The sequence below is a fragment of the Rhinopithecus roxellana genome, chromosome 5 (assembly GCF_007565055.1).
Source record: "Rhinopithecus roxellana isolate Shanxi Qingling chromosome 5, ASM756505v1, whole genome shotgun sequence".
Taxonomy (NCBI): Eukaryota; Metazoa; Chordata; class Mammalia; order Primates; family Cercopithecidae; genus Rhinopithecus; species Rhinopithecus roxellana.
In genome coordinates this window covers 105,995,780-106,284,137 of record NC_044553.1, presented here as the reverse complement: position 1 = coordinate 106,284,137, position 288,358 = coordinate 105,995,780, and the positions used below count along the sequence as shown (strand labels likewise).

At 41.6% G+C, this 288,358-nt stretch overlaps 1 protein-coding gene and 2 pseudogenes across 5 annotated transcripts; 1 reads left to right on the top strand and 2 right to left on the bottom strand.

Moving 5' to 3' along the window:
- Window positions 1–17,129: 17,129 nt before the first annotated feature.
- On the bottom strand, window positions 17,130–57,426 carry LOC115897579 (annotated as a pseudogene).
- Window positions 57,427–61,146: 3,720 nt separating this feature from the next.
- LOC104667462 lies at window positions 61,147–86,662 on the top strand (annotated as a pseudogene).
- Window positions 86,663–114,615: 27,953 nt separating this feature from the next.
- PDE8A (phosphodiesterase 8A) lies at window positions 114,616–274,419 on the bottom strand. Of its 5 annotated transcripts, none has more exons than XM_030931143.1 (24): window positions 273,521–273,633; window positions 259,836–259,956; window positions 256,996–257,132; window positions 189,344–189,400; window positions 186,833–187,023; window positions 177,481–177,537; window positions 176,579–176,633; window positions 171,175–171,263; window positions 165,342–165,420; window positions 163,603–163,740; window positions 156,717–156,805; window positions 154,681–154,732; window positions 154,550–154,592; window positions 145,288–145,365; window positions 140,909–140,979; window positions 140,323–140,487; window positions 138,872–138,920; window positions 138,185–138,320; window positions 136,350–136,548; window positions 133,201–133,418; window positions 131,299–131,431; window positions 128,189–128,356; window positions 117,062–117,191; window positions 114,616–115,960 (listed from the first exon to the last, which is right to left on the bottom strand). In XM_030931143.1, exons 3-24 carry the CDS (start codon window positions 257,014–257,016, stop codon window positions 115,854–115,856), a joined length of 2,325 nt encoding a protein of 774 aa, XP_030787003.1. In that variant the 5' UTR covers window positions 257,017–257,132; window positions 259,836–259,956; window positions 273,521–273,633; the 3' UTR covers window positions 114,616–115,853. The 5 variants fall into 5 exon arrangements, with proteins under 5 accessions (XP_030787003.1, XP_030787004.1, XP_010368162.1 ...); XM_030931144.1 differs by having other exon boundaries at window positions 259,836–259,960; window positions 273,521–273,618; XM_010369860.2 differs by lacking the exons at window positions 256,996–257,132; window positions 259,836–259,956 and having other exon boundaries at window positions 273,521–274,419.
- Window positions 274,420–288,358: the final 13,939 nt, after the last annotated feature.

Genomic DNA, 288,358 nt, shown 5'->3' with positions numbered 1-288,358 from the left:
GGTGGCTCATGCCTATAATCCCATACTTTGGGTGGATCACTTGAAGTCAGGAGTTTGAGACCAGCCTGGAAAACATGATGACACCCTGTCTCTACTAATAATACAAAAACTAGCCAGGCGTGGTGCTGGATGCCTGTAATCCCAGCTATTTGGGAGGCTGAGGCAGGAGAATCACTTGAACCCAGGAAAGGGAGGTGACAGTGAGCCAAGATCACACCACTGCACTCCAGCCTGGGAGACAGAGCAAGACTCCATCTCAAAAGAAATAAAATAAAATACAAAATAAGTACACAAAGCTTTCAATTTAATAAGCACTTAAAGCTCTTTACTGGTTTAAAACAAATACAAGACCCATTTTTCTAGAATCACCTGGCCTCGCTATGCCTTGCAAATGAAACTGAATTTCTCACTTGATACTTGGCTATGACTGGCAATCATGGAAACCAAGAATTGTGTTATGTCACTGTGTATTGTGTATTGCTTGTTACCTGAATTCCACACTAGGCTGGGATCAAGAGTTGAATCTTTCATGATTTTCTCCATAACCTGTGTGCTTCTTATCCCAGACCAAACTAAGGTTTTTTCTAGAGTTCTACAATTTACAGTTAATAGACAAGAGTGGTTCTCAAAATGTAGTCTATGGACTAGCAACACCGGCAGCACCTGAGACCTTTTTATAAGTGCAAATTCTCAGACCCCACCCTGGACCTGGTGAATCGAACTCTGGAGTAGAGCTCAGCAATCTATGCTGTGGTAATGCCTCCAGGTGTTCAAGAACCTCTGGCATACAGCAGGTAGTAACATGTGTTTCCTTCTGTAGGTCCAAAGCCAGGGATACCATATGTTCTGTCTTGATATGAAACAATGACATGCAATTAAAAGACATAAATTTCCTTCCTCCTCCCACCCTCCATCCAATGTGTCTTATTTTTATGAGTTCAGTAAGAAAAAACAAGTAGCAATCAGAGATTTAGTCTAAAACGTATATTTACAAGTGGCAGTTCTCATCCAGTCTGATCTCATACAAAACCATTTACACCCTCTTACCTCTCAAGTTTTAAAAAAATATCTTCACAATGTAAGTCGCAGGCACACTAGCAGTTCCATAATAAAACACCAAGTAGATTGAAATGTCCAAGCTTACTAGAGAAGAAAAGTGGAATCATTGGCTATGTTTTCAAATTGTATTCAACAGGAAATATAAGTTTTGAATTTTTTTCACCTTCATACTTCCAAGTTAATAGAATTAAACCAGAATACGCCATTCTTTCAAAGCCTCTAGCCAGGCAGAGTTTTGCTGTATTATTTCTTGCTTTCAATGGATATAAAGCAGACTCCAGGTAGGCACATTTTGTGTACCTGCAAAGATGCAGAACGAAACAGTTCCATCTGTTCAATATTAAAACAAAAGTCCTGTAAACCTTGGATGGTGAGTGCAATACTTCAGCACTAGCACCAAAGCCTCAATTATGAAAAGATACCAAGAACACCACTAGCAATCGAAACTAAACTCTCAGCCAGGAGCAGTAGTTCATGCCTGTAATCCCAGCACTTTGACAAGCCGAGGTGGGAGGATTACTTGAAGTCAGGAGTTCAAGAGAAGGCTGGGCAGTATAGCGAATTCACATCTCCACAAAAATTTTTAAAAATTAGCTGGGCATGGTGGCACACAGCTGTAGTCCTAGCTACTTGGGAGGCTGAGGTGGGAAAATTGCTTGAGCCCAGGAGTTCGAGGCTGCAGTAGCTATGATTATGGCACTGCACTCCAGCCTGGGTGACAGAGCGAAACTTGGACAATTACATTTTTCCTGCTCTAAATCACTAAAATCACTAAGGTAAAAGGCTTTCAAATTTGGCAGGATAAAAATTTAGTGAAATGTGACTTTGGAGCTTGGCTAGCAAAAGAAATAAAGAAAAGAAAGAAAGGAAAAGAAAGAAAGAAGGAAAGAAGGAAGGAAGGAGGGAGGGAGGGAACAAAGAAAGAGAAGAAAAGAAGAAAGAGAGAGGGAAAGAAAGAAAGAGAGAAAGAAAGAAAGAAAGAAAGAAAGAAAGAAAGAAAGAAAGGAAGAAAGAAAGAAAGAAAGAAAGAAAGAAAGGGAAAGGAAAGGGAAGGAAAGGAAAAAGAAAAGAAGGAAGAAAAAAGGAAATGACAAATTACCTACTGGGAGAAAGTTTTTGTAAATCTCAATGACAGATAAAAGGTTTGTATCCTCAGTCTATAAAGAAATCTTTAAAATTACTAAGAAAAAAACCAAACAAAACAAATGATTTTCAACCAAAAATGGGCAATGGAGAAATTGGCACTTCTTACAAGAATAAAAATGGCCAATGACATATAAAAAGATTCAAAAGCACAATAAATCAAAGAAATGTCATGAAAACAATGAGATTTGCTGTATAAAGGCAGAAAATATGACAAATGGAAGGGGAAACCTGGAGCTCTGTCCTTGTTGGTGCAAGTATAACCTGAGTCATTTTTCCTGGAGGATAATTTGAAAATTTCTATTAAAAACCCTAAAAATTATTTTCCTCCAGAAATTCTACTTCTATGAATTCAGTCCAAAAATGCTTGCACGAGTCCATTAAAATGTATATATAAGAAAATTCACCTCTGGGGTGGCAATTGTTAACTTAATATACACCCAGCTATTAAAAATGATGATGTCAGGATATATTTACTGCCACAGAAATATGCCCAAAATATACTAAGTGACAAAAGACTATATATTATTATTCTACTTTTTAAAAGGTTTATATGCATAAAAACATATAAAAAGCAACAAACCAGAATGTTTTGAGTGGCAAATTAAAGATTTTTCCTAATATTTGTTATCCAAATTATTACAAATAGAATGATTTCCTTTATAATCAGGAAGAATTGTTATTTGCATGTATTTGTATTTAAATCTCTTTTCTTTTTCTTATTTTTTCTCCTGTATGTATCCCATGTAGGTAGGAATCCCTGCCTCTTGAGGTAAATCAGTCTGTTGTTGGGAAGTGCATTACATAAAGCTGCCCCATCCTCCTTTACTTTAAGAGATCTAGAGACATTTTTGTTTCAAATTGTTTTAGTGTTCTCAGGTTTTTTTTTTTTTTTTTATGTATGAAATTGAGGAAAAGACAAAGGAAAGGCTGACTTCCTACCCTTCTGGGGCTCTCCTCTGATTTTTGCTGCTATTGTTATGTATTAATATTCACTGGGTACCAAAAAGATGGACAGCCCCTTAGATCCTTTGTTCTTATCTCTTTCTCATAATCCCACTTCATTCCTCATTCCTTCATTCACTTATTTTTAATAGGGTCATGTGTACAAATACATAGTTCAGAAATTTTTAAATATAACTATCTATAAAAGTATGTGGCAAAATCCCATTCACAGTCTTATTCTCCTTCCACAGCCAAACACTTTTAATTGGTTTCTTATATATCATTTCAGAATTTATCTTTGCAAATACATACATGTTCTTATTCTACTCTTCTCCAGCAACCAAACAGTAGTGTACAATACATACCATACCATTCCTTGTTCCTTTTTAAAAACACACACAATATATCTGAGTTCTTCCACATGAGTACATAGGTCTTTCTCATTCTTCTTTACAACTGCACAGTATTCATCGTTTGGATGTACCACAGTCTACTTAACCAGTTCCCTGTTGGTGGACACTGAAGTCATCCCTATCATACTATTACAAACAACAATGCCAAGCATAACCACCCACACACACCAAGTTCATTTATGAATCTGCCTTTGATGAAGCCTCTGTTTGAATCACCACAAGGTCACAAGGCTGAAAAGTTAGCCCCTTTTTTAGTTTTCACTACATACAGCAGTATGTAGCAAAAGACTCCCTTGGGCAAAGCAAATGTACTCTTTGGGGATTTACTTCATAACAATAAATGGATAAACAGCACACCAAGGAGAAACATTTCTATTTAACCATGCACATGCATGTATATAATACATGCGTATGCATAGAAAGTATATAATAGATCCATCAAAGCATTAAGCATTGTCTCAGTATGGTGGATCTATGGAGTGCTTCATAGACAGCCTTCCTTGCCTATCAATTCTTTCTAGTTTCAAAACAGTGACTACGTACTATATGCTTCATAGACAGCCCTCCTTGCCTATCAGTTCTTTCTAGTTTCAAAACAGTGAATATGTACTATTTTTGCAATATAAAATTTCAAAAAATGTTAACTCAAATTAAGCCGGATATATTTCTTCAGTCTGTCCAATATTTGTATGGTGCTCCAGAGTGCTCAAATATCACTTCATTAAAAAATTTATTTATTTATTTTTCAAATAGAGAGACAGGCAGGGTCTTGCTCTGTTGACTGGGCTGGGCTTGAACTCCAAGATCCTCCTGGATCCTCCCACTTCCACCTCCCAAAGTGCTGGTATTACAAGTGGAAGTCATCATGCCCAGCCGGCTTCATTTGAGAAATCTTTCCCCAGCACTCCATATATTACGAATAATTCCTTTCTTCTTGTTTAGATAGCATCTTAGTCATATCTCTGTTACCTCACTTATCACACGATAATCAGTTGCTCACCCATCCGTCTCCCCTGATTGCTCATGAGCTCCTCGAGAAGTGTCTGATTTTCAGCACCTTGAAAAGTGTGCAATACGTACATGCTTCATACGTAGAGAAGGAAATATCACTACAGTGTAATTATTCCCAGAATTCAATGCCAGTGTTTGTAAATTGTTCAAGATACTCTGTTAACAACTTGAGAATGCTGTTTTTTCACTAAAACTTTCATCCATTACTGAGTGTCTACTGTCATAGTTAACTCAATTGTGATGTGACCTCTGACCAAGCCCATTCATAATTTTTATTTTAGGTGATTTTAAATTTTAATTTTTGATTTTGATAGTTTCCTTTTTGTTTTTTTAATCTAGCAGTGTTGGGAAAACTTCAACATCTCTGTATTCCTGTTTCTTTGCACCTACTGGTCTCTACTTGGAATAATATCTCAAGGTTTTATTCACCTGGAAAAAATTTCTACTCACCCTTAAAGGATCACCTTAAATAGTCTGGAAGTGGTGGCTCATGCCTGTAATCCCAGCATTTTGGGAGGCCAAGGTGGGGTCAGTAGTTTGAGACTAGCCTGGCCAACATGGTGAAACTTCATCTTTACTAAAAATATAAAAAATAGCTGGGCATGGTGGCAGATGCCTGTAATCCCAGCTACTCTGGAGACAAAGGCCAAAGAATGGCTTGAACCTGGGTGACAGAGGTTGCAGTGAACTGAAATCACACCATTGTACTCCATCTTGGGTGACAGAGTGAGACTTCATCTTAAAAACAAACAAACAAACAAACAAACAAAAATCAGCTTAAATAATACTTTCTCTGAGAAGCATTTGTAACTTCCTATTCTTTCAATAAGAGTTGAAAATTCCTCAACTCCTGAAACATTTGTGCCTCTATTACTATGTATCAGGCACTGAACTGAGCACCTAGGATAGAAAGATGAAACTGAAGATCATGCCCTCATGGAGCTCATGGTCTAGTATGGAAAACAGCCATATGAACAAATCACCACATGATAGGTCTTCAGAGCTCAAACGCTATTCTAAATACTGCTAAATTAATGTTCTGTAAGGTTTTGAAAGTACTAGGGCCAGAGACAATATGGCTGTTTGGATGACTTTCGATCCAAGTTAACATTCAGCCCTCCTCTGGGCAAGGTGGCTCATGCCTGTAATTCCAGCACTTGGGGAGGCTGAGACGGGCATTTGACGAGGTCAGGAGATCCAGACCATCCTGGCTAACATGGTGAAACTCCGTCTCTACTAAAAATACAAAAAAAAATTAGCCAGGTGAGGTGGCGGGCATCTGTAGTGCTAGCTACTCAGGAGGCTGAGGCAGGAGAATGGCGTGAACCTGGGAGGCGGAGCTTGCAGTGAGCCGAGATTGCGCCACTGCACTCCAGCCTGGGTGACAGAGCGAGACTCTGTCTCAAAAACAAAACAAAACAAAACAAAAAATATTCGGCCCTTATCATCAAAGGTGATATGTGTGTGCCTCTTCCTTGCAACCCACCAGGGCCTAACACACCATATCACCACTTTTGAAATAGGAAACAGGCTCAGAAGTCCAAGAACTTCACCAAAGTAACTCAGCTGGTAGGTAGCAAAACCAGGTAGGTATGATTCTTCTTCAATATCCTGTCAGTTACATGGGCAAGTGGCCTCAAAATCAACAAAAGACAAGTAGAGGTTGACATGCATCAATTGAGAGAGGTTCAAAAAGAAGAGTTTATACACAAGAATAGAACAGAAATGTTCTGAAAGTATGTCTGGGGATGTGAAGTAGGAGGGGACACACCAGGTTTCAACTTGGTCAAGTGAATTTATAATTCCAACCTGGGCCTCGCCCCGAAGCTCCAGACTTAGCTATCTGTCTTTCTTATTCTAATATAAAATACACAGGGCAGGACTTAATCTCTAGCTTGTTCACCACAAATTAAAGCAGAGTCTGGTTTATAGCAAGCACTTAATAAATAAATAAACTATCCAAGAAGCTAAAGAAACATTCCACATTCTTGGGAGAAGGGATTACCATGAAACAGACCCTAGCAGTTGCTTACAAATACAGTTGACCCTCACTATTTGTGGATCCCGCATTTGCAAATTTGCTTACTTGCTAAAATGTCTTTGTAATCCCCAAATTAATACCTGTGGAGCATTCAAGGTGATTCATGGATATACATGTAGTAGTGAAAACTCTGTCACTCCTTGCACATGTCCCAAGCTAAGGTCAAATAAGGTGACCCTCGGTCTTCTTGTTTCAGCTCTCATACAAAGATGACCCAAGGACAGAGACAGTAGAGGGCAGTGCAGTGTGGTGAAAGAAGCTGTGGCTCTGGGGCCAATTGGACGGGGTCTGAATCTTCACTCTGGCACCTGTTAGTGGAGCAGCCTCAGGCAAATCACTTAACACTTCTGTACTTCCTTTATGGTCTTGGAAAGAAAAAATTCAATCTACCAGGATGAGTTGTTTTTAGGAATTAAGATTATAACCTATGTGAGATATTTATGTATGTACATATTTACCCTGGAAACAAGGGCTCAATATTTGATTAATTCAGTGTTCCAGGCAACTTTATAGAATATCACTACTGCAATAATAAGAATTGACTGCAATTATTTATAAGGAAAGAACAGAGATGTAGACAAAACAATTATTTGGATGAGCTAGAGGCAGGCTTTAAGAAGCTTTCGAAGAAACAGAACTTCACCAGACACATAGGTGTGGAAAAAGCTTGCAAGGAGAGAGATTGGTGCCTACAGAGAGAGGTCCAGATGGTGGAAAAAAAACAGGTAGGTTCAGGAAATGGCACTTAGGAAGCCTACAGCAGTAGAAGATGAGGCCAGAACATGGTGCCCCAGTGCTTCTCTGCACCCTGTATACACTCTGTACTGCAGAACCTCATTCTCTGCATTGAATTCTTGGTTTCTAGTTCTCTCTTCCATTAAACTGTAAGCCCCTCAAGGTCAAGGTCTCAAAGAAGAAGTCATAGCCACAGTCCTCCAAATTTGCAAACAAGTTATTATTAAACACAGATACACCCAAAAAGACTGTACAAAAATAATGTTGGATTTCAATTGCAGTCATAGCAATTCACAACTGGTATAGACTTGCAATTTGTCAGGATTTTTGACTGCTGTAACTCTGTCATAAACCCTTTTCATTGTTTTAGACACCCAGACATCTGTTAGAATGTCTGGGAAAAACATTCTAAAAGAGCAAGAAAGATCTTTGTCTTTTTACCGTAAATGACTGATGGGTTGATTGACTGAGATGGGGTCTCATTTTGTAGCCCAGGCTGGTCTGAAACTCCTAGGTTCAAGCAATCCTCCTGCCTCAGCCTCCCAAGTGGCTGCAATTACAGGCGCACACCACTATGCTGGGCTCTAGTGTGATGTATTAACGTTAGGCTTAAACACACGGTCCATTAGACAAGGCTGCAACCTCACAGTAAAGATTTCTTTTAATTCACTCTAATAGACTTATTTCTCTACATGCAAGATAGAATTTTACCATCACAAGGAAGCATATTGATATACATATATATTACAAACAGGATAAGGAAAGCAATATAATTTTCTTCACAAAAGTTTGCAAAACCCTGGCCAAAACACAGTAAGAAGGATGCTAAACTCACAGCTTACGTTTCTCCACTGAGACCTAGGAAAAACAATTCCAGTTTTTGTACAGTCACAAAACTAAGCACTGTGAGAATTTGCAAGATTTGGTAAACTTGTATATTCTCCCCACCCCCATACACAAGTAGCCAAAGGAGACTATCAGTCTTACCCCAACACTTCAATCTCCTCCAACCTCCAGACTAAAACCCTTATTGTCCAATATCTGAATTTATATTTTCAAACATCTAAAATCTTAATCAAAACTAAGAGCAATGCATTAGCTTTCCCCCCCATAAAATTATTGGTGTAATTTTACTTAGGCACAACAAATTTTGACTATTATCTAAAAACATATGGATAGAGCCAACATTACTAGAAACCAAACAAATATACTAGGAACGTGAAAAGGGAATAGGGAGTGTTGTTTTTAAACAGATTCAGTGCTGTTATTCTCCATTCATAGATTGGGTGTGATAAAATCACATCGTGCTGTACAGCTAAGTATGTCCTATAGTTTGTGATGAAGTAGGGTAACAAATTATTTACTGAGGACCTGTTGGGTACACAGAGGCATGCTAGAAGCTATAAAAGTCTTGATTCTTGCCCTCAAAAAACTTTCAAGGTTGTAGACAGCCTGATAGAAGGTAGTCAAAAGCAAATACTTCAAGCACTATCCATCACAACTACCTTAGGTATTTACTTTACCCTTCTACAAGTCTCTGAATATTTCCAGGCCCCCTTTACTATCTCCGATGGACTCTATGGCTCTACATTATTTATAGCCACAGGCTTTCATGGATTTCACATTATTATTGAATCAATGTTTCTCTCTATCTGCCTCCTTTGCCCATTAAAATTCCACTTTACATCCAACCACCACCTTGGCTTTGAAGCTGCCGCCTGATATTGGCACTTTGTAAAGGTAAAATGACTATACTTCTATGTGCCTCTATCTACTGATGAGGATCCTACTCTTTTAGTGTAAATAGTGCCATTGACTTCCAATCAATTATTTTTGATAATGTCCAAAATATCGGATAATATCCGATAGTACTCTCAAAACAAATAATGAATGATGTTCTCTCAAATATATGTATAATCAAATGTGAAATGGAGGAGAAGATGGGGAGAACCTTAGACTCAGAGACTGTATTCAGCCCTTTGTAGGGGCATTTATTTGATATAATTATGCATTTAAAAAAATAAGTTAAATTGTCATCAGATCAGTCTGAAATTGATAGAGGCTTTTGTTGATGAGAAACACATTTTATATATAATCATTTACCCATGGGAATGTTTTTGATTAATGTTATCTGTTAAAGACTTCAGTTCACAATATTTCCCCTGTTAATAGTATATATCTTTGTAGAGCTGATCTGGAGAAGTTGAGGACCACGTGCTAATTGCTATTTGATGTTATTCTGGTAGGACAATTGATTGGCTTTGGGTTGTGGGAAGTTGGAATTTGAAGGCAGGTCTGACTCTAGAGATATTGCCTCTGAATTTTGGCAAGTCTGTTGATTGTGCCTTTGGAAGTGCCTTTAAATGCCTTATGGAAGGCCGGGCATGATGGCTCATGCCTGTAATCCCAGCACTTTGGGGGGCCCGAGGTGGCTGGATCACTTGAGGTCAAGAGTTTGAGACCAGCCTACATGGTAAAACTTTGTCTCTACTAAAAATACAAAAAATTAGCCAGGTGTGGAGGCACATACCTATAGTCCCAGCTACTCAGAAGGGTGAGGCAGGAGAATCACCTGAACCTGGGAGGTGGAGGTTGCAACGATCCAAGATTGTGCCACTGCATTCCAGCCTGGGTGGCAGAACAAGACTCCATCTCAAAAAAATAAAGAAAGAAAATTAAGTAAATGAATAAATAAATAAATGGAGTACATGTTATGTCTCTTCTGCACATTTCCAACAGAATAATAGTAACATCAGAGAACATCCTTGGAGCATTGTTTCTATAAGTTTGGAGTTGTTAATAGTTACTAGGTTAAAAATGCAATAAATATATGTAACAGAGGTAACAAATTAAATAAATTTGGGAAATGCTTGGTAAATTCAACAGGACTTCTCAAAACAATGAATTTATATGGCCATGATAGTGTTTGTTTGTTTGTTTGTTTGTTTTTGTTTTTCAAGGAACATTCACAAGACTTTGTAGTACACCAGTTTGGGAATTGTTGGTATAGGAATCAGGGTAATTATGATTTGGACTATTCCAGGTAGAGGTTGTCACCATGTTCAAGGAATTGTTCTTAGTCTTTAGTCTTTGTACATATCAGAATTACCTATAGCAAATAAACAAGCAAAAATTTAAGAACTGGACCTTGGCTCAGGCCTAACAAATCAAAATATCTGAAAAGGATGGGTGTGGATAAGCTTCTAGGTGATTCCATGTACTCCAGTGACTGAAAACCACTTGATTACAATAGGCCTTCCACCCCTTGCTAAACGAATTGTTAATCCTAGTTGAGTATGCTTCTGTTGTGTTTTCTTGGGCCTGTTCCAGAGACTAGACTGGATCTGCTCGCCCAGCCACTGGAACGCAATAAATCCTGGTTCTGTTCTGATGATGAGGAGTCCAAGTACAAACTGCAGTCCAAGTCCCCAAGGCACGGCCCGCCAGGACACCTGCCACCCCACCCCACAGAAAGGTGAGTTCAGCTCCTTGAGGGATGGGCAGGGAGCTGGGTGGGGGTGAAAGCAGGGGGCACTGGCTGCCGAGGGAGCCCAGCAGCATTGGCCTGCCCGGAGGATGGGGCTGGAGCCAGATAGAGTACTAGGCCTGTTGCCAGTGGTCACACCCTCCCTGGGATTCAGAACAGGCCATGTGCTTGGTAGGAATGGACCTGGGCAGTGGGCAGGGGTGGGCCAAGATTCTAACCAAGAACTCAGGTGAAACTTGACCAGCCTTGGGCATGCCACAGCACTTCGTCTCCTGGTCATCACTGCCAGAGATGTGGCCTGGGGGTCTGGCTTCAGGATCAGCACCAGACTGCTCTGGGCCCAGCTCCTCTCCAGCTCATGTGAACCCTGTCTGCCTGATCATCTCCAATCTCTCCTCCACAGGCTGGGCTCCCAGCCACCTCAACCCCAACTCTCTCCATGCCCACACACCCCGCCCCTCCCAGAAGATGAGAGCTGGGCTTCTCAGGTTGCTGTTCCCTGATCAGCATTTAATAATTCCTTAGCAGCAAGTCTAAGCTCTGGTGTGCATATATAATTAAGTTCAATTTTATCATTCTTCCCACAGTATCTGCATCCTGATTTTCAGATTCCATTTCATCAGTGGGACAAATTTATAGGTCAGTATAGGACAAGTTTTAAACATTAATGGAAAAGAGATTGTATTATACTGATATTGTCCTTCTTTTTTTTTTTTTTTTTTTTTGAGACGGAGTCTCGCTCTGTCGCCCGGGCTGGAGTGCAATGGCCGGATCTCAGCTCACTGCAAGCTCCGCCTCCCGGGTTTACGCCATTCTCCTGCCTCAGCCTCCCAAGTAGCTGGGACTACAGGCGCCCACCACCTCGCCCGGCTAGTTTTTTTTGTATTTTTTTAGTAGAGACGGGGTTTCACCATGTTAGCCAGGATGGTCTCGATCTCCTGACCTCGTGATCCGCCCGTCTCGGCCTCCCAAAGTGCTGGGATTACAGGCTTGAGCCACCGCACCCGGCCGAAAATGCCTCTATTTCTAATTTTATCTTGGTTTTGCTATATTTTACTATCGGGGATCACATACATAATGTTCTACTTTTTCTTGACTTCCTTGTCAACTAATACGTTTTTTAAAGCTTCTGGTTAACTTCTAATTATAGGTAAGTGTTGATTTCCGTTTGCTTAACAAGCTCATTGAGGTTTTTTTTTTTTTTTGAGATAGAGTCTCGCTCTGTTGCCCAGGCTGGAGTGGGATGGCGTGATCTTGGCTCACTGTGACCTCCGTCCCTGGTTCAAGTAGTTCTCATGCCTCAGTCTCCCTGGAAGCTGCGATTACAGGTGCCTGCTACCACACCCAGCTAATTTTTTGTATTTTTAGTAGAGATGGGGCTTTATCATGTTGCCTAGGTTGCTCTCAAACTCCTGACCTCAGGAGATCCACCCAACTTGGTCTCCCAAAGTGCTGGGATTACAGGTGTGAGCCACCACACTGGCCACTTCTCCCACTTTTTACAGGATAGTCTTTTTCAACTTCTAAGAACTCTTTAAAATAGTAAACCTCTGCCATAATGCTGTTAAAAAGCTAAGATACAAAATCTGTAGTAACATGCTTTATTAACATTAATGAAAAAGTATTTTTTAATCAGTCTGTATTTTCACAAAAAGAACAAAAATAAAAGATTTAGAAACAAACTGTATATAGAAAGTACATATACCCTGAAGCTCCCAAGTGATTGTGAAGGAGTCACTTCCAAACCCTACTGCCCACCACCCAAAACATGAGGAGAAAATAAGAATGTTGGCCTTTTCTGTTCTAATTATCAGTAGCAAAGTACTCAAAGCCCAGTTTAAAGGAATATTTCTGCAGAGGCTTAATTGTACTGGGGATTTAACCATTTCTATTCTTCTAACTCACTGATTTCTACTTGTATATCTTTAATAATTTCCCCATTCTGCTTTCCATCAGGTTTTTTGATTGTCCTTTCTAAGAATGAGTTAGAGGCTTAATTCATTTTCATTCTTTTCTTAATGACATAAGGATTTTAAGGCAATGAACATTCCTCTGAGCTGTCGTCTAGTCTCTAATCAGTAATGATTGCATTATTGCTGTTCTCTGAATATTTGGCAGTTTTAATATCAAATCTCTCTTTGACCTAAGGGCTGTTTGCATGAATTTTTAAATTCCACAAATCAACATTTGTTTTCTGGTTTTGTTACTAACTTATAGATTTAACTAAAATCAGAGAATGTCATCTGTCCTTTTTCTGCTTTTCAGCATTTGGGTGTTCTTCATTGAAAAAGATTAGCCTCTTGAATGTTCCAGATAGGAAGAGGGAGGGAGAGGGAGAGAGAGAGGAATAGATAGAAGTTTCCTATTTTAACTATGGTTCAATTCTAAGCATTCTAAAATTGTATTGAGTTTTTTAAACCATGAATTACAAGGGTGTTTAATTTCCAAATTCATGTAGCTTTTTGTTAATCTCTTCATTACTGCCTTCTAACCTTAATTGCTTCATATTTAAATTATATGGTATGGATGGTACCAATGGTTTTTAAATCTTCTGACTTGTTTTATGAATTAATATATAATTTATGTTTCTCCCACAGTCCACATGTGCTTCAGAAGAATGTAGAATATCTAATTATTGGATACAAAGGTCTGTATTTGTCCATTACACCATGTCTGTTCACTGGTTATTCAAATCCACATATGGGCATTCCATGGTAAGCAACATATGCTGAAATCTCCAAATACGATGGCAGACTTGTCAATTTCTCCCTGTGGTTTTATCAGTTTTTCTTCTGTATTTTGAGGCTACTTTTACAGGTACCTAAAATATGAAAATTGCTACATCCTCCTAATTAACAGTCATTTAGCATCAAGTCCTTACTAACGTTTTCTGTTCTAAAAGTCTTTTTTGTTCGATACTGAAGCTCTATCACTTGTTTTTGGTTAATGTATACTGGCATATCTTTATCACTCTCTCTCCTTTATAAAAACTTTCTATCTTCTCATATCCTCATATTTTAAATATGATGGATTAAAACAGCTGGATAGTGTTTTATTAGTTCCATCTGTCTAACTGGTAACTTTAGTCCATTTACATTTGTTGTGACTGATTTATGCGGACTTCCTTCTATCACCTATCGGGAGAACCTGCTTCCGATGTTTAACATGGTTCTTTTCTATTTCCTAAGTGTCTCGGCTGGGTTGAGAAATAAAGGGAAAGAGCATGAGAGAGAAATTTAAAGCCAGTTGTCCAGGGGCGACATCACATGTTGGCAGGATCCATGATGCTCCCCGAGCCATAAAACCAGCAAGTTTTTATTAGCGATTTTCAAAAGGGGAGGGAGTGCACGAATAGGGTGTGGGTCACAGAGATCACATGCTTCACAAGATAATAAAATATCACAAAGCAAGTGGAGGCAGGGCGAGATCACAGGACCACCAGATGGGGTGAAATTAAAATTGCTAATGAAGTTTCGGGCACGCATTGTCATTGATAACATCTTATCAGGAAACAGTGTTTGAGAGCAGGTAACCTGTCTGACCACAATTTATTAGGTGGGAATTTTAAGCCTGGGAGCACTATAGGAGACCCCGGGGCTTATTTCATCCCATCGGCTTCGACCATAAAAGACGGGACGCCTTAAAAAGGGGTTGTCTATAGGCCTACCTTCAGGGCGCATTCTCTTTCTTAGGCATGTTCCTTGCTGAGAAAAAGAATTCAGCGATATTTCTCCTACTTGGCTGTGAAAGAGGAGGAATGTAGCTCACCAGCGGCCAGTTCAAAGTTACCTCTCTTGTTCCCTGAACATCGCTGTTATCCTGTTCTTTTTAAAAGATGCCCAGATTTCAGATTCAAACATACATGCTCTACAAACAATTTGTGCAGTTGACGCAATCACAGGATCCTGAGGTGACATTCATCCTCCTCAGTTTACAAAGAAGATGACAGGATTAAGAGATTAAAGTAAAGACAGGCATAGGGAATCACAAGGATATTCATTGGGGAAGTGATAAGTGTCCATGAAATCTTCACAATTTATGTTCAGAGATTATAGTAAAGACAGGTGTAAGAAATTATAAAAGTATGAATTTGGGGAACTAATAATTGTCCATGAAATCTTCACAATTTACGTTCTTCCGCCGCGGCTTCAGCCGGTCCCTCCGTTTGGGGTCCCTGACTTCCTGCAACAATCACCTTTAGAACTTCTATTTCTCTCACTTTCTAACATAATTTTAATATCTCCTCCTGGGATTCCACTAAGCCATATTCTAGACCTCATTCTGATCTCCCTCCCCTCTCAACCCACCAACTTCTGCCCTATCATCTATCCTCATGTCTCACAGTGTAACATACTGACTTACTTTTGGGAGATAACTATCTAACCAATTAACTCTTTCTTCTGATGTCTAATCCATCCACTGAGTTTCTTACATCAACAATTACATTTTTTATTTCTTTATTTCATTTCATTCTGAGACAGAGTCTCACTCTGTCACCCAGGCTGGATGCAGTGGCACGCACCTGCAGCCTTGTCCTCCTGGGCTCAAGCAATCCTCCCACCTCAGCCTCCTAACTAGCTAGGACTATAGGCATGTGCCCCACACCCAGCTATTTTTTTATTTTTATTTTTTGGTGGTGGTGGGGTATTTTTTATATAGAAATGAGTTCTCACCATGTTGCCCAGGCTTGTCTCCAACTCCTGGGCTCATACTATTCTCCCACCTCAGCCTCCAAAAGAGTTCTGGGATTACAGGTGTGAGCCACCATACCCAGTTATATATTTTGTTTCTGTAAGTTCTATTTCATCCATTTTCTTTTCAGGTCCTCCTCATCATTCCTGGTGGTCTTACTGGTTGCTCAATTTTATGAGTCCATTTTTTTAATATTAGGTTTCACATGTAACTATTTTCTCACAATTCTAATATTTGAAGTCTGTGTTCTGTATCTGATAATTCCAAAACCTACAGTCTTTGGGAAACATATTATTCATTGTTTCTGACAATTCTCAAATACATTGGGTTGACTACTTGAATGCTATGATTTGACTGAATTCATATTTGCCTGCTTTTAATCTTCGGGAATCCTACAGGCTTAAGTTAGAGATGCTTTCCTACAAAAAGTATCTGTGTCTGCTTCTGATGAGAGCTGTGGGTACAACTAACATAAGACCACTTTACCACCATGCATAATCCTGACATTCTCTTGGATTATCTTGGAGCATCTCAGCATTACACAAGGTTCTCAAATTTGGCTCCCCAACCTTGCTCATTTATACACAGAAGACTAGACTGCTTAGTACAGGTGGTGACTCCCTTCCTCCTACCCTGGAAAAAACAAAGCAGATCCCTCATCTGAATGTGATCACAGACTAGGAAATTCTGAAGGTGAATAGCTGGAGGCTGTGGGCAGCAGGGAAAGATGGGTGTCTTTCCTGACCATAGAAATAGGTCAGAAGCTGCCCTAAAGGCTGTGTGCTACAGCATTTCACTATTTAGCTCAACTACCATTCCCTCCATAAGAGTGTGAGTGGAAGCTTCTTAGAGCACCATGTTGCCTTTAAACAAAGTCAAATTTTTGCTAAAAGCCATGGTCATGGTAAAAGAAAAAAGAAAAACCCTCTGGGTTTGGAAGGCTTTCTCAGTAATGTCCTAGAATTAAGATTAACTAAACAGAAAACCAGCCTGACCAATGTTCTTCTGCCCCATGGCTTGCTCTCAGCTCCTCTTGGTAGGGCCTAGGGCAGTCAGGCTGTCTGGTTCCAATCCTTGCTCTGCCATCTGTGACCTTGGACAAGTTTCCTGCCTTCAGTTGCCTCATCCATAAAATGCAGATATTAATAATACCCTCTTTTTAAGTTATTAAGAGGATTGAAAGAGCTAATCAAAAGTAAAAAATAAAAAGACTTGGTAAGCATAGGCAGAAAGGGGAAAAAAAGTAGAAATAAACAAATAAAAAGACTAGTGCTTAGCACATAAAAGTTCATCAGGAATTAATTCTATAACATGAACTTTGCAAAACTTCAAAGTACATATAACTTTTACTAGGGTATACATACTAATAATAAATTTACAACTGTAGACATGTTTGTCTACAGCAAATATAACAAAGACTAAGCAATCAGATACTAAATCATTAAGTGATTAGCAGTCAGTATCTTTAATTTTCTTGTATATTTTCCATAGATCATCTTTGTAACAAAAAGAAAACAAATCAAATGAAAATGAAATGAATTTTCTCAAAAAAAATTAAGACAGGAAGTAGGCTCACAAAGTAATATAAAATATATCTTATGATTTATATAAAATTCTTAATAGAAGTATCTTCTTTGCTCCAAGCTGCACACTGGCTTTGCCTTTGACTCAGGTGGCATTTATTTGCATGATGACTGATTCTATCGAGTAGGCACTGCTTCAGCCCTACAGGAAGAACAGAACATCTCTAGAACACAGCAGCATTCCTGATTCCCACTTGAGAAGCCCTAACAAAATGGCATATAACTTAACAGCAGCAGACCAGTGTTACAAAGTCTGGAGTCAAGGGGAAAAAGTAAAATTGGAACATTTCCAGAATCTCACAAAAACAATAAACTGATGTTCTAAGTGTCCAACATGAGCAAATTAGAACCTTAAATAAAGGTCACTCTTAATGCCTATCCTAGCATAGATTCAGCACCAAGTACAACGTCATTTTACTGGTTTACCTTTTTTATTTTATTTATTTATTTATTTATTTTGAGACGGAGTCTCACTCAGTTGCCCAGGCTGGAGTGCAGTGGTGCCATCTCGGCTCACTGCAAGCTCTGTCTCCTGGGTTCATGCCATTCTCCTGCCTCAGCCTCCCGAGTACAGGGGGGCTGCCTAAAAGTGGTTGACTCTACTACTGGGACTACAGGAGTCTGCCATCACGCCTGGCTAATTTTTTTTCTATTTTTTTTAGTAGAGACAGGGTTTCACCGTGTTAGCCAGGATGGTCTTGATCTCCTGACCTCGTGATCCACCCACTTTGGCCTCCCAAAGTGCTGGGATACCTTTTTCATTCTTGAACGTAGGAGCTATGAAGAAAAAAACAACAGCAACAACAAAAAACCCACTAAAATGTCTTTAAGAGAACCTTCTACTTACCATCTAACTTACATAATCAGAACACTCTATTGCGTGTGAAAATTGAGTATTATAAGAAAATAATCACCTGTTTTGTGAGAGGTTCCATACACAATGCTCCTCCACCCAATATATACCTTAAAAAGAAAAAAGGAAACACAGAAAATTATCTTGAGAATTATTCCTGCTTAAACAATTTCTGTGTGCCATTATTAAGAAAGCATGCACACAGTAAAGATAAGAAGAGAACATGCAAGCATGAACATACTTGTTAAGGATATAGGACTATGGATAATTTAAAAATTCTAGTGGTATTACTCTCATGTAATTGCTCTGAAATTCTAGTTAATTGTTTGAAATGGCTCTTAGAACAGAATACTTTGAAATTTTGATGATGTCAAAAGCTAAGAACTTGGCGCTAAATATTCCAAAGAATAAGGGCAGAAGAACCCGTTTCCTTAAATGGCATTTGAGTATTCTTTACGACGGAAACTTTCTCTCCCATCCTGTGATGGCCAAGGGTTTTTCCTCTGACAATGGCACTGACTTTACCCTATCCAAAATATGAACATCTGCATGGTTTCACGGTTCAAATTATTTTTATGCATTCTGTTGTGAGAATCAAATGGTTCACACCATGCGGCTTCTCTCAGGGACTCCTCAAGTCCTTTCTAGGCCTGAAGACTGTTCTCTGAACCAAAGACAACTTCTGGGGATGTACCAAATCTCCCATTAGAAAATTATTTAGATCAAGATGTTTTAATCTTTTAACTCTTTCTCAAACAAAATAATTTCATTTCTCCTTTAATGTTATTTTAAATTTCAAAATACACAGATAGCATGCATAAAATAAAATCAAAGGAATGATAGTTTTAGAACAAAAACTGTGGTAATTTTGAAAACACAAAAGCTAAGACCACTGATTGGATCTACGTGGACTCCAAGTCCACCACAAACTGTTCTCTCCTCTGAGGCTTGGCCACACCTTTCCCTTGCCTAAGATTCCTTTTGCTTCCTACCCTTCCAAATGCTGTATTTCCACCCAGAAGACTTGCCAAGACCACTCTAGCCTGCACATCTTCCATTTCAGCTAACTAAAGACATCTTTGCATTGACTAAACCAAATTGTTTTGCAGAGAAGGCATCTAAAAACTTCTACTGTAGACCATTCAGCTTAATAATTGTTATCATGACATTATTCAATAATAAAATGAGGGAAAGAAGTCCTTTTTAACTCCTTTGCCCTGGAGAATCCAAGGAAGTGGCTTTCCCACTTGCTTTGCCCAAACCCTGGGACCTTTCAAAGTGAAAGTTTAATAGAAGGAAAAGAAAATCTAAAAGAAAAACTCTGCAAAAAACTAAACTCAGGTAAAGAATCATGGGATTAAAAATTTTTATTCTTTGTGTATTTGATTTCTGAAACATAGAAATCGATCTCTCACTCCTTAAATCTGCCACTGGGCTAAGAGGGTATTGCACATAAAGTGCACTCATTGATTTAACAGAATTAGAGCATCCAGGCACTCACTGAGATATTGATTCCACAACTGCTCAAAGTCTATTCATTAGTTAATGAGTTAACACAACACTTAATCTTCAAATTTTGGAAATGCTGATGGTAGACAGGAACTTGTTTTGGCAAAAGGAAGCATATGGTAGACATTGTTACTCATTATCCAACCATCACCACCTTTCCTTTAAAGAACCCACTCTTCCTTTAAGGTTGCAGAGTCTCAGATAGTGGGAAGAAAAGAAGTTTTTGCATTTTCAGGTCAAAAGAAAGTACATTTGTACAACCACATAATAGCTATGCAAATGTGTGTTGAAATCTAAACAGAAGACAGAAGTAATTCTAGTACCTTCAGAAAAAGTAAGAAAGATAAGTAAACTTTTCCTTAATACATACTTTCAGCAGCATCGATACCTAAAAGTGGTTGACTTTACTACTGTATTAAATTACATTCATTTTGTCAATATGTGTTCCAAATTCTTACTGGTCTTTGTCTCCAAAGGGATCCTACTGAATATTGAGACAGTTCAAGAATACCAGGGAAAAAAATTCAAATAATTGAAGCAAGGGTCATCTAAGGATAATATGTCACATATACAGGCACAGTAATATTTTCAACTTAAAAAAAAAATCAGTTGTTAAAGTTGCACAGCAAACACTCTCCTAAGCTTAGCCTCTTCAGCCATTTGCTTTATAATCACTTTAAAGAAAAGTCAGTCACAAAATGCCACATTTTGTATGATTCTATTTATATGAAATGTCCAGGATAGGCAAATCTACAGAGACAAAAATTAGATCAGACATTGCCAGGATCAATGGTGGGGGAAATGTGTATAGGGAGTGACTGCTAATGGGTACAGGGTTTCTTTCTGGAGAGAAGAAAAGTTCTGAAATTAGGTAGTGGTAATGGCTGCATAACTCTGAATATGCTAAAAACTACTGAAATGTACACTTCAAAGGGTGAGACTTATATAAAAACTGTATCACAATAGTTTCAAAAATGTTTGGGTATGTCAAGAAATAAAGAAATAGGATCATAGCTCAAAGATATGGGATATAAAATAAATGGAACAAAACTGCTCAATAATCTATCTGGAATCACACAATGCTTAAGCTTTACCCTGACTAAAATGGCAAGTTTTGTGTTTTATTGGCATTTCACATTTTTTACTTCTTCCTAAGTCAGCCAATAACTCCTCCTCCTCACTTAATAGTTGACTATGAAGACCAAGCCATTTTGATTCTGCCTCCAATGAGCTTTCACATGTCATTCCTCCTTCCACTCCCAGGACTACCAAACCAATGTAGGTTCTCCTCATTTCACTCTAAGATGACAGCGTGGCCCTCAACCACTGTCACACTCTTCTAGGCTCTGTGAGCACAGTGTGTCTCATATTCTCTTCTGCTGTCACCAGATTTATTCTAAAACAGTTTCTTTTTTCTTTTTTTTTTTTTTTTTGAGACGGAGTCTCGCTCTGTCACCCAGGCTGGAGTGCAGTGGCCGGATCTCAGCTCACTGCAAGCTCCGCCTCCCTGGGTTCACGCCATTCTCCTGTCTCAGCCTCCCGGGTAGCTGGGACTACAGGTGCCGCCACGTCGCCCGGCTAGTTTTTTGTATTTTTTAGTAGAGACGGGGTTTCACCGTGTTAGCCAGGATGGTCTCGATCTCCTGACCTCGTGATCCACCCGTCTCGGCCTCCCAAAGTGCTGGGATTACAGGCTTGAGCCACCGTGCCCGGCCTAAAACAGTTTCTTTACTGTTACTCCCCTGTTTCTCAACCAGTTACATAGCAAGATGAATATCCAGGGGTAATAGTTTACTTACTAGAAAAAAAAAAAAAATCTGTCACCAATTCACAGAAATGTTTCTGTGAGAATATTTCCTACAACTCTTCTACGTGAATCCTACCCTCCTTGTGTTATAGCTCAAACTGGTCTCGTGTACTCTGAATCCCTCATTCTCTTTCCTAGATACCTGATTGTGTTTACTTTTCACCTATGTAAATAATCTTCCTGCAACCTCCACCAACTGACCAAACCCCACTCACATTTCACTGCCCAACTGAGATCCCACCTACTTCATGAAGAGCAACTCTTTGCAGCTTTAAACCTCAGAGAAATTAAGTCCATGCTTAGCTTTTCTTTTTCTTTTTAGTTCAGATGGAGTTTATCTTTGCCACCAAGGCTGGAGTGCAGTGGTGCGATCTCAGCTTACTGCAACCTCTGCCTCCCGAGTTCAAATGATTCTCCTGTCTCAGCCTCCTGAGTAGCTGGGACTACCAGTATGCACCACCACATCTGGCAACTTTTTTGTATTTTTGGTAGAGATGAGGTTTCACCATCTTGGCAAGCCTGGTCTGGAACTCCTGACCTCAAGTGATCCATCCCCCTCGGCCTCCCAAAGTGCTGGGATTACAGGTGTGTGCCACTGTGCCTGACCTATGGGTAGCATATGATAATCAATAGGGTACTTAGAGTTCTTAGTACTTTTAATCTCCTCTTATATAGCTGGCATTTGGTATAATGAAAAACACTTTACTAGGAATCAGAAGATTTATTTGGGTAGGTCACAAGCTGACTTATTATTCAAATTATTCATCCAAATAATGAGGACTATAACACACTGTGGCAAAAAAGAATCAATGAAGAAACTATGTGAGAGATTTTAAAACTGAAAATGGCACGACTCATAACTTCATGTATTTGTCTCGATTCTAGGTGGTATACTAAGATAATAAACTTACATTCTTGGGATTCTTACAACAAAATGTTGAAAAGCTATACTGGTCCATTTTATAATCACATTTTCAAATGTTTTCATACATTTATCTTGAATTTACAGAGTTTTACCCAAATCTTCTCCTTGATCATTTTTTTTTTCTCAAATAAGATTCTGAACAAAAATGACCCACTTTCCTTTCCTGTGCTTATGGGAATATTGAGTCAACATACACAATTTTATAAACCAGCACATAAAACTAAAGCACAATGCTAATGTCTTTTCTCCCCAATCAGTAAGGGCTTCATTAAAAAGCCCTTATATTTTAACATTTAACTATGAAAAACAAAAGAACTATGGTCTGGTGGCTAGCAAAAGGCTGGTGTAGTGAATAAGAGACACAAAGGTTAAACATTTACTATTTTTCAGTCTTGTGTTTATTTTGTATACGTAAGTATTTGGCTGGGTTACCTAACACTGGACTTCCAAAACTGACCATGAGGTTTTATGACAAGAGAAGTACTTTTTATAGCAATTTTACTGTTGAAACCAAAATAGCCCAGAGAAGCGTTAAAGGTAGCAAAATAAAACAGTACACAATTCTAAACACCTCTGCTTCACACTCAACTTGGACTTACACTCACCTAATAGTATATTTGTGATTACCTTTGTAACAAGCTGTCAAAAGGAGACCTCTAATATCGGCTCATGAAGGAATCACTTCAGCATGTCCTGCTCTGCAGCAGAAAACACATGGGAATCACTCAGAACTCTGGATTTCCAACAGAGCAGCATTTCCCAGAGAGTAAGCCCGAGGGCACCGTCCTCTGAGATGCTGTCAGGAGCACTAATAACAAATTTGGGAAAAACAGAAAATGGCATTAAGGCTTCCAGGTGTCTTAATTTAATTTAATGTAACCTAATTTAGGAGAGCTAAGTAATTAAACATGAGGCCAAAGTACATAAGAAAGTGGCAGCCCTTTATTGCAAATATGCACACACTCTTGGGCGAGGTTCTCTGGTCCTCAGGTATGGGGCCAGGGAAGTCACGCCGGCGCTCTCGGTGGGGTTCTCTGGTCCACGAATGCGGGGGCCAAAGAAGTCACGCCGGCTCCTGCCGGCAGCAGACTTTTATGCATTGGTACTGGAAGGGGGAGGGCAGTGGGCGGGATAAGGGCATGATAGGGGCATCTCCATAAGCGTGGCCGGGTAAGTTTCGATCTCTTCGGATTGACGTCACCTAGCGCATGCTCGGTTGATCTGCATTTTCCCGCGCGTGGGAAAGTTGGTGAGGAAGAACCTGGAAGCCACATGGATTGTGCCTTGTTGTTCACCTTTCTCCATCTTGTCCTTTCTCCCTCACTCAAACACCAGGAAGTCCTTTGGTAAAGACATTTTGAACCTGGCTTCCTCAAAACCTTGCAATCCCCACAGAACAAATATCTATGAACATACCACTATATTAGCACTGACAGAACACTTGGGGAGATATGGCAAAGATTAGGCTGCAGGCCTTAGGTAAGTAAACTCTTAAAACACAATATTGAAAAAAATAGAAATTTAAAAATTAAAACAGAAAAACAAAAGCAAAAGATAAGTAAATAAATAAAAAATTTTAACAAACAATATTGGGCTGGGCAAAGTGGCTCAGACCCATAATCCTAATACTTTGTGAGTCTGAGCGGGGTGGATCACTTTAGCCTGGGAGTTTGAGACCAACATGAGCAACATGGTGAAACCCTGTCCCTATCAAAAATACAAAAATTAGCTTGGCCTGGTGGCATATGCCTGTGGTTCCAGCTACTCAGGAGGCTGAGGTGGGAGGATGGTTTGAGCCCTGGAGGCAGAGGTTGCAGTGAGCTGTGATTGCACCACTCACTGCAGCCTGGGGCAACAGAGCAAGACCCTGTCTCAATAAAATTAATTAATTAACTAATAAAACCAATATTCATTTACTGTGTGGGGAAACTCAAAATGAACTTGGCACATCCATATGTAATACTAAGGTTTTTTTTTTTTTTTTAACCCCACAGTTTTTTTTTCTCTGAGCTTTTACCGATGGATATCACGTCCAGATAAGTATTCTGTAGTACCAACACCACAGTTAATATGTATTTTGATTATACAGAATAATGATTCTTAACAGGATTTTAGCCCCCAAAACACATACATAAGCATGTACATCAAATACAAGTAAAAATAACTGTAGGAACAAAGCTCTTCTGGAGAAAGTTCTGAAGTCAGAAGAAGTCACTCATATTTTTACCCTAAATACAACTATTACTATCTCAACCATAGAAATGATCAAAGTAAGGGCTGGAGATATTTAGATTTTAATCACCATAATGTGGATTATGTCACATAATGGAATTAGTCAGCTGAGTGTTTGAAAATCCTCATTACTTTAAATTGCTCATACTTTCAGGGTCTACAGAACATTTCACAACTAACCTAGCAAACTGTGATCTTTTCCCCACTTCTGTAAGACTTCCAATCACAAAAAAGAAGCAATACAAATTTCAGTAAAACTGTATGACAATTACCATTTGATTTTACTACATTGCAACTATCACCTCTAGAAGTAATTAGCCAGCTCCACAGGTCCATGAGATTTCCCATGATTATTCCTAGAAGTACTAATTAGGATCACAGGCACGTGGGGACCACTCTGTAATCGTAACATTCTCTAAACCTTCAGTCACAATTTACATTTGAAAAACCTTTGGTTTTTATGATTAAAATGTGTATATATGTGTGTGTGTGTATGTGTAAATATGTATGTGTGTGTGTATATATATATACATATGTCACTAAAATCTCTACCTATCAACAACATAATGATTTATAACCAACAGTTTCAGATGTGGGCCCGAGAAAACCAGTACCAGCTTCACCTGGGAACTTCTTAAAAATGTAAATGCTCAGGCAACACCACAGACCTACTGAATCAGAAACCCTGGGACTAGCTCTCCAAATGACTCTGGTGCACACTGTATTTAAAAAAAAAATGTAGGGGTGGAGCAAGATGGCCGAATAGGAATAGCTCCAGTCTCCAACTCCCAGCACGAGTGACAGAGAAGACCAGTGATTTCTGCATTTTCAACTGAGGTACTGGGGTCATCTCACTAGGGAGTGCCGGACAATTGGTGCTGGTCAGTTGCTGCAGCCTGACCAGCGAGAGCTGAAGCAGGGCAAGGCATCGCCTCACCTGGGAAGCGCAAGGGGGAAGGGAATCCCTTTTCCTAGCCAGGGAAACTGAGACACACAACACCTGGAAAATCGGGTAACTCCCACCCCAATACTGCACTTTAAGCAAATGGGCACACCAGGAGATTATACCCATACCTGGCTAGGAGGGTCCCACGGCCACGGAGCCTCCCTCATTGCTAGCACAGCAGTCTGCGATCTAACCGCAAGGCAGCAGCGACACTGGGGGAGGGGCGCCCGCCATTGCTGAGGCTTAAGTAGGTAAACAAAGCCGCTGGGAAGCTCGAACTGGGTGGAGCTCACAGCAGCTCAAGGAAACCTGCCTGTCTCTGTAGAATTCACCTCTGGGGACAGGGCACAGCTAAACAACAACAACAAAAAAAGCAGCAGAAACCTGTGCAGATGCAAACGACTCTGTCTGACAGCTTTGAAGAGAGCAGTGGATCTCCCAACACGGAGGTTGAGATCTGAGAATGGACAGACTGCCTGCTCAAGTGGGTCCCTGACCCCTGAGTAGCCTAACTGGGAGACATCCCCCACTAGGGGCAGTCTGACATCTCACACCTTACAGGGTGGAGTACACCCCTGAGAGGAAGCTTCCAAAGGAAGAATCAGACAGGTACACTCGCTGTTCAGCAATATTCTATCTTCTGCAACCTCTGCTGCTGATACCCAGGCAAACAGGGTCTGGAGTGGACCTCAAGCAATCTCCAACAGACCTACAGCTGAGGGTCCTGACTATTAGAAGGAAAACTATCAAACAGGAAGAACACCTATACCAAAACCCCATCAGTACGTCACCATCATCAAAGACCAGAGGCAGATAAAACCACAAAGATGGGGAAAAAGCAGGGCAGAAAACTGGAAATTCAAAAAATAAGAGTGCATCTCCCCCTGCAAAGGAGCGCAGCACATCGCCAGCAATGGATCAAAGCTGGTCAGAGAATGACTTTGACGAGATGAGAGAAGAAGGCTTCAGTCCATCAAACTTCTCAGAGCTAAAGGAGGAATTACGTACCCAGTGCAAAGAAACTAAAAATCTTGAAAAAAGAGTGGAAGAATTGACAGCTAGACTAATTAATGCAGAGAAGGTCATAAACGAAATGACAGAGATGAAAACCATGACACTAGAAATACGTGACAAATCCACAAGCTTCAGTAACCGACTCCATCAACCGGAAGAAAGAGTATCAGTGATTGAGGATCAAATACATGAAATTAAGCCAGAAGAGAAACCAAAAGAAAAAAGAAGAAAAAGAAATGAACAAAGCCTGCAAGAAGTATGGGATTATGTAAAAAGACCAAATCTACGTCTGATTGGGGTGTCTGAAAGTGAGGGGGAAAATGGAACCAAGTTGGAAAACAGTCTTCAGGATATCATCCAGGAGAACTTCCCCAACCTAGTAGGGCAGGCCAACATTCAAATTCAGGAAATACAGAGAACACCACAAAGATACTCCTCGCGAAGAGCAACTCCAAGCACATAATTGCCAGATTCACCAAAGTTGAAATGAAGGAAAAAATCTTAAGGGCAGCCAGAGAGAAAGGTCAGGTTACACACAAAGGGAAGCCCATCAGACTAACAGCAGACCTCTCAGGCAGAAACTCTACAAGCCAGAAGAAAGTGGGGGCCAATATTCAACATTCTTAAAGAAAAGAATTTTAAACCCAGAATTTCATATCCAGCCAAACTAAGTTTCATAAGTGAAGGAGAAATAAAATCCTTTACAGATAAGCAAATGCTTAGAGATTTTGTCACCACCAGGCCTGCCTTACAAGAGACCCTGAAGGAAGCCCTAAACATGGAAAGGAACAACCGGTACCAGCCATTGCAAAAACATGCCAAAATGTAAAGACCATCGAGGCTAGGAAGAAACTGCATCAACTAACAAGCAAAATAACCAGTTAATATCATAATGGCAGGATCAAGTTCACACATAACAATATTAACCTTAAATGTAAATGGACTAAATGCTCCAATTAAAAGACACAGACTGGCAAACTGGATAAAGAGTCAAGACCCATCAGTCTGCTGCATTCAGGAGACCCATCTCACATGCAGAGACATACATAGGCTCAAAATAAAGGGATGGAGGAAGATCTACCAAGCAAATGGAGAACAAAAAAAAGCAGGGGTTGCAATCCTAGTCTCTGATAAAATAGACTTTAAACCATCAAAGATCAAAAGAGACAAAGAAGGCCATTACATAATGGTAAAGGGATCAATTCAACAGGAAGAGCTAACTCTCCTAAATATATATGCACCCAATACAGGAGCACCCAAATTCATAAAGCAAGTCCTTAGAGACTTACAAAGAGACTTAGACTCCCATACAATAATAATGGGAGACTTCAACACTCCACTGTCAACATTAGACAGATCAACGAGACAGAAAGTTAACAAGGATATCCAGGAATTGAACTCATCTCTGCACCAAGTGGACCTAATAGATATCTATAGAACTCTCCACCCCAAATCAACAGAATATACATTCTTCTCAGCACCACATCGCACTTATTCCAAAATTGACCACATAATTGGAAGTAAAGCACTCCTTAGCAAATGTAAAAGAACAGAAATTATAACAAACTGTCTCTCAGACCACAGTGCAATCAAACTAGAACTCAGGACTAAGAAACTCAATCAAAACCGCTCAACTACATGGAAACTGAACAACCTGCTCCTGAATGACTATAACGAAATGAAGGCAGAAATAAAGATGTTCTTTGAAACCAATGAGAACAAAGATACAACATACCAGAATCTCTGGGACACATTTAAAGCAGTGTGTAGAGGGAAATTTATAGCACTAAATGCCCACAAGAGAAAGCTGGAAAGATCTAAAATTGACACTCTAACATCACAATTAAAAGAACTGGAGAAGCAAGCGCAAACACATTCAAAAGCTAGCAGAAGGCAAGAAATAACTAAGATCAGAGCAGAACTGAAGGAGATAGAGACACAAAAAACCCTCCAAAAAATCAATGAATCCAGGAGTTGGTTTTTTGAAAAGATCAACAAAATTGACAGACCGCTAGCAAGACCAATAAAGAAGAAAAGAGAGAAGAATCAAATAGACGCAAAAAAAAAAAAAAAAAAAAAAAAAGATAAAGGGGATATCACCACCGACTCCACAGAAATACAAACTACCATCAGAGAATACTGTAAACACCTCTACACAAATAAACTAGAAAATCTAGAAGAAATGGATAATTTCCTGGACACTTACACTCTTCCAAGAGTAAACCAGGAAGAAGTTGAATCCCTGAATAGACCAATAGCAGGCTCTGAAATTGAGGCAATAATTAATAGCCTACCCACCAAAAAAAGTCCAGGACCAGATGGATTCACAGCTGAAGTCTACCAGAGGTACAAGGAGGAGATGGTACCATTCCTTCTGAAACTATTCCAATCAATAGAAAAAGAGGGAATCCTCCCTAACTCATTTTATGAGGCCAACATCATCCTGATACCAAAGCCTGGCAGAGACACAACAAAAAAAGAAAATTTTAGACCAATATCCCTGATGAACATCGATGCAAAAGTCCTCAATAAAATACTGGCAAACCGGATTCAGCAGCACATCAAAAAGCTTATCCACCATGATCAAGTGGGCTTCATCCCTGGGATGCAAGGCTGGTTCAACCTTTGCAAATCAATAAACGTAATCCAGCATATAAACAGAACCAAAGACAAGAACCACATGATTATCTCAATAGATGCAGAAAAGGCTTTTGACAAAATTCAACAGCCCTTCATGCCAAAAACACTGAATACATTCGGTATTGATGGAACGTACCTCAAAATAATAAGAGCTATTTATGACAAACCCACAGCCAATATCATACTGAATGGGCAAAAACTGGAAAAATTCCCTTTGAAAACTGGCACAAGACAGGGATGCCCTCTCTCACCACTCCTATTCAACATAGTGTTGGAAGTTCTGGCTAGGGCAATCAGGCAAGAGAAAGAAATAAAGAGTATCCAGTTAGGAAAAGAAGAGGTCAAATTGTCCCCGTTTGCAGATGACATGATTGTATATTTAGAAAACCCCATTGTCTCAGCCCAAAATCTCCTTAAGCTGATAAGCAACTTCAGCAAAGTCTCAGAATACAAAATTAATGTGCAAAAATCACAAGCATTCTTATACACCAGTAACAGACAAACAGAGAGCCAAATCAGGAATGAACTTCCATTCACAATTGCTTCAAAGAGGATAAAATACCTAGGAATCCAACTTACAAGGGATGTAAAGGACCTCTTCAAGGAGAACTACAAACCACTGCTCAGTGAAATAAAAGAGGACACAAACAAATGGAAGAACGTACCATGCTCATGGATAGGAAGAATCAATATCGTGAAAATGGCCATACTGCCCAAGGTTATTTATAGATTCAATGCCATCCCCATCAAGCTATCAATGAGTTTCTTCACAGAATTGGAAAAAACTGCTTTAAAGTTCATATGGAACCAAAAAATAGCCCGCATTGCCAAGACAATCCTAAGTCAAAAGGACAAAGCTGGAGGCATCACGCTACCTGACTTCAAACTACACTACAAGGCTACAGTAACCAAAACAGCGTGGTACTGGTACCAAAACAGAGATATAGACCAATGGAACAGAACAGAGTCCTCAGAAATAATACCACACATCTACAGCCATCTGATCTTTGACAAACCTGAGAGAAACAAGAAATGGGGAAAGGATTCCCTATTTAATAAATGGTGCTGGGAAAATTGGCTAGCCGTAAGTAGAAAGCTTAAACTGGATCCTTTCCTTACTCCTTATACGAAAATTAATACAAGATGGATTAGAGACTTAAATGTTAGACCTAATACCATAAAAACCCTAGAAGAAAACCTAGGTAGTACCATTCAGGACATAGGCATGGGCAAGGACTTCATGTCTAAAACACCAAAAGCAACGGCAGCAGAAGCCAAAATTGACAAATGGGATCTAATTAAACTAAAGAGCTTCTGCACAGCAAAAGAAACTACCATCAGAGTGAACAGGCAACCTACAGAATGGGAGAACATTTTTGCAATCTATTCATGTGACAAAGGGCTAATATCCAGAACCTACAAAGAACTCAAACAAATTTACAAGAAAAAAACAAACAACCCCATCAAAAAGTGGGCAAAGGATATGAACAGACATTTCTCAAAAGAAGACATTCATACAGCCAACAGACACATGATAAAATGCTCATCATCACTGGCCATCAGAGAAATGCAAATCAAAACCACAATGAGATACCATCTCACATCAGTTAGAATGGCAATCATTAAAAAGTCAGGAAACAACAGGTGCTGGAGAGGTTGTGGAGAAATAGGAACACTTTACACTGTTGGTGGGATTGTAAACTAGTTCAACCATTATGGAAAACAGTATGGCAATTCCTCAAGGATCTAGAACTAGATGTACCATATGACCCAGCCATCCCACTACTGGGTATATACCCAAAGGATTATAAATCATGCTGCTATAAAGTCACATGCACACATATGTTTATTGCGGCACTATTCACAATAGCAAAGACTTGGAATCAACCCAAATGTCCATCTGTGACAGACTGGATTAAGAAAATGTGGCACATATACACCATGGAATATTATGCAGCCATAAAAAAGGATGAGTTTGCATCCTTTGTAGGGACATGGATGCAGCTGGAAACCATCATTCTTAGCAAACTATCACAAGAACAGAAAACCAGACACCACATGTTCTCACTTGTAGGTGGGAACTGAACAATGAGATCACTTGGACTCGGGAAGGGGAACATCACACATCGGGGCCTATCATGGGGGGGGGGATTGCATTGGGAGTTATACCTGATATAAATGACGAAGTGATGGGTGCTGACGAGTTGATGGGTGTAGCACACCAACATGGCACAAGTATACGTATGTAACAAACCTGCAGGTTACGCACATGTACCCTAGAACTTAAAGTATAAAAAAAAAAAAAAAAAAAAAAAAGTAGGCCAGGCACAGCTGCTCATGCCTGTCATCCCAGCACTTTGAGAGGGCAAGGTGGGAGGATCACTTGAACTCAGGAGTTCAAGAACAGCCAGAGCAACATAGTGAGACTTCATCCTATAAAAAACTTTTTTAAACTAAAAAAAAAAAAAAAAAAAAAATTTAAAGTAATCACTTAAACTTATGCTCCTGAGAGAACAGTTAACACCACTCAAACAAATGGAGGATCAAATGGAAAGTTATCCTAAAAAGCAAACAAGCAAGTTTAATTAATTTGAAGAACATCCTTAATGCTATATACTATTTAGAAGATTTTCAAAGAATCTATAAAAGAATATGTACATTTATTATCAGATAATGGGTGAAAGTCATAAAGGTAAAATTAGTAGGAACAAAAATGAAAACCAAAGCAAGTAAAAATGAAGTGAAAATCAGGCCCAAACAGAACAGTGTTATGGTAAACTTATGGAACATATGAAGGGGTTCCACTTCAATAGAACTATATAAAGGAACCATTCCAACGATGATAGACTGGGTAACTTAGATCAATCTTCCGACTGAGAACTAGAAAAGTGGACAAAATGTAATGATTACAGGGCTGAGTAAAGCGAATACCAGAGAACAGGGTCTTCTTTTTTCCCCCTTGGGTTTTCTTCCAATGACAGCAGATAAGAAGAGGTTAATAAGCTGAGCTAGAACTCACAGCCTCACAGAGCTCACAGGGAGATAAACATTGGAGCTCAGCGTTCACCGAGGAGAGGCCCTGCTAACTCTCCCACTCCTTAGGTTGGGAACCTGAAGAACAAACTGCAAATTGCCCTGACAGGGAATGATGGCCAGCTTTAATCATCTCAATCCCTGATTGGATGAGACAATCCTGGGTTGCTAATTTCCAAGCCCCTGGCAGGGGCAAATGTAAATCCTCTCTGGAGAAGAATATCATCCAAGGCTTCAAATTGGCTCCACATTATATATTTCATATATTTCATATATAATGTCTATCACTAAAAATAAAAAGCCACATGAGACTTAAGAATGACATAACAGAAAACAAGAGAAGCAAACAAGACACAAAACCACAAGGGATCGAGATAACAGAGTTACCAGACACACTTCAAAATAACTCTGCTGAACATGAGTAAGGAAAGACAGGACAAGACTGAAAACCTGGCAGAGAAATGCAAATTATGAAAATCAACCATATGAAATTCTGCAATTTAGAACTACCAAAACTGAAAGTAATAACTTAATGGATAAGTTTAACCACAGCAGTAACCTAGCAGAAGACAGATTCAGTAAACTGGAAAAAGCTCAGAAAGATAAAAAGGTAGAAAATTGAGAAAAAAAAGACAATATGTTGAAAAGTTTATCACATACGTAGAGTCCTGGAAGAAAAAAAGAATGGGACAGAAGTAAGAGCTGAAGATATGGTTGCGGAGAGTTTTCAAAAACTGATCAAAGACTTCACAAGATTGAAGCACCATAAACGATTCAAGAGAAACAATGGAAGCTAGCATAAGAGAATGATATCTTCAAGGTGCTGAAAGAAGGAAACTGCCAATCTAGAAACTTACACTCAGTGAAGATATTCTTCAATAATGAAATAAAAAGTAAGGATTTTCTCCACCTGCAGACTCACACTAAAGGAAATACTAAAGGGTATTTTCAGACAGGAGAAAGAGGATCCTCTACATCAAAACCTGGGGACTCTATTCCATAAACTCTGTACCTGGAACTCAGGAATTAAGATTTTACAGAAATAAAAAGCGTTCTTCAGGGAGGGGAAAATAAAGGTTGAGGGTGACTGGTAAAATGAAGTTTGAGTTACCTTACCTTAACTCTGAACCAGACTCTCAGGCTCTACAAGGATCTCATGAAGTTATCTGATTTCCCATTTAACATCTCAGCCTTCTAAGTTATTCTTAAGGATGAAGAACATTCTATTTTTCAAAGACTACATCACCAGGTCTAAATAGTTACAAGTCACTTCCTTACATTGAGTTGAAAATCACCCCTTTGTAATTCGACTTATTAGTTCTAGTTTTATGCCCTGTCTTCACCAAAAACAAATAAAAATAAAAACTAATGCTTCCATATACATACTTTTTCAAATAGTTGAAGACAAGCTATCATGAACCTGAACCCCCAGGCTTTCCTCTCCAAATCCACAATTTCATCAGCTATCCTAAGACATGGAAAAGAATCTCTTCCCAATCCTGGCTATTATTCTCTAAACGAACCTATCCTTGTCTAAGTAGACCCTTCTTAAAGTGCTACCTAGGAATTCAAGTCAGTAACTCTGATGTTGCCTGTAACATCAGAAAATGACTTCCTTAAAAGTACAGCAAGTTGGATTTGCCAAGTTGCTGACCAGGTTGCATTCCCTCCTGCCCTCACTCCCATCTTTGTGTTATGCTTTATCTCAAGTTTCATTTTGCTTATTATTCATGACTCTCAATGTGTCACAGTGGACATCAGAGGCCATACATATATATTGTTCTGGCTCTTTCCTGCAAATCTTTCTGAGTCATACCTGCTATTCTCCAAAGTCTGTGAATCCCAATACTAATAACTTGGCAATTCAGTTTAAGGTCCTCTTCAGAAGGTCAGTTAGCTCAAGGCAATCACATTCTTCCCAGGCCTCTTAAGAAATACTCCAACCCCAGAAAAGGCCCTTCTTTCTGGTATCAGGAGCCATGGGCCACAAACACAAATCCAGTAGAATTTCAGCCATTTACCTCCCAGATCATCCCCTCCCTGAAGTTCTAACCAGAGCAGGAAAAAATAATGAAAACACCACCTGCAGTCACAAATCCTCCAGTTTCTTGGCCAATATTTCATATTCCCTTCAAGATACCTCCCAAAGAGGACATGACAAGGGAGGGGCACACAGAGTGCTACAGGTACTGAGAAGGTTCTATTTCTTTTTTCTTTTTTCTCTTTTTGAGATGGAGTTTCGCTCTTGTCACCCAGGTTGGAGTACAATGGTGCGATCTCAGCTCACTGCAACCTCTGCCTCCTGGGTTCAAGTGATTCTCCCACCTCAGCCTCCCAAGTAGCTGGGATTAGAGACACTGGCCATCACGCCCGGCTTATTTTTGTATTTTTAATAGAGGTGGGGTTTCACCATGTTGACCAGGCTGGTCTCAAACTCCTGTCCTCAAGTGATCCACCTGCCTCGGCCTCCCAAAGTGCTAGAATTACAGGAGCGAGCCACCACGCCCAGCCAAAGGTTCTATTTCTTAAGTTTGGTGTTGGGCACATGTTCATATGATTTAATGTTTTTTTAAAAAATGATATCTTCCTTTTTGTGTGTGTGTTTGTTTTTTGTTGTAGGCCTGCGTACTTCATTCGTTCACCCATATGAATCTGTAGAGAAGTAACCATTAGCAACTTCAGTCAATATATACTAGACTCATACTTTAGGAAGACAACCCAGTTGACAACCACAACAGTTTCTATGCTAACAAAAGTCAGAGAAAATACTGACATTAGGGTCATTTCTAGAAAGTTCAATCATAAGATATATCCCCAAGCAAAAATATACACACAGAAAATTAAGAAGCTTTCAGAAAACTACTACCATCCTTAGAGTAAGTACAACAAAGTATTCTTTTATGTCTTTGTTTTTTTCATCAAAATACCTCATACAGCCATAGATTTTAAACCATTACATCTTATCTAGATTCCATATTAGATCATTAACATTTTTTCTAGATTCCATTGTTATTCTTTTGTAACCTTTATTTTAGGTATCTTAAAAATACTTTATTAAATATAACACATTCAGAAAAGTGCAGAAAATATACCTTAAGGTAGACCTTAACAAGTTACTCTAAATTATTTGCCCATGTAACCACCAGCCTGCTCCCGAAAGATATTAGAGCCAGGATCCAAGAAGCCCATAGATGTATCTTTCAGTTCACACCTCCCACCTCAATGGACTCCTCAACCTACCCTGTGTGTAATCACCTCTTTTTTCTTGACAGTTTTACTGCCCAAGTATGAATCCATAAATAAGTATTTCTCAGTTCTCTTTTCATTTATGTTCTATTGCCCTTTGGAGGGCAGCAGACCATTATAGTAGGTAAGATTTTCTTTCACTCTAAGGGCCAATTTTCACTCCACTGCCGGTGATATTGCCTCCACTAAGAATGTATGCCCTAACCAACATGAGTTTTGCCTATTTTTGAACTCTATATAGAGGAAATTGTACAAATTAGGTTTTGGGGGTCTGGTCTCTATTGCTTAACATAGTGTTAAAGTTTGTAATTCGACTTATTAGTTCTAGTTTTATGCCCTGTCTTCACCAAAAACAAATAAAAATAAAAACTAATGCTTCCATATACATACTTTTTCAAATAGTTGAAGACAAGCTATCATGAACCTGAACCCCCAGGCTTTCCTCTCCAAATCCACAATTTCATCAGCTATCCTAAGACATGGAAAAGAATCTCTTCCCAATCCTGGGAAGCCCATCTCGTCCCACATAGCTGTAAGCCATTTTATGAACACCACAATTCTCCATTTTACTGGAATGAACATTTGGGTTATTTTCTATTTGGGGCTATTATAAACAATGCTGCTCTGAACATTCCTGTGTCTCCCGGCACCTACGTACTCGTTCTTGTGGAGTATATATCCATGAGATTCCTGAACCATAGGGTATGAGTATCTTCCACTTTACCAAACTGTTTTCCAAACACTTGTACAAATACACACCCATTAGAAGGATATAGAGCCTTGTAACAATTTTCTTACCTTAAAAGATAAACAAAATGTCTCCTATCCCTTGTTTGTCTTTTAAGATCTGAAGATCACTGTGCAAGGGACTATCAGAGTCAACCTTGAGAATTACAAAACAAAAAAACAATTCAAACAGAAAGATTATTATTATTATTATTTTTACTAAGTCAAAAATGAACCAATCTGAAAGCTAAAATAGAGCACCCAGGGTAAGTTCCAGAAAGAGGAGATCTTCAGCTGCTCTATATCCCCAGGAAGAATAGAGGCCACTATGGCTTCCAGCTCCTTTAGGATAAGTGTCCCAAAGAGATCATAGTAGCCTAAATCTTATCTAATAAGAGGGTTCAGAGTTTGTAGTCATTCTAAAGGAAAACAGTCACATGTATATAATTTTCTCAAGAATTCAAAAAAAGTTTGCTATGCTTTCCTAAACTTGTATTATTAGCCAGTGTGTTTTAGGAGAAAAATTTGCCATGGACAGAACTGTCAAAAGTTTTTTTTTTTGTTTTTGTTTTTGTTTTTTTTTTTTTTTTTGAGACGGAGTCTTGCTCTGTCGCCTCCAGTGGTGCGATCTCGGCTCACTGCAAGCTCCGCTTCCCAGATTCACGTCATTCTCCCGCCTCAGCCTCCGGAGTAGCTGGGACTACAGGCGACCGCCACCACGCCCGGCTAATTTTTTTTTTTGTATTTTTAGTAGAGACGGGGTTTCACCGTGTTAGCCAGGATGGTCTCAATCTCCTGACTTCGTGATCCGCCCACCTCAGCCTCCCAAAGCGCTGGGATTATAGGCTTGAACCACCGTGCCCGGCCAAGAACTGTCAAAAGTTAAATCACTAAAGAATCGGTATTTTTCTACAACTGTCCTATATATACATATCCAATATGTATCCCAACTCCCACTCCCCACTTTTTTTTGTTTTATGAGACAGGGTGTCTCACTCTGTCATCCAGGCTGGAATATGATGGTGCAATCACAGTTCATTGCAGCCTTGACTTCTCCTAGCTCAAAAGAGCTTCCTGCCTCAGCCTCCCACCACCCCTAGTAGCTGGGACTACAGGTGTATTCTATCTATATATTTCAAAAGTAATAACATAACTGCCTCCACAATAAGAGTTGATTATGTTGCTTTCAAACTTGGGGGAAAAAATCACAAAAATCAACTTGGCAATCATTCCCTGTATAATGAAATGTATTACTTTTATTTACTTATCAAGCCATATTGCTCGAGCTTTTTGCCAGAAGATAAAAATCATGTAAATGTTCACTCTATCAGGAAGATGACAAAAACAATTCCAATGGGCTTATAAAAACAATTTCTTTAAATCCAAAAACAAGTAAACTCATCCTATCTTACCCCCTACATCTTTTGGAACTTGATTGCATTTGAGATTCACAAAATAAAGCTAATAAACATTTCCATATCTGTCCAGTTTTAAGAAATGATATTTATAATCTGACAAAAGAAAAGAACAAAAGAACAATCAGAAGAGCAGGGATTTAGAGATCCTTACCTGTCTTATAACTCTGTGATCTGTGTATGTCCCTGAGCTCTTCCATAAGTCTATCTGAAGCTTGCACTGGCCCAGACACTGCAGCCTGAAACACAAAAGCCACTGTTTACCAGGGTCGACTGAGCCAACTAATTTGAAGATTTAAGGTATTTCAACCTGCTCCAAAAGATTACAGTAGCCGGGCAGGGGGCTCACACCTATAATCCCAGCACTTTGGGAGGCCGAGGCGGGTGGATCACGTGAGGCCAAGAGTTTGAAACCAGCTTGGCTGTCAGGATGAAACCCCATCTCTACCAAAAAAATACAAAAGTTGGCCAGGTGCGGCTGCACGTGCCTGTAGTCCCAGCTACTAGGGAAGCTGAGGCAAGAGAATCACTTGAACCCGGAAGGTGGAGGTAGTACTGAGCTGAGATGGTGCCACTGCACTCTGGCCTGGGCCACAGAGCAGGACTCCATCTCAAAAGAAAAAAGAAAAAGATTACAATAAAATTGGATCACCACTTAACAATTTCAGAAGTAAAAAAAGGCCAGGCACAGTGGCTCATGCCTGTAATCCCAGCACTTTGGGAGGCTGAGGTGTGCAGATCACATCAGGAGTCTGAGACCAGCCTGGCCAACATAGTGAAACCCAGTCTCTACTAAAAATACAAAAATTAGCTGAGTGTGGTGGTGCACGCCTATAGTCCCAGCTACTTAGGAGGCTGAGGCAGGAGAATTGCTTTTACCCAGGAGGCAGAGGTTGCAGTGAGCCAAGACCATGCCATTGCACTCCAGCCTGGGTGACAGAGTGAAACTCCATCTAAAAGAAAAGAAAAAGTCCCATTAAATGAAGCATTATGAAGTTTGAAGAGAATATAAAACTAGACACAAGTCTGGTCCATTTCCTTTTTCTTATCACCTGAAAAACTCTAGCCAACATGTTCAGACCACCATGGACTCTACAGAAGCATAAAATTCAGTATGAGTCTATTCCAAAACCCAGCAATTTTTGAAAATACTGGAAGACACTCAAGGTGACACATTATTAACTCAAATAGGCTTCCATTCATAAGACGACAAGCAAGAATATTACACAGATGGTCTAGTTCACACATTAAGACACTGGGAACCATGTGTGCCCACGTGCAACTGGTTTCAGTTTTTCAGTGCAGGGACTTCTCTAAAGATGAAAAATATCGATATCATATCCTAAGACTATATAGAAATGGAACTACTTTTTGGTCATGTGAAACCAAAGGTTTTAAAGACTGTACTAGACTTTGAAGGAGAAAAAAAATCAAGTTTATAAAAATATTACTTCCTAGCCATGTAACCACGAACTCATTTCATATCTATAAAATATGAGAAGCTTTCCTATCTCTAAAATATGAAGAGCACCTATTTCACACAGTTGCTATGATGACTAAATGAAAAGATCTATAAAGTATAAAGTATTTAGCATAGTATCAGTCATGCAAAAGTGTTCAATAATTTATCCTTGTTTTGAAGATAACTCAAACTGGAATTGATCACAAGACACAGAAAGTACAGTAATATTAATTCAAATGCTACAATCTCAGTTTTTTAAATAATCAAGATGTGGGGGATTGGCTAAATTTCTTTGCTGTATGAAAAATTACCAATTAAATTAACATATAAATAAGATTGAAGGAGGGAGAGTTATCTATCTGATTTCAACATCTGACATCTACTTGCCTAACAATTCATTCCCTGTTTTGGAGAACCTGTGCCCAAGGCAAAGTAACTGGTCCTCGGATATTGTGGAGTTGGTAAATAGCTCTAGTACAAGGCAGGAAGCAGTAAGTGTTCAGACAATCATTTGATATTTCCCTACTCTGTCTAGCATTTTTTGTATATACATCCATCATTTTAATTTATTTTTCATAGCAACCATCCAAAAGATATGTACTGTCTAACCGTATTTTAGAGTTGAGCAAAGTGAAACCATAAAAGGTGTGTCTGTCTCCAAACTCAGTGTTCCTTTCCCATCCTGCTGCTTCACATAAAAGAGATTTCAAGTCAAAAGAGAAACACTACTTCTGGTTTGGTCAGAGCAGGATGGACCAAAGTCAGCTTCATGAAGGAGAAATAATTTGAGTTGTGTTTTGTAGGAGAGAATGAATTTGAATATACAGATGCCACAGAAGAAAGGTCAGCAGAGAAAACAGCATAGACAGGAGGAAAGGGGCATATACAGGGATCAGCTGGTGGTTCAGGATGTGAAGAGCAGATGAACAGGATAAAAAGTGGCTATTCATAGATGAGAAAGATAACCCTGGGCAGCAAAGCATATGAGCGTGGCTAGGCAGAGTGGCTCATGTCTGTAATCCCAGCACTTGGGCAGGCCGAGGTAAGAGGACTGCTTGAACTTAAGTGTTCAAGACCAGCATGGTCAACATAGTGAGACCTCATCTCTACTAAAAATCAAAAAGTGGTGTGGTGGCATATGCCTATAGTCTGAGACACTTGGGAGGCTGAAGCAGGAGGACCACTGGAGACAAGAGGACCACTGGAGCCTGGGAGATAAAGGCTACAGTGAACTATGATTGTGCCCCCGCACCCTAGCCCAGGTGACAGAGCAAGACCCTGTCTCAAAATCAATAAACAAATGACTGAATCTACCACTAAAGCAGGAATGGAGGAGGAGAGCAGCTGAGATCGTCATGTTCATGAATTGCCTGGTGTTAACTATAATTACTTGACCAAAAAGTCCAGGCTCCAGATATTTATACACAATTACACATTTAAATGGTCTTACCTTTCAGTCTTCCTAATTTTCTTTAATATTGCTCAATTTTCTTTTTCAATTCCTTCATCCTCCAACTTTTTCCCACTAATAGGCTCTTCTTTCATCTCATAGTGATCTAGGTTTTCTATATCCTGCAAAAAGAAGAAAAATATTAGCTTATTCAACCTGCTTTCTTCAGTAGTTTCTTATGCCAAAAGTTAAATTATTCTTGACTCAATGGGGGACAAGAAACAGAATATATCTGTCCTATGGGGAGAGAGATAAAGCCCTTACATTCCATTCAAGAGGCTCCCACCTTTTATATCCTGTATTTTATTTAAAAGTTAGACTCTGAGTAAAGCAGATTTAAAAGCTTTACAAAGTCACAACTATTATGAAATAAGACATCATTTATTTATTTACTTTTTATTTAATTTATTTTTTTTAAAATATAGAGTCTCACTCTGTCACGTAGGGCACCGGCCTATAGTCCCAGCTACTCAGGAGGATTGCTTGAACCCAGGAGTTCAAGGTTATATGACCACGCTACTGCACTCCATCCTGAGTGACATAAGACTCTGTCTCAAAAAACAAACAAAAACAAGCCTACAACACTACTTCTTTAGTTCTGAAGCCCTCTAAAGTATATTTTAGGTTAATAAATTCCAAACCAAGAAAATGAAAGCCTAAATTAATTATAAGACCCCAAACAGAAAAAAATCTTTTAAAACAATCAAGACCATGGAATTCACATACATTCTATTGGGTCAATGCAGAGATATAGATCTTTGTTCCGAAGTTTAAATTTAAATGCAAAGCTTCAGAGCCTGAAAACGTCTAAAATTATACCCATGACTGACAACTGGCCTAAGCTCAATGTCTTTGGAATTTGCCCTACTAACTTTGCTACTGTTGGAATGTATTCCCTCCAAAATTCATCTGTTGATGTTGTCAACGTGATGATATTAACAGGTAGGACTTTTAAAAGGTCATTAGGCCAAGAGGGCTCTTTCCTCATTTATGGGATTAAGGCCCTTTTGAATGAGGCTTCACACGTTGGACGAGCTTGCTCTCCTGCCCTTCTGCCTGCTACCATGTGAGGATGCAATGAAAAGGCCCTGAGACACCAAATGTTGATATTTTCATCTTGGATTTCGCAGACTCCAGAACAGTCAGAAAATAAATGACTGTTCTTTATAAATTACTCACTCTCTGTTATTCTGTTACAACACTATTAAACAGACTAAGACAAATGTCTTTGAATGATTTTTCAACGAGACAGTTTCACTACCTCCAGCAAGTAGTCCCTAAAATATTCTCAAATTCTCTTTTATGCAAACATAAAATTTTAAAAATTCAGTAGTTTCTCTTCCAAAAAGTAACCACATACAGGTTAAATACTGATTAGTATTAAATATAATTTTAGTGCTAAAAGTTAAGAGCTTTTGTTTTCTGGAAAACCAAATCCAACAATTCACATAAAACAATTTGCTCAAAGGCATATCATGAGTTAGAGGTAAAGCCAGAATTTATAAATTACATTCCATTCCAAATACAATGTCTTTCAATTATTCCATATTAGTAGTTACTTATAAAGGAGATTAGAGAATTACTCAAATGTTCAAAACTGAAGATATTTATGATTTTTTTTTTTTTTGAGACAGAGTTTCACCTTTGTCATCCAGACTGGAGCACACTCTTGGCTCACTGCAACCTCCACCTCCCAGGTTCAAGTGAGAAGAAGGAAAAAGACAAAGACTCATCCTTCAAATTGGACTTTTATTTAAACCAAGGTTTGTCAGCCTCAGCAATATTGATATATTGGGCCAGACAATTCTTTGTGGAGGCTTCTCCTGGTGTGTTGTGGGACATTTAATAACATCCCCTCTACCCACGGGATGCCAATAAGACCTCCCAACCATGGCCAGTTGTGACCACAAAAATGTCTCCAGATATTTCCAAATGTCCCATGGGAGGCAAAATATTCCTGCAGGCAAAAATTACTGTGTAAACTAGATCTACATCCTAGGTCTTAGAAAAACGATGTAAAGCTTCCCAAGTTAGCCCTGTACACCCTTGATACTGAAATGAAATAAGAGCCTTAAAGGAAACAAGCAAAACCTTAATCTTCTTTAATACAGAAGTAAAAATGCAAAAATAAAATATTACTATAGCCGTTCTAACATTGTTTTTTATAGGAATGCAAGGATGATTCAAAATTAGGAAAATTTCATCAGGTAATTCACAAATTATATTTCTCCATAGAATTGTAGGAACAATCATGAAAAACAAGGTAGCTCTATATGCATTAAGTTCATGTGATATTCAGTGAAAAACACAAGTTGCATATGTCTTACAGAAAAAACTGAACACTGAACACATATTTCCACCATCTGCTCTTTGTCCTAAGACTCCACTAGAAATACAGTGAAGAAGAAACATATAAACACACAATCACAAAAAAAGAAATAGGATTACCAACAGAAGAGAATTCGCCTTCATTAGACAATGACAGTAAATGGAAAATGGTTAATTAATGGAGCAAAGCAAACAAAAGTGGAGGTTCCAGCCATCATTTATGATTGCACCGGGAGATAAGATAGAGGGTTAGAGGATAACAATTAGGAATCAGCATACATTCCCCCCTAAAAGCTATCAGTTGCCAAGTCTTGGCCATGAAGAACTCCCAATCAATTTTTTGTTTTTATTTTTTATTTGTATTTATTTTATTTATTTGTTTATTTATTGAGACAGGGTCTTGCTCTTTCACCCAGGCTGGAATGCAGGAATGCAGTGGGATGATCACAGCTCACTTCAGCCTCAACATCCTGGGCTCAAGCGATCCTCCTGCCTCAGCCTCCCAAGTAGCTGGGCCTACAGGTGGGTGTCACCACACCTGGCTATTTTTTAATTTATTTTCATAAAGATGGGGTCTCACGATGTTGCCTAAATTAGTCTTGAGTTCCTGGGCTCAAGTAATCCTCCCACATCAGTCTCCCAAAGCACTGAGATTGTAGGTGTGAGCCACCACAGTCTTTTAGTACTTCTCTCATATATGAATGAACAAAAAGGGGAATTAAAAAAAAAAGAGAATACAGGCCAGCACAGTGGTTCATGACTTTAATCCCAGCAATTTGGGAGGCTGACTTGGGCATAGCCCCTGAGGTCAGGAATTCGAAACCAGCTTGACCAACATGGAGAAACAAATACAAAAATTAGCCGGGCTTGGTGGCACATGCCTATAATCCCAGCTACTTATGAGGCTGAGGCAGGAGAATCGCTTGAACCCAGGAGCTAAACGTTGTGGCGAGCCAAGATCATGCCATTGCACTCCAGGCTGGGAAACAAGAGTGAAACTCCATCTCAAAAAAAAAAAAAAAAAAAAAGACTAAAAATGATAAACATAGAATAGATATTTAAGTAAAGGCTTTACAAAGTAAAATAAGACCAAAGTAAACTAAGAAAAAATTTTTTTAAAGAACAAAGAGATGCTAGGGAGCAGACAAAAGAGTATCAAAATCACTTCATAAAGACACTTGTGAATGTATGACATGAGTAAAACAACATAGAATATGAATAAGGAATAATCAGAGAAGAAAAAGTTCTCAGAACTCAGGGTTCATCTTGGGAGTTGGTCCCCAATGAGCCACACCTCCTGTCACCATGTCCTTGGACAGGCCCATCCCACAGTGAATCTGAGTTGGCTCCAAGACTCAATTTCACCTAAAGAATTTGGTAGAAATGACACTGGACCTGTTCCAGGTCTAAGTCTTAAGAACACCTGGCAGCTCCGCTTCTGTGCTTCTGGAAGCCAAAAATAACAATTGCCTATCCTCTTGGAGAAAGACAAGCCACAAGAAGAGGCGTGAGAGGATGAGATAGTATGCAGAGAGGAAGGCCACAAGAAGAGGCATGAGAGGATGAGAGAGTATGCAGAGAGGAAGGCCACAAGAAGAGGCGTGAGAGGATGAGAGAGTATGCAGAGAGGAAGGCCACATAAAGAGGCGAGAGAGGATGAGATAGTATGCAGAGAGGAAGGCCACATGAAGAGGCCCGAGAGGATGAGATAGTATGCAGAGAGGAAGGCCACATGAAGAGGCGTGAGAGGATGAGATAGTATGCAGAGAGGAAGGCCACATGAAGAGGCGTGAGAGGATGAGATAGTATGCAGAGAGGAAGGCCACATGAAGAGGCGTGAGAGGATGAGATAGTATGCAGAGAGGAAGCCACATGAAGAGGTGTGAGAGGATGAGAGAGTAGGCAGAGAGGAAGCCACATGAAGAGGCGTGAGAGGATGAGATAGTATGCAGAGAGGAAGGCCACATGAAGAGGCGTGAGAGGATGAGAGAGTAGGCAGAGAGGAAGGCCACATGAAGAGGCGTGAGAGGATGAGAGAGTAGGCAGAGAGGAAGGCCACATGAAGAGGCGTGAGAGGATGAGAGAGTAGGCAGAGAGGAAGCCACATGAAGAGGCGTGAGAGGATGAGAGAGTAGGCAGAGAGGAAGCCACATGAAGAGGCGTGAGAGGATGAGAGAGTAGGCAGAGAGGAAGCCACATGAAGAGGCCTTAGAGCATGAGATGCTAGGCAGAGAGGAAGGCCACATGAAGAGGCATGAGAGGATGAGAGAGTATGCAGAGAGGAAGGCCACATGAAGAGGCGTGAGAGGATGAGAGAGTAGGCAGAGAGGAAGGCCACATGAAGAGGCGTGAGAGGATGAGAGAGTAGGCAGAGAGGAAGGCCACATGAAGAGGCGTGAGAGGATGAGATAGTAGGCAGAGAGGAAGGCCACATGAAGAGGCGTGAGAGGATGAGAGAGTATGCAGAGAGGAAGGCCACATGAAGAGGCGTGAGAGGATGAGAGAGTATGCAGGGAGGAAGGCCACATGAAGAGGCGTGAGAGGATGAGAGAGTAGGCAGGGAGGAAGGCCACATGAAGAGGCGTGAGAGGATGAGAGAGTAGGCAGAGAGGAAGCCACATGAAGAGGCGTGAGAGGATGAGAGAGTAGGCAGAGAGGAAGGCCACATGAAGAGGTGTGAGAGGATGAGAGAGTAGGCAGAGAGGAAGCCACATGAAGAGGCGTGAGAGGATGAGAGAGTAGGCAGAGAGGAAGGCCACATGAAGAGGCGTGAGAGGATGAGAGAGTAGGCAGAGAGGAAGGCCACATGAAGAGGTGTGAGAGGATGAGAGAGTAGGCAGAGAGGAAGGCCACATGAAGAGGCGTGAGAGGATGAGAGAGTAGGCAGAGAGGAAGCCACATGAAGAGGCGTGAGAGGATGAGAGAGTAGGCAGAGAGGAAGGCCACATGAAGAGGCGTGAGAGGATGAGAGAGTAGGCAGAGAGGAAGGCCACATGAAGAGGTGTGAGAGGATGAGAGAGTAGGCAGAGAGGAAGCCACATGAAGAGACACCAAGGCGGCAGGCCTGTGGGTGAAGAAACCGTCTCAGACACTCCACTGCAGCTGAGCATCCAGACGACCAGTCCCTGACACCGTCTAACCGCACAGTGAGAGATGCCAAATGAGACCAGCAGAAAAATTGTCCAGTTAGTCCCAGTTAACCCACACAGTAGTGACAGATAGACAAATGTGTGGTTTTATGCCATTAAGTGTTGGAAAAATTGGTTAAGCAACAATAAATAACCAAAACAAAACTTAAGTTTATGACTGTCCAAATAAAATTTCCTAAAAGTCAAAAGATAAGAAAAATATTCCAGAACTTAAAATTTAAAAAAGAATTAGAAATAACGTGAGATACAAGGCTCAAGACAAGAGGACTAAAATCCAATTAACAGACATTTCAAAACAAACAAATAAAATGAAAAAGAGAAAGTTAACAAAAATATGACAAGATTCAAGATTCCAACTTTGAAAGAGCCTATTCATAGGCCTGTCCATTCGGTGTATCCAGCACAATGAATGAAAAAAAGACCTACACTAAGTACAATGTTGTGCTATTTCAGCTCACCAAGGAAAAGACAAACTCCTAAAAGCTTCCAGAAAGTCATGCATAAATGAGTGAAACTCAGGATGACCTGAGGCTCCACCACCACAACTGGTTAGAAGACAACAGCACAGACTTCGAAATTCTAAGATAAAATTATCCTCAACCTAGAAATACATAATCAACCAAACTATCCATCAAGTATGAGGGTAGATTATGACAAAAGAGAATAGTGATGGGGATGTGCTATGCACCAGGCACTGTTCTAAATGGTTTACATATACCAACTCATTTAATCCTCATAGCTCCCTAGAAACATAGGTACTAATACTATTACTGGCTCCCCCATTTTGCAAATGGAAAATTGATGCATAGAGCACTTAGGGAATCAGCCCAAGGGCATACAGGTAATAAGTCGTAGAACCAAGATTCAAACCTATCTCAGACTGTCTCCATAACCCAAACACTGGATTGTATTTTTTCAGAAGCTAGAGATCAGAAAATATACCACTCCATGCTTTCTTAGGGTTTTACTTGAGGACATAGTCAGTAAAATGACAAAGGGAAAGCCAAGAAAGAAGACATGGGATCCAGGAAACTATGGATCTACTCTAGGAGATGACATCTGCACAGCCAACCCAAAGAACAATCTGCCAAAATGGGCACAGAGGAACCAAAGGCTTTGGAAGAGAAGGAGATCTCACAGGAAGGGCTACAACAGAATTTTTTAAATTAAAAAGTACTATTAGGAGGAAGACACTGCAAAATGAAAAACACTATCAAGAAAACAAAATATCCTATCCTAAATATTCTAGAAAACTTGGCTTTACAAAGTCCTAATGACAATTAGTGATTACTTATATGACTAAAGATAATATTTGAGGAAGGGAAAGGGTGGTATAAGAGCTAAATTCTCATGTATTATACTAAAAAGTCAATGACAGAGGCCTAAATAGGTAAATCCAGGAAGAAGTTAGGGGTAGTGGTGACCTAGTGGTGATTTCTGTTGCTTGCAGGAGATAACACGTGGGCGAGTCCTTAAGAAGCAGAGACAGACTTAAAGAGATGGCATTTCTAGGTGAAGGTAATTCAGTGAGCAAAGACAAACAATGAAAGAAGCAAGAACATTTGTGGACACCAGGAATATTAACAACAAAAAGCTGGTGTTAGGGAAAAGGGCAATTTTTTACCTGTCATACTAAATGCTAGCAGCTCCAAAGAATGAAAAGGTTATTTTTAGTATCTAAAACAGAACAAACAAAACAATTCAATAGGAACAGAAAAACTAACTTCTTTTTTTTTTTTTTTTTTTTTTTTTTTTTTTTGTGAGACGGAGTCTTGCTCTGCCGCCCAGGCTGGAGTGCAGTGGCCAGATCTCAGCTCACTGCAAGCTCCGCCTCCCGGGTTTACGCCATTCTCCTGCCTCAGCCTCCTGAGTAGCTGGGACTACAGGTGCCCGCCACCTCGCCCGGCTAGTTTTTTGTATTCTTTTAGTAGAGACGAGGTTTCACCGTGTTAGCCAGGATGGTCTCGATCTCCTGACCTCGTGATCTGCCCGTCTCGGCCTCCCAAAGTGCTGGGATTACAGGCTTGAGCCACCGCGCCCGGCCCAGAAAAACTAACTTCTAAATGACTTGAATAATAAAAAAGAAATCATCCTAGTTTGACTTTTGTTTGAGACAATTTATTTTAGCTCTTGAACACTAGAGAATTTTTACCTGACCCATGGGTAGTGGTTGATCTGGCATCTCAACATCCAGGTGCTTGGGAAGGTTATCTAATCTGCAGAGTCCACATATCCAGCACTTCAGTTGCTGATGAAGCTACAAAACACATTTCAGTAAATAAGCATTATGTTAAAGAGCCCTTAGAGGACATCAATAATGTTCTGACTACTGTAATCAATCCAGTAGGAAATAAAAAAGTTTGTTACTGCTCAACTGTAGCTTACAGATAAAAAAAAAACTCTTTAAAATATTTTCAGGAGTCTCTATTTTAAGAATGTTACTATGGCTTGGGGTATAATCACTACAACTGTTAACTAGCGGAATGACAACAATAAAGGCAGAGGAAGGAAGTTCCAGACATTGTCCAATTTCTCATTGCTACCTTGTTTTCTTAGAAACTTACAACTTCAAACAAGAGAACATTAATGCATTAATGAGGCTACCAAAAAAGAAAAAAAGAAGAAAAAAACACACAGGCAGTGTTGTTACACATGGCTTGTAAAATTATATATTCCAATCACAGTCAGTTAAAACTACAAAAGCAAATGTGATCCAGCAGACAGAGCCTGGAAATCTAGATGACCTTGGATATCATATCTATTTCCCTGATTTGAGTCTACTCATTTGTAAAAGAAAGAAATGAAAACTTTCCCAGAATGGTAAAGATTAAATAAACCTGCAAAACACTTGATACTTAGTAGGCTCTTAAGTGTCTGTCTAAAAAATAATAATTCACTAGGAAACTGCAAAGAATAACTGTAAATTTCCATGTTTAAGTCCAAATTGTGTTGTAAGCACATTTACTTTAAGGAAGTAAGCAAGGTAAATTATGTGCACAGGTGTGGTTTTCATTGTTTAAAATGTTTTCCAATGCATAAGGTGACTCAAATGGGATCTAATAAGGCAACTTGCTTCACTTGGTCAGGAACAATTTTCTGGGTGTCTCTGACCAAGAAAAGAGATGAAGAGAAAGAAGCAGGTTTACAAAGGACAAAGAAAGAAGACACAGGATTAGAATGGGTTAACGAAGCAAAGAATAAGCCTTCTGAAGGTGATCAATGAAGAAGGTGGAAACAGGAAGGTTGAACCATAAATTAGGATCCACCAAAAATCCTCATGCTTAAAAGGAAGCCAAGCCCCAGTGTGGATTTTTTATGTACCCAATGTGCTCTGCTTTGTGCTAAGTACATAATGAAGGTGAGGCAGGGCAATCTGGACACAGACCTGGACAGGACACTCTGACCTCTAGCACAGAAGGGGCTACCGGAGGGCTGGGGTGAAACAGGAATTAAAAGAAATTAAAGAATGTGAAACTACCATCAGAGTGAACAGGCAACCTACAGAATGGGAGAAAATTTTTGCAATCTATTCATCTGACAAAGAGCTAATATCCAGAATCTACAAAGAACTTAAATTTACAAGAAAAAATCAAACAACCCCATCAAAAAGGGGCAAAGGATATGAACAGACACTTCTCAAAAGAAGACATTTATGCAATCAATAGACACATGAAAAAATGCTCATCAACAGTGGTCATCAGAGAAATGCAAATCAAAACCACAATGAGATACCATCTCACACCAGTTAGAAGGGTGATCATAAAAAAGTCAGGAAACAACAGGTGCTGGAGAGGTTGTGGAGAAATAGGAACACTTTTACACTGTTGATGGGACTGTAAACTAGTTCAACCATTGTGGAAGACAGTGTGGTCATTCCTCAAGGATCTAGAACTAGAAATACCATTTGACCCAGCCATCCCATTACTGGGTATATACCCAAAGGATTATAAATCATGCTGCTATAAAGACACATGCACACGTATGTTTATTGTGGCACTATTCACAATAGCAAAGACTTGGAACCAACCCAAATGTCCATCAATGATAGACTAGATTAGGAAAATGTGGCACATATACACCATGGAATACTATGCAGCCATAAAAAGGATGAGTTCTTGTCCTTTGTAGGGACATGGATGCAGCTGGAAACCATCGTTCTCAGCAAATTATCACAAGGACAGAAAACCAAACACCGCATGTTCTCACTCATAGGTGGGAATTGAACAATCAGAACACTTGGACACAGGATGGGGAACATCACACACCGGGGCCTGTTGTAGGGTGGAGGGGAGTGGGGAGGGATAGCATTAGGAGATACACGTAATGTAAATGACAAGTTAATGGGTGCAGCACACCAACATGGTACATGTATACATATGTGACAAAACTGCACATTATGCACATATACCCTAGAACTTAAAGTGTAATTAAAAAAAAAAAAGAATGTGTAAGCAAAAACTCAGCTGTATGTAAAAAAAAACAAAACCAATTCCCCCTAGAAAAGAAAAAGAGGTGGAGTCCTTTAAAAATTAACTGCCTGTTTTTCTGAGGCTAGTGAGCCTTATCTCTCCTCCTTTCCCAGGCATTGTGAAGACCCTGTTTCTCTAGCTGTGCAGCTGCAAGGTCACTAGACAGATAAACTCAAGTCGTAAAACATGTTTTTCTTTGAAAAGTAAGAAACCCCTAGAACTTAAAGTATAATTAAAAAAAAAAAAAAAAAAGAAAGAAAAGTAAGAAACAATGTAATGCATGTCTCAACTGAATAACTGTCTTTGTTTCTTGCTTCTGTAATATGCTTCTCCCTGCACAGATCTCCCCTCTACCCCACAAAATGCTTAAAAGGTAACCTGACTCTTTGTTCAGGGCTCAGTCCTTTAGATGTTAATCTGACTGGGCCAGTGCACCTAAATAATAATACATATCTTCATCAACCCCTCAGTCTCTCTGATTCCTAAATTATCCCGCTGCAGGGGGAGAGAGGCAGCAGGGTAGTGGAGTCATACCAAGCAACAAGAAAGGCAGGGTAGTGGCCGGGCACGGTGGCTCACACCTGTAATCCCAGCAATTTCAGAGGCTAAGGCGGGAGGATCACCTGAGGTCAGGAGTTTGAGACCAGCCTGGCCAACATGATGAAACCTCATCTCTATTAAAAAATACAAAAATTAGCTGGGCATGGTGGCAGGTGCCTGTAATCCCAGCTACTCAGGAGGCTAAGGCAGGGAATCACTTGAACCCAGGAGGTGGAGGTTGCAGTGAGCCAAGATTGCACCATTGCACTCCAGCCTGGGTGACAAGAGTGAGACTTCATCTCAAAAAAAAAAAAAAGGAAAGAAAGAAAGAATGAAACAAAGAAAGACAGGGTAATACATGTTCCACGAATTTCAATTTTACTCTCTTCCCCCACTGCACACACACAAAAAGCATTTGAGGGATAGGAGGAAGAAACAGATCACAAGGAAAATAGTAAGAGACATTCAGAAGGACAGGTCTTAGAAATTTACTAGTTTGTGGGGGGAGGGGGGCGGTCAGAGAACAGTAGTATATAAAAGAACACTAGGACAGTTCCCAGGTTTGGCCATGGGTGACTAGTTTGATTATTTCATTTTGTCCCACCCACAATGACAAGGAGAATTATTGATGGAACACATGATGGGGCTGATACAGTGCTAAGAGGTAGATACATGAAGATTTAAATATCATCATTTTGAACACCCATGTCACTCCAAGTGAGATTCCTAACATATATGATATACAGACAGATATATGGGTTTGAAACTCTGGAGATGAATACGGATTTAGGAATCCCTGGAACACAGGTCATTACTTAAGTAATGGGAGTCAAAGATTACTCGGAGAAAGCACAGAATGAGAAGAGAAGAAAGAAGTAGGCCAAGGAAGAAGAGATTGGAGGAGACCAAGGCAGGGTGATAAGATCAAAACAGGAGAAAAGAATCTGATAGAAGTCCCATTTGATTATCATGTCCCTTCCCAGAGACATGGACATGCCTTTTTTGTCTTTTATACTCAGTTGTTACAGGTCCTGGCACAGAAGCCACACAGTTTTTTTAAATTGTGTTCTACTATACACAGTTTCCCATATCCACCAGGGGAGAAAAAAGTAAGTATAAACAAACACAGACATAGATTTTTTTACACTGTATACTAAAGGTGTCAGATTATACACAATATTTTATGCCTCACTTTTTTACTTAATATATCTTAGAAGTCTGCACATGCTCTTATGGAAAGACTGGCTGCATTTTTTGGTCTACAACAGAATATTCTATTATAAAACTACACTATAATTTTTATTTAACCAACTCTTTATTGGTGGACATTAAGAATGGAGGAATGTTTCAACAAAGGAACAATCAACAGTATCAAAATACTGCAGAGGGGTCAATTTGGGGACTAAGAGGGGAGCCACTGGATTTGGCAACTAGGAGGTAAATTTTAGCGCAACGATGAAGGTTATAGTGATTACCTTCCAGATTATAGTGAGCTCAATAAAAAAAGGTGAAGACATGTAGCTTATTCTCTCAAGAAACTAGGTTATGATAAACTGGCAGAGGCTATAAGAGTGTGAGGCGAGTTGTTTTCTCCTTCATGTAAATATATTTATTTTTTAAACACTAGGCCCCATTTTATATCCTACTTCATTTAACTTTATGAACATGAACATGTTTATGTATGTATGTATGTATGTTATGTAATGTTTTAGACACTGAAAAATAACTAATTTCTGCTATTATAAAACTGTTATCTTTAGATGTTCAGAAGCAACTCCCTAAAAGGAGGTAGCAGTAATGGAGTTATGTCTATCATTCTTTCCCATCAACCCCCTTGCTGGAGATGTAAACATGTGTCCATCAAACCTTTAATTTTTACCTCTTATCTTCATGGCTCTCCACACAAAACTTAACTCTTTTTTGTACTTGTATATGTATATTTATATGTATATCTATATCTAGAGAGAGAGAGAGAGAGTCTTGTTATGTTGCCCAGGCTGATCTCGAACTCCTGTGCTCAAGCAATCCTCCCACCTTGGCCTCGAAAAGTGCTGGGATTACAGGCATGAAACACGGTGCCTAGCCTCAGCCTTAACTCTTAAAATATTGTCCAACTGAAGTTCTTCTCTTCTAATTTTTAAGAATAGATGTGTTTAAACTAACTATAACTTATTTTGACAAAAACTGAAGTTAAGACTCAAACTTCCACAAATGGCCAGTTCTCCTAAAACCATTTATGGAATAATCTATCCTTTCACTATTAAGGTAAAATACCACCTTTTCCTTATATTAAATTCTCATTTGCATGACTCTGGTTCTAAACTTCCATTGCCTTTATCTGTCTGGCCCAGGGCTAGTCTACAATATTTTATTTAACATCTGGTTGAAAGAGTCTATACTTGATTATTTTTTATTATTTACTCTTCTAAACAAATTTTAGAGTTGTTTTGTCAAGTGCCAAAAATAAATCTGCTGGAATTTGTACTGAAATTTGTATATGTATATACAAAATGTATATATATATAAAATATATACACACACTTTTTCTCTCTTTTTTTTTTTTTTTTTTTTTTTTTTTTTTTGAGACACGGTCTCACTCTGTCACCTAGGCTGGAGTTCAGAGACATGATCTCGGCTCACTGCAACCTCTGCCTCCCAAGCTCAAGTGATCCTCCCGCCTCAGCCTCAGGAGTAGTTGGAACTACAAGTGTGTGCCACAGACACCCAGCTAATTGTCATCTACTCACCTCAGCTTCCCAAACTTTTGGGATTACAGGTATGAGCCACTGTGCCCAGCAGAAATTACATTTATAAATTAATATGAAGACATGGTGATAACTAACATATTTATAGCATGAAATCTGCTCATCCAGGAACATAGAATGCAAATCTTTCATTCCACTCAGCAAAATTTTGTCATGTCCTTGATAAAAGTCCTGCACATCTAAGTTTATTCCTAGATATTTAATTTTTGCTGAAACACCTGAAAAACCTGAAAAAATATTGCATCACTATATCTTCTGTGTGATTATAGCTAGCATTGGGGAAGGATATTGATTTTTATATAAAGAGCTTTTAGCCACTAATCTTAAAAGTTGTTTTTTTCAGTTGGTTGCTTTGGATATTTTCAGGTAAACAATCATGTCAACTGAAAATAATGATTTTTTTTTCTATAAACACTATGACATCATGGTAAAATACAGTAAATACTTTTTAAAAGAATATAAAAGGGCAGGGCACAGTGGCTGACACCTGTAATCCCAGCACTTTGGGAGGCCAAGGTGGGCAGAACATGAGATCAGGAGATCGAGACCATCCTGGCTAACATGGTGAAGCCCCATCTCTACTAAAAAATACAAAAATTAGCCAGGCATGGTGGTGGGCACCTGTAGTCCCAGCTACTGGGGAGGCTGAGGCAGGAGAATGATGTGAACCTGGGAGGCAGAGCTTGCAGTGAGCACAGATCACGCCACTGCACTCCAGCCTGGGCGACAAAGCGAGACTTCATCTCAAAAAAAAAAAAATTATATATATATAATTATAGAGAATATGACCTCAACTATTTAAACATATCTATAAGGGATATGTATTTTACTACCAAAGAAAAAATATATACTGGTAGAAAATGGCCATCATGTCAACTGTCAATAGTGGCAATATTAGGTAGAGAAATTATGGAAGACTTTAATTTTTTTCTTTTTCTTTTCTGTACTTTACTAATTTTCTCAACAATGGTTGCTTATGAGTTTTATAATTAAAAAAGGGTTTTAAAAATTTTTCCAACATGGAAAGTTATATTTCTTTACATACTAAAAATAAAAACAAAACTTTTAATTTGAATACCATTGACTTTTACTGTAGACTTACAGTCCCTTGAAAGAAAAGGCAATTCCCACCAGGTGCGGTGGCTCACGCCTATAATTCCAGCACTTTGGGAGGCCGAGGCAGGTGGGTCAGGTGGTCAGGAGATTGAGACCATCCTGGCTAACATGATGAAACTCTGTCTCTACTAAAAACACACAAAAAATTAGCTGGGCATGGTGGCAGATGGCTGTACAGCTACTCGGGGGGCTGAGGCAGAAGAATGGCATGAACCCGGGAGGCAGAGCTTGCAGTGAGCTGAGATCACACCACTGCACTCCAGCCTGGGCAACAGAGTGAGACTGTATCTCAAAAAAAAAAAAAAAAAAAAAAGAGGCAATTCCCTCCTACTAGTTCTGGTGTCATTCTCCCCATCACTACCTTCACTTCCACCTTGGTCTTTTTTCTACTTCTCACCTTGGCTAGTGGTCTCTACCCAAAATGCTTGCTTGGCTCTTAATGGTTAGAATTCAGGGAAAAAGAGATCCTGAATTCCTAATCTAAACTAGGTTATACATGTGGTAAATAATAAAGAGAATCCAGGTAGTAAGAAAGATTCAGAGGACTTAAAATACCCAGACTTTAAATCCTCTAAGATTATAGTCATTAAGCATGCTTTTTAATCATATTATCTCTTAACATTCAATTTCTAAATATCATGTTCATGAGGAAAACAGAAAATTGCTTGGCTCCTTTCCTTACCAAATTGTTGTTCTTAGTATCTTCTAGACATTCCAGAACTTATGTCAGATTTGGCTCATCAGAGTCCACAAACCATATCGGTGAAGAAAATGAACAGTATTCCTGTTTAACACAGAGACACCTATGTTAGACATTTACATACAGACTAATCCAAATATAAAACTAAACCACACCACTAAATGGCAAGATGACCATGGATTTAAACAAAATGTGTGGGGGAAAAGGCAACACATTAAAACCCAAGTGAGGAGCTGACTTCTGAGGCAGCCATCCTTGCATAGCACTGTCTGCTGCTACAGCTCATAGAAGTCAACAATTTTCTTCAACACCGGTAGGCAGCCTCTAAATGGCCCTGATCACTGTCACCTCCTGCCATTCATGCCCTTGTAAAATTCCCACTCCTGGACCTAGTGACTCACTTCTAACAAAGAGAATACAGCAAAAGTAATAACATCCCTTTTGAGGTGACGCTACAAGGAGACTACGATGCCTGCCTTGGTCACCCTTCTCCAGCTCTTTCCATTGCTCCCTCTGATGGAGGTCAGTTGCCATGTGATGAGGTGCCCTATGGAGAGACCTACATGGCAAGGTGTTGTAAAAGGCCTCCGACCAATGGTCATCTAGAAACGGAGGCCCAGTCCAACAGCCTCTGAGATGAATCCTGCCAATGCAAGCTTGGAGATGGATTCTCTCCCTATCTTGCCTTGGGATGATCACAGCTGCCACCAATACCTTCACTGCCTGGTGAGAGGCCAAGCCAGTGAATCCAAGGTAAACTGCACAGACTCCTGACCCACAGAAACTGTGAGATAACATTTGTTGTTTTAAGCTGCTAAATGTGTTACAGAGCAATAGATAAGTAATTCAAACACCATAAAATTCTAACATTTTATTCTATCACACGAACCAAGTAATACCAATAAATGCCATTACTATACATATATTTTCAGAACACAATTACGTGTGATTTTTTAAAAAAGCGAATGAACTAAGCATTATGTGCTTTCACCCACTAATAGACATTTACTCTGTTATGTTGCAATGTTTTCTGTTACAAATTGGGGAAAAGCCATTATTACTATATATTAGCTTCAGAAGAACTAGGTTCAAGTCATGGAAAACCATTTTGCACAAACAACGTTAGGAAATATTGCTTTCAAAACTGTAATCTGAATTATAGCCAAAGCCACAGAAACCAAATACTTACCAAAGATTATTTTAAGAAAAACAAGTTGGCTGGGCTCGGTGGCTCACGCCTCTAATCCTGGCACTTTGGGAGGCTGAGGTGGGTAGATCACGAGGTCGGGAGATGGAGACATCCTGACCAATGTGGTGAAACCCTGTCTCCACTAAAATAAAAACAATTATCCAGGCGTGTTGGCATGTGCCTGCAGTCCCAACTACTCAGGAGGCTGAGGAAGGGAAGTCACTTGAACCCCGGAGGCAGAGGTTTCAGCGAGCTGAGATATGCCACTGCAGTCCAGCCTGGTGACAGAGAAAGACTCCATCTCAAAAACAAAACCAAAAACAAAAAAACAAGTTGTATTGAAGGAGGACATCATTAACAGTATATCTCTTCAATAATTATTTATTTTACTATTCTCATTCTTCTCATTCCTCTCTTACAGTGTCCCAAATCTCTTTACAGGCTAAAACTCTTCAGAATTAATCCTATGTTTTTTGAGATGGAGTCTTGTTCTGTCTCCCAGGCTGGATGCAGTGGCGCGATCCTGGCTCACTGCAAGCTCAGCCTCCCGGGTTCACGTCATTCTCCTGAATCAGCCTCCAGAGTAGCTGGGACTATAGGTGCCCGTCACCATTCCCAGCTAATTTTCTGTATTTTTAGTAGAGATGGGGTTTCTCTATCTCTTGATCTCGTGATCCGCCCACCTCGGCCTCCCAAAGTGCTGGGATTACAGGTGTAAGCAACTGCACCTGGCCCAATCCTATTCTTAAAGAACACCACTTACGGACTATTGCATTTTCTTCTTCAAATTCTGCAGCATACATTGGGAATACACCATATGGACCATTTGTAAATTTTTAGTTTTGGGTTTTTTTTTGTTTGTGTTTGCTTTTTTTTTTTTTTTTTTTTTTTGGCTAAAGAAACTGCAACTAGATTTAGGACCTCATTCTATTAGGTTAGTATTTGTCTAGTAAACTTCAGCATAAGCAAAATAAAATACGTGTTGTTGCTCTGGACTGAAACCCATCAAAACCATATTTTAAAAATTACAAAAACATTAACTGCAATCAAGTTTTTAAAAATCCTGTAGATGAAAAGATATGATATATAGTAGGTGTAAGTACCTATTTCAATGGTTCCCAAAGTGCGGCCCTCAGAACCCCAGGTCCAAACTATTTTGACAGGAATACTAACATGGTGACATTTGCTGTAATGGTGCAGATACAATGGTGGGTTAAAATGCTGGTACTTTAGCACAAATAAAGGCAGTAACACCAAACTACTAGTAGTCATGGTATGACTACTATGCATAGGAAATGTTTAAAGGTTTAAAAAGGAACGGTGAGCCGGGCAGTGACTCAGGCCTGTAATCCCAGCACTTTGGGAGGCCAAGATGGGCAGATCACCTGAGGTCAAGAGTTTGTGATTAGCCTGGCCAACATGACGAAACCCCATCTCTACTAAAAATACAAAAATTAGATGGACATTGTGGTTGCATGTTTCTAGTCCCAGCTACTTGGCAGGCTGAGCCAGGAGGATTGATTGAGCCCAGAAGGTTGAGGCTACAGTGAGCTGTGGTCATGCTACTGCATTCCAGCCTAGGTGACAGAACAAGGCCCTGTCTCAAAAATAAAAAGAATGTCTATGATGAAGGAGTGAAAATTTTACATCTTAATCCTTGAATATATCTTTTTAATATTTTAAGTGATGAAATGGGAAGTATACATAAGCATTCCTACAGACGGCCTGAGAAAAAACCCTTGTGTGACTAAGTCATGAAGTGAATTAACCACTTTAATGGAATATCATTTTTACTTCAAAGGATGACTGACAAAAAATGTTATTTCAGCTTGGGTTTTGGGAGACACTTTATCAAAAAAGGAGATTCTACTATTTCTTTTTTTCTTTTTCTTTAATGTTTTATCTTCTAGGGTACATGTGCACAGTGTGCAGGTTTGTTACATATGTATACACGTGCCATGTTGGTGTGCTACACTCATTAACTCGTCATTTACCTTAGATATATCTCCTAAAGCTATTCCTCCCCCCTCCTCGCAACCCACGACAGGCTCTAGTGTGTGATGTTCCCCACCCTGTGTCCACGTGTTCTCATTGTACAATTCCCACATATGAGTGAGAACATGCGGTGTTTGGTTTTCTTTCCTTTCGATAGTTTGGTGAGAATGATGGTTTCCAGCTGCATCCATGTCCCTACAAAGGACATGAACTCATCCTTTTTTATGGCTGCATAGTATTCCATAGTGTATTTCACTTGTCGTAACATTCTCTGCTCACTGCACGCTCCCCGCCTCCCGGGTTCACGCCATTCTCCTGCCTCAGCCTCCCGAGTAGCTGGACTACAGGCGGCCCGCCACCTCGCTGCCTTTTTTGTATTTTTAGTAGAGACTGGTTTCACCGTGTTAGCCAGGAGGTCTCGATCTCCGACTCGTCCGCCCGTCTCGGCCTCCCAAAGTGCTTGGGGATTACAGGTTTGATGCCACGCGCACGGCCGTGTCACATTTCTTAATCCAATCTGTCATTGATGACCTTTGGGCTGGTTCCAAGTCTTTGCTATTGTGAATAGTTGCCACAATAAACATACGTGTGCATGTGTCTTTATAGCAGCATGATTTATTAATCCTTTGGGTAATATTACCCAGTAATGATGGCTGGGTCAAATGGTATTTCTAGTTCTAGATCCTTGAGGAATGGCCACACTGTCTTCCACAATAGTTGAACTAGTTTACAGTCCCACCAACAGTGTAAAAGTGTTCCTATTTCTCCACATGCTCTCCAGCATCTGTTGTTTCCTGACTCTTTAATGATCATCACTCTAACTGGTGTAAGATGGTGTCTCATTGTGGTTTTGATTTGCATTTCTCTGATGGCTAGTGATGATGAATATTTTTTCATGTGTCTGTTGGCTGCATAAATGTCTTCTTTTGAGAAATGTCTGTTCATATCCTTTGCCCACTTTTTGATGGGGTTGTTTTTTTCTTGTAAATTTTGAGTTCTTTGTAGATTCTGGATATTAGCCCTTTGTCAGATGAGTAGATTGCAAAAATTTTCTCCCATTTCATAGGTTGCCTGTTCACTCTGATGGTAGTTTCTTTTGCTGTGTGGAAGCTCTTTAGTTTAATTAGATCCCATTTGTCAATTTTGGCTTTTGTTGCCATTGCTTTTGGTGTTTTAGACATGAAGTCCTTGCCCATGCCTATGTCCGGAATGGTATTACCTAGGTTTTCTTCTAGGGTTTTTATGGTTTTAGGTCTAACATTTAAGTCTCTAATTCATCTTGTATTAATTTTTGTGTAAGGTGTAAGGAAGGGATCCAATTTCAGCTTTCTACTTATGGCTAGCCAGCTTTCCCAGCACCATTTATTAAATAGGGAATCCTTTCCCCATTTCTTCTTTCTGTCAGGTTTGCCAAAGATCAGATGGTTGTAGATGTGTGGTATTATTTCTCAGGGCTCTGTTCTGTTCCATTGGTCTATATCTGTTTTGGTACCAGTACCATGCTGTTCTGGTTACTATGCCCTTGTAGCATAGCTTGAAGTCAGGTGGCATGATGCCTCCAGCTTTGTTCTTTTGGTTTAGGATTGTCTTGGCAATGCAGGCTCTTTTTTGGTTCCATATGAACTTTAAAGCAGTTTTTTCCAATTCTGTGAAGAAAGTCATGGTAACTTAATGGGGATGGCATTGAATCTATAAATTACCTTGGGCAGTATGGCCATTTTCACGATATTGATTCTTCCTATCCATGAGCATGGAATGTGAAGGACCTCTTCAAGGAGAACTACAAACCACTGCTCAATGAAATAAAAGAGGACACAAAAAAACAGAAAAAGGGAGATTCTGTTATTTCAAGGAAAACGACAGACAGGTCATAATAAAATTCAACAATAAAATTGCTAATAACAAAACTCAAGCTTTTGAATAAAAAATTAGAATTTTAGGAAACTTTTATCCACCATAGCTTTTCAAATGTATTCTGATGAGATTGATGGTGATATTGATGAATGTATTTTGATGCCATATAATCAAATGTATCAGCATATAGATCTCAGTGAACCATTATTTTTGAAGTGACCAAGGCGTGATATTATAATATCATGCAAGGGTAAAATATCCAAAGTTCAAGAAAAATCAAGTTTTGATGGAGTATCAAAAAAGAAGCTAAGGCAACATGGCAAAACCCTGCCTCTACAAAAAATACAAAAAATTAGCTAGGTGTGGTAGTACAGGTGTGAGAGGACATTTTACAACCTCTGCAAAGATGCCTCAATTCAAATTAAAATTCAAGTGGTTTTGCCAGCCCCTCCTCCAAGTGAGAAGTACATACCTCCTCTTAAAGCCATAGGAAAGGCATTGGAGAGAACTGACTGTCTTCTCATTTTGGACATGAGAAAGTGGGGCACAGATCAGACAGGGACTGGCCATAGGTCACACCTGGGCACTCAAAGCTTAAAGTCAGATGACCAGTGGCCATCACCTGGGTGCCTGGGAAAGGGACATACCAAACAGAGCAAAGAAACCTGCAACTGATGGCAGCCTCCCGGGGGAACACACTTCTGCTGGTGGTGAAAGGACAGCAAGGGGCCTTGCAATCGAAGGTGAGAGAGGACAGACCAGCACTGAAGCTGATGAGTCAGCTGTGTTATCATGGTGCTGTTGCATTGCAGGTATTCTCTCTTTTAATTATCTCAACAAATCTGGGTGATTAAACCCATTTCATGGATGAGAACACGGAGGCTCAGAGACAGTAAGTAAATTGTCTAAGGTAGTCTCATTAGAAGTTAGCTGTGCTGACTGGGTGTGGTGGCTCATGCCTATAATCCCAAAACTTTGGGAGACCAAGGCAGGAGGACCACCTGAGGTCAGGAATGTGAGACCAGCCTGACCAACATGTTGAAACCATGTCTGTACTAAAAATACAAACATTAGCCAGGCGTGGTGGTGGATACCTATAATCCCATCTACTCAGGAGGCTGAGGTAGGAGAATAGCTTGAACCCAGGAAGCAGACGTTGCAGTGAGCCAGGATCAGATCACGCCACTGCAGCCCAGCCTGGATGACAGAGCAAGATTCTGTCACACACACACAAAAAAAGATTCAAAAGCATTAGAAACCAAATAAATGTAATGAAAACAATGAGATTTTCTGCTTAAAAACCAGTAAGGAGTACAAATGAAAGGGGGAATGTGGAGCTCTGCCCCTGTTGGTGGGAGTATAAACTGAACCAATTTTTCTCCAGGATAATTTGAAAATTTCTATTAAAAACCCTAAAACTGTTTTATGTTATTTTCCTCCAGAAATTCTACTTATATGAATTCAATCCAAAAATGTTTCCTCTAATCCATTAAAATATATGTATAAGAAAATTTACTTCTGGGGTGGCAATGATTAAATTAATATATATCGAGCTATTAAAAATGATGATGCCAAGGACAGATTTACTGCCATAGAAATATGTCCAAAATATAGCGACAAAAGACTATATAATGACTCTACTTTTTAAAAATGTTTATATGCATAAAAAAGTATAAAAAGCAACAAACCAGAATGTTTTGATGGCAAAATTAAAGACTTTTCTTCACATTTTGTCTTCTAAATTATTACAAAAATAATGTGATTTTCTTTATAATCAGGGAGAAGTATTATTTTCATTTATTTATATTTAAGTTTCTTTTCTTTTCCTTATTTCTTCTCATGGATATATTACCTGTAGTCTAGAGAGCCTGAGTCGCTGCCTCTTGAGGTAATCAGCCCATTTCAGTCTCTATCAGTTTGCCTTTTTTGGACATTTCAAATCAATGGAATTATACAATATGTGGTCTCATATCTGGCTTTTTTACTTAGCTAATGTTTTTGAGGTTGTTCCATGACATATTGTAGCAAGATGAGCCACAGACAAAACTCCTCAGATACTGTGTTAAAGAAGGAAGGGGCTTTATTCAGCTGGGAGGTTTGGCAGACTTGCATCTCAAAGCCAAGCTCCCCAAGTAAGCAATGCCTGTCCCTTTTAAGGGCTTACAACTCTAAGGCTGTCTGCGTGAGAGGATCGTGATCGATTGAGCAAGCAGGGGGTTGTGACTGAGGGCTGCATGCACCAGTAATTGGAATGGAACAGAACAGGACAAGGATTTTCACAATGCTTTTCCATACAATGTCTGGAATCTATAGATAACACAAGCAGTTAGGTGAGGGGTTGATTTTTAACTACCAGGCCCAGGGTGCATGCTGGGCTATGTGCCTGTGGATTTCATTTCTGCCTTTTTGTTTTTACTTCTTCTTTCTTTGGAGGCAGAAATTGGGCATAAGACAATATGAGGGGTGTTCTCCTCCCTTAATTCCCCCTTTGAGAACTTCACTCAAAGTGAGAGTTCTCACTTTTATCCTCACAACCCATGTCTTCTTGTAGGACAGATTGATAGTTATTTATATAGTACACTTGTGCTAAAGAATTTTGGTGAACTAAAGTAGTGATGAAGCTTTTTATCATTTGAAGGAGTACAGGTAGCAAACAAGGGAGTAGTAAGCAGGTTCTTATTACTATTATAATTTCTGTTATAAAAGTTTTAAATCCTCCTAGTGCTGGGAACCATTTTCTAAACATGGCCCCAGGATTAAATACATGGTGCCCTTGCATGAGCACATGTACCAGTTTTGTCATATCTTTATGTCTTCAACTACTTGCTCTTGTTCATCTATGTATAGACAGCAATTGGTAAGGTTAAACTTCCCACAGACTCCTCCCTCAGCTGCTAGCAAGTAGTTGAGAACCAATCTAGTTTGACAGATAGCATTTCTCATCTTAATTTCTTGTTGGCCCAGAATAGTAAAGGCTCTGCCGGTTTCACTAGTGATTTTTTCTTTTTTTTTCTTTTTCTTTTTTCGAGATGGAGTCTTGCTCTGTCACCAAGGCTGGAGTGCAGTGGCACATCCCAGTTCACTGCAACCTCCACCTCCTGGGTTCACGCCATTCTTCTGCCTCAGCCTCCTCAGTAGCTGGGACCACAGGCACCTGCCACAACGCCCAGCTAATTTTTTGTATTTTTAATAGAGATGGGGTTTCATCATGTCAGCCACAATAGTCTTGGTCTCCTGACCTCGTGATCCACTCACCTTGGCCTCCCAAGGTGCTGGGATTACAGGCATGAGCCACCACACCTGGCCTCTAAGACAGCTTGTAACCGTATGATTTGGTTGAGCATATAAAGGGTGTCCGGTATCCCCATGAGCTGTCTTGTGACCAAGTAGCAGGCTCATAGTATTGTATGACTTTTTTAGGGGGCCATTTATCATCTTTCCAATTACCTATAGCTTTGTTTGTTTGTTTTTTTGTTTGTGTTTGTTTGCAGGAAGCATAGACAGGGAAGCCCAGGAGTTCACTTGTTTTTATGGGCAGTAGGAAGAAGGATGGTTTAATAGTGCCAATAACACAACTACCTGCCCACTGGTAGGGTAATTTGGCATAAGCTCTATGCCTGCATATCCAGTATAATCCAGTGGGGGCTGTCCAGTCCTGGTGGGACTCTGGGTGGGTCCACACAGTTTGCAACTTTGGGAATTTACTAAATGGATTCTTTTTAGTATGGCCTAGACCCCACCAGATGGCTGTTTTTAATTTTATTTTAAAAACTGTAACCATAGGGGGCTCAGATGGGTTATAACACACATCAGGCTGGTCACTTCCTGGGCTACATAACTTGTACTGGGTGACATTATACAAACAAGTCCCTATTAGAGTTCCTGCACATTTATAATATCTATAGAACAAAAAGACAGTTTTAACTTTTTGCCCTATCTTAGTGACCTGATGTATACACTGGGAACAGTCCTTATTTTGAGGAAGGTCAATTGAAGTCCCTACTGTATAAGTCCAAAATTTAAGGAAAGTAAGTCCCATAGTGAGTTTCCTCATGTTTCGACCATGCATGGACCAGTCAGCTTCCGGGTGTGACTGGAGCAGGGCTTGTCATCTTCTTCAGAGTCACTTTGCAGAGATTGTCCAGGCTTGGTCTCACCTCCCAGGTCTCAGGTGCTGTGGGTTTCACGTGGCTGTGGTAGATCCAGGCTGGGATTCCTTTTGCTTTTACAGCTGTGGGAGTGGTCAAGATGATGGTCTGGGGTCCTTTTCATGTGGCCACAAGGGGTGCTATGTTCTAATCCTTGATCTACACCCGATCACCTTTGCTGTCCTCTGTAACAAGTCAGTCACAAACACCAGCCCATTGTCCAACCCAATTCGTAAGAGCAGTCCAAACCTATGGATGAGATCTCCACATTTGGACATCTTGGTGAAGTCTACTTGGAGATCTTCAAAGGGGGCTGTTCTATAAGCCTGTATGCCAGGCAGTACAGTTGGACCTTGCCTAGCACTGTGCTGCTGGGAGGTGACACACTGCTGTGCCACTGTTTTGGCAAGGGTTGACAGACATGAGATGTAGAAGTACCAGCTTAACAACTTTCAAGTGACTCTTGGCCTAGGTGGGTGATCTCATACACAGCCAGTATGGCTGCAGCTCCTAGCAGTTGTGACACAGCTATTCTTCTGTCCGATAACCGGATCCATCCTTCTTCTAATACCCACCCTCCCTCTAGTTGATGAAATACCAGGGTGAAAGGGATAGCCAATTGGGCAATAGTACAAGTGCCATTCCAGTTATTCAGCAGAGTGTCCAGTAAAGGTCCACCACAATACCACCACACATCCGCTCAGGGATGAACAAGGGCTAACTTATTGCTAAGCTCTTGAAAATTCTTAAGCTCACTGCATCCCTTCAGGTCTCCAAGGAATGCTATGTTTTCTCCCTGTCTTGACAGACACGAAGTGAACTTAATGTTGGGAGATGGAAGCTGGATGGCCCTCAGGGGCTGACCCTCAGGGTGTTGAACTTTGGGACATAACAGAGAGAGAGCTTGGCACAACTTGTTATTCAAGGCTGTAGAATCCTGGAAAAGAGCTACCATGTAGTCCATGCCTGGCTGACTGGAGGACAACCTTAGTCGAAAGTGGTCAATGTGGGCTTTTTGTCTGCCATGTGCACAAGCATAACAATTGCTTTTGTTTAACATGTGGACAGAATATTTGATCTATTCCAACCAGGCATTTCCATCTTGGTATCCTGTGTTAATTGTCAAGGTTTGTTTTAAGTCTTTAACTTCTATGATCCTGCAGTAAAATGAATGTATGATTTTAGGATATTACAAAAACTGGTTGGGGCAGTCCATCCTTGCTCTTTAGTGGTCCACAGAACATTGGACCAACTATGGGATAGAAATTCTATATTGCAAGGAGGCAGGGGGCAAGACTCCTGGTTGACACTGGGGTCTTTATTGAAATCTCCTCAAATTAAATGGTCCTAACTTACTAATGCCTAGTCTGAGGAGAGTCAAGAGGGACAGAAGTACTTTTCTGAAATAGAGAGCTGTCTTTGACTTGGCAAGTCCCCACAGGTTATAACAAAGCAAGCATTAAATGCAACAGTTTGAGGTGAAATTGACTTGGTTACGTTAATAACTAGATGATCAGCAATACAGCGAGGAAAGAAGAAAGAGTAATAGAATAGATGAAAGAGTTAAATTTCTCTTAGCTTTAGTTTGGTAGGGTTTTCCCCTGGGACTATGGCCCACAACTCTGGAGGGGTTGGCACTTTCTTGACTCGGGTGTGACGAATCCATTCCTTTTTTGCTGTATGAACAGCAGTGTAGTGCTTGGTAGCACAAGATAGGGTCCTTCCCAGGCTGGCTTGAGTTGTCCTTCTTTCCATCCTTTGATGAGAATGTGATCTTCAGGCTGGTGCTGGTTTACTGGAAATTTTAGGTGTGGTACATGTGCTAAAAGACTTTTAGTTTTGAGGGAAAGGAAAGTGGAAGATAAACCAAGTATATAATTTTTGAGAAATTGACCGTTTGTTTTAAATGTGGGGGCATCAGCAGTGGACTTTATAGTCCTTGGTGCCTTCTTACTGAGAAATTTCCTTTAGCACTTATTTTTATTAGTTTTTAGACCAAAGAAAGCCAGGCACCATTTTATGTTTGAAAATGCTTTCTGTATGATTTTTATACCAGATAAGCTAAATTTCACCTTTATATTAGTGTGTTATTAATGAAAAACATAGTTTTAATAAAACTTTGTAGACATATTTATTCAATTTTTAATGTCTGACCATAAGGTAAGATTTTTATAGACTCTTTTTAACCTTTTATAATTTTTGTTAAAGAGTAGGTTAGTGCTTTAAGAAAAACCCATTGTGTTTTTACTTTAAGGTCCAGTTCACAGAAAAACTGGATGATACCCCTTTAACTTTAGCTAATATGTTTACACCCAGAATTTTCTTTACAACTAATGTTTTAAGACTTGCTTAAACCTTGAAAACAAACAATTTTTTTTAACCTTTTAATGTAGGTAAAAAATCCACATTCTTATGCCTCCATATAATCGTTTTACCAGAAGTATATTTTACTTTCCTTACACATCTTGCACATAAACTGTTTTTTCAATAGTTTTACATTCAGGAGGCCTAATTACTTTTAAATTATACAACATTTATTGCATACATTTTTTGCATGACTTTTGCAGACAATTCTTCGACATGTCTCAACTTTCTGACTTATTACAAACATTTCTTTCTTTAAACAACCAGTTAACTTATTTCAGGATAAGAATTTGCCATGCAGCATTCTTTTACATAAATTCTGCCTCCATTTTTTCCTTTCTTTTTTCAAAGATGATAATCTCTCTTTTCCAAAGCAAACTTCTTTCGTGTCTGTGGACTAGACTGTCTAAGGCCACAAGATTAGAAGTTACTATAATACATGTTACACTGTTAACTTTTAGCAAACTTTACTTTTGTTGAAAATCTTGTAAGTTTGGGATTTCAATTATCCTTTGCTATTAATAAGACCTTGTTTAGTCCAAATTAACTTAGAATTGGTATAAATGGCTTATTTTTTTTTCCCTTCAATTACCCAAAAGGAACCATCTACCCTCCTGTCCTGAAGGGAGTTTCTCCTAGGTCTGGTTGGACCTTTGTATGGTAATTATGATTTAGATCTCTGTTAGGAAACTTGTTGTTGAGACGGAGTTTCGCTCTGTCGCCCAGGCTGGAGTGCAGTGGCCGGATCTCAGCTCACTGCAAGCTCCGCCTCCCGGGGTTACACCATTCTCCTGCCTCAGCCTCCTGAGTAGCTGGGACTACAGGTGCCCGCCACCTTGCCCGGCTAGTTTTTTGTATTTTTTAGTAGAGACGGGGTTTCAAGGGTTAGCCAGGATGGTCTCCATCTCCTGACCTTGTGATCTGCCCACCTCAGCCTCCCAAAGTGCTGGGATTACAGGCTTGAGCCACCACGCCCGGCTGGGAATTTTCAGTGATTAAAGTTAAATTATCTTTTTTTTTTTTTTTGAATGGAATAGCCCTATACTTTAAGATTTTTAAGTTAGTAAGCTACCTTTGTGCCTTTTTTTTTTTTTTTTAACTTAGGATACTTCCGAACTGGTGAGGAGTGCTCACAATGAGGTTTCCTTTAAAACTTATTGTTCTACTTTCTTCTGTTAGCAAAGCAGTTGCTGCTACACATCGAATGCATTTGGGCCATCCGTGGGTTACTGGGTTAAGGATTTTTTGATAGGAAGGCTACGGGTTATCAGTGGCCTCAGTGCTTTCAGGGTATGCCCTCATTTACACTGACAACAAAGTGGTATTGGAGTGTTATAGGGTTACGGAGAATACCTTTAATTATCAATTATAGGTTTTAATTTTACCTTGTCTTTTAAAGGAATAGGGTATGCTTTTTTTTCTTAACTACTTGTATATCTCTTTCTTTCTCTCTCTTACTCCCTTTAACTTTCTGCCTCTCTGACTTTCCTTTTGCCTCTGTCTCTTCCTCTCACTCTCTGCCTCTCTCTCTTTCTCTCTCTCTCCCTCTCCTTGACTCTCTCTTTGTTTCTCTGTCTCTTCCTCTCTGTCTTTGCCTCTTTTCCTGTCTATCTCTTTCCTCTCTCTCTCTCTGCTGGTCTTTCCTTGCCTCTACCAGCCACTTATGCTGCTGATCTCTCAATCACTGTGGGGGCCCAAGTGTCTATGTATGGGAACTGGTCTGGCTCCCTGGCTTACAGGTTACCTTGTGCTATACCTTTGAAACAAGGGACCTGTCCAGGCTTCCTTCTGATGGCCAACCCATGTCTAATACTGGCCAGTCTATTTCTCACAAAGTTCTAAATTTTCCTGGTGTCATAGTAACACCGTAATCTCCCTTAAATCCTTTCTTGGAATTTTTCAACATAGCTCCTAGTGGGGTGGGCTTACTTCGTGCCTGACCCATGTTTCCTTGAAACAAAACACCACACTCACACCACCGGCACACCGCAAAACAAAGAATGGGTAAAAAGGGCATACACACACTTTTACAATTTATACCAAACCAGACTCAAAACCAAAATCAGAGTATCAACAAATCCAAGCTAGGTCAAAACCAAAACCAAAGTATCAAGCAATCCAAGTCAAGTCAAAAACAAAAACCAAAGTGCCGGTATAGGCATGCTGTGGGTGATCAGGCCATGCTTCCACTCAAAAGGAGTGGGCAAGTTCCAGAGACCAGTTTTACCAAGTTTCAGGTGTCTGGACTCCAAGTGCTGGTTCCTTCCCAGTGTTCAGCCACTGCATTGATCCTCCACAGGGGCTGGCCACAAGCTGCTCTGGTGAGGCATCCCTCTGAGGCAATTGCCTACCTGGCAGCACTCTTTGGATCCAAAGAGCTGGTCAGAGTCCCATGCAGGGATGCTCCACAGGGCAGGCCTAAGTGACCTAAGAGGCTGCCTCGACCATCTGCCAATCACCTCACTTCCCGGTCAGGGAACCAAGAAATGTAGCAGGATGAGCTGCAGACAACCCGTAGACACTGCATTAAAGAAGGAAAGAGCTTTATTCAGCTAGGAGCTCCAGCAGACTTGCATCTCAAAAGCCAAGTTCCTTGAGTGAGCAATTATTGTCCCTTTTAAGGGCTTACAACTCTAAGGGGGTCTGTGTGGGAGGGTTGGTCATCGATTGATCAAGCAGGGGGTACGTGACTGGGAGCTGCATGCATCGGCAATTGGAATGAAACAGAACAGGACAGGGATTTTCACAAGGCTTTTCCATACAATGTCTGGAATCTATAGATAACACAAGCAGTTAGGTGAGGGGTTGATTTTTAAGTACCAGGCCCAGGGTGTGCGCAGGCTATCTGCCTGTGGAGTTCATTTCTGCCTTTTAGCTTTTACTTCTTCTTTCTTTGGAAGCAGAAATTGGATGTAAGACAATATGAGAGGTGGTCTCCTCCCTTAATATAACATGTTTTGATAGTTTGTTCCTTTCATTACAGAGTAGAAATCCATTGATGGATATAGCAATTTTGTCAGCAGAGAGCCTTTCAAACTTGGATTCCAACTTCCTGCAGTCTAAATGAAACCCTCTGAACACAGGACTTATAGGCACAGCTGCTGTGCATGTCAAAATAACTACTTATCAGAATGAGCTGTTATGCCCAGACCTTTTATTCCCCGAAAAAGACCACCAGAGACCAGAGTCAAAGCCAAGCGGCAAGGATCTTTAATGCAAGTTCGAACTTGGTCCCTCCGTTTTACAATATACAAGAGGGCCCTGAACAATGCGTGCGCTTGCCTTTTATAGCCTAATGTAAACAGGACTTGTAAAGTTGCAGAGGAACGAGGAAATTCTCTAGGTTACAGCATTACAATTGGTTAACATTTTAAGTCTATACATTTAGCAGTTTTTTTATTGGTTCCCGCGCTCTCACAAACGACTGTGCTCTTATCGGGGACTTTCCAGGTGGTGTCTTTCTAAAGTTGAGATATATGGTAGTCTTTGAATTGAGAGATATATGGTGGGGAGACATGTAGTGGGATGAGTCCAGTAAGTTGAGAGATATATGGAGGGATATGTTTATACTGGGCTCAGGAAGTTTGAGAGATATATGGCAAGCACTAGTAATTTAGAACAGAAAAAGAACAAGACAGGGACTTTCACAATGCTTGTCTATACAACATCTGAAATCTATAGATAACATTATCGGTTGGGTCTGGGGTCAACTTGTTAACTAGGCTCAAGGCGCCGCCCGGGCTGTCTGCCTTTAGGGTCAACTTTTAGCTAGGCTCAAGGCGCCGCCCGGGCTATCTGCCTGTGGATTTCATTATTTCATTTGATCTCTTTCAGAGCTTTGTCATCAGGAGCCTGAACTGCTGCAGAAATTTTTATCATTTTGCAACATCTTTTTTACAAGCAACCTTTGTGCTACTACACGTTAGGACTTTTGAAGCATCTGATACATCCATCTAATAAGTAGGAGCGTGTGTCTGAGTGGACAAGTAAAACCATCTATGCTACACTGCATATTTTTTCCTCCCCCAGACTGGACCAGGGAATCTCTCAGTTTTCTAGAGTATCCTGTCTCCATTGACAAAGCAGAACAGTATTAAAGACCCTGCTGCCTTTGTTATGCAGATTCAGAGGGGAGGCCCAAGAGCAAGGGTGGAGAGGAAATAGAGAGGAGAGCTTGTGGAAGAGGAAGCCCCCCAGGGTCCGTGCATGGCTCCCACCTGTTGAGGATGTTGTGGATGGGGAAGTGCTGATGGTGTCCTGAGGCAGCCTAGCACCTCCATTGGGCCCAGAAGGTCTTGACTTTGGACCCTTACCCATGTTCCAGAAGTGTTTAAAAGATGGAGTTTTTTGTTCTTGTTGTTGTTGTTGTTATTTTCCTAAATAATAATTACTTGGTAGTTATTAATCTTTCTTTGGGAGAGGGATGGGGCTTTAAAACTGAAGAACATAATTTTCATGAAAATATCAAAAATGGAAAAAAGTTGCTTTGCAAACAATTTGCTATACAAAGCAAATGGCAGCTGTTGAGGATCTCAGTAAAATGTTAAATGCATTTGCTGCTTTTAGAAGAAAAGTGACAGACCTGAGTGAATCAGCACATCTTAAAAAAAAAATCTAATAAAACTAACTTTTAATAATCCTGAGGTTGGTTTTTGAAATAATAGATACAATTATTTACTCTAAGCATCTGATTATGATTTTAAATCAGTAATGCATACTGTCTCCACCTTTTTTTTAAAAAATGGAAACAGAGATTTCATCCAGAAAACCCTAAAACAGTGATTTTTATTTTTTTTAAGACAAGGTCTCACTCTGTCTCCCAGGCTGGAGTGGAGTGGTGGATCTCAGTTCACTGCAGCCTCAATTTCCCACCTCAGCCTCGCGAGTAGCTGGGACCACAGGCACCACTGTGCCCAGCTAATTTATTGTATTTTTTTTGTACAGATGGGGTTTTGCCATGTTGCCCTGGGTGATCTCAAACTTTTAGTCTCAAGCAGTTCACCCACTTTGGCCTCCCAAAATGCTGTGACTACAGGCATGAGCCACAGTGACTTTTTAAAACCCTTTAAAAACTTTTTTAAAGCATCTCTTCTTAATTCCTTGAACTGGAGGTATCTCTTCTCTCATTCTCCTCATCTTTGGTGTTCCCTCAGAGTTTACTGCTGACTGGATGTACAACATACATTTCAAAGTCAAGGCTGGGTGTGGTGGATCACGCCTATAATTCCAGCACTTTGGGAGTCCAGGGCAGGCAGATCACTCGAGTTCTGGCACAGGTTCGCAAGTGCATAATCTGGGGAAAAATACAAGAACACCTTTCGCCTGGAGTCGTGCATGTGCGCCACCTTTCTAACCTACTGAACGAAACTCTGATCCTTTCCTGTTTCTCCCAGTGTGGCACTGTTACAAGGTTCAGACTATCCAGAATAAAAAGGACTGGAAATAGCAAAGGCTATGCAAGTGTGGAGTGTGAGTCTGAGGATATTGCCAAGATACTTGCTAAAACGATGAACAACTACCTGTTTGGTGAAAGACTCTCGGAGTGTCATTTCATGCCATCTGAAAAAGTCAGAAAGAACTCTTTAAAGACTGGGATATTCCATTTAAGCAGCCATCATATCCATCAGTGAAACGTATAATCAGAATCAGCACTTACACAAAAGCTGCAGATGGAGGGGCGATTTAAAAAGAAAGAAAGATTACTTTGGAAGAAATTAGTTTAAAAAGGAATTGATTATGATTTTCCTTCTTTGATTTTACAGAAAATGGAAAGTATTTCAAAAATGAATAATCAGATATCTACAAAAGGCCAGGTTTTATGTAAGAAGAAAAAGAAAAGGTTTTAGGCACTCCTGACTCTCCTGAGAAGACTGTGGATACCCAGGGCCCCACAGCAGTTTGTACGTCAACATTTTTGGAGAGAGGAAAATCTGAAGTGTCTGAAACAAATGGTGATGATGAAGATAATGAAATAGTTTTCAAACAGTTCATATCCTGTGTAAAAGAAAAAATACAAGAGACTCAAACATCTACACATTCACAGAAAAAAAGAAGAAAATCAATCACTGATTTTCAGTGTATTATATATGATTTCTTCTGAAAAGTATAATATTTTTATGACAAAAATACAAAAAATTAGCTGGGTGTGGTGGCTCATGACTCTAGTCCCAGCTACTCAGGAGTCTAAAGTGGGAGGATCACCTGAGCCCAGGAAGTTTAGGCTGCAGTGAGCCGTGATCATGCCACTGCACTCCAGCCAAGTCAAGTCATTACATTTATCTTAGCCTATTCTGGCTGGCTTAAGAGGGATTTGTATTAAGAATACAATAGGCAATCTCACAGACATCAAAGTACAGAACTCAACATATGACCACACCATGGAAGGACTGGGCTGGGAGATTATTTTTCTCTCCTGCATGCCTTTCTCTGGACTTCTGCTCCATGCTTGTGCTTTGCTCTGCAGATGGACATTCAGCATGTACACCAGGCTCCTCCAGCCTCTGAGACTTTGGCTTACCCTGGCAGTACCCCTGGTCCCAGGGTTACTGGACCTTTCCATACAGATGCTCATCTGCAAAAAAATCTATCGAGCACTCTCTATCCAATGAGAGGATAGAGAATCTGATCTGCCTAGCAGTGAGGGTGGGAGTTCCATAGTTGTCCCTGGATGTGTAGTCCTGCCCTTTCCAGAGACTCAAGGAGAGGCTGGATATCCAAAAAGAGGGCATGGGTGGGGAATCAGTAATAGAGTCTATTTCAACAAGAAAGTATAAAGTAGAGGCGGTGGCTCACGCCTGTAATCCCAGCACTTTAGGAGGCCAAGGAAGGCGAATTACTTGAGCTCAGGAGTTTGAGACCAGACTGAGCAACATGGCAAAACCCAATCTCTACTAAAAATACAAAAACTTAGCTGGGTGTGGTGACACATGCCTGTAGTCCCAGCTACTTAGGAGTCTGAGGTGGGAGACTTGCTTGAGCCCAGGAAGTCAAGGCTACCGTGAGCCAAGATCATGATGCCACTGCACTCCAGCCTGAGTGATGAAGCGAGACTCTGTCTCAAAACAAAACAAAAAAAGTGTAAAGTGGAAGCATCTGTATGCATGATTGAAGTCATGCTTTCCATATTTTTTTCCACCTTGCCCTTTTTGTCTCTACAACACTGTATCTGAAGCTTTTCCCTATGTTATCAAGTACTCATAAGCATTATTTGAATGATTGCATCAGATCCATTATCTGGATTCATTGTCATTATCCATCTGCAGTTGCTGGAGTTACTGCCCTTTCTGCCACACTCAGTCACCCTTCTGACCTTGCTCTTGTCCTGTTATCTACTAATACATATACTGGTCATTTAGGACTTAAAGTTAAGAATAGTTATCATAGTTCCTAACACTTCAAAGAGAATGTAACTTCCTAAAAATAGAATGGCTTGGTGGTTATAATAATTTTAAAGTAAAATAGACAAATTGATATTGAAATTAATGTTTTACTTTCTTCTTATATCTATTTTTCACTTCTCTGTCATTTTGATGGACAAAGTTTCATTTGAAAGTATTTTTATTTCAAAATAGAAATAGCATATGACATGAGAATGGGAACTCTGAAAGGTTCAACTTTCTAGTCATTAGTTTCTTAGATTGTTGCAAAAACTACTGATAGTCAATCATGATTGGCCTATATTGAAAATGAGTTAACATTATGTACAACTTAAGCACTATACTTTCTATCAGATATAGAAAGATAGGTGGTGTGTTTGGAAAAGTATTGGGCTAGGAGTCAGGAAGCTTGACTGTTAGTCCCAACCCTGCTTCTTCAGCTGAGTGCCCCTAGGCAATAATTCAGCAGCTATTTCTTAAATACCTACCAAGTTTCAGGCTTTGTAGTTGGGCTGGGAATATAGACATAGATATTGCATTCATGATTCTCCAAGTGTCCCCTCCTCACCCAGCTCATAGTGAGCTTTCTTATGCATTGTGTAAATCTGTCTCCTAACAGGCCCCTATTCTGTCTCCAATCTGCTTCCCAGGGCAGTTATGAGGATCAAATGAGGGAGAATATGTGTGAAAGCAAATTGTAAATGATTTAAAAATGCAATAAATATATAACCCATGGAAAATTATTTAAAGATCCTTAGAATTTTAAATAAACTGTACATTAAGCTGAGTAATCTATGGTTTTTATTTTAAATAGATATGAAAGTTTTACAATGAATCACTGATATGGTACAAAATCTTGGCTTGATTATTCTCCAAGAAAATGATACAGTGGTTTGTGTGATGAATTTTCTAAAATTGCCAGCCAAAAAAACCCAAAACCTCTCTTGAGTTGAGTGACTGGATCAGTTAAAGGAACATTGACTGTGTAACGAAGAAATGTTTTCCGTGTTCACTAACAGCTTGCCTTTGTTTGATTCCAGCTGCAGCATATCATGAGTGATGAGATCTGTGTACAGGTGACTGAACTTTACCTGGCAGAAAATAATAATGGGGCCACTGGAGGCCAGCTGAACACACAGAACTCAAGAAGCCTTCTGGAGTCAACACATCAGCGGAAAGCTGAGCAGCTGATGTCAGACGAGAAACGCTTTAAGGTGAGAGTTCCTTGTGTAGTCAAAGACCTTGCTGGTGATAATGTAAGTTGTCAGGATTCTCTGAATCAGAAGTTAAAGCCAGGATACTTTGACCCTGTGATTCTACTCCTGGAACTTTTTAGAGTTCCTAATGAGTTCAGCAGAAAAACACAAAGTGGAAGTAACTTCCTGGACAATCTACTTTCTTTCTTGCCTTAAAAACAAGCAAAAACCTAATTATATATGATTTTTACAATTTTGTATTCTCTTTCTCTGAACATTTTTCATAGTATGCTTTGTAAATATTATTGTTAGAAAAATGTTGGTACATGAAACCCATGGTCATGGCCATTATAGAAAAGAAAACGTTGGCCTGGCACACATGGCTCACACTTGTAATCCCAGCACTCTGGGAGGCCGAGGTGGGCAGATTGCTTGAGACCAGCTTGGGCAACATGGCAAAACCCCATCTTTGCAAAAAATACAAGAATACAAAAATTAGCCAGGGGTGGTGGCATGTGCCTGTAGTGCCAGCTACTCAGGAGACGGAGGTGGGAGGATTGCTTAAGCCTGGGAGGTCGAGGCTGCACATCACTGCACTCCAGCCTGGGTGACAGAGCAAGACCCTATCTCAAAAAAATAAAAGAAAAAAAATGCAGATAACCGAAAAAATCACTTTAGAATTCTTTCCTGAAATTACCATTGATGACATTTCTAGACTTTTCTGTGCTAGAGTATATATTTTGAAAGAGTTTATACTGGACAAATGGTCTTTCACTTTTTTTTTTTTTGAGATAGGGTCATGCTCTGTTGCACAGGCTGGAGTGCAATGGCGTGATCTTGGCTCACTGCAACCTCTGCCTCCTGGGTTCATGCGTATTTTTAGTAGAGATGTGTGTCAGATTCCAGGGTCCAGGTCCAGCCCATGCTGAAGTCTGAGGGGAGTTGGTGGGTGAGCAGAAAAAACCCTTCGGAGGGCTGTAGGCAGGTGAAAGATAGTTTTATTCAGGGGCAGCTCTCATTAACAGCTTCCTTACACTAGCTCTCTTATTAGCAGCTTATTCTTAAACTGTTCACCCTGTCTCTGCTGCTTGAGCCAGCTGCCCCCACACACAGCTGCATAGCCGGCTCTCCCTCGCCTTCAGGGTCAGCAGCTTAACTCCTTCTCTCTCTGGGCATGAGCAAGCCCAGCTGTGTCCTGGCTCCCTCCCATCTGTCTGCCAGATGGACGGCTTTTGGCTGTCTCTTTCTCTGGGTGCCAGTGCGCTCGTCATATCAAGCCATGTTGAGCTGAGCTGAGCCAAGCCCCCAAGAGCCATGTCTCTTATGCACAGCATCAACAGGGCAGTTATACCTTTTACAGACCACAGTGGCATAAAGCCAAGTATGAACTTACACAAACAGGTTATATTACAAGTGAAGCTGTGTGCTTGCACGCCAAATTCGCGTCATGCAGGCCTGGCTATCCGCCTTGGCCTATTCCTTGACCAAAGCACATCCATGTACCTTACAATGTGGTTTTGCTATGTTGGCCAGGCTGGTCTCAAACTCTTGGACTCAATGATCTGCCCTCCTCAGCCTCCAAGTGCTGGGATTACAGGTGTGAGCCACTGCATCCGACCTGAAATGGCGTATTTTTGCTCAGTTAGCAACACTTCTGGGTCTTTAACGTTTTTTCTATGGCTATTTGATATTCACTTTATAGAGAATTAAAGCCTGTATTATTGGACATTTAGGTTGTTTCCAATTTTTTAGCATTATAATGAATAATTATAAAAGCAAACAGTTGGAAACAACCTCGATGTCCAACCCACTATGGGGATTGGTTAATGATATCCTGTTAAGAATACTGGAGACACATTTTGCAATTTTTAAAAAATTTTTATTTATTTATTTTTTGAGACAGAGTCTCATTCTGTCACCCAGGCTGGAGTGCAGTGGTGCGATCTCGGCTCACTGCAAGCTCCACCTCCCAGGTTCACGCCATTCTCCTGCCTCAGCCTCCCGAGTAGCTGGGACTACAGGTGCCCGCTGCCACTCCCAGCTAATTTTTTGCATTTTTAGTAGAGACGGGGTTTCACCGTGTTAGCCAGGATGGTCTCGATCTCCTGACCTTGTGATCCGCCCGCCTCGACCTCCCAAAGTGCTGGGATTACAGGCGTGAGTCACCATGCCTGGCCCACATTTTGCAATTCTTAAAAATAAATTATAAATTGGAGAAATGCAGGGTCTGCCCTGACCAAACTATTTTGGAAATAACTGTATTTGTGTGTATATATTATATTCTTGCCAGGCTGTAAGCTTTACTAGCAGAGAGGAATTTTTAAAGCCTTAAAAGAACACTGAGCTAGATCTAGCTTCTGGCTCTGTGTTTATTGACTAGTGGTGTGCCTTGACAAACCAGAACTCTCTGAATTTCAGTCTTGTCTCTGTATAAATGAAGAAGGTTGAAATAGAAAATTCTCAAGTGTCCTTCCAGGCTCTGATATTCTCCATGTGATTCTGATAGTTACCTTGTCTGCAGAAAGCCCTTAGCGTAATGGCACTGAGAATCTCAGGGTTCTGAAAGGGGAGATCCACGTGCCATCACAATTGATAGTTATTTTGTTCAAAACATGGTTTGCTTGCCTCTATTGGTGTGTTGCTTTTAAGCATGGATTTTTTTAATCACACAAATAATATTAGTGGAACTCAGAATTTCAGGAACTTCATATACAATTGGTGCCTTTATAACAACACTTATTTTGTTTTGTTTTGTTTTTGAGACAAGGTCTCACTCTGTTACCCAGGCTGGAGTGCAGCGGTATGCAGGAATGCCAGCAGTTTTTAGCCAATACAAGAGATCCCTGGAGGTCAAGGGATCCTGGTTATCACTCTAGCCTTCCTACCAATTAAGTTAATTACATCCACATTGTTGTTGGTGGTGACATGCCACCACCTGGCATCTGCTGTTCTGGCCTTCCACCATTCCCACTGACACCACAAAGCCTGGTCCAATGGCAACATCTCCTCTTGTCGATCCTGGCCTACAAAGGATAATGCCACTGAGTCTCTGAAAGATTCAGGTGCCCTTCTGACTAGTGCCTTCCTCGTTAGCCTAGAGAGGGGAGTTCCTGTGAGGCCTCCAAGGGCACATCGTCAAGTGGTGGATTCTGAATCTGCTGGCATATAATGAACCATTCCAACATTCCTACCTCCCTGTATTTTCCAGCTTCTTTGATGCCTCGTGAATGCAGTTGTATAATCTCCGCCTAATTCACTGCAGCAACTGTTACGTCCACATTTCTAGAAGCCACTCCAGCAGCATGTTACAGCCCCAGGTGTCCTTGCCAAGCCATTAAATCCTGAGCGTCCTCCCAGGTCAGTGTATTCTCATGTATACAGCCTTTAGTCTCCCCCTGGTCCAACACCCTTATATCCACTCCTCCACCTCCTCTCCCAGATTCTGCCAGTACACACTAGGCAGCCCTACAACATTTTTGGCAAAAAAAAAAAAAAAAAAAAAAAAAAAAATCGTTCTCCCAGAGCAGACTGTGCTTGTGACCTTGGGCCATGATGAGGAATGACCAGAGCCTGGTGTCAATGTGGGGCAGCAATGATGACACACCTCATCCTGCTGTAAGGCTTTGTTGGAGGCTCTTTGCCTAGTCTGCAGGCAAGGGTCAGCTGCCCTTCTCTTAGCAAGGAAAGGGGGCTACTTCTTTTAGCCCAGAGCATTGAGTGGAAACTGGAGGCTCAAAGTTCTCAGATGCATCTGCTTAAGTTTTCCGATACCAGATATCATTCCTCTCTTCTCCTCTCCATTCCTCTTCTCTCCTCCATCCCCTCCTCTCCTCTCCTCTTTCTCTTCTTTTCTCTTTCTCTATCTTTTTCTCTCTTTCTCTTTTTTTTTGTTTTTGAGATGGGTTCTCACTCTGTCACTCAGGCTGGAGTGCAGTGACATGATCTCGGTTCACTGCAACCTCTGTCTCCCAGGCTCAAGTGATCCTCCCACCTCAGTTCCCTTGGTAGATGGGACCACAGGTACACGCTACCACATCTGGCTGATTTTTTTTTTTCTTATAGAGATGGGGTTTCACCATGTTGCCCAGGCTGCTCTCGAACTCCTGGGCTCAAATGATCCTTCTATCTCAGCCTCCCAAAGTGCTGGGATTACAGGTATGAGCCACTGCACTCAGCTCTCCTTTTCCTTAAGTGATTCTAAATAAAAACAAGACTAAATCATAAAATAAAATTTGTGTTTTTTTGGGGAAATGACACAAAACTTCCATGACACCTGAAATTAAAACAGTTTGTTTCTAGATTTTCTGTCGTTCGTGTTCATGTGTGTGTGTATACGCACTCATTCTTGGTTGGTGCCCTATGTGTGTACTTGCTGTATCTACTGAGTCAATCTGCACAGTGTCTGACTGCACAATTTCTAGCACACAACAGCTCTACATAGCAGTTGAGACTGAAGCAGCAGTCTCCTTCTGGGTTTAATTTGAATTAAACTGTCAGGCTGTACTTGTGTGAGAAACTGACAATTTTCAGCAAGAAATTTCCAGATGAGGCCTGTCACCCTCCAGTGTAACTCTAGGGCCTGCTTGACAGGGGAACTGGCTTTGGCTGGAGGCTGGGTCAAAATGACTGCCCTGGTATGGCACATTCCCCTCCCAGGATGGAGCCCTGTTGGAAGCATGAGATGGACCGAGAAGACCCATCCATTAGGAAAGTGACCCTTGGTCTGTCCAGTTTTAATGGAGGAAGGTGGTTGGTGCAATGACCTGTTTTGACAGGGGAACTAGTCGGGGACATGGGCATTGTCTTTCCCACGTGTGCCCCAGTGAGGGCCCACACCTGAGGGGTGAAAAGTTCCTGGAGACAGATCAAGAGTGGTGGACATGTCACAGCTGCCCAGGCTGAGCTCCTCCCACCACCCCTTGGTCTTGCCCTCTGGAACCCTGGGCAGACTGGCAGGAGCCCTGTTCTTGGTCTGGGCTTCTGGCCAGGATGCCTGTTGCTTCCTATCATCCATGTGGGGAAGGCTAATTTGAAGATTCTGAAACTAGGAGAACAGCAATTGATCAAGTGAACACAAGATGTGACTAAAACTATCTCTGATGGCAAAGCCTTTGATGCTGAAGAGTCTGACTCATAGAAAGATGGCCCTGAGCATGGCACCTCTGACCAAATCCCTCACTCTGACCTACTGAGCGTATGAGCCTAGCCTTGCTCACAGTCGGGGCTGGAGTAAGATCTCATGGAGTCCATGCAATAACTATACTTTCTGTGTGCCTGTCACAGCTGATTCCACCCACACTGTCCTCTGCCCCAGCCAGCCCAGCCCTGTCATGCCCTGCCATTGCAGTCAGGGCTCTTTGGGTGTGAGTGACAAAAAATTCACTTGAGTTGGCTTAGGCAAGAAGGGAAGTTCATTGGTCAGTAAGTTAGCCACGTGCAGGGCAGGGAACAGCTGGGGCTCAGGAATACCTGGTCTCAGAGTCACCAGTGCTGTTGGGATTTGCAGGCTCTTTCCCTTGTCTCTGTCTCCACCTCAGTCTGCAGATCAGTTTTGTGCTCTCAGAGCAACTTTCCCTGCAAGGTTGGAGTCAGGCTGTTGGCAGCATGAGGCTTCCATCTTCCTGGCTTTGCCCCCAAGAAAGGATGGGGCTTCCCTCCATTAGTTCCTATTCAGAAAATTCCAGAAGACAGTTTCTGCTTTGTCTGGTTTGGATTGGCTGGGTAGCTGGGACACTAGAACTTCCAAGCCCTCTAGTGTCATGTGGTTGAAGTAGGGTGAGGAGATGTATTAGACAGTTCAGGATGCCGTGCCAAAATACCACAGACTGGGTGGCTTAAACCACAAACATTTATTTCTCACAGTTCTGGAGGCTGGACAATCCAAGACCAAAGTGCCAGCAAGGTAGGTTTCATTCTGAGGCTTCTCTTGACCCATAGGTGGCTGCCATATTGTGTGCTCACGTGACCTCTTCTTTGTATTTGTGAGGAGAGAGTGAGTGCACTCTCTGGTGTCTCGTCTTATAAGGACACTAATCCTACTGAATCAGGGCCCTACCCTTAGGACCTCATTTAACCTTAATGACTTCCTGAGAGGCCTTATATCCAAATGCAGCAACACAGAGAATTAGGACTTCAATGTGAATTTGGAGGAGACAGGGACATTCAGTCCATAATGGGAAGAAAAACTATTCAGGAAGAAAAGGGGTGCAGTGCCAGAAAAAGGGGGCAGATAAAACTTCAGATGCTCTCCCCATTTCCCCCAATACACAACACACACACACACACACACACACACACACACACACACACAGCCTTGCCTTTGCCCCTTCCCCACAAGGCCACTCCCCACTCCATTATTTACTTCTCTCCTATCCTACTCTCTGGAGCTACCTCTTCCCCTAAGTTGTCCTGTGGCTCAAAGAATGCTACATGCAGGTAGGTGCATGTAAATTTAGCCTGGAACTGGGGGCCTTCTGGACCATGTGTGTCCTGAGCCCCACCATGGGACTGGCAGGAAGTGGGTCTCACCCATGTCTACTGTCCTCAGGCAGAGCCTAGCCCTGGGACATGAGTTCAGTGGGTGCTGCAACTTTGTTGGATTCACCTCAGGCCCCCTTTCCCCATCCACTTATAAGGTTCCCAGGGCCTTGATACCTCTGTTCTTGGAAGAAAAGAATGAGATTACCCAGCTCACATGAACCTGCTGGTAGCTTCACACAATAGAAGGACATAATTTTCTTCTTTCTTTCTCCCTTTCTTTCTTTCTTTTCTTTCTTTCCTTCCTTCCTTCCTTCCTTCCTTCCTTCCTTCCTTCCTTCCTTCCTTCCTTCCTTCCTTCCTTCCTTCTTTCTTTCTTTCTTTTTTTTTGATGAAGTCTTGCTCTTTCACCCAGGCTGGAGTGCAATGGCGCAATTTTGGCTCACTGCAACCTCTGCCTCTCCAGTTCAAGTGATTCTGCTGCATCAGCCTCCCGAGTAGCTGGGACTACAGGCACCCGCCACCACGCCCAGCTAATTTTTTGTATTTTTAGTAGAGATGGGGTTTCACCATGTTAGCCAGGGTAGTCTCAATCTCCTGACCTCATGATCTGTTGCCTTGGCCTCCCAAAGTGCTGGGATTACAGGTGTGAGCCAACACACCCAGCCAGAAGGACATAATTTTCTAGTTCAAAAGTGTTGGGGTGATCAGGCCCAACACCAGACTGTGGGGGCTACAAAGTCTGGCGGGGTCAAAGGAATGCGAAAAGGCCAGAGTGCATAAAGTGGGTCCAAGGGGTCAATGCTAGATTGGAGGCTGTGAAGGCCCCAAGCTCTGGGAGCCCACACTATTTATTGGTGATCAAACAAGCAAGTGGTGAGGACATGTGGATGTGGGGGTAAAAGGTGAGGGTGTGGGGACATGGGGGTAGAAAGGTAGCAGTGCATCAAGTGTAACTGTGATGGTTTAGCATTTTCTTTGATGCATATAGAATATGCTCTGCTGCTTGAGATAATGGAGAACATGTTTACGAGCCTGGGAAAGCAACGAACAAGTCTGTGCACATTCCAGAGGTTATGAGGCGTTTTATGCCCTGAGCCCTGGATTCCATCCAAGCCACAAGGGATTTTATGCCCTGGGCTTAGATTTCTGGTGCAGTAGGGCAGCCTTCCACCCTTTGGCACAGCACTTGGTATTCCAAAGGCCACGAGGGGTTTTAGACCCTGGACCCCGGACATGTTGCAAGACTCTTTTACATTATGCCAGACAAGCCAGTCCTATCTCAGCTCTTCTACCAACAAAAAGCATCTACCAAGTAACTAGCACAGTGAATGAAGAAAGACCTACAAGAAGGTACATCAGGCTGGGTGTGGTGGCTCACGCCTGTAATCCCAGCACTTTGGGAGGCTGAGGTGGGTGGATCACGAGGTCAGGAGTTCGAGACCAGCCTGACCAACATGGTGAAACCCCATCTCTACTAAAAATACAAAAATTAGCTTGGCGTGGTGGCGGGCGCCTGTAATCCCAGCTACTCAGCAGGCTGAGGCAGGAGAATTGCTTGAACCCGAGAGGCGGAGGTTGCATTGAGCCGAGATCATGTCACTGTACTCCAGCTGGGCAAAAGAGCGAGACTCCATCAAGAAAAAAAAAAAAAGGCACATTACTGAGAAATTCTAGAAAACCAAGGGTAGAGAGGGAATCCTAAAATCTTCCAGAGAGAAAAGACAAGTCATATGCAAAGAGCCAAGACTCCACATGACACTGACTTCTTCCCAAAAACACTGGGAACTAAAAAATAACAGAGCAATATTTCCCAATGTGAGGAGAAGTTATGTTTAAATTAGAGCATTACATCCAGCCAAACTAGTAATCAGGAGTTGAGGTAGAACAATGACATTTTAAAATATGTGGGGTCAGAAAACTTGGCTTCCATTCACTCTGTCTCAGGAAGCCACTGGAAGATGTGCTGCAACACAGTGAGAGGATAAACCAAGGAAAAAGATCTGGGGCCAGGGAACAGGAGATGCACACAGAAGAGGCAGCAGGATATTCACATGATGTTGCAGAGACATGCCAGGATGCCAGCTGTACCACAGGCTGAGAGAGCTGAGTCCAGTTTGGAGTAGAAGGATGGAGGGCAAGGGAGAGAGGGAAGCCTTCAGGAAAATAATGGGGCTGATACAGTATCCAGTGTTTCTTAGTTTTTGGATAATTATCACTAGACATTTGATAGATCAGTTGGAGCATCTGAAAACAAAAAACACTAGGTAATTGGTAGGTACAAAAACATATAAGCAAATGAAGGGAAGATATCTGAAGCAATTATTAACTCCAGGGGAAGAAAGAAATGAAACAATTTTAGTGCAGGACTTGGCTGAGGGAACAATATTGAGATATCTACAAGAATGTAAATATTTTGATTTCATAAGATTGTGATCCAATCAAATTGGTAGAACGGAGGCAAGGACATTGTTAAGACCTCATAAGGGAAGTAAATCCCAGCACTGTGTTATGCCAGGAAGTCGACAGATACTGAGGAAAACAAATCAAGAAGTGGCAATATAAACATTATTTAGAAATATAATTATAAATACCAGAGGCCATAGCAAAATGAGTTTAAAGTGATGGCCTCTGGGAATTAGCACTCAAAGGCAAGAAAGGAAAGGGCACAAGAAATGGTTTTTGATATAAGCCTTTTGTCACCATTTTGTCCTTTTCTTCTTCTTCTTCTTCTTTTGTTTGCTTGTTTTGCTGAGCATTTCTTGCTCCAGATACCATTTTGTTCATAACTCTGTGTACCTAGTAATTTGATCAGAATTAATATAATGTTAGTAAGTTCTGGAGATCTGTTGTACAGAATGATGACTATAAATAATAATGTATACTTGAAATTTTCTAAGAGTAGATTTTTTGCTTTTATTATTTTTAACTGACACATAATAGTTGTACATATTTATGGGTACAGTGTAATATTTTTATACATGTATACAACGTGCAATGATCAAATCATGGCAATTAGTGCCTCCACCACCTCAAGCATTTACCATTTCTTTGTTCTGGGAGCATTCAAAATCCACCCTTCTAGCTATTTGAAAATATATAATAAATTGTCATCAATTATTGTCACCGTATAGTGCTAGACACTAGAATTTTCCTCCTAACTATATATATGTGTGTGTGTGTATATATGTGTGTGTGTGTGTATATATATATATATATATATATATATATTTTTTTTTTTTTTTTTTTTTTTTTTTTTGAGACGGAGTCTTGCTCTGTCGCCCAGGCTGGAGTGCAGTGGCCGGATCTCTCACTGCAAGCTCCGCCTCCCGGGTTTACGCCATTCTCCTGCCTCAGCCTCCCGAGTAGCTGGGACTACAGGCGCCCGCCACCTCGCCCGGCTAGTTTTTTGTATTTTTTAGTAGAGACGGGGTTTCACAGTGTTAGCCAGGATGGTCTCGATCTCCTGACCTCGTGATCCGCCCGTCTCGGCCTCCCAAAGTGCTGGGATTACAGGCTTGAGCCACCGCGCCCGGCCTTTTTTTTTTTTTTTTTTTTTAACAGGCAGGGTCTCACTCTGTCCCCCAGGCTGGAGTGCAGTGACACAATCGCAGCTCACTGCAGCCTTGACCTCTCAGGCTCAAGTGATCCCCCCACTTCAGCCCCCCGATGTTTACTTTGAGTACTTGGATTAAGGTACATCTGTCAAGTTTCTCTACTGTAAACTTTTCCCCTTTGTAATTGTGAGCAGATATTTTGAGGCAAAATATCTGTTCCTCATCAACTTTTTGCCCACTAGCTTTACATCTATTGGTGATATTCTAACTCCATCATTCCTTTTATATTTATTCGTACTCTACTGTAAGGAAGAGATTATTTCTTCCCAGCAAACGTTTGCAAACGTTTGTATTTGTGTGGGTGGGGTGGGGTGTAGAGCATTCTCAACAAATACTCTTAACTAAATACAGCGCCGCATAAAGAAGCCCCTTCCCTAGGTCTGGCGTTAATGGTGAGGAAACGATTGGGCTTGGTGTAAGGATGGCGGGGCAGGGAGCTGAGACAAGGGGGAGCTTACACAAAGCCCAAACTAAGAAAAATTACCAATAATAATGAAACTGGGCAGCTTGCTGTGATACTTGCCACACTCCTCCACTAGGGGAAGCTGTCATTATTTTCATCTTCCCAGCTCGCCCATCTAGGAAACCTGCACTAGGTAACTTAGATACGAAGTAAGAGATGGGGAGGGACGGCGGCTGCACGGGGGCTGCGGGAAGCAGTTGTGACAGTGTTCCAGCTGTGCTGGGTAACCTGTTTAGGCTTTGGTTCTTTCCTCTAAAACGGGACTAATCATAGTGCTCATTAGAGCTACCCGAGGATCTCATTAAACGCAAACCGTCAGGCCCCGCCCCCGCCCCCGCCCCCGCCCCCAGGGGCTTTGATTTGTGTTTGTTTGGGGCGGGCCCAGCACAGGTCTTCCGAGTGAGCTCTTCGGGCAGTTCCGTGCTCCGCCCGGTACCCTCGGGGGCTATCCTCCCTAATTCTATGCGTCACAGTAATGCTGTTGGCATAAACTGGACTGGACTGTCTTTTGCTTTCTGTGTCACGCATACAGTGCTTGCTGAAGATTGAAAGTGCCCCCAGAAATTTTGGGAGGTAATTATTTTTTCCCATATCTTCGTTATTTTCAACAAACAAAAGTTAAATAATTATATAAAATGAGTATTGTTAAATATTTTTTAAGTTTATTTTTATTTTTTGAGGCCGAGTCTTCCTGTCGCACCCTGGAGTGCAGTGTTGTGATCTCGGCTCACAACAACCTCCACCTCCCAGGTTCAAGCAATTTTCCTGCCTCAACCTCCTGAGTAGCTGGGATTACAGGCGCCCGCCACCACGCCTGGCTAATTTTTGTACTTTTAGTAGAGACAGGTGGGGTTCACCATGTTGGCGAGACTGGTCTCAAACTCCTGAGCTCAAATGATCCGCCCACCTCGGTCTCCCAAAGTGCTGGGATTACAGGCCTGAGTCACCGTGCCTGGCCAAATTTTTTTTTTAAAAAACTCAATTGGGGGAGCTAAGATGTTATAATCAGTTCAAAGGAGAAGTCAAAGAAGGACAAATTAATTTGGAGTAAAGTAACGTTGAAATGAATTTATAAATGGACACAAAAGTAACCTCTTCCTTCTACAGTGGGGAAGTCAACTGAAGCTCTATTGGAACAATCTTACTTGCAAGTCTCTAGACAGGAATTTTCTGCATGCTCAGGTATCTACAACTTTCAAAGTTGCAAAATCGCTTGAAGGCAGTGGAAGGTTCAGAGCCCCTGTAGAATCTGAATCAGAACCTGGGTTATTGCTCTTATCAGTGCATAGTTTTTCACTGAAGCACACATTTCCCCCCATATCTATAAATTCATATATGTTTCCTGTATTGCCTATGTCATGAAGATTTTCCATTTTATTAGTATGTAGTTATGCATTGTTTTCTCTTGTAACTAGGAAGATTCCAAATCTAGTATGTCTCATATTTAATAGTCTTCATTTTCTGAATTAAACGTGTCATGTGTTTGATTATTTTACTGATAGTTTCAAAGAACCAGCATTCGGAGTTCTTCCTCCCTTCCTTCCTGTTTACTTGAGGATGCCTCTTTTTCCCATTAGAACTTGTGAGAAATATGAATACTGCTTATTTTCTGTCTTGAGCTGCAAAGTTTGGCAAATGATAGCCAGCTGCTTGTTTGTGTGTGAGCCAGAAACTAAAAATGGCTTTTTATTGTTAGTTTTTATTATTTTTAAGACCACCCTCCAGCAGGTGTATAAAAATGGCTTTTACTTTTTTTTTGTTTTTTTTTTGAGACAAGGTCTCACCCTGTCACTCAGGCTGGAGAGCAGTGATGCCAGGGTGTGTTTCAATATGACTGTGTTCCAATAAAACTTTATGGGCACTGAAATTTGAATTTTCACTGACCATATTCTTCTTCATCTTTTAAACATTTAGAAATGTAGGGCATGGTGGCTCAGCACTTTGGGAGGCTGAGGCAGGAGGATTGCTTGAGGCTAGGAGTTCAAGACCAGCCTGGACAACATAACGAGGATCTGTCTCTACTAAAAGTTTAAAAAAAAAAAAAAAATTAGCCAGGTGTGGTGGCACACTAATTTTAAAGTCCCAGCTACTTGAGAGGCTGAGGTGGGAGGATTGCTTGAGCCCAGGAGTTCAAGGCTGCAGTGAGCTATGATGGCTCCTCTGCACTCCAGCATGGGCAACAGAGTGAGACCCTGTCTCTAATTTACCAAAAGAAAGAAGGAAGGGAAATGATTTTGAGTGGTTTTCCTTGGCTTTTGATGAGTCAACAGATGTTACCAATACTGCTCAAGGTGTCAGTGCCAAGTTTGAAGAGACTGAGAATTTGACTTTATGAGCAATCTACACAGAACAACTATGGGTGAGAATATTTTTAAAGAAGACTAGAAATCACTAATTCAGTGTAACCTGAGGTGGGAATCTGCTGAGCTCTGGTACAGCTTGTTGTAGTGAAAGTGTGTGTGGAGCAGAAAAAGGCTCATTTGGAGAAATTCCAAAGCTTGCAAAAATGTAAAGTGTTTAAAACCATGGTTGTCATTATATTATTCATCAGATACCTTGTGGAAAATATCTATGTTGTGGATAATGGAAGTGAACTTCATTTCCTCTCACTTAACTATCATCAATTCTATGAAATTTGGTAAAGTGTTGTTTTTAAAGTGTGATAAAACATAATATTTATCATTTTAACCACCCATAAATGTACAATTCAGTGCTGTTAAATGCATTCATGTTATGTATCATCATTGTGTATACTCAAAAAACTTTCGTCATCCCAAATAACTCTATACTCATTAAATAACTCCCAAACCCTTTCCCCAAACCCCAAGTAACTTCAGCTCCGTTTTCTGTCTCTATGAATTTGCCTTTTCTAGGTACTTCATATAAGTGAAATCATACAATATTTGTCCTTCTATGCCTAGCTGCTTTCACTAACCATAATGTTTTCAAGGTCCATCCTTGAAATATTGTAGCATATTTGATATATTGTAGCATATATCAAAATTATATTCCTTTTATGGCTGAATAATGGTCCATTGTGTGTATATACCACATTTTGTTTATCTATTCATCTGTTGAAGGACATGTGGGTTGTTTCTATTGTGAATAATGCTGCTGTAAACATGGGTGTACAAATATCTGTGGAATCATTACTTGTGCTAACCATTCATTAGCACAAGACGTCTTTCTATTTATTTAGGCCTTTCTTTATTTAGGACTTTCAAGAATGTTTTGTAATTTCTGGGTTATATTCCCATAAGTGGAATTGCTGGGTCATATAGTAATTCTATGTTTAAGTTTTTGAGGAAATACCATACATAATATCTTCCACAGAAGCTGCACCATTTTACATTCTCACTAGCAATGCACAAGACTTCTGATTTTTCCACATCCTTGCCAACATGTTATTTTCCATTAAAATAATAGTGCTTATCCTAATGAGTGTGAAGTGAAGATATTTCATTGTGGTTTTGACTTGCCTTTCCCTAATGGTTAGTGATGTTGAGCATCTTTTCATGTGCTTATTGAACATTTGTATGTCATCTTTGGAGAAATGTCCATTCAAATGCTTTGCCCATTTTTGAATCAAGTGGTTTGTTTTCTTGAGTTGTAGGAGTTCTTTATATATTCTGGATATTGATCCCTTATGAAATATGTGACTTGCAGATATTTTCTCTCTATGGGTTGCCTTTAACTCTGTTGACAGTGTTCTTTGATAACTACTGGGGGAACCAGCCCCCAATATTTCAACGTAGGTTCTTTTCTATTTTCCCTAAGTGTCGGCCGGTCTGAGAAATAAAGATAAAGAGTACAAAGAGAAATTTTACAGCTGGGCCTCTGGAGGTGACATCACATATCAGCAGGTTCTGTGATGTCCACCTGAGCTGCAAAACCAGCAAGTTTTTATTAGGGATTTTGAAAGGGGAGGGGTATACAAACAGGGAGTAAGTCACAAGGATCACATGCTTCAAAGGGCCATAAAGATCACAAGGCAAAGGCAAAATTAGAATTACTGATGAGGGTCTGTGTCCCACTGTGCATGCATTGTCTTGATAAACATTTTAACAGGAAACAGGGTTCAAGAGCAGACAACTGGTCTGACTAGAATTCACCAGGCTGGAATTTCCAATCCTAGTAAGCCTGAGGGCACTGCAGGAGACCAGGGCATATTTCATTCCTTATCTCAACCCCATAAGACAGACACTCCCCAAGCGGCCATCTATAGACCTACCCCTGGGAATACATTCCTTCCCCAGGGTTATCAATTATTAATATTCCTTGCTGGGAAAAGAATTCAATGATATTTCTCCTACTCACACATCTGTCTATAGGCTCCCTGCAAGAAGAAAAATATGGCTCTATTCTAGCCGACCCCACAGGCAGTCAGACATTATGGTTATCTTTCCTTGTTCCCTGAAAATCGCTGTTATGCTGTTCTTTTTCAGGTTGCCCTGATTTCATATTGTTCAAGCACCCATGTTTTGCAATCAGATTTCATATTGTTCAAACACACGTTTTACAAACAATTTGTACAGTTAACGCAATCATCACAGGGTCCTCAGACGACATACATCCTCAACCTATGAAGATGATGGGATTAAGAGATTAAAGACAGGCATAAGAAATTATAAGAGTATTGACTGGGGAAGTGATAAATGTCCATGAAATCTTCACAATTTATGTTCAGAGACTGCAGTAAAGACAGGCATAAGAAATTATGAAAGTATTAATTTGGGGAATTGATAAATGTCCATTAAATCTTCACAATTTATGTTCTTCTGCTGCGGCTTCAGCTGGTCCCTCCGTTCAGGGTCCCTGACTTCCTGCAACAGATAACAAGTTTATTTTGATGAAGCTGAGTTTGTCTCTTTTTTCTTTTGTTGCCTGTGCTTTTGGTGTCGTATCTAAGAACGCTTTGCCAAGTCCAAGGTCATGAAGAATGATTCTTACGTTTTCTTCTAAGAGTTTTATAGTTTTAGCTTTTATATTTAGGTCTTTAATCCATTTTTTAAATTTTAGTGTATAGTATGAGGTAGAGGCCCAGCTTCATTCTTTTACCTGTGGAACTCCAGTTAACCCAGCACCATTTGTTGAAGAGACTGTTCTTTCCACATTGAACAGACTTGGCACCCTTGTTAAAAGTCAATTTGCCACAGATGTACAAGTTTATTTCTGAACTCTCAGTTCTACTCCATTGGTCTATATGTCCGTCCTTATGCCAGTACCACACTGTTTTGATTACTGTAGGTTTGCAGGTTTGTAGTAAGTTTTGAAGTTGGAAACTGTGAATCCTCTCAAGTTCTTTTTCAAGGTTTTTTTTTTTTTTTTTTTTTTTTTTTTTTCCGTTTGAGCTATATTAGTTTTCTAGGGTTGCCATTAAAAAAATACCACAAACTGGCTGGGTGCATTGGCTCATACCTGTAATCCCAACACTTTGGGAGGCCGAGGCAAGTGGATCACCTGAGGTCAGAACTTCAGACCAGCCTGGCCAACATGGTAAAACCCTGTCTCTACTAAAAATACAAAAACTAGCCAGGCGTGGTGATATGAGCTTGTGGTCCCAGCTACTTGGGAGGTGAAGACAGAAGGATCATTTGAACCTGGGAGGCAGAGGTTGCAGTGAGCCCGAGATCTTGCCACTGCATTCTAGCCTGGGTGACAGAGCTAGACTCCATCTCAAAAAGAAAACAAAAAACAAAATGCCACAAACTGGGTTGCTTAAACAACAGAATTTTATTTTTTTACAGTTCTGGGGGCTGGAAGTCTAAGATCAAGATGTCAGCAGGTATGGTTTCTCTTGAGGACTCTCTCCTTGGCTTGCAGATGGCTACTTTCTTGCTACATCCTCACATGGTGTTTTCTTTGCATACTTGCATCACTGATGGCACTCAGTGTCTCCAAATTTCTCCTCCTTATAAGGATACCAGCTAGATTAGAATAGGGATCACCCTAACAGCCTTATTTTAACTCAATCACTTTTTTTTTTTTTTTTAAGATGAAGTTTTGCTCTTGCTGCCCATCCTGGAGCACAATGGCATGATCTCAACTCACTTCAACCTCCACTTCCTGGGTTTAAGCAATTCTCCTGCCTCAGCCTCCCAAGTAGCTGGGATTACAGGCACCCGCCACCACGCCTGACTAATTTTTGTATTTTTAGTAGAGATGGGGTTTTACCATATTGGTCAGGCTGGTCTTGAACTCCTGACTTCAGGTGATCCACCTGCCTCAGCCTCCCAAGGTGCTGGGATTATAGGTGTGAACCACCATGCCTGGCCCTCAATCACTTCTTTAAAGGTCCTATCTCCAAATACAGTCACATAAGGTACTAGGGGGTTACGGATTTGAACATGTGAATTGAGAGGACAGGAGGACACAGTCCAGACCATAACATAAGCTCCTTGCAATTTCATATGAACTGAAGATCAGATTTTGCATTTCTGCAAAAAAGGCTTTTGAAATTTTGTTAGAAGTTGTCTTGAATCTGTAGATAACTTTGAGTAGTATTGATATTAATTCTTTCCATTCATTAGCACAAGACGTCTTTCCATTTATTTAGGCCTTTCTTGATTTAGGACTTTCAGGAATGTTTTGTAATTTTCAGTGTACAAGTTTTTCACTCCTTGGTTAAATTTATTCCCAGATATTTCATGCTTTTAGATGATATTATACATGGAATTGCTTTTTAAATTTCCTTTTCTGATTGTTCAGTATTGGTATATAGAAACATAACTAGTTTTTGTGTGTTGATCTTGTACCCTGAATTTTTGCTGAATCATTTATTTGCTCTAGGAGTTGCCTTACATTCTTTGGGATTTTCTATGTACAAGATCATATTGTCTGTCAATATAGTTTTACTTCCTTTTCAGTTTGAATGCTTTTTATTTCTTTTTCTTATCTAATTGCTGTGGCTGCAACTTCTAGTACAGCCCTGATGCAGTGGCCAGTGGCTCACACCTGTAATCCCAACACTTTGTGAGGCAGAGACAGATGGATCCCTTGAGCCCAGGAGTTTCAGACAAGCCTGAGCAACATGGCAAAACCCTATCTCTATAAAAACAAAAATTACCCAGGTGTGGTGGCACATGCCTGTGGTCTCAGCCTCAGGTGACTGAGATGAGGGGGTCACTTCAGCCCAGGAGGTCAAGGCTGCAGTGAGCTATGATGGTACAACTGTACTCCAGCATGTATAACAGAGTGAGACCCTGTCAAAAAAAAAAAAAAAAAAAAAAAAAAAAAAAAAAAAAAAAGGTAGAAACTTCCAATACAATGTTGAATAGCACTGGTGAAAACAGACATTTTTGACTTGTTTGCGAAGTTATGGGAAAAACTTTCAGTCTTTTCCCATTAAGTATGATGTTAGCTGTGGGCTTTTCATAAGTGTCTTTATTATGCTGAAGAACCTTCCCTCTATTCCTAGTTTTCTGAGAGTTACTTTTTAAATAAAGTTCTGTTTTTAATTCTGAGATTTTTTTTTTTTTTTTTTTGAGACGGAGTCTTGCTCTGTTGCCTGGGCTGGAGTGCAGTGGCCGGATCTCAGCTCACTGCAAGCCCCGCCTCCCGGGTTTACGCCATTCTCCTGCCTCAGCCTCCCGAGTAGCTGGGACTACAGGCGCCTGCCACCTCGCCCGGCTAGCTTTTTGTATTTTTTAGTAGAGACGGGGTTTCACCATATTAGCCAGGATGGTCTCGAACTCCTGACCTCGTGATCCGCCCATCTCGGCCTCCCAAAGTGCTGGGATTACAGGCTTGAGCCACCGTGCCCAGCCAGTTCTGAGAGTTTTTATGAAAAAGTGTTGGCTTTTATAAATGCCTTTTCTGTACCAATTAAGATAATCATTCTATTAATGTGATGTTATATTAATTTGATTTTCTTATGTTGAACAACTTTTGCATTCGTGTTACAAATTCCACTTGGTGATGATATATAATGTGTTGTATTTGGTTTGCTAGTGTTTTGCTGAAGATTTTTGTATTGATATTCATAAGGGATATTGATTTTTATTTTTTTCTTTATGTCTTAATATGGCTTTGTTATTAGGGTAATGCTGGCATCTGAATAAGTTAGGAAGTATTCCCTCCTCTTTGAATTTTTTTGGAAGTGTTTGAGGATTGATATTAATTTTTCTTTAAATCTTTAGAAGGCTTCGTCAGTGAATCCATCTGGTCCTAGGCTTTTCTTTGTTGAGAAGTTTTGATTAAATGTTTTTACTTGTTATATGTCTGGTAAGACTTTCAATTTCTTTTTGAGTCAATTTATGTAATTTATGTGTTTCTAGATATTTGTCCATTTCATCTAGGTTATCCAATTTTTGGTGTATAATTGTTCATAGTATTCTTATATAATGCTTTTCATTACTGTTTGTTCAGAAGTAATGTCCCTGCTTTGATTTCTGATTTTGATTATTTGCATATTCGTGTGTGTGTGTGTGTGTGTGTCGAGCTAAAGGTTTGTCAAACTTTATTTTGTTCAACAAACTAACTTTTGGTTTCATTGATTGTTTTTCCATGATCTATTTTTATTTATTTTTACTCTAATCTTTATTTCCCTCTTTGTGTTAGCTTTTGGTTGAGTTTGCTCTTCTTTTTCTTGAGCCTTAAGGTATGAAGTTAGGTTATTGATTTGAGATTTTTTTTTTTTTAATGTAGGCATTTACAGCTATACATTTCCCTCTGAGTACCGCCTTTACTGCATCCTATAAGTTTTGGTATGTTGTGTTTTCATTTTCATTTGTCTTTAAGTGTTTTTTAATTTCTCTTATGATTTCTTTGACCTATAATTTGTTTAAGAATGTGTTGTTAGCCAGGCACGGTGGCTCATGCCTGTAATCCCAACACTTTGGGAGGCCAAGATGGGTGGATCACCTGAGGTCAGGAGTTTGAGACCAGCCTGGCCAACATGGTGAAACCCTGTCTCTACTAAAAATACAAAATTAGCCGGGCATGGTGGTGGGCACCTGTAATCCCAGCTACTTGAGAGGCTGAGGCAGGAGAATCGCTTGAATCTGGGAGGCAGAGGTTGCAGTGAGCCAAGCCCATGCCATTGCACTCCAGCCTGGGCAACAGAGTGAGACTCCATCTCAAAAAAAAAAAAAAAAAAAAAAAAAAAAAAGTGTGGTGTTGACCAGGCATGGTAGCTCACACCTGTAATCCTAGCACTTTGGAAGGCCAAGGTGGATGGGTTGCTTGAGCTCAGTAGTTTGAGACCAGCCTGGGCAACATGGTGAAACCTCATCTCTACGAAAAAAATACAAAAATTAGCCGGCCATAGTGGCGTGTGCTTGTAGTCCCAACTATTTGGGGGGCTGAGGCAGATGGGTCACTTGAGCCCAGGAAGTGGAGGTTGCAGTTAGCCAAGATCATGACACTGCCCTCCAGCCTGGGAGATACAGTAAAACCCTGTCTTTAAAAAAAAAAAGTTTTGGTTAATGACCATGTATTTGTGGATTTTTTTCACCTATTATTGATTTTTAGATTTATTCCACTGTGGTCAGAAAAGATACTTTGTATGATTTCAAACTTTTTAAATTTATTTGGACTTGATTTGTATTCTAACATATGGTATATTTTGGAGAATGTTCCATGTACATTTGAGAAGAATGTATATTCTGCTGTTACTGGGTGGAGTGTTCTATATATGTCTTTAGGTCTAGTTGGTTTATGGTGTTGTTCAAGCTTTCTATATCTTTAATGATCTTCTGCCTAGATCTTCTATCCATTATTAAAAGTGGGATGTTGGCTAGGTATAGTGGTTTATGCCTGTAATCCCACCACTTTGGGAAGCTGAGGCAGGAGGTTCATTTGAGGCCAGGAGTTTGAGACTAGCCTGGGCAACATAGCAAGACTTCATTTCTGGAAAAAAAAATTTAAAAAAATAAAGCGAGGTGGTGGTATGCACTTGTATTCCTAGTTACCCAGGAGGCTGAGGCAAGGGGATTGCTTAACCCAGGAGTTGGAAGCTGTACTATGGTCACACCATAGTATTCTACCCTGGACAACAGAGCAAGACCCTGTCTCTAAAAATAAAACACAACAAAAAGTGGGACATTGAAGTCTACGGCTATTATTGTAGAATGATTTCTCCCTTCACTTCTGTCAATATTTGCTTCATATATTTAGAACTCTGATGTTTGGTGAATATATGCTTATAACTACATAATTATATATAATACATACGCTTATAATTATATAATCTTGGTGAATCAACTTATCATTTATTGATGTATAGCATCCTTGTCCCTTGTAATAGTGTTTGGCATAAAGCCTGTTTTGTCCAATATTAGTATAGCAACCCCGGCTCCCTTTTGGGAACTATCTGCATGGAATCTTTTTCTATCCTTTCACTTTCAGCCTATCTGTTGTTTGAATTTAAAGTGTGTTTCTTGTAGACAGCATATAGTTGGTTCATGTTTTTAAAAACCCATTTTGTCATTCTCTGTCTTGATTGGAAAGTTTCATCTATTTACATTTAAAGTAATTACTGATAAGAAAAGACTTCCACCACTTTGCTATTTGTTTTCTATATATCTTTTTTGTTCCTTGTTTTCCTTTTGTATTTTGTTGATTTTCAGTAGTGAACCATTTTGATTCCCTTTTCGTTTCCTTTGTGTATAGTCTGCTGGTATTTTCTTTGTGAAGAAGACTACAGTAAAATCAGATTTTACTGTGGGGCTCACAGTTCCCATCAGTATTAGTCTGCTAGGGCTGCCATAACAAAGTACTATAGACTGGGTGGTTTAAGCAACAGAAAATTTATTTTCTCACTATTCTGGAAGCTACAAGTTGGAGACCAAAGTGTCAGTAGAGTTGTTTCTTTCAGCACTTTAAAATATGTCATCCGTCATCCTGTTGCCTCTGGAATCCATGATATCTGATGAGAAATTGGAAGTAATCTTATTGAGGATAATTTGTACATGATAAGGTGCTTCTTGGTGCTTTCAAGGTTGTCTTTGGCTTTCAACAATTTGACTATGATGTGTTTCAGTGTGGGTCTCTTTTTTATCTTACTTGAAATTTGGTGAGCCTCTTGGTTTTGCAGATTCATGTCTTTTATCAAATCCAACCCAGGCTTTTTAATTTCTCTGTTTTTATTTTTATTTTTATTTTATTTTCAGTTGAAAATCTCTAGGGGTTTCTTTGAGGTTTGGGGCCCTATTGTCAGAGGCATGTGAACCAGAGCAATTCCATCTTAAATAGGAGCTGGGCAAAATGAAGTTGAAACCTACTGGACTGCATTCCCAGATGGTTAAGGCATTTTAAGTCACAAGGTGAGACAGGAGGTCAGCACAAAATACAGGTTACAAAGACCTTGCTGATAAAACAGTTTGCAGTAAAGGAGCTGGCCAAAACCCACCAAAACCAAAATAGCAATGAGAGTGACCTCTGGTTGTCCTCACTGCTATACTCCACCAGTACCATGACAGTTTACAAATGCCATGGCAACATCAGGAAGTTACCCTATATGGTCTAAAAAGGGGAGGCATGAAGAGTCCACCACTTGTTTAGCGTATCATCAAGAAATAGCCATTAAAAAAGGGACAACCAGCAGCCCTTGGGGCTGGTCTGTCTATGGAGTAGTCATTCTTTTATTCCTTTACTTTCTTAATAAATTTGCTTTCACTTTGCACTGTGGACTCGCTCTGAATTCTTTCTTGTGTGAGATCCAAACCCTCTCTTGGGGTCTGGATTGGGACCCCTTTCCTGTAACATATTTTTCTGTCCTGTAACACTATGGTTTAAATATTTTAAATACAAATTAAACATAATCAGTACTTTTGTAGAAGAAGTTAAACACTTTTTTTCATTTCTTATGAATAATCAGAGGGTTGTAATCTGGGTTAGCTCATAATATATTTGTTTTTTCATTCTGTATGTTCATTATTGCAAACCATTTCTCATTGGAGGAAGGATGTGACTAGTTTTTTGGGGTTCTGGCTTGCAGGGTACAGTGTTTCTTTGGGTTGATGGAACCCTTGTGTGATATTGTGAAATACACATATTTGGTCTTCATTCCTGTTTCTTGACATAACTTGTAAAACACTTGGAATCTCTGGAGTTATGAGTGTTTTCTTCTATGCTAATGAGATGACTGGTGGCTGGGGCCCTTGTAGCTTCCGAATGGGGGCTGGTTACAGGAAAGACCAAGGCATGATTAGAAGGTTGAGGCTTGCCGGGCACGGTGGCTCAAGCCTGTAATCCCAGCACTTTGGGAGGCCGAGACGGGTGGATCACGAGGTCAGGAGATCGAGACCATCCTGGCTAACACAGTGAAACCCCGTCTCTACTAAAAAATACAAAAGAAAAAAAAAAAAAAAAGAAGGTTGAGGCTTTTAGCTCCACCCAGCAACCTGCAGGGAGAGGAGAGAAGCTGAAGGTTAAGCTGAACCCCAGTGGCCAATGATTTAATCAGTCATCCCTATGTAGAGCTCCCAAACAGCTGGATGCTCCTTATCAGGCTGAGGAAGTTCCCTTTTATTTTTATCATGAAAGCGTTAAATTTTGTCAAATGCCTTTATTCTTTCTGTTGAGATAACCATGTGGTTTTGTTCTTTATCAATGTGGTGTATTACATTGATTGATTATTGTATGCTTAGCTGATCTTGCATTCCTAAGTTCCACCTGGCTGTGATGTACAATCATTTTTACATGTTGCTGCATTCAGTTTGTTACTATATTATAGAGGACTTTTATGTTCACATTAATAAGAAAGATATTGGTCGGTAGTTTTCTTGTGACATTTTTGTCTGATTTTGGTATCAGGGTAATACTGGCCTCACAAAATGAGTTGGAAGGTGTTTCCTCTCTTCTGTTTTTAGGGAGATGTTGAGAAGGATTGGTGTTCTTTGTTAAAATGTTTAATAAAATTCAGTGGTGAAGCCACCTGGTCTTGGGCTTTACTTTATGGGAAATTTTTATATTACTAATTCCATCTTCACTTGTTATAGGTCTATTCAAGTTTAACATTTCTTATTGAGTCCTTTTCATTAATTTGCATCTTTCTAGGAATTTCTATGTTACCTGGGTTATCTAATATTTAGCATACAATTATTTATAGTATTCTCTTGTAATCCTTTTTATTTCTGTAAGGTTGGTAGTAATGTCCTCTCTTTCATTCATGTTTTTAGCAATTTGAGTCTTCTCTCTTTTTTTATTAGTCTAGCCTCTTTTCTATTAGTCAAAAATGGGGCCTTTCAGCTGGGGTTTCAGGCTTTGGTGAAATGGGGGTGGGAGGAAATGGGAAGGGTGACTTGTGAAAATACCTAATTGCAGGGCCTATTTTGCAAAGAAGATATTCGTTAAGCCACGCTTCTCAGACATGGGTGTGCACGGGCATGAGGTGCTGTTTCTGGCCGGTTCCTGGAGGCACCAAAGCTGCTGGTCTGCAGACTGTTAAGCGAGGGGCTGGAGGACTTTGCTTTCTTATTCATGGGCTTCTTTCCTTTGTGACTTGAGCTCATCTAAGTGGAGTAAACAAGCATGTAACTCTATATACAAGATAGTTCTTAACTTTTTAAAATTTCCTCTTTTTATAGCAGGGTGAGACAAATTGTTCAAAAGTTTATTCAGCTTCTTCCTGAGCTTGCTATGAACTGATGACTACCAATTCCTTTCCTCATTGTTTCTGATCCTATTCCTTGGGGGAAAGGCTTCCTTATGACATAAAGCCCGTTCTTCCACATCCAGTTATTTCTTTGAAGAAGATGGGGGAGCAAAACTGCTTCCTACTTTTCTTTGACCTTTTCCTGAGGCTCAGCTAAAATGAGGGGGGAAGACAAACCTTGGTCTTTTTCCAGGTTGGTAACTTTTGCCTCTATTTAAAATTTTATTTTTCTGCCTAAGTCCCTGAGGGACACACTAGCTGGCACACTCACCTTGTCCTTGCAAGTGGAAGACGGAATCTCTGGATGAGGGTGTGGGCCAGGAGGTGGGAAGTCTGGACACTGTTGCTCTGTTCCTTTCCAGCCCCACGTGGCCCTGGGGGTCCTGGACCTCCTCCAGGGCTGCCATGTGGACTCTGACAGCCCAGGGTACAGTTGTGCTGTGCGACTCTCCCCTTCTTCCTCTCCATCCTTGATTATTTCAAGGCCTGTGTCGAGCCAGACACAGCACAGACCCCACGGGCACCCTACAGTCCACTTCCAGTGGGCTCTGCTCCCTGGATGTCCACAGGCCCTGACACTCATTATATCCAAATCCAAGTGGTTGTCTTCCCTGGAAAGTCTGATTCTGTCTCTAGCATTTCCTAGTTATGTGACTCACACTGCCTTCTCAGTCATTCTGATTTTATTTAATTAATTTATTGATTTTGAGACAGAATTTTGCTCTATTGCCCAGGCTGGAGTGCAGTGGCGCAATCTCGGCTCACTACAACCTCCGCCTCCCCTCCCTGGATGTCCACAGGCCCTGACACTCATTATGTCCAAATCCAAGTGGTTGTCTTCCCTGGAAAGTCTGATTCTGTCTCTAGCATTTCCTAGTTATGTGACTCACACTGCCTTCTCAGTCATTCTGATTTTATTTAATTAATGTATTGATTTTGAGACAGAATTTCGCTCTATTGCCCAGGCTGGAGTGCACTGGTGCAATCTCGGCTCATTACAACCTCCGCCTCCCGGGTTCAAATGATTTTCCTGCCTCAGCCTCCCGAGTAGCTGGGACTACAGGCATGTGCCACCACGCCTGGCTAATTTTTGGTATTTTTAGTAGAGACAGGGTTTCACCATATTAGCCAGGATGGTATTGATCTCCTGACCTCGTGATCTGACTGCCTCGGCCTCCCAAAATGTTGGGATTACAGGTGTGAGCCACCACGCATGACCATCATTCTGATTTTAAACCTTAGAACAGGCTGCGTGCAGTGGCTCATGCCTGTAATCCCAGCACTTTGGGAGGCTGAGGCGGGTGGATCACCTGAGGTCAGGAGTTCGAGATTAGCCTGACCAATATGATGAAAACCCATCTCTATTAAAAATACAACAATTAGCCAGGTGTGGTGGTGTGTGCCTGTAATCCCAGCTACTCGGGAGGCTGAGACAGAATTGCTTGAACTCAGGAAGCAGAGGTTGCCGTGAGCCGAGATCATGTCACTGCACTTTAGCCTGGGCAACAGAGCAAGACTCCACCCACCCACTCAAACAAACAAACAAACAAATAAAAAACCTTAGAACAAACTGCAAAAGTAATCAAATGGATTAAAGTTTGGGAAAGGCAGAAAAGCACAAGGTAGGGAATAAATCACCTATAATTCCAGCCTCCAGAGAGAACCACTGAAAATGCCTGAGGGTATTTCCTTCCACTTCTTTTACTAATCACATATTGCTTCACCTTCCATGCTTCAGAAGCAATATGTGATTAGGGAAAAAAAGTGGAAGGAAATATGTGTTCAGTGTGTTTTCAGTGAATAACACAGCCTTGACATTTGTCCATTTCACTGATTGGTTTTTCTAAATCATTATTTTTAGTGGCTGCAAAAAGCACCCCTTTTGGAAATCATCCTGAATTTTTCTTCTTAACCATACTGAGTTTTTCTTCACCTATTGCTGGGTACTGTGGTTGTTTCCAGTTTCTCAACCTGATTCAACACTGCTGCGAGCAGCACGCATACATCTGTGCTGTCATCCCCACCCTGCAGTTTGTCACTTGAATTACTGTTGGGCTCCAACTGATGTCGCACCTCCTTCCCCTCCCAAGCAAACCCAAGCCTGGAGCAGATTATTTTCTTTTACAATAGGTGAAATCAGCAGGTTTTTCTTATATGAACTTTGGGTTTTATGTCATGCCTTTTCTACTCTGAGATGATAAAGATATTTTCTTCATGGTTTCTTCTCATATTTTGACGTTTAATCTTTCACTTTTAAAGCATTGGCACATTAAGAAATTATTTCTGGCCAGGCGCAGTGGCTCACTTCTGTAATCCCAGCACTTTGGAGACTGGGGCAGGTGGATCACTTGAGACCAGGAGTTCGAGACCAGCCTGAGCAACGTGGTGAAACCCTGTCTCTATAAAATACAAAAAAATGAGCCAGGTGTGGTGGTGTTCACCTGTAATCTCAACTACTTGGGAAGCTGAAATGGGAGGATGGCTTGAGCCCCAGGTCAAGGCTGCAGTGAGCTGTGATTGTGCCACTGCACTTCAGCCTGAGCAACACAGCAAGACCCTGTCTCAAAAAACAAATTTTACTTCCTAGACACCTACCCAGTCATCCTAACACCATTTATTGAGTAATCCATCTTTTTTTCAGTGATGTGAAATATCACTGAATATCAGTGTGTTGATCACATATTGATTTCCTGTGTGTTTTGATTTCTGTGCTCTGTTCAGTTTCACTTTTTCATCTAAAAAAGTCAGTGTCTCACAGTTTTAATCATGGTAGCTTTATGATATGTTTTCATATCTTAGGGCCAGTCCTTTCTTTTTACTCTTTGTATGAGTTCATTCTCACACTGCTATAAAGAACTACACGAGACTGGGTAATTTATAAAGAAAAGAGGTTTAATTGACTCACAGTTCTGCAGGCTTAACAGGAAGCAGGAGTGGGAGGCCTCAGGAAACTTAAAATCATGGTGGAAGGTGAAGGGGAAGCAAGCACATCTTACCATAGCGGAGCAGGGGAGAGAGAGTGAAGGGAGAAATGCCACACACTTTTCCACCATCGGATCTTGTGACAACTCACTATCACGAGAACAGCAAGGGAGAAATCCACCCCATGCTCCAATTACCTCCCACCAGGCCCCTCCCCTGACACATGGGGATTACAATCCAACATGAGATTTGGGTGGGAACACAGAGCCAAACCATATCACTCTTCATTTCTAGAATTTTCTTAGCTCTCCTTCTCTGAACTGTTTCAACTCACAACACTTCTGGTGTGAGTTTCTTTCCTCACATCAACCAATTTTCCAACTTCTTTGGATACCAACTGAATGTCCTAAATTCTATTCAGTTCTGACGCTATCTGGAGTTAGTGCAGACTGTTAAGTAAAGGGTTCAGTTCTACAAGTCTGTCTCCACTTCAGGTGCCAATTGCAAGTTTGGGTCTCCCAAACTTTTTTTTTTTTTTTTTTTTTTTTGAGACAGAGTCTTGCTCTGTCACCCAGGCTGGAGTGCAGTAGAGCAATCTCGGCTCACTGCAAGCTCTGCCTCCCGGGTTCAAGCGATTCTCCTGCCTCAGCCTCCTGAGTAGCTGGGATTACAGGCATGCACCACCACACCCAGCTAATTTTTGTATTTTTAGTAGTGACGGAGTTTCACCATGTTGGCCAGGATGGTCTCAATCTCTGGACCATGTGACCTATCTGCCTCAGCCTCCCAAAGTGCTGGGATTACAGGCATGAGCCACTGCGCCTGGCTGGGTCTCCTATATTTCTGAATGACTGGTATAAAGTCAGAGGCTTCCCACAACCCCTTAATCGGGTTCGATAATTTGCTAGAATAGCTCACAAAACTCAAGAAAACACTTTACTTACCATTACCAGTTTATTATCAAGGATACACCTCTGCAACAGTCAAATGGAAGAGATGCACAGGACAAGGCATGAGGTGGGTGTGGAGCCTCCATGCCTTCTCCAGGAACCCACCCTCTCAGTACTTTGATGTGTTTATCAGTCCAGAAGCTCTTCCAACTCTGTCGTTTAGGAGTTTTATGGAGGGCTTACCTAGGCATGATTGATTAAATAATTGGCTGCTGGTAATTAACTCAAATTTCAGCTCTTCTCCCAGTCCTGGAGGTCAGGGGTAGGGCTGAAAGTTCTACCTTCTAATCATGGCTTGATATTTCTGGCAACTAGCCTCATCCTGAAACTATCTAAGGCTCCCTCCTCATGAGGGGTTGCCTCATTAGAACAAAAGATGCTCCTATCACCCAGGAAATTCCAAGGATTTAGGAGCTCTGTGTTAGGAACGGGGGACAAAGACCAAATATACATTTCTTACTGCATCACACCATTACATACTATATGAATTTTAGAATGACTTGACTAGATTCAATTTTTTTCTTCAATTGGGACTCATGCTAAATTCATGGAACAATTTAGGTAAAAAGTGATGTTTTTACAAAATTAATTCACCCCCAAAATAAGATATACCTTTACATTTATTTATACCTTTTTTTTTTTTTTTTTTTGAGATGGAGTCTCGCTCTGTCGCCCAGGCTGGAGTGCAGTGGCATGATCTCGACTCACTGCAAGCTCCACCTCCAGGTTCTCGCTGTTCTCCTGTCTCGGCCTCCAGGGTAGCTGGGACTACAGGTGCCCACCACCACACCCGGCTAATTTTGTTTTTGTATTTTTAGTAGAGACGGGGTTTCACCGTGTTAGCCAGGATGGTCTTGATCTGCTGACCTCGTGATCTGCCCGCTTTGGCCTCCCAAAGTGCTGGGACTGCAGGTGTGAGCCACCGTGCATGGCTATTTACACCTTTAAATTCCTCAGGAGCACTGTTCAAAATTCAAAAGGAACAAATGAGCATATGGGAAAAGTTTCCCCGCTGTTGTAGGGAACAGGGACTATGTTCCCTAGTCACTGTTTCCTTCCCACAGGCAATCTGTGTTACTGGTTTCTTATGTATACATCCCATGATTTTAAGCTAATTTAGCACTTAAACAAATGCTTGCCTATGTGTATCTTATTCTGCATTATGCTTATGTTTTTTTTACTTAATATAGCTTGGTAATTTTTTCATATCTATACATGAGTTTCCTCATTTTGTAAAAATGATACATGGCTTTGTGAGTTTTTAAAATACTTGATTTTGGGGGCCAGGTGCAGTGGCTCATACTTGTAATCCCAGCACTCGGAGGCCAAGGCGGGTGGATTATGAGGTCAGGAGTTCAAGACCAGCCTGGCCAGCATAGTGAAACCCCATCTCTACTAAAAATACAAAAATTAGCTGGGCGTGGTGGTGGGTGCCTGTAGTCCCAGTTACTTGGGAGGCTGAGGCAGGAGAATCACTTGAACCTGGGAGGTGGAGGTTGTAGTGAGCCGAGATCACGCCATTGCACTCCAGCCTGGATGACAGAGTGAGACTCCATCTCAAAACAAATAAACAAACAAACAAAACTTGATTTTTTAAAGGGCAGTTTTTAGGTTTACAACAAAATTGAGAAGAAATTTTTCAAAACTTTTTGAACTCTTTATGGGTGTCCCCCATTAGCAACTCCCCCAGCAGATTGGCATATTTGTTACAGCTGATGAACCTATACTGACACATCATTATCACCCAGAGCCCCTAGTTTACATTAGGATTCACTCTGCTGTTGTACATTCTGTGAGTGTGGACAAATGTATAATGACATGTATCTACCACTGCAGAGTATTTTCACTGCCCTAAAAATCTGCTGTGCTTTGCCTCTCTCTGTCCCCTTACCCCATAGCAACCACTGAGCTGTTTACTGTCTCTACACTTTGCTTTTTCCAGGCTGTCAGTAGTTGGAGTTGTGCAGTATGTAGCCCTTTCAGATTGGCTTCATTCATTTAGTAATATGCATTGGGGGTTCCTCTGCATCTCTTCATTCCTTGATAGCTCAATTCTTTTTTTTTTTTTTTTTTTTTTTTGAGACGGAGTCTCGCTCTGTCTCCCAGGCTGGAGTGCAGTGGCCGGATCTCAGCTCACTGCAAGCTCTGCCTCCTGGGTTTACGCCATTCTCCTGCCTCAGCCTCCCGAGTAGATGGGACTACAAGGGCCTGCCACCTCGCCCGGCTGGTTTTTTGTATTTTTTTAGTAGAGACGGGGTTTCACTGTGTTCGCCAAGATGGTCTTGATCTCCTGACCTCGTGATCCGCCCGTCTCGGCCTCCCAAAGTGCTGGGATTACAGGCTTGAGCCACCGCGCCTGGCCGATAGCTCAATTCTTTTTAGTGCTGAATAAAATTCCATTGTCTGAATGCACCACAGTTTATCCATTCACTAACGGAAGGATATCTTGGTTGTTTCCAAGCTTCAGCAATTATGAACAAGGCCACTGTAAACATTCATGTGAAGGATTTTATGTGAACATAAGATTTCAGCTCCTTTGGGTATATACCAAGGACATGATTATTGGATCATTTGGTAAGAATACATTTAGTTTTGTGAAAAACTACCAAACTGCCTTCCAATGAGGCTGTATCACTTTTGCCTTCCCACCAGCAATGAATGAGACGTCCTGTTGCTTCACATCCTCATCAGCATTTGTTGTCTGTGTTCTCGACTCTGGCCATTCTAACAGGTGTGTAGTGGTATCTCACTGTTGTTTTAGCTTGTGCTTCCCTGATGACATGTGGTGTGGTGCATCTTTTCATATCCTTATTTGCCATCTGTAGATCTTCTCTGGTGAAGTCTTTGTTAAGGTCTTTGACCCATTTTAAAATCAGATTGTTTTCTTATTGCTGAGTTTTAAGAGTTCTTTGTATATTTTGGATAATAGTTCTTTATGTGTATTTTGCAAATATTTTCTCCCAGTCTGTGGCTTTTCTTCTTATCCTCTTCACATTGTTTTACAGAACAGAAGGTTTTTAACTTTAATGGAATCCAGCTCATCAGTTATTTCCTTCACAGAGTGTGCCTTTGTTGTGGTATCTAAAAAGTTTTCAGTATACCCATGCTCACCTAGGTTTTCTCTTATGTTGTCTTCTAGGAGTTTTACAGTTTTGCATTTTACATTTGGGCCTATGAGCCAATTTAATTTAATTTGTGTGAAGGTTGTAAGGTCTGTGTCTAGATTTTTTTTTTTGTATGTGGATGTCCAATTCTAGCACAATTTAGTAAAAACAACAAAAACCAAAACTGTTTTTGTTTCATTGTGTTGCTCCCTTGTCAAAGATCAGTTGACTATATTTATATGGGGTCCATTACTTCTGGAACTCTATTTTGTTCCACTGATTTATTCATTCTTTCACCCTACCATATCTTTTTGAATACTGTGGCTTTATATTATGTCTTGAAGTCAGGTAGCATCATTCTTCCAACTTTGTTCTCCTCCCTTAGTATTCTGTTGGCTATTCTGGGTCTTTTGCCTCTCCAGTAAACTGTAAAATCAGTTTGTTAATATCCACAAAATAGCTTGCTGGGATTTTGATTGTGGTTGCATTGAATCTATAGATGAAGCTGGGAAGGAAGAAATTACATCTTGGCAATATTGAGTCTTCCTATCTATGAACATGGAATAGCTCTTCATTTCATTTATTCAGCTCTTATTTGATTTCTTTCATATAAGATTTATAGTTTCCCTTATAAAGATCATATATATATATACACATACACACACACACACACACACACATATAGTTAGATTTATATATATTTCATTTTGAGGTGTGGGGGCTAACATAAATAGTATTGTGTTTTTAATTTCAAATTCTATTTATTGTTGGTATAGGAAAGTGACTGACTTTTTTTTTTTTTTTTTTTAACATTGTACCCTGCAACCTTGCCATAATGGCTATTCCAGGTTTATTCTTTTGGCTTTTCTACATAGGTAATCATGTCATCTGTGAACATAGTTTTATTTCTTCCTTCTTATTTAGTATATCCTTTCTCTTCAGTGGACTGCAGTCCAGTGTTGAAAAGGAATGGTGACAGGGACCTCCTTGTGTTGCTCTTGTTGGTAAGAAAGATTCTAGTTTCTCACCATTCAGTATGAAAATAACTGCGGGTTTTTCATACCTGGGATAAATCCTATCTGGTTGTCAAGTGTAATTCTTTTTACACATTGCTGGAATCTATTTGTTAATATTTTGCTGAGGATTTTTGTATCTAGGTTCATGAAAGATATTGGTCTGTTATTTCCTTGCCATGTCTTTGTCTGGTATGTGTATTAAGGTGAGTCTGGCCCCATATAATGAGTTATAAAGTATCCCTTCTGCTTTGATCTTCTGAACCAGATTGTAAAAAAATGGTATAATTTCTTCCTTATATGTCTAACAGAATTCACAAGTAAATCCATTTGAGCCTGGCATTTTCTGTTTTGGAAAGTTATTAATTATTGATTTTATTTCTTTAATAGATATAGGCGTATTCAGATTGTTTCTTGTGAGTTTTGGTAGAGTGTCTTTCAAGGAATTGGTTCCTTCCTTCCTTCCTTCCTTTCCTTCTTTTTCTTTCTCTCTCTCTTTCTTTCTTTCCTTTTCTTTTCTTTTTGTTTTTTTTTTTTTGATACTGAGTCTCACTCTGCTGCCCAGGCTGGAGTGCAGTGGCATGATCTCAGCTCACTGCAACTTCCGCCTCCCAGGTTCAAGCGATTCTCCTGCCTCAGCCTCCGAGTAGCTGGGATTGTAGGTGCCTGCCAGCACACCCAGCTAACTTTTGTATTTTGAGTAGAGACAGGGTTTTACCATGTTGGCCAGGCTGGTCTTGAACTCCTGACCTCAAGTGATCCACCTGCCTCGGTCTCCCAAAGTGTTGGGATTACAGGCATGAGCCACCACACCCGGCCGAATTGGTCCTTTTCATGTAGGTTATCAAATTTGTGGGTGTGGAGTTTTTCATAGTATTCCTTTATCTTTTTAATGTCTAGGGGATCTGTAGTGATACTCTCTCTTTTGTTTCTGATATTAATAATTTGTGTCTTCTTTTATTCTTAGTAAACCTGGCTAAAGCTTATCAATTTTGTTGGTCTTCTCCAAGAACCGGGTTTTTGTTTCATTGACTTTATTTCCCGTTTTTAATATCATTTATTTCTGGTCTACTTTTTTACTATTTCTTCAGTTTATTTTGGATTTCATTTGCTCTTCTTTTTCCAGTTGTCTAAGGTAGAAGCTTAGATAATTAATTGTATACTGTATTCTTTTCTAATATACACATTCAATGCTATAATCTTCCCTCTAAACACTGCTTTCACTGTATCCCACAAATTTTGGCATGCTGTGTTTTAATTTCATTTAGTTTAAAATATTTGAAAATTTCCTGAGGTTTCTTCTTTGGCCCATGTGTTAATTACGTGTGTTTTTTTGTTTTTGTTTTTGACACAGGGTCTCACTCTGTTGCCCAGGCTGGAATACAGTGGTGCCATCATGACTCACTGCAGCCTTGACTTCCCAGGCTCAAGCGATCCTCTTACCTCAGCCCCCTGAGTAGCTGGGACTGCAGATGCGTGCCGTCATGCCTGGCGAATCTTTGTATTTTTTGCTGACACAGGGTCCCACTATGTTTCTCAGGCTAGTCTTGAACTCCTGGTCTCAGGTGATCTTCCTGCCTTGGCCTCCCAAAGTGCTGGAATTAGAAGTGTGAGCCATGGTGCCCAGCCCTAGAAGTGTGTTCTGTAATCTCCACATCAATCTTTGTTTTCAATCTTTTACTAATATAAGTAGGGCTGCCATAAATAATTTTGTAGACTATTATTTCCCATGTGTGCATATCTTTAGGCTAAAATCCTGGAAGTAGAATTGCCAGGTCACACTGCATGTACATTTACAATTTGGATAGATTTGGCAAATTTGTAATTAGGTTGTACTAATTATACTCATCTGCCATGTCATTTCCACACATTCTTCCCCCGCCTCACCCCCGCCACTCCCCGCACCGAGACAGAGTCTTGCTCTGTCACCCAGGCTGGAGTGCAGTGGCACGATCTCGGCTCACTGCAACCTCTGCCCCCTGGGCTTAAGCAATTCTCCTGCCTCAGCCTCTGGAGTAGCTGTGATTATAGGTGCCCATCACCACACCTGGCTAATTTTTGTATTTTTAGTACAGACAGGGTTTCACTATGTTGGACAGGCTGGTCTCAAACTCTTGACCTCATGATCTGCTTGCCTCGGCCTCCCAAAGTGCTGGGATTACAGGCTTGAGCCACTGCAACTTCTTATTAACGTACTATATTATCAAACTTTTTATTCTTTACTCATCTTAAAGGCGAAAAATATCTCAAATTGGTTCTAATTTGCATTTAGATTACTATCAGTGAAGTTTAGTATAAACTTTAAGAACATTTTTTTTCCTACAAACTTTTTGTTCATAACATTTTAAAATTTTTTCTTCCGTACTGTTCATTTTCTTAAACATTTTAAAAATCAGTATTATGGAAGTAAGCTTTTATAAAATGAATTATAAACATTTCCTTGCTTTTGACATATTATGATTTGTCACATAAAGTATTTTGATTTTTATTGTTGATTTTTAAATTTTTTTCATATGGCTTCTGTTTTCTATACTACTTTTTCTGCTTAAAATATGTGCCTGTAGTCCCAGCTACTCTAGGAGGCTGAGGTGGGAGAATTGTTTGAGCCTGGGACGTAGAGGCTGCAGTGAGCCTGATTGAGCTACTGCACTCCAGCCTGGGCAACAGAGACCTGTCTCAAAAAAAAAAAAAAAAAAAAAAAAATCCTAGCTGCCTTGGCCCTAGCTACCTTTAAAAAAAATTAATGTACTCACCACTAGACTTAATAAACGTTAACATTTTGCTGTGCCTACCTTTTTTTTTTTTATTTTTATTTTTTGAGACAGTCTTGCTCTGTTGCCGGGCTGGAGGGCAGTGGCACGATCTCGGCTCACTACAACCTCTGCCTTCCGGGTTCAAGTGATTCTCCCACCTCAGTCTCCCAAGTAAGTGGGATTACAGGCCCCCACCACCACGCCAAGCTAATTTTTTTTTTTTTTTTTTTTGTATTTTTAGTAGAGTCGAGATTTCACCATATTGGCCAGGCTGGTCTTGAACTCCTGACCTCAGGTGACCCACCTGCCTCGGCCTCCGAAAGTACTGGGATTACAGGCATGAGCCACCATGTCCTGCCTCTGCTTTATTATTTCAAAAATAGAAAATATACATAGTTCCCTTTGAAGGTCTTCCCAGCACCAGACCCCTCCCCAGCCTCCATAGGTAACTGCCATTTTCAAGTTGGAGTATATACTTCTGGTCTTGATCAGAGTCCTTAATTTTGAGACTGGAGAACTCCTCTAGCTGGTTTAAGCGAAGGGATTTATTCAGTGCAAGAGCTGAAGAAATAGACTCTTGACTGTGTTTCCTGGAAAGTCTCCTTAAAATCACACCTCAGGCTGGGCTGCCGAAGTTACTACTGTGGCTCCAAAGCCTTGTTGTTTCTACCACAATCAGGAAGCTGTCATTATAGCTGCTGGGTCTAGAAGGGCATTTCTGACATTCAAAATTGATGCCCCAATGTGGACCTTTGCTTTTTTCCATTTATGACTCAGTTCTAAATCAGAGTCTTGGACAAATGCCATCTGACAAGTGAACCTAAATTAGATATAAAAACCTGGGTGCAAGGGAGTTTGGAAGAAAGGCTTTTCACTCTGTGTGTACACCAGGAGGCTAGGCAGTATTGTGTAAGCCAGTTCACAGTATTTGTAAACTTCTTGAATATTTGAATTTTAATGTTCCTACTATTAATTTCTACATGAGCATTAGTGTACTAGGTATGCAAAAAATTTACGTAAACTATATCATAGTGCAATTTTGCCTTTTCATCCAGTGTTATTAATCTTTCCCCCAGTTAACATCTGTACCTCTGCTTTGTTCTTTTTCAGTGCCATACAGTTTATATATTAGTTATTTGTTGCTGTGCAACAAATTGCATTAAAACATAATGGTTTAAAACATTTGTTATCTCAGTTTGTGTGTGTCAGGAACACAGGTATAGCTTAGCTGGGCCCTCTGGCTCAGATTCTCTTGTAAGGCTGTAATCAAGGTGTCTCCTGGGAGAGTGGTCTCATCTAAAGACTTGACTAGGGCAGGATCTACTTCCAGCTCACTCACGTGGTTGCTGGGAGGATTCAGTTCCTTGCTGGTTGTGCGCTGCAGGCTATCATTAGTTCCTTGCTATGTATGTCTCACAAGGCAGCTCACAATATGGCAGCTTGCTTCATCAGAGTAAGCAAACAAGAACATGATATCACCATCTGGTCATGGGTAGAACAGTTTCCCCCTGAAACCTCAAAATGTGACTCCATGTAGAAATAGGGTCCTTCCAGACGTAATTGGTTAAGGATTTTGAAGTGAAACCAGCCTGGATTTAGCATAGACCCTAAATCCAAGGACCAGTGTTTTTATAAGTAGAAGGGAAGACACAGGTCCCACAGAAGGCAATGTGAAGATGGAGGCAGAAATTGGGACAATGCATCTGCTAGCCAAGGAACATCAAGGATTGTCAGCAACACAGGATGGTTCCTCTCTCTGGGCCTACAGGAGGAACCAACCCTGTTGACACCTTGACTCCAGCCTTATAGTCCCAGGAAACATGAGACAGTAAATTTACATTGATTTGAGCTACCGAGTTTGGTTTATATCTTTCGTCATATGCTACCTTTTTTTTTTTGAGACGGAGTCTTGCTGTGTCGTCCAGGCTGGAGTGCAGTGGCATGATCTCAGCTCACTGCAACCTCCACCTTCCTGGTTCAAGCGATTCTCCTGTCTCAAGTCTCCTGAGTAGCTGGAACTACAGGCACACGCCACCACGCCCAATTTTTGTATTTTTAGTAGAGACGGGGTTTCACCATATGCTACTTTTTTTTTTAACATGTAGATCTTTACAGTTGATTGTGTGTATGAGTTTATACTTATTTCTGCCACTGTCTTTTCTAACTCATGCATTTTCTTTTTCCATTTTTCTTTTACTGGTTGCATTAGTTGCATTTTACTTCTTCTTTGCTTTCCTGTGATTTCTTTTTTTTTTTGGAGACAGAGTTTCGCTCTTGTTGCCCAGGCTGGAGAGCAATGGTGCGATCTTGGCTCACCACAACCTCCTCCTCCCAGGTTCAAGCGATTCTCCTGCATCAGCCTCCTGAGTAGCTGGGACTACAGGCACCCGCCACCACACCTGGTTTTCTATTTTTAGTAGAGACGGGATTTCACCACATTGGCCAGGCTGGTCTTGAACTCCTGACCTCATGATCTGCCTGCCTCGGCCTCCCAAAGTGCTGAGATTACAGGCGTGAGCCACCATGCCCCGCCTGTCTTTTCTCAACTTTTAAGTATTTCTCTTTGTGCTCAGTGGTCTACAGCTTCACTTGTGTGGATCTGTTTTATTTCTACTGCTTAGGATTCAATGTGCCGTTAAATCTGTGGACTTGTGTCTATCAAATCCTGGAGGACTCTGTCCTCCTCCAGATGGTGCCTCTCCCCATTCTCCCTTCTGGATCTCCTAACTGGACATATTTTGAAGTGTTTCTTTTTATTCTTGTATTTTATCTTTCAAATTTTCCATTTTTCTCTCTCTGTGCTGTATTCTAATTGAGTGCCTTCATTGTCTTCCAATTTACTAATTCCCTCTAGTTACGTCTGGTCTTCGGTGACACCTAGACTTTGAAGTCTTTTTGTCTGTTTCAATGACTATATTCATCATCTCTAGAATGTCTATTAATATGGTTTTTTGTCAAATCCATTATTTTTAAACTGTGTTGGTTTAGTTTTTTTTTTTTTTTTTGAGATGGAGTCTTGCTCTGTCGCCCAGGCTGGAGTGCAGTGGCGCGATCTCGGCTCACTGCAAGCTCCGCCTTCTGGGTTCCTACCATTCTCCTGCCTCAGCCTCCAGAGTAGCTGGGACTACAGGCGCCCACCACCACGCCCGGCTGATTTTTTGCATTTTTAGTAGAGACGGGGTTTCACCGTGTTAGCCAGGATGGTCTCAATCTCCTGACCTCATGATCCACCCACCTCGGCCTCCCAAAGTGCTGGGATTACAAGTGTGAGCCACCACGCCAGGTCTGGTTTAGTTTCTTTTTTGCTTATCTGTTTAAGCATGTTAAGCCTACTCATCTTAAAGTCTCTTTCAGATTATTTGATAATTGTTACTAGTCTTGGTGATGCAAATTCCATATATTGCATACACTGCTATGTCTGCCTCAAGATGGTTGAGTTCTTCGTGTGCTTCATTTCCTTTTTCCTTTGCACCTGGGGAGGGGACAGAACTGTCTTCCCCACTTGGTTCACAATTACCATCCCAGGTCAAATGTCTTAACATAGGACAAAGCCTTTGTTTCCTTAAACAGAGACCCTAAAGGGCTTGCCCTGTCAGCCCTCCAGTGTCCTGACATCTCTGAATGGGTACCTGGTACGCAGCACCCATCTCTGAGAGCCCTCTGTCAGTTCTCCAGTGTGCCTCTCATCTCTCAATACCCATTCAGAGGTACCAGGTAGTGAACTAAGGTTAATTCTGAGAACTTCTCAACATACTCATATGGCCCTGTGTGACCTTGAAAAAGTCATTTAACTACCAATCTTTTCTGTAAAGTAGGGAATATTATTTATTATTTAGAGATAGGGTCTTGCTTTGTTGCCAAGGATGGAATATAGTGGCATGATCATAGCTCACTGCAGCACTGAACTCCTTGGCTCAGGCAGTCCTCCCACCTCAGCTCCTAAGCAGCAGAGATCACAGGTGCATGCCACTATGCCTGGCTAATTTTTAAATGTTTTGTAGAGATGAGGTCTTGCTATGTTGCCCAGGCCGGTCTTGAACTCTTAGGCTTACAATGTGCTGAGATTACAGTCATAAGCCACTGTGCCTGACCTTTATTTAAAAAAATAAATAAATATTGTAAGTATTATGAAACAAAGAATTCTCCAAAAAGATAAAACATGATTTCTTAAAAAGAAATGGTTTAATTTCATTTTTATCTGGGAAAAAACCACAAATACAAGTTTAAAATGAAATGACAAACACATTGACATGTCAAGTGTCATTTTTTATGGTATTATGCTTATTCAAAGTGTGAAGATACAGAACCTCTTTATAAATTTCTGGCATCAAAGATTCCCACTGCAGATAAAAACAGGTTGGTTATAAAATGTCAATTCATTAAATATTCCATTTTTGTTCTTTGTTTTTATAAGGAATATTTTGTAGAAACAGTATAAAATAGGGTAGACATTTGGAATTCAATTATAAAATTTTAGAAAAAAGTGTTAAGTCCTAATTTTTCTTTGCAAACCCAGAAGAGTCTAATTTTACCTTGGGGAGTTACCTGTGAAGTTCATTAGGCAGCTAGGGCTATTTCAGAGCCCTGGGTTCTATAGAGTAGAAGCAGCCTTCTTTAGTGCTTAGAAAAAAGACCCCAGCTTTTTCCAATTAGCCTCAATCAGAAAAGTTTAACATACATGAATATTCCTATAGTGCAGTAAAAATGTCATTTTATATTAATTTGCATTATGAAAATAAGTCTGTATACCAAGTAATGCATAATGAATATGAATCATGTAAATTTGGTCATGGTATTTGAAGTTGGCCTTTGGCTTTGAAGTATTTTTGAATTCACAGAAAATACTGAGCTTTTAATAAAATAAATAAAGCATTTTAATTGATATTAATAATCAAGTTCAAATTTTCTTTTAATTTTTCATTTGCTACTCAATTTTAAAAGAGAAGTCACTCTCAGTAGTGTTCCAAAGTGAGTGATTGCACCTTCTATGATGTGAAAAAGTTGCTAAAGATCCTATTGCCATTAGCTGTTCTTAAGTGCTGAACTGAGAAACTGTTTGCAATAGACATGCTCTGTCACTGGCAGGAAATCCATTAATACCCTTTGCAGGGGCACTCCAGGCCTTGTGTTTTATCAGAAAGCTGATGCAAACCATGGTCTTCATGTGCCTTTCTGAAGAGCTCCTGCAGCAGGCCCAGGCTATAGTGGCCAAGTCTCACTTGACAGTAATGGCATCGGATGGTGGCTGCAGAAGGTTACTGATGTCCCCGTGGGCTTTCACAGGCTATGCAGACCAGGGGGCTGTCCTGCCTAATACTGAAAGGACCAAGGAACTCTGGCTGCCCTCGGGAATTCCAAATGACCAAAGGAACAAAGCTTCAGGGCTCTGGGTGGTCTCCCGCTATTCAGGAGGTGGTCGGAGGCTTCGTAGCTTCATTTCGTCCAGTCCTTTCCAGTATTTAAAGTTGTTGTCAAGATGCTGCATTAAATCAGGCAGGTCTACAAAGGCTGGAGAGAAAGATGGGAATGTGATATCCTTTCACAGCCTCTGTTTACATTTTAGGCTTTCTACTAAGAGCATTTTAAAGAGTGACAGATGGGAGCAGGCATCTGCATGAGGCTAAACAGACCCGGGCAAACACACCCAGTAGCTTCAACGAGCCGAGCCGTGGCTGACTGAAGTTGGCTAACCCTATTCTCAATGCCAGCACCTCCTCTATGACCACCTGCTGAGCTGGTAACTAAAACAGAAGGTGGCTAATCTGCTTAATTACCATTAAACCAGCACCTTTGGGCCTGGGTGTCAGAAAGCAACATGTAGTGTGCCCCCCCACCTGATGGCCTGGCCCTTGTGTGCTCGCTCTCCCTTCACGCATGCTTCACATACACCAGCATCTCCTTCCACCTGCACCACAGGAAGAAGGTGCAGCCTGGGGATGCACACGTCTGGTCTCAGTCCCAGAGGCAGTGAACTGCAGAACATGCAGTTCCCCCAAAGCCGCAGCTGTCTCCACTGCTTCAGTCCTTCTCCCCAGCCGCCTACCCCTGTTCTACGGCCTTCTTGAGACATGAGTTTATTTCCTGACTGGATCTGGACATTTATTAGCCCTGTAGCCATTCCTCCAAGGTGCAGCCTCAGACAAAGATGACCATGGAATATCAGTTCTCTATTTTTTTGATAGACTCCTGTGCCCCACCTGAAGTTAAAGGAGGGTGACATGCATCAGTCAGAGACAGACCAGTCCTTCTGGTCTTGTGTTGAGTGAGGCTGGGAGAAGCAGGGGATAGTGGAGGGCAAAGGGCTGCTGTAGAAACACCATGGGTTTTGGAGCCAGCACAATTGGTTTTGAACCCTAGCTGCTCTACTGCAAGCTGTGGGGCCCCAAATTCAATCCCGTCATCAATAAAACTGGCATAAAGATGCCTATGCCTGTGGGGAGTGTTAAGAAAGAACACCCAGCCCTCAGGGGCCCTCGGTGATGGTTCACTTCTCTCTAGTTCTTGAAAGCCCAGGCCCCAAATCATATTCTAAATGAGTCAAATGCACTCCTGCATAGTGGTTCCCTATTATTTAGAGGAAAATATGCTATTTTAAGGAAGATTTCTTACCATCCCAAGCATCAAACATGTCTGTGATGAAGTAATCAATGAAAGAGATTTGGGATTTGGGGATGCTGCAGGTATTTCTGTCAAAAACTGGCATTACCACAGGTAAGTCCTGCTGCTTCTCTTCATCAGTCTGCAAAGCAGAAAAACGTCATGATCAGGAGATCCCAGCACCTGGTTCCACTCCACCTAGGGGCAGCCTCTCCCCCACAGAGAGCTTCTCCTGGCAGCCTAAGGTGGCTTGTCACAGTGAGAAGCCAATCGCCACCTCACCCAGCCAAACCACGTCTCATAACAGATACCAAGTTGTTCTCAGAATGAGGACTACTCCATGTCAGTGGGGTCTGAGGACACCCCAACTCAAGCCAAACTTTAAACATCTGGAAGCCTCCTTGCAGAAGCTCCTCAGGTAAGATCCCAAACATTTTGTGTAGTCAGCCACTGCTCTGTTGTTCCTACTGACCTAAAGAAACGGAGGCAAAATTAACATACAGAGTTTATTTGGGCCAAGGTTGAGGCCAGCTGCTCAGGAAACACTGGAAGTGTTCTGGAGAATAAAGGAGATGCTCCAGTTTTTAAAGAAAAATGAATGAATCAGCAATTATAAAAGTTTTAAGGAATTTTTACTGTACTGGTTTATTAAAAGAACACTGATTAGTAATTGGCTATATACTGTTGAATGATAGGGTATGAATTATGGCATTGTTAGGTTAATTTATGGCTACTAGTGTAGAGTCCACAGAGCAGGCAATTACTTAGGTCAGTATGGGGAGTGAGGCATAACTGCTGTCACATTTCAGTGCCTCTCTGGTCCTGACAACTAAAGGGGGCTCACGTTCCTCAGAGAAAAAGATCCTTTCTTTTCTCCTGTCTCAGTGCAACTGTCCTTCCACCCAGCTTGAAGTGTCCCCATACAGGGGCCATTTCACAGGGAAAGGCCTATAGGCTGCTTCTCTTCTATTATATGGCTGTATTATTTATTTGAAAAGGTTCTGAACACCCTTGAGATGTTAAAAAAAAAAAAAAAAAAAAAAGCTCTGAGTATTTATATACTTTAGTCAAACTCTTCCACATCTTCAGGATTCCAGAGAGACTCACAAAAAACTAAAAACATAATTAAGAACCTGAGGAAAAAGGCAAGTGTCCTGTTTTCTTTGATAAGGTCTCATTTTGGCCCAACGGTGCTGAAGAAAAGGGTGAGGTAAGGCCCTTGGGGTGGTAAAGAGGCACTGGAATGAGGCCAGAAGTCCTCAGTGCATTCTCTAGAGGGCCCTGTAGATGTTCAACGAGAATCACCACAAGATCCCTGCTGTGCTAGGGCACCTGTGCTGGGAGTCAAGTGAAATGGTGGGGCAGGATGAGAACAGGGCGAGCACAGATGGAGTGAGGTAGGAGTGTGCTGGGGGGAGCAGCTCTTCTAGATGGGACCCTAGTACATGTGTGGAGCTGGGTGGAGGGGATGGTGGCTGTGGTGCTGAACACTAGCCTTTCTCCCCAGTGCCGGGGCTGGAGTGGGTAGAGCCAGCCCTCTGGGGGTCACTCTGGGAGGGCCTGAGGTGTTGGGCCAGGTGTGGTAAGGAAGATGGGAGAAGGGTAGCTGAGTGCACAGAAGAAAGGCTAACCACTGAAGTCTCGTCCCACTGTTGGCCACTTACAAGACGTGTCCTCTACACTCACAGCTGTACTTCTACCTCCCAAATGATCAGCAGAGTTCACCCCATCATAGCCAGGCATCTGGGGGCTGGCGGAACCCACTCGCAGCTCCTCCCCTTAGCCCTTGCTCCATAGGGCCTCACCATGGCTGCAGCGCCTCGCCAAGAACATTGCCATGCTTGCACTCACAGGCCCTCCAGGGAATGCCAGGTCAGAAAGTTCTCTCATCCCAGCATCTCTCTACCCCTACCACAGCTCTACAGCACCAGCTCCGGCACTTGCATGGGGATCCCCAAAGTCATGGACTCCACTGCCTTTCTTCTGTGCACTCAGCCACCCTTCTCCCATCTTCCTTACTACACCTGGCCCAGCACCTCAGGCTCTCCCAGAGTGACCCCCAAAGGCCTGACTCTACCAAGTAGTTGTGCACCTTGCCCTGTGCACTCACTCCAGCTCTCCATATGGGCTCTCTACTTGAGGGAAGCAGGCAAACCTCTGGAGGTTTTCCTAGGATGGCACCGTACCTAGCACAGTGCCCAGAGGTGCATTTACACTAGGTAAGTGTTGATGGTGTTGGAGTCACGTGCCAAGAAAGAGGCCTGTGCTTCCTGTTTTCAGGTGGACAGTGCCAGACTGTGGGACTGGGCAAAAGCCAGAAGTAAGAGCTCCTGCTGTTCTGGTGGTTTAGAATATGGGATTCACGTGCTTTGGTAAGAGGAGAGGGGAACGCTGGCTCCGCATCCGCTGGCTGTGGTGAAGGCCCTGCTGTTGGCCACAGGCTGGCAGCCTCAGTGCTGTCTCAGAAAAGCAGTCAGCCCTACATGAGTCTCTGCCATGGTATAGAGAGGAAGGAGTAGGGGGCGCAGGGAGGGCCTTGGGTTCACAGCCAATGGGCCTGTTCAGCTAAAACTGCAGTGCCCTGGGCGGGGTGCTCTCCTGATGTATCCTTCCTTGGTCATGCTAGACCCTAAACCAGCTCTCTCTGGGCAGCCATGGCAAAGGCTTCGTTAGCTCAGCCACTCAAGTCATCCAGAGGCTGTTCTGTCTTTCTGCTCTCAGGGCCTGCCCTCCCTATTCACATGGAAGCAGCTGGCTGGCTGAAGGTCAGTGAAGACCCTCATGCTTAGATTTCTTCTCTTTGGCCCAACGTGTCAAGTGCATGGAGTGTCCAGGGCCCCCGTTCCCTCCCGGAGACCAGCAAACTGTGGCCCATGCCCTCATCTAAGTCACCAGTGATAGCTCCACACCTATAGATGCTTCCTTTCTGTGACCCCACCTGAAGGGCAGGGTCTACAAGTTTCACATTTCACCACTGTGCCCCAAGCGAAAATAAGACTGTACACCTGGCACAGAGCCAGGCAAGTGGTACTCAAGCTCCACTCCCCATGAAGTCAAGCAGCCCCAGTCAGAGAGAAACCACAGATGCCTCTTCACCTTGCTTTAGGCCCTGGCACTCTTGGTATCCATGCCATTCAAGAGAGAGGGTGGCTATAAGGAGTGAACTTGCAAACCTAATCCCACTGAATACAAGAAGCAACTGTGTCTTAATGACTTTAAAATCAAAGCCTGACCACTGGAGTAACATCAGTAATATGGTGGACTAGGAAGCTCCAAGTCCTCATTCCTCCATGAAAACATCTCCATGAAACAAGAGATTGGCTAAAATAACCTTACAAGGGACTCTGGAAAACAGTCAAATTCTACAGCAAACAAGTAAATGCCCATTCAAGAAAAGTCACATTCAAAACAGTAGGAAACTTAAGGGTATTTTCACTCAACCTTGCACCACTTCCCCAGTGTGGTACAATCTTGGTCCGGAGGAGGCAGCAGCCCAGTTTCCAACTGTGTCCCTTGAACTGGAGGGAGCAGAGCAGACCTTATCTGCAACATTCTGACAAGTCTGTGGGCCGCCTGAAGGGTTAGTCTGTTTCACTTAGCTCCCAGGTAGAAAAGCAATGACTACTACTCAGGAAAGCTGCAGGGGGATGACAGATTTGGATGCCTAAAAACAAGAGATTACGAGCAACAGATGAACAATAGATCATCTAAGGCCCTGAGGATAACCTCAGACAAAACACTTCGGGAAATTAAGACATTCGAAAGCAGCTGTGTATATAGGGGAATTAAGAAGGGTATGTATATGGAGACCCAGGCAAGACAGACTCATAAAACATTTGAGAAAACTTAAAATTTTCATGATGGGTTAATTGTTAGGCTCAGAGACAGTTTTCAAAGACTAAGTAGGAGAGATGGCTGTTTTTTAAAATGCCTAATTTTCTTTTCTTTTCTTTTTTTTTTTTTTTTTTTGAGACGGAGTCTCGCTCTATGGCCCAGGCTGGAGTGCAGTGGCCGGATCTCAGCTCACTGCAAGCTCCGCCTCCCAGGTTCCCGCCATTCTCCTGCTTCAGCCTCCCGAGTAGCTGGGACTACAGGCGCCCGCCACCTCACCCGGCTAGTTTTTTGTATTTTTTAGTAGAGACGGGGTTTCACGGTGTTAGCCAGGATGGTCTCGATCTCCTGACCTCGTGATCCACCCGTCTCGGCCTCCCAAGGTGCTGGGATTACAGGCTTGAGCCACCGCACCCAGCCTTAAAATGCCTAATTTTCAACAAAAATCACAAGGCATACAAAGAAACTAGAAAATATGGTACACTCGAAGAAAAGAAATTGTCCCTAAAGATGTATAGGCACTGGACAAAGACTTGAAAACAACTGTCTTAAATATGCCCAAAGACCTAAAAAAACAAAACAAAAAAACCACACACACAGACCAGGAACTATAGGAAATGACAGGTGAACAACACAGTGAGAATATCAGCAAAGAAAGAAATTATGAAAAGTAACCTAACAGGTCAGGCACGGTGGCTCACACCTGTAATCCTAGCATTTTGGGAAGCTGAGGTGGGATCACCTGAGGTCAAGAGTTTGAGACCAGCCCGGCCAGCATGGTGAAACCTCGTCTCAGCTGGGCATGGTGGTGGGCACCTGTAATCCCAGCTACTTGGGAGGCTGAGGCAGGAGAATCACTTAAACCCAAGAGGCGGAGGTTGCAGTGAGCCAAGATGGCACCACTGCATTCCAGCTTGGGTGACAGAGCAAAAACTCCATCTCAAATTCGAAGGTTGAAAAATACAAAAAAAACAAACTTCACCAAAGGGGTTCAGCATCAGATTTGGGCAGACAGAAGAAAGAAAAAAGAACGAAGAAAAGTGAATAAAACCTAATGAACTGATGGGAAACCATCAAATGGACCAATACACATCTTATGAGTCCAGCAAAAAGAAGAGGAGGAGAAAAGGACAGAGATTATTTGAACCCAGAAGTTCAAGACTAGCTTGGGCAATATAGTAAGACCCCATATTTGAAAAAATCTTGGCCAAAAATTGCCATATTTTGGGAAAGATATGAATCTACAAATCCAAGAAGCTAAATAAACTCCAAGTAGGATAAACCCAGAGATCAATCTGAGACACACTATAACCAAACAGTCAAAAGACAGAGGATCTCGAAACCAGTAAAAGAAAAGAGACTCATCACATATAGGAAATAATAAGATGATCTGCTCATTTCTCAGCAGAAACCTTGAAGGCCAGAAGGCAGTGAAATTGTATATATAAGTGCTAAAAGACAAAAAACTGTCAACTGAAAATTCTGATTCTGGCAAACTGTCCTTCAAAAAAGAGGGAGGAATTAAGACATTCCTAGATAAACATAAGCCAAGGGAATTCATTACCATTAGACCTGACCCACAAAAAATGCTAAAGGAAATCCTTTAGGTTGAAATAAAAGGAAGCTAGACTGTAAACTTGATATAAAGATCTCTGATAATGGTAAATACATGGGAAAATATAAAAAGCAGCATTATTACAATTTTGGTTTGTAACTTTACTTTTAAAAACGCATACAAAATAATTTTAAATGTTAATGGGCATATAATGTACAAAGATATTAATTGTGACATTTATAAAACGGAGTGGGGTGGTAGAGCTATATAGGAGTTCGTATATGCAATTAACGTTAAGTTGATATCAATTTAAAACTAATTGTTGTAACTTTAGGTTGTCCTAGGCAATCTCTGTGGTATCCACAATGAAACTATCTATAGAAAAAGGGAATCAAAATGTGCCATTACAAAATATCAAATAAGCACAACAGGAGGCAGTAATGGAGGAAGAGGGACAAAAAAGCTGTAAGACATACAGAAAACTAACAAAGTAGCAAAAGTCTTTCCCTATCAGTAATTATTTTAAATGTAAATAGATTCAACTCAAAAGCCACAGACTGGCAGAATGGGTAAGAACACATGATCCAATTACATTCTATCTACAAGAGAATCACTTTAGCTCTCAACACATACGTAAGTTGAAAATGAAAGGATGGAAAAAGATATCTCATGAAAATAATACCCAAAAGAGAGCTGGGGTGAGTATCCTAAGAGACAAACTTTATGTCAAAAACTGTTACAGGCCAAGCGCGGTGGCTCAGGCCTGTAATCCCAGCACATTCGGAGGCTGAGGCAAGCAGATCACCTGAGGTCAGGAGTTCAAGACCAGCCTGACCAACATGAAACCCTGCCTCTACTAAAAATACAAAAATCAGCTAGGCATGGTGGTACGTGCCTGTAATCCCAGCTACTCAGGAGGCTGGGGCAGGAGAATTGCTTGAACTTGGGAGGCAGAGGTTGCAGTCAGCCAAGATTGTGCCACTGCACTCCAGCCTGGAAGGACATTAATAAAAGGGTCAATTCATCAGGAAGATATAACGATTATAAGCATAAGCACCAAATACCGGAGTTCCAAAATATATGAAGCAAACATTTATAGAACTGAAGGAAGAAACAGATACTTCTAAAATAATGCTTGGAGACTTCAATACTACACTTTTATAATGAACAGAACAAATGAGACAATAGAGTTTGAACAATGATCTAGGCCAAGTGGACCTAACAGAATGTATAGAACATCCACCCAACAACAGTAGAATATACTTTTCTCAAGTGCCAATGGAACATTCTCCAGGATATAACATATGATAGGCCACAAACAGTATATATTTTAAAAGGTAAAGTCATACAAAGTACCTTTTCTAGTAACAGTGAAATGAAACCAAAACTCAATAATGGAAGAAAAACCGGGAAACTCACAAGTATATGGAAATTAAATAGCATATGCTTTGATATGGTTTGAATGTCTGTCCCCTTCAAATCACATGTTGAAAAATAATCCCCAGTGCTGGATGTGGGGTCTGGTGGGATGTATTTGGGTCATGAGGGCAGATCCTTCATGAATGGCTTAGTGCCCTCCCCATGGTAATGAGAGATCTTGCTCTGAGTTTACAGGTAATCTGGTTAAGAGTGTGGCAATTCCCCCTGCTCTCTTACCATGTGATATATCTGCTTCCCCCTTTGCTATGATCATAAGCTTCCTAAGGCCGTCACCAGAAGCTAAGCAGATGTTAGTTCCATGCTTGTACAGCCTGCAGAACCATGAGCCAAAATAAACTTCTCTTTATAAATTACCAAGCCTGAGGTTGAGGTATTCCTTTATAGCAATGCAAATGGACTAATATACTCTTAAACAACCAAGGGATCAAAGAAGAAATCATAAGGGAAATTAGAAAATACTTTGAGACAAATGAAAATGAAGCACACTATGCCAAAAGTTATTAGATGCAGCAAAAACAGTGATAAGGGGGAAATTAACAGCTGTAAATGTCTGCAAGATTTTAAATCAACAACCTAACTTAACATGTTATGGAACTATAGAAAGAATAAACTAAACCTAAAGCTAGCAAAAGGAAGAAAATAATAAAGAACAGAGGTACACAGAAAACAGAAAAACCAATACAGAAAAATCAACAAAACCAAAAGATAATTTTTTTAAAAGATCAACAAGACTGACAAATCTTTGGCTAGATGGACTAAGAAAAAAAGACAAGACCCAGATTACTAAAATCAGAATGAAAGTGGGAACATGACTCCAGGTTTCACAGAAATAAAAAGGATTGTAAGAGAGTACCATGAACAATTGTATGCCAACATAATGAATAAATCCCTGGAAATATGCAACCAACCAGGACTGAATCATAAACAGAATCTGAATAGACCAATGACTAGCAAGGAGATTGAATCAGTAATCAAAAACCTCCCCAAAAAGGATGGTTTCACTGGTTAAATTCTACCAAACATTTTGAGAGGAATTAATATCAATCCTTCTCAAACTCTTCCAGAAAAACTGAAAAGGAAGGAAGTACTTCCTAACTCATTCCATGAGGCCAGCTTATCCTAATAACAAAGCCAGACAAAGACACTACAAGAAAATTGCAAACCAATATCCCCTGTAAATACTGATGCAGAAATCCTTAATAAAATACTAGCAATCCAAACTCAGCAGCATATTAAAGGATTATACACAATGACTTATGTGGAATTTACTCCTGAAATGCAAGATTGGTTCTGCACATGAAGATCAATCAGTGTGATATACCACATGAAGAGAACGAAGGGAAGAAAACGCAGATCTAAAACACTACATTTTACCATAAAAAATGAAGAAAAAAGGAACTGCTGAACTGCTTTCCAAAGTGGCTGTAGCATTCTATGCATCTATCACAGATGCATGCATTCCAATTGCATCTTCAACATTTAGTGTTGTCAGCCTTTCCCATTTTTAGCCATCCCATTGGGTGTATAGTGGTATTTCACTGTGGTTTTAATTTGAATTTCCCAGATGACTAATGATGTTCAGCACTTTTTCATATGCTTATTGGTCTTTCATAATAACTTCTTTGGGGCAGTGTCTGGACAAATACTTGCCCATAATAAACTGGGTGGTTTATCTTTTATTACTGAGTTACAGTTCGTTATATGGATACAGTCCTTTCAAATATAATTTGTAAATATTTTCCTCCAGTATGGCTTGCCTGCACATTTTCTTAGGTGTGTTTGAATGAGCAAACTTTGTAAATTTTGAAGAAGTCTAATTTATCAAATTTCCTTTTTATGGTTGTTGCTCTTTTTATTAAGACACAGTCTTGCTCCGTCACCCAGGTTGGAGTGCAGTGTACAATCATGACTCACTGCAGCCTCAACCTCCTAGGCTCAAGCAATCCTCCTGCAGCTGGGACCACAGGCATGTGCCACCACCACACACCACCACCACAGGCAACTAATTAAAAACATTTTTTTTTCTAGAGATGAGGTCTCATTGTCTTGCCGAGGCTAAGTCTCAAACTCCTGGACTCAAGTAATCCTCCCACCTTGGCCTCCCAAAGTGCTGAGATTACATGTATAAGCCACTGCACCTGGCTGGTTGTTGCTTTCTGCATCTAAGAAATCTTTGTCCACTTTCGTCACTGTGGATATTCTGGTATGTTTCTCTCTCAAAGCTTTATGGTTTTAGCTATTGTATGTAGGTCTATGAATTTCTCTATGGTATGAGATAGGAGCTGTGGTTCTTTTTTTTTTTTTTTTTTTTGCATAGGAATATCCAATTATCCTAATACCACTTGCTGAAAAAATTTCACATTAGCCACTGATCATATAAATGTGATCTGTTTCTTGGATTTCTATTTTGTCCCATGGTTGTACTTGTTATCATCATGCCAGCACCACACTGTCTTGATTATTTTAAGTTTTGAAGCCAAACAGGGCATACCTTCCAACTTTTTATTTTTTAAGTTTGCTTTGCTTATTCAAGGTCCTTCTCATTTTCATATTTAATTTAGAAACAGGCTGTCGATTTCTACAGAAAAAAAAGTCTGCTGAGATTTTGATTGGGATTGCATTGAATTGAAAAAACCAACTTGGGTAGAAGTGAATGTTAGCACTGAGCCTTCCAGTATGTGAACATGATACGTCTCACTGTTTATTCAAGTGTTCATTAAATTTTTCAGCAATGTTTTATGGTTTTCACTGTAAAGTTCTGGTCATCTTTTATTAAACTTTTTCCTTTTTTTTTTTTTTGAGACGAAGTCTCGCTCTGTCACCCAGGCTGGAGCGCAGTGGCCGGATCTCAGCTCACTGCAAGCTCCGCCTCCTGGGTTCACGCCATTCTCCTGCCTCAGGCTCCAGAGTAGCTGGGACTACAGGCGCCCGCTACCTCGCCCGGCTAGTTTTTTGTATTTTTTTAGTAGAGATGGGGTTTCACCCAGTTAGCCAGGATGGTCTCGATCTCCTGACCTCGTGATCCGCCCGTCTCGGCCTCCCAAAGTGCTGGGATTATAGGCTTGAGCCACCGCGCCCGGCCTAAATTTTTTCCTAATTTTAATTTTTTAATTTTATTTTCTACTGTAAATGGGACTGGGCTTTTGGTTTCATTTTCCAATTGTTGGTTGCTAGTACATAAAATACAACTCACTTTTGTATATTGAGCTGTGCCCAATGACATTGGTAAGTCAAATCCACTTATTAGTGCTAATAATTGTTTGTATATTCCTTAGAATTTTCTACATAAAATCATGTCACCTGCGAACAGAAGCAAATGTATGTCTTACTTTTTTTTCTTTAAACCTCTTTCTCCTTTGTCTATTGCAATGATGAGGACCACCAATACAATGCTGAACAAAAGAGGTAAGAATGGGCACCCTTACCTTGTTTCCAATCTTAAGAATGTATTCAGTATCTCAGGCCATTAAATATAATGTTAGCTGTATGTTTTGAGACAGGGTCTCACTTTGTTTCCCAGGTTGGAGTGCAGTGACATGATCATGGCTCACTGCAGCCTCAACCTCCTGGGCTTCAAGCGATCCTCCTGCCTCAGCCTCCCAAGTAGCTTGGGACTGCAGGAGTGCATCACTATGCCTAGCTAACTTTTAATTTTTTTGTAGAGACAAGGTCTCACCATGTTGCCCAGGCTGCTCTTAAGACTCCTGGGCTCAAGTGATCTTCGCACCTTGTCCTCCCAAAGCTAACAGCACTTTAAAGATGTTCCAGTGTCTTCTGGCCTTCATAGTTTTTGATGGGAAGTCAGAGGATGTAAGAATCACTGTTTTCTTATAAGTAATGTATCGCTTTTCCTCTGGATGATTTCAAGATTTATCTTCACCTTGTTAGCTGCTTGACTATGACACATCTGACGTGGTTAAGGTTCACTGGCTTCTTGAATCTGTATGCATATGCCCTCCACCAGATCTGGAAAAATCTTGGCCAGTATATTTCCTAGTATTTTTTTTCTGCCCTAAGAGAAATTTTTTTCTACTCAGAAAGAATATGAAGACCAGATGACTCCTTTAAAGTACTTTCAGGAAAAAAATCATCAACCCAGGATGCTATATCTAACAAAAATATCCTGCAAGAATAAAGGGAAAATAAGAATATTCTTAGAGAAGAAAAAAAAATTGTTACCAATAAACATGCAATACAAGGACAGAATTTTGTTTAGAACCCTATTTCCTAGTGTTAAGTCCATTATCTTGTATGATTTTATGGGTTTTAACTCTCTCTCTCTCTCTAGAAACTTAAAAGAGGCAGCATCTCACCTGCGAAAAATATTCTTCTGAAATGCGTGCAGCCCACTCGATGCAGTACTGCAGGGGTCGGCAGGGATTGGACACATCAGCACATTTAATCAGCATTCGTTTGATTAGAGTCCGGTTCTCTGGAGTCCTAAGCATAGTGTTTATCATTTCCTGATTTTTATCAGTTTCCTGAAACATGAGTGGAATTCAAAGCAATCAAAATGGGTCCCTTGGTGCCAAGCCCTCTCTTACTGGTCTGTCCCACTGTAAGCACAAAAAGAGCACTAGTCAGGATAAGGATCTCATGAAACAGTGCCAAGGATATTCGAGCATTGAGCTTGGCCTCTCATTTTACACAGGAGAAAACCAAGGCTCAGTGATATTCCAACAGGACCTAGAAGTGGAGGGTAGCACTAAGGGTTGGTATATCTACTGTTCTCCTTCTCCTTGACTCTTTCTTCTCTTCCTCTCACTAAATCTTTCTCACCGCTGCCTTTTTTTCTCTTCCTCTCTCTCTCTCCCCCATGGTAAGAACTCAAAGTCTTTTATTTTATTGAAAAAGAGAATGAGCTGAAAAAAATAAATGTCTCTGCCCTCACAACAGATGGGCTCTTGTAGCCCAACAGGCTCCCTACTTCTCAACCCAGTCCTGTGACAGGGCAGATTCCCAAGATCACACCTAACATTTTTGATGTATAAATGACTTAGCAGTCATTCTCTGTTGATCTGCACTCACAAGAAGATCTAATGGTAAGCATGAAAAGTATTATTGATTACATTTTACAAATGAGGACACTGAGACTCAGGGAGGTGAAGTGACTTGTCCAAAGCAACCAGCTGAGCCAGGATAAGAACTTAAGGTCTGCCTTTAGTCCCAGGCTGCCTTCCACTCACAGTACCATGTGCTGTCTGCATCACAAGGATCCCCACTGGATATGGATCAATTTATGATGTAATAGAACCACTATCTGTAGGCTCTCTGAAGAGAATTCAGGTTAGAGGGTACTGGGGCAGAGAGCAATGAAAAAGACCAGAGGCAAGCAGGTCTCCTCAGTCTGATTCCGTGCCCACCAAGCAACCTTCCAAAGGAGTTAGTCATATGATTTCAATATGCAACACCAGTAGCCTAAGAAGGCCTGATGGTCCCAGCTCAGAGGGAACAGATCTGCCATCAAGACGGGCAGGTGGGATCCTGACTCTAGGCTTCCCACGCTTCCTGGAGAGTGCCAAAATGACTACTACACCAGTGACACTTCAGTAGCTCTTGTCACTCCAGGTTTCCACTGTGACCAGCTCTGTGCTGACCCTTCTTTCTTCAGATCCTTTAATACCTGCAGTGTGACTATAGTTTCGTACTGCCAGCCTGGAAACTATTTTCTTTTATCTTCCTTTCTCCTGCTCTGACCCACTGGATATTGATTTTCAGTCTCTCAGAAGTAACCCCCCGTACTGACAACAGAGATGAGAACTATAATGTTAAGTGGAGCAGAGAACTCAGCTAAGTCTAGGGGCTGTCCAGACTAGACTGAGGAAACCAAGTCTGTGAGGTGTGTGGTTTCCTTCTGTGGCATGAAGTCAGCCAGGAGTGGTGGCCAGGTGACAGCCCTATCCAGAATGACAGGGCAGGAGCCAACAAAAGAGGCTGGTATAGGCACCTCTGTGTTAGAAGTCTTTGGAAAGAGAGTGAAGCCAGAGGCAGGCTGACAAACGGAGAGAACAGGAAAGGGTGAGGAAACAGAGTTCTCGACATCAGGTTAAAACAAAGTAAGTGTCATGGGGTAATATGCTAGAAAGCCAGGGGGTAGACAAAGGCTATGGCCAAACAAATGAGTTGCAGAAGTAAAATGGAGTTAGAAGTCAAGGAATCGTGACCCTAGCCTGCGAGGATAAGTCATCCCTGTGTGTGGCAAATATCTCAGGATGGTGATAGGAGCTGGGGAGGAGGGTGGTACAGAAGACTGTGAGTTGCTGCCAACATGTTCAGTAAATGTGGGCCTCAGAGGAAGAAGGTTCATGAAGAACATCTTCTTTAAGTTGCTGATAACATAATCTAGTCACCAGTTCTTAAGTGCCTACCATGCTCATCAGTACTATGCCTTGAGACTTATTATCCCCATTCTACAGATAAGCAAATGATGGGAGTTTGGGCCTCAGCTGGAGTCTTCTGACTGGTGAGAGAGTTAATGTTATCCTTGCCCAGCAATTGTTGTGGACTCCATGCCTCAAATGTAGAAACAGGGGCAACGATGTCACCCTTACGACACAAATACAGTGTCCTTCTCAATCCACACACTCCTCTAAATGAGGACCAAGAGAGGATAGCTGCTGCTACCATGATATGTGCCCACTGGGAGTGGCTGGAAAGAGATATCAAGGGCTCCAACTGATCACAGAATGGCAAAGAAGGGAGGGGGATATTAGTGAGAAAGGGTGCGGGAATAGCTTACCTGTCTAAAGTTAGCTTATCTAAAATCTGACCTTCCTTTCGAGTTTTCCCGTCTCGTTGGATGTGCTAATTTTTTTCCTGCCAAGTTTTTGCACTTTAAATAATTTTTTAACCAATAAAAACTAAATTCAGTGAGCCCACTGTGACGGTTAATACTCAGTGTCAACTTGATTGGATTGAAGAATACAAAGTATTGGTCCTGGGTGTGTCTGTGAGAGTGTTGTCAAAAGAGATTAACATTTGAGTGGGTGGGCTGGGGAAGGCAGACCCACCCTTAATTGGGTGGGCACCATCTAATCAGCTGCCAGCAAATATAAAGCAGGCAGAAAAACATGAAAAGGAGAGACCGGCCTAGCCTCCCAGCCTACATTTCTCCCATGCTGGATGCTCTCTGCTCTCGAACATCAGACTCCAGTTCTTCAGTTGTGGGACTCAGACTGGCTCTCCTTGCTCCTCAGCTTGAAGACAGCCTATTGTGGGACCTTGTGATCATGTAAGTTATTACTTAATAAACTCCCCTTTGTGTATGTGTGTATATATCCTATTAGTTCTGTCCCTCTAAGAGAACCCGAATATACTCACTGAGGGAACCCTTCTGTGGCTGATATCATGGCCCATGTGTCTCCATAACCCAACAGTACTAGGGCCCCAAACACAGGTTCTCTTTGCAGTAAGTTTCCCTTACCCCATTTTCTTCTAGCGTTGCCAAGGGTTTGTTGATGCTGTTGACAAATTTGTTGACATGCTCAAAGTGCTTTGTCATTTCCGTGGCTAAGACCATGTCGATGATCCCCTGGCGCAGTGTCCGATAGTCATTCCTGTTTTCGATGACAAATTAGAGGCTGCTACAGATTACTGATCCAGACCAGCCAGGTACTCCTGAAAACAATCTGTTATTCAGATAATGTGTCCTCTGCAGCTATAAATCTAATGCCGCTGAATGTCACAAGGCACATTTTAAAAAGATGTGGAAGTTATGGGTTAGTGCCTAGATCGTTAGCAAGGAGAACCCAAACAGAAGTTAAAACCAAAAGCTATAGGCAAAACTTTATAGTTGCAGTGTTTATCTTGTCAATGTAGAGATCTGTGGTTAGAAAAAATATACCCCACATGGAGGTACCTTGAAACCCAACAATTTTAGTGCCCATAGAATATGAGGACTGATCTTTTGATAGCTTGAGAAATCATAGGGAGTACTTGATGCCTCTATCTCTAACCCTTACTTTTACTTTAGTACTTTAAAAAATTCATTTCTTGAAGAGGTATGAATGAATATGAAATAAAGTCTCTATTCAACCCCTTTTCTGCAGCTGAGTAGAAAACTTTCCCTAGACAGTTAATAGGGTCTCATGTGGTTTTCCATTGATAACTGATGTATCTATAAGCAAATATAAATAGAAACTACTTTAACTCCACCTCTGAAATCCTAGAACATGGCACAAGGGAGTTATACAAAATCAAGAATCCTCTTCTTTAAAAATCCAAATTAATAAGTATTCTTCATGACACAATGTTTTTTCCTTCTTCAACTGATATTCACTAAGTTACCAAACACTGTGGCACTGAGGGCACAGTGACATATGACCCTTGTGACCTTACAGAGCTTAAGAATCTATTCAGACATTACGCAAACAATTAAAAAATAATTAAGAAATGTGATATGTGCTATGAAGAAATCTGGGATTGAATAATTAGATGGTTTAACTTAGCATGAGAGATCAGGGAAGGCTTCTCCAAGGAAGTGACGTGTAAACAGAGACAATGCCAAGGAGATGTACGCTGAGCACGGGAGGGCAGCATGGAGTGCTTCAGGGAGATAGATGACTGCTTCTCTGAGTCTCTAAGAGCTCAAGATATCGGCATTATACTTCATCTTGAAACATCAAGACACAAAGCGGCTGAATCTTAAAATCACTGTGCTAAGTGAAAGAAGCCAGTCACAAAAGATCACACATTGTGTATGATTCCATTTACATAAAATGTCCAGAACTGGCAAATCTATAGAAACAGAAAGTAGATCAGTAGTTGTCTAGGACTAGAGTTGGGGGAATGGAAAGGAACTGCTCATAAATTTGAGGTTCTATCAAAGGGGTAATATTCTAAAATTGAATATACTATGAGTTGCACAACTCTATGAATATACTAAAACCACTATGAATATATTAAAAACCACTGTACATGTTATTATTTTGAGACAGGGTCTCGCTCTGTTGCTCAAGCTGGAGTGCAGTGGTGTGATCATGGCTCACTGCAGCCTCAGCATGGGCTCAAGCAATCCTCCCACCTCAGCCTCTCGAGTAGCTGGGACTACAGACACAACCACCAAGCCTGGTTAATATTTTTTCCTTTTGTAGAGACAGGGTATCCCTATGTTGCCCAGGCTGGTCTCAAACTCCTGGGCTCAAGTGATTCTCCTGTCTCAGCCTCCCAAAGTGCTGGGATTATAGGCATGAGCCACTATGCCCAGCCCACTGTATACTTTGTACACTTTAAATGGGTGAACTGTATAAGATGTGAATTATATTTCAACATAGCTGTTTAAAAAAGACAGAGAGGGATCAACACACTCCCCAAGCATTGTTCTTACCTCTCCATGTTTTTAAATATATTGCATTTATCATCTCCAGCGGTCAGCTGGAAGGCCAAGGCCGCATGGTGGCTCTCCAGCACAGCAGTATCATTGTACAAAATGGCCAGCTCACTTCCAGCATTACACAGGAAGGAGTTGGTTCTCCCAGGGTGATCCACATCATGAATGGTGGCTGCAATGAGTGCAGCGACCTCATCAATTGGATCTAAAGTTTCCTGAAAACAAGACAGCTTTTAAAAACGGGGGTATGACACTGAAGGCAAAGAAGCCTTCTGTATAGTTTTCTTTCTCCACTATTACTTTCAGGTAAGAATATTTCAGATTTCTAAGAAAAGCATACTACGTGAGCAAATCTAGTCTTCCTACCTCCACCCTGAAACAGTTATATTTCTGCATAGTTTTGTTAGTCTCACACAAGTTAAGGACTTACCAAAATACAGGTGTTCTCAACAGATAGGAGTCACCTCCTCAGCCAGTCTTTCTCTAGACCCATCACAAAAAAAGTCCTTAGTCTGAGATATTGACTTAGACCAACATAAACTAATACTAATAAAGGAGAGAAACAATTTTAAATAAAATTTAAAATAGGCACCACTTACATTAACTGGGAATTGCCTTAGTTTTCTTCCCCCTTTTAGTGCTATCTTTGTCAGGTTGATGTCAGAGTTTTGTGCGTTTGACAAAATGATCTGGAAGTTTTCCATCTTTTTCAAGGCTCTGAAAAGGTTTATGTAACATGGAAAAATTCCTTAAAGGGCTAAAGAATTCACCTGTCCATATGGGTCAGGAGCCAACTTTTGAAGAAATTAAATAATAATTTAAAAATTACTAAAATTACTTCCATGTTATTGGTCTCTTTTTTTAATACTTCTTACATCAATTTAATTAAAACATTCCATTAAAACTATTTTAAAGCTTTTGATTTAGTACATATGTGGGCGGTACTTCTACTATTTTCTGCTTTACATTTGTGTATTTTTGTGTCTTTATAACTTAGTTTGGCTAGAACTTCATCTATTTTCTTGGTGATTTCCAATAGCCACACTGGATTATCACTTTGCTCTTCCCATGTTCTTTTTCTTCCCTTTTTAAAGAATTAGGGCATTTAAAACATAAACCTTTAAATATATAACTGACTTCATTCTATAGGTTTTGATAGATAAGTTTCTCATTTTTGTTGTTTTCTAACTAATGTCATTTTGGTTTTATTTCTTTGTTGATCCCCAAATTATTAAGAATATTTTCTCATTTGCTGTAGCTGACATTTTAAATTTAACCATTAGTTATTCTATTTTGTTGTGTTGTGGTTAGAAAATATAGCTTATGAAGTTTAGAAGTTCAACACATTATGTACCAGTATAAGATCATTTTTGGAAATACCCTACAGACTCTTGAAGATGTTTAGCTAATAAATCAGCCTTGCAAATTTATTTAAATTGATTTAAATTAAAATTCAATAATTTAAGTGGGCAAATAGTATGGTATGTGAATTACATTTCAATAAATGCTCATTTTTTTTGTTGTTTTGAGACAAGAGTCTTGCTCTGTCGCCCAGGCTGCAATGCAGTGGCATGATCTTGGCTCACTGCAATCTCTACCCCTTGGGTTCAAGTGATTCTCCCGCCTCAGCCTCCCAAGTAGCTGGGATTATAGGCCTGCGCCACCACGCCCAGCTAATTTTTCTATTTTTAGTAGAGATGGTGTTTCACCATGTTGGCCAGGCTAGTCTCGAATTCCTCATCCATTTACACTGGTCTCCCAAAGTACTGGGATTACAGGTGTGAGCCACCATGACATTTCAATAAATGCTCTTAAAAACTGTTTTCAGTTAGCTTTCTAAATATATATTTGTACGTTGTCTATAGAGTACTTTAAAAGCAACAGAGCAAAAACTGGGTTCTTTATATACTGAGCCATATTGACAGAGACGTCCCTCTGTTGTTACTTGTTTTCATAATTTAGAAAACAGTCCCTCCTCTGGACACCTATTTTACCTACAGTCTGATTTGATTTTTTTCTGGAAAACAAACCAACAAAAACAGAAATAAGAACTAGAGGGAGCAGGGGAAGTTCTGAGAAGGTATACCCTTCAAGGTGAGGAATGAACACTTGTTCACTTCCTCTGTGTGCCAGATGTCATCTTCTACTTTGCTCTCTGCCAAATGCCAGTCCCGTGATACAGGGGAGGAAATGCGGGCAGGAGCCACTTGCCCTGGCCCTGCATGATTGCAGTCATCTAGGCCCCAGCCAAGGGAGCAACAGGGTCAAAGGCAGAAGCTTCAGAAACTAAAGTGGTTTGGCATGGCCCAAAAGTGGCCTGTGACTGAGGTAGAAGAGAGGAAATGAAGAGAGGAGCTCATTGTTGAGGTGAGTGTGGAGAGCTGTAGAGGTTAAAGTTTAAATCCTGAGGGAGGGGGAAGCTGCTCCTGGGAATGACAGTGTCAGGTGTGCTGTTTCAGAAAGGTCACATTGGCAGTAGGGTGAGGGCGTTCCATAGGAGGCAGGAAAGGCAAGAATTCCAGTTTGGAACTGCCCAGATGGGAAAGCATTGCAGGGGGCCTCACTGGGACAGCAGCAAGAGATGAATCTGAGAACTGTAGGTGTGACAGGAGGCAAGGTCAGATGATCAACCAGATGTCGGGGGTTGAGAAGTGGAAAGAACCAAGGATGACTCTCGGTTTCTAACCTGGGTATCTGGTTGGATAATGGAACCCTGGATTAGGTAGATAACCCTGGGTGGGAGCAGTGCTGGGAGCAGAGATGATGAACTTGGCCTTAGAGCCCTGCAGACTTTGATGTATAGATGCAGGCCCTAAAGTGGGGATATCCAACAGTTACTTGGCTCTACTAGTGTACAGGCTTGGAGTGAGACCCCCAGAAGAATAGCCCTATCCTGTGGTTTCTCCTCCAGGACCAAATCCTGCCTCTTGTACCCTCATGGAATGGCTGGGATTATGTCATGAATTAACACATCTATTTCCCAAAGCTACAGTGTGGCCTCCAGACTGATTCCGAGTGTGGCCTCGCCCTTCCTGTGCCAGGCTGCACACGTGAGCAGTCATGCTATGTATCTTAGTGGAGGCAGGAACACTAGACTCTCCCCACTGCTCCTGCCCATTAAACGTGGCATGTAAACAACAACTCACCTTTATCCTCTCCTTGGAGAGAAAATAGGCAGTGGCATGAAGCACATCAGCAGAATGTGTAGAATTGTGGTAGGGATTGGAAGAATGATAATTGGCTTCCATAATTTGTAACCACGATCTTAGTGTTGACTCAGAGCAGTGTAAGAATTCACAGATTCCAAAGCGAGCAAACATTTTGAGACCAAGATAAATCAAAGGCCTATAGAGAGAAAAAAACCCACAATATTAGAACAAAAGCAAACAAATAGGCCAAGTGTTTGAGGCCTGAATAGGTTCCAAGCCAAATTTCAGGGAGTGCAAGGCAGCAAAGTGGAGATTGCTTGGGCTATGCTGGCCTCTCTCTGGTGGAGCAAACAAACTCTGGTTCCACTTCTTGCCCTCAGGGGACCATGATGCACAGGTGAGAGCTGGCTGTCCATAGCAGCTCTGGCCTCAGCCTCGTTGGGGCTCCTGATTTGCTGGGGGGAGTTTGCTCGTTCTGTCCTTCCAGGTTCAGCTTCCTGCTTGCACTACTGAATTTGTCACAACAATCCTTTTTCCAGGCTAAGCTTGTACCACCTTGAACACTATCCTCTCCTTTGGACTTGCTGGACCAATGCCATTGGCCAGATACCCTGCCTATAAGAAAACATTTCCTGAAAACGTCCTATGAGCCAGACACTGCCATATGCCATGGAATTTTCTCAACACCCACCTTTCTGGAGGTTTTCCTCCGGGACCAAATCCTGCCTCTTGTACCCTCATGGAATGGCTGGGATTATGTCATGAATTAACACATCTATTTCCCAAAGCTACAGTGGGGCCTCCAGACTGATTCCGAGTTCTGGAGGTCATTTCCCCGGAAGTGACCTCCAAGTGGCCACCAAGTTAGGTTCTTACTTGAGAAATCACCTTGACCCAGCATCTGGCCCTTGCCTTTAAAGGCCAAGAAACTGGCTGTCTTGAGGCAGTATCCAGAGGTGATCACGGGACTTAAATTGACCTGCCTTTGCCCAATTCACATGGATGTAATGTCACTAGGATGTAAACCAGGTGCTTAAAGACTCATGTGCCAAGGGAGTATTCTTTTCCACTCTCCTTGGCTGTGCTGGGAGATGGGGAAGTAGAACGTATCAGAAGGTTAACTCAAGGTGAGCCTGAAAAAGTCAGGGGGTTATCTTGGTGACAGGTCGCCCAAACTGAGATGAGACCTGAGAAGCCATCCCATGGCCCAACCAAGCACACCTCTCCCGAGACACCCTAGGGGGCAGTCCTGGCTGGCATCAGCTCTGCGCACCTCCCCTTCTCGTGTGCCCAGCCAACTGCCACCTTTGGTTAACAGGTCTTCTCCGGCAAGGGAAAAAACTCAAGATAAAAGCCCATTCCTGCTCCTGCTCGCTGTGATCACACCCAGATGAGGATGACTAGGGCTTTGGGTGTCCCTATGCCTATCACCAACATAGCAACCAAAAGCTAGGGGCAGCTCTTATCACATGTGTATGTGTTTCTAATAAAGTTTGGTTCTAGGCTCTGAGCAGATCTCTTACAGCAATCTTAACATGTTACCACCTATAGGAGAAATACCTTTATTTCACAGAAAAAAGTCCTGGGCTACTTGGAGAAGTCACTGGCTCAGTTGCATGCTTTCCATGAATGTGCCATCACTGTGGCCAGCAGACTTTCCCCCAGGCCCTGGTGACTCAGAGCCACGTGGTGCCCTGCTACTCCTTCCTCAGAGCCCCTCCCTGACCAGGTGCCAGGGAGGTACCTGTGCACAATCCACACTCCTCAGGTAGCCTCTTCACACAGGCCCCGGGAATCTAGTTCTCCCTCTGCTGAGGTCTGCATGAACTCACCTATTGTGGGTGGCAGCCTCCAGTTCAAAAATATCAAAGTCCCAGTATTCTTCATTTTCCATGGCCCGAGCTATCCGTGGTGGGACATCATCAAGGGAGATGGGAGTGACTATATTGCTTGAAACTGTTTGAGTGTCTGTAAAGTGATGAAATTTGGAGAACAAAATTAATAGGCTTTAAAGGATTAACTTTTTTGTTTTTTTTTGAGACAGACTCTCACTCTGTTGCCCAGGCTGGAGTGTAGTGGTGCGGTCTCAGCTCACTGCAACCTCTGCCTCCCGGGTTCAAGTGATTCTCCTGCCTCAGCCTCCTGAGTAGCTGGGATTACAGGCACCTGCCACCATGCCTGGCTAATTTTTTGTATTTTTAGTAGAGACAGGGTTTCGCCACATTGGCCAGGCTGGTCTCGAAATCCTGACCTTGTGATCTGCCTGTCTCGGCTTCCCAAAGTGCTGGGATTACAGGTGTGAGCCACTGCTCCCAGCCAGGATTAACTGTTTCTTAGGGAGGACAGTACTGCCTCAGGGACAGCTGCTTTGTTTCTGAGACTTTATGACATACCAAGAAACTTCTTAATGAGGTGAAAAATGATTTAAAAACTTTTATCTGAAAAAATTGTTTTCATCACTTAAGCTAAACTACAGTATTATAGACAGTGATCTAAAAAATTAAAAAGGAAAAACTTACTTTTGGTTGAAAGAACATATTCATTCCCTGATAGTCTTCGCAAACCATCCTGATAAAAATCAAGGAAACAAGAAAAAGGAAAGTCACAACTGTTCTTTCCTTCCTGGAAACTCCAGGTGGTCCCCCCACAGGACAGCTCAGGGCAGCCCTCTCCACCAATCCACTCAAGGCTGCCCTGGGCCCAGCGGGTCCACCCCTGTGATCAACTACTGACCTTGGTCACTTATTGGAGAGCACAACAGGCTAGTGCTGGGAAGGATGGTCCTGGCCCTGTTGGAAGCTAAACTCAGGAGCAGGGTCAACACCCGGGAGGTGAGCTTGCATCTTTTGAGGGGCGGGTGGTCCTTACGCCCAGCATTCTCGCTTGCCCTCCAGGACCGTTTGGTTTCTTAGGGACAACTCTGCTCTGCCCTCAGTCCTTCTCCTCCATTTTCCTGCCACTCTCCTCACTCTGAGGACACAAGGTTTTCCTGGGAACATTAGCTCCTCTCTCACCTTCTAAGGGACCTCATTCCCACCAGGTGACTCTCCTGGGCTCCTCACCAGTGCTTCCAGACCACCTGGCCCAAACCCGGACTCTTAGCAGCCCCTTTTCTCCAGTCCTGTGGCTATTCTCATCTACTCGCCTCCAGAACACTATCCTACCCCATCCCTCATCAGTTTCATCTCTCACCTACAGTCTGGAGGAGCCTCTGTTTCAAATAGGCAAGACCACAGTTAGATATTATCAGCACTGGAAACACTCTACCTTCTCAATTTCTGCCTGGAACCTTATTTTTATAAAATCCAGTGAATTCAGAAAGCATGAATTGGGAAGGAGGTGGATTTGGCTTCTGACCAAGACAAAAGCTGACAGAGAGCAATTGAGTAATCTGTGCTCCACAAAGTTGTCCCTCTCTTGTGAGAGCTCTACACCAGACATCCTGAAGGAGGCATCCAGGACCCCTCAAGAGTCTATGGCACAAAGCCCCCTTCTAGTGAAAGATTCCCAAACTCCTCTTTCCTACAGTCATCCAAATGTGTGTGGGGTGCTTTGAAGGCCAAACTGTCACACCCCCGGCATCATTTTAAATACATATGGCGGGAGAAAGACAGTCTTTCTGTTCTGCACTGTCCCAGTTTTCAAGCTCTTTAATACAACTAAACAAGCTTTATTTAGATAAATTACTGTAGAAGCCCTAAGCAACACTGGAGAACTGGCTCAGCAGACTGTCAGGATTACATTCCTCCCTGCTCTGCTTCCAAGCTAAGCTCTCCCTAGGAGGCAGGCAGCAGGTGGCTGCTTGGCCAGAGAATAGAAGAACCCAGGCAATGGAGGAGAGTTTAGGTCTTGACTGAACCCTACAGTGCCCTGCCTGTCTCTTCAAAGAGATCTGTTTAAATGAGTAACCTCTGAGAAAACCACCAAGAACAGACAGGCTGTAGCCAGGAGTCTAGTCAAATATACTTACAGACATTAAGCCCCCAACAAGGTCATTGGCATGGGGATCATCATCCTTAGCACCAAACTGTGGTGAATATAACTCAGTGGTTCTTAGAATTTCCAGCACACGGTCTAGGGCTTCGGTCACAGGCATGGGACTACTTTCCTGGGCAGCATTGATAATATTGATTACCTACATTATGGAAAGAAAATACTTGAGTTTCATAACCTTAAAAACAATGAGAGGGCCAGGCATAGTGGTGTATGCCTATAATTCCAGCTACTCAGGAGGCTGAGGTGGGAGAATTACTTGAGCCCTGGAGTTTGAGACTAGCCTGGGCAACAGAAATGAGACAGCCCATCTCTAAAATACAACAGCAAAAACAAAACAAAACCCAACAGGACTCAATCTGGCCATAGTACTTAATACCAACTTAAGACTAGTTAAAATGTCAACGTCACACATCCTCTCTCTTCAGAGGAGGCTACTAGCACCATACAACTATGAGAGCATTCTCATTACTGCGGGTCACTATTTCTTCTCACTGGAAATGATCCTTGGGGAGAACAAGGAGTATGTGTGCTCAGTGGAGACAGACCACAAACTGCTTCACCTTGGTGATGGGCGCCTCAATCGTCATGGAATGTATCCGGGCCATGGAAGAGTGTCGTCTCTGGCTGGAAACTGTGGAGAAAGGGATGCACAAATCAGGGTGTGCACAGCTCTGGGCACCTGTCTTGACAGCAGAGGGCTCAGTGTGCTCGGCTGCATGATGAAGGGGCAGGATAGAACTGAGTTTACTGAGCTTCGTTCCCATCCTAACAATCCTAGGGTTCTGGCATAACCAATTCTGTTTCTTTCAGTTCTAGGCACTAGGATGCACATATGCCCCCATGGACTGAACCTCTGATGTCACACGCCAGAGAGAAAACAGAGGAAACAATCTAGGAAGCCAAAGTCAAACAGCCTCTTTTTGTGTCTATGACAATAAGCCTTTATAATTATTTAGCTTGCCATTCTCTAGGAGTAAAAATATTCTGGAAGACAATGCCACACAATGCTCTTTGTTTCATATATGGCAGGAGCAATACATTCAATTCACCAATAACTAAAATACACAAATTTCTGGTTAAATTTTTCAAGGTACCCTCTGGTGCTTCCCACTATTAGGTTTAATCTAGACTGATTAGGTAAATATCCTAAATGAGGCAGGCAGCAATTCTTAGGCTCTAAAGTTTGTTAAGTTTTGTTGTTCCTGTCAACATATGGTTCCTTTGTGGTGAGGAGAAGCCCGGACAATATAGGCAGGAAAAACATTAACATCCATTTCTGGGTATCTCCACGAACAATCCCATCAGGCTAAATGCTGCTTTCCAAAGATGTTACAGGACCAGGGGCTGTCCCAGAGACTGATGTATCAACCTCATTTTACCAATGAAGAAACTGAGGCCCAAGAAGAGACACTGTCCAAGGTTAACCAATTCACAGGGTCTCAAATGTTTTAAATTTGGGGGCCCAACTAAACTTCTTAAAATTTTGGTGATTATAGGATTGCCAAATTTGGTGATTATAGGATTTTATCCAACAATGTCATTAAAACAAAAATAAAAACTTGCTATTTTCTCACTGTCATAAAAGGACTTGTTTTCATTTAAAAATAACTGACACATGCTTGTAACAAACACAGAGATCTGTTGTACAACATGGTAACTACAATTAATAACAACGTATTCTAGAAAATTGCTAAATGTAGATTTTGTGTTCTCTCACCACAAAAAAAATGTAAGTGTATGAGGTAATAAATATGTTAATTAGCCTAATTTAGCCATTCCACAATGTACAGATAGGTCAAAACATCATGTACATGATAAATATACATAATTCTTGTCAATTAAAAAATAAAGGAATTAGAAAAAAATCAAACAGAGCAATAAGGTAAGAAACAAAGTATAAAGATTGTCATGACTGTGTATACAGAAAGCCCTGAAGAATCTATAAATGCACTCCTCTCCTTTTACAGTGAGTGTGTAGGTTTGCCCAAGCTCCTGGATATACAAAGTCAATATTCAAAAATCAATTGTATTTCTATAACTATATACAATAAGCAATTGGAAATTTAAACAAGTAACACCATTACAATAGCATAAGAAACCATCAATACCTAAGAATAAATCTAATTAAAGATTAGTATGACTTCTACAATGAATATGTAAAACATTGCTGAGAGAAAACAAAGACAGCCTAAATAAATGGAGACATCCATCGCCTGTTCATGATTTGAAAGACTCAGTATTATTGAGATTTCAATTTTCCCCGAATTGATCTACAGATTTAAGGCACTCTGAAAACAAATCCCAGGAGGGTGTGTGTATAAACTAAGAAGCTCATTCTAAGTGTCACATGGAAATGCAAAGGACCTAGAACAGCCAAGACACTTAAGAAGAACAACTACTTACTACCAGGTATCAGATATCAACGCTTATCAATCAATGTAAGTAGCTGATTGTGATATTGGTGTAAGTATAGACAAACAGAAGAGTGGGATAGAATAGAGTCCAGGAACAGATCACATATTCGTAGTAACCTGATTTATAATAATGGTACTACTGCAAAAGATGTTTATTCAATATGGTGATAGACCAGTTGGATTTCCCCAGGGTCAGGGGCAGTCATCCTTGATGTCTACCCTCACCAGATATAAAAATTTAAAATGGATCAAAGACCTAAAACAAAAGATAAAATAATAAAACTCCTAGAAGAAAACAAGGGAGAATATTTTCATGATCTTGGGATAAAGAACGATTTCTTAAATAGGACACAAAAAGCACTAGTAATAATATAAAACCTGATAAAATGAATTTCCTTAAGATTAAGAACCTCTGCTCTTTGATTAAGAATCAAAAGATACGATTTGGAGGGGAGAAGGCAAACCACAGACTAAAAAAATATATTTGTGATACACAGATATCCCATATCTAGACTATGTACAGAATCCCTACAAACCAACAAGAAAAAGATATACAACCCAATTATAAAAATGGGCAAAAGACTTGAACAGCACTTCAGAAAAGGATTATCCAAATGGCCAATAAAAAGGTGCTCAACTTCAGTCATAAGGAAAATTAAAATTAAAACCACTGGAATGGCTAACATATTAAATTCTGGTATTACCAAGTGTGGAAAAACATGGAACAACTGGAACTCTCACAGATGAGTGAGGAGAGTAACATGGTGCAATATGTTGGAGCTATTATTGGAGAATAAAACTGGAGAGCACCATTTGCAGCTGCTCTAAGGCCTAGCAATCCCACTTCTAGGGAGAAGATGAGCATATACATCCACAAAAGAAGACCTGTACAAAAATGTTCATGGCAGCCTCATTCTTAGCAGCCTCAAAATGGAAACAAAACAACTGTCCATCAATAAGAAGATATGTACACAAATTGTAGTATATTCCTGTAAGGGAATACTACTGAGCAATAAGAAGGAAGGAACCATGACATACCTAACAACATGGAAGAACCTTGAAAACATGAAAGTTCAAGAAGCTAGACACAAACAAGCCATACTGTACGATTCCAATTCTATGAGGCACAAGGAGAGGCCAAATTAATTTATGGTGCTAGCAATCAATGGTTGCTTCTGCATGGTTAATGATGTGTTTGTGTGTGTGGCTTTTCCATATCTATTTTGGGTGGTGATTACATGAGCACATAGAATTGTCAAAACTCATCGAAATGAAACAAGTGAATTTCATTGTATGTAAATTATAACTCAAAAATCATAAAAATAAAAAGTTATAAGAAAAAATGTTTACTAAAACACAGAAATATACCAAGGAATTCAAAGGATCAACAAACATTAGCATGTGGTGGAGTGAAGACTGTTGTGGGCAGGGACCTCAGCCCTGCTCTGTGCTGCTCTAAGACTGCAGAGAGTCTGGGACTGTAATCATGACAGCTACAATGAAGATGACGATGTCAGCTAACACTAACTGAGTCCCTACCCTTACTTACCAGGCACCACACACACTCATTTAATCCTCACACAATCCTCTGTAGACAGTAAATTATCCCCACTTTACAGATAAGGCAATGGAAACACAGAAGTCCACCCTCAAGGCTACACAGAGCAGATGAAGCTGGGACTTGAACTGATGTCATTCTGACACCAAAGTTTACAGTCCTTCCCATAACCCCATATTGCTTCCTCACTGGCACCACCCCAATCCTGCCCTCAAAGCAGGGGTGTAATCTGTATGGTCTTTCCAGTGCAAGGAGTACAAAGCATGTCATCTGGGCCTTATAACAAATCTGTGAGGGATGACAGGGTGGCATTTGATCCCTACTGTATAATCTTAGCTGATATCACCTTGGAAAAAGTTTGTCTTTTGAACCAGTACAAACAGCTCTGTATCCTTCTGTTTTCATTTTTGGGCCAAAGAATGTATACAGCTAGCAGTAATACCTGCATCTACACTCTGTATAAGCAATGTTGATTACATTTTAAAAATTAGGTCATTCAGGCCACGCACCTACATATTCTTTTTAAAAGTATATTTCAATTAGAACTTAAATAATATTTGCTGAATAAGGGTCTTTCACAATTCCAAAATCAAGCTCACCTCTCTCTAAAAGTTTCCATGGGAAACTGCAAACCATGATGGGATAGATCTTTAAGAATTACCAAATGCAAAAACAATTATAGCAGATTAACTGACATCTTCTGCCACTACAGTTTAGAAATGCAACTATAGAATATATGGGAATGTATCTTTTCCTTTTCTTTATTTTCTGATTCCATTAAAAGGCTCAGAATGGAGCCCATTGGCAGGAGTCCACAGAGGGAAAAATGGAACACTAGTTTCCAGAGGGTTCCCTCTTCTTCTGAGAACTGGAGGTAGACAGGATGAGACTGGGCAAGACACAGCAGGGCTCCATGTGTTCAACAGTGATTTGATCACATTTTTTTTCTCTTGTCTTGGTCACTCACCTTCAGTTGCACGGGAGGCAACAGCTTTGACGTCTAGTGAGCCTTTTCTTCTGTCTTTATGTTTGCCTGTCTGATTATCTGTAGAAACAAATGATAAATCACCTCTTCAAAGTGATTTAAACAACATATTAAGGAAGGTTACCAATCTAAAATTTAAAAAAAACTTTCAACTTTAAGAATTAAACATGTTTTAAATGCCACAAAAGTAAACACAGTACAGAGATGAAGACTATGAACAACCAGTTTTACGGGGGTAGAGTTTCTCAAAATGTCCCACCAGGTGCACAGATAAACAAGGGCTTTACAGTTCCAGATTATGTAATTACAGAGTTCCAGGACATAAAGTGACAACTGATAGAAATGACCTCAGGGGAATTTCTCCTATTGTATTTCTATATAATTGAATAAAATGATGGGAAAATTTTGATTCCCCACTCATCTTGCCCCAAAGAAAAAAAATACTTTATTTTCTCTACAAAATAAGGACTACAATATCCCAGGGAAAACATTCTTCTCTTTCCTAGGGTAGTATGGTAAACACTGTTTGAGGTATATTTCAAATGATAGTTCATCTTCCTCCCTTTCACCCCCTCTTCTCTACGAAGGACACACTACTCTCCAAGGCTTCAAATGGGGGACTGTCTTTGACTCTTCTCTAATCCTGACCCCCACAGCAATCACTGACAAGGCAACTCTGACTTACCTTCCTGACCCCTTCTCTGTGCACCTGCTGGCTACCATACATCCCCACTTCACAGACAAGGAAACTGGGAGCTGCTCTGCAGATGAGTGCACAGCAGGGTAGGCACTGAGCTCAGCTCTTCCCACAGCCATGGAGTAGCTTCTCTGCCTTGTCTTGGCTTCCTCACCCGGAACTTCTCTCCCTGCTCATGGACAGGATCTGAATGCAGGCCCTTAGCACTTCCTCTGCACCATCGAGAAGCCTCTTCACCTGCTCTTTGCTTCTTCGCCCAATTAAACTAAATCCTCTTCTCTGTGGGCACTAAAGAGTGAACATGTCAAGGTCACCAATGACCTCCTTTTTGCTAAGTCTGACGGCTACAACTCAATCCTTACCTGACCTGACTTGATTGTGGTACTAGACAAAACTGATCCCTTTCTGGATACTCCTGTTTGCAGAGTCCACACTCTCCTGGTTTTCCTTCCACTTCTTACTACTCCTTTCTAGTTTCTTTCATGATTTCGTCTTCCTCAGTATCCCTGGTGTTTCCAGAGGTGGTTTTTCAAAGGTTCTATCCTTAGTCCTTCTCAGTCAACAAAACCTCCTTGGGAGATCTCATTCCTTCCTATGGTTTTAGTTAATTCCTATGTTGCCATCTTACCCCAGGCCTCTCTCCTGAGCTCCAGACTTACATCTTAACTTACCATTTACCACCTTATTTAGACACTCCTCAGGCACTGCAAATGAATTCATTATCCACCATGAAGTCCTTATCTTTTTCCAAATCTGCTCTTTAACCCAGGTCACTGAACAGCATCTACCATAAGGTGGACAGAAGTCATCCATCACTTCTCCCCCTTCCCTCTCCTCCCCCTTCAATGGGTCAGCCAAATCTAAGGATTCTACCTCCTAAACACCTCGAGTCTATCCCCTGCTCTGTCCTTGTCCGAGCTCAGACATTTGTCATCCTCTCTGGATTATAACAATGGCCTCCCAGATTGGTTCCAAAACAACAACCTTACCCTCTTCAACTTATTCTCTGCAGGCTGCCAGGTGATCGTTGTAAAACCAAAATCCAACCAAATCTCTCAATCAAAACACTTCAATGGCTCATCCTTGTCTTTAGGATAAGATTCAAACTCCTCAGTGTGGCACCCAGAGTCCTATGAGGTCTACACCCCCTATCTCTATCCACCTTGAACTATTTATGATTTGTTAATTTGCCTCTCAAACCTCTATGATTTGGTACAAACCACTGACTTGGAAATGTGCCTCTCCCATGCCACCTTCTTCGACTGGTTAACTCTGACCTTCTTTGAAGATGCAGTTCAGGTATCATAACTTTTGGGAAACCTTTCCTTAAAGTCTCTCCACACCACCCCAACAGTGCTGGGTAACAGCCTGCTTTATTGTCTTGCCTTCCTTGCTAACATGAATGACTTGAGGGCAGGGACAGTTTTTCCTGTCTTTCCTAGGTGACCAGCACTGTACCTACCATCTGCTAGAAGAAGCATATGTGTATAGAAGCTCAATACACATCTGCTTCACCAAAAACCTGCACCTTCCTGCTGTGCACAAATAAATCAGTCACTCTGATTCTGTGGCTCCCCTGCTCAAAATTCTTCAGCGTCTCAGAGATAAAGAACTTCCTGGCATTCAAGGACAGGTAAGGTTGGCCTACAGCAGCCTGCTTTTCATCTCGCACTGTGCTTCCCATGAATGTGCTGCATCAGCACAACTGCTCCGTCTCTGGAACAGCCTTGACATCGGCTCCTTCTGTCCGAGACACGACACTGCACCCTCTTCAAGTGTTCATTCCTTCAAATGGCCCCTCTTCTCAACCACACAGAGCCAGAAGTGTGTCTCCTTCCTCTGAGCTTCATGATGAGTAATGTCCACACAGCCTGGGCTGGGAACTTACGATTATTTGTTCCTTCATTCTTACCTCTTTTATTCCACTCAACAAACCTTTACTGGGCACCCACTATGTGTGCTGCCCTAAACTAGGCATTAGAGAGGTGAAAATGAGTAAGGTATGGTCCATGAACTCAAAAGGAGATGGTCAGTGGGGAAAAGGGTGGGTAAACCAAGAGTTACAGTAATACTTTTAAAGTTCAGGAGGAGTCTGGAGGGGGAAGTGGCAGATTCTCAAGGGAGTGGGGGCAGAAAGGAGATGGATGGAGTCTTGTAGCTGCAACGAAGATACGGAGGAGGAGGACAGCATTTCCAGGAGGAGGAAACTGCTTGTGAAGATGGAGGAGTGTGGCTGGAGAGGAGCAAGTAGCAACCTGTGTATGAAGGATGCACTGTGGGAAAATGGAGGGAGACTAAGCAGGCTTTAATTTCTATTTGACTGTTTCAAAGTTACTTTATGTAAATACAAGATCCTCTTGTTCCTAAAAGCCCTGCTAAGCTCACTGCTCCCCTACTCCCTGTAGCACGTTATAGATGATTCTAGCAATTTCCACCCAGTGGGTAGAGATGGACCGTGTCTCCACCCTGTCACCCCAGTGCCCAGCTCTCAGAAGCTCTCCTCAGGGAATACCAAGAAGTTGAAGATGAAGTGTGAGGTTTACATCCCAACGAGACTACTAGCTCCTCAAGGTGTGCTGCGCCCAGGGCCTCCTGCTTACTGGGTGCTCAGAAAACACACACTCATCCTGAGGTACCCGGCCTGCCAGTGGAGAGAACACTAAACAGGCCTCCACAGCCAGGGCATGGGCTCAGGATCACCTGCAACTTCATGTCTCTGCTCTTGGCTTCCTGTTCTGTGAAACAGGGTCCATAAGCTCTGCCCATCCTTTCAAAAGAGAAAAATTAATAGCATTTCCTTGACCTGCTGGGTAAATCCTGGGAACCCTGGAAAAACAGTGGGGATGATGAGAGGGAGTAACCAATCAGTACCCCTCAAACACAGCAGCTTCCTCCAACTCACATTAGCCCTGCAGCCTGGAAGTATGAGCTCCAGTTTGGGTATGAGGAAGTCCAGGCCCCAGTATCTTATGTGACTTGCCCAAAAGTCATTTTGCCAGGACCACAGCAGACTGTCAGATCATTTCCTCAGGCATTATCAACAAGCATTTGCAGAGCACTTACACTGCAACAGGGCCACCTCCAAACTGCCAAGCCCACAGGACTGTACATGGGCCTCTGGTAACTACCTCCCTCTTCCTCCCAAGAAAGCTTTCTCCAGGTGCAGACCAAATCTCCCAAGTATTTTAAATGATCTATGAGGCCTCTGACAATGGCCCCAACCCTGGTAGCCCATGAGAACACCTGCAAAGTATGAGGCCTGGGCTCCATTCCATACAACCTGAACAAGAACCAGAGCCTGTCACATTACTGGCAAGGCCTGTCCTGACCACCTCCTCATCCCCTGAATGCCCAATCCCCTGGCTTCATTCTTCTCCACAGAACTTAACACCATCTGATATACTGTATGTTTGTTTGTTTACTGTCTACCTCACCCCCAGCTAGAAACACATCTTGCGAGCAGAGACATAGATGTTGCCTGGTGCACAGCAGTTGTGCACTGAGTTTGGATGAATGATGAATGAATGAATTCATCCTGCTCCTCAGTGCTCCTCTGGTCATTATTCACATGTCTCTTATTGCTGGACTCCTTTCTTGGTACTCAGTCTTCCTGCCTCACTTTCTCTCTCCAGGAGAGTTGGCCCAGTGCCAAAACTTTTGGCTTATCACTTCAGATGTGGTAAGTTCAAATCTAAACTTACCCTCCACTCCCTGTACAAACCTGCTCTTTCTTATGATCTTATTTGCACTTGTTATTTTAATTAATGTTAACCAGTGGCCAAGCTAGATATCTTGGTGTCATTCTCAAGTCTTCTCTTTATCCCACACAGTAAGCTGGTTCCCAAATCCTACTGATTATACTTAAGTAACTCCTGAATCCAGTCTCTGATTGGGCTCCTGAGGCCGGATTCAGGAGTTACTTTGTCTTCAATCTCTTTTCTCCAAGACTATCTTTCTAAGACCTGACTCTTTCCCATTTACCTATTTATACAGATTCACTTGGCCTTCCTCTGCCTACAGGATGAATCCAAACTGGCCTGCCCCAGCCTCGCCTCTCTATGCCTTTATGTGTGCTGCTCCTCCCACCTTGTCCTCTGCATGACCACTCCTTCTCTCCAGATACCAGGTCAACCATCATCATCATTATTGCTGGGAAGCATCCCCCAGCTTTTCCACAGTGTGGTACTATAAACCACAGCATATTCAAATTATTTTCTCCTGCCACTGGACAGTGAGACTCATGTTCATTTCTGTATGCTTACAGCCAGGCTCATGGCCTGACCTAGAACAAGTCAATAGATTGGACAATGGTCACTACAATTTGGTGTCCTCAGTGAGACAGTGTCATGTGAAAACACATGGGCCATGGAAAAGGGAGCATGTATGGGGATTTTATTACTTTTTTGGATGCTCAGACCCTGAACCTTCCTTCCCATGTCTAGGGAGTACTAAGTCCTCTCACTATGGAAGGGAGAAGGCCAGAGACTCCATTGCTCCATACCCAGTTAGTGATAGGGTAGGTGACACAGGCCCAGCCAAATGAGTCTGCTTTTGAGTGAGTGAGGCAAGGAAGCGAGGTGTGAAGAAGCTATGCTACCGTGGTAAGAACAGCAACACCCTATAACTAGACCTCAACAGGGCCAGTGGTGCTCAAAGTTCAGTAGTGACAGCAGGGGCCCCCTAAGCACAGTGCTCCTATGGCATGCCTAGGGCAGTGGGGACATTTGCTCAGCTTCCCCAGGTTCCTGCCTCCTTTTCCAAAACTAGTTCTAGAGCTTTCTTGTCCAATCTGTAAGCAACCCCATTTCCTCCAAAACAAACAAACAAACAAACAAACAAAAAACCCAAAACACAACTCCTTTCTGCTTAAGAATTGATTTCTGTTGTGTGTAACCAAGGACTTTGGCTGGGCCATGGCCTATAATAGCTCCACCCTGCCTTCTCAAGTGAAGATGGCCAGTTGAGAACTTTGGACATAAAGCTGGTTATGCTGCTAAGGGGGGAGGTAGAATGGGCAGGTGGCTCATCTGGGTGGGATGGGTAAAACTCCTAAGTCAGCGTTGATCAAGTAAAATGACCAAATGGCCTGGATGTAAATGCAGTTTGGGAGATGCTCCCCCTGCCGAACATTTCCTCTGACTGCATCACTGACTCTGCCTCTCAGTCCCAGCTCTGCCATATCCTGGCTGCCCAGCTCTAGGCTGTCTTTGAACTTTTTTCTTTTTTTAGACAGTCTTGCTCTGTCGCCCAGGCTGGAGTGCAGTGGCGCGATCTCGGCTCACTGTGGCCTCTGCCTCCCAGGTTCAAGCAATTCTCGTGCCTCAGCCTCCCCTGTAGCTGGGACCACTGGCGCGTGTCACCACGCCCGGCTAATTTTTTGTATGTTTGGTAGGAACACGTTTTCACCATGTTTCCCGGGCTGGTCTCAAACTCCTGGGCTCAAGTGATCCACCCGCCTTGGCCTCCCAAAGTGCTAGGATTACAGGTATGAGCCACCACACCTGGTTCATTGAACTTTGTTGAGCCTCAGCTTCTTCCTCTGTAATAAAGGAATATAAATAATAGTCATATCTACTTTACAGCGCTATTCTTTTTTTTTTTGGGACAGAGTTTCACTCTTGTTGCCCAGGCTAGAGTACAATGGCTCAATCTCGCCTCACCATAACCTCAGCCTCCCGGGTTCAAGTGATTCTCCTGCCTCAGCCTCCTGAGTAGCTGGGATGAGAGGCATGCGCCACCACGCCTGGCTAATTTTGTATTTTTAGTAGAGATGGAGTTTCTCCATATTGGTCAGGCTGGTCTCAAAGTCCCGACCTCAGGTGATCCACCTGCCTCGGCCTCCCAAAGTGGTGGGATTACAGGTGTGGGCCACCACGCCCAGCCATATGGTACTATTCTTAAGAGTTAAAAAACAAATGCTTAAAACCAAGTAAAAGCCCCCTGTGAACTTGCAGCGCAGGACTCTCCATAACTGGCCCACACGTGCTGCTTCTACTCTGACGCCTCCAGCCCCTGCAATCTGGCTTCTGCCCTCGCCATTCTCCAGAAACTGTACGTCTGCAGGTCACAGACAAGCTCTTGAATGCAAACTATTCCATCTCTGGCTCCATATCCCCTCCCTCCCTATGTGGGCCGCAGCCCTGACCAGTCTTGATGCTTCCCGTTCTCCCTGCCTTCAGCTTCAGCAACACTCTCCAGACTCCCCCACTCTCTCTAACCCCTCTTTCCTGCTTGTTTCCTCCTTCTCTGGAGGTAGGTGGTCTCCAGGAATCCACCTCACCCCTCCTCTCCTTTTCTTGCTGTTCTCTTCCACTGTAACCTCAAAGTTTCCATTCCCCTTTGCCATCCCTGGTTTCCATCACAACCACATCTGTGCTACTTGCTAATGCTTGGCTGGCCAGAAACATTTTCATTTCTAGTCCTAACCTCTTTGCAGAACACAGAAGCCAGTGCTCACCAGGTACTCAACAGCAATCTGTAGAATAAATGGGCAAAGGGGTGAATAAACAAACCCACCTGACTGCCCAGCAGGACCTCACAAGTAGAGCTCTACACATTCATCCTCCCCAGCCCTACTGCTACTCCTTGAATCTCCAGGCTCAGAAACCACCTTTTCAAGGACTTTCTTGCTTTTCTCTCTCTAGTCCCACACCATCATCACATCTGGCCTCTCTTCTCTCTTCCTACTGTCGTCACCTTATTATTCCCTGGCCATTGTTTTCTTTCCTCTCGACCATGGCAGTGCTGGTATTCTTTCTCTCTGGTGTCTCCTTCCATGTCATCTTACATACATGCTCTAAGAGCTTCTCAGAGCTCAGATATCATCACGCTGCTCCCTGACTCACAAATCCTCAGAGACTCCCAGTGTCTACAGATGAAAATGGAAACTTCCCACCTAGCATTTCAGGATTCTTACTGACCCAAATACCTCTTTCTCCACTGACCTTTTATACCAGTCAAAATTTAGTACTTGCTTTTTCTGGAACACGCCCTGTACTTTCCCTCTTCTATGCCTGTTTTTATTGCTGGAATGCTTTTCCGCTCACACTTCTTTTCTTATTCAAATCCACATATCCCTGCCTAGGACACCACCCACTGCCCTCTCTCATTCCTGCGGATCACTTCTTATCGCTTGCTCTGTTCCTTTGTGTCAATGTGTTTCTCTTCTTTTCAGACTAAATCTCTGATTGCTCCTGGGGCACCTGTAAAAACTGTTCATCAGAGCCCTAGTGTTAGCCCTCCTGGATTCAGGTGCTAGCTCTGCCACTTCCTAGATGGAGATCCTTGGGCAGATTATTTAAACTTTCAGTTTCCTTACCTGTAAAGAGAATTTCACCTAAAAATGCTTACCTCTTTGAATTATTCTAAGGCTTCATTAAAATAAGCTGTACCTAAAGCACTTAGCACAGGTATCTTGTACACATTAAGTGCTCACAAAAATATGTAGTAAATGTTCCTAGAGTGAACGAATGAACTGTTCTGGTAAGGCAGAAAGCGTATCACCGACAGCATGAAGGGAAGCCTTCTCCTTAGAGGCTCGTACAGACCAGCTGGGCAAGCAGAGCACACTACTCAGGCAAGGCAGGGTGGCACACCAAGTGTCTACGCAGACACTTGACGGAGCACCTCCTGCCTGAAGCTGGAGTGGCTCTTCACCATCCCAGCCCAGCCCCTTCATCTGTGAGGACCAGAATAGGAAGTGGCTTACTGAAGCCATGACACGTTTGAAGGAAACAGGTGACTCCAAGTCAGGGAAACGCATTTGCAGTAACAAAGCTATGGGGATGAGCAGACGGTGTCCAAGGCATGGTTAAGAAACACAGAGGTTTACAGGCTTGAGCCACCGCGCGCGCCCGGCCAGCACTTTGGGAGGCCGAGACGGGCGGATCACGAGGTCAGGAGATCGAGACCATCCTGGCTAACACGGTGAAACCCCGTCTCTACTAAAAAAAAATACAAAAACTAGCCGGGCAAGGTGGCGGGCGCCTGTAGTCCCAGCTACTCGGGAGGCTGAGGCAGGAGAATGGCGTAAACCTGGGAGGCAGAGCTTGCAGTGAGCTGAGATCCGGCCACTGCACTCCAGTCCGGGCGACAGAGCGAGACTCCGCCTCAAAAAAAAAAAAAAAAAAAAAAAAGAAAGAAACACACAGGTGAGGCAAGTGCAAGGGGCCCAGTTACCTCCCTGTAGGCTGGCAGTATAAGTGTCAGGACAGATGAAGACGTCCCTGTTAAAGGACTGTGTGATAATCACCCAACCCTCTCAAAGCATAAATGAGGTTATAAAACCACACTTCACATGAGTTCATGCATTTCAGTTGACCAGTTCTTTCCCTCACAGGTTCAGAGACCCACCCCAGGGCACCTGTCAGAATGCTCACAGGTGCTCAAGTCCTTTGACTCATAAGCCAACCTGGGGAGTCAAGGAGAGACATGTTGCCACAGGCTGAGGAAAATCCCACTATTACACCAGGCAAGCTAGTTAAAGATCTGTTATTTTTTTCCTCCAAAAACTCAACGAACTCCAAGAATAAATATGGGGCACCATACCTGTATGAGTGTCAGACTGAACACATTCGGGTATTTTCTCAGCCTAAAAGTGAATTTTAAAAGCCATTAGTTCTGATTGCTGAAAATCTTGCTAGGGTGTTCCTGGGGTCCCAGGGGCTCTCCTTACGTACCTTATTGTTGCCATTGCATACTCTGATAATGGACACATAGTGTCTAATTTTTCTGCAAGTAAAAAACAATGCATTATTTCTCTTCTGACTCTCTAATTTGATGGATATGTTGTTAATTTTTTATTACGAAAATGGCACCTCCCTTTTATAATACACAAAATGCTCTGAGAACATTTCTTCTTACTGTGACCAAGGCCACCAATAAATAAACAAGAGATAACAAACATCCTTTGGTGTCTCTGTACAAGTGACTTCAGTAAAAATGACAAAATTCTTCCCAATTAATCATGAAACAATCAAATATACATGTTTTTTAAAATGAACGGCATGTTAACCAACCAAGAGCCTTTAGTTCCTTAACATGTTTTTATTTTCACAACCCTTTATATTGATGCTTTTCTTGAAGTTCCAACAAACAATCTGCTCACAGTCACTGGTGGCCACAGCCGCAGGCCACACTGGGAGTTGAGGTTCACACTGAACGTGGCTAACTAGACTTCTAAAACAAAGCAACGAGGGCTTAGCTCAGAGGCTGCTGACTCTTCTCATTTATTTATTGTTCCTTCAGTTTTTTCATTTTTTCCCCTTGATAATCAAATCCCTATATACTTACCACAAAAAATTTGGAAAGGACATAAAAGGGCAAAGAATCAGAACAGAGAACCCACACAGATCCATCTCCCTGAGGCGATCACCAACTGGCAGCAAAGCCTGGTGACAAAGCACGTGAGCCGTGCAGTCAGTGCTGAGGTCTGCAGCCTGGCTGCGCCTCACGCTGGCAGCTGGACCCCTAGGCTAGAAACCTGACCTCTCTAAGCCTCAGTTTCCTCATCTGTAAAGTGGAGATGATCACAGCCCCAACCTCACAGGGCTGCAGTTAGGATGGAATGAAGTGGCATCTACCAGACACTGAGAACTGGCCAGGAAGGGAGGGGGGCTCAATTAAACAACAGTAGTTACTACAACTGTCGCTGCCATACTTTCTCCTGTTCTTTTTTCCTTCTTTCCTTTGCATGATTGAGATTAAACACTAGGTATCATTTTACATTTTACTTTTTGCATTTAACATTATATCATAACTTTTCTCATATTTGTTTTTTGTTTGTTTGTTTGTTTTTCCTTTTGAGACAGTGTCTTACTTTGTTGCACAGACTGGAGTACAGTGGCACGATCACAGTGCAGCCTTGACCTCCCAAAATCAAGCGATTCTCCCACATCAGTCCCCTGAAAACTGGTAAGTGTGTGTCACCACACCTAGCTAATTTTTAAATTTTTTGTAGGGATGGGTGTTTCACTATATTGCCCAGGCACATCTCAAACTCCTGGGCTCAAGGGATCTTCCCACCTTGGCCTCCCAAAGTGCTAGGATGACAGGCATGAGGTAATTTAATTTTCTATGATCATCATTTCTACTTTTTTTGGCCCTAATCTTAGAACCTGTGAATACGATTGTCATTTCTAATGGCTGCAATATTTTAGGTGTTCTATAATTCATATTCATAATTTTCATCTTACCATATTATTTCTTTAAGATAGGTTTCTGAGATAAACTGTCTGAAATTTTTAGGCTCCTGATATATACTGGTTTCCAATCTACAGTCACATCTGTTTTATATAAGAATGTCCATAACTGTTAGTATTTAAAATATTTTTATCTAATTTGATAGGCCTTTGCAGAAATAATACATAGCCTATCAAATTAGGTAAAAAATATTTTCAATATAGGGAGTCTACCAGTTAGTATTTCATACAGCTTACTAAAGTGACATTCTGATTTAAACAAATACTTTGGTTTCTTGTGTATCCATGCAGCTTAAACAGGACTGCCCAGAGTACGGTGGCTGTGCGCTGCAAGTGGAGGGTCAGACTGTAGCCATGAGGAAGTCACCAAGGAAACACTACCCTGGAAGGCCATTCTGTGATGACACCTGACCTTAACACTTCTGTCAGCAGTCCTTAACTTAAATATTCAAAGCAAATTCTGCAATAACCCAAAACACTGTATGATGACTGATGTACTTGTTTTTTCCACTTACCCTCCCTGTCCAATGACAGGTATTATCTTCACATTTTGTTGTATATTATCTCCGTTTTTCTTTCTGGCATAGTAAATTCCTTGCCACTCCTATAAATGGAATGTAAGCATCATCATATTTTGTGTTGAAAACAGAAACCCAAAAACATTTTCCACTTCAGTTCTGATTCACTTACGTTGCTAAAGCAATTAAGATAAAAAACGATCTCAACCCTAAACCGATTTCAGGTAATCAGACAATTCTTTCTTAACTTCCAAAGTCCGTCTCCTTCTAAATTGCTGACTAAAGTCAGGTCACCATAGTCTAAGTGGCCATATATTTTCAGTGGCCATCTGCAGACAAGAGGGGTCCTGGACACACAAATAAAGGGCACTCCCCCTCACTTCCTCCTCTCAAAACTCCCACCTGCTGAAGTGGAAGAGGGGGCTTAGCCTCTGCCCCTGTGTTTGAGAGGGGAAGAATATCCAGACTGGGGGCCAAAAGGGGCCATTATGTGACCACTACCGGCTTCTGAAGTGAACTAAATGGCTTAGAGGCCCCTCTGGGATGTGTGAAGGTTTCACCCCCTGTATATGGGGTGTGGAGGATGAGGTAACAGCCAGGACCAAACTCAAGTAAAACAAACAATGAAACCTCAAAACCCAGGGCTGAAATCACATTAGCTGTGCTCTCCTGATCAGACACAGAACGTGGGGATTCTTTCAGACAGGAAGTGCAGCCTGGGGAAGGAAGTCTATGCAGAACAAGACTACAGCAAGAGAACTGGGTCATGGTGACTCCCTTTATCTTGGGGTGGTAGGGAAAGCCAAGATGGAGCTGGGTTTTGTCACCATCCTAAAATGTTATGAATTCCTCCAAGAAATCACCAAGGCTCTTAAGCTATGGAAATCCCTAAAACCCACAGTAGGACACTGAACCCCTAGGGTATACCATAACCTTCTTAGCCTTCCAGAGTCCCTCAGGACCTAGAGTTGATCCAGGCCAGGAGTTGAGCACCACAGCAGCCTTGTTGGCTTAGCTGAAGTTTCCTATCCAGAGCCCTACTCCAGGTCAATTCTGAAATATTCTAGTTTGGTACATGGCAACCTGCATCCATATACCAATGTAAGAGCTCATCTTCAGACTCCTCTAGGAAAGCAGATCAAAAAGAAACCAGGATACTCTGATAGAATCAAAGGATGATTACTGACGCTTCCTAATTCTGAAAACAATGGGCACCAAAAAAAGGGCTATATCAAAAAACAGCCAGAAAGCCCAGCTCAGTCCTTAGCTCACACTGGAGAAGAAGGGAGGCATGGGCCTTAGTACAGTTCTGAGGCGGAGCTCAGCCCAGAGGACGAGGCTTGCAGTCCAAAACCACCAAGGACTAAACAGGGTTCCCTAGGCAGAAATAAGTGGGTTGTTCTCCATATCCACAACTTGCATGCCTACCTTAGAAGGAAGGCTTCAGGAGACAGGTCTAAGGGTTACTTCTGAAGCTCACTATCAAGGGGAATATGGGAAATTGTGACATTTGCAAAACCATGAATATACTAAAACCCACCAAATTGTATACTTTATTTATTTTTTGAGACAGGTTCTCGCCGTTCACCCAAGCTGGAGTGCAGTGGCACAACCATGGCTTATTCCAGCCTCAACCTCCCAGGCTCAAGTGATTCTCCTACCTCAGCCTCCCAAGTAGCTGGGAACACAGACACATATCACCATGCCCAGCTATCAAATAGTATACTTTCAACGGGTGACTTGTATGGTACAGAAATTACATCTCAGTAAAGCTGTTACATTATAAAGAGAGAGAGAAAAAAAAAATTACAGGGACCAATTCAATCAGTGAGCATTTAAAAAAATATATTCAGGCCGGGCACAGTGGCTCACGCCTGTGATCTCAGCACTTTGGGAGGCTGAGGCAGGCAGATCACGAGATCAAGAGATTGACACCATCCCGGCCAATGTGGTGAAACCCTGTCTCTACTAAAAATACAAAAAATTAGCCGGGCGTGGTGGCATGTGCCTGTAGTCCCAGCTACTCGGGAGGCTAAGGCAGGAGAATTGCTTGAACCTGGGAGGCGGAGGTTGCAGTGAGCAGCCTGGTGACAGAGCGAGACTCCATGTATACACACACACACACACACACACACACACACACACACATACATACACATACACACATTTTCAGGATTTTCTTCTCCTTTCTGAATAGACTTGGGTGGCTGAGCGATCCCAAGTCAAGGCTAACAGGTCATTCCAGCCAAAGTTCCACAGTCCATCTAAAGAAGTAAGACAATTTAGACAATGGCTTGGCTTGGGTAACAGAGTCACTGGAAAACAGAGTTTTCCAGTCACCAGTGGAAACAAAAAATATTTACTTGCATAAATATCATATAAGATTTAGTTCCAGCTGGGCACGGTGGCTCACACCTGTAATCCCAGCACTTTGAGAGGCTGAGGCAGGCGGATCACGAAGTCAGGAGTTCGAGACCAGCCTGGCCAACATGGTGAAACCTCGTCTCTACTAAAAGTACAAAGATTAGCCAGGCATGGTGGTAGGCGCCTGTAATTCCAGCTACTCAGGAGGCTAGGGCAGGAGAACTGCTTCAACCCGAGAGGCGGAGGTTGCAGTGAGCCGGTATCACGCCATTGCACTCCAGCCTGGGCAACAGAGTGAGACTCTGTCTCAAGGAAATAAAAAGATTTAGTTCCTGAGAATAATAACAGTACTACCTTAGAATGCTATCATGAAGATTAGGTTGGGTAATTCATGTAAACTCTTAGCAAAGTCCTAACATATAGTAAACATTCAGTAAATGAGCTGGTTTGGGTACAGGTGGTTTGCACAGGCCTCTTTCTCCAGGCCAAGCTCCCCTCAGAACAGGAGTAAGACTACTACCTCCCTTCTGTCTGCCTCAAGCTATGCACCAAGCTGGGCTTCTCTGGCTATTGATGCAGTCCCTCTTGGCACCCATTGTCTTGAGAATTAAATCATCATCATCCAGCCATCCTATCACCAGGGTGAGCACAGTGCATGCACATGATAAACTGTCAAAGAACACTTGGAGCTTTTGTTACTGAATGGGAAAGGTAGGCTGAGGTTCAACTATAGAATCCTGGCAGCCAAGTTGAGGACTATGAGCTCTATGCTGAGGAAGCAACATGACAAAATGATGACTCAGTAAGACTAATGAGGCAGTAGTAAATGGTGGACTGAGTGGAGAGGGAGGATCCTGGACAAGGAGACAGAGTTACACGCTGTAACTCCACAGTGTGAGAAGAAGGCCCTGAACAAGGTCAGGCCCAGGCAGTGGACCCTCAAAGCAGGGGTTTAATAGCCATCAATGCTCGCGGATTTGATGGAGGGGACCAACAGGCAGGAAGGGATCAAAACCATTTCAGGAATCTAAGTCAAAGCAACTGTGAGGTTGGTCCATGAGCAGAGACAGCAGGAGTTGGAAGAGAGATTGGGTTTTTTGTTTATGGGAGATAAGAGAAAACCATTGCTAGACAATTAAGATGATAGCAGGATGCTGAACCAGACCTTGGAAAAGAGGCTGACACTAAAACCAGAGAAGTGTGAGATTTCTACAGAGCAGAAAAGATACTTCAACAACAAAGAAGCATTTTGAGGGACAACAATAGTGGGCAAAGGCCAGAGTTCTGGTAACTCTGGGAAGAAATAGAAGGAAGAAGAGTAGGAAAAGGGGAGCCAGTGAGAGAGGAAAGCAAAGGCACAGGAGCTAATAAAGGTCAAAGTTTTGAAACGCTAAAGAGTTCTGCAGCTGCACATCATCATCATAGGCATCTAAGTAGCCACCATTTATTCGGCACCCATTAAATGGCAGAAGAAGGATAACACACAGTTTCTGAGGGAGGAAAAAAAAAAATCAAGATTTCTAAGAGGCCACGCATGGTGGCTCACGCCTGTAATCCCAGCACTTTGGGAAGCTGAGGGAGGAGGACTGCTTGAGCCTAGGAATTTGAGACCAGGTTGGGCAACACAGTAAGACCTCATTTCTACAAAATATGTTTAAAAAATTAGCCAGGTGTGATGGTACACACCTGTGATCCCAGCTACTTGGGAGGCTGAAGTGGGTGAATCACTTGAGCCTGGGAGATCAAGGCTGCAGTGAGCCAAGATCGTGCCACTGCACTCCAGCCTGGGTGATGGAGCAAGACCCTGTCTCAAGAAAAAAAAAAAAAAAAAAGATTTCTAAAAGAGAAGAGACAATGTGAAGTTTAGGTATCCGAGAAGATGGGAGACTATGGGTTCTAGAGCCCTGATAGACAAGTCTTGGGGAAGAAAAAAGAAGAGTCAGGTGGATGGATATACATACAGGATGCAAAGACACATGAGTGCAAGGGGCTGGAAATCAACATACCTGTTATTTTTACCCAAAAGAGGAGCCACTGACAAGAACGGGCAGCAGGGGTTTGTGGAGATGGAAAACATTTATAACATTCCCTGCTTGAACATCATCAAAATTTCTCTTCTGCCCCAAGAAGGTCCAACTTCAATATCCAACACCTAGTATCTGACACTCCAAGGCCCCAACTCCTGGCCATTTGGCCATTTCCTGAGTCTCCATTCTGCAATGTTGGTACCCAGCAGATGCCTGAATTCCCCTTCCTGATCACAGTGCCACTGTTCCATAAGGCCTGCTGACCCCTCAACAAGCCCTGCTCCCTGGAGATGGAATTATGGATTCTTTCACCTCAAAACACAGGCCAGCTCAGCGGCCTCCCCTGCTGCCATGTTGCCCATAGACCAGCAGGTTGCTAACAAAGGATAAAGGTCACTTTTCCATGCTCCCCAAGAACTGGGAAACACAAAACAAATACCCAGGCTCTTTTTAGAAATAAAGCAGTATAGGCCACCTGCAGTGAGTGGCTCACGCCTGTAATCCCAACACTTTGGGAGGCCAATATCGGAGGACTACTTGAGCCCAGGAGTTCGAGACCAACCTGGACAACATAGGGAGACCCCGTCTCTACAAATAATTAAAAAATTAGACATGATGGCATGTGCCTATGGTCCCAGCAACTCAGGAGGCTGAGGTGGGAGGACTGCTTGAGCCCAGGAGGTCAAGGCCATTGCACCTCTGCATTCCAGCTTGGGTGACAGAATGAAACCCTGTCTCAAGAAAAAAAAAAAAAAAAGGAAAGCAGTATAGGGGTCAATAATTTGATGATGTTTCCTATTCTTTGCTCACAATAAGTATAATTTTAGAGAGCAGGTCTCTTGCTATTCAAGTTTGAGGCCTTTTGTTACCTGGTGCCCAACAGCACAACCCCAGCAGAGGTGAGACACAGTTCACACAGAACTGGATGGAGCCCAGCACTTAAGAGCGCATCCCTTCCTTACCTCTACTTGCCCCCTCAGTGAGAGGGACATGGAATGTCTCAGTGGAAGTTCTGCCATATCAAGGTGTACAAGGCCCATCCTGGTTCATACCCAGTTGAACCTCACAACAAAACCACTGGCTCATCCAGCAGTAGCAAAGAACCTAAATGCCAGGATTGAGGTGGCCACAGTAACGCCCCCACCATGGCTGCTGTGGTCTCGGATGACTGCTGCTCTGTGGCCTCCTTCTGAGTATGCTCTTCTCAACCATGGAAAGGAAAACTTGCCCTCACCTACATGGTGCACCTGAGCACCTGAGGGTCTCTTCATCCATCTCAGCTTTCGTACCTCTCTTTCTAGAGGACCTTCCACTTCCTCTAGTAAAAACAACCGAAACAAAACAAACAAAAACAAAAAACAAAAAAAATCCTTGACAGAAAAGTTGAAGGCAAAATAAGAGCTATGCCTACTTTTGTCATTCCCCTGGCAGGGCTTCACTGGGTCCCTGCAGCCGGTCTATTCTTTCCTTGTTCTCACTTCAAGGCAATGTTGTGTGCTCAGAGACATAGGGAAGACAAAGAGAAACATGCCAATTCATGGTATCTTCATGGGGTCCAAGATGAGTGGAGTATAAGCTTTGCACAGCACCCTGCCCCTGTGGTAAGCTGCTGTTTTGTGCCACAAGATAGGCACTAGCCAAATGCCATAGGGGAGAGAGTATCACTTCCATCAGTGCCTCCACAGAACAGGCAGCACAAGTCACCAATTTTTCAAATGTTTGAAATAATCAGATTAATAGTCTCTACCCAACTTCCAAAAGCAAAAAAAAAAGTCCAGCAGAAAGGACCACAAATGATTGTGAAAAGCAGTAGTGTTTTCCTTCTCATCATATTTTAAAATTTGTCACAATGAGGCACTATCAGAGGCTGCGGTTCAGAGAAACAACCTTTCAGACTGAGCCTGCCTTTCTTCTGCCTGTTCTTTCAGCATCATGATTATGTGACTTCTTACATTATTGAATAATGGTTACTTTTATTTGTTTGTTTCCAACCCTCGAATATGAGCTCTCTAAGGCAGGAATTTTTGTTTTGCTCTTCTTTCCATACCAGAATCTAGCACAGTGTCTGGCTAACAGAAGGCATTTTTAAAATGCTCAATGAATTAACGAGGATTGGAGAAATCCTGGGCTCAGATGTGTTCTGAGAATGTGTTGCCTTACTAGCAATTCTTTACCCAGAACCATTTGCCAACATCTACAACTAAGAAGACCAGTTATTAGAAAGATCAAGTTATTCACCTACTATAAAGATAACAACAATGGTTGCTAAGTGCCAATTCAAGTTACTTTGCTTATTGGCTAATCATATTATACATTTTCTTGACCCCAGTTTCCTCACCTGCAAAATGGATATAACAGGGATAACACTCCCTATACTTCCCTGGACTGCTGGGAGGAGTAAGACTGAGATTACCTGGTAGTACTCAATGAACACTAAGTCTTCCTTCTCTCTCTGTTGTGAAAGTTAAAAAAGGTACTGACCTCTTACTTACCTTGCCTATCCTGATGCATGAATTTATAGTATCGAGCAAGTCAGCCTTTTTTTCATTTATAGGCACTTCTCCTAACTCCTTCCCTATTAATTCACCTGACTGATAGCCCATTGTTGTTTCAAATGCAGGATTTGCATACTGAAGGGAGACAAAAGAAAAAACACAAAGTGAATTAAAAGTCATTTTGAAAAAGAGGACATTCAAAGGTCTTCGACCTAAGCCCTTCAGGTTTTTCCCCAGAAAAAGCTCAGGAGCCTGGACCTCACCGTGGCAGTTCTGAAGCCATAAGCACACAACCCATGAAGAATTCTGGAGCCCAGAGGAGCTTCTGCTTGCGTGACACCTGGCTGGGCTTTCTGCTATGTTCTCCTGAGGCTCCAGGAGGGCAGCAGGCCCACTCCCACTTCAACAGGGGCAAAGGGATGTGTACAGGGCCAAACCAGGAGCTGCTACATCAGGGCTGTTTAGGTGGGGGGTGGGGGCGGGGGCATGACGGAATAAAGCACCAGGTAGAGTGCAAAACACTCAGGCTCTCCTCCCCCTCCAAACGTTGACCTCAGCAAGTCACTTAATCCCTCCGAGACTCTTATCCGGATATGGGAATGAAACATTTCTCGTCTCTTTCATATGGTTCAAAGAAATGATGTGTATGGAAAGCAGGCTATGAACTAGGAAGTAATTACAAATGTAAGGCTTTATGGTTAAGTTTCAAATATGACTGTAAGATAAGCAGAAAATGTATGGGAAAACTGTACATGTGCTAATGGTGATGATGATAAAACAATAATTGGATACTATCTGTCAGGGTCTGTTTTCCTCACTGGGCACTATAGTAAACACTTCACATACATTAACTCATTTAGTCCTCATGACATCCTTACAAAAGGCAAGCTGTTGTTCTTACTAATATTACTTCCATTTCCATTTCCACAGATGAGAAAGCAGATTCAGCTGGATTAAGCAACTTGCCCAAAGTTGTTCAGCTGAAGCAGGATGGAGCCCAGGCCCGTCTGACACCAAAGCCTGTGCCCTCAAACACTGGCTCACGCTGCCTCTCAAGGCACCAACTCAAAGTCAACACCATCAACTCTTCAACAAGGAAGTCACAAGTCACATTAAAGTGAAAGACTGGAGAGCCCAGAAGTAAAATCAAAGTGGAGCTAATTCTCAGACAAAAGGAACGTTTTTTCTGGTGCAACTCCCTTTTTTGCTGTTATCTGAAAGCATTTAAGCTATGTTGCTTTAAGTCATATAAACTCACTTTGCTAATAATGTGTAATTTATTCAGTACTTACTAGGTATGTTATTTCTGAAACTTTTAGTTGTTTCTAGTATATTTCTGTAAGTGCAAAGTATCTTCAAAAACAGTGAGAAAGGTGAAAGACTTGCAGACGTTATGGTCAGAGCACTCCCCCTCCTACAACAGCACTACCCCCAAGCCGCCAGCAATCACCCATTTCAGTCTCTCCTTGTCAAACAAACAAACTAGTGGAAATAATGAACGCAAATGTGGTATTTCTACAGGTATTTTCTAAGACCTTAATTGTTAGTATGTTTTCTAATCTACAGAGAGCTTATTTTAAATTACATATTTTATTGATTTTGTTCTGATAATCCTCGAAGGAAAAACTGGTCTCCTGAACTTCAAAAAGAAAAAAAAAATCATACTGGAGAGGTTCAATCCTAAAAACTGGAACAAAACAAGAAATCCAGAAAGACAGATTTCCAAAATAACAAACCTGTATAACACGGTCTTCACTTGTAATTTCAATTGCATCTTCACTGTTTTCTAATGCAGTGAATACAGAGTTACAAGCCCTTTATGAGTAAACAAAAAAAGGAATGATTAATGTAAATACTACAAAATCTAATAAAATCTTGGGTTATTACATTAACTTATTTAAATGTATTTTTCGTCTGATTTATAAGGAAGGGAGAAAATATTTTAAAACATAAAGAAGAAATAAACATCCCCCTGCAAGCCCCTCCATTGGGATCATCACTATGCACACACTGTGGTATCTTTCCTTCCAGTGTGAAGGAAAGACACATTGGGCCAGTGGGCCAGGGTGGCCACACGCCAGGGTCAAATCCAGCTCTTCAGCAGCTGTGGGACCCTGGGCAAGTGACTGAACCCCATCAAGCCTCCCCTCTCACCACCTTAGAGTCCTCATGAAGACTAAATAAGATAATAGAGTCAAGAATACTGCACAGAGTCTGGCAAAGAGAAGGCAGTCAATCATTTGTACCTATTATTTTAAACAAATTATTTTCACAAAATTGAGGGCATCTGGAATGACTAGCTTTGCTTCCTGCTTTCTTCACTTAGCCATCTTCTGTGAGCATTTTCTCACATCTTTCGTGTTTGAAAACATTTTAAAAATTATACAAGTAACAATGTTTATTGAAAAAAATTAGAAAATAAACATTAACAAAAATAAATGGAACACTATACCACACCCACTTGAATAATAAAAAAGACAGTCGACAACATGTATTAGTGAGGAACCCTCCTACACTGCTGGTGGAAATGTAAAAAAGTGCAGCCCCGTTCTGGAAAACAGCCCCATTATGTCCACACAAAAACTTATATACAAATGTTCATAGCAGCATTACTCAGAAAGTCAAAAAGTGGAAAAAACCCAAATGTCCATCAATTGATGGATGGATAAACAAAATGTGGTGTATCCATACAATGGAATATTACGCAGACATAAAAGGATATGAAGTCTTGATATATGCCATAACATGAATGAACCTTGAAAACCGTAAGCCAGTCACAAGGATCACACAGTGCATGAAATGTCCAGAATAGGCAAATCTGCAGAGATAGAAAGTAGATTAGGCCAGGGGCGGTGGCTCATGTCTGTAATCCCAACACTTTGGGAGGCTGACGCGGGTGGATCACCTAAGGTCAGCAGTTCAAGACCAGCCTGGCCAACATGGTGAAACCCCGTGTCTACTAAAAATACAAAAAAAAGATTAGCAGGGCGTGGTGGCAGGCACCTGTAATCCCAGCTACTTCGGGAAGCTGAGGCAGGAGAATTGCTTGACCCCAGGAGGCAGAGGTTGCAGTGAGCCGAGATTGCACCATTGCACTCCAGCCTGGGCTGGGGATAATAAAAATGTTCTAAAATTGTGGTGACTGAAACACAACTCTATGAATACACTAAAATCCTTTGAATATACCTCAATAAAGCTGTTTAAAAATAATAAGATCAAATAACCTGAAATCCCAATATCCAGACATCTCAACATTCTATTTTATAGAAAAAAATCCAATTATTTTCAATAAGCATTGAAAAATGTTCTAGGCATTACCTTGTACAAAATGCATATGTAATATGTATACAAAAACAAGATCATACTCTACAGTTTTATAATCTGCTTTTCTCACTGGCACATTACACATTAATCTTTCCATATCAATAACTGTAATTCTTTATCACTTTAAATAACTATACAATATTCTAAGATTATATTATGATTTATTCAATAAATCCCCTATGACTAGACATTTAGGTTGCTTCCAGGTTTTTTCCTTGTATAAGGAATCTCCCAAAGAATGATTTTAAGATTCTCTGGCCTTAGAAGATGAAAAAAAGAAAACAACTGCCTGCTTATAAAGTGCAGAGATACTACTAAGTAAACTCTAAAACTAACAATGCTGGCCAGGCATGGTGGCTTACGCCTGTAATGCCAGCACTTTGGGAGGCAGAAGTAGGCAGACCACTTGAGTCCAGGAATTCAAGACCAGCTGGGCAACATGGCAAAACCCTGTCTCTACAAAAAATAAAAAATTAGCTGGGCTGGTGGTGCACATCTGTAGTCCTAGCTACTTGAGAAGCTGAGGTGGGAGGACTGCTTGAGCCCAAGAGGTCAAGGCTGCAGTGAGCAGTGATCACACAACTATACTCCAGGCCGGGCAACAGAATGAGACCCTGACTCTAAATAAGTAAATAAATAAAACAATGCCTTTACATTATTCCTGGTATTACTAAACTGTCCCACTAAAGACAATAGCTTAGCCAATAAAAATCAGCTCATTTTTAGCGTGTAAAAAAAAAAACCAGGAGATAATACGTAAATTACAGCTCAATAAAATTATTTTTTTAAAAAAGCAAAAAACACGCTGGGCGTGGTAGCTCATGCCTGTAATCCCAGCACTTTGGGAAGTTGAGGAGGGTGGATTGCTTGAGTTCAGAGTTTGAGACCAGCCTGACCAACATGGTGAAACCCCACATGTACTAAAAAAACACAACAACAACAAAAAATCAGCCAGGCCTGGTAGCACGTACCACTGTAATCCCAGCTACTTGGGAGGCTAAGGCAGGAGAATCACTTGAACCTGGGAGGTGAAGGTTGCAGTGAGCAGAGATCGCACCACTGCACTCCAGCCTGGGCAACAGAGTGAGACTCTGTTAAGCTCTGACTCAAAAAATCAAAAAATAAAATAAGCAAAAAACAGTAAGAAGTAAGTTCTCACCTCCAATATAACAAGCTTGGAGGAAATGGATCTGTGAGAAGCCCTACCGGGTATTATCATACTTGTTTAGCTTTTGCAGATTTGGTAAATAAAAAATGTTAAATCATTTGCAAGTCTTTATTAGTGAGGTTGAACATCTTTTCACATTTATTGGCCATTAATATTTCTTGTGAACTGCTTGAGAACATCTTTTAATATTTTTCTAATTTTCAATTGATCATTTTAAAATTGATTAATCAAAGCTCTTCATGTATTAGGACATTAACCTAATGTCTGTCCTATATGTTACAAACACATTTTTCCCAGTTTGTAATTTGTCTAAATTTTAAACATTATTTAAGGTTTATTTTAACTGTAGATAAGCTTAACATTTTTACGTTGTCTAATCTGATTATCTTCCTTTATAAAATGTGGCTTTTATAGATGCTAGTTTATAATGACTTTGTCATCCAATTACGTATGTCCACTTTTATTTTTTAGTACTTATGTAGCCCTACTTTTTCACATTTAGGTTTTTAATTCATTGGAGTACATTTTGGGGGTAGGACGTGAGATTGGAACATAGCTTAATTTTCTTTCCAACTAATTAACCAACTATCACAATTCTAGTCACTGAAAAGTCCACCCTTTCCCGTGTTGATTTAAAATGCCATATAGTCATATACTAAATTCTTTTTTTTTTTTTCCCCTTTTTGAGACGGAGTTTTGCTCTTGTTGCCCAGACTGGAGTACAGTGGCTCAATCTTCGCTCACTGCAACCTCCGCCTCCTAGGTTCAAGTGATTCTTCTGCCTCAGCCTCCCGAGTAGCTGGGATTACAGGCATGCACCACCAAGCCCAGCTAATTTTTTGTATTTTTTTTAGTAGAGACAGGGCTTCATCATGTTGGCCAGGCTGGTCTCGAACTCCTGACCTCCAGAGATCCACCCGCCTCAGCCTCACAAAGTGCAGGGAGCCACCGTGCCTGGCCAATCATATACTAAATTCTTAAATATATCCAAGTCTGTTTTTGTTTTTGTTTTTGTTTTGAGATGGAGTCTTACTCTTGTCACCCAGGCTGGAGTGCAATGGCACCATCTCAGCTCACTGCAACCTCTGCCTCCCAGGTGCAAGCGATTCTTCTGCCTCAGTCTCCTGAGTAGCTGGGATTACAGGTACCCACCACCACACCCGGCTAATTTTAGTATTTTTAGTAGAGACAGGGTTTCAACCATGTTGGCCAGGCTGGTCTTGAACTCCATCCTCGTGATCTGCCTGCCTCAGCCCTCCAAAGTGGTGGGATTACAGGCGTGAGCCACCACACCAGGCCTGCTTCTGGTTTTTATATTCTAGTTTACCATCTAGCAGTGACACCCTTACTTGTTACAGCATTTTAGTGCATTTTAGCATCTGACAGAACAAGACTCTATTTCTCCCAATTCTCTAGTCTCACATTTCCTTTCCCTTTATATTTTTATATCTCCCTGTATAATGGACATCATAATTTGGCTGCCAGCGGGAGCACAGAGAACAAAGCAGGGCATGATGGGAGATGAGGACAGAGAGGTACACAGTGTACAGACCATGGAGACCCTTGTAGGCTACATTTTGGAGTCTGGACTTCATCTTGAAGGCAGTGGGTGCCTATCTGGGGTGTTACAGAACAGAACACAAATGGAATTATGTGTTACGTCTGTGTGGAGAATGAAGAAGGAATCAAGACTAGATATAGGGAGACTAATTGGTGCTTTCAGTAATCCGGGTAAAAAGAGAGGGACCTAGACTAAGAGTAGCAGTAGAGATGAAGATTAAGTGGACAGATTCCAAAAATTAGTAAGATCAATTAGACTTGGTGAGTGACTGGATTTAGGGATCTATGTAGAAGAGACAGGGGTTTTTAGTTTAGGACCACAAGGTAGATGACAGCTAAGGTATACAGGAGGAAAAGGTTTGAGATTACAGTCAGATTTAGAGATGGGAGAAAGAATGAATGCAGTTTCGAAAATGCGGATTTCAGTCTAAAGGACTATTTTTGCCATTTGCTGCTTACAAGATCTTGGGTGTGAGTCAGTTAACTTCCTTGGGTCTCAGTTTCTGATTCTTGATTGGATAACATAAGCTCCAACTTCACCTACTGCTCCAAAATTCTGCTCTCCTCTGAGAGAGGGTAGTAGCCTAATCCACTGTGGGAGTGCTGCAGCCAGGCTGACATGACCCAGGAGTGGGGAAAAAAGCAGGCCCAAGGGCAACAATCTACCTTAAGTTTCCTTGCAAAATCTAGCAGCATAAAAAATCTCTTTTGTATACCACACCAGCCTTCAAACACCTCTGCTCAGCAGCACTTCTTTGCTAACTCACACTATGCCCACTAATCATTCATTTCGTTTTGTCTATAAAGTACCTATCTTCCTTACACGTGGAACCCTGTACTGGTCCTTATTAATCTTGGTACTCCCATTCTGATCCCCTTTGACTGTCTTGGGCACATGCAAATGAAATGACCCAGTTCTCTCTTTGATCTCTAGTAAAGGAAATGTTAAAGAATAGTTGAACATCCAAGGAAGAAACCTAAAATGATAGGAAGCTGCCGACTTTATTTTTCTTTTGTCAAGCTGATAAAATTATATTAATTTTTCTGCTTTTCTTACTCTACAAAGAATGAGGCCTCTACTCATTTCACTTAAAAACTATTTTTTTAAAACCCTGTTTATTAAGAGCAGATAAAATGCCTATTGTAGAGAAGAAAAAAATGTCACCTACCAGAGATAACTAAAGTTAATAGATTGGGGGTATGTGTATTAAAACCATTTTTTTCTCTAGAAAACAAAACATAATCCAGCATATGCAGTTTATATTCTGCTTTTTAAACTTACTATTATTTGGGGGCTCCATCTTTAAATATGAGTCTCTAATTACTAAAATGACCATTTATTAGACATCCAGGCAGACTCCAAAAAGTCTGTATGAGGGGAGCTGCCACTCCATTCTCTCCAATCCCGTATCTGCAAGAGGCCATTTATGGCTCAAAAGTAATCCCCACAATCAAAGTTCTCACTTGCCATGCTGCCCTGTGTGGCCTGGAGGGTTTTCCCGAAGTGGTAGAATTACCTGAGTTTCAGTTGTGATCGCACCTCTCCAAACTCCAGCTGGAGCAGTTCATTGTAGCAGGCCATGATGTTGGGGTTTTCCACATACCTCTACAAACAGAAAGAGGAATTTTGTGGATAAACAAAGGTGCTTCTTTATGTGTGCCAATAAAAATAACTCTTTTAACAAACTTCTCAACTTGGCAACTGAAATCTAAAAAATACTTTATCATTAGTAAGAGAGAAAATTTATGGGCACCAAATTAGCTTTTTAAAAAATAGGGTGTAAGAATGCTTTTCCTTCTATCATTTAGCAGCCTTGCATTTAAAAAGAAAAGAAAAGAATGCTTTTCTTTCAGCATCTTCCGTTAAGAGCATTTTGGTTGTTTTCATGTCACTGAAAAAGCAGAGGCTAGAACATGTAGAGGAGGAAATTTATTAACTAAACTCCTACTTATATTACGCTTTCAGAGTATATTCAAGAACAGTATTTGGTCCTTTTTAAAGTCATGTAAGCTTACAATAAGCAAAAATACACATGCATTTCTATTTGCACCCGTATTTCACAAGGGAAACCCGGACATGGGCAACATTTTCCTGAACTAACCTCCAACAGCGGCTCAGTGAAGCCGGAAGATGATTATCTTCCATAGCAGAGGCACTGGCAGAAGTCATGGATGGATTTGCCCAGTGTCTCTTATAGCTGTGGACATTAAGTATTTTATATAACCTTTACATAGTGGAAATATCTCACAGCAAAGTGAATTACATAGTTCTGAGAAGATGGACCCATTCCACCATCAAATTTCATACTCCATGAAGACATCTTAGCAGCCACTGTGTTCTGCCACATAGTTCGATTCAGACGTAAAAATATTTGTGAGCATTAGTCCCCTGTTTCTAAAGTGCTCTTTGTTTTTTACCTGCACAATAAGTGGACAATACTCTACCCGGCTGAGGAGGAAGCTGATGCCTAAGAGGCAGAGCCTCTGCAGATCACTATCCATAAGCCCCAGCCAGACCAATTGCGACAGGGGTCCCCTTGAAGAGTTCCTTCTACTACCATGGTGAATGCAAACGTCCCGTTTGAACTGTGATCAGGGTCTTGTCTGGGTGTCAAGCAACCCAAAAATCTAGCCCTTGGTTCATGCCTTAAAAGCTGTATGATTGTATATGAGGCATCTAACACTCCTGAGCTTACTTCCTCAACTGTAAAGCAAGAAAAATAATACTGTTCCTATGCAGTGAAGGTCACCGTGAGAATAAAAAGAGATAATGGGAGAAAGCATTTTAAGTACAAACTGCTGCATAAATGTAAAGAACAGCTACTGTCACCCCCACAGGGGAAGGCAAGACCTGTTGGCCAGGAGCATGATAAACCCTATACCTATAGGCCAAAACAGAGCCCCTTTCTCACCCAGAGGTCTGACAGAGGTGACATGCCTGCCAGCTCCCATCAACTGAGAGGGGAGGAGTATGCTAGACCTGCTGTCTACATCTCCATCAGCCAAGACCCCACGGGAACACCCAAAAGCACTGGACAAGAACCCACTTCTGACTGGGCAGGGACAAGGAAAAAAGATTTCTTGACATAGTGCTTGTGCCACTCCAGGAGACAAGGAATGGTGGTCTTGAGACAGAGAGGGGTCCTCAGTTCTTCTGCAGGTAAGATCTTGGGATGTGGGGGCTCTGGAGGGAATGTGTATTTATCCAGTTCCACAAATGGATTCCCATGCATGCAATCAGACTTTTTACTGAGTCTGAATGTTATGCATACACCAAACTTTTTTATCCCAAAGGCAGAAAACCAAGGTAAAAAAAACTAGCACGTGACCAAATGTACAGCATCTTGCTCCTACTGTTCCGCCCCCCCAAAACTTCTGTTTTGCCATACGTGTCTAAACTTTATCTAAACATCTCTCTTTATCTAAACATCTCATCTTTCCTGCCCCTTGCCAACTTTTGTTTCTGTTCCAAGGATCCCACAGGGCGTGAAGGGTGAAGAACCAGGTCCACGGATCCTCAGAAAGCAAGCTTATTCCCTCTGCTTAAACAGCAGTTAGCCTCGTCTCCCTTAACCTCCTCCCATGAAAGGGGCTGGGACTATAAATCCTACAGTCTTCCAAGCTAACTTAACGTCACTTTCTCCAAAGCATATCATACCCATGGCTAGGACCTGAGCCCATCTTTGCTAGGCCTCTCCCAGTGGTTCTCAGCCCTCAGCTGCATATTAGAATTACCTGCAATTTGAAAAAACAGCAGCATGCAGGCCCCTCCCCAGACCAACTGAAACAGACTCCCATGGGATGTTATTCAGGGGATTCTAAGGCACGCCCAGCAGTGAAGTCTACTGACTCAATGGCCAAATCCAATTGAGAAGGCTAGCAGGTCCTCCATCTACTTTTCAATCCTGAATCATGGCTAATCCACAAAATAGCTCATGCCCCTTCCTACCCGCCATCCCCTATACCAGAGATATCATTATGGTGTCAGCTTTCAGATTCAAGCCTTGGCACCACTGCCTATAGCTGTGACTGGGAGAATCCCCTTCCTCTAGGTCTAATTGTTCTTCTCAGTAACGTGAGCATCCTTTTGTTACACAAAAGTAAGACTCTGGATGAGATTAGTTACCACTTGTGGTCTCTGAGGACTGGTCGCCCATATGAATTCCTCATCTACAACATGGTGAGCCTGCCACTACCCTCCACATTTCCTAAGTCAGGTGCTTCTAAAGTGACTACTGCTAAGCTTTTGGGCTTTTTGCATGGACATGTCCTCACAGGGGTGTGCACCTAAAAGTGATTCCATCAAAGTCTTCAGAGGATTCCTTGATTAAGGTGCACAGGCTTGAGTGTAGCAAGAGTGTGTGTGTCAGTTACTTTTCAAGTTAGCTCCATGATAACACTGTAATACTAAGAAATAGTATTACTAGGAAGTAATACTAATAGTAATACTAAGAAGGACCACGATTTACTTGACCTTCTACCAGGATGCTCTTTCTGGTCCACAGAACTGTGCTGACAGACTTCTCGGGCAGAATTTCAAACATGGCAGTCACCAAACACAAACTTCCAACAGTGCATCTATGTACTTTTCAAAGAGACCTCAAACAAATACAAGGCTTAATGACCTCGTGTGGCTGTAGGTAAGCAAATAACCCAAGGCAGAGGGAAAAATATATCCCCTAAGTTTCACTAGAAAGTGGAAGCTTCTAAGAGTCCTTTTCTGAATTATTTTCCTCAGACAGAACTCTTGGGGAAATATATCTCTGAATTTTATGTATATCCCCAAAAGAAAGGTTAAGCAATAACTTGACTGGATATATAAGGCTGTAGTCTCTTTCTCCCTGTATCCTCTCATCAAACTAGACATTATTGTTTCAGATAGTAAATATATATTTACCCTATACAGATCATTTTCTTTACTCATCTCTTGCATTTCAGACCTTCCACCTGGAATTCACATTCCTTCTGGTTGACGTATATCCTTTAGAACTTCCTTGCGAGGATCTGCTAGTTACAAATTCTCTCAATGTCCACATTTCTGAAAGTCTTTATTTCACCTTCATTTTTGAAAGATATACATGCTAGGTATAAAATTCTAGAAAGTTCTTTTTTTTTCTTTTTTCTTTTTTTTTTTTTTGAGACAGAGTCTTGCTCTGTTGTGAGGCTGGAGTGCAGTGGTGCGATCTCGGCTCACTGCAACCTCCAACTGCCTGGTTCAGGCGATTCTCCTGCCTCAGCCTCCCAGATAGCTGGGATTACCACCATGCCCAGCTAATTTTAGTATTTTTAGTAGAGATGGGGTTTCACCATGTTGGCCAGGATGGTCTTAATCTCCTGACCTCGTGATCCGCTCACCTCGGCCTCCCAAGGAAGTTATTTTCTTTTACTGCATTGAAACACGTTATTCTACTGTCTTCTTTTTTCCACTTGTTGCTGCTGAGAAGCTAGTTGTTAGTGTGTCATTCTTTTGAAGGTAATCTTTTTTCCTCTAGCTTTTTTTATTTTTATTTTTTAAATTTTTTTAAATTTAATTTTAATTTTTTGCAGTTTCACTAGGATGTGTCCTCTTTTAAAATTTACTCTACTTTGGATATGTCAGAATTCATGAATCTATGAATTAGTTTTTTATCAGTTCTGGAAATATTTCAGCTAGTAACTCTTCAAATATTTCCTCTGTTCCATCCTTCCTCTTCTCCTGGAACTCCAGTTATATATACACACAAAACTTCACACACTATCCTCCACATTTCTTCACCTAACTTACTTCCTGTCATTGTATTTCTGTGCTACATGTGACCTACTAAGTTTTAAATTTTTCAATTATTGTGTTTTAATTTCTTACAATTCAGTTTTGTTCTTCATAAAATTTGCCATGATACTTTTAATAGTTTCCTATTCCTTGCAGATATTTTCTGGCTTATCTTTCATTTCTTTACCTATAGTAAGCATACTTGCTTTATAATTCATGTCTCATAACTAGTCTCTGAGGGATGTGAGGGTCTGTTACTAGGCTTTTTTCCCTGATAATTTTTCTTTGGGATGCCCTGTCACCTGGTGGATTGACTCTAGCTTTGACTTACTGCTGCCTGCTGCCCTTGAGCAATTATTTATGGAGATCCTCTGCAGGCAAAGATGAAGCTGTCTTCCTCTGGGGAGATTTGTATTTGCTTCTGTCAGGCACTTAGGAGTCCTACTCATTCAGAAAACTTGAAACTAAATTCACAGCTTGAGATTTCTTGACTACCTTACTTATACAAACCTGGGCTACAAATCTGCCCAAGGGTCAGCCTTACTTAAGTTCTCTCTGTATGATTCCTAAGGCCTCATTTGCAGCCAGCTGACCAAAGCCCCAAGTAACCTTTTGGCTTAGAGAAACCAACACATTGAAGCTAGGAGTGGAGAGAAAGAGAGCTGTGTTTGGGTTGCCTTATTTCCAGAATCCTTAAACTGGCTTAAAAATTTGCATGTATGCATATCAGCATCATAACAATACATCCTATGGTATAATTTTTAGTGAATATGCCATTAAAGGAGATTTTATTATGTTTAGATGACTTTAGCAGGCATAATTTTGAGAGACTAAGAGCATGAACTGTTATAGATTAGATTAGCAGATTATAAAGTTAAACAAAGTTACACCAAACTGTAAAACAAGGACAGTAATTTTTTTTTTTTTTTTTAAGTATGATTGAGGCAGGTTCTCCTTATGTTGCCCAGGCTGGTCTCAAATGCCTGGGCCCAAGGGATCCTCCTACCTCAACCTCCCAAAGTGCTGGGATTACAGGTATGAGCCACCACGCCCGGCCAGACAATAATTTCTTTTTCTTCAAATTAATTCAAAGCTTTTGCTGGGTACTGAACTGAGATAAAATAATTTCTCAAATTGAATTATACTTGTATAACAAATAAGTGAGTACATACCCTTGTAAATCCAGCAGCAATGAAAGGCATTACGGACAACTCTTCTCTATCCACCCTTCAAAATAACACAGTAAAGAACATAGACATAGTTTTTATCAATTACATCTCACCTCTTTTACTCTACTAATTTAAATACTTCGTTATGTAATGAGTACTTTTAGATGAGTCAGATTAATATACAAATTTAAAGGATAAAGTTGAAAACTGTCTGCTGTTTCAGTTTCACATTTGGCTTTTTGGAATTACATATTATAATACTTGAAATACAGAAACTACATTAATAGCAGGAATACACGAGTGTCCAAATATCTTTTTAATATATAAAATTTTTAATTTAAATGAAGTTAAATTTACTCCTATTTTCTTCTACTTCCAGGTTTTTTTTTTTAAATTCCTTTTCCCCCTACAGCTCAGGAAAAAAGTTTAAAGGACACAGAAACGTTTCTTCTATGTATAAAAACATATAAGCTAAATAACATTAATTTGAATACTTGCCCTTCTCCTAATATATTTCTCTTCTTTCCTTACCTCCAATTTAAAAACAAAACCTAAGATTCCCCCATTTATGTGTAATTCAAATCCTCAGAGATATCTGGAGTTAGAAGGCCCTAGGAAGATACCCCTAGAAAACATTCATACTTTTAGGAATGGAATTCTCTCACAGTTTGCCTGTTTCTAAAGTGAAAGGCAGTTTAAAAATCACAAAAATCTAGCATGAGAGCAGAAAGTCCTTCCAGGAAGTTAACCAAAGAAGCAAAATAAAGTAAGAAAGAATAAAGAGGAAAAGGCCATACTACAAAGGGGCATGCCTGACACAGCACACAAGCTGTTATTTGGCCATCTGTTAAGAATAAGTATTACACTAACACCTCGATTTCAACATTAAAAAAATAAAAGTTTACCTGCGTACTACACCAACAATAACTGTGTTTTCTGAGAGTTTTGATGATCTGATAGACCTTAAAAAAAACACAAAACTTTAAAATAAATATAAAAATAATCCTTAAAAACCAAATATACTTAAACAATTACAACAATTAAAGTTGGAAGAGGGGTAAGAAGGGAGAGTAAATGATCCCCTCACTCTCTGAATTCACTCACCTTCTTGACTACTTGATCTTTCTCTCTTTTGGGGGCAAATTCCCATTCAGTGGACTGTGTTAACTGTAACAATTATGGAGTATGAATTAACAGTTAACTAAGATGATATGCATTCACTTGTTCTGATCTTTATTAACCTGCACTGTGTCAGGCAGAGTATTTTCCCTACTTTGTGCTTACATGAAAGAAGTCGTTGGTCTCTTCTTCCAAAGGAAAATGCAAGTTTATGTCTATTACCACAGGTGATGGCTATGTTTACAATGGGGATAAAGGAGCCCAAGGGCTGGCTCCACTGCATTCTAAGGAGCACAAAGGATGAAGAGTTCCTAGGTAAAATGGAGGCTAAATTAATAACCAAAAAAAATCCAAAACTAGGAAATGCAAGATACTGTAATCGGTCAGAAAGAAGAGCATCAACACCTCATGAGAGGGTTAAGAACAGAGGACTGGTCTAGAAAAGTACAAGAGACTGTTCCACTAAAGTTACCCGAAGAGTACGAGACTTCCCATACAGAGTGAATTCAACCCTTCTGCAGAAACAGCTTTAGAGGCCACGGGGAATGAAAATACAGCCAAAATATCAGAGCAGAAATAAATGTGACATAGAATAGGAGAAAGAAAAGAAGTGCTCCACTGGAGAATATGCAACAGCTTTGAACTCATCCTACACTGGGAAAAGAAAGCAGGACTCTAGAGAAGAACAGCTCCACTGGAGAAGGAAGGAACTCACCCCAGACCCAGAGGAAGAAGACTCATGTTGGAGACGGACTCTAAAAGGAGGAGAATGTAGAGGAACATAACTAGACTGCACTAGTCAAGTCAAAGGTGAGCTGGCCTCCTGGAGAATGTGTCTAGGATGGCACAGAAATCAGTCAAGACTGACTGCATTTGCTTCAAGCTGTTAGTTCAAGGATTAGAATCACTTCTGAATCACAGAATTCAGAAAATAATTTGAGCGACTAGTTCTCAATTCTCCCAAAGATGGTACATAACATAACCATTCCAGATGCGTAAGAGATCCATCATGCACGATGGATGCCCCCGTCTTTTTTTGAGACAGGTTCTCATTTGTCACCAGGTTGGAGTACAGTGGTGCAATCACAGCTCACTGCAGTCTTGACCTCCTGGGCTCCAGCTATGAGTAGCTGGGACCTCTGGCACATGCCACTGGCTAACTTTTTTATTTCTTGTAGAGACGAGGTCTCACTACATTGCCCAGACTGGTCTCGAACTCCTGCATTCAAGCAGTCCTCCTGCCTTGACTTCCCAAAGTGCTGCGATTACAGGTGTCAGCCAGCACACTCAGCCAGATGCCCCAGTCTTAACAAACTTTTCCTGTAAAGGGTCAGGGAGTAAATATTTTAGGCTTTGCAGGCCATATGGACTCTGTCACAACTACTTAACTCTACCATTGTAGCACAAAGGCAGCCATACATAATACACAAACGAATGGGCATGACTGTGTTCTCCTTTGCCCATTCTTGCCTGTGGGCATTCAGGCTTCATTTTCTTACGGAATCCAGGTTGAGAAAGGTTGAATCTAACAACAGATGCAGAATAGGCCAGGGGTAGGGAAGTTGCTTGGGAATGGAAAAGCAGCTCTAGGGACCAGCCAGTATCTCTCATGCTCACCTCTTCCCCACCCCCTCAACATCTCTGCTTTTCCGTGTTCACTCTGTACTCCTCTAGTGTCCATCTACATATCCTCTCCAGAGGGAGCAAACCAAAGGGTGCTGCATGGCTCTGCTGGAAGATCCCTTGTAGACACGCCACTTCAGGGCTTACTGGCCAGGTGTCAATCTCCAGTTCAACCCTGGTCCCCCTAACTGGGGAGAGCAGGCAGGCTCAGCTTCCTGGGGAAGAGCTATGGGAAAGGCTGCTTGGGCCTGGAGGGGTCACTGGCACAACAGACACTCACAGACACAGCTAGTGCACTCGTCATACCTGATGACTAATATTCATCCTAGCACTGATCTCAAACAGGGAATAAGAGACTCATAAATGGTATTTTCATCACTTCTAGTGACACTGTGTCTGTTCTGTGTTTACATTTCCATATCACGGAGATTTGGAAGGAGAAAGGGGAAATTTAAGTATGTAGCCATTTCAAACCAGCTTTCAGCTTTTTAGAAGAAAAATCAAGATGGGAGTGATATAATGGCAAGTAGGCAAGCATGTAGGTGATCTCAGTAAGGAGCTTTGAATGACTTACTCATACCTGGAGACACAAGAATGAAAAGCACTAGGTTAAGGATAAAGTGGAAGGGAGGACCTTGTTTACCTGGAGATAAGCCCTTAAAAACAGCTCTAAAACTGTATAAAAAGGTAGAGGCATACTGGGAACTTTTCTGGTGCATATGAAGGAAGAACGGGCTAGAAAACAGAAATGTCAGGAACCTGGATTGAAAATTAACATCCTTGTCTTGGAGTTCATGAAAACTAGGAAAGAAATTACTTGGCATTATTGAAATGTATACCTGGATGCTTAGGAAGTCAGAATTCAAGAAGGTCACGAAAAAGATAGAGTGTGATCCTATAGCATGAGATTCTGAAAGCAGTGTAAGTACTCTAGGAAGTCCCCACCCACCCCACTTTTTTTATGAGACAAGGTCTTGCTCTGTCAGCCAGGCTCGAGTATAGTGGCATGATCATGGCTCACTGCAGCCTCGACCTCCTGGGCTCAAGTGATCCTCTTACCTCGGCCTCTCAAATAGCTGGGACCACAGGCATGTGCCACCATGCTTGGTTAATTTTTTGATGTTTTGTAAAGATAAGGTTTCACCATGTGGCTCAAGCTGGTCTCAAACTCCTGGGCTCAAGCAATCTGCCTGCCTTGGCCTCTGAAAGTGCTGGGATTAGAGGTGTGAGCCATCATGCCTGGCCTCACTGGGAAAGTCTTAAAACCATGCTACTTGGTTTACCATTAGGATTCATTTTGGCCACACAAGATAGAAAACATCAGAGAAGAGTGGTTTAAACAGTATCTGTCTCACATATCAAAAATGTGTAGAGGGAGACAGTCCAGGGCTGCCATGGACTCTGCAGGATCAGGAACCTAGCTCCTACCAGTGTTTCTCTACTACTGTCTGTACATGAGGTTTCTTCCTCGTGGTCCAAGACAGATACTGAACACTAGCCATAATGTCCATATTCCAGACAGCAGGAAAAACGGAATGCTTCTTCCCTAAGGATACTTTCCAGAAGATACACATGATGGGTACATTGGCCAGCTGTAAGAAAAACTAGGGAACACAATCTATTTTCTAGGTAGCCATATGCTCAGCTACACATCAGAGATTCTGTTATTAGGAAAAGAATAGAAATGGATACTGGGGGCAACTACTAGACTCAAGCTACTCTAGGCAACTACAAATAATTCTGATAATGGACTCAGCACAACACTGGAAAAAAGGCCACATAATGGAGGCTCACTATAAGAACATAGCCCAGCCTTTTAATGAGTTAAGTTTTACAAAAGCAAACTCCATTACTTGTGCTTTGCTATTTTTCTCTGCCATATGGTATGAGTTTCAGATGAAAAAGAATGGGATTGATAATGGTATAAAGGATCTGCACACCAAGGTGAATCAAGAAATTGTATAAAAGCATCTGGCGCTCTGGGTTCAATCTTGCTTCTTCATTCAACATAGATTTTAATTCTGTTAATGTGTTTTGGGTTTTCAAGCAGTACTTTTTTTTCATTTTCTCTATTTACCTTTATGAGATCTTCCCTTTTATTACAGAGACCTACTACTGTTGCACAAAGAAATACCACTGCACCTCTTCTGAGTCCATTAAGCATATGTCTTCAAAAGGTTCTACAGTGTCTTATAAAAAATAATTTTCTTAGTCTTCAGGGCTGTTTTTCCCCCTTCATTATGTGGTGGCACTTTTCACAGGCCCCCCTTTGCATCCTGTTTACACACCCCTGAATACAATTCGCATCTGTACAGGCTGAGAGTCTGCTAACAAAGAGGGTCACAAGAGTTTCCTTAGCACCTCTTCACTGAACACCCTTGGTGTCAGTAGCTGTCCTTCTCTTAGGTCTGGGCTATAGACCACATCAACAAGCACAGTTCAAGTTTGGAGAGTACTGCCAGCAGGCATGCACAGGTCTGCTGCAGAGCGGGCTCCTGGCCTGTTCTCTCTGATTCTCAAACTAAAACTGAGAACTGATGCAATTTGCTATTTGAAACTACAGTATGTGGAGAACTATCCTCAGGTTCCTCATGCCTCTGTCCCTTCTTAAAACACAGTAGAAAAACCATGTCTCTGTCCATATCCCTCTCTTCCTTACTTTGGGTTTCTGAGTAGATGCAGAAAGTAAAGAATCACGGGGCAGCAGGGATGGCAGGGACTAGAGTGCAGGCCTCTGCCCAGCTCATACAGCCTTGCTGCTCTGCTGTGGCTCAGCCATCTGTTTCTCTGGTCAGAGCAACCTCCAGCATCCCAGGCTTGGCAGAACACAGTGGGAGTAAAGCAAAGCCCGTTTCCACTGCCTTCCTTTATGGCCACTGGTATTTTAGCTTCAAAGACTGAAGTGTGCAAGGCACAGTTCAGAAACAGGCTTCTTTATTAGTCTCCACAGTACGACAGATACAGTGGAGATCCCTATCCTTTTCTGTTCTCTCAGCTTCTGACCTATCATCTTATCTTTGTGTGTTTTTATTTATTATTGCTATGGTCAATTTTTGTCTCTTTTTCCCTCTTCATGGGTTTTTTGATAAGAAGTTGGGAGAAGACATTGATATCAAGTACCACAGTGGGAATATGAAGCCATACTCTGTTGGGAACTACTGGATGGGCCTCTAGCAGCCTCACAACTGATTGACTTGCCTCATCTCCTCCAGTTTTCTACTCCATTCTCCACTTGGTAGTCAAGTGATTTTCTATCCTGCTCGACACTCTCCTGCGCAGAATATATCAATGTCTCAACTACCTACGGGGTGGAGTCCACAGTCTTTGGCTCAGCACACAAGGTCTTCATCATCTGGTTCATGTCTGCGGTTCCAGCCTCCCCTGACACCCACTCCATATCTGCCTGACCAGCAGCCATCCAGCACTGAGCAGAGATGCCTGGATGTGTTGCCTGTTACTATACATGCTGCTCCCTCTACCTGGAACATTTTCTCCACCTTTCTTCCTTTTAAAACTCCTGCTCATCCTTTAAGATGCAACTCAAGTATCCTCTGGCACAGCCCTCTTTGACACAGGCACCCACAACACTGCGTAAACCTCTTCTGTGGGCACTTACAAGCCTATACCGAAATCACTCACTTTCCCTGCTAACTAAAGTATTAGCTCCTCAGAGACAAGAAGCACATCTTCCTCATCTATGTAGCTCTAGTACCAAATGCAGTGCCCAGACCTGAGGAGACTTGCAAAGTAGGGTTCCTAAACTGGTAGATTTGGAAATATAATAGACATAGAATATTTGCTGTTAGCAACGCATCTCATAAGGAGTGTAAGGAGTTCCAAATGCCCCCAACAGAGATACAGGTGAATGCTAGTCATTTAGACAGGTCAACAACCTATGAAAAGCTCTTCATAGGCAGTGTTGATTAGGTATCCCAAAAGGGAAGATGAAGGGAAGGACACAATTCTGCAAGGCTAAGGTCTCACGAGCCACGTAAGTCAGCTCAGAGACAAGGCAAGCTGGTTTAGGGGCGGGGAGCCTGGAAAGATTTCTTAAACAGTCCAAAGTGGGCACACATCCTTAAAGGGATGATCTTAAGGGAGATAAGTCAGGTAAGGGCCAGAATGAAGACAAAACTGATAGGAAAATAAATCAGGGTCTGTTCTTGCCTCTAGAAAACTCACCACGATTAGTACAAGGACCCACCACTACCCCAAATCCTCACCCAACAAGATGGAGATGATGTGGTAGAAAACAGCTTGTGAGAAAGACTTGAGATTCTTGGCCAAGGCTGTGATGTGGCCATCAGGAAATAAATGTGATCGGGGATTACATTTGTAAAGTCCTGCGCTCTCTGGCTAGCACAGTGGAGGGGACTGTTCTGCTTACTCGTCACTGGTTCCCCCAAACCTAGTGTGAGCTTTTTGGTTCTGAAGCCATGCTTACGAGGGCTATCAATCAGAAAAGGGTACCCAGGGGAAGCACCCTTGATGTGGTGGGAATATGAAACCAGGACCTGTTAGGAGCCACTGATAGCAGTAAGGGTGTGCTCAGTTCAGAAAAGAAAAGATGTCTGCGGGGGACACAATTCCTGTCCTCTAATGTTGGAAATCCATTGTGGGGAAGAGGAATAATAGATTTGTTCAAGCAATCTTGTGGGCCAACTGTGGACAAAGTTGGGTTCAATAAAAGCAGAGCTTCTAAATCTCAGGGCTTTCACTTAGTGAGCCCCAGGTCCCGAGGAGAGGCTGGATGGAGGGTGCTAGGCACTTCACAGAGGAGAGGCACAGCTGACATTCTGTGCTTCTCTAAAACCTTATATTAAAGCAATCCAGTTCCCATTCCTTACTTAAAAACTATATAAAATTGTTATTTACATGATGAAAGAACTCTGATTAACTACAGTGCTTATGAAATTTGGTATTTGTGTGAGTTTTTAACTGAGACGTAACATTACTTTTTTTCACTGAAACATTTCAGCTCCTCTAGTCTATAAGCTTATAAAAGACGAGAACTTCATTTTATAACTTTCAGTCTAAAACATTCTCTTGTACATAGCTCAATAAAAATCTGCTGAATGAATTAATCCTATTTTTTTAGAATATTCCTAAAACATATAGCAATAGTACATTTTCTTCCCTTAAAAAGTGGAATATAATGTTACGTTTCTTTTACTACAATTTTTTTTTTTTTTTTTTTTTTTTTTTTTTTTTTTTTTGAGACGGAGTCTTGCTCTGTCACCCAGGCTGGAGTGCAGTGGCCGGATCTCAGCTCACTGCAAGCTCCTGCCTCCCGGGTTTACGCCATTCTCCTGCCTCAGCCTCCCGAGTAGCTGGGACTACAGGCGCCCGCCACCTCGCCCGGCTAGTTTTTTGTATTTTTTAGTAGAGACGGGGTTTCACGGTGTTAGCCAGGATGGTCTCGATCTCCTGACCTCGTGATCCACCCGTCTCGGCCTCCCAAAGTGCTGGGATTACAGGCTTGAGCCACCGCGCCCGGCCCTACAATTTTTAACAGTGGAACATAACCAGTACAATTTAATTTTTCTTTTACAATACAAGATGCTCTAGTAGTCACCTTTAAAGGTATGAACTTCCATTGTCCAGCACATACCTGTGGCTAGGCTTGGGCCTGGACAAGACTGGGAAAGAGACCAAGTTTTCTCCAGCCCCTCACGCTGTCCTCCCTTTTCTATCTCGGCAGCCATTTGGCCCACCTTAGACACCTCTACTGCCTTGCAACATTCCACCATGACTACCAAGTATCATGTAATTTACATATCATCTTCCCTTCCTCTGTGTGGTACCTATTCAATGTTAGGGATAAAGGGGATACTAGAAACTAAGTGTTCAGGCCGGGCGCCGTGGCTCAAGCCTGTAATCCCAGCACTTTGGGAGGCCGAGACGGGTGGATCACGAGGTCAGGAGATCGAGACCATCCTGGCTAACACCGGTGAAACCCCGTCTCTACTAAAAAATACAAAAAACTAGCCGGGCGAGGTGGCGGGCGCCTGTAGTCCCAGCTACTCGGGAGGCTGAGGCAGGAGAATGGCGTGAACCCGGGAGGCGGAGCTTGCAGTGAGCTGAGATCCGGCCACTGCACTCCAGCCCGGGTGACAGAGCTAGACTCCGTCTCAAAAAAAAAAAAAAAAAGAAAGAAACTAAGTGTTCCAAATTTACAGCTAAGCTAAAACACCCCCAGAGAAGGCGCAGTTACCCACAGACAAGCAGCTGTCCAGGAAGAGCCAAACAAGGTCCTGGACCTCCCTCTTTCCTAGCCAGAGCTCTCTCTATTTCTCTTGGGCTGCAATCCCCCATGAACGTGCTGGGTGACTGGCCAGATGACATGTCAAGAAATCTGGGGTAGGGCGGGCATGGTGCGGTGGGTCACACCTGTAACCCCAGCACTTTGGGAGGCTGAGGCAGATGGATCACTTGGGGTCAGGAGTTCAAGACCAGCCTGGCCAATATGGTGAAACCCTGTCTCTACCAAAAATACAAAATTAGCCGGGCATGGTGGTGTGCGCCTGTAATTCCAGCTACTTGGAAGGCTGAGGCAGGAGAATCCCTTGAACCCTGGAGGCAAAGGTTGCAGTGAGCTGAGATTGAGTCACTGCACTCCAGCCTGGGTGACAGAGTGAGACTCCGTCTTGAGAAAAATAAAATAAAATAAAATAAATCTGGGCTACAATGATAATGGCTTATTGTGAAGTCAACCAGATCGAAACAGATGAGGAACATAGGCACATTTCAGGTACTAGATCAAGGCCACAGGAGAAACTACTGGAGGCAAGTCGTGGAAGGGTAAATGCTACCTAGTCTGACTACCAGGAGTGTGGAGTTCTCACCACCAAGGAAACAAACCCACGTTGACGTCACCACATACCCCACAAACAATCTTTTAATATGGTGTCATTTGCTTGTCACCTTGGTTTTTAACCCACAGGTTTTTAATCTACTTAGCTTATATCTTTTCTCTCTCTTAAAAGTCAAGATTTTAAATGTCCTTCAAGTTAATATGTCATAAAATTTTATATTTGCCTTGCTTCCACCAGCAGCAAATAACTTTCTTTAAAAGGCATTTTTTAGGTTTAGGTCACTACACAGAATTCTCTCATAGTATTGACAATGTGCAAGTGTTATAAATAAAACCCATTCATCGAACATTAAAAGACAATTTTCAAAATTTTTACAACTTTGAAAACAATCTGAAAAATTATAATTCTTACTGCACTAATATGCAAGTGATATTTGTGGTTAATTACATTTTGGGTTTCACTTTGACCCTTAATAATTCTTCTTATCCATATTTTCTTACTGTTTCAAGTAAAGTGAAGCAAGACAAAACAAAAGAGACATACATCAGTCCTACAAATAGTGAGGTTCTAATATTCTGTTTATTTTACATGCATGGAAAGCAACTTAAAAGAGAGAGTGAGTCTAACTTAATCTATTTCTAGGCTGCATGTATTGTCACAAAGGCCAATGGGACCATTTAGGCCAGAGTCTTGGGCTTACCTGCACAGTGCCTCTGCATCCAGTTGTCGAGGATTTCTGTGGTCTATGATGATAATGTCATGATGTTTGTCCAGGAAACAGGCAAGGACAGCCTGAGCCTCCTTGGTAACTGTACACTTAAACCCTGCTTTTTCACATGCCCTGCAGAATCCATTACATTGGTTATCTTCTTTGGTAAACACTAAAAGTACCTGAATCAAAACAGCACAGACACTTTTTTTAAAAAAGATGTTAGAATTGTCATTTCTTACACTTTTTTTTTCTTGAGACGAGTCTTACTCTGTTGCCCAAGCTGGAGTGCAATGGCACGATCTCGGCTCACTGCAACCTCTGCCTCCCGGGTTCAAGTGATTCTCCTGCCTCAGCCCTGCCAAGTAGTTGGGCCACAGGCACAAGCCACTATGCCTGGCGAATTTTTGTATTTTTAATAGAGATGGTTTTGCCATGTTGGCCAGGCTGGTCTCGAACTCCTGGCCTCAAGTGATCCTCCCACCTTGGCCTCCCAAAGTGCTGGGATTACAGGTGTGAGCCACCGTGCCTGGTCAGAATTGTCATTTCTGTGTGTGTGTGTGTGTGTGTGTGTGTGTGTTTTGGGGGGATGGTGGGTGAGCGACAGGGTCTTCCTCTGTTGCACAGGCTGGACTACAGTAGTGTGATATCACCTCACTGCAACCTCCATCTCCAGGGTTCCAGTGTTCTTGTACCACAGCGCCCCCCGTGGCTGGGAGATTACAGGTGTGCACCACCATGCCTGGCTAATTTTTGTATTTTTAGTAGAGATGGGGTCTCTTGATGCTACCCAGGCTACTCTAAAACTCCTAGGCTCAAGTGATCCACCCGCTGTGGCCTCCCAAAGTGCTGGGATTACAGGTGTGAGTCACTGCACCTGGCCATATGCCTACTTTTTTGCCAAGAAACCCAGTGACAGAACTCAACAAAGGTTTAGTTAAGCATTTTATCTTGAAACTAAATGAATTAAAACACATTAATATTTATTTTAGCTAAAAGAAAGTTAACTGGGTAAGTTCTCAGATGGTGAATGCTAATATCTTGGTGAAATTATTGGAATACTTAATCCTATAAATAATGTATTGAAATGTTTGACTCAAGATTTTATGTAATTCCTCCAAGTTAAAAAAAAAAATCACTTTGATTAAAAGAAGAAAGATTTAAAGTAGACCAAAATGTGACACTTCAAAGCCTAGTGACACAGTCACAGGTACAAGAGGTAGCATCTGTGCCTCTGCCCAGGACAGTGGCTGGCTGTCCAGGATAGGGGCTGGCTGCCCCTGATCACGTCAGTCCTGGCCTGGAGCAAGCGAGGCCTGTATCCATAGCTTCTTCCTTATCCATCCAGCCTCCTTCCCTCTCTCTCTGCCTGCTATGCTCACTCCCAATGTGGTTCAGGAGCACCGGTACTCCATCCCTTTAGAAGCAGACTGACAATGGGGCAACAGTGGTAAGGAGGAGACGGGCAGCCTGTGAAACAGACTGCAAAGCTGTCAGAAACCCTCCTTAAGTTTATTTCTTCCAAGTTTACTCAACTACACAAAGACCATACATGCAGAGAACTAAGAGCACACATTTCTGTCAGCATTTTCCACATATTTTTTAATGTAATAGTGAATGAAACATGTGTTTATGTGCGGGGAGTCTGGATAAGTTGACTAAATTTCAATTGGTTGTTTTCTGTCTCATATTTTGAATTACATATATTACAGATATCCTCTCTCTGATACAGCTGATTCAGCAACATTGAAAAGACAATCTTTTTACTTTTTATATTGGAAAATTTCAAATCTACAGAAACGTGAATGAAAATGAACATTAAAGATGCCCTTTCTCTACATTCATCAACATTTTGCCACCTTTGCTACGCTTTCTCTCTCTCTCTAAACACGTACATGTACATACATGCAATTATACACATTTTTTATTTATTGCTGAACCAATTTTTTCCTTTTGTTTGAGACAGGGTCTCATTCTGTTGCCCAGGCCAGAGTGCAATGGTGCGATCATGACTCACTGCAGCCTTGACCTCCTGGGCTCAGGTGATTCTCAAAACCTTAGCCTTCCAAGTAGGTGGGACCACAGGCGCACACACCTCCATGCCCATCTAATTTGTTGTTGCTATTGTTGCAGAAACTGGGTCTCCCTATGTTGCCCAGGCTGGTTCCAAACTCCTCAAGGACTCCTCAAGCTCAAGAGATCCTACTGCCTCAGCCTCTCAAAGTGCTGGGATTATAGGCATGAGCCACCGTGCCTGGCCTATTGCTGAACCAATCAAAGCAGGCTACAAACACTTCATCTCTAAACACCGCAATGTGTATTTCTAAGAAGAGGATATTCTCTTATATAACTATAATACTGTTACAGAGTTCAGGGAATTTAACACCGATCCAAACACTATTATCTAAATGAAAGACTATTTTAAATGTGTAAATTTAGCTCCACCTCCACCCTTTTTAAAGAAAATCAGCATGTGAAAAATACAGCACAGTTCATTATTACCTGAAGTTGATCTTGATGAAATCTCATGGGGCCAAATTGCACATCAGCTACTGCTACCTGTAAGAAAGAGATCTGTTTAAAATTGAAAGAAAAAAAGACAATAGAGAGAAGCTTAACTTTTTCTCTCTCTAATCAGTGCCAGAAATGAAAGCAAAATTTCTATTCTAGAGACAAATAAATAGTAGACAAATGAAATGATTATGAGGAATCCTAAGGCTCTCCTTATGGCCCCCAGGAGAAGTGGGGAGCAGGAAAGGAGAAATAAAATGAATAAATAAAATGAATGTGATTCTGGCTTTGCCTTTTACTAGCTACATGTGACTTTAAGTGAATTAATCTTCCTCAGCCTCAATTTCTCATTTGTTACAAAGGCCAAATGAGATGACAATACAGAAAGCCCCCCAATAACAGATACTAAATAAACGCTGATTCCCCCTGTGCCTATTTCCATTTTTTTCCTGATGGATGATGAAATCTTATATCCAAATGGCACACGAGTAATGCAGTCCAGCAGGCAGAACTGCGGAATGTCATTGAGAAATGGTTGACACTTTCCATTTTACAGAGGAGCATAATAGCATTTACTGATAAGTACTTATCCATTTGAGAATGTAATGCTAAATCAAAGATAAATATAATATCGTAACCAAACCCCAATGAGTAATAACAATCACAGCACCAATGGAAGATTCAGTGTGTTCTGGTTATTGTGCTAAGGGCTGAACATACGTTATTTCACTGAATCTGATAGTAATGTGGTGAGAGTTTGTAGCTGGAAAACTGAAGTTCTAATTACCCTGCATTAAGGCCACACAGCAAGTGGCAGTGCTGGGATTCCACCCAGGTTTGTTTAGCTCCATACAGTGTGCTGTAAACTCAGGAACACTAGACGATTTGAATAGTCTGTGTACAATACAAAGGGGCCCAAGGATGGGAGAAGGTGGGGCTGAAATCCAGTTCCAGGTGATGAATTCTGGCACTGGGCTGCTACCCAGGGAAAAAGACACATTTTGTAATTTGCCCAGAAACTCTGTAGGTGTTGATGAGATCCCAATCTAGACCTCTATGTGATGGTATGATTCATCACAGCAACAGAAGAACAAGATCCATAGGACTTCCTACAGAATGTTTCCCAACTGACTGCCCTCCTCCAATCTCTCCCCTCAAGCAGTGATCTATTCTAGTAAGCACATCATATGAAGTTTGCTTAGTGACAGGAGAAAAATCGACATATATTTTTAACCATGAGAAGCTGATGTCTACTAATTATGGGCCACTGGCTCAATTTCTGAATTGCTTTCTAATAATTTTATCTCTCAGAAGGCATAAAAAGAATGATGGTCCCTAATATTCTAGACCAAAGACTGAGGAGGAAGATTCTTCAGTTAGGTGAAAGAGTCAGGAGAACAGACAGTGCATGGTATCACCTATCCTCTTGAGTTCTGCAATTAGGGGCCAATCTCATACTGGTGTAACCGGATGCCAAAGCCAGAATTTCTGAGGGAAGATGGTCGAAGAGGTCCAAGGAGAGTCTTAAAAGATGGATTCAGAGAAGACAGTAGAGTAAGAAGCACGAGGAATCTGTCTGCCCACCTAGACTATACTGCACCGGCAGAATATGTCTGATATAGCTATTTTAGGAACAACTGAAGACTTGCAACTTCCAGGGGAAGGCTTGGATGGTAAACCGCAGTTAATTTTAGCTCTTAGCACATAGCAGGTACCCAGGCCCATGGTGGGTAGCTGTGCATGTGTTCCTGAAGCAACCTGCACACAACTTGCAGGACCTAGGGAAGGCAAAAACAACCTTGTCCTCCAAATATCAGGGATCTGTGCTCTGATCACTGAATACAGAGGTGCAGACAAAGAATGGGTGCATTATTGTTGCACTTTCTCCCATTGTTGCAAGCCATTCCCCCTCTAATTGAAGAGACTTCTAGGAGATTTAAAGGGCTAACACCCTTCCTCTCCTTTCATTTTTTCTTTTATCCCCTTTGAGAGTCAGACATTAGGGACTAAGGCATTCAAAAGCAATGGCATATACAGGGAAAACAAGAAAGAGATTATGCAAGCCTAGGGAAAGGCTTAGAAAATGCCTGAGAAGACCTTAAGTTTACACATTAGACTGATCCTTGGCACAGAGATGGCCTACCACAATTAAAAACAAAACAAAACAAAACAAAACAATAACAGCAAACCCTGGGGAAGACGGAGAATATGACTTCCAGAGTTACCACATTATTAAATTCAAATGCCCAGTTTTCAACACAAATTCACAAAGCATACAAATAAACAGGCAAAGTACAGCCAATTCAAATGAAAAAGAACTAAATCAACAGCAACCATCCCTGAAAGATACCTAATGGCAGATCTACTAGACAAAGACTTTAAAACAACTTAAAGATGCTAAAAGAACTGAAGAAAGATGTGGAGAAAGTCAAGGAAATGATGTATGAACAATATGAAAATATAAGGAAAGAGATGGGAAAAAACTAAAAAGAAACCAAAAATAGTTTCTGGAGCTGAAAAGTACAATAAGTGGAATGAAAATTTCACTGAAGAGATTCAGAGGCAAATTTGGGCAAGCAAAAGAAAAAATGAGCACACTTACAGAGGGGACAATTGAAATAACAAGTCTGGCAAACAGAAAAAAGTTTTGAAAAAAAAAAGTGAACAGAGCTTACAGTGCCTGAAGGACACCATGAAACAAGCTAATATATGCATCATGGGAGTCCCAGATGGTGGAGAGAAAGGGAAAGAGAAAATGTATGAAGAAAACATCCCAAACTTGATGTAAGACATAAATATAAATATTCAAGGAGCTCAACCAACAATAAGTAAGATGAACTCAAACAGACACATACTAAGACACATATTTAATGAAACTGCTGAAAGATAATAAGAGAATCTTGAAAGCAGCAAGAACTGGGCTCACGCTGGTAATCCCAGCACTTCGGTAGGCCAAGATGGAAGGATCGCCTGAGGCCAGGAGTTCAAAACCAGCCTGGCCAACACGGTGAAACCCTGTCTCTACTAAAAATACAAAAAAAAAAAAAAAAATTAGCGGGGGCGGAGCAAGATGGCCGAATAGGAACAGCTCCAGTCTCCAACTCCCAGCGCGAGTGACACGGAAGACCGGTGATTTCTGCATTTTCTTTTTTTTTTTTTTGAGACGGAGTCTCGCTCTGTCACCCAAGCTGGAGTGCACTGGCCAGATCTCAGCTCACTGCAAGCTCCGCCTCCCGGGTTCACACCATTCTCCTGCCTCAGCCTCCCGAGTAGCTGGGACTACAGGCACCCGCCACCTCACCCGGCTAGTTTTTTGTATTTTTTAGTAGAGACGGGGTTTCACCATGTTAGCCAGGATGGTCTCGATATCCTGACCTTGTGATCCGCCCGCCTCGGCCTCCCAAAGTGCTGGGATTACAGGCTTGAGCCACTGCGCCCGGCCGATTTCTGCATTTTCAACTGAGGTACTGGGGTCATCTCACTAGGGAGTGCCGGACAATCGGTGCTGGTCAGCTGCTGCACCCCGACGAGGGAGAGCTGAAGCAGGGCGAGGCACTGCCTCACCTGGAAAGCACAAGGGGGAAGGGAATCCCTTTTCCTAGCCAGGGGAACTGAGACACACAACACCTGGAAAATCGGGTAATTCCCACTCCAATACTGCGCTTTAACCAAACGGGCACACCAGGAGATTATAACCACACCTGGCCGGGAGGGTCCCATGGCCACGGAGCCTCCCCCATTGCAAGCACAGCACTCTGCGATCTAACTGCAAGGCAGCAGTGAGGCTGGGGGAGGGGCGCCCGCCATTCCTGGGGCTTAAGTAGGTAAACAAAGCCGCTGGGAAGCTCGAACTGGGTGGAGCTCACAGCGCCTCAAGGAAACCTGCCTGTCTCTGTAGACTCCACTTCTGGGGACAGGGCACAGCTAAACAACAACAACAAAAAAAGCAGCAGAAACCTATGCAGACACAAACGACTCTGTCTGACAGCTTTGAAGAGAGCAGTGGATCTCCCAACACGGAGGTTGAGATCTGAGAACGGACAGACTGCCTGCTCAAGTGGGTCCCTGACCCCTCAGTAGCCTAACTGGGAGACATGCCCCACTAGGGGCAGTCTGACACCCCACACCTCACAGGGTGGTGTACACCCCTGAGAGGAAGCTTCCAAAGGAAGAATCAGACAGGTACACTCGCTGTTCGGCAATATTCTATCTTATGCAACCTCTGCTGCTGATACCCAGGCAAACAGGGTCTGGAGTGGACCTCAAGCAATCTCCAACAGACCTACAGCTGAGGGTCCTGACTATTAGAAGGAAAACTATCAAACAGGAAGAACACCTATACCAAAACCCCATCAGTACGTCACCATCATCAAAGACCAGAGGCAGATAAAACCACAAAGATGGGGAAGAAGCAGGGCAGAAAAGCTGGAAATTCAAAAAATAAGAGCGCATCACCCCCCTGCAAAGGAGCGCAGCTCATCGCCAGCAACGGATCAAACCTGGTCAGAGAAAGACTTTGACGAGATGAGAGAAGAAGGCGTCAGTCCATCAAAATTCTCAGAGCTAAAGGAGGAATTACGTACCCAGCACAAAGAAACTAAAAATTTTCAAAAAAGAGTGGAAGAATTGATAGCTAGAATAATTAATGCAGAGAAGGTCATAAACGAAATGACAGAGATGAAAACCATGACACGAGAAATACGTGACAAATCCACAAGCTTCAGTAACCGACTCGATCAACTGGAAGAAAGAGTATCAGCGATTGAGGATCAAATGAATGAAATGAAGAGAAGAGAAACCAAAAGAAAAAAGAAGAAAAAGAAATGAACAAAGCCTGCAAGAAGCATGGGATTATGTAAAAAGACCAAATCTACGTCTGATTGGGATGCCTGAAAGTGAGGGGGAAAATGGAACCAAGTTGGAAAACACTCTTCAGGATATCATCCAGGAGAACTTCCCCAACCTAATAGGGCAGGCCAACATTCAAATTCAGAAAATAGAGAGAACACTACAAAGATACTCCTGGAGAAGAGCAACTCCAAGACACATAATTGCCAGATTCACCAAAGTTGAATTGAAGGAAAAAATCTTAAGGGCAGCCAGAGAGAAAGGTCAAGTTACCCACAAAGGGAAGCCCATCAGACTAACAGCAGATCTCTCGGCAGAAACTCTACAAGCCAGAAGAGAGTGGGGGCCAATATTCAACGTTCTTAAAGAATTTTAAACCCAGAATTTCATATCCAGCCAAACTAAGTTTCATAAGTGAAGGAGAAATAAATCCTTTACAGATAAGCAAATGCTTAGAGATTTTGTCACCACCAGGCCTGCCTTACAAGAGACCCTGAAGGAAGCCCTAAACATGGAAAGGAATAACCGGTACCAGCCATTGCAAAAACATGCCAAAATGTAAAGACCATCGAGGCTAGGAAGAAACTGTATCAACTAACGAGCAAAATAACTAGTTAATATCATAATGGCAGGATCAAGTTCACACATAACAATATTAACCTTAAATGTTAATGGACTAAATGCTCCAATTAAAAGACACAGACTGGCAAACTGGATAAAGAGTCAAGACCCATCAGTCTGCTGTATTCAGGAGACCCATCTCACATGCAGAGACATACATAGGCTCAAAATAAAGGGATGGAGGAAGATCTACCAAGCAAATGGAGAACACAAAAAAGCAGGGGTTGCAATCCTAGTCTCTGATAAAAATAGACTTTAAACCATGAAAGATCAAAAGAGACAAAGAAGGCCATTACGTAATGGTAAAGGGATCAATTCAACAGGAAGAGCTAACTATCCTAAATATATATGCACCCAATACAGGAGCACCCAAATTCATAAAGCAAGTCCTTAGAGACTTACAAAGAGTCCTAGACTCCCATACAATAATAATGGGAGACTTCAACACTCCACTGTCAACATTAGACAGATCAACGAGACAGAAAGTTAACAAGGATATCCAGGAATTGAACTCATCTCTGCACCAAGCGGACCTAATAGACATCTATAGAACTCTCCACCCCAAATCAACAGAATATACATTCTTCTCAGCACCACATCACACTTATTCCAAAATTGACCACATAGTTGGAAGTAAAGCACTCCTCAGCAAATGTACAAGAACAGAAATCATAACAAACTGTCTCTCAGACCACAGTGCAATCAAACTAGAACTCAGGACTAAGAAACTCAATCAAAACCATTCAACTACATGGAAACTGAACAACCTGCTCCTGAATGACTACTGGGTACATCACGAAATGAAGGCAGAAATAAAGATGTTCTTTGAAACCAATGAGAACAAAGATACAACATACCAGAATCTCTGGGACACATTTAAAGCAGTGTGTAGAGGGAAATTTATAGCACTAAATGCCCACAAGAGAAAGCAGGAAAGATCTAAAATTGACACTCTAACATCACAATTAAAAGAACTGGAGAAGCAAGAGCAAACACATTCAAAAGCTAGCAGAAGGCAAGAAATAACTAAGATCAGAGCAGAACTGAAGGAGGTAGAGACACAAAAAACCCTCCAAAAAAATCAATGAATCCAGGAGTTGGTTTTTTGAAAAGATCAACAAAATTGCCAGACCGCTAGCAAGACTAATAAAGAAGAGGAAAGAATCAAATAGATGCAATAAAAAATGATAAAGGGGATATCACCACCGACCCCACAGAGATACAAACTACCATCAGAGAATACTATAAACACCTCTACACAAATAAACTAGAAAATCTAGAAGAAATGGATAATTTCCTGGACACTTACACTCTTCCAAGACTAAACCAGGAAGAAGTTGAATCCCTGAATAGACCAATAGCAGGCTCTGAAATTGAGGCAATAATTAATAGCCTACCAACGAAAAAAAGTCCAGGACCAGATGGATTCACAGCTGAATTCTACCAGAGGTACAAGGAGGAGCTGGTACCATTCCTTCTGAAACTATTCCAATCAATAGAAAAAGAGGGAATCCTCCCTAACTCATTTTATGAGGCCAGCATCATCCTGATACCAACGCCTGGCAGAGACACTACAAAAAAAGAGAATTTTAGACCAATATCCCTGATGAACATTGATGCAAAAATCCTCAATAAAATACTGGTAAACCGAATCCAGCAGCACATCAAAAAGCTTATCCACCACGGTCAAGTTGGCTTCACCCCTGTGATGCAAGCCTGGTTCAACACACGCAAATCAGCAAACGTAATCCATCATATAAACAGAACCAAAGACAAAAACCACATGATTATCTCAATAGATGCAGAAAAGGCTTTTGACAAAATTCAACAGCCGTTCATGCTAAAAACCTCTCAATAAACTAGGTATCGATGGGACCTCTCTCAAAATAATAAGAGCTATTTATGACAAACCCACCGCCAATATCATACTGAATGGGCAAAAACTGGAAGCATTCCCTTGGAAAACTGGCACAAGACAGGGATGCCCTCTCTCACCACTCCTATTCAATACAGTGTTGGAAGTTCTGGCCAGGGCAATCAGGCAGGAGAAAGAAATAAAGGGTATTCAATTAGGAAAAGGGGAAATCAAATTGTCCCTGTTTGCAGATGACATGATTGTATATTTAAAAAACCCCATCGTCTCAGCCCAAAATTTCCTTAAGCTGATAAGCAACTTCAGCAAAGTCTCAGGATATAAAATCAATGTGCAAAAAACACAAGCATTTCTATACACCAATAACAGACAAACAGGGAGCCAAATCATGAGTGAACTCCCATTCACAATTGCTTCAAAGAGAATAAAATACCTAGGAATCCAACTCACAAGGGATGTGAAGGACCTCTTCAAGGAGAACTACAAACCACTGTTCAATGAAATAAAAGAGGACACAAACAAATGGAAGAACATTCCATGTTCATGGATAGGAAGAATCAATAACGTGAAAATGGCCATATGCCCAAGGCAATTTATAAATTCAATGCCATCCCCATCAAGCTACCAATGAGTTTCTTCACAGAATTGGAAAAAACTACTTTAAAGTCCATATGGAACTTAAAGAGCCCGCATTGCCAAGACAATCCTAAGCAAAAAGAACAAAGCTGGAGGCATCACGCTACCTGGCTTTTCAAACTATACTACAAGGCCACAGTAACCACAACAGCATGGTACTGGTACCAAAACAGAGATATAGACCAATGGAACAGAACAGAGCCCTAAGAAATAATACCACACATCTACAACCATCTGATCTTTGAGAAACCTGAAAAAAAAAATGGGGAAAGGGTTCCCTATTTGGTGCTGGGAAAACTGGCTAGTCATATGTAGAAAGCTGAAACTGGATACCTTCCTTACACCTTACACAAAAATTAATTCAAGATTAATCAAAGACTTAAATATTAGACCTAAAACCAAAAAACCCCAGGAAGAAAACCTAGGCAATACCATTCAGGACATAGGCATGGGCAAGGACTTCATGTCTAAAACACCAAAAGCAATGGCAACAAAAGCCAAAATTGACAAATGGATCTAATTAAACTAAAGAGCTCCTGCACAGCAAAAGAAACTCCCATCAGAGTGAACAGGCAACCTATGGAATGGAAGAAAATTTTTACAATCTACCCATCTGACACAGGGCTAATATCCAGAATCTACAAAGAACTTAAACAAATTTACAAGAAAAAATCAAACAACCCCATCAAAAAGTGGGCAAAGGATATGAACAGATACTTTTCAAAAGAAGACATTTATGCAGCCAACAGCACGTGAAAATACGCTCATCATCACTGGCCATCAGAGGAATGCAAATCAAAACCACAATGAGATACCATCTCACACCAGTTAGAAGGGTGATCATTAAAAAGTCAGAGAACAACAGGTGCTGGAGAGGATGTGGAGAAATAGGAACACTTTTACACTGTTGGTGGGATGTAAACTAGTTCAACCATTGTGGAAGACAGTGTGGCCATTCCTCAAGGATCTAGAACTAGAAATACCATTTGACCCAGCCATCCCATTACGGGGTATATACCCAAAGGATTATAAACCATACTGCTATAAAGACACATGCAGACGTATGTTTACTGAGGCACTATTCACAATAGCAAAGACTTGGAACCAATCCAAATTTCCATCAATGATAGACTGGATTCAGAAAACGTGGCAAATATACACCATGGAATGCTATGCAGCCATAAAAAAGGATGAGTTCATGTCCTTTGTAGGGACATGGATGAAGCTGGAAACCATCATTCTGAGCAAACTATCACGAGGACAGAAAACCAAACACCGCATGTTCTCACTCATAGGTGGGAATTGAACAATGAGAACACTTGGACACAGGGTGGGGAACATCACACACACAGGGTGGGGGGAGGGGGGAGGGGTAGCATTAGGAGATATACCTAATGTAAATGACGAGTTGATGGGTGCAGCACACCAACATTGCACATGTATACATATGTAACAAACCTGGCACGTTGTGCACATGTACCCTAGAACTTAAAGTATAACAATAATTTTAAAAAGCCATGTATGTGCAGCCATAAAAAGGAACAAGATCATGACCTCTGCACACACACGGATGGAGCTGGAAGCATTATCCTCAGCAAACTAATAGGCACAGAAAACCAAACACTGCATGTTCTCTCTTATAAGTGGGAGCTAAACGATGAGAACACATGAACACATGTGGGGGGAACAACACACACTGAGGCCTGTGGCAGGTGGAGGGAGGGAGAGCATCAGGAATAATAGTTAACAGGTGCTGGGCTTAATACCTGGTTGATGGGTTGATCTGTGCAGCAAACCACCATGGCACACATTTATCTATGTAACAAACCTGCACATCCCAAAGTACCCCGGGACTTAAAAGTTGAAGAAAAAAAAATTTTTTTAACAAATTTTTTTAAAAGCCATGTATGAACAAAACCCACAGCAAACATCATAATGAATGGTAAAGGACTTTTCCTCTAAGATCAGGAACAAAGCAAGGATGCCTACTGCTTCTGTTCAACACAGAAAGTCCTAGCCAGAGCAAATAGGTAAGAAAAAGACAGTCGAAATAGAAAATAAGAAGTAAAATTATCTTTATTCATTTGTATGATCTTATATGTAAGAAAACCCTAAAGATTCCACACACACATACACAAAAGCCTGTTAGAACTAATAAAGTCAGCAAAGTATCAGGACATAAAGGCAACACACCAAACAAGTTGCATTTCTATACACTAACAATGACCAATCTGGAAAGGAAATTACAGTAAACAATTCCAATTACAATAGCATCAAAAAGAATAAGGCACTTACGAATTAATTTAACCAAGGAAGTGAAAGATTTGTACAAGTGAAACTACAAAATATTGCTGAAAAATTAAAAAGACTTAATAAATGGAACCACATCCCATATTCACAAATTACAATACTTAACATTGTTAAGATGTCAATACTACTCAGAGCAATCTATAGATTCAAAGCAATCCTTAATATGTTTTTTGAAGAAAAAGAAAAAAACCCATTCTAAAATTTATATGGAATCTCAAAGGATCTCGCATAGCCAAAACAATCTTGAAAAGAACATAAGTGGAGAACTCACACTTCCTGATTTTGTAACTTACTAAAAAGCTACAGTGATCAAAATAATGTGGTACTAGCATAAAGACAGACACACAGACCAATGAACTAGAATAAAGGACCCAGAAATAAACCTTTGTGTATAGGGTCAAATAATTTTTAACAAGGGAGCCAAGAACATTCAATGGTGAAACGAGAGTCTTTTCAACAAATGGTGCTGGGAAAACTGAATAACCACATTCAAAGAATGAAGTTGGACCCTTATCTAACACCATATACAAAAATTTATTCAAAATGGATTAAAGACCTAAATTTAAGACCTAATACACAGAACTCTTAGAAGAGAATACAAGGCAAAATCTTCACAACACTAGACTTGGCAATGATTTTTTTGGATATGGTATCAATGGCACAGGCAGCAAAAGAAAAAAGAGACAAATTAAACTTCATCAAAATTTTAAAATTTTGTGCATAAAAAGACAACAGAGTAAAAATGTAACCCACAGAGCTGGAGAAAGTATTTGTCAATCATATATCTGGTAAGAGAGTAATATCTAGACTATATACAGAACCCCTATAAACTCAACAACAACCCAATCAAAAATGGGCAAAGGACTTGAACAGACATTCTTCTCCAAAGAAGATATATTAATAAAAGAAAGGGCCAACAAGCACATGAAAAGATGCTCAATATCAATAACCATTAGGGAAATGAAAATCAAAACCACAATGAGACACCACCTCACACTACTACCAGAAAATAACAAGTGCTGATGAGAACATGGAAAAACTGGAACCTCTGTGCCCTGTTGCTGGAAATATTAAATGGTACAGCTGCTGCAGAAAACAGAATGGCAATTCCTCAAAAAATTAACAAAATAGAATTAACATACGATCCAACAATCCCCTTTTGGGTATATATTCAAAAGAATAAAAAGCAGTGATTCACACAGAAATTGGTATGCCCATGTTCATAGCAGCATTATTCATAATTTCTAAAACATGAAAACAGCCCAAGTGTCTAATGACAGATGAACAAATAAACAAAGCCAGGAGTGGTGGCATGTGCCTGCAGTCCCACGTACTCGGGAGGCTAAGGCAGGAGAATCACTCAGGTCTGGGAGTGAGCTCAACACAGTGAGATCCTGTTTCTTTCTTAAAAAAAATAAAGAATAAATGTATTTTAAAATGTGATATATGCATACAATGGAATATTATTCAGCCATAAAAAGGAAATTCTGACACATATGCTATGGAACAGATGAACTGTAAGAACATTATGCTAAGTGAAATAAACCAGTAACAAAAAGACAAATTCTATGATTCCACTTATATGAGGTACTTGGAGTAGTCAAAATATATATAGAGAAAGCAGAATGTGTTTGCCAGGGAGAGGGGGAAGGGAAGAATGGGGAAGTTCTTGTTTAATGGATACCTTGTTTTAGTTTTATAAAATGAAAAGAGTTCTGCAGACAGATGGTGATCACAGTTGCACAACATTATGAATGTATTTAATACCATTCAACCGTACACTTAAAACTGGTTAAGATGGTATATTTTACGTTATGTGTATTTGCCATATTTTTTTAAAATTTTTTTATTATACTTTAAGTTCTAGGGTACATGTGCATAACGTGCAGGTTTGTTACATATGTATACTTATGCCATGTTGGTGTGCTGCACCCATCAACTCGTCAGCACCCATCAATTCATCATTTATATCATGTATAACTCCCCAATGCAATCCCTCCCTCCTCCCCTCTCCCCATGATAGGCCCCAGTGTGTGATGTTCCCCTTCCCGAGTCCAAGTGATCTCATTGTTCAGTTCCCACCTATGAGTGAGAACATGCGGTGTTTGGTTTTCTCTTCTTGTGATAGTTTGCTAAGAATGATGGTTTCCAGCTGCATCCATGTCCCTACAAAGGACGCAAACTCATCCTTTTTTATGGCTGCATAGTATTCCATGGTGTATATGTGCCACGTTTTCTTAATCCAGTCTGTCACTGATGGGCATTTGGGTTGATTCCAAGTCTTTGCTATTGTGAATAGTGCCACAATAAACATACGTGTGCATGTGTCTTTGTAGTAGAATAATTTATAATCCTTTGGGTATATACCCAGTAGTGGGATGGCTGGGTCATATGGTACATTTAGTTCTAGATCCTTGAGGAATTGCCATACTGTTTTCCATAATGGTTGAACTAGTTTACAATCCCACCAACAGTGTAAAAGTGTTCCTATTTCTCCACATCCTCTCCAACACCTGTTGTTTCCTGACTTCTTAATGATTGCCATTCTAACTGGTGTGAGATAGTATCTCATTGTGGTTTTGATTTGCATTTCTCTGATGGCGACTGATGATGAGCATTTTTTCATGTGTCTGTTGGCTGTATGAATGTCTTCTTTTGAGAAATGTCTGTTCATATCCTTTGCCCACTTTTTGATGGGGTTGTTTTTTTCTTGTATATTTGTTTGAGTTCTTTGTAGATTCTGGATATAAGCCCTTTGTCAGATGAGTAGGTTGCAAAAATTTTCTCCCATTCTGTAGGTTGCCTGTTCACTCTGATGGTAGTTTCTTTTGCTGTGCAGAAGCTCTTTAGTTTAATTAGATCCCATTTGTCAATTTTGGCTTTTGCTGCCGTTGCTTTTGGTGTTTTAGACATGAAGTCCTTGCCCATGCCTATGTCCTGAATGGTACTACCTAGATTTTCTTCTAGGGTTTTTATGGTATTAGGTCTAACATTTAAGTCTCTAATCCATCTTGAATTAATCTTCGTATAAGGAGTAAGGAAAGGATCCAGTTTCAGCTTTCTACTTATGGCTAGCCAATTTTCCCAGCACCATTTATTAAATAGGGAATCCTTTCCCCATTTCTTGTTTCTCTCAGGTTTGTCAAAGATCAGATGGCTGTAGATGTGTGGTATTATTTCTGAGGACTCTGTTCTGTTCCATTGGTCTACATCTCTGTTTTGGTACCAGTACCATGCTGTTTTGGTTACTGTAGCCTTGTAGTGTAGTTTGAAGTCAGGTAGCGTGACGCCTCCAGCTTTGTCCTTTTGACTTAGGATTGTCTTGGCAATGCAGGCTCTTTTTTGGTTCCATATGAACTTTAAAGCAGTTTTTTCCAATTCTGTGAAGAAACTCATTGGTAGCTTGATAGGGATGGCATTGAATCTATAAATAACCTTGGGCAGTATGGCCATTTTCACGATATTGATTCTTCCTATCCATGAGCATGGTATGTTCTTCCATTTGTTAGTGTCCTCTTTGATTTCACTGAGCAAGTGGTTTGTAGTTCTCCTTGAAGAGGTCCTTTACATCCCTTGTAAGTTGGATTCCTAGGTATTTTATTCTCTTTGAAGCAATTGTGAATGGAAGTTCATTCCTGATTTGGCTCTCTGTTTGTCTGTTACTGGTGTATAAGAATGCTTGTGATTTTTGCACATTAATTTTGTATCCTGAGACTTTGCTGAAGTTGCTTATCAGCTTAAGGAGATTTTGGGCTGAGACAATGGGGTTTTCTAAATATACAATCATGTCATCTGCAAACAGGGACAATTTGACTTCTTCTTTTCCTAACTGGATACCCTTGATTTCTTTCTCTTGCCTGATTGCCCTAGCCAGAACTTCCAACACTATGTTGAATACGAGTGGTGAGAGAGGGCATCCCTGTCTTGTGCCAGTTTTCAAAGGGAATTTTTCCAGTTTTTGCCCATTCAGTATGATATTAGCTGTGGGTTTGTCATAAATAGCTCTTATTATTTTGAGGTACGTTCCATCAATACCGAATTTATTGAGCGTTTTTAGCATGAAGGGCTGTTGAATTCTGTCAAAAGCCTTTTCTCCATCTATTGAGATAATCATGTGGTTCTTGTCTTTGGTTCTGTTTATATGCTGGATTATGTTTATTGATTTGCGAATGTTGAACCAGCCTTGCATCCCAGGGATGAAGCCCACTTGATCATAGTGGATAAGCTTTTTGATGTGCTGCTGAATCCAGTTTGCCAGTATTTTATTGAGAATTTTTGCATCGACGTTCATCAGGGATATTGGTCTAAAATTCTCTTTTTTGTTGTGTCTCTGCCAGGCTTTGGTATCAGGATGATGTTGGCCTCATAAAATGAGTTAGGGAGGAGTCCCTCTTTTTCTATTGATTGGAATAGTTTCAGAAGGAATGGTACCAGCTCCTCCTTGTACCTCTGGTAGAATTCAGCTGTGAATCCATCTGGTCCTGGACTTTTTTTGGTGGGTAGGCTATTAATTGTTGCCTCAGTTTCAGAGCCTGCTATTGGTCTATTCAGGGATTCAACTTCTTCCTGGTTTAGTCTTGGAAGAGTGTAAGTGTCCAGGAAATTATCCATTTCTTCTAGATTTTCTAGTTGATTTGCGTAGAGGCGTTTATAGTATTCTCTGATGGTTGTTTATATTTCTGTGGGGTCGGTGGTGATATCCCCTTTATCATTTTTTATTGCGTCTATTTGATTCCTCTCTCTTTTCTTCTTTATTAGTCTTGCTAGCGGTCTGTCAATTTCGTTGATCTTTTCAAAAAACCAACTCCTGGATTCACTGATTTTTTGGAGGGTTTTTTGTGTCTCTACCTCCTTCAGTTCTGCTCTGATCTTAGTTATTTCTTGCCTTCTGCTAGCTTTTGAATGTGTTTGCTCTTGCCTCTCTAGTTCTTTTAATTGTGATGTTAGAGTGTCAATTTTAGATCTTTCCTGCTTTCTCTTGTGGGCATTTAGTGCTATAAATTTCCCTCTACACACTGCTTTAAATGTGTCCCAGAGATTCTGGTATGTTGTATCTTTGTTCTCATTGGTTTCAAAGAACATCTTTATTTCTGCTTTCATTTCGTTATGTACCCAGTAGTCATTCAGGAGCAGGTTGTTCAGTTTCCATGTAGTGGAGCGGTTTTGATTGAGTTTCTTAGTCCTGAGTTCTAGTTTGATTGCACTGTGGTCTGAGAGACAGTTTGTTATAATTTCTGCTCTTTTACATTTGCTGAGGAGTGCTTTACTTCCAATTATGTGGTCAATTTTGGAATAAGTGTGATGTGGTGCTGAGAAGAATGTATATTCTGTTGATTTGGGGTGGAGAGTTCTATAGATGTCTATTAGGTCCGCTTGGTGCAGAGATGAGTTCAATTCCTGGATATCCTTGTTAACTTTCTGTCTCGTTGATCTGTCTAATGTTGACAGTGGAGTGTTGAAGTCTCCCATTATTATTGTATGGGAGTCTAAGTCTCTTTGTAAGTCTCTAAGGACTTGCTTTATGAATTTGGGTGCTCCTGTATTGGGTGCATATATATTTAGGAGAGTTAGCTCTTCCTGTTGAATTGATCCCTTTACCATTATGTAATGGCCTTCTTTGTCTCTTTTGATCTTTGATGGTTTAAAGTCTGTTTTATCAGAGACTAGGATTGCAACCCCTGCTTCTTTTTGTTCTCCATTTGCTTGGTAGATCTTCGTCCATCCCTTTATTTTGAGCCTATGTATGTCTCTGCATGTGAGATGGGTCTCCTGAATACAGCAGACTGATGGGTCTTGACTCTTTATCCAGTTTGCCAGTCTGTGTCTTTTAATTGGAGCATTTAGTCCATTTACATTTAAGGTTAATATTGTTATGTGTGAACTTGATCCTGCCATTATGATATTAACTGGTTATTTCGCTCGTTAATTGATGCAGTTTCTTCCTAGCCTCGATGGTCTTTACATTTTGGCATGTTTTTGCAATGGCTGGTACCGGTTATTCCTTTCCATGTTTAGGGCTTCCTTCAGGGTCTCTTGTAAGGCGGGCCTGGTGGTGACAAAATCTCTAAGCATTTGCTTATCTGTAATGGATTTTATTTGTCCTTCACTTATGAAACTTAGTTTGGCTGGATATGAAATTCTGAGTTTAAAATTCTTTTCTTTAAGAACGTTGAATATTGGCCCCCACTCTCTTCTGGCTTGTAGAGTTTCTGCTGAGAGATCTGCTGTTAGTCTGATGGGCTTCCCTTTGTGGGTAACCCGACCTTTCTCTCTGGCTGCCCTTAAGATTTTTTCCTTCATTTCAACTTTGGTGAATCTGGCAATTATGTGTCTTGGAGTTGCTCTTCTCGAGGAGTATCTTTGTGGTGTTCTCTGTATTTCCTGAATTTGAATGTTGGCCTGCCCTATTAGGTTGGGGAAGTTCTCCTGGATGATATCCTGAAGACTGTTTTCCAACTTGGTTCCATTTTCCCCCTCACTTTCAGGCACCCCAATCAGATGTAGATTTGGTCTTTTTACATAATCCCATACTTCTTGCAGGCTTTGTTCATTTCTTTTTCTTCTTTTTTCTTTTGGTTTCTCTTCTCGCTTCATTTCATTCATTTGATCCTCAATCGCTGATACTCTTTCTTCCAGTTGATCGAGTCGGTTACTAAAGCTTGTGCATTTGTCACGTATTTCTCGTGTCATGGTTTTCATCTCTGTCATTTCGTTTATGACCTTCTCTGCATTAATTAGTCTAGCTGTCAATTCTTCCACTCTTTTTTCAAGATTTTTAGTTTCTTTGCGCTGGCTACGTAATTCCTCCTTTAGCTCTGAGAAGTTTGATGGACTGAAGCCTTCTTCTCTCATCTCGTCAAAGTCATTCTCTGACCAGCTTTGATCCGTTGCTGGCGATGGGCTGCGCTCCTTTGCAGGGGGAGATGCGCTCTTATTTTTTGAATTTCCAGCTTTTCTGCCCTGCTTTTTCCCCATCTTTGTAGTATTATCTGTCTCTGGTCTTTGATGATGGTGACGTACTGATGGGGTTTTGGTATAGTTCTCCTTCCTGTTTGATAGTTTTCCTTCTGACAGTCAGGACCCTCAGCTATAGGTCTGTTGGAGATTGCTTGAGGTCCACTCCCGACCCTGTTTGCCTGGGTATCAGCAGCAGAGGTTGCGGAAGATAGAATATTGCCGAACAGCGAGTGTACCTGTCTGATTCTTCCTTTGGAAGCTTCCCCTCAGGGGTGTACTCCACCCTGTGAGGTGTGGGGTGTCAGACTGCCCCTAGTGGCGCATGTCTCCCAGCTAGGCTACTCAGGGGTCAGGGACCCACCTGAGCAGGCAGTCTGTCCGTTCTCAGATCTCAACCTCCGCGTTGGGAGATCCACGGCTCTCCCCAAAGCTGTCAGACAGAGTCGTTCGCGTCTGCACAGGCCCCCGCTGCTTCCCCTGTTGGTCTTCAGCTGTGCGCTGTCCCCAGAGGTGGAGTCTCAGTTGAAAATGCAGAAATCACCGGTCTTCTGTGTCGCTCGCGCTGGGAGTTGGAGACTGGAGCTGTTCCTATTCGGCCATCTTGCTCCGCCCAATAAAAAAAGCTCTGAAAAACAGATTAGCTCTACATCTAGAAAATCCAACATGCCGCAGAGAGGGCTATATAACCTACGCTTTAGGTAACTAAACCCACATAATTTCAGACCCACTGAACAAATCCCAAAGGTTTACAGATGAGAATGTGGGGCTCAAAATCTTTGTTCTGAGGTCAGAAATCTAACCTGCATTCGACTATTTTTTAACCAGTCTAACTAAATTAAAAAGAGACACTTTCTGCAATTTTCCCAGAGAGAAGCAAGTCTGCCATATTTTTTAAAATCAGGAAAAAAGGAGAGATCTGGTCTGTATAATCATTTTCTTTTTTATTTTTTGAAATGGAGTCTCACTCTGTCGCCCAGGCTAGAGTGCACTGGCACGATCTCAGCTCACTGCAACCTCCACTTCCTGGGTTTAAGTAATTCTCCTGCCTCAGCCTCCCAAGTAGCTGGGACTACAGGCACCAGCCACCACGCCTGGCTAATTCTTGTTATTTTTAGTAGAGACAGGGTTTTGCCATATTGGCGAGGGTGGTCTCAAACTCCTGACCTCAAGTGATCCGTCTGCCTCAGCCTCCCAAAGTACTGGAATTACAGGTGTGAGCCACCACACCTGGCTTTATTATTTTTTAAAAGTCAACTTTCAAGTGCTTGAAATGGTCTGTATAATCATCATACTCTCACAGTGCAGGAAGAAGGAAAGCAAGAGACTCTGCGAGACCAATTTGAACGATGAGTTTTTTGTTTGTTGCACCAGCACTTTATGAATAAGTTTAAAGCAATGAGCAAATGAATGAGACTGACCTACTGCTTGGAGAATGCAGTGGAATTGCTCAGGAAGAAGAAAGGAAGAAAATGACAGGAAGAAGAAAAAGAAAATCATTTTGCTGATTTACTACAGTATGGGGCACAGTTTCATAAGAGAAAGCAGGAAAAAGCATAAACTGGAGGGATGCTGCTACTGCCACAATAAAGCAGGGTCAGAGAGCCACTTGGGTCCTTTATATGAATTGGTGTCTCAGTCTCTGACAGAATACTCATGAAATTTACTAAGAAGGATCAAATAGATAAAAAATAAAGTCTGAATGGAAAGAAAGAAAATATTTATAAATATTAGAAAAACATGATATACGAGGTTACCAAAAAAACCCTTATTATATATTCCTAAAGTAAAAACTGTACAGTTTTTATCCTTCAACGAAGCAAACTAGGAATTAAAAACTTAAAGCAACAACAAAAAATCCTGTCTCCTTAGAAAACTTAAAAATATTAACTCACAAAATTATTGAATCAAAGAGAGATATGCAAACTATGCCTACAGATTACTTGGAAAATAAAAGTGAATATTATGTAGTAAGACTTACAGGATACTACTGCTAAATTATAATGAGAGGCAAAATCTATAGTCTAAAATCTTTTTGTCACAAAATAAATAAGTATATTAAGCTTTCAAATCATTAAGTTTGAGAAAGTCAACAGTACAAACTTAAGGAAACCAGTAAGAAAAATAAAGACAATAATAAATTGTTTAAATATTAATGACCAGCATGAGTAAAAAGTATGTATATCCATATTTATATTGGTCACAAGCTGAGGGAAAAGATAAAAGCCTGAAAAGCTCAGGGCAAAAGGCTCAACCCTTCTAGGTAAACAATCCTGAATATGTGGTCTATACCAAAAGCTGGTGAAATAACTTGATTTGTACAAAGGACAGCATAAATTTATGATGTGAACTTATAAAAGTAACTCACCATTGGATTTATTTTAAGAAATAAAGGTAGCTATGGGTTCACTTTTAAAAGATTTAAGACTATGAATTTTGCCAGGGTAAAATTTTACCAATATCATTTTAAAATGTTCACGTTTCAGCAATTCCTTTTTACCATTGAACACTTACTTTATTTACTTAACTAGATTGCATTTAACCTTACATCCTGTCTACCGGGTATATCCGGCTCTCAGGACCTCTATGGAGCAGAGTCTTCTAACAGCCGGACAACTACTTACTACTGCTCCCCCCAAAATAACCACCACCAGGAAATCTGATGACATTACTCAGTGAGCAGACGTCAGCAGTGAGTCCTCAAAGAGTAAACAACTTCCTGACTGCTCTAAAAAGAGGACTGGCACTACTAGAATTCTTGTATCCATCCTTTCTTTATGTATGAAAATCATAACCAAACTGACCTAAGGCTTCAGGTCACAGCCCTCTTAATAATAACTTATTTTTCACATTAATATTTACAAGGGAATAGTCATTTTCAAATCAATTTAAATAGTATAGTTTTGATTTAATCTTTCACCTTTAAAAGCAACTGACATTTTTAAGCAATAGCAACAACACTGTGTTCAATAGCTGATATCAGTAATTATACCTGCTGTTAAATTTAATCTTATAATATACTTTTAAATATTTGTGACTGTATTAAGATTTATTATTTAAAAAGGTTTTAAGATTATAATCAGACAATATGATGGTGTCAATTTGCATTTTAATATTGTAAAGTAAAATTTTTTGTAAATATGGTTGGCAGATATATGAAACAAATTATTAGAAGCTTTGATCTCTTTTGTTTGCCTGATTTAACATCATTTAGATGTGGTATTAGATGGCAAAGTTATTATGTTATAAATCTTGATTGGGGTGAGTGAGAAAGAAAATAGATATACAATTCCAACCTATGTAAAATTTCTACTCCCCTCTACCCTCCCTGTCCCTTGCCTGCTTTGTTTTTTCTTCTTAGCTCCCAATCACCATTTGGTATACTACATATTTTATTATCTATCTTCTTTTTTGTCTGTTTCTCCCACTGGAATATAAAGTTCTGTAACAACAGGGATTTACCTGCTTTATTCATTACTGTATTTCCAACACCCAAAACAGTGTCTGGTACATGGTATTCAAAAAATATTTTGGAATTAATGTGTAGTCAACAGCTAATCTTTTTTAACCAATCATTTATCTAGAAATTATACTCATACCAGCTTATTACATAAATATATATATATGTAATACAAGACTTCTAGTTTTCAGAATAATTTCATAGGTACTTTATTCCATTAAGAAACAGAGACTGGCTGGGCGTGGTGGCTCACGTCTGTAATCTCAGCACTTGGGGAGGCTGAGGAGGGCAGATCACCTGAGGTCAGGAGTTCAAGACCAGCCTAGCCAACATGGTAAAATCCTATCTCTACCAAAAATACAAAAATTAGCCGGGAGTGGTGGGTGCCTGTAATCCCAGTTACTCAGGAGGCTGAGGCAGGACAATCACTTGAACCTGGGAGGCAGAGGCTGCAGTGAGCCGAGACAGAGCCACTGTACTCCAGTATGGGTGACAGAACGAGACTCTGTCTTTAAAAAAAAAAAAAAGAAACAGAAATAAAAATCTTACGAAGAGTGTAAGTCCTAGGAACTACAAAACAATCATATGATCTATCTCTTTTTCCCTTCATCCCTTTATTAAAAACAGAAGTTATCCTGGGGTCAATTTACATTAGCTGTATACAAAACTCAGGAACTACAGTAAAGACATAAATCCAGTTTTGGCCTGAGCCATACTATCCCTTCAGGCTTTCCATGTACAACCAGTGACCATCTGTTTCTCTCTCTGGACAAAGAGAAATAATGTGATCAAAGGGACACAGCCTGGAAAGAATCAGGAGATACCAGTTTTTGGTGTGGAAGAGTCTAAATCCAGACACTTGTGGACCACCTATTACTGTAAGACAAGTGCAGTGCTAGATACTAGGAGTACAAAGAACCTAATCCTGTCCCTTGGGTAGTAGGAGAGGAAAATGTAAATAACAACACGGTCCAGTCAGTTTTAACAGAAAAAAGTAACATGTAAATACTTTGAATCCAATCATATTTAAGTCCAATTTAGTTCTTACCTTACAAGCAAGGTAAGCTCATTAACTCCATTTTATTGATGAAGAAGCTGACACTCAGAGAAGTATGGTTAAATAGTGGGTAAGCAGCAGTTGCAGGAATGGGACCCCGTTCTGTCTGAATTTAATTCCTGTGGTCTTTTCATGCTCTATTAGGAAATGTCTAAAATAACCTGGCCCTAATCTATATCTAGCTGGAAAAAGATCAAGAAACTGGAAAACAGCATTTATCCTTCTGACAGATCTTTACTGAACATCCACTATGTGCCAAATGGTCTCCTAGGCATTAAGGATTCAACAGATAGCATGACAGATAATATCTCCACTTAACAACAGGGAAAGATGTGATGGAGAGTAAATGAATCAGAGTCAAGGAAGGTCCCTCTGAGGCAGCAATGCAAGAGGTGAGATTTGAATGACAGGAAGTAGCCTGTCATTCTATGCAAGGTTATGCAAGGGGTGGAGGAAGGAGTACCAGGCAGAGGTAACAGCTAGTGCACAGCACCTACAGTGGAAATAAGGTGGGACACTGGAGGAAATGAAGAGGAAGAAGGTCAAGAGATGAGGTTACAGCTAAGCAGGGGCCACACAAAGAAGGTCATGAGATGAAGTTACAGTTAAGCAGGGGTCATACGATGCAATGCTTTCTAAGGCAGGACATTTGAATTTTATTCTAAATTTCATGAAAAGTCACATAAATGTTTTATACAAAGAAGTGATATAATCTGATTCTTCTTTCTAAAAAAAAATGTCTTTGGCTGCCAATGGAGAATGAACCAAGGATGAGAGTAGAGGCAAGACCAGCAAGGAAGCTTCCGCAGTAGTCCAAACAAGAGAAGATGGTAGCTTGGCCTGGGGCCAGCCACAGAGATAAACAGACAGATTTAGGTTGTGTTTTGGAGACAGTGATCAGGACTTGCTGATGGACAGGACACAGATCCACTGATTCCTAGACCAGAGTTCTGATTATCTGATTTGCAGTTTTCTATCAGTGTTGCATGGAAATTTGGGGCTCTGCAAGGCATCCTAGTAGAAGCTGATGTGCATCTGCTTGGTCCTTTCCAGATCCACCCACAAGATGGCACCAAGGTCTACTCTGAGGCAAAGTTCCCAGCTGCTTTCCCTGGTTCTTCTCCCAAACTATCTGTCCACCACGTCGTAGTCTTTTCCCTCCCCTCACCTGTTCCTGATTTTCTCAACAGTCGATTTAAACAGTAAATATTTACCTTTTGTATGTTACCCTGACTGACTGCAACTTCTAGTTATATGCTAGGGTGAAACCACGCACGTCCTTTTTTCCCAAACCCATGGTGTTGGGCAAAAAATGGTATCTGGATTAAATGAGCTATTTCAAGTAGTTACCACAATGCCTGACAATGAGTAAATGCCCATTAAATTCTAAATATCTACAGCAAATATTTTCCAAAAGGCTTTTGCTATGAAATTATAATTCTATATGCATATACATATTACAAGGCATTTTTTAAACTATATTTTTCCAAAGCACTATTTCTTTCAGAACACAATGGCTGGGCGTGGTGGCTCACGCCTGTAATCCCAGCACTTTGGGAGGCCGAGGTGGGTGGATCACAAGGTCAGGAGTTCGAGACCAGCCTGGCCAATATGGTGAAACCCTGTCTCTACTAAAAATACGAAAAATTAGGCCGGGCGCAGTGGCTCACGCCTGTAATCCCAGCACTTTGGGAGGCCGAGGCGGGCGGATCATGAGGTCAGGAGATCGAGACCACGGTGAAACCTCGCCTCTACTAAAAATACAAAAAAAGTCAGCCGGGCACGGTGGCGGGCACCTGTAGTCCCAGCTATTCAGGAGGCTGAGGCAGGAGAATGGCATGATCCCGGGAGGCGGAGCTTGCAGTGAGCCGAGATTGCGCCACTGCACTCCAGCCTGGGGGACAGAGCAAGACTGTCTCAAAAAAAAAAAAAAAAAAAAAAAAAAAAAACGAAAAATTAGCTGGGCGTGGTGGTGGGCACCTGTAGTCCCAGCTACTCGGGAGGCTGAGGCAGGAGAATCGCCTGAACCCAGAAGGCGGAGGTTGCAGTGTGCCGGGATCGTGCCACTGCACTCCAGCCTGAGCGACAGAGCGAGAGACCCTGTCTCAAAGAAAAAAAAAAAAAAAAGAACCATTAATTTCATGATACCTTTACCTTGAAATACTGTACAAAGTAGGATCTAGTGCTTAAATATCATATTAACATATTAAATACAGGGGACAAATATAAGTTTTCCTGAAATGCTAAAATTACCTTTGAAAGTGAAACTAGTAAGAATTAACCCATTAAAAATGAGAATAGTCAACTGTAGGAGAGATAACCCAATCCCTGAGATCTTCTTCAAACATGTCACTGAGATCTGAGGATTCTCAAATCCAATGTGGCAATCTGAGGTATAACATCATGAAGGCCAGACTAGAGTCTACCTCTTCCTTCCACCCTCCCAAAAGATAAAACTGATCACTTGCCTATTCATCTGTCAGAACTTGAAAAGCAGGGTCTACAGGCTGCCCCAGGGAGCAGGGAGCCAAAGGTTGAGAACTCAGTGCTATTTATTTAACTCCCTTCTAAAGAAAAACTGAATTCAGCAGGCATGGGTGATATGCATATCGAATCAATTGATTAACAAATTAGCAGCCTGCCTCTCTCTCGGATGAATCTATTTCAGGCATATTTACATTTGTCAATCATGTTTCTGTAACACACTGTACATTCAGATGGCAGAGAGCCTTGTTTGGAGGTTCTACAGCTGTTTGCCTGCCTACCTGATCACTACTAGCATCCTGACTGCAAAGGCCAGCCTAGGTTTTATTGGCTTGGCTAATGAACTTTAATGGATTTAAGGAGATTACAATGAGAATGACAATCCACACAATCGAATTATCTAGAATCACTCACAGTTCCCAAAACCAGCATTCTGGAGGTTAGACAGATATGGGGTTTGAACTCTGACCCCTTCTGAAAAACTGTGTGACTTTAGGTGAGTTTCTTCACTTTGTTAAGCTTCACTTGGAAAACAGTGATTGTGAAGATTAAATGAGTGACAGGTATGAAGCACTCTATGCAGTACCTGCCACACAGTTGAGTGCTCCATAATGTATAGTCATTACTACTGGAAGTGGATGCACAACCATTCATAAAGCCCCTACTTTGATTCTAGAACAAAGAAGGCATCCTTGACCAGGAACGGAAACTAAACATGCTATCTCTGTCATAGCTTTGGGTAGACAGTGAGTTTTGAGACCGAAAGCTATCTGAAAAAACTGCAACAAAAAGTAAATTGTTAACCCCGGTCTCCTTCCTGTGTTAAACCATCAGACCTTCTGAATGCTGTCCTCAACCTGAGGCTCTACTGTTAAAACCATCTCTTGGCTGGGCGTGGTGGCTCATGTCTGTAATCTCAACACTTTGAGAGGCTGAGGCAGGAGCATCACTTGAGTCCAGGAGTTCAAGACCAGCCATAGCGACATGCTGTCTCTACAAAAAATTAGCTGGGCATGGTGGTACACACCTGTATTCCACCAGAGAGGCTGAAGTGAGAGGATCAATTGAGCCAAGAAGTTTGAGGCTGCAGTGAGCTATTGTTGCACTACTGCACTCCAGCCTGGGTGACAGAACAAGACCCTGTCCCCTCAAAACAAACAAACAAATGAACAAACAAAACCTGTGAGTCTTCTTTTAAGAGGGCTATACAAGTATTCTCAGCAACTAGCAACTGGCCTATACTATTTTTTATTTAAAAAAAAAAATTGGTTTCTTAAAGTTTCTTTTTGGAATTTTACTACTAATTATGTCTAATTCTAAATTTCAAATAATCTCAGAAAAATCAAGGAAGTCATTTGCTTACGTCCAAAAGAAAACTGAACTTGGGGTTTCAGAGGAGAAACTACAGGAAAGAGAGGTAAGTATATAGTAAAGGAACTAACAACATCAACAAAGAATGTGAGAACTCCTGGGGCAGATGAAGGCCTTCAGATCAAGGATGGGGGACATTAGGGATGGGGATTGAGGTGAGGCCCCAGCCTTGGACAATCATTGCCTGCCCCTTCATTGCAAATAGCAGCAACAGCCCAGGCTGAAGGTTTAGGAAACCTAAACCTCTCCTAAGGGAAACCGTCTCTTCCCAGGGCTGCATCTTCCTAAGGGTTTAAAGGCAAAATCTTGAGCAGAAGTTGTCTGGTGTTTATATAAGAAAAAAATGTGTATTTATATGCCCCCAAATGAATACATTTTTAACAAAATGGTGGGCAGAAATTATCAAATTATAATCCGAATACACTTATTAGAACATTGTAATAGTCATAAGTGCATAAACATTTTGAAAAGCACAGACTGTAAAAGGGGATGTGCATCTCCACAGCTGCTGGCGCAGAGGGCATCCAGCACCATCCTCCGTGGGGCTGCTCTTGGCCTTCCTATGGCAGGTCACGAGAGGGCAGGCAAACGGTTCTTGTTGATGCATTCAAAGCAAACATTCGCTAATAAGCAATGTCTGATAACAGAAAATGATGTTTCAAGCACTTTACATCCTACCAGACTAGTACTTTACTAAGTTTCAGTTATGCTGTAGGAAATAGGTTTGAGGTTGACTTGACTTGTAATGAATCGTATTTTTTCCCATTAAAAATAACAAGAAATTCCTTCTGGTTGAAATTTTCATGTATAGCATCTGATGTTCAGGAATCAATTACTGAGGTTTGGCCTAAAATGCCTACATTTGCATTACCCTACAACCCAGAAGCGATGAGCCTGGGCCTATTCAAAAAGATCTGTAAGGGGACATCTGAAAAGATGCCTGTCTAGGGTTATGTGTGGTGGCAGGGAGTTACAAGCATTCTCAGTATATCTAATTAGGGGATAATAATATGATGAATCTTAAAAACATGCCAAATGAAAAAAATAAAGACAATGAGATCTACAATACAATACCATTTACATAAATTAAAAATACATAAGCACGTAACAATATATACTTTATATGAACACAGAAAAAATTACATACATTAAGCACGCTAGAACAGGTGCCTAAAGAAGACAGAAAGACAAAGGGAGTACATAATCAGAAACAAAACAAAAAGAGGAGACTTAAGGCAAAATGTTTTTTCTTTTCTTTTGTTTTTTTTAAGAGAAGAGGTCTTGGCTGGGCATGGTGGCTCACGCCGTAATCCCAGCACTTCGGGAGGCTGATGTGGGCAGATCACCTGCGGTCAGGAGTCAAGAAGAGGTCTTGCTATATTGCCCAGGCTGGCCTGGAACTCCTGGGCTCAAGTGATCCTCCCGCCTCAGTCTCCCAAGTAGCTAGGACTGTAGGTGCACACCATCACACTCAGCTTCCTTTTCTTTTTTTTCTTTAACATATCCATCACCTCAAATATTTATCATTTCTTTACGGTGAGAACATTTAAAATGCTGTCTCTTAAAATTGTAGGGTATTTGTCTCTCTGTGCCTGGCTTATTTTACTTAGCAGAAAGTCCTCTAAGCTTATCCATGTTGTCACAAATGACATAATTTCCTGCTTTTTAAAAGGCTGAATAGTATTCCATTGCATGTATATATTGCATTTTCAATCCATTTGTCTGCGGATCAGCACGTCAACTGTTTCTACATCTTGGCTGTTGTGAATAAAACTGTAATGAACACAGGAGTACAGAGACATCTCTTCAACACACTGACTTCAATTCCTTTGGATATATACTCAGAAGTGGGATTGCTAGATGGCATGCTAAGTCTATTTTTAGTATTTTTAGGAACCTCAATACTGTTTTCCAAAGTGACTGTATATATTTACAATACTACTAACAGCATGTGAAGTTCCCTTTTCTCCTCCACATCTTTTTTTTTTTTTGAGACAAGATATCACTCTGTCACCCAGGCTGGAGGGCAGTGGTGCGATCTTAGCTACTGCAGCCTCAACCTCCTGGGCTCAAGCAATCCTCCTACCTCAGATTCCCAAGTAGCTGGGACTACAGTCACGTGCCACCATTCCTAGCTAATTTTTACTTTGTGTTCTGTAGTGATGAGGTTTTACTATGTTGCTCAGGCTGGTGTAGAACTCCTGAGCTCAAGCCATCCTCCTGTCTCAGCCTCCCAAAGTGATGGGCTTATAGACATAAGCCACTGCACCTAGTCTTTCTTTTCTTTTTTTTTGAGGAGTTTCGCTCTTGTTACTAAGGATGGAGTGCAATGGCATAATCTCGGCTCACTGCAACCTCTGCCTCCCGGGTTCAAGCGATTCTCTTGCCTCAGCCTCCCAAGTAGCTGGGATTACAGGCAAGCACCGCCACGCCTAGCTAATTTTGTATTTTTAGTAGAGACAGGGTTTCTCCATGTTGGTCAGGCTGGTCTCAAACTCCTGACCTCAGGTGATCCGCACACCTCGGTCTCCCAAAGTGTTGGGATTACAGGCATGAGCCACCAGCCTCAGCCTTATTTTTCATCTTTTTTTATAATAGCTAATCCAAAGGGTATGAGGTGATATATTTCATTATGGTTTAATTTGTATTTCTCTGATCATTAGAGGTGTTGAGCATTTTTTCATTTATCTGTTAGCCATCTGTATACCTTCTTTTGAGAAATGTCTATTCGGGTCCTTTGGCCATTTTTTAAGTTATGTGTTTTCTTGTTATTAGTAGTTTGTATTTCTTATATATTTTGGATATTAACCCCTGATCTGATGTGTGATTTGCAAATATTTTCTCCCAGTCTGTAGGTTGTCTCTCCATGCTGCTGTTTCCTTTGCTGAGTACAGAGGCTTTTTAGTTTGATGCAATCTCATTTTTCTATTTTTGCTTTCATTGAGGCAAAGATTTCTTAACCAGATACGAAAAGCACTAATTATAAAGGAAAAGACTGATAAGTTAGATTTCAAAATTAAGCATTTCGGGTCATCAAAAGACACATGTAAAGGAATGAAAAAGTAAGCCACAAAGTTGGAGAAAGTATCTGCAAAACATAAAACTGATGAAGAACTCATACCTACAATATACAAAGAATGCCTGCAGATTAATAACACACACACACACACACACACACACACACACACACACACACCCCAACAGGAGAGAGCCTTGCAGAGTTAGATGACATGAATACGCAAGAGCTAAGAAGGATAATTCATTCTTCTTTTTCTGAACTCAACTAGCAAAAGAAAGTGAGCTCATCAACAATTTTTAAGTTTTAACAATTTTATTTAAATGTATGTCAGCAGGAAATTTGAAAAGATATTTTACATTTTATAAAACATAACAAATATGACTAAAGTATCTTCTATTTCAAGAGTATTCTTGGGAGAAAGTGGAAAAAGAAGTATTTGCGTCTACAATTTGTATATCTACAAGGGGAAACGAGTTACTTATGCAACTACTACACAGTAGAAAGCTTTGTTTCCATACAGATTATTACACAACTGATTTAAGCCTTAAATTAGAATATTCCGATTTGAATTGAGAAATGATCTTTTTGTCTAAATGAATAGTGTATTCAGTGCAAATAAAAGCTCTGCACATCTGCTGATATCATTTCCTCTTTACTTCAGTAATAACAAGAAGAATACATCCACACTAGTCCCAAAAAGGCATTAGTATCCCTGAAATCTCACAAATGAGGTTTGAAAATAAATGGAATGACATATTTCTACAGGATATACAAAAATACTGGCCATAAAGAACCATCACGAAATATTCTGAAACATCTTTCTGCTCATTTCACATTTACATTAAGCCTCAATTCAGTAATTAAAAATGGTCAATCAATTTAAATAAAGTTCAAATCAGGCAAAACTAATCTACAGTATATTTTGTGGGATGAGGGGTAATCAAAAGGGAATACAGGGGCATCTCATGGGGTCCTGGAATGTTCTTTTTTAATCTGGATGGTTACATTTTCAAATATTCATTAAGTTGTACATTTACGATTTATGCATTAAGTTTAACTTTGTTACTTTCATTTAAAAAAGTTCACTTTAAAAATAAAGTGATCAGGCTGGGTGCAGTGGCTCACGCCTGTAATTCCAGCACTTTGGGAGGCAGAGGCGGGCAGACCACCTGAGGTTGGGAGTTCGAGCCCAGCCTGACCAACACGGAGAAACCCTGTCTCTACCAAAAATACAAAATTAGCCAGGCGTGGTGGCCGGTGCCTGTAATCCCAGCTACTTGGGAGGCTGAGGCAGGGGAATCGCTTGAACCCAGGAGGCAGAGGTTGCAGTGAGCCAAGATTGCGCCACTGCACTCCAGCCTGGGTGACGAGAGAGAAACTCCATCTCAAAAAAAAAAAAAAAAAAAAAAAATCAGTCCAATATCTTAAGAGAACTGTAACCTTCGTTTGAAGAATAGACCTCTCTCTAATAGCAGGACCAGCTGCAGGGGCAGCCTGCCACTGGGGAAGAAGTTGGGGGTGGGGACCGTTCTGTCTCCCTCACTCCCTCCCCAACCTGCTAACTGCTGTTTCTGAGGCAGAGAGGACAGGAAAGGGTCAGAGAAGTCTCTAACCAGTGCCGTTAGAAGAGGACTTCTCATTCTTGGGGCCTGATGGATGCTTAAAGCTCTTTCTCCTATGAAGCATTTTTGTGATGTCTCTAGAGATTCTCTACTGTGTCCCTCCTGCTGCAACTTCCTTTAGATGGGCAGCTGAGGCAGTGCCTCAGCTGGCTTTTCTTGGTCCTTTCTCCTTTTCTACCAAAGTGTAGATCCCACAGCCTTGACTGCTGGAGTTCTCTCAGCCTGATGAGCTAACATCTTGGGCAGGAACTCTTTAAGAATGACCCCAGGTCAACATTCTACCTGGATCCTGCATCTGCTCATAGCCAAAGTGTATGTGTGCTCACAGCCTTGCTCTCTGAGCACGAATGTTTTGTTTGGTGGGAGGGAAGGGTTGATATATACAGGTTCAAGTCCACTAGGCTTTAGGAATAAAGTGGCTCTGCTTCCTGGCATAGGTACTCTGTCCTTCAATGTCTCTAACATGGTCAACTACTGGGGTGTTTCCTGTTTATGCTCCCGTATTAATCATGGGAGCCTCTAAGACAGCATCACATTCACTGCTCAGATATGTGCTGGCAGCCAGAATCTTTGAATGGATGTAGAATAGAGTAGTACCAAGAGCAAGCAGGAAGACAGGGAATGCAGTACCTGACTGCTGTTAAAAGTAGCACCCACATAAACAGAGGAATTTAGTTGGCTGCCATGGTTAATGAGGGGTGGACCATAAGGAAGGCAGTAAGTCTTCCCATTTTCTATCAAATTGCCAGGGGTGATATTCCTGTTTTAAAGCATGTTTTTCAATCCAGTTCCGTAACTTCTAAATATGTGTCCCACTAGGCCTGTTTTTTGATGTTGTGAGTTTCAACCTCAGATAATCCTGCTGAAAATTTGGAAAGGTGTCGTTAGCAACTGATAGATGTCATTTAAACTAGAATCTCCATGTATGCTATTATTATCTGTTACATATACACACTATTTCCATGAAACCAAGGAATGAAGGCAGCTTTGGTTCTGAGGGTGAAACAAAGGAGAACATTAAATACACATATTAGGTGACCACATATTATGATACTTCAGGAAGTTGGTCTGTTTATATTCCAAGAACTTCCAAAAACAAAATATATTTTCCTGGTCCTTGGGAATAGCTCTTGAGAAAAGAACATCATCAAAAACTCCAACATAGCCAGGCGCGGTGGCTCAAGCCTGTAATCCCAGCACTTTGGGAGGCCGAGACGGGCGGATCACGAGGTCAGGAGATCGAGACCATCCTGGCTAACACAGTGAAACCCCGTCTCTACTAAAAAATACAAAAAACTAGCCGGGCAAGGTGGCAGGCGCCTGTAGTCCCAGCTACTCGGGAGGCTGAGGCAGGAGAATGGCGTAAACCCGGGAGGCGGAGCTTGCAGTGAGCCGAGATCCAGCCACTGCACTCCAGCCTGGGCGACAGAGTGAGACGCCGTCTCAAAAAAAAAAAAACAAACAAAAAAACTCCAACATAACTATTCAAAATAAATAATAATCTGTTTTTTTCTTTTTTAGTTTCATTCATTTATTAGTTTTGAATTTTTAATTTTTTCAGAGGAGTTAAACGAATCACCTTAAACAAAACACTAAGTACCTTCACTATAGTTGGCTGAGTGGAAAAGAAAATCACTTTAAAGTGAATACCCAGGGCCTGGCGTGGTGGCTCACGCCTGTAATCCCAGCACTTAGGGAGTCCAAGGTGGGCAGATCACCTGAGGTCAGGAGTTTGAGACCAGCCTGACAAACATGGTGAAACCCCGTCTCTACTAAAAATACAAAAACTTAGCTGGGCGTGGTGGCAGGTGCCTGTAATCGCAGCTACTTGGTAGGCTAAGGCAGGACAATCGCTTGAACCTGGTAGGCGGAGGTTGCAGTGAGCTGAGACTGCGCCATTGCACTCCAGCCTGGGCAACAAGAGGGAAACTCTGTCTAATAAATAAATAAATAAAATAAATAAATACCCAGAGGTGAGGTGCTGCTCCCGCTGACCCCAAAGCTTCTGAAATACCAGGTTTTGAGTTGCCTCTTCTGTCAGAGAAATATATTAGTGGAATATAAGGTCTGACTTCTTGATGACCAAGACTGTTGTAACCCCAACTCCCACTGATATTTATTGGTATGTCAGGTATCTGTCCATTGTTTCTGTTACCCCTTGTAGAGGCTACTTTCCTTTGTGCATGTATTTTGATATTTAAGATAACTGATATTTTGTCTAATGGTTACTTTTATAAATATCTATCAAACTTTATTTATTTAGATAGTATCTATTTAACCCCCATGAAAATGATGAAATTAAAATATTTCTGGGCCAGGTTTGATGGCTTATGCCTGTAATCCTAACACTTTGGGAGGCCAAGGTGAGATGTTCACTTGAGCCCAGGAGGAGTTCAAGACCAGCCAGGCCAACATAGTGAGACCCTGTCTCTAAAGTTAATAAAACTAAATAAATAAAATATTTTCTTCCCCTGCACCATCCTTTTGCTAACCCATTTTAGTCATTTATATTAACTCTTACTGTTTAACTTTGTAGCTTTAAATTTACCCTATACCTCTATTAGTTCATTGTCAGCTTTAAATGGTACCCTTTGAACCCTAGCTATTAAGGATGAGGGAACAGCACTCTTACTTTACCTCCCATCTTCTTTCTCCTCTCCTCTCACAGGTGGTTAGTTATACCACCGCACACTGTCAGGTCATATAACCTTTACATTCTGTTCTACAGCATCAATCTCCACATTTGTTTTAACCTACAGTTAGAGGGTCAACACTCAGTTAGAGGCCATCTACTTTGCTGTGGTTTTTCCAGTTATCTCTTGGTGGACTGAAGTTTGTCTTCGACTAGATTCCTCAAGAAGGGTTCATGAGAATATCCTTTCTTGATTTCTAACAGTGAAAAATGCATTTGTTGTTTTTATATTTAAAAAACAATTTCATTGAATATAAAAATCCTTGAGTCACACTGACTTTCCTTATGGAGTTTCTCACTGTTGCTCCAGTGTCCTCCCATGATCGTTAATAATATGGAGGAGTGAAAATTTCTCCTTTGCTAAATGACTTGATCTTTTGGCCTGGCTGCCCGAATGATTCTTTACATTTAAAATCTAATAACCCTACTAGGAGATGTTGCAAGGCTGGCCACTCCATGTTAATTTTTCCAGAGCACAGTGTGTCTTTTCAAACTGTAGATTCAAGCTTTCTCTTATTTCTGGAAACTTCTTGATTTGTACCACAAAACTTTTGCCCATTATTTGTTTCCTTCTTTAGGGAATTTTTTGTGTTTTTTTCTTTTTCTTTTCTTTTCTTTTTTTTTTTTTTTTTGTTTTTTGAGACCAAGTCTTGCTTTATTGCCCAGGCTGGAGTGCAGCAGCACAATCTTGGCTCACCGCAACCTCTGCCTCCCAGGTTCAAGCGATTCTCCTGCCTCAGTCTCTCAAATAGCTGGGATTACAGGTACCCGCCACCATGTCCGGCTAATTTTTGTATTTTTAGTAAAGATGGGGTTTCACCATATTGGCCAGGCTGGTCTTGAACTCTTGACCTCAAGTGATCCACCCATTTCAGTCTCCCAAAGGGCTGGGATTATAGGTGTGAGCCACTGCGCCTGGCTTGGCCCAGCTATTTGAAGATTCATTTGGGAGAGGTGCCAGGGCTCCTCTTTTACTCGCAAGAAAGAAGTCTTCTTTCTTTTACTCGCAAGCCTGTGTGTATATATGCACACAGCGTTGGGGAAGGTATTCTTGAACCTCTCTCCCCCATCAACCAAAAGCAAAAGGCAGCTGTGGAGCTATTCACAGTGTAGTCTCTCCTTCCTGCTACCACAAGATCAGACCTCTCCCTACAAGTACTACTTGTCTAAGTCCTTGTTCAATCCAGCCTCTTCGGCATCCTGGAATCAAACTAGCTGCAGGGAAGCGTCTGCCATCAGCTTGTGTGCTCATTTCCACTATTTCAAACGAAGCATTTGGTTTTGAATCCCAGGGTGTGTCCCTTACGGTGGAAAATCTCTCTCTCTTTTCCTGAGATCCGTAATTCCAAGTGCCTTCAGTCTACTTCCTCTCATACCCTGGTTCAATCTTTGAAGAACTCATTCTACTTATTTTCTGGCTTGGGGTTTCAGACATATCCCAATTTCTTCAAAGATGGAGTTTTCGTTTCTGTTTCTTTCTCTCCTAGCTGCTGGGGATAATTTCCCTGGGGAAGATGGAAAAAGGCTGACTTTACCATGTTCAAATCTTAAGTTCTACTTTTTTCCTCCATAAACAAAATGGCTTAAAAAATTCTTTTTGAATATGAAGTAACACATGGTCACTCCAAAATCCAGACAATATAGAAAGGCTGCAGAGGAAAAAAGTAAAAAGTGATTACCCGAAATCTCATTACCCTAAAGTAATCCTTGTTAACATGAGCACATATTCTTTGATTTTTTAAAATGCATTTAAATTGACCTTTTCCCATGCATTTTTCCATTTAAAACTGAGTATTTTCTTGAAAATACAGATCTAAATTCTAATTTTAATAATTATATGATACTCAAGAGAACTTCCTTTTAACTAAGAGTATTATAAGACACTAACATGTTTAAACTTTTAAACAATCCCATAAACCAGAAGTCATGCCCCTTAAAGATCAAATTTTCCATATTTTAGTTTCCTTGTAAATCAGAGAAAATGAGGGGTTTATTCCACAGACTTTTAGAAATAGAACAAGGAAGCCTAGGTCTTTAAAAGCTAGGTAACCAAGGGTTCTTTTTAAAAGTTACTGTTTCCATGACCTTTGTTCCCAGTGTAATAAATACATTGTATTTTCTTTCCCTGGTTTTTCATTTACAAGATAGAGAAAATACAAACAAAACTATCCAACTCTTATACCATGGATGGACAATGTCTACAGGTTATTAATCAGGAAGAGGGTCAAGAGAATTACAGACTGCTCCTTTTACATCTAGAGGTGAGCTTGTACTATGGTGTCAAACAAGGGAATGTGTGCAAATTGCCTACCGTCTGTGAGTTTTCATTAAACTGTCTTTCCTAGTCCATTTCCTTAATTAACAGAGACTTAGAGCTATACAAACATTGAGCCTCAAAGCTGGCTGTGGCTGTGAAGCAGAGAGAAAACATCCTGTTCTTTCACTGAGCAGACCTTAGAGACAACAACTTTTTCAAAGTAACATCACCTATACTAATGAGCAAACCTCTACATGACAAAGCACTGGTGTGTGCCTGGGAACAAAAATCCTAAGTGAATGTTATTCGCAAACATATTCCAACAAATGTTTGAGGGTAACCTGTAGGTTAGGATATGTCCGTTACAGAACTGGGCAACCCTGGATTCAGCAATAAGCAGTCAGACACAGGAAGAGCTGAAACTAGAGGCGGCCAGTAATCAGCCTCTAGCGATTTATGAATAGTAATCAGGCCATCAACACCAATAACAGCATGTAACATTTGGATGTTTACTATGTACCAGAGAACATCTTAATCCTTACATCAACTCTGTAAAGTAGGAATTGTTATTATTATTCCTAATTAGAGATTTGGAAACAGATTCAGAGAGGTTAATCTACTTGTCAGTTACACATCTAGGAAGCAGGGGTGTGGACTGAGGGTTGTACTCAGTCACTGCACGGTATTGCTGCATGTGCTATAAACAGCTATGCAAACTCAGAAAATGGTCTAAGTGATTCTGACTGAGATGGTCAGAAAAGGCAAGAATCAGGCTAGGTCTGGAGCAACAGGACAGGACTTAGGCAAGCGGAGAGCCAGAGGAAGGTCCACGTGAACAAAAGCATACAGGTGAGGAGAGCAATGGCAGGGTTTTTGATGACACACAGATGATGCTAATCCCAAATCTCTCTCACCTATCTGGTAAGATGCTGTTATAGAAACTACAAGAAAAGCTATGTGAGAGACAAAGACATAGAAGTCTAGTCCTATCTCTGCCTCTCATCATTATGTGGCCTAGGCTAGTCCACTTATCCACTCCAGGCCTGTCTAGTCTGCCAAATAAGAAATGTGATGGGCTATCAGATTCAGTTTTAGATAACATGATAGCTTGTATATTTTATAATTTATAATCTCCTTATACAGATTTCTTACAAGAAGGATACGAAGTTGATATTTATCAGCAGGTTTAGATGTAAAATTGTCATTTATTCATTTCAACATTTATAAAGCACCTTTTATGCACTGAACCTATATTGAGTACTGACGTTATAGAAATAAACATAAATCCCATCTCCCAGAAGCTAAATATAGGATAGAAAAATACAAACAGATAATTACAACACTTTGTGAATGTTTAACAAGAACTTGTACAGAGTGTGACTGAAAAGTAACTTATTAACTCTGCCCAAGGGAAAAATCACAAAAGTTTTCCAAAGGAGTGATGCCTGCTGAGGTTAAATCTTGAAGGAAAAGTAGGGCTCTACCAGATAAGAAGAGGGAAATGAACATTCTAGAAAGAGAAAATACTATGTGCAAAGGCATGGAAGTATGAAGCCACCGAGCATGTGAAGGAATAGCAAATGACTAAGTATGGTTGAAATGTAAGATTCCACAGTAGATAAGGCTGCAGAGGGGTCAGGGTCAGATGACAGAGGGCCTTGTTGGGTCTCAGCAATTAACAGTGCTGCAGCCAGGTAATCACTTAAGTGCCCAGGCACAAATACCAGGTTAAAAACAATAAAACTAATTCCAAACACCAGTAGCTCTCAAGTTTTCAGAGCTGCTCCTACATTCCTCACTCTGATTATGCTTAGCACTGGAAGCGAGTGACTAATTCTCACTTCTCACAGGAAAAGGAACTAGTGACTGTGGCTGGGAGACAAAGAGGCTGTGGCTAGGATATCATACCAAACTGGGCCAGATTCAATGGAGGCTACAGGGGCAAGACACAACCTCAGGTTCCAGGAACTGAAAACATTCCACAAGCAGGAGACAAAACTCAGGCAGAATCATACCCTCTGTTTTCAACACTTCTAGGACTTTACAAAAAGAAAGACAAATAAAATGGCTGTGGGACTCTAGAGTACAGTTAGAGCTGACCTACGGAAGTAACCGAAGGGAGGTTGGAGCTCAATGCAAGTGAGAATTATGCCTCTGACAGCACCTGTTGGTCACATTCTCAGCATCATTTTTCCCTTGACAGCAGTGGAAGCCACCAGATGCTCCTTCTGCAACCCTCTTTAGGATAGAGCAGAGGGCACACAGAACCCCTGGCCAGTGGGACCTGAGGGGAAGCCTGCTGGGGAGAGGTGAAGACTTCTTTCTCCCTGTTAAAAGAGTGTCCCCCTTCCCACCTGCCTTAGACATTGTCATATGAGTGACACTTGACTTCTACACTCTAGACTTCTTATGTGAGAAAAGTAAGTCGCTTTTTAGTTCTGGATGCTGTTAGTTGCAGCTGAAGGGTCCTGACTGATACCATCTAACATGCAAAGATGAATAATGGCAGAATGTGCAGCTTCAGAGAAGGGTCCAGTCCAGCAGTGTCAGGCACCAGAAAATGTTTCTATCTCCAGGATTTTATAGACTGTGTGTTACTATTGCATTTTCTTGTAATTTCACTCAGCATCACATATATACAAATTCATGTAGAAAAGAAATAAACAGAAGTAAAATGTGTATTTGGGAAAAAGATGGATATAAGGCAAACATAACAGAGGTAATAAGCTCAGAAAAAAGCATTCAGTAGAAAATAGCATTGTCTCTGCAAATTTGTGACTGATGCTCCAAGTTTAAACAAAGTCATTTAAAAAAAAAAAAAAAAAAGGCCCGTGAGGACAGAAGAGATCTGAAGGGGTCTGAACCAAATACAATGGGAGAAGGGAAAGGCATTGAAAATAGGAAAGAGACCTTAAGTTTCCGACGGTAGCCAACACTAACTTATTGAGAAAATATCTTTTAACAATAAGTTGGGTCATTAAAAAAAAAGTCCTGGTTTCAGAGGATCCTACTACCTACGGTTAATATAAGAATATTGACAAAACATCGGCTAGTATTAACCACGAATTTCAGGGCTGGGGTGCCTAAAGGAATTATTAGCTATAAATGAAAATGGTTCAAAAAGAGGAGAGGCCTTTCTTTTGTTACTACAGGCAAATGACAATTCCTAAATAAAATACTAAATGCCCTCTCCAAAGTAGCTTTGCAGGGTCTTCAGCTTGATGAATATTTCTTTTCTTTACATTTCTCTCTCTCGACAGATTATTTTGTGCTGCCATCAATCCTTTTTGTTGGACTGCAATTTAACTCAATATTTACTGAATCTTAAACATATGCAATGAAATATGCTGCATGCAAAAGAAGATTAAAAAGTGAGTCAGACACAGTGCTTAATGCTCTCAAGTAAACCACAGGTGACTGGAAAGGACAAGAAAAATCCACAAGACAGAGCAGATGGGATGTCTTCATTGTGCTGGGAGGTGTTAGGGAGGGGTCAGGTAGGAGGTATTTGAGATAAGGATTAAAGAACAGAGAGGTAAAATGGTGAAGAAGTTAAAACACAAATCACACAACTAAGAAAGCAAATGACTTTTTTCTCTATCAAATTGTGAAATACAAGGAACAGATAACACTTTTGTAGGAGTATAAACTGGTACATTTGGGAAGGACAACTTAGCAGTACACATATAAAGCTTTCAAAATGTCCACGCTGGGTGGGCGTGGTGGCTCACACCTATAATCCCAGCACTTTGCGAGGCTGAGGAGGGAGGATCACTTGAGGCCAGGAGCTCAAGACCAGCCTGGGCAACAAAGCAAGATCTTGTCTCTACAAAAAATAAAATAATTAACCAGTTGTGCTGGCACACACTTGTAGTCCCAGCTACTTGGGAGGCTGAGGAGGGAGGATCGTTTGAGCCCAGGAGTTCCAGGCTGCAGTGAGCTATGATCACACCACTGCACTCCAGCCTGAGTGATAAGAGCAAGACCCTGTCTCTAATAAAATAAAATAAATAAATAAATAAAATAGGTTCATACTCTGTGATTTAGCAGATCAAATTAGATAGGTATCTCCTAAGGAAAATCATAACATTGTGTACCATATACATATGTATTCAAAAAGGATTTTTAAAAAATTTTAAGAATCATGATTAGAAAAAAGATTGTTAAATATTAATAGATGTTCACCACAGCATCGTTTACCACAGTTAAATGTTGTTGACAACATTTAACTGTTAACATTTGAATGTTAAGCATTCAAATACTATTTCTATACAATGTAACACTATGAAGTTTTTATAAAAGAAGTATGTTAATTGACATGGAATGTGTTCATCTAAGTTTAAAAAGTAGGTTTCAGAACAGTGTACTGCAACAGCCCATTTGCTTTTTAAAACGTATATATATCAGAAAAATGGCAGGAAGGATATGCAACCAAAAAAAAAAAATCAGTGGTAAATAATACCCTCTCTACATGGTAAAATAACAGTTATCTGTATTTTCTAGCTTTCTAGAATAAACATGTATCATTTTAATAAGAAGAAATAAAAGCACAGAATTGTGTAAATTTTCTAAAATATGTGAGCAAAATTTATCATTTAATCACACTATTCCACAAAAATTGTTTTGCAATGCAGTGTTTTCTAAGATGACAGTAAACGCCATTGCTCAGTCATCTTTGCACATTTCCTTGAAAGGGTAGGAATAACTAAATGCAGTAAGTCACAGCAAGGGGAGGAAGGCAGATTGTTTTGGCAACACGCGTAGTATGTCTTCTCTAGCAGACCCCAATCTCAGTATTTCCTTTTGATTTCAACACTGAAGGTAGAAAGCCTTTCCTGAGATTGTTTTACCACAGACACCACCTTGCTCAGGCTGGGTAGCTGTCTCTCTATTATTATGAATAGTTCTTGGGCTTCCAGTTGGCTAAATATTTTCTGACTGTCTCTAAAAAGAAGTATGTCCTCTTCATTTCACATTTGTTTGCTACGCTAGGAAACTGACTGGCAAAGATTGGACTAACATTTTAAGGCAGTTTTGACTCCTGGCCCAGACCACAGCCCATCTGCAGTGCACTGACTCTCCAAGTCTGGTCCACAGTCTAACAATGCCTTCAGGGAGTCCTGGAGGGCAAAGAAAACAGGTCCCAAAGGACTTTTTGTTCTTACAGGAAAAGGACAATTAATTCCTTAGGTTCTCATCTTTATAACAAAGAACCACACAGTAGTAACCTATTAACTGAAGTATTAAGAGATAAAATTTGGTGTTCATAAACCAAATTAGGTGTTACTACAGTTAAGCAGTGTTTTAAAAAATGTTTTTGTAGACCACAGAAAGAAAAACGTTATCTCATAAACCAGAACACGCAAACATAACTGAAACACAAGTTTCACAACGCCTTTTTTGACTACATGAGGCACTCTGTTATTCTATATTCTAACTTGTTTTATTTTTTAAATTCAGTTTTTGTTGTTGTTGTTGTTGTTTTGTTTTGTTTCTGAGACAGGGCCAGGTTGCAATGCAGTGGTACAATCATAGTTCACTGCAGCCTCAAACTTTTGGGTTCAAGCATCTATCTTGTTTTACAATGAAGTTGTAGTAGTTTTAAAAACAGCCACAAATCTTTTGACTCTCTACCCACTGACAGATGGGGATATAGATCTCCAACTCTCTATCTCCACTTCCCTTGAATCTGTGCAGGTTTGAGATGGCATCCACAAATCCAGAACAGTAGAAGTGATGACATGTGACTTCAGAGACAAGGTTATCAAATGTCCTTGTTCTCTTGGAACACTGGCTCTCTAGATGCTTCTTCTGGGGAACCTCTCTCTTGGAACCCAGCCACCACACTGTGAGAAGCCCAGACCACATGGAGAGTCTACATATAGGTGTTCTGGTCATTGGTCCCAGCTGATTCCACTAGCCTTCAAGGCACCCCAGCCCAGGCATCAGATGTGGAGTAAAGAAGCCTCCAAATGATCCCAACCCCCAGCCATGATGGAATAAAGACAAGCCACCCCGCATTGTACCCTGTCCAATTCCCGACCCACAGAATCCATGAGCATAATAAATGGTTACTGTTTAATGTTACTAAGTTTGGGGTGGTTTGTTTCACAGCAATTTAACTGCAACAACAGTGCTAGGCATAATCTGCTAAACTGATATCATGACCCATTAGTAGGCAGTTTGACAAACATGGGTTCAGAGGTCACTAACTCCATATTTGAAGCCTGGCACTCAACTGTGCTGAGTTTCCACTACTGAATATGTGCATATTCATACAAGTTGAAATTTTTGCAACTAGGGATGGATGGGATGGGTGCAGTGGGGTAAAGTAGATTACAGAGTGTTTTGCCCCATATATATGGGTCAGCATCAAAAAGGCAAGAGACTCACTGGGACCAAACCTGAAGCTCAAAGGTGAGCCACATTGTTCTGGCCCCAGTCTCAAGGTGTTCCTGGCTTCCTAAGGAAAACCTGATGTCCTTGTGCCAAAGCAGACACTTAAAGACTCCAGTGCCTCACAAAGACTTTTTGGTCTAAAGGTTGCCTATGTACCTCTATCCACTTCAACACGGTCAGCCTTGTCTACAGTTTCAGGCTTTTCTGTTAATGAATAACTTTCATCTAAATATAAACTCAGATTAATCCGTTAAGAATTAGCAGTCTAAAAAAGGGGAAGGGAGGATAAGAGGCATTTCTGGTAGATGGAGAGTATCCCGCAGGCCTGGGCCCAGAGAATTTAAGTGTAATTGGTTAACCCGGCTTTGGGTTTCTTTCTTTAAATGTCACTAGTTATGCTAATAACATAGTACTGCCTGCCCCCACACCCCCCACCCACCCCCCTGGAAAAAACAGGAAATTCATGAATAGGACAGGACTCCCAGGAAAAAATGTCTGGGAATGGGGGCACTGAGGAAACCTACCAGATGAAAGGGAAGTTCTTTAAGCACCTCAAGAAAGTAGGTCACCTCAGGGAACTGGCTTCAAGGGAGTGCCCCTTAAAAGGAAAGTGGTCCAGTTCAACGGGGTAGTGGGAGTAGGGGTTGGGGGAGCCTCAAGTCAGAATTCAGGTGACTTCCAAAAAAAAACAGGTCTGATCCAGGACTTATGGTGGCCTTGGGATCTGAAGAGCATAGTTATATTACATTCTTGGTGATCACAAATCAACAACAAACAATTCTCAGTCTGAGACAGTGAAAGAAAAGGCTTATCTGATTTATACACAGCATGTTTGCCCCAACCCATAATGGAAAAAACATCTGATAAATCTAATTTGTTTGTTTTTAATCTGGATATGCTGTTGTTCAATGCACTTTTTAACGTGTAATGCACACAGATCGAGTTTCTGAAAAACTGTATCTGGAGCATTGGTAAGCTAAAGCCACTGTTCAAAGGAATGACTAACAACCACAACAGCAGCGGCAGCCCCATTAACACATCTGAGCGAACAAACACCAGCACGAGACAAATTAGAAGCAGAGAAACTAGAATGAACAAGTCCTAATTTTTGCCTGGCACATAGGTAACTCCGTAAGAGTCAACAGGGGAATGAAATGCATGGGCAAACTACTGGGAAATTTTGGGCAGCTAAGGAAGACTGAGAACAAAAAAGTTTCTTTTGACCCCCTCTGCTGAGGGTAGAGAAAAGCAGAAGGGAAGTTAATGTAACAAAAGCGTAAGCAGTAGGAATAATAGAGGGTGTAAAGAAAAAAAAAAAGGAAAAAAAAAAAGCCTAAGCAAGATGAAAGACTGACTGGCCCACATAGAAATTAGTTGGTCACTAAAAGAGAAACAACCTGCATGGAACTTGGCTAAGGCCAAACTAAGAAAGGGGCTTGTAACTTCAGAAAAAGATTCAAGATGAGCTGACAAAAGAAAGTCACCTATTAAGGAGAGAAATTACAAACTAGACCAAAATCACTTCATAAATGGCAATTTCATATAGTTCAACCAAATATACGCCAGGTACTGTGCCAGGGATGCAAAGATACAGTCTCTGCTTTCATCAAGGAAGTTATGGTCTAGGGGAGGGAAGGACAGCAGACGATGATGATATGGTATGATACCTGCTAAGTTAGAGATAAGCACAAGGAGTACAGGGACAGACAGACAGATCAGAGAGTTCAAGCAAGACTTTCTGGAAGAGGTGATCTCAGAGCTCAGTCTTAAAGGGCCAGAAGGAGTTAGCCAGGTAGAGAAGGTAGGCAAGAAGGTACAGGAAGGTACAGGAAGAAGAAATACAAGCAAAGACCCAATGACCAACTTTTTTTTTGAAATCTGAGCAAATTCCACTCTTCATAGCATCAAGGCATCTTTGAAGGCTGTGGACAGCCAGTTCCATCAAACCTCCAGGTCCAAACCATCCCTGATCCCTTGGCAACCAAAATGCCATCTTTTAAGTGTGTTCATGCCATCTGGCCTCAATACTTCATTCCTGCTCAACTCTCCCCCCTTCTCTGAACACTTGGAACACTGTCATCCCCCCTCCACCAATGTCCTCCCATTGACCTGGTGGTGTCAATGTCCATATAAATAACCCATCCACCAATTTCAAGTTTCCTCACAACCCAGTGATCTTCACCTTACCCTGCTCCACTCCAGCCCCTCATCAGTCAGAACTGTCCCACAATGAAAATGGTAAACTCCAATATCCTACTCTCTAATATTCCTATTCTGCTAGCAATCTTGAACCTAATTCCTCCTCCAATAATTCTCTGACCTCCTCAAGACCTTCACTCTTTTACTCTCTCTCCAATCCCACCTCCCCAATTCTGTACAGACCACCATGAAGTCACAAACCACCTCTCCAAACAAAGTCCTACCCTCTTGTCCCACCCTCTGCTCTCCTACCTCCCTCCGTTGCCTTCCCACCACAATATGTGGCAAAGCCCATCCCCAACCAACCCAATTATTTCCTATGTTTCTCCACCTGAGCTGATAACCACTGCGGGAGAAAATAACAGAGCCATGCAGACTGAGGTCACCAAGAATTCATGGTCTCTACCACCAGCAGCCTAGAAATCCTTTGGTGAACCCCACAACACTTTTCCTATTCAACAATGTCCTCAAGAACTGTACCTGCTCACTCTTAGGACATAATCTCACTCCTATTTCACAAGGCAAAATGAGGCAACTAGGGAACAACTCCTTCAAATGTATGCCTACTCATAACCTGAAAAACAGTAATGTTCCCTTCCCTTCATTCCTTTTCACTTCTTCCTGAGTGTCCATTCTCTTACCAAGAGCTAACCCCATTACCTAGGTCTACCTTTTCAGGGAACCTCCCTTAACAGTACCCTCTGTCTTGATTGTTAATCTCTCCTCTACTAACTCTGTCCCTTTAGCATGTAAACATGTTCATATATCTTTATCTTCCATTTAACAAAATAAATATTCTCTTGATCCCATGAGATACACATCTGGCTGGGTGCAGTGGCTCACGCCTGTAATCCCAGCACTTAGGGAGGCCGAGGTGGGTGGATCATCAGAGGTCAGGAGTTCGAAACTAGTCTGGCCAACATGGTGAAACCCTGTCTCTACTAAAAATACAAAAAAAAAAAAAAAAAAAAAGCTGGGTGTGGTGGCATGCACCTGTAATCCCAGCTACTCTGCAGGCTGGGGCAGGAGAATTGCTTGAACCCCAGAGGCAGAGGTTGCAGTGAACCGAGACCACGCCACTGCACTCCAGCCTGGGTGACAGAGCAAGACTCCGTCTCAAAAACAAACAAACAAACAAAAAATATATATATGTATATATAAATCTTTGACACTACCATGCCATAGCCCCTTCTGAAAAATGCAGCCTTGCTTGTTTATTCTAGTTTATTCTAGTTAATATGATCTGTGTCAGACATTACAAAAAATAAAAACCACTTCCAATATCCAGACAAAGCTGCCTGGGTGGACTGGTGCTAGAGCTAAAGGAAAGCAAACAGGCAGAGGCAGGGTGTCCCGTCCAGCTTGGGTGAGAGCTCGACCCATTCAAGTCCTGTCCAAGGAGATAGAACAAAATGTGAAGCACCCACGTCTTTGGACCAATGCTGAGATCTAGCTGCCCTTTTCTACAAAGCTGCTGTACATCTCAGCTGAAAAGAACTAAGACAAACCCCAAGTGGCTGAATAACAAGCTGTCAAAACATGCTACCCATGAGTTAAAATTCACCATTTGGCAACTATCAGTGGTATTAGCTATTTCAGACAAAAATGACCAATAAATGTTAAAACTAGTTGGTGACAGCTTAATGATTGAGAGACTATGTATATAATCTTCAAATATCTTCCATAAGATATTTATTCATTTCAAAGCAGAAAATACTAAGGAAACCTGACAGGCACCACCTTAAGTGATCACAGTGAAAATCACCAGTAATGGAACAGATGGAATGTGCCTTCTGATATGATGCAGTAAGGAGGTCACACAACCTCCCTTTTGTGGTATTCCCGCCAAACGTGCACAACCTGAATCTATCACAAGAAAACAGGAGACAAAGCAAACATAAGGAAAATCCTACAAAATAACTGTCCTGTACTCTTCAAAAACATCTAGATCTCAATGGACAAGTACTTAATAATTGCCTCAGGCTGAAGACTAGAGAGACATGACAATTAAATGTGTGATCCTGGATTGGATACGAGATCAGAAAATAATAGTATTTTTTTTTTTCTTCTGCTGTTGTCTTAGTCAGTTTGGGCTGCTATAACAAAACACCTTAGACTAGGTAATTTTTTTTTTCTTTTAAGAGCCAGGGTGTTGCTCAGTTGCCCAGGCTGGAGTGCAGTGGCACGATCATAGCTCACTACATCCTTTAACTCCTGGGCACAAGCAATCCTCCCACCTCAGCACTACCACCACCCCCAACCCCAGTAGCTAGGACTACGGGCAAAGGCCAGCATGCCCAGCTAACTTTTTAATTTGCCTTCAGAGATTGGGGTCACATTATGTCACCTAGGCTGGTCTTGAACTCCTGGCTTCAAGCGATCCTCCCACCTCAGCCTCCCAAATTGCTGAGATTACAGGTGTGAGCCACCACACCAGGCTTGGACAACTTATAAACAACAGAAATTTATTTCTCACAGTTCTGGAGGGTGTGAGGTCCAAGATCAGTGTCTGGTGAAGGCCTGCTCCTCATAGATGGCACCTGTTATGTGCTCTTACAAGGCGGAAAGGAGAACAAGCTCCCTCAATCTTCTTTTATAAGGGAACTAATCCCATTTACAAGGGCTCTGCCCCCACAACCTAATCCCCTCCCAAAGGCCCCACCTCTTAATACCATTGCATTAGTGATTAGATTTCAACATGAATTCTGGGAGAACACAAACATTGAAACCATAGCAGCTACAAAGGAAATTGGTGGGACAACATGAATAAGGTCTGTGGTACCTAACAATACTGTAACAATGTTAATTTCATGATCTTGATAACAGTATTAATAACAGAGAATGTCCTTATTTTTAGGAATTAACACATTGAAGGAATGTAAAGGGGCATTAGGTATGTAACTTACTTTAAATGATTAAGAAAATAATAATAATATGAATACATACAGACAATAAATAGAAGCACATGGTAAAATGTTAATAACATTTGGGCAATCTGGGTAGAGACTATGCAGGAATTCTTTGTACTATATTGTTGTAAATTTTCTCTAAGTCTAAAATTATTTCAAAATTTAAAAAAAATTTTTTTTTTTGTTTTCTTTGTTTGTTTTGAGACAGAGTCTCACCCAGGCTGGAGTTCAGTGGCACAATCTTGGCTCACTGCAACCTCCGCCTCCCGGGTTCAAGCACTTCCCCTGCCTCAGCCTGCCAAGTAGCTGGGATTACAGGCACGTTTCATCATGCCCAGCTAACTTTTGTATTTTTAGTAGAGACAGGGTTTCGCCATGTTGGCCAGGCTGGTCTTGAACTCCTGACCTCAGGTAATCCACCCGCCTTGGCTTCCCAAAGTGCTGGGATTACAGGCATGAGCTACCATGCTGGGCCCTTGTTGTTTTCTTAAAGCCCAGAGCTGTGAAAAGTATCATGAAAAATTCGCCAAAACCACAACTGTGGAGAAGGACTTCAAAACACTACTCTCCTTCTTTGGCAGACAGAGTACATAAAAAATAAACACAGACAGAGAATTGAGAAGATTAGTAATCTTGTGCCTAAGACAGAATACCTATTATTTGCCAATGACCATGATCATTTAAATAAAGGGGCAACCATAAACCTTCTTTAACTCATTTCTGACTTTCCTGCGGGCTCCATTTGTAATGTAGATCACCAACCACCCTGCCTGCAAAGTGCCAGGAGAGAGACTAAGAAGAGAATCCTAGTCACAGGAAGCCAAAAAACAAAACAAAACAAAAACAAAAACAAAACAAAACAAAACAAAAACTCCCCCAAAGTTCTCCAAAGACCCAAGAGCCTTTTCGAAACATACACATTGGCCAGGTATGGTGGCTCATGCCTGTAATCCAAGCACTTCAGGAGGCCGAGGTGGGCAGATCACTTGAGGTCAGGAGTTTGAGACCAGCCTGGCCAACATCGTGAAACCTCGTCTCTACTAAAAATACAAAAATTAGCCAGGTGTAGTAGCAGGTGCCTGTTGTCCCAGCTACTCGGGAGGCTGAGGCAGGAGGACCACTTGAACCTGGGAGGTGGAGGTTGCAGTGAGCCAAGATCATGCCATTGCACACCAGCCTGGGTGACTAGAGCGAAACTCTGACTAAAAAACAAACAAAAAAATCCCACAAAAATAATGAATAGTATTAAGAAGCCAAGCACGGTGCTCCTGTAACGCCAGCTACTCCGTAGGGGCTGATGTAGATGGATCGTTTGAGCCCAGGAGTTCTAGTTCAGCCTAGGTAACACAGCGAGACCCTATTTCTTTAAAATAAACATTTAAAAGTATTAAGAACACTCATAAATCCATTACTCAAATCAAAAAATTTTTAAATGTTGATACATTTGCTACATCTATCTTTTTTGGCTACAGTATTTTCAAGAAAACCCCTCACACTTTTCACCCCTAAATACGTCTATGTGTGTATGTAGATTTTTCTACTCAATCACAATTCCATTTTCACACCTAACAAAATTTAAAAATAACTTCTTAATATCATCTATCACTCATATAAATTTCCCTTACAGAAGAGTTTTTAACTCCTAAGTTCCTCACACCAAAACCTTTTACCCAAGCAAGTTCACAATAGTGGACTGCCCTTATCTCCAAAGGGCAACCTCTTTAGAGAGGGAAGCAGGGAGGCAGCAAGCCTTGACCAACTACACCTCCCAAGAACTATACTGCTAGGAGAGTCTATAAAAAAGGACAATTTCTACATGATGCAAAAACACCAAAACCTATTTTTAAAACAGAGGAAAAATATTTTCATTATACAACCAAAGAGTAAATAACCTTAATGTAAATGGTACTTACACCCCAAAGTAAAAATGATCAAAGAGCATTAAAAATGGCAAAGGTGGAAATATCAGTTCCAAAAAACACATTTAAAATATTCTTACTAGCAATCAAATAAGTACATATTCATATAGTGACTTGCTATTTGTCATCCAAATTAGCAAAGATTTTTTTGAAAAAAGAAATCATACTGGTAAAAATGTGGCTCTGTAAGTGGGTAAAACCTTTCTGGAGAACAATTTGTCATTATGTTCCAAAATCCTTACTCTATTTCCAGGAATTATCCTAAAGAAATCATAAGACATATACACATAATTATAGAAACAAGCATTTCATGGCAATGTTACTAATTCCTAATACTAAACAAAAGATGATGTGAGGGCTAACCATCTATGCAATAGTAACAGACTGGTTAAATAGACCATGGCTTGCCCCTAAGATGGATACTAGAGATTGATGTTGTTTAAAGTGTGGCCTGTGGACCAACTGCTAATAATCCACAATGAAATAAAGAGTTTAAGCTAGAATCCAGATCAACCACAAAAAATTTTTAACAACAAGAAATCCTCAAGGAAGAAATCAGTAAATGAGTGTGTTGATTTACATCTGGCATAGAATCGGCTTGTCCTGAAACAGTAAGAAACAGTTTATCTACATGACTATTTTAATTAGTACCACTACTGACTCTACTTCCAAAATATATCCCAAGTTTGCCTATATCCCTCTACGTCTACTGTTACCATGAAATCCAAACTACCTCTCTGAAGAGCTGCAAGAGTCCTATAGTTAGTTAGCCTACTGCCACTTCTGTTCCTCTACAATCTGCTTTCCACTTGGCAGCCAAAATGATTGTTTTGAAATGCCCATCAAACCATACCAATTCTGGATATTATAACTATAGAATTGAGAGTAGAAATAATCACAATACTTACCACCACCATCCTGCATGTATCTCACCCATACTTTGAAAAGAAGCAAAAAACACAAAAACTTTCTCCACATAATTTCTCCCATTATTCCTTTATTTATTTATTTTTAATTTTTATTTATTTATTTTTTTTGAGACAGAGTTTCGCTCCTGTTGCTCAGGCTGGAGTGCAATGGCACAATCTCGGCTCACTGCAACCTCTGCCTCCCAGGTTCAAGTGATTCTCCTGCCTCAGCCACCCTAGTAGCTGGGATTACAGGCACCCGCCACTACACCTGGCTAATTTTTATATTTTTAGTAGAGACAGGGTTTCACAACATTGGCCAGGCTGGTCTTGAACTCCTGATCTCAGGTGATCCACCCACCTCAGCCTCCCAAAGTGTTGGGATTTTTCAGGTGTGAATCATCGTGACCAGCCTTATTCCTTTTATTCAGTGTAAAAGTCTGCTAAATATTAATGGGGAAAAACTAGAACTTTCCTGACAAAGTTAGAAACAAGACACACTATTTTGTATAAAACACTATCTTCTTTATTATTTTAACACCGTATTGAAGATACTATCCAATGCAGTAAGAGACTGCAATTAGTGGTCTAAAAATTGGAAAAGAGGTAAAACTCTATTTACAAATAATATAATGATATGTCTGGAAAACCCCAAATAATTTATGTGCTTTATATTACAAATTAGAGAACTTAGCAAGCTATATAAGAAACATATCAAAATCAATAGGCTTCATTTATTTAAAAAAAAAAAAAAAAAAAGGAAGTTCAGTTAGAAACATAACGGAAGAGAAAATCCTACTTATGAAAGCAAAAAATAACAGAATACCTGGCATAAACTCAATAAGGAAATCTACGAGGAGAGGCATAAAAACACTCCCAAAAAACACAAGAGATTTAAACAAGTAAAAAGACATACGATGATCTTGTATAAGAAAACACAACATCACAACGATGTCGGTTCTCCCTATACTAATTTGTAAATTTAATACGACCTCAATAAAAAGAAAAAACCTTTGGGTTTTCTTCCCACAGCTAGACAAGCTGATTATGAAGTTCATCTGTAAAAACAAACAAGCAAGAACAGCCAGAAGACCCTGAAAAGGGAAAGAAAAGAGACAGGCATAGCCTTGCAAGATATTCTTATAAAGCTCTATAATTAAAACAGTGTGGTAGTGGCACATAATTAAAGAGAGACTAATGGAACAGTACAGAGGATCCAGAAAGGAACTCAATTATGAACGGAATTTATCTCAAATCAGTGTGGGGAAATGAACAAAATAAGTGGTGCTGGGAATAATTCCATAGCCATATGGAAAAAAAGATTAAATTGAATTTATTTCTCATACCATACACCAAGATAAATTCCAAATGGATTGGAGATTCAAATGTGAAAAATAAAACCACTGAGTACATGGGTAAATATTTAATAACATGGAGTATGGAAAGCTTTCCCATTATGACTCAAACTCAAGAAGATATTAGGGAAAATATTGTTAGAATTACATAAAAATTTAAATTTGCATGACAAGTCATTTTTTAAATTTTATTTACTTATTTATTTTGAGACCAAGTCTTGCTCGATCGCCCAGGCTGAAGTACAGTGGCGCGATCTCAGCTCACTGCAACCTCCACTTCCTGGGTTCAAGTGATAGCTGTGCCTCAGTCTCCCAAGTAGCTGGGATTACAGATGTGCACCAACACACTCAGCGCATTTTTGTATTTTTAATAGAGACAAGGTTTCGCCATGTTGGCCAGGCTGGTCTCCAATTCCTGGCCTCGAGTGATCGCCCACCTCAGCCTGCCAAAGTGCTGGGATTACAAGTATTAGCTGCCACGCCCAACCGACAAGTCATCTTAAAATAAAAAGAGAAATGAAGAAATGAAAAGAATATTTGCAATACAGAAAGAGATGCCAAAAATGGAAGGAAAATACAAACGACCCTTTGGAGAGAGTTTAGAGTGATATGGACAGACAGTTTACACAAAAAGGAATGCAGAGTTTAAACATGTGAAAAGATGCTCAATCAATCTCAATCATGATATGAGAAGTAAAAGTAAAATGACAACTAAAACTATACTGAGATATCACAAAATACTCTATGGCAAGGTAGTAGAGAAATAATACTTTCTGATACACTGCTGGTAAAAATTCAGAATGGTACAACCCTTATAGAGGGAAACTGAGCAACACCTACCAAAATTCACATTAAAAAAAAAAAAAAAAGGCCGACTCTCAGCACTTTGGGAGGCTGAGACAGGTGGATTGCTTGAGCCCAGGAGTTTTGAGACCTGCCTGGGCACCACAGTGAGACTCTGTCTCTACAAAAAATACAAAAATTAGCCAGGCATGATGTGATCCCAGCTACTCAGGAGACTGAGGCAGGAGGATCACCTGAGCCTGGGAGGTCGAGGCTCCGGTGAGCTGTGATTGCACCACTGCTCTCTAGCCTGGGCAACCCTTTCTCAAAAAAAAAGACTTATGCACGAGGTCATATAATAATGTAGGGAAACAACTCAAATGTCCAAATGTTCACCAACATGAGCTGGTTAGCTAAGGTATAGATAGATCAAGCCAGTGGAGCACTGTGCTGCTAAGAAAAGGAATGAGGAACTGATTCAAACTATTAATACAACATGGATGAACCTTGAAAACATTATGCTAACTGAAAGAAATCAGACATGAAGGCCAGAAAGTACATGACTTTACTTAAATCCAACGTTCACTGGTAAATTCAAAGAGACAGAAAATAGATTAGTGGTTGCCAGAGGCTGGGGTGTAGCAGGTAAATGGGCAGGAGGCAATGGGGAGGGACTGTTAACAGGTACAGGGTTTTTTTGATGAAAACATTCTAGGATTAGTGGTAATGGTTACACAACTTTGATTACACTAAAAAACCAATGAATTGAATTGTCTACTTTATAAGGGTGAGTATATTAATTATATTTCAATTTTTTTTTAAGAATGAAGAATTCCTCCATACACAACTATGGAGTGATTTCAAGGATATGCTGTGAAGTGAGAAAAGCAAATCCAGAGTACTATGTACAGTATGCTACCATTTCTCTAAAAGGGGTACAAATATATGAACATCAACATAGATAATAAGAGCAATTGACTGAAACATATCAAATACATTAAAATCCTTAACTTCATAGTAATACGAATAACATTTTACAGGTCCCCTTTGAAGGATACTAGGAAGTCAAATCATTATTCTGAAAACTGGTATAGTAAATGGAGAACAAGAAACAGGCACTTATCCTGTCTATGCTATTCAAACTTTATCACACAGTTAATGAGAGGAGTTTCTCTTTATAGAGGTATTCAGTATTAAACGAAAAAGTAATGAGAGAATTAGAATATCACCATTGGCCATCATATCACCACTAATGAATGAAAGATGTGATGACTGCGGCCAGGACTAGCAGCCCACACCTGTACTCCCAACTCCTCGGGAGGCTGAAGCAGGAGAGTAGCTTTAGCCCAGGAGTTCGAGGCTGCAGTGAGCTATTATCATGCCACTGTACTCCAGCCTGGCAGCCTGGGTGACAGAGCAAGACCCTGACTTAAAAAAAAAAGAAAAGAAAAAGAAAAAGAAAGGAAGAAAGATGTGATTATCATCACAAGACCGTGTATCATCTCCACCCTGAGTCAAGGCTGGTCTATGTAATGCATAAAACGCAGTGGAACTGACAATACGTAGTCTAGGCTAGGTCAAACAGGGCATTGTAGCTTCTGCTTTGACTTCCTGGATCACTTATCTGCGGGAAGCCAGAGGGAAGCCAGAGGGTACCTGAGCAGCCCTGTGAAGCTGACACACATGGAGAGGCATTGGGCCTTTCCTCAAACCCCAAAACATCCTGCACTAACTTGGCCAATCATACGAATGAAGCACCTTGGAAGTGAATCCGCTGGCCCACTAAAGGTTTTGGATGACTACAGACCCAGTCAATACCTGACTGCAACCTCAAGAGAGACTATGAGCCAGAACTATTGAGCCCCGCTTCTCTCAAATTCCTGACCCAAAGAAACAGTGAAAAATAAATGCTTATTACTGTTTTAAGCCAGTAAACTTTAGGGTAATTTGTTATGCAACAAATACAACATAATTCTACTTTTGTACATGTTATGAATTCTCCACAATAAAATACTTCAAAATACTAAGTTGAGTAATTACAGACAATCCTTTAAACAGAATTCCTTTATTCTTGCAAGCACATATAATAGATTAAATTGAAGGTGAGGAAGGAAGAGCTAATAAAAATTTGTTCCTTTTCTATCTCACTGCCTTAAGAAAAGTATCATTTATCACATTATCTCAGTTAACCTCAAAAACTCTAAAAGATGGAATTCATTATTCCCATTTTGCAAATAAGGAAAGTGATGCTCAGAGAAGTTAATAACTTGTTAAAAGTGCACAGTGGTAGAGGCAGGGTATAGAAAGTCTCTGTTCTTTCTACCACATCTCAAAGCCCTTCTGACTTTGTAATTTCTCTATCAAGCCCATCAGGACCGAAGTTGCTAAGGTCCAAATCTGTGACTTTTGTATGTAAATACTACCTTCCATCCCTTACAAAACATCTCTCTGCTTCCCCTTTTCTCACCAACAAATGCAGGGTCATTTAGTGTAGCCCTTAATTCTAAGCACCTAGAAACTGCTGAAGAAAGAAAAAAGCAACAAGAGTACAAGCTCCATTTAATATCCCCAGATTTCTGTTTAACTGTGGATGGGGCTGTACTTCAGGAAACAATTATTAGAGTTAACAATGGGTCAGGTTCTCCAAAATTCTTCCACTCCCACTCTTCTGTTTCCAAAGTAAAAGTATGAGGGTGATTATACAAGCCAATATAATAATACTATATTTCCTTCTTTGTTCCCAAGGGTAAATTGTATAACTGGGTATTATATGATCATTTATAAATCATCAAAATTAATTTCCAAATAAATTATTAAAAAGAAAGCCCTAACCTACTTTACAGAGTCTAACAATACTGTATGCTAAAACCATTATTTTTCTAACAATAAAGTTGAAGCTTCCATTTTAGGCAATTGCAATTTATTGAGTGCTTATAATTTTTTAGGCATTGACAAACCATTTTACATTCAAAATTTAATTAAACCTTGATAACTACCACCATTTTACAAATAAGAAAAAGCTGGGGCCCAGAAAGGTTATGAAACTTGCCAAAGGTCAAAGAGCAGAGAGAGGCAGGGTTGAGTTTTGGACCAGTACTCTCTGGCTCCAAACCTGTCTTCTAACCACATTACCCAAGAAGGAAAAAACCCTACAAAACGCATCCAGCAAATAAAGTGTAATGTAAATGTCTTATCTTAAATTCGTCTTCCTAGTGGGCCAACCTGAGCATTGCTTTTGGCTTAATTCTGTCAGGTTAGAATGGTAAGTGAGAACGTGCCACTTCCCCATACCTAACTGAAAAAGAACAACTAAAGTTCAGAGAAAAATCAACATAGAGGATATTTATGATACTTGCAAAGTTGTTTCTAAGAACAGTTTGGAAGGAGGGAATGGGGAGGACAGCCAAGATTTCAATACAAAGGAGAGAAAAAGGAAATAGTGACTCTGAAACTAACTTCCAGGACATATTTCTCAGACTTAAAATAGACTTGACCTTAGGACTGTCATGAGAAAAGTCAGAACAAATGAAGTCATCATATATAAACTGTTCACTCTCAGGAACATGACTAGTGGGCAACACAGAACTAGGTTAAGGGACACTAATAAGCCAATAACTGCTTCCCTCTTTCAGCTGAGTTTTCCTACAGGTCATACTTTAAGGCTATTAAAGTCACTATTATCTCAAAAATGTTCCATGCAATCTCACAGGGGCTCCAACCTCCTACTAACCCTAATTAAAAACTGAAACGAGTGACAGAAAAAAAGACTGTTCCCTTTGAAGTCAGTTCATTCATTCGACAAGTACCAATGAGCGTAGGCACTGTGGTGGACCCTAGAGACATAATGACTGGCATAAATAGGCCCAGCGTCTCCTCAAGTTTAAACATCAAGAGAGGCAATCAAATACACATAGACATGCGAACTCCTAGCTGTGGTTCAGGACATGGTGCCCACAGAGGATACAACAGGGAAACTATACACTCCCTCCCATGTGTAAGGAAGAGAGGGAAGCAGATTATCAGAGAAGGTTTCCAAAAGGATGAATAGTGTTTCACGAAAAGAAGTCAAACTGTTTGAGACTGAGGCTAAAGCACATGCTAAGTCCCTAAGACCAGAAGGGACACGTGTGTATGAACATATGGCTCAAGTATAATAAACACTGAAAGTTTTTTTGATAGACATTTTTATTGAAGGTTAACATGCTTACAGAAAAGAATATAAATCCTAAGTGTGCAGCTTGGTGAATTATCACAAAGTGAATTCACCCATATTTTTGACTACCTAGGTCAAAAATAGAACATTCAAAAGCCCTCAAACCTTCTCCAAATCACTACCCCTCCCCTTCCTCAAAGGTGAGCCCTATCCTAACTGCCAACACCATAGTTCTGCCTGATTTTGAACTTTGTATAAACTAAATTGTATAGTATGTAATTTTTTTTGTCTGGCTTCTTTCACTCAACATGATGCTTATGAAATTCTTCCATGGTGCTGCATGTAGCAAGTTCCTTTCATTTCCATTGCTATAAAGTATTTCATTGTATGCTTATATTAAAGTTTATTCTTTTGATGAACTATGGGGTTATTTCTAGTTTTCAGCTAGTATGACTAATACTACAATGAACATTCTAGTAGTGACTTTTGTTGAACATATCTACACATTTCTGCTGGCTATATAACTGGAAGTAGAACTGGTCGTGAGGGAACATGCATATTTTTCAACTTCAGTAAATACTGCCAACAGTTTTCCAAAGTAGTCTTGCTAATTTACGTTCCTACTAACAGCATGTGACATTTGTTTTTTGTTTGGTTGGTTTTTGTCATAACAGACAAGATAACCTACCACAGTCTGGAGAAAATCTAAACTTTTGATGAAAACTGGCCAGGAAAAATACAATGGCCCCTTCTCCAGCCTGAAATCCTTACGTGTACTTCTTTCCATGAATTTTATTATTTACCAACCAAAAGTCCTAAATTTTACAATGGGTATGCTCTTAGGACAACAAATTCCATTACAAAGAATGATCTTAACATCCTTATTTCTAGGTCAGAGAAAACAATGTGTAGGAATAGTATTTTGTTGGTCTGATTATAAACATTCTGTATTATCTACAGTCCAAAGGGATTTTTTAGTAGCCACTTTGAAAAGACTTTTTAGTTTTTACATCTCTTACATTAACAGGTAGAAGAGAACTAAAATTGTCTCCATAGGTCAGTTTTTTAGACTGCCTTTGCTAGTCACAAAATAAAAATTACCTAGCTCTTCTACCCTTTTCCACTTTGAATATCCTCAGACCCTAAACAAAACATCACACACACACACACACACACACACACACACACACACACACATCAGGAAGTGAAGAAAAAGGGCAGAAGTTGTGTGAAGGACACTTCCTTCTTTTTTCTTTTTACAGGACTCAAAACTTATACCTCCCATGGGCCCAGTGTCAGAACAGGAGCCCTGAAGACAAGGGACAGACCAGCTTGGGAGAGGTGCCTGGGAAGCCTCACAGGCTTACTAAGGTGGAATAGGTGCTGAACTCCAGACACAGGGAGAGGGAGGCTCTCTTTGTACCCCCAGCAGACAATGTTGGCAGACTATGCCTTAGGGAGATTCAGCAAATGCAGATGGCTCAGCAGGCAGGGGCAAGGTGGAATAGGGTAGGATGAAGGTGGTAATGGAAGATTCAGGTAGACTAGAGGGAGGAAGTCCATGTCAAGTGATATGCTTGCATCCTTGGGGCCTGGAGTCAGAAAAGGGTTTGGCCAAATGCAAAGAAGACCTCAGCTGTGGGGAAGCTGGAGTACTGGCAGGTAGCCAGAAAAAGGTATAAGAGCAAGATCTATACCTGGCAGCAGAATTTAAAATGAGAAGGTGTCCACAGCCACAGGGCCCAGTTATTAGAAATGGGGTCCAGAGTGTGGAACCAGAATGACTTTAACTTTCTCCCACTGAACTGGGAGTGGGGGGTGAGTTACACAGTATGGAGGAAGGGTCTGGTGAGGGGAAACAGATCTAGCCAAGGTTCAAGGAGAAAGGCAGTAATGGAGTCTGACAGAGTGTTATGGGTGTCAGCAGGTGGAATTCTGAAAATGGAATTCTGAAAATATATTGAAGCAAACATAATTAACCCATATTTCACCATCACAACACTGCAAAGTTCCCTGGCTTCTGGTCCCTCCCTGAGCCACTAACTATGCAGGCACAGACACTGTAGGGAAAGTCCTGGAATAGGACTTTCTGCAAAGGTCACAGCTGCCCTCCCCAGACCACTCCCTATCAGAGGGAGCCAGCTTCTGACTCTCCCACTGTCATTCCTAGATACCCTGAGGCTCACGTCACACAGGAATGCCACCCTTGCCACCTTCTCTTGACCTCCAAGTCATTCACATTCATTAAGGACCTCAGTGCTTTAAGCTCACTCCAAGTACTACCATCACCCTAGGCAAGGTCAAGGTTCATATGGTAACACAAACACCTCACACTTCCCTTTAATTCTGACTATGACCTGCAGTCCAACCCCACTCCACTACAGGCACCACTGCATGGCCATACTTAGGAGGTCATTTGGCAGAATGTCAAAGAGCTCTCTCTGACCACAAATTTCCAATTCATCGGTTCTCCCTCATACATATTTGCATTTATAATAATTACTTAAAAAATAATAATAGGTAACATTCTGGGAGTGTTTACTACGTACTAAACACTATTGGGAGACTCGTTTAATCCTTCTAGCGCTCCTGTGATATATGTATTATTCTCATTTTATATGACTCGAAATCTGAGGCACAGACAGGTTAAGTAATTTGCCCAAGGTCTTGCAGCTATAAAGTAGCAGAGCTGAGATCTGAAAACAAGTGGTGGGGCACCAAAGTATGTGCTCTCTTTCATCATTTTTTACATTTTGTTGAACATACACAGAAAGTACATATAGCGTAACTATACCAATAGATTTATTTTTGCAAACTGAACATACCTGTATAACCAGCACCCAGATCAAGAAGCAACATTACCAGCATACTAGAAGCTGCCCCGTGTACCCTCCCAGTACCACTGTGCTGAATTCTAACAGCACAGATCAGTTTGTCTGCTTTTGTGCTACTGTGGCTGGCTGCTTCTTCAGTCTTCACTACTCACCACCACCCATGCTGAATCGTGTTGAGAAGTTCCACTTATTAGGCATTGCTCTAAGCATATAATCATTTGGCCCCTTTAACTGACACTGCCTGGCCCTATCTCACCAGTTCTCCTAGTCCCTCTCTAATGCTTGTCCCTTCTATCAAACCCAAACCTACATCCCACACTCTTGCTCTCTCATCAGTAGCTACTGGACATTCTGCAAAATGCAAAATTCCAATTCAAGATCAATCTAACTGTCTGTCATTCACCCATGTACAAAAGAATGGCCAAACATTGCTGAAGAAAAAAGATCACACAGAACGGTAATTAAATGCACAATGTCGCACCACAGCTGGGCACCAAGTGCTGCCGAGGGTGTTTTCTTCATGTCCCCAACCACTCCTTCTCTCCTCTTCGTAGGGACCAGTCCAAATTCCAAATGTTCCCTCTTCTCAAGTACATGTCAAAAGTCCCTAATGCCAGAAGGGACATCATATATACATATGCCCTAATCCCATGCTCCCACTCTCAATACAGTAGCCTAATCCCCTTCTATTTCAGTTAGCAATCCTAACAATGCTTACCAGGGGCAAGTTTAAAAGGCAAACCAGGAAAAAAAAAAAGAAGTTATTCACAACACATGACAAAAAGATAAACATTCTTAACTTTTAAAAAATCTACACAAATGAAGAAGAAAAACTCTAATTCTCCAATAGGAAAATAGCCGAAGTAATAGACAATATAAAAAAAAATTACAAATGCTTGATAAACATATGGAGAAAGACTGATAGCCATTTCAAATCAACTTAATGTAAATAAAATTGGCCAAGATTAAAAATGGGTAATACCACATTCTTCCAGGTAGACTAAATGTTAATTCCCAAATCAAACTAACTGAGTGCCTGGACCATGTACTTTAGTCCCACCTGGAATCTGTGTATGGCATTCTGCCCTCAGCTTGCACTGAGAAACATTCACTACCACATTTATGATGGCAACATTGTTCAGAGCCTTGTCCCTCTAAAAGGACCCAGGAGAGTAATTTATTTAGGTCTGAGCTCAGAAACTGTACCTCTCCTGAGTCACTTGCTAGTTTTAAATATCAAGAATCCTGAACTGTTTTCTTATTTGGTGAGGCTGTGGAAGCTCAGAGCCAAACGTGTGACCCAGCCCCATGGCAACCATGCATGCCCCTGTGGCATGCGTTTCCACGTACTGACCTGACTTAACTGGTCAGTTCTTGCCATGTTCCCTTGGCCCAATTTCCTTTTTTTTAAACCTATTATATGTATTTTTTAAGTTACTTAAACTGTTTTTGAAATGAAACAAGAGAGGGCAGTCCTAATGCTGAGGTTGTCCCCACTCCCCTGTCCTCCATATTCTGAGAGAAATGAGTCAGGCTGGACTTTTACAGTTTTCATTTGTCACTATAGGTGTATAAGGTGTCTGTGTCCTGGACTAATGAATTCTGGTTGTGCAAATTAGCTTCCTAAGCAATAGTCCCTAAATACTTACCAGCTACTTCTAATTGCCTTACTAAATACCATATAATTCTCTCAAAATGTTCTTTCAGAAACACCAGGGGGCATATTTTTCAAGATGGAGGTGCTATAAAATCAACAAATTTTACAAGCTAATTCAAATTCTAAAATGGCCTGGAATATTTAACTCAAAATATTACAAGTTCCTGTAATAACAGCTGGGCACAGTGGCATATACTTGTAATCCCAACACTTTGGGAGGCCAAGGCAGGAAGATTGCTTGAGTCCAGGAGTTCAAGACCAGCTTGGGCAATATAGTGAGACCCTTTCTCTACAAAAAAATTAAAACATTAGCCGGATATGGTGGTGCATGGCAGCAGTCCCAGCTACTCAGGGGGCTGAGGTGAGAGTATCATTTGAGCCCAAGAGCTCAAGCTGTGATCATGCCACTGTACTCCAGTCTGGGTAACACAGCAAGACCCTGTTTCAAAAAAAAAAAAAAAAAAAACTTCCTACAGTAACATAGAGATAATACCCAGCTATAGACCAAATGCATACTGCGATGTGTATGATAAATGTATTCTATATACTTCCCGCATGAAAAGACAAACTTTAGAAAAGTCACTAAAACAAAACAGGAAAAAAAATCTTATGGACTACGTTGAGTCCGTATGATTCCATTACGGTGGAAGACAAATAAAATGACTTCAAAGAGACTATGTATAATTCAATCTAGAGAGAAATCACTGTCTAAAGGTAAAACATATATATATTTAAAAATGTAATTATCCCGACTCTAATTCCAGGGAATGGGGAAGTGAAACTAAGATACATCCATTTAGATCCAATTTGGTTGTGTTCAAGTATTCAAAGAAACACAGAACCCATAGCAACAAAGGGAAGCAGAACTTAAAGATCCAAATTGTATCCTTTCTCTCTCCCTGTTCCTCTTCCATTTTATTAGTTGTATCAGCCAGGATGCTTGTGGTTGCAAATCAAGAAAATTAATCTTAAAGTATTAGGCAATAGAGTGGATTTACTGCCTCATGCTAACAGAGTCCAGGGTCAGCTCTTGTAAGCTTCAGGAAAGGTTTGGTAGGACTTCACTCTAGGGGTTTGCAATTCTCTAAGCCTGTTCTCACCCAGGAGTTGGCTTTGTCCTCACTGTGCGGGGTTGTGAGGGAGGTGGGAGGAACATCTTCCCCCAACCACTCCATAGTCTAATTGGCACAGTTTCTATTACATGCCTGCCCCTGAACTAGTAACTGGGACCAGAGGAATTCCATGTTCTGCTCAGCTTGGGCCTGGGTTATATATATCTATTACTGAACCAATAAATGGGGCAAGGAGGTTGTTGGGGCTCACCCTGAGGCTGGAAATGAGCTCAATTACACCCAAACTACACAACTACTATGAATGGCAAAGGGGAAAAGGGGAAGGAACAAATGTTACCAAAGAAGCATGGCAGAGGCTCGCTTGCTGGCTGTTCAAACTCAGTTCCTCTTCTTATTGGGCACACAACTAAATCATATTTCCCGGCCTTCACTGAAGTTAAGTGTGGCCATGTAGCCAATGGAAAGCAAATAAACTGACATGGACCACTTCTAGACTTGGCCTTTAAAAACCTCTCCCTCATGACCCTCCATGCTCTTTTCCCTTTTGGGAGCTTGTCCATATAGACAAGCATGGCAACCTTGGCAACTGTTATGTTGAAGATAAAAAAGCCAAAAATGGAAGGAGCCTTAGTCCCTGAATCATTGCTTTGAGAAGAGTCTTCCACTCTTCTCTAAGGACAAGATAGTTGTCTTTAGGGTAAAATGAGAAGTGATAAGCAATGCAGGGTAATTAAATATCTCTTAGGCAGGCTACACAAGTAAGGGAGAAGCTCGACTGGGAAGCCATTTCTATGTCAAACCTTGTTGAAATTTTCCTACAAACTACCTATTCTTCTCTTAGCAAACAGAAAAAGCGGAAAAGTTCTCTGACAATTCAGAATACAAACTGCCTCAGAGTCAGATTAGGAATAAAAACTATCATTACATATAAAAGTAGTATTAATTCTTATGCTGAAAAGCGTTTCAGGGCCTGGGCTGAACTCCAGTGCAGGGACAGCTATTGTTCTGGTCAGTACCCTTGCCTCCTCTGAGGGGTACTCCCCCTCATTCCAATTATCTTGTTCTGTGAAAGTTGTTGCCCATTGCAGAGGCTGTCTACTGGTTGTTGGAGTGGGCAGGTGTTTCCAAGCCAGGCCCATCTTGGTTTTTCCCTAGGATTTTCAAATCGGAATTAAGGGAAGAAGCTCTCTATTGATGAAGCTATAAAATGTGAGGCCAGGAGCTATTGATGGACATTGTTTCCTGTTGAACAGCAAAAAGCAGCCCAAGGAAACAAAGATGGCACCAATGACAGAGAAAGATGGAAAAAGAGTCCTGGTTTCATTTGTACCAGAGGCCAGCATACCCATGTCCTTCCCTTGGTCTGGTTATGTAAGCCAGATTATACTGATCCACGAATTCTACTTCTGGCTTCAGCTAGTTTAGACTGGATAATGTCACTTACAGTCAAAAGAAACCTGACCAATATAATCACGAAACTTGTCTTGATCAAAAAAAAAAAAAAAAAAAACATGACATCTCACTAAATTCAAAAAAGTAAAATGAAAAATATGGAAATATCAAAGTATAGTTGTGATATAAGAAATACATATTTTGGTCTTCTTCCACAATTCCTCGCTCATAGCTTACCTTTTGTTAAAATATTTGGTCTTTTGTCCTGAAACAGCTCTGGAGCAGCTCCAGACCAATAAAGGTGAAAGAAGTGACTTCTGTTATTCATAACAAGCTCATTCCACAACACCGGAGTTTATGCTAATGAGGTAATTTGTGGAAAGCCCCTAGATAACCACAAGATGAATGCTGGTTACCACAGGAAGCAACCATAGGATTAAAGGGCTGGGATTTTCAGCATACCTCCCTCACTTCCCCCAGGAAAAATGAGAGGAAATGGGGATCGCTTCTCGGCTTTTTGGCTAAGATCAAGTGGAGAGGAAATGGGTTGAAAGTTGAGCTAATAACCAATGACTGGTGATTTAATCAACCATGCCTATGTAATGAAGCCTCCATAAAAATCCAAAAGGATGTGTTCAGGGACCATCCAGGTTGGTGAACAAGAACACATCCACATGCCAGAGGGTGGTGCACCCAACTCTACAGGGACTGAAACTCCTGTGCTTGGGACTCTCTAGACCTAACCCTGTGTATCACCTCTTTGTTCATTTGTACCTTTAATAAATATATCCTTCCTAATAAACTGGTAATCTAGTAAGTAAACTGTGAGCCAGTCTAGCAAATCATCAATCCCAAGAGGGTGGTCATGAGAACTTCCAATTCGTAACCAAGTCGGACAACTGGGGGCAACCTAAAGATCTACTACTTTCGCTTGGCATCTGAAGGGGGGCAGCCTCATGGGACCAAGTCCTTAACCCGGAGGGTCTACACTAATTCCAGTCAGAATTGAATGGAACTTTAGGGCACCCAAGCTGGTGTCCACAAACTGAAAAGCTGCTTTACATGTGTGGGAGTTTTTTAGGAAGTCAATGCAGGAGGATCACTTGAGGCCAGGAGTTCAAGACCAGCATGGGCAACATAGCGAGACCCCCCCCCCATCTCTACAAAAAAAAAAAAAAAAAAGGTAGAAGTTTGAAAAGGTGAATCTTTAAGGTAACCTCAAGCCCCGTGGATTGTCACAGGATTAATTTAGTTCACGCACAAAGTACTTAGAACAGTGCCTGGTATGCAGTAAACAGTTAATACATTATAGCTTTATTGTTATACCAGTCTTAGTTGATTTCCAGGTTAGTGACCCATGCTTTTATAAGGTGTCACAGCTAGAAACATGTCAAGCTAATCACAGAAAGTGTGTTTGTGCCACACACTCACACTGTGATCTCATAATCCAACACTCAGCAGTGCACCATCAAATCCACAAGATCTTTGATTTGTAATGACAATGTCTTCAGGTGCCCAATAAGGTGAAGCCACTTCAACAACCTCAGACCCCTCCTGGAGTTCAACAAGGATACCCAGTATCAGCCGCCATGCTCTTCCAGTCCCTAGGATATCCATCCATTCTCTGCAACCTTCTTCCACTCTCTGGGTCCTCAAGGCCATAGTGAAACAGTCAGGAGGGAAAAACTGTCCTACAGCAGACCATAGGAACCTCTCCAACCTCTGAGCATGCATGACCTTGACAGTCGGAACCCTTTATCCTATCTTAGTCTTTTTGTTTTTGTAGTGGAATATTGCAAATACAAAACAAGGGGGCATTTTTTCTAGACATAAAGTCTTTTAACAGTTACCTACTTCCTTCTTAGTGCTCTTCCTTCGAGGTTTTTTTGTTGTTGTTGTTAATTACACTGAATAAATTGGAAAGAAATTCTCGCGGAGCATTGGCAAGGAAACTGCACCGTCGAAAGTCCAGAGGTTATCAAGTCCCTGGAAATGTGAGTACTCAAGGCATTCAGTGTGTGAGGCACAGCAAGAAGCTGGAGAGGGGGCAGGAACCCATCAGGCTGGGCTTTACACACCAAAGAAAGGAGTCTGAATTTGGCAACTGGGAGTCACAGGGGGTGTTAGACAGGGGAATAGAACAATCATATCTGCATTTGCTCACTCTGCTCCTTTTCTGAACCTCTGCTTGCAGGGTACAGATCTCCTAGACTTCTGCATGTGGGTTCTGGTTATCTGGGAATTAGAAAAATGAGGTCTGAAAACAAGTTTTTCAGAAGAATGGATAAGGTGGGATAACAATTCCAGAAAATTTCCTCATGAGGAAGAAAAACAAGGCAGATTATTTTAGCTACCTGGCTCTACAGTGGTAGAGAAAGCTAAGAAGGCTGAGGGCCAGAGCAAAGCCCTCACTGCCATCATTTAGAAACCACTGACTCCAAATGGACCTGGTGGGGAGGAGCCAGGGCCAAGTTCACATGCCATGCATGCTTGAAGGTCTTTCCAGAGCCTAGTTATGGGACAGGTACACTTCTCTGATTAGCCAGGGTCTGCACACTGGAAGAACAAGGCCAGTTCATAATAACCCTGACCAGAGACCACCTCCAGCCAGTCTACATTATTTTACTACAGCAGAAAGTGAGCACAGTAAGAAAAGCTAGCCCTATAAACAACTGAATCTAAACCAAAACCACGTGATTACCCAAGAGATTCAGTGGGATCTCAAGCTGTCCTACATTGCAGAAACATTCTTGGTCTTACAAGACAAACACAGCTTTTGGCACTGAAAACTGTTTTTTGGTCTACAGGGCAGAAAACCAGTGCACCCCTATTTATTTTTCCATTATCAGTATATTCAGCAGCACTGAAAGGATTATAACAGAGCTTCCTTCTCCAGTGGCCCACTGGTGAGAAAACAAAACTCTGGTTAATAGGCAAAGAAAAACAAGAAAAGTCTGTCACTTCTAAGCTGCATTAACAGATTAGAAGGTATCTTCCCATACCTTCTCTCATGTCCACATTTTATATACAAGGAACTGTGGCTCACAGACAAGTTATTCAATTTGCTCCAGCTCACACAGCTAAATAAGTACCAAAACCAAAGAGAAAGCCCAGAATTTGAACCTAAGTTTTCAGATTTCAATTCCCCTGCTCTTTTTAACTGTATTGCAGCAACAATATGTTTACATTTCTATACAGGTTTTATAAAATCAAGGGGGCAGTGGAAACACACACACAATTAGAGGTAAAGTTGTTGTCTTGTGAGCTTATCATTTTAAAAGTGAGGCCAGCCAGGTGTGGTAGCTCATGCCTATAATCCCAGCACTTTGGGAGGCCGAGGCAGGTGAATCACGAGGTCAAGAGATGGAGATCACCCTGGCTAACATGGTGAAACCCCATCTCTACTAAAAATACAAAAAATTAGCTGGGTGTACTGGTGCCCACCTGTAGTCCTAGCTACTCAGGAGGCTAAGGAAGGAGAATCGCTTGAACCCGGGAGGCGAAGGTTGCAGTGAGCCAAGATTGTACCGCTGAACTCCAGCCTGGCGACAGAGCAAGACTCCGCCTCAAAAACAACAACAACAACAACAACAACAACAACAAAAGGGAGGCCACATCTTATTCATCATCACATTACCAGCAAGTATCTAGTGCAGTTCCTAGCCCAAGGTAAGCACCAAAGGTTTGCTGAACGAATGAAGGAATATTTTATTGTTCAATAAAGAATATGGGCTGGGCACGGCAGCTCACGCCTATAATCCCAGCACATTGGGAAGCCAAGACAGGCAGATCACCTGAGGTCGGGAGTTCAAGGACCAGCCTGGCCAACATGGTGAAACCCCATCTCTACTAAAAATACCAAAATTAGCTAGGTGTGGTGGGTGGTACCTGTAATCCCAGCTGCTTGGGAGGCTGAGGCAGGAAAATTGACTGAACCCAGGAGGCAGAGGTTGCAGTGAGCCAAGATTGTGCCACTGAACTCCAGCCTGGGTGAGAGAGCGAGATTCTGTCTTTAAAAAAAAAAGAAAAGAAAAGAATGTGACCTATCAGGAAAATTTACCAAACTGGAGTTCTCTGTGTAGATGGGAGAACTGACAAGAGAATATCTACAATGGAGTTCAAGAAGTCAGACTAGAAAACCACTAAAACAATTTCTAACTCACTGTCTCTGAAAACTAATCTCATTAGAGATTAGTGTCTAATGGAAGAACTAATTTTTAGCAATATTGAAAATAAGTGTATGTTTGCTCATATAGTCAACTACCAATTATCTCCATAGAGGTGTTCTGTGCCTTTTGAAAATACTGCTGGCCCACAGGGTATTATCCCTGCCTGCCTTCTTCATCCCAAGGAAAGCCTTTATTATAATTCACCTCATGGGAAATTTTTGGCTTTTTAAGACCCTATTTCTTAATTCTAGAATAACAAAAAGACAGGGCATAATGATTTAGGGAGAAAAAAGGAACAAGACCTCCTGTTTTTACCTAAAAATGTTAGGGTAGTAAAGGAAGCTGATCAAAAATACAGTTAATGACTACGTATTAATAAATACTGTAGGTTTCACTACATGCCAACGCTAACCCCAAGTGTATGAGTTACAAACTAAGATGAAAAAACAGGTATCTGTACATGCATTCAAAATAAAAACAGAGCCATTTTGCAATAATCTAGCAACTCCTCTAATGACATCCAAGTTTAGAAATTCCAGGTGTTCAACTTCTTTATTGCTTCTGATACAGTAAAGCCTGCTGGACAAGGGTACACTTTGCAAACCTGAATTAGAAAAGCATGCAGAGTCTGAGGCCAGGCCATATTAGTGAAATGACCAAAGGGAGTGAAGTAACTCTGGTTCACTTACCATGAATATAAAAGGTGTCATGGGATAAAGGACAAGAGTTAGCTTGGGGTTCTTGTCCCAGCTTCACCAGTACTTGCAGTGTGATCTTGCACCTGTCTCCCAACTGCCTTAGGGTTTCGATTTCCTCCTCTATAAAACTGAGAAAGTAAGTTGGATATGGTAAAGTCAAAGGTCCCACTAAGGAATCAATTCTTAAGCAAATGGAAGCTTTCAATAAGTAAATATAACTTATCTAAAGCCAAGTTTATATATAAAAATTTTTTAATTTAGGGCATTTTCAGTATAGACTACTCTAAAATGTTTTAAAACCTGAAATCAAGACTTAAAAGTGGATTCTAAGAATAAATCCAAGTCTTTGTGCACAAAGGCTTATAAAATTATACCCATCTTAAACCTGTTGTAAGAAGATATACATGGCTGGGCGCAGTGGCTCACGCCTGTAATCCCAGCACTTTGGGAGGCCGAGGCGGGTGGATTACCTGAGGTTGGGAGTTCGAGACCAGCCGGACCAACATGGAGAAACCCCATCTCTACTAAAAATACAAAAAAATTAGCCTGGCATGGTGGCATGCGCCTGTAATCCCAGCTACTCGGAAGGCTGAGGCAGGAGAATCACTTGAACCTGGGAGGCAGAGATTGTGGTGAGCCAAGATCATGCCATTGCACTCCGGCCTAGGCAACAAGAGCAAAATTCCGTCTCAAAAAAAAAAAAAAAAAAAAAAAAGATGTACATGGCAGCATTAGTACCATCATATAAATGTTCTGAAGAAATTAATAACATGGGAAAATGGCTGCAATTTGTCACTACATTTAAAAATCAAGGCTGGGTGGGGCGGCTCACACCTGTAATCCCAGCACTTTGGGAGGCCAAAGTGGGTGGATTGCTTGAGCTCAGGAGTTCAAGGCCAGCCTGGACAACATAGCAAGACCCCATCTCTACAAAAAAATACAAAAAATTAGCCAGTCATGGTGGTGCACGACTGTAGTCCCAGCTACTTAGGAAGCTAAGGTGGGAGGATCGATTGAGCCAAGGAGACAGAGGTTGCAGTAAGCCAAGATCGCGCCACTGCATTCCCGCCTGGGTGACAGAGTGAGACCCTGTCTCAAAAAGAAAAAAAATTATAATGGAAAAAAGCTTATAGAATAACTATGTGAAGAAAGAAAATACTTATGTACAGCTATACAGTATGTTCATGTTTTAAGCTAAGTATTTAAAAGTGTCAAAAAGTTAAAAAAAAACTTTATAAAGTAAAAAAGTTACAGTAAGTTGAGATTACTGAAGAAATAAAAATGTTTAAAACAAATTTAGTGTAGCCTAAGTGTACAGTGTTGATCAGGTCTACAGTAGTACACAGTAATATCCTAGGCCTTCGCATTCACTCACCACTCATTCACTGACTCACTCAGAGCAGCTTCCAGTCCTGTAAGCCCCATTCATGGTAAGTGCCTTCTATAAGTGTACCACCTTTTTTTTTTTTTTTTTTTTTGAGACAGTCTCGCTCTGTTGTCCAGGATGGACTGTAGTGGCGCGATCTCAGCTCACTGCAATCTCTGCCTCCTGAGTTCAAGCGACTTTCCTGCCTCAGCCTCCTGAGTAGCTGGGATTACAGGCGTACGCCACCATACCCGGCTAATTTTTGTATTTTTAAGTAGGGATGGGGGTCTCACCATGTTGGCAAGGCTGGTCTTGAACTTGTGACCTCAAGTGATTCGCCCGCCTCAGCCTCCCAGAGTGCTGGGATTACAGGCATGAGTCACCATGCCCAGCCCATTTCTTATCTTTTATACTGTATTGTTATTATACTTTTTCTATGTTTAGATACACAAATACCTGCCAAGCAAGGTAGCTCACGCCTGTAATCTCAGCATTTTGAGAGGCTAAGGCAGGAGGATCCTCTGAGCCCAGGAGTTCAAGACCACTTGGACAACATGGGGAGATCCTGCCTCTTTTTAAAAAAATTTAAAAATCAGCCAGGCATGGTGGCATACATCTACAGTCCCAGCTACTCAGGAGGCTAAGGTGGGAGGATCACTTGAGCACAAAAGTTTGAGGCTGCAGTGAGGCTGCCACTGCACTCCAGCCTAGGCAACAGAGCAAGACCCTAGTTCTAAAAATCATTAAATTTAAAAAAAAAAAATGTTTAAACAGTATCTAAAAAAAATAAAAAGATACTTGAGGAAAAAAATTTGCAATGTACATGAGGTCAAAATTTAACATTCACACTTATTAAAAAGTTCTTGTAAGTAATAAGTTAACCTCTAAAACCTAAATAGAGATATAGTCAACAGACATGAAAAATTCACAGAAGAGGAAATTCAAATGTCCAAAACATACTTGGGAGAAATAAAGAGTAACAAATAATAAATGAAATAAATTCAAACTAAAATACCAATAAAATACCACCTCTCACAGTCAGATTGTTGAAAGCATCACAAAGCGCTCTCACACGCTCCTTATGAAATAAAAATCTGACCACAAGGCAGGGTAAAGTAGTGCATGCCCCCTCAGGGATTTTTTCATTACAAAATTTCATCCCATTTTCCTGGAGGGCAATTTAACAATATTTATTGTGAGCTTTTAAAAGTTAATTGTGTAATATTATGAACTACTGAGACATGAAACATAGATGAATCCCAAAAACATAATGCTGAGGGAAAGAAGTCTTATATAAGAGTACATACACTGGACGTGGTGGCTTACACCTGTAATCCCAACACTTTGGGAAGCTGAGGCAGGAGGATTGCTTGAGCCCAGGAGTTTGAGACCAGCCTGAGCAACACAGTGAGACCCTGTCTCTACAAAAATATTTTTTTAATTAGCCAGGCGTGGTGGTGCATACCTGTAGTCCCAGCTACTCAGGAAGTTGAGGTGGCAGGAGGATCACTTGAGCCAGGGAAGTCAAGGATGCAGTTAACTATGACCACAGCACCGCACTCCAGTCTAGACAACAGAAGGAGACCCTGCCTCAAAAAAAAAAAAAAAAAAAAGGTACATACTGTGTAACTCCACTTATATTAAAATTAGAACAGGCAAAACTAATCTATGGTAAGAAAAAAATCAGAAGCATGGTTGGGAGACTGTCCAGTAAAGAGCATGATGAAACTTTCTGGAATGAAAATAATGTTCTATAACTTCATAGAGGTTTGGATTACACAGATGTATGTATGCACTTGTCAAAACTCAGCAAATACACACTAAATATTTGTGCATTTCATTGTGTGTAAATGTTGCCTCAAAAGGAAAAAACCTAAACAAATATCAAATTCATGCTGAAATATTTAAGGGGAAGTATAGGATACTAACATTTGCAATTACTTTTTTTTTTTTTTTTTTTTTGAGACAGAGTTTCCCTCTTGTTGCCCACGCTGGAGTGCAATGGTGTGATCTCAGCTTACTGCAACCTCCACCTCCCAGGTTCAAGCGATTCTCCTGCCTCAGCCTCTAGTAGCTGGGAGTACAGGCACCTGCCACCACACCCAGCTAATTTTTTTTATTTTTAGTAGAGACAGGGTTTCACCATGTTGGCCAGGTCTTGAACTCCTGACCTCAGGTGATCCACCCTCCTCGGTCTCCCAAAGTGCTGGGATTACAGGCATGAGCCACCGTGCCCATCCTCATTTGTAGTTACTTTAAAATATATCAAAGAAAAAGGAGAATGATAGGTAGAAGAATGGATACATGGATATATGTGATAAAGCAAGTACAGTAAAATGCTAATGTAAAATACAGGCATTGGGTATACAGGGGTACCCTGTGAAAAATTCTTCAAGACTGCTGTATTTTCAGATTTTTCATAAAATGTTAAAAATACTGAAAAACAGTGAACAGCCACAAGGCAGCCTTCTGGAAAGCTGGAAATGTTGTCTTGATTTGGGTGGTGATTACATGGGAACATGAGGAAAATTCATCAAGCTGTACACTTAGGGATTTTGTATACCTTGGCTGATTGCATTTATAACTCAATAAAAAGTGTTTTTAATAAACAGCAATCAGAATAGGACTTTAAAGTGAGTATAATTAATATCCTCAAAGAGATAAGGGAGTATGCTGGAACCATAAAACATGAATAAGCAGTTATGAAAAAAGAGCAAACCATAGATTGAAGACAAAAACTCAAATTTTAAAACTCAGTGGGCTAAAGAGCTGAGTCGACCTTGAGGAATGAATTCGTGACTTAAAATATTGAGCTAAAAAATCCTTCCAGAAGATAGCACAGAGAGGGGAAGTAAAAGAAAAGTGAAGAGACATGGAGAACAGATCAAGATGCGTCTCAATCTATCTTTTGGAGGGAGCTGCAAAAGAGAAAATGAGAAAATTTAAGGGGACAGCATTTAAATAAATAACAGTTAAATGTTTCCTAGGACTAAAAAACAAAACAGGTTTAAAAATATTTTTGCTTTTTTGCTTTTTAAGAGACAACGTCTCACTCTGTCACCCAGGTTGGAGTGCAGTGGCACAATCATAGCTCACTGCAACCCCAAACTCCCAGCCTCAAGCAATCCTCCAGCCTCAGTCTCCTAAGTAGCTGGGATTACAGGTGTGCACCACCATGCCCAGCTAATTTATTTATTCATTTTTTTTTTAATAGAGAATGGGGGTCTTACTATGTTTCCCAAGCTGGTCTCAAACTCCTGGTCTCAAGTGATTCTCCCATCTTGTCCTCCCAAAAGTGCTGGGATTTACAGGCATGAGTCACTACACCCAGCCCAAAAAAGTTCTTAATTACAGTTATTTAAAGCAATCTACATGGATGGAAGGAAACACACCACCATTTTATGAGGCATGATCTCCTGACTGTGCAATTTAAGTGATTGTACAATTTAAGTGATCCTTGTTGGAGATGGAGTCTCGCTCTGTCACCCAGGCGGGACTGCAGTGGTGCAATTTCGGCTCACTGAGAACTCCACCTCCTGGCTTCATGCCATTCTCCTGCCTCAGCCTCCCAAGTAGCTGGGACTACAGGCACCTGCCACCATACCCGGCTAATTTTTTGTATTTTTAGAAGAGACAGGGTTTCACCATGTTATCCAGGATGGTCTCGATCTGCTGACCTTGTGATCCGCCTGCCTCGGCATCCCAAAGTGCTGGAATTACAGGCATGAGCCACCACACCCGGCCGATCCTTGTTCTTTTCTGTATGTTTCAAGTTTTCTACAATGAATATGACTTTTACAATCAGGAAAAGTAAAAGTTTATTTTTATAAGATGAACTCAGAACCAAAAGACAAGAAAGGTTTTCTTAAAAACTCCCTAACTTCACTTTCCTCTGACTTCTCCCTTATGCTATTACAGTGAACCTGTTTCTGTTAAGTGGTCAGCACAAACTTGAACAAGTCACTCAATCTCTGAATTTCTGCTTCTTTAGGCCTTAAACAGGGAAAATAAAATCCCTCCTTTCCACCTCCCCATGGTTTGGGGAACATCAAATGAGATGAGGTACAAAAATAGCATTTGGTAAACCATAAAGCACTGTACAAATTGTGGCATGTTATCACAGTCCTTCTAAGCTGGTAAACCCCAACCTCTGAGTCACCCTCCACTCTCCACCCCTTCACTCACCAAATCCCATCTGTCACTAGTCAGCTTTTCCTTCCCTCATTCCCTCCTGTTCCAAACCACTGCACTAAGTTAGTCATACCTGGTCATACCTTGTGCCTGAACCACTGCAATAGGTCGTGGATAGTGCCCTACCTCTAGCTTTCCTTCACCCTACCTATTGCAATTTTTGCCTGAAACCTAATCTTCATGAAATATGTTTATCCTTTGACTACCCTGCTGAAAATGAAATGCCTTTGAGAGTTCTCTAATGTTTATAGGATGGACTTCAAACTCCTCAACCTGGCTTTTAGACCTCCCCTCCTATCGCTGGTCAGCCTCCTCATAACTGGAACATGCACCCAACCCCTGTACCCTTCCTTCCCCTTATCCAGAGATGTATTTTCCACTTATCCACATCTTCCCAGTCTTTTAAGCCCAGGTCAAACCTCTCCCTCCTTTCCTCTTTCTGTACCTTATGACCAATCCAGACCAAGCTCCTACCTCCACAATCCATCCCCCAAGGTGCCATCATCACTTCCAGGTCAGAGACCTACCCTACCTTTCCAGAAAGGACTAATTGTTCCCTGAGAGCAGGGCCTGTTATCCTCTTACAGCCTCTATATTAGGCACTCAAATTAACATGTTAAACATTTAAGTCCTTAAAATAAACTTTATTTGCCTGAACTGATTTTACAGTAACTTTTAACACCTATGTGTGTATTACTATATATTGTTTAGCTTTTTTTTGTTAGAGATGGGGTCTTGCTATGTTGTCCAGGCTGATCTCAAACTCTTGGCCTCAAGTAATCCTCCTGCCTCGGCCTCCCAAATTGCTGGGATTACAGGTGTGAGCCACCACTCCCAGCCTATCAATCTTTAAAGAAAAAGAATCATACCTTATAAATTTGTTGATGGCTTCTTCTCTCCACATTAAGTTTTTGAGATTTATGAAAGTTAATATCTGCAGCTGTAATCCATTCATTTTTCACAGCTGTGAAGTATTCCCTTCTTTGAACATACCACAACTTGTTTATCCATTATGTTGTTAATGGACATTTGGGTTTTACACGAAAGTTTGCAATCAAAAGTAATGCTGCTCTGAAAATTCTTGTACATGTTTCCAGTAAAGATACCTAAGAGTTTCTAGGAGAGAAGCTGCTATGTCACAGGGTCACCTGTTCAACTCTAGCTGGCAATGACAATGGGTTTCCCTAGTAGTTGAACTAATTTACACCTCTACCTAACGTTGAGCAGTTCCTCAAAATACTGCCAATCTGATGAGTATAAAATGTTATTTCACTGTGGGTTTAATTTGCATTTCCCCAATGAGGTTGAAAATCTTTTCACATGTTATTAGCTATTTGGTTTCCTCTTAGTGCTGTGCCTGTTCCAACCTTTTCCAATTTTTCAACTGGGCTGTTGTTTTCTTATTACGTTTAGGACCTCTCTGAGTACTAATTCTTTATTGGTACTATGCATTGCAAATGTCTTCTTCCAGTCTGCAGCTTTCCTTTTCGCTCTTTTGATGAGAAGGTCTTTATTTTAACGTAGTTGGATTTATCAACCATCTCCTTTATGGAAATGCCTTGTGTAACTTGCTTAATCAGTCCTTCCCTACCCAAAGGTCATGATATTTATATTTCCTTTTAATAAAAAAGTATTATAATAAAAACTTTAAAAAGACAATACAGTAAATGAACAATAAGCACATGAAAAAAGTACTCAAAATCATCAACCATAAAGGAAATACAAATCAAAACCACAATGAGATATCACTACACACCCACCAGAATGGCTAAAATTAAAATACTGATTAACACCAAATGATGGGAAGGATGTAGAGCAACTGAACTTTTATCATACATTGTTGGCATGAGTGTAATATTGAATAACTATTTTGGGAAAAAGTCAAGCAGTTTCTTAAAAAGCTACACTTATACCTATCCTATGACCTAGCAATTTCACTTCGTGGTATTTAACCAAGAGGAATGAAAGCATATATCCACAAAATAACATATGCTAGAATATTCATTGTAGCTTTAGTCGTAATAGCCAAAAATTAGAAATGGCCCTAGTATCCATCAACAAAAGAATGAATAAGTGAACTGTGCTTTATTCATGTAACAGACTAATTAGAAAAAAGAACAAACTACTGACTCGTGCAGCATAGAAGAATCTCAAAAACATTATGCTGAGTGAAATAAGCCTTATAAAAAAAAGAATAATCTATACTGTAAGGTTCTATTTACATGAAATCAGAATAGGCAAAAATAATTTATAATGGAAAAAATTCAGAACAGTGGTTGCTGGTGGCTGGGGGTAAGAACGGAGAGGGAGCACAATAGAACTTTTGGGGGTGATTATAATATTGTGTAATTCTGTATCTTGATAGAGATTTGTAGTACATAGGCATATACATTTGTCATATCTCACAAATGGTACATATAAAATTTACACATTTTACTTTATGGCATTTCACATTTAAAAAAGTAAACTTTGAATTTATTTAATTTTGAATTAATTTTTTCTTTTGAGATGAGGTCGTGCTATATTGCCCAGGCTGGTCTCAAACTACCTGGGCTCAAGCAATCCTTCTGCCTCAGCTCCTGAGTAGATGGGACTACAGATGTGTGCTACCATGCCCAAAATTCAAATTTTGAGCTCTAGTACTTGATATACATACTGAAATATTTAGGGGTTGAGTATACTGATGGGTGGAACTTACTTTGAAATGAATCCAAAAATAAAACGGGTTGATGGATGGATAAAAGAGGATAGATACAAGACAAACATAGAAAAGTGTTAACTGCAGAATCCAGATGGCAGGCATATGAGTGCATAATTCTCTCAACTTTGCTCTATGAAAATTTTCACAAAATATTGGAGAAAAACAAAACTATATTTAAAATGAGAGCTGCATTAAAAAACAGATATATTTGAACCAAGTTTGCCTTTGAGAAAGGTTCTCATAAGAAAATGGTGGCCGGGCGCGGTGGCTCAAGCCTGTAATCCCAGCACTTTGGGAGGCCGAGACGGGCGGATCACAAGGTCAGGAGATCGAGACCATCCTGGCTAACCCGGTGAAACCCCGTCTCTACTAAAAGATACAAAAAACTAGCCGGGCGAGGTGGCGGGCGCTTGTAGTCCCAGCTACTCGGGAGGCTGAGGCAGAAGAATGGCGTAAACCCGGGAGGCGGGGCTTGCAGTGAGCTGAGATCCGGCCACTGCACTCCAGCCTGGGCGACAGAGCAAGACTCCGTCTCAAAAAAAAAAAAAAAAAGAAAAGAAAATGGTCAATCTGTCTGTAATCCCAGCACTTTGGGAGGCCGAGACGGGCGGATCACAAGGTCAGGAGATGGAGACCATCCTGGCTAACACCGTGAAACCCCGTCTCTACTAAAAAAAATACAAAAAACTAGCCGGGCGAGGTGGCAGGCGCCTGTAGTCCCAGCTACTCCGGAGGCTGAGGCAGGAGAATGGCGTAAACTCGGAAGGCGGAGCTTGCAGTGAGCTGAGATCCGGCCACTGCACTCCAGCCTGGGCGATAGAGCGAGACCCCGTCTCAAAAAAAAAAAAAAAAGAAAAGAAAATGGTCAATCCTTACGTGTGACAGTGTCTTGGAGTTTACAAAACACTTTCACGCAGATTATTTTTAGTTACCCTCATCAGAACCCAGGTATTCTAGTTTCACTCTGTACTTGAGAAAACTCAGGATCAGGAGTTGCCAAATATCACATGGCCAAAGTCTGATGGAGCTGGACCCAAAACACACATCTTCTGGCTCCTCCTCCTATAGTCTTTTAACACCTCACTAGGGAGCTGCCATCAACACCAAACCTCTGCAGACAACCTGGGAACTGCTAACGTGCCACTAGCTCTTTGGGTTATCCTATAAGCAGAGTAAGAGGAAGTAAAGCAGCTCCTGTACTCACTAACAGGACATGAAAGGGAGACGGCAGGCAGTAAAAGAGGATGAACAGCAAAGGTGTATTTCCAACCAATACAGAATAAAAGCACTGACAAAGTCCCCCATCCCAAATTATTTGAGGTCACCCTCAAAGTTCTGGGAAATCTGCAACATCCTTCCTCTCTGTGTGGATGGGCAAACTACATATGGTGCCTGTAGCTAAGACATGCAATACAAACTTGTCAAAACAGCTCTCTGACATGATACTCTACCACTCTTTACCAAACAGAGCAGAACAAAAGTAGAACAGAAGGACGGGATCCAGGAACATTGCTCAACCCTAACTCAGCCAAAATTAGAGGCAAAAGCTTTACTAATCACCCCACAGATTAATCACTGGCTTAAGGGTATTTTAGCTTTCTGTTAAAACACAGAACACACCCCAACAACTTTTGTTAAATCTAAACAAGGTGAGATAGACTCGTGGAACATGAATAAAAGCCCTTTCAGCCTTAGAGACTGGTGTACTTATTCAAATATTTACCGAGTGTGCCAAGCACTTTGGGAACTATAATGAAACTAGGACACAGTACTTGCCCTCAAGCAGCCTATAATCTAGCAGAAGGCTGAAGACAGAAATCCTAGGCTCACAGGGATACAGGAGCAGGTCCCAAGAGCAGAGAAAAGAGTGCAAGCCAGCTAAGGGCTCAAGGAAGCTTTCAGCTGGGCCCTGAATAACTCCTGGGAAGATAGGTGCCTGCAGCACTGGTCGGGGAACAGCACTCTAGGCAAAGGGCAATGGAAAGAACCAGCTCCTGGAGAAGAACTCTTGGTAAGGCAGGCTGCCTGAAACCTGAGCAGGAGCAAGAGGAAAGGAAAAAAAACTCCCAAGGGATGCCCTCCCAACTAATTTCAGACAGCAGAGGGCAGATCGGAGGGCATCACAAAATATCTGGCTTCAGGAGTTAACTGGGACAGGGCTGAAGATGACTTCAACTTCCTCAAACTCAGGAACCTAAGGTAGGGCTGTAACCAACTTCCTCAGTAAGTCGAAACTTAACAAAATCCTGATAATGCAGATTCAAGATGCCTGCTTAAAACCCAGTTGACCTGTGAAATCTGCAGCTTAGCAGAAGACGAAAGAATGGGAAATGCAATGGTGAGAGCCAGGACCAGTGGATTTGAATCCCAGCTTAAATGTATGACCTTGGGCAAATTTCTAACCTCTGGTGTCTTATCTGCTAAAGGGAAATTATACCTGCCACCTCACAGGGTTGAAAGGATTAAATGAGATAACATCTTTAAAGCATCTAACATGGTGCTTGCAACACAGAGGGCATCCAAGAAATGGTGGTTATTACTAATATGAATAGTTTGCACTCTAAGAACTGCAGAATCCATCACCTCCTACTGCCTCAGTGTACTGAGAAACCAGGATGAAGCCACTGAGCTTGGGTAAGACTGAGGGATTACTCATGTCCTAAGTACTTCTCCCTCTGTTCTTTTTTTTTTTTTTTTTTTAATTTTTTAAAATATTCTGTCCTTTAAGGTTATTCTGAGATGTCTGCCTTACCCTGTGTCCTCACATCATGAACCTTCTCCTATTTAAGAAGCAATCCAAGGCCGGGCACGATGGCTCACACCTATAATCCCAGCACTTTGGGAGGCCGAGGCAGGCAGACCACCTGAGGTCAGGAGTTCAAGACCAGCCTGACCAATATGGAGAAACCCCCATCTCACTAAAAATACAAAAAAAAAAAAAAAAAAAAATTAGCCAGGCATGGTGGTACAAGCCTGTAATCCCAGCTACTTGAGAGGCCAAGGCATGAGAATTGCTTCAACCTGGGAGGCGGAGGTTGCGGTCAGCTGAGATTGCACCACTACACTCCAGCCTGGGCAACAAGAGCAAAAAACTCTGTCTAAAAAAAAAAAGGAACCAATCCAAATGGGCAAGCTATCCAAGGGAAAACCAGAGTCATAAGCCACTTCACAGGAAACATTTGTGCCAGAAGGGACCACAGGCCCTATCTAAACCTTGCCTCAGCAACGTGAGGGTCAAAGCTGGTCGGCGACAGGTTTAAGGTGACAGAATTGTGACAATGTCTATCTTAAGAATCACACTTAAAGTTATGGTGGCAATGACAGTAAGTACTAAAACAATATGATATAAATGCAAAGTATTTTATGTATGTAAAAGGAATTCAAAAAAATGAATACAGAAATATCTTTCTATATACTGAGAGGCACAAGAACACAATGATGAGGGAACTCACAACCCCTGAGCTCTGGAGATAAACTGTAGTCACTTATGGCAGCAGAAAGTTTGGTCTCATTTTTCTCAACTACACTTTCAAAGGGAAACTTTCAGTAATTCCATATAATCTAGCAAGGGTCAAAGACCCCTAGTGGAGGAAAAAAATCAGTCAGGTCACACACAAAGAGAAAATTGCTTTAGTTTTGCCAAATACAAAATTTTGGGTAATCAGTCGGGCACAGTAACCCACACCTGTAATCCCAGCACTTTGGCAGGCTGGGGCTGGGGGAATCACATGAGCCCAGGAGTGTGAGCCTAGCCTGGGTAGCGTAGCAAGATCCCATCTCAACAAAAAAAAAGTTTAAAAAACTAGCCACGCATGGTGCACACCTGTAGTCCCAGTTATTTGGGAGGCTGAGGTGGGGGGATCACTTGAGCCCAGGAGGTCAAGACTGCAGTGAGCCAAGGTTGTGCCACTGCACTCCAGCCTGGGCAACAAAGCAAGACTCTGTCTTAAAAAAAAAAAAAAAAAAAAATTGACTAATCCACTTTGTAAACTAGGAGCAGGCAATAAATTTTATTTCACTGTTTAGTAACATTTAGAAACCACTAAACTTTAGTTGACTAAGATGGCAAGAGTGGCCAGTTTTGTGCAGGAAGGTGGGCTAGTAGAAAAAAGCAAGGAAGAAGATGGAAGTGGGAGGGGAGGTGATGAAAAGTAAGAGAAAAGAGGTTGGAGGAAGCGAATGACAGAAGCAAAGGGAAACAGAAATGGACCAACTGGAGAATGTCTGAGATTCTGAGTGAGTGCTGATAGCAGTAACACTTGATTAGTGGTTGGCATGCAGCTGTACTATTATCTATCACCTTAGCTGCACTAATCCTACATCTTTTATTTATTTATTTATTTATTTATTTATTTATTTATTTATTTATTTTTGAGACAAGGTTTCTGTCTGTTGCCCAGGCTGGAGTGCAGTGACGTGACCTTGGCCCACAGCAGCCTTGAACTTCTTAGCTCAGGTGATCCTCCCACCTCAGCCTCCCAAGTATCTGGGACTAAAGGTGTGCAGTGCCATGCCCAGCTAATTTTTTCTATTTTTTGGTAGAGATGGAGTCTTGAGATGTTGTCCAGGCTGGTAACTCCCGGGCTCTAGCAATCCTTCTGCCTTGGCTTCCCACAGTGCTGGGACTATAGACATAAGCCACTGCACCTAGCCTTTTTCATCTTTCTTTATAGGGAAATCTACTCTGCTCAACAGGGTAGAAATATATTATTCCCTCGTACAGTGCTCTGAAGAGCAATAACCAGAGATTTCCACAAAACCAAATCCAAACTTTATAGCCTCTACTCTAGTTAAAATTGGCTTCTATTTCTACTTACCTGGCCTGGGTGGATTTTCAACTTCTATAGCCTGGTTCACAAAATTATCTAATTCATATGTTTATGGAAGGCCTACTGTGTGCCAGGCCTGGGGGATATAGCAGTGAACAAAACAAACATGATTGCCATCTCACAGAGTTGATTACTGGGGGTGCGACGAGCATCCATCATTAGCAGTGCAGTGGGTGTTTGCAAAAAGGAAGGTGGGGGGTGAGCATAGGGTCTCTAACACTACATGCAAATCTTTCAAGGGCAACTCAAGTCCTGGCTAGGGAAAGAGGAAATGGGGTAAATCCAAAGACTGGCAAGAAAATATTAAAATGTTACAGTTAAGGTTCACACTGATTAAAAACAAACAAAACTCTAAGTGTTCACAAACTGAACACAGCATTCATTATCTGTAACCACATAAACTTAAACTCCTGAAATGAATAAACATCCAGAGGGTATTTTTAATAATACTTAAGTAAGTTCATACAGACAACACAGCCTAATATATTACAAAATCTAAAGTACCTTTGGAATCATTAAGAAGCAAATTACATTCGTTGAGTTTTACTGTTAACTATATTTCTAGTACTTTGAATATTGGTATCTCACAAAAAGAATCAGGTCTTAACATGTGGCCTGCCTGACATATACCTCAAGAAAAGGGCTCCATAATCAACTAGTTTAGGAAATGCTGCACACTCTAAAAACCACTTGGAGACTCACAGATTACTTTCAGAAATTAGGTTCTCTGGTAAGTTCTACATAAAAGAACTCTGCTGAACTTAGTCTGAGCCAGTATAGGCCGCATATCTCTTGTCCCAAATGCTTGAGACAGATGTGTTTTGGATTTCGGATTTTTTTTTTTAATCTGCATTATACTTACCAGTTCACAGCATCCCTAACCTGAAAATTCGAACTCCGAAATGCTCCAATGAGCACTTCCTTTGAGCATCATGTCAGCACTCAAAACAGACTTTGGAACATTTCTTATTTTCTGATTAGGGATATTCAACCTGTACTTCCCCAAAACTTACTAGACGATGGAACTCTTTTCTCATACTTATTAACAGTTCACATATTGCTCCATGGAACACATGCAGGATACACTTTAACTTAGGGTACATACTGCTTAACCTGAAAATGCAATTAGTTATCAATCTCCCACCCACACTAATAAACTGGTATTTACTAAATACTGTAGGACTATAAAAGCATCCCCCAATGAATTTCTTGTTGAAATTCACTTAGATATGCTGACTTACTGTTTTAAAAAGAAATTTTGTAATGAATTAAATTGCATCTTGAGATGTTAATATAAACAAATTAATTTTGATTTAATTTTGCTAAATTGCTAGCAGTTTACTTTCTCTAAACATGAATTTCCAGAGTATAGTTAATATCTTAATTTAAAAAGATGCATTCTCATAATGAAAAAATATTAGACTAGAAAAAATGCTGACATTTACCTCTGCTCTACTATCTGACATGCCTAAATGCAAATATCTGTAAATGAGGTATCGACACGTACAGTTCATGAATAACAAGTACAGGGCTATTATTTCTGTGGTTGTGGTGTTATAATTCATAACTGACTCCTGCTCTGGAAATACTATTATTCTGAAGTCTATATAGGAGGCTTTATGAAATCAAATTCCAATGACTGAAAATGTTTCATCATTCAGTTAACAATTTTTAAAGAAGTCAGTAAACACTTATTTAGTACCTACTATGTGTATACCACTGGGTTAGGCACTTCAAGGATGAAAGTATTTTCTGGGACCCCAACACAAGACAATGGTCTACCAATAGGGAAGAGTAGCTTAAGTAAGTACTTACAAACTCAGGGACCTAAAGGCATTGCAATAGCTAGCACTAAAGCAAGCTGCTGCTGCACTGGGGAGGCTTACAAGACACCTAGGTGAATTTTAGGACACCCAGCCCACCACAAAAAAAAGCCTGTAAGACATAAGGGCCTCTTACTAAAAGGGCTACTTTGGTAATCTGAAAGTATCACATTAGTCTGCAAAATAACCAATGTTAGATTTGGACTGAAAACTTGAAAGCTGTTAAAGTTTCCATATGCACCTGTGTAACGCTTTTTTAAAGCCAGTTAGGTAGGCTTAACACATAGCTTAACATTGATATTAAGAGCACCTTGAGTTAATTAAGTCTAAACCATCAGAGGTTTCTTTAAAGAATCTATAGGAGAAGGAATTCAATTTCTGATAATCAGAACAAAGTTGAATTTTCACTTAGGGTATGGGAATGGTGGGGAAATCACTTCAACTATGTTACACAACACTAAAAAAGCCTTTTCCTCTTTCATACAGAAGTATCATGACGACTGTTAGAAATGTAAGACAAAGTACATCAAACTATATCCCTCAAACTTGGGATGTTCAGCAGTTCTCAGCAAGCAAGGAAAATCAAACAAATTTTGCAAATTACTCTTTCAAAAACTGGTCGTGATGAGAGGGATGACAGCCAACAATCTGCAGCTATTCACGAATTTTTTGTTGTCGTTGTTGTTTTTTACTGGTTTAACAAAACATAAACCAACGCATGAGTTCCAACTTTAAATTCTGAAATGAGAGAACTGGAAAGCTGCTGCTGTGTGCCTTAATGATCACATTTTTCTTTTTCCTTTTTATCTTTCCTTTAGAAAACTTAACAAAGACTAAGCCCAGAAACTTTGACAAAACATAAGCCAAGGCAACATGGGCTGGAGAAGACATGCAACGTAAAAAAACAACCTCAAACAGTCACAACATGTCCCAGTAAGTCTGCTTAATAAAAGATTAACTTTGTTCTGCTGAATGCTTCAAAAATCGCGTTTCACAGTATTTTCTAATTAAATATGCTTTAAATACAGTATGTATGCTAATAAACGTGGACCTCAAATACATGTGCAATGAAGCAAAGCTGATGTTCCGGATTACATTCTAATAGTCCCGAAGAAAATGGTAAACTGCAACTGCATGTGCAAAGCTGACAGAGTGAAAAGAATGGTGAGGCCAGTCGCCCTTCCCTGTCTACCACAGAAGAAGAACAAAGTTCACACTGATTTAACATTACAGGGGCGCGCCAGAATGTCCTGGGGGTTTCCCTCCAACACCAGTTCTTGGAGAGGAAATTGATGCAAGCGCCTCAGTCAAGTTCACTGTGGGCCCTGCCGCTCCGGGAGTCGCATGTGTCCAAGGAACCGACGCCGCGACACAGGCGACGTCCTAATCGCAACCCTAGGAAATGAGGGTCGCGGCGCCTGGGTCGGTCCTTCTCTGAACGCTGCCCCGGCAAGGCGGGCGACTGGCGTCAATCAGAACCATCCAAAGTGGGGCAAGAGGGCACCGAGGCCCGGGGGAGGGGGACCCCGCCCGGCCCCTGCGGGAAAGTTACTGACTGGCCGGGCCCGAGTTTCCCGGCGGCCCCAGAGTGCCCGGCGCCCCTTACCTTCCTGCCGCTGCCGTCGCGAGGCTCCAAGAGGCCGGCGCCGCGGGTCTGGGACAAGGCGGCCGTCTTCTGGCCCTGCGGGAGGCGCGGCCCGCCGGAAGACAGCGGCGATGCCGCGGGGCTAGGTGCGTCCTCGACCTCCAGGCTCTCGGAAACGTGGATGCTGGGGGCACAGCCCATGCTGGCGGCGGCGCCGCGGACACGTTGGCCGGTAGCCGCGATCCGGTCAGCAAACGGCCCACCCGGCGCCTTGGGACCGCCGCGGGCGCGGTGTCATCGCCGCCTAGGCAGGCGGCGGCGAGCGCGGATCTCGCGTCAGGAAGCCTGGCCGCCTGTTTTATCGCGGTGCGGGCGCTGCGGCGGCGGCAGTGGGAAGGGAGCACAGAGGCGGGTGGCGTGCCGCGGCCGCCCCTCCGAACATGCCCTTCCTGAGGCAGGAGCCGCCGGCCGCCTCCCTCACATCGCCGCGTTCCACTCGGCCGCGCTTCCGGGGAAATACGGGGGAGGAGATTTGCGCACTCCTTACCCGGGAGCGGCTGAGTCCACGCCGCGCGAGCCACGCCGCCCTCGCCGAGCTGCGGCGCGACCCTCGGGAGAGGCGAGCTCCCGGCCGCGCCCGGCCCCGCTCCCGCCGCCGCCGCCGCCTCCCCGGCTCCAGACTCCGCCTAGCTTTGGACACCCACGCCGCTCCGCCTGCTGGGCCGCCGACCGGCGGAAAAGCTCCCCAGGCCAAGCGCCGGTGGGGCACAAGGCCAGCCTTAGACGCTCCCGCTGGCCGGGGTTAAGGCGCGGGGTCCTAGGGAAGCCCCTAGGGTCGGCCGGGCCACGTCCGCCGGGGTAGGGAGGGGCGCACCTCGGCTCCCGCGGCGCCTGGGGCCGCACCGTCGAGAAGCGCAGAAACGGCTGCGCGCACCCGGGAGTTGCTGGCGGTTCGGCTCCGGCTCCGTGATCCGGGCCGGGTTTTGCCGGCAGCGCGCCGCGCCCAGCCCCCAGCGGTGACCTCCTGCGGGTGCTGGCGTCAATGCAAAGCAGCTGGGGCGCCAGCAGCCGCCTCTGGGCGCCGCCCGCAACTGAGCATGCGCGGCCACGACCAGCGCGTCGCCCGACTGGGCTACCCAGAGAAGGAGAGAGACTTGCCCAGGGACACACAGCCACCTCCGTCCCGAGGCCACCAGAACCCCAACCGCCAACTTCGAATTCCGGCTCCGTAACTTAGCGGCTAGGTGACCTGGGTGGGGTCACCATGTGTGAGCCTTGGAGCTGTTACCCAGAAAAGAGACCGGTGGAAGGACCTCCTTTGTGGGGGGGGGGGGGGGGCGGTGAAAGTCAAACTAGGGCGCCGCGCGCCGTGTCCTGTGTGGGTGGGGCCTGGGCGTCTGCGAGAAGCCACAGTCCGCGTGCGCTCCCTCGCAAGCCAAAACCTGGCGTGCCACGCCTCGGACTACACAGGCTCCGAGGCGGCAGCAAAGTTATAGCCCGGTGCAGGCTGCAGGCGCCCGTCCTCCTGTCATTTTAATCAAAGGGCTAGTCCAGCGTCCGAGACCCCAAAGGCAGGGGAAGGGGCGCTGTACGCATTGCAGGCCTGGGGCTTATGAGGACCCCAGAAACGCCGGACACGCACACAGCCACCAGCTTGCTGTGTGAGCTGGGGCCAGTCGCTTAATTTCCTGGTGGCTGGGGCTCCTCCCCCACCAGCTGGAGGGTGGTGCCCCTGGGCGTACATCATGTATCCTGTAGCTGGCTACCACGGACCCCCGTCAGTCTTCGCGCCCTCCCTAGGCTCAGGGTTTGCGGAGACCGTGGCGCGGTGCAGCCGGCTCTTTCCTGTCCTCTCCCACCGTCCACACCTTTCCTAGCCCGGCCCTGGAGCGACCCTGCGAGGCAGCCGCTCCCGCCTCGGGCCTGGCTACTGTAAAGACCCGGAGGCGTGCTGCGGGCTGGATTCCCTGCTGTAGCGCAGGAGTCCGTGCTGTGGCGCTGGGACTGCAGCACAGGTTCAGGTGCCGGGTCCCCGGAGCCTCCATCTTCCTGGCCCGAGCAGGGTAACCCGAGAGCACGTTACTGGCCAAACTGCCACTAGCTCGTGGCTCTGTTACCAAGTTTAAGCACAGTAAGCAATATTAATATTATACCTCTCTGCCTTATAAAAGTACTACTGGCTTGGTGAAGTGTCTTAAAAAAGAAAAGATTTTTAAACATCACTCCTTATTGCACCTAAATCGTAGAATTTTTTTCAGCCTTTGCGCTGCAATTTTAAGAGGTCTTCTTTCCAGGTAGAATCTGGAGCTCTGTAAATAAAGGATACTTAATGGAGAAAATGCTTTGAGCCGCCAGAGTTCATGGAAGTTTGAAGCGCTACCTCTCCTCCCCGCCCCGCAGAGTCGTCTGGCCTTGACGACTCCCGGCGGCGCTGACCTTGCCGCTTCTGGGGCTCCAGGCGGCTCCGGTCCTCTCGGCCCTCCTCTGCTAGGCAGGACCTCCCTTGTTAGTCCTTGGGCCATGCACTAAATGAGGGGGTTGGGGCTGGGGTATCAGCTGGCCTGAAAACCCCCGTGTGCCCCGCCCCACACCTCTCTGACTGCCGGGACTGCCTTGTGCTGTCCTGAACTGGTCACTTACCCTCTCTGTTCCCAGAAAGCTGTAACTGATTTCCAGCTCTGCAATTTTGGGACCCTAGACTTAGAGACCTGGGGCTATGAATGATGCAGAAGCAGGTAGGAAAGATAGGAGTCATCTGCCTGCTTCTGGAGTCTCAGTCCACTTTTTCCCATACCCAGAACCTCAGCCTGGAATACTCCAGGAAGTCACAGGCCCTTCCTCTCAGCTCCAACCACCTAACATCAATTCCACCCTACCTCTCCTCCCCCGGCTCTAACCTGCACCTTGAGGTTCCTGAACACTTCTCTACCCTGTGACAGTGGACAGAAAGTGGGTCACACTGACAGAAGTAACCCAAACGTCACTGGCATGTGCCACCCACTAAATCACCCAGGACTCCCAGGCCCCTGCAAAGAATCCTGTCCCTACCAGGTGTCTAGAGGGCTTATAAACAATCCCAGTACTGCTGGAAGGTAGGCTGCCTCTACCACACCAGCCATGTTCAGCCTCACTATTCAGTGGCACAAAGTGAAACACGCTTCACCAGATGCCCCAATCCATTTTCCCCGGGTGGAGGGACCCCCAGCCCGAGCTGCTTGACTTCCACAAGACTCAGACTTGTAGCTGAATGTCTGCTTCAGTTCTTATTCCAGGACTCAGGCATGAGGTCAGTGGGGCTGGGAAAGGAGATAAACCAAAGGACCTAGGACCAGCCTCCCTCCTACACCTGTAACTGGCACAGATTTGTGGGTTATAGGTCAATCCATTCCCAGGAGACTCCTTAGTCCTCATGGCGCCCCTCACCAGTTCATTAGAGGCGTGCAGATGCCAGGTCCCTCACAGCTTTGCCTGTCTAAAATCCAAACCTACTCTGCTTCCACACCTCTTCTACTAAACCTGAGTCTCTATAGGGCCAGTTCTCCCTCCTGGCTTGATCTCCGTCTCCACCCAGGGGTCAGTCATTCAAAGACTGTGCCACCTGCACCCAGTTCTTTGTCTTCCTTCCCTTGCCTTCCCCATTGAACCATGCTTGAGGCAGCCACAAGTGGGAGGGCTCCACACCCTGAGGTCTGAATCCCAGCTCTGCCATCAATTAGACCTTGAGCTCCTGACTTCTCTCCCAGCCACTGTCCTCTACTGTAAATCTAGGACTACTATCTACCTCAGAGAGTAAATGGGCTCACTGATGTCAAATGCCTAGAGCAACAACTCTAGCCCCTGAGCCTTAGCTGCCTTCTCCCCGGTCCATTTAACATCACTTTTCTCCAGTCCTGCCCCCGGACTGCTAAAAACTGGTGGAAGAAATGAAATTACCATGGGGATTAACAGCCCTACAAATCTATGGCATCTGACTTCATGTTCTTTCCTCAAACTTTCAAAATTTTGTATAATATGATTTTTAAATTTCATTATTTTTAAATTATACATTTTATAATTATACACATGAATACATACTGGAAAAATAGTTTTTAAAAAAATCCGAATTAAGCAGAAGTATATAAAGTCTACAGAGGCAAAGGAAAGTCTCTCTTCCTTCCCCACTCCCTTCCTTCCGTAGAGGTAACTATTGTTAACAGTTTGGACTGTGTGCTTTCAGACCTGTTTCTACATAAAATATATTACACACACACACACACACACACACACTTGCACATGCACAGCTATTACAATATTACAGCTACAGTGAACATCCTTGAATGTAACTTTTTTCGGTAGGATGAACTCCTAAAAGTGGAATGGCTTGATCTCAAGGTATTTTATCCCCTTCACCCCCTCAGCTCCAGAAGGGATGAGGGGGAATGAAAGAGAGAAAGGCCACCAGAAGCTGAGAGACTAAAAAGGAGAACTCCCTGGATCCCCTCTCTGCCCCTAGAAAAGGGGAGTCCAGCCATCACCAGATACAAGGCCTTTCGGTCATCTCCAGATTCATGGGCTCCCTCATCTTTATTTTCTCTTGGTACTTCCAAGCCTTTAGTAAAGTGTTCTTGAATGTTCCAGCCTTTTTTAGATAAGGGAGGGGCCAAGTGACCACCCTTAAGGGAAAACTGTAAGGAGGGAGCAGCACCTCTGGGGCCAGAATAGTAAAGGAGTAAAACCCCAGGAGGACCCTCGCTTTACCTCCAGAGTTCAGGTGTGCACCTACATCCATCTCCCTCCAAACCTTGGTTTTTGTAGTTCAGCTGGGGCCCTGGATTAATACCTTAGTATGGACTCCCTTTCTCAAAATGACCTAATTAACTGCCACAGTCTCAGACTTATCTTCCAACAAAGGGCTCTGTCCCCAATGCTCACCCCACACGCCCTCTCCTCCTGACTCTACTCCTGCTTCCCACCAGGCAAGGGAGTCAAATCCTCTCCCACTTAATGGATAAAGTCCAAGATTCTCAACACTGCTATATTTTTAAATGTCAGAAACCCAACTTCATTGAGCTTAGCAAAGGTAGGTACTTAGGGGCTTAGGGGTTCACGTACCCAAAATAAAGGAAGGTCAAGATGAACTCAGCAACACGGACCCAGATGCCACTAGCACTCTCACAGTCCCGACAGCTTGACCTTCCTGATGAGGTTTTCTGTGATGATGAAACCAAAGGCTTTGGGATTCCCCGCCCTCCACCTTCACAGCCCCATGACTACACCGTTGGTTTCCACGACAGCAAGGAAGTTTCTTGTCCAGAGTTCTTAATAGGTAGTGTTCTGGGGGGTGTCTGTTCTTACCCTAAGGGCTGGCTTCATGAGTGTGAAACCTCTGCAGTCACAGGGCCTGAGTCTACAAGGGTCTCACTCTTGGTTTAATGCTCTGATGTCACCATCTTGACTTTTTTTTTAAGACAGAGTTGCACTCTGTGGCCCATGCTGGAGTGCAGTGGTGTGATCTCGGCTCTCTGCAACCTCTGCCTCCCATGTTCAAATGATTCTCCTGCCTCAGTCTCCTGAGTAGCTGGGATAACAGGTATGTGCACCACCACGCCCAGCTAATTTTTGTATTTTTAGTAGAGACGGGGGTATCACCATGCTGGTCAGGCTGGTCTTGAACTCCTGACTTCAGGTGATCCACCCGCCTCAGCCTCCCAAAGTGCTGGGATTACAGGCGTGAGCCATCATGCCCAACCGAATTTTTTTCTTTAAATAGACATGAGGTCTCACTATGTTGTCCAGGCTGGTCTCAAACTCCTGGCCTCAAGCAATCCTCCGGCCTCAGCCTCCCAAAGTGCAGGGATTATAGGTATGAGCCATGCCGCCCTGCCTGAAATTATTAATCATTGTTGAACGAAGGGCCCCCGCACACTTCATTTTGCAATGGGCCCCACAGATTATTCAGCTAGTCGTGCTCATCTCTGTCCCCCTTAAAAGTGCACCATTTAGGTGCACACAGAGGAGAGAAGCAGTGTGGGAGTGTGTGGGAGTAATGTGGCTCTGGAGAAATTTGCAGGGTCTGCTCAAGCAAGCCATGTGGTTATCTATTATAATAAGAGTCTTCTCCCCACTGTGCCCTGGGCCGACTCAGCCCTTTGTCTCACTCAGCAGGTCCCAGTGGGTAGGCCAGGCCTCAGAGACTATCTCTTCAGGAAACAGGCTGCCCAGGGGCCCAGGGACACGCTGAGGTCCCACAGCTGGATGGGCACAGCCAGGACACCAGAGGTCCTCCAGCTTTTGGCCTTTCTCTGGGGGTCTTCATCCCAATCTATCCAGCCTCCCAACTGCCCAGCCTGTGACTTTCAGCCAAATTCCAAAACAGCACTTGGCTAATGGCGGCTGGGATCCCTGCTGGCCACACCACTTTAGTGGGGGAACAGGGGAGAAGTCCAGGGTCTCCTGGCCTGGAGGAGGGGAGCAGTGTGTCAGGACAGCCCCAGATGGGACCCATGACAGTGATGACACCTGCCAGCCTGATGCTGCTAGACTCCCTGCCAGGCACTTCACACGTGTTAGCTCATTTAACTCTCAACAGCTCTGTGAAGTGGTTACTATTACCTTTGCTGCTCCTCCATAACTCTCAGTTCATTTTACAGATAAAGACACAGGTTGTTTTGTTTTGTTTTGTTTTGTTTTAGAACCAGGGCTGATGTCCTTAATAGAACACAAAACTCATTCTTTTCAAAGACTCTTAAAAATACAAGGATGCTTCTTTAGTAAATGAAGGGCATTTCTTTCCAGCTGAGAGCCTTCAAGATACTTAATAATGAAGCACGAAAACATTCCTCAGGGCTGGGACTCGGCAGGTGTATTTTTGAATATCCTAAAAGCAAGAAACACTTTACTGGAACATAACTAATGGAACTAGAAATAAAATGAGGGGCAACAACCATCGCCGCTATTATCTAATGTTGTCAAGATGTTCTGAGAAGTGCAATGAGACATGACTTAGAAATGGGAATGCAGATGTTGGGACCAGAGATAACATTCATCATTAGTTGCAGGTGACATGACTTTATGTCAAAGATGCTTGGCAATCAACTCAAAAGTCATTAAGACGAAAGAGTTCTCTAAAGTGGCCAGATTCGAAGTAAAAAAGTTTATGTCACTGCTACTGTATTCTAGAAATACTCAATTGGGAAATAAAATTTTAAAAAATCACAGTAAGTGCTGAGTACTATGTTGGCCCTCATATGGAACCTAAATCACCCAGGCCTCACCTGGGATTACTGGAATGGTCAGAACCTACATTTTTCTGGCTCTTCCTCTATCTTCTAATACAGGCCTCCAGCCTCCAACAAGGTGTCACCCTGTTATATCTGGGGGTGTCTAAGGGGAGGTAGTGAGATCACCCCATCACTATCCCTACCCTGATGCCCTGTACCATGTAAATGGCTGGGGCCAGGCACTGACTCCTCATATGGGAAGGCTGAGGGCCTGGAAGTTCCTCTGGGTTTCAGGCCTCAATGGGGAAACAGCACATGTCCAGGGGACTGAGTCTTGGTTTGTCCAAGACCTCCCTCACAACCCGCCACTCCCCAACACACCCAGCATTCCACACTGTCTCCTGCATCCTAAAGCTACACCATTTGTGCCCTGTGGCTGACAGAGTATCTGGACAAGGAGCCCGAGACTTTCTCTTGAGGACTCAGACTAACTCCTGCACCAGGGTAGGACAGAGAGATACCTGAGCCCTGCTGGCTTCCCCATCCTCCTCTCTCACACAAGACATGCTTCTTCCCCTGCCTTTCACAAGCCCACCATAGCTTTGGCTAAAGCTGGAGGTTGCACAGAATCATCCCCATCTGCACCTTCCCAAATCCCCGCAAGGTTGGCATTAGCATCGTTACTTGACTGGAGAGGAAATGGAGACAGAGAGGTTAATTTGTCCTTGGTCATGCAGCAGATGGCAAAGTCAGGTTGCCAACCATGGCCTGCCTGACACCAAAGCCCAGAATGTCTCCACTGTGCAAGAGCTCCCATGAAAATAAGCTTTGGCAATAAGTTAAATATGGGAAACTGAGGAGCCAAACATCACCGATGCTTGAGAAGCAGAAAACGAAATACGATCTACCCCAGAGCAACCGAGGGCTGCTTCATTCCCAGGGTAAATGTGAGGCAAAATGCAAAGCAGCACATTGGTTACCAAAAGTATTTGAGGCTTTTTAAATGTCAGCCGCAATGATCGTGAATCACTCTTTTTAAAGTTCTTAATCCAAAGTGACCCTCCTTTTCTCCCTGGCTCCCCTCCTATTCAAGTCCCCTCTGCTGGCCTGAATCATCCACTCCAAGTTCTGGTACACAGGCCTGCCAAGTCCCATAGGAAAATTGTCATTCTCTTGTCAGGGGACATGTGTCCTGTGTAAGTGTCCCCAAGCCTGCTTGAAGAGAAGATTCTGGAGGGGAAGATTCTGACCTTAATGGTGGTGCAGCTGGAAAAGTCAAGGCGGTAGGCTGGGCCTAGTCACACCCAGAGTCCCAGATGAATCCTTTAAAATGTGTACTCTTTATTGAGTGCCTTTTTCATCACTGAGAATATAGTGATGACAAAATAGCCCCTGACTTCACGGAGCTCATAATCTGTTGCGGGAAGCGGACATCATGCAACTACACGAGCGTATAATTACAAGATGATGAGTGCTGTAATGTACAGGAAGCTGTGAGTGTGTATCACAGTAGGGACTGACTTAATCTCGGAGGGGGAGAGTGGACATCAAGAGCACCTCCCTGGACTGAGACATGAGTGGATCACTGTCTCCATGCTCAGCACCCACTCATCCTTCTTAGAACTGTATCTGATTTTCTTCAACTCAAGTTATGGCCATGGCAATTGGCTTAGAGATGGGCACATGAGCCAATCTAGAGTTAATGGGTGTTGATGGCAATGGTTAAGCCCCTGATAGAGACATACCTAAAGTCAGAACTATGTTTGGACTTTTAATTTCTGCTTTTGCTTAAGTCATTTTGGGTCTGGTTTTTAGTCTCTTACAACCAAAAATATCCCACCTGGACTAGGGGGATAAGTCTGAAGTAATGAGATTAAAAAATATGGGAAAGAACTTTCCAGGCAGAGGTAAAAGAAAGTACAAAGGCCTTGAAATGGAGGAAGGAGCATGGCATATTCAGGAACTGAAAGAGGGCCAGGATGGCTAAGAACAGAAAACAAGGGGCTTAAGTGGAAAAATGAGGTGGAAGAGGTGGACAAAGCATAAAGTCAGACCATGCAAGGCCTTGTCAGCCATGAAAAGGACCTTGGTCCTTAGCCTTGGAGTAATACGAGTCCACACTCAAGCAGACAGGCTCTAAGTGTGAAGGAGGTAGCCCCAGGTCAGAGAAGAGGCTCCTGGGAGGAGTCCATTCATCCCCATCATTGGCTGACAAGATAAATAATGCCTCCCACAGAAAGAGAAAGATCTATTTTTCAAATGTATGTATACACCTTTGTGTTTGGTAAATTATGTGGTCATTCAAAGATGTTATTGAATTCATGGGGCATTTGCCATTTCACATTTTCTCAGTTGGGAATATAGAAGCACAGCTACCAATGTAGCTCCTTGGAAATTGGAGAATGTCTTGGAAGTCCAAAGGAGTCTTAGTAAAAGATCTGTGAAAGCCCTGGCTACCCCTAGAAGGGTACAGTGGGACCCTGATGCAAGGGGGCCTAGGAGCTTGTTGCAAAGGCTGTGGCTAGAAGTATTGAGATTATTGTGAAGGTGATGATGGTGATGATGAAGATGGTAATGAATACAATTGCAGCTGACATTTGTTTAGCCCCTTCTAAGATGCTGAACACTGCTACAAAGTCCTTTATAATGATTTTCTTCTTGAACCTTTACAACAATACCCTGAAATTGGGTGTATCATCATTCCTATTTTATAGATAAGTAAACTAAGGCTCACACCAGGGAGGTGACTTGCCCAAGATCACAGGGTAAAGACCCAAACCCAGGCCTCTCTGAGTCGGAAATTTATGCTATTGATCATCATCTTACATGTTTCTGTTCCACATATGATCTGTTGGGGCCTCAATCCATTCCTTTCCATCCCCGTCCTCCAACCAGTTGGTTTTTAGTTGGGTCTGGCCAGTGGAAGTACTGAAGAGATGAGAAGGCTGGAGGAAGGGAAAAAGCCATTCTGGCTCTGCAGTGTCAGTGGCTCTGGCTGGATTAGGGGCTGGATTACTGTGCAGGGTGGGGGCAGCCCCTCTAGCAGCTCAACAATGACATGTACAGGAACCTGGAATATAGCAGCTTCCTAATCCCTGGGAAACATCCATGTCTTAGTCCATTTTTATTGCTGTAAAAGAATACCTGAAGCTGGATAATTTACAAAGAAAAGAGGGCTGGATGTGGTGGCTCATGCCTGTAATCCCAGCACTTTGGGAAGCTGAGGCAGGATGATCGTTTGAGCCCAGAAGTTCGAAACCAGCCTGGGCAACATGATGAAACCTTGTCTCTATAAAAATACAAAAATTAGCCGGGTATGGAGGCATGTGTCTGGCGTACCAGCTACATGAGGGGCTGAAGTGGGAGGATCGCTTGAGCTTGGGAGGTGGAGGTTGCAGTGAGCTGAGATCGTGCCAGTGTACTCCAGCCTGGGTGACAGAGTGAGACCCTGTTGAAAAGAAGAGAAGAGAAGAGAAGAGAAGAGAAGAGAAGAGAAGAGAAGAGAAGAGAAGAGAAGAGAAGAGAAGAGAACAAGGGAGGGGAGAGGATGGGTGGGATCTATTTGACGTACATTCTGCAGGCTGTACAAAAAGCATGGCACCAGCATCTGGTTCTGGTGAGGACCACAGGCTGCTTCCCCTCATGGTGGAAGGGGAAGGAGAACCAGTGTGTGTAGATCACATGGCGAGAGGGAGTAAGAGAGATGGGGAGGGGCCAGGCTCTTTTTAACCAGCTCTTGTGAGAACACTCTAATAAAGCAAGAACTTGCTCATTGAGGATGAGGACGGCACCAACACATTCATGAGGGATCTTTCCCTGTGACTAAAACACCTCCCTTTCAGCCCCACCTCCAACACTGAGGATCAAATTTCAACATGAGGTTTGAGGGGACAAACATTCAGACTATAGCACCCCTTATCATATTTTTGTTTTCTAGCCCTTTCAACAGCTTTGTAACCAATCCTCATTAAAACTTGAAATATCTCTGTGGTTTCCATTTTCCTGGCTGGCCACTGACTGATACAATCTCATTGACGGGGTGCCTGATAGGGGTTGCTACTCTTATTCGCAGCTGCTGCCAGAATAGTTTACTGAGATCAACAAACAGCAGATAAGGCAGTGATGGCATTTGAACCTGCAGCCGGCCTGGAGAGCACTTGCCCACTCTGCCCTTGAACTTCTCATTGGCATTCCACTGGGGCTGGAGGCATAACAGACGTCAAGGGCTTGAGTCAGCTCAGAAAATTACATCTCAGACTGGCCATGGACTTAAGGCGATTTTATATATTTTTTGTTTTGTTTTGTTTTTGTAGATATGAGGTCTCGCCATGTTGCCCAGGCTGGTCTAAAACTCCTGGGCTCAAGCAATCCTCCTGCCTCTGCCTCCCAAAGTGTTGGGATTATAGATGTGAGCCATTGTGCCTGACCCTTAAGATGATTTTAGAAGGAAAAGTTTTCACGAGAGTCAGATTCTTAGTTCCAGGCTCGAGTTGCTCTAGGCCATAAGCAAAAGGTTGTGATGATATAGCTTGTCCAAAAGTAAGAACCAAATTTACCCCCTGACTGACACCAAGTCCTGTGGGACTTGACTTGAGGAGATCTCTCTCAAGCTCAGGTCACCATCTTTGAGGGGAGGAGCTGAGCCATAAAAGACACAGTTTGTTTTCTGTCCAACCAACATCCATTCCTCCTTACCTACTTCCCACTTTTCTTCCTGTCCTGTATAGACCCTTCCCATGCACAGGGGGTCAAGGTTGATTGGTTTCAACCAACTGTGGTCACTCCTTTCCTCATGTGAGAGATTGGTTAGTCATGGACATGTGACACAACCATGGCCAATGAGATGTATGGGGTGGTCTTGGGGGATGGTGTGGAGAGGGGCTTCTGAGAAAGTTTCCTTCCTTCTAAAAAAGAGACACAAGAAAGATACCTAACCATTTTCTGCCTCTGGCATGACGGGGCGAGAAAGCAATACCTGGAGCTGTTTCAGCTATCTGGCCACCATGAGCAGAGCTGCTACCACCTGGGGATGGCAGAATGGAAAGATGGAAAGAACCTGCATCCCTGTCCCAAGTGTAATCACAGAGCTGCTGAAATTAACCAACTCTAGAACCACCCAACATTTGAACTCTTTGCTATGTGGTGTAATACAGCTTTGTTGTTTAAGCTATTTCTAGTTAGGTTCTCTGTTACTTGCAGCCAGAAGCGTTGTACTTTACATATTAGGCCATTAGTCAAATCCCTTTGTCTTTTTTACATGTAACATTTTGTGATTCAATTTCTTCTCTTTTGAAAGAAAGAAATTAAGGTTCGACAAGAGAGGAATAGTTGAAGACTTTGCCATACATGTGTGGCAGAGCCTGGGCTCCCACATTCTCTCCCACTATATCCCTTTGCCCAAGCCCTTTATATAGCGATGGAGATTATTGCTAAATAGCTATTGTTTCTAAGAAATGCTTCAGTGTCTCACTCACCTATAGCTTCTCACAGATGCAAAGGATTACAGTATTGGATAAAGATGACCCTGGATCATTTCCTGTAGCCTGCCCCTCTACATGTTATGCTTGGGACCCTGCAGTCTGCCCCCTGCATGTGTGCTCTTGGGACCCAGCAAATTACAGAAGTTTGAATGGGGGGCAGGGTGCTCTCTTTCCCAGCACATAATTACCAGGCTTGGCAGCAGTGGTGCTGCCAGCATCTGTGGACCACCCAGCCACTGTGCTCCCCCCAGCTGCAGCTGATCCAGAAGATCAGAAGAGGCTGAGTTCACACATGCTTCTCCTCCTTCTGCAGTGTGAAGGCTTGCCAGGGCCCACATGAAGGTGATGGAGGACTCAGTGAATCCTGATTTTCTGGCCTATCTTTGGTAGGAGACCTGACTTGTATAAATTCAGTGCTCTCCTGGCCCACGGTGGCAACCTCAGCAATTCTCCTGGTTGCTAGGAATCTCTGCTGGAACTAGTCCAATACCAAAGTTAAGCAGGGAATCTGAGAAAGGAGAAGGATTCTGTCCTTCCACAGAGACTCAGCCACAGAGCCAGCTGTAGAAGCTGGCAGAACCAGAGTCATATCATTGCTATACAAGCATTTTTCTTTTTCTTTTTAACTAACCATGACTATTTGTGCATATAAAAGCCACGTTTTCTCTCCCTTCACAGTGCCTGTTCTTGGATCCTAGAAGACCAAGTCAGGTTTTTGAGGTTCAAAGTGAATGTCGCAGAGGGTGCCCCAGCTCAGGAGCCTCCTTTCCCTCTCCCCTTAACTAGGCTGATGGGCTGGGCTTACTCTCTGGGATCAGTCAGGGGCTTTGGTTGTAAGTCACATAATCTGACTCTGCCTACCTTAACCAAGAAAAAGAACTTTTGGGATAAGATATCAGAATGTTCTCAGTTACAAGTAAAATCATAACAGCAGGACTTCTTACATCACTTAACAAGAAGTCAGGCAACAGATCGTTCTCAAGATTGGTTCTGCAGCTCAATTAGGTCATTGTGGTAGCAGCCGCCAAGATGGCACCAATGCTGCCCACCTCCTGGTAGCAGTGCCTCCCATGTTAGAAAGGGTTGGCCTGTGTAACCAATAGGAGACTGCAGAAGTGACAGCATGTGACTTTCAAGGCTAGGCCATAAAAGACATTGTGGGTTCCACTTTGTTCTCTCCCTTGGGTCACTCATTCTGGAGGAAGCCAGCTGCCATGTTGTGAAGACATTCAAGCAGCTCTAAGGAGAGGCCCATGTAGAAATGAGCTGAGACCTCTGCCAACAGCCTTGTGAGTGAGCCATCTTGGAAGTAGATCTTCCAGCACCAGTAAGGCCTTCAGATGACTGCAGCCTGAGAGACCCTGAGCCAGAACAACCACACCAAACCAGGCATCAGACTGAGTTTTTGCATCCCACCCTCACAACACCCATGAAGCAAGCTTTATTATTACTCCATGCTGCAGAAGAGGAAACTAAGGCTCAACCAGGAAGTGGCAGAGATGGGATACAACAAGGCCTCTCTTCAAGGGTTAGATGGGCCAGATGGGTTCTAGCCAGATGGGTTTGGGAGAGATAGCTCAGCGCTGCTTACCTGTATAGGCTTCAGAAATCCCCTAAACTATGCCCCTTGTCCTGGGTGTCTTGGTCCCCATTGATTCCTCAAGTACAGGGCTCTGCTTGTATCCTCCATACCAACCAACAGTGGACCAGAAAGGAAATCCTTACTCCAAGATTCACTAAATCTGAGCCCTTCTTTTGCCCAAGCCTCTGAAGTCGGTCTGTCCCTAACCCTGCCTGCATTTCATTCCCTGGACTGGCAGTCTACCCTGAGACTCACCCACAAATCCAGACAGTTCCTGGGTTGCACAGGTGCACCTGAAGCCAGTATTTCCAGGAACAGCGACACTTTCTTAGAAACAACAGTCACCTGGGACATAATGCAACCTATGGAACTTGGGTCTCATAGGTTCCCTTTCCAAGGTGATGGCCCCCAGAGAGGTCCCCAAAGGAGCAAGTCCCATACAGGGCTGCTACCAGGGACAACGTCTGCTGCCAAGTCTCTCCTGGGGATTTAGGCTGACGCAACTTTTTCTAGGATTTAACTTTCTCTTTCTTTTTTGTCTCTAAGTTCACTATTAAGTCTGTGTCTGAATGAATTTGTGCAGTTCATATGTAAATTG

What these genes read in the sequence shown, in the direction of transcription:
- PDE8A (XM_010369860.2), bottom strand. Translation starts at nt 273,700, where the DNA reads ATGGGCTGTGCCCCCAGCATCCACGTTTCCGAGAGCCTGGAGGTCGAG. An exon ending in CCTGTCATTGGACAGGGAGG is followed by an intron (nt 154,733 to 156,716) that starts GTAAGTGGAAAA and finishes TTTTACTTGCAG; the next exon opens with AAAAATTAGACACTATGTGT. An exon ending in TCAGTCTGACACTCATACAG is followed by an intron (nt 145,366 to 154,549) that starts GTATGGTGCCCC and finishes TTGTTTCTACAG; the next exon opens with ATAATCAGACAGGCAAACAT.